This window comes from Argiope bruennichi, chromosome 9 (assembly GCF_947563725.1).
Source record: "Argiope bruennichi chromosome 9, qqArgBrue1.1, whole genome shotgun sequence".
NCBI classification, from domain to species: domain Eukaryota; kingdom Metazoa; phylum Arthropoda; class Arachnida; order Araneae; family Araneidae; genus Argiope; species Argiope bruennichi.
Window position 1 is genome coordinate 104,190,061 of NC_079159.1, and position 249,545 is coordinate 104,439,605.

The 249,545-nt window shown below is 29.4% G+C and overlaps 4 protein-coding genes across 7 annotated transcripts; 2 read left to right on the forward strand and 2 right to left on the reverse strand.

Moving 5' to 3' along the window:
• Positions 1-772: 772 nt before the first annotated feature.
• On the forward strand, positions 773-31,848 carry LOC129985187 (TBC1 domain family member 19-like). The gene is made up of 18 exons (XM_056095116.1): positions 773-927; positions 1,340-1,440; positions 4,188-4,260; positions 6,421-6,533; positions 7,192-7,266; positions 7,675-7,738; positions 8,603-8,705; positions 10,193-10,253; positions 12,211-12,331; positions 15,177-15,289; positions 16,703-16,777; positions 22,042-22,104; positions 23,599-23,749; positions 23,836-23,945; positions 25,796-25,887; positions 27,312-27,427; positions 28,683-28,753; positions 29,928-31,848. The coding sequence occupies exons 2-18, from the start codon at positions 1,345-1,347 to the stop codon at positions 30,030-30,032; spliced, it is 1,602 nt and encodes a 533-aa protein (XP_055951091.1). The 5' UTR covers positions 773-927; positions 1,340-1,344; the 3' UTR covers positions 30,033-31,848.
• Positions 31,849-39,501: 7,653 nt separating this feature from the next.
• On the forward strand, positions 39,502-68,946 carry LOC129984642 (glycosyltransferase 25 family member-like). Its single transcript, XM_056094563.1, has 12 exons — positions 39,502-39,939; positions 44,123-44,351; positions 47,782-47,846; positions 48,695-48,764; positions 50,694-50,901; positions 52,391-52,510; positions 53,994-54,076; positions 56,638-56,744; positions 58,453-58,585; positions 61,155-61,282; positions 63,321-63,524; positions 65,434-68,946. Exons 1-12 carry the CDS (start codon positions 39,707-39,709, stop codon positions 65,588-65,590), a joined length of 1,737 nt encoding a protein of 578 aa, XP_055950538.1. The 5' UTR covers positions 39,502-39,706; the 3' UTR covers positions 65,591-68,946.
• A 3,335-nt stretch (positions 68,947-72,281) lies between these two features.
• Positions 72,282-223,048, reverse strand: LOC129984583 (adenylate cyclase type 2-like). Of its 4 annotated transcripts, none has more exons than XM_056094502.1 (25): positions 222,883-223,048; positions 145,677-145,817; positions 129,245-129,385; positions 123,990-124,346; positions 118,969-119,124; positions 117,226-117,371; positions 115,397-115,508; positions 114,978-115,105; positions 111,977-112,135; positions 109,777-109,918; positions 107,931-108,023; positions 106,029-106,087; positions 104,135-104,218; positions 102,995-103,162; positions 101,569-101,665; positions 96,990-97,109; positions 95,898-95,984; positions 94,361-94,521; positions 93,274-93,352; positions 91,868-92,029; positions 88,461-88,610; positions 84,159-84,272; positions 83,131-83,242; positions 79,636-79,760; positions 72,282-73,251 (listed from the first exon to the last, which is right to left on the reverse strand). In XM_056094502.1, exons 2-25 carry the CDS (start codon positions 145,806-145,808, stop codon positions 73,117-73,119), a joined length of 3,219 nt encoding a protein of 1,072 aa, XP_055950477.1. In that variant the 5' UTR covers positions 145,809-145,817; positions 222,883-223,048; the 3' UTR covers positions 72,282-73,116. The 4 variants fall into 4 exon arrangements, with proteins under 4 accessions (XP_055950477.1, XP_055950474.1, XP_055950476.1 ...); XM_056094499.1 differs by having other exon boundaries at positions 83,131-83,257; XM_056094501.1 differs by lacking the exon at positions 222,883-223,048 and adding an exon at positions 177,627-177,646 and having other exon boundaries at positions 83,131-83,257.
• Positions 223,049-236,850: 13,802 nt separating this feature from the next.
• Positions 236,851-248,682, reverse strand: LOC129985237 (39S ribosomal protein L38, mitochondrial-like). Its single transcript, XM_056095192.1, has 8 exons — positions 248,405-248,682; positions 248,062-248,211; positions 245,217-245,425; positions 242,197-242,315; positions 241,318-241,476; positions 239,570-239,706; positions 237,269-237,356; positions 236,851-237,162 (listed from the first exon to the last, which is right to left on the reverse strand). The coding sequence occupies exons 1-8, from the start codon at positions 248,637-248,639 to the stop codon at positions 236,904-236,906; spliced, it is 1,356 nt and encodes a 451-aa protein (XP_055951167.1). The 5' UTR covers positions 248,640-248,682; the 3' UTR covers positions 236,851-236,903.
• Between the last annotated feature and the right edge of the window lie 863 nt (positions 248,683-249,545).

A 249,545-nucleotide genomic window follows, 5' to 3' on the forward strand; every position in this document is an offset into this window, starting at 1 on the left:
AAAAAATATCAAATTAAAAAAAAAATAGAATACTATATATATATATACTTTATTTACATCCCCTAAACAACAATTCATTTTTATACATTAAAAAAAATAGCAATAAAATTTATTCTCTCCAAGATGCATACAAGTTTAAAGATATAAGTGGTCAAAATTTGCCTTATTTTTTCAAAAGTCTTTTATAAGAATAGTTTTTTTTTTAATTTTTATTTGACACAGTTTTTACAAAGGTGGGTATCACAAATGTAGTCTTAAATAAAAAATATCTTTCAATGGAATTTTGTTTTTGGCCCTGAACTGGCAAATCACTGTCATTATGAATGTTATGAGTAGTAACTAAGTATTACATGGTTTTTAAGAAAATTTCTTCTTGCAATAAATACATGGAAAGTTTTTAGATCGTTCTCCAGCAAATTATTTATGGACGTGGGATAAATAGGCATTTAAATATTGTTTTTTGTAGAATTGGGCGTCACATAATTTGCACGTGTAACTCACTTTACATTAAATACATGCAAGAACAAGAGAAGAAATTGTCAATGGCTACGCTTTTTTTAAGTCAATAAGGATACCTTGCCAACCTTCTATGATTGCCGAGTTTCGAGTGACGTCATAAGAGCACCCAATCAGCGTTAGGATACACTAATTCGGAGCTTCTGATATAGGTGCTTCGATACGGATAACTTGCCAACCTTCTATGGTTGCCGAGATTTTAATGACGTCATACGAGCATCCAATCAACGTCAGGATGCACCAATTCGGAGTTTCTGATATAGACGCTTCGTACAATTTCGGCTCATTGCAGCAACGGAAACCAAAAAAAAAATTCTGTCAACAACGTAACATATTTTTGTTTTGACAGCGGGATGTGTGAATGACCGGTTGTTGCAAAAGAAGAATTAATATTATCAATAACAAAAATAGGTGAATTTCATTATTTTATATTTGTATTATTGATGAATTTATTAAGCTTATTTAGCATTAAATTAGCAATTTCATTATTTTATTTTTATATTATTAGAATTAAACTAGTAATTTCATTATTTTATATTGTACAATTTTTTAGTCGCATTTAGCATTAAATCAATCAGTATTTTAGCTTAATTTTTTTATATCAAGTAAACTAAAAAGCTTGTAAAAAATAAAGAATTCTGATAACTGCTAATATAATACTAATTAACCTTTTTTTTCTTTCATTGTGTAAAAAATAATGGAGTTTCTTAATTGGAATGAGGTTGATCAAAATTTAATTAATTTTAATAATATATTCTTAACTATCACAAATATAAAATTTTTATAGAAGTTTGAAGAAAGCATGTAAAATTTTTTGTTACAGATAAAATGGTAAGCACAATTTGGCCACAGAAGTCAGTCGATTTCATCTCATCAGAAATTGAAAAGACTGAAGTATATCGGAAACTTTTGGTTAGACTACAGGTAATTACTAATGTTTTTTTGTTGTTAATTTATTGTTAGGTGGTTATTGTGCAATAAAAAGAAGGTGAAATTGAAATGCGTAATTTAAAAATCTGTTGTAAAAATTAAAGCTAATAATGTTTGTGCAGGTTTTTTTTTTTTTTTTTTAGGAAAAGAAACTTTTTATTTTTGTTGAAAAATTTGTTATAATTTTTACATGCTTTGCTAGATATACAAATTTGCATCATCAATTGTAAGAATTACATGATTTTATATGTAATCGTATGAAGTTTGAGTAGATTTCGAAAGGGAATGATGGAAGAATCCTGGAATGCATTCTGAAGAATTTCATTGCATGTGCCTACTAAAAACCATTATGCATATTATCAATACTTGTTAACATACTTAAGTATATAGTAAATTTATAAAAGTGTATTTACTAGTTGAGATTAATAATATAGCTTTTAAATTACACAAAAAAAGTTTTAAAAAATCAATTTTTTTCTGTAAATATAAATTATTAACAAACATAACAATACAACCACAGTTAAATTTAAATAGATATTGCTACTAGACTTTTTTTTAGGAGAAATGTTTTTTCATGCTTTTTCTTTAGTGAATTTAGAATTAAGATACAAGCATCTGATCTGGTTGTAGGCACCAGTAATATTGAAAATATTTGCAATAAAATAAAATAAAAAGTTTTTTGTAAAAATAAAGGAGTAAGTATCTGAGTAAAAGATTTGAGTCAGTAAATAATTACTTACCTGCTTTTTAAAGTGATTCAAATCTTTCATTCATGACCAAGATATCATATAAAATAAATCAATTAACAGCAAAGAAAGATGCTTCAAATTATTAATAAGACATTTTTTTTATTGTATTATTCTTATTTATGATATTTATTCATTTTTTATTTTCAAAACAAACATGTATTTTTACAAAGATTAATGTTTATCAATTTGAGTGCATTTCATTTATTTTCTTTTTGTCAACTTCATTCATATGCTCTGTATAAATCTTGTTCTGTACTGTTGGGTTGTCATTTTTAAAGAAAAGAAATAGAAAACTATCTTGAATTTGTATGTTACAAGAGTGACTGTGTTATAAAAATGTATCTAAAATTCAATTTTTACTTTCTTATTAGAGGAATATTTGAGGAAATTCATTTCTCTCATATGGATTTGGGAAATATATTCTTAATCTTTCTTTAATATTGCATGAGAACAAACAATTTAATTTAGTAATTTAAAAATTAATTAAATGTTTGATTTATATTGAAGAATAATATAAGGACCCTTGAATATTTATAACTTCTGTACTTGCATACTATGAAATATTATTTATTCTTTAAAAAATATTTATTATGGATTTAAGGTTGTAAGTTTATCTCAAAACCTATTGATATAGTTTTTATCTATGGTAAACATTTTAGAGATAATTTGTGGAGTAAATGGATATTTTAACAAAACTCATTGCATTTCATGAGCCATTAGTTTTTATTATTATTATTTATTGTTCTTTATCTCTGATGTTTACTAATATGCATAGTTAAGTTTTGCATCTAATACTTGAAGAGTAACATGAAAAGTCAATGTCTAGATGAAAACATCTTACTCATCATACTGAAAAAAGATGCAATTTCTGAAATTTAAACAATCCTTAAAAAAATTTCTATAAATCCTCTATACCTCTATAAAATGATGTAGTAAAATAAGAAACAAATTAATTTTTAATATTTTTTAAATTTATTTTTCATTATACTATTTAAATTGTTTACATGTATGTATTTATAACCGATCTTAAGTAAGAAAAAGTTTGAAAACGAAACTAAAATGAAAACGAAACAAAAACAGTTTCGAAATCGCAACTAAAATTTATAACCTATTTAAACTAAAACCAAAAAAGAACTTCATAGTATTTAGAGAGCACAATTGCAGCTACTTCTAAAACACAGATGAATTGATACAAAAGTATTAGAATCAAGTTAATAGGAAAAACAAAAAATCAAATAAAAATTAAACCAAAAAAATATAAAAAAAGAATTTGGCCTGAAGACTTTTTCAAGGGTCACCCTCAGGCAGGGATTCAAAGAAAGGGATTTTTTCTGTGAGTAAATACAGACATTGTCTAATAATGATTCCTCGTGACCCGAAAATCCCCCGAAATTATGCTCAAGAGATATACCATTTTAACAGAAAGGAAATATAAAACAACAAATTAGAAGAAATTAACCACAACAAAGTAAAAATACAATAACAAAAATAACAATAAAAACAAAAAAATAGCACTAAAATTAAAAATTAAAAACGAAAAGGCCAGTACATACCATCAACAGTCAAGGAAACTTTAAACTATCGATTGTGATTCCCTGTTTTTAAAAAACTAGCGGTAAATTATGTAAACAGATGTAGGCTCCCAGCGCCATCTATTGAGTGAACCAATATGCAAGGAAAGTTCTATTTTTATTTAAGCCAAAGGATTAATCCCAAACCATACCTTGTTTAATTAAAAAATTGACATTACATTAATTTCTAGGAAATTCATTTTTAATTAAATTTTTAAGGAGGTTGTTTGATGCTTCAATATAAGAATTTTTATTATGTATTTATAATATGTTTATTTTTTATGTATTTATAATATGTTTTTGTCCTAAATTATTTGAAATTATGCTGGAGTTTCTGTAGGTAATTTTCTATATTTTTTAAATAGTCATGATCATTCCTGACATTATTATCAGAATATATTAAAATGTATAAATTTTCTAGGATTTAATTATGGATCCAGATGTTTCTTGTGATACTTTGGAGGATCAAATGCGAAATTTAATATCAGAATCTGGTTAGTATAAAATTTTAAGAATCTTTCTTTTCATAGCTCTAGCTTTCAAAATGATTCATCATATCAATTAACCTAATATTGAATGTATTTTATTCATTAAATTACAACAAGTATTTGCATAAAGGGACATAAATTACTAAATAATTTTAAAATTGTTAACTTTTTTCATTGTAATTTTTTTATCTTTCTTTTCATATTTAGAATTTTGGTTGATTAATTATAGAATAATGTGCCAAATAATTTGTTGCTATATCCATTAAAATGTACAAATAAATTTTAAATGAAACCATTTTCATTTTTTTAAATCTGTTTAATTTTTTATTTGATAAATGCGTTGCATTTACAGGAAACATGTTATACTTTAAAGAATGTAAGCAACTTCATGAATAAAAGTCAATAGGCATCAAATCAGGTGATATAAAAAGAAATTTTCAACAGGTTCTTGCTATCCAACCCACCTATTAAGGAATTCAGCATCAAACCTTTGCCTTATAATTGATGTATAGTGAAAAGGAACATTATCTTTTTAATAAACATAATGCTAATCTGGCAGTATGATTCCCTACAATATATATCATCAATACTTCAGAACATTCCTCATTACTGAAAAGTGTCATTCTTTTGAAAAGCTTAACATATCATATGCAATTGCAAACAAAGAATTTTTTTTATATTTTTTTTATTTTTCCAGAACTTTTCTGAGATATCTTAAACGTTCGTTTTCAAAAATTTCAATGTATTGAATGTTTATTTTGATAAGATCCTCAGAATTTTAAAATATCTCTGGAACTGTTTAAAATATCTCTGGAAGTGTTTTAATAAATGACACTTTTACACAATAGAAGCCATATAAAAATATAATTTTTTTAAAACAGGCTTTTTAATTTTTACAAAAGCCAGAATGTTTTCATACAATTACTTACCTTATTTATTGAAATTATGTTACTGAAAGTATATGTTTAGATGTAATATTTAGAAAAATAAATACTTCCACTTTTTTGGGGAGCATCCTATATGTATCATGATCTTTATTATTTCCAGTTAATGCTTGAATTAAGGAAGACTATTATGAAACAATGCAATGTATGAATTTTCATTTGTGGGAGAACATTTTTTTTTTTTTTCTTTCTTTCTTCAAGTGTATTTAAATTACATGAAATATCTTGATCTGTATGATTCCTGCATTTTACTTATTCCATAAAAAACTTATTTTCATATGTATCTTAATTCAGTATTTGAGTTTTCTTAACATTCATCTAATAATGTTCCAAAAAGGATACTTTTCACTTGTAGGTTAAATAAGAAAATTATATTATGGAAAATGTAAATCTTTATTTTGGATTTTTTAAATAATTTTTACAATTTCCATTTTTTTCATATAATTTATAAGAATTTGTCTAATATTATCTATTTTTTTATATATTTAAGATTTATTTGCATCTAAAAAAAATTATGAATTTGTAAGAGTTTATGCAGATAAGATTTGCTCTTAACTCTCTTTTTTTTTTTCTTTTTTTTTGTTATGGAATTACTTAATAAATTATTAATTGTTTGAACTAGCACAAGCAATTATTGCAAAACATTATAACAAAAAATATTTGAGATAAAATGTAAATAACTTTTATTTCATGCAGTTTAGTTTTTCTAATATACCTTAAAATAAATCAGAATGTCTTGCCCAAATTTTTGTATCCTATGCATCTTTTAGTGTCTACTGTGGATGTAAATTCAGAAAGAGAATTTATACCTTATTTTCTATGTCAGTCACTTCATCATCCACATTGAAAATGATTGATTCAATCTTTCAGGCACATGTTTTCATGAATTTTTCAAAATTTTATTAAAAATATTTGCTTTCCATTCAACATTGATTATCGAAGCCTCATGACTAAATATTCTTGCTGTTTCAACGCAAAATTTTCTGTATGTTAAACTATTGAGATCTCAAATTTCTGATGATAAAATTTAAGAAGAAAAGACTACTAGAAAAAAATATCTCTATTGATTTATTAAATCTCATTCAAGAGTTTATGAATAATTTTGTGTAATTATTTTTTTAGCATATCTCTCAGAACATTTTTGCATGCAAATAAATTTTACTATTTTTTTTCTTTTTTGCTGCTTACTAGATATAAATGAGATTTATATATATTTATGTAGGATATAAGCAGAGAATTCGAAATCTGGTTTACCAGTATATAGTGAAGGATCCAAACTTGAGGGATGAAATACAGCAAAAGAAAGAACCATTAGAATATATCCAAAAAGCACAGGTTTGATTTATAATTCAAAATGATTCTGAAAATACACTGTTTTTGTGCATGGTATATACTTTCTTCCTGTTAAAATCCAGTTGAAGTAGTTTCTAATATATCAGAATTGATTAATAATTTTTGTGATTTTTATTCTGTATAATTTATTGTGTTTTTTAATTCAGCTTAGCAATAGTTAAATTGGAATGGGCTGAGTTCATTGTAATTGGTGAATTTAGCCAATAATGGGTATAGACAACTAGTACAGTTTAAATTGTTTAATTTTTTTTATCAAAGTTTGTTAGATATTGTTTTCTTAAATTTGTATAAAATGTAGTTATTTTTACAAGTTTTAAAAAGTAAGTCAAATTTACTTTTTGCATAGACTGCTTTAATGTTATATCCAGAAATTATCTTTTTAAAAATTAAGTATAATACATTTTATTACAGTTTTTTTAAATTAAATTTGCAATGTATCCCTACTATTCTCTAGTAAAATTTTACATATTTAATGAAAGCAATATTTATATTAATTTGGTTAAAAGTGAATGTTTCAGCTGATTCTTGCATTATACTGCACTGTGGGATACCTTACTCTCTGTTTTCATATTTTTAATTATGTTGTATGGATGGGAGACTGTGTAACAAAAGTTGTAATTTTTTTTTTTTTTTTTAACAGATCAATTGGGAACATCGCATCACTAAAAGCTTAAATAATATGTCTAATGAGCTAAGTTTGGTTTTTTCTCGGAAGGTAGGTTCGCAGCCCAACTTAGACTTTCTATTAGAAAAACTTCCATATGTATCTTACTGTTATTAAAAAATTCACGGAATTTATCATCTTTCATTTTAAGTTTAAAATATTTATGATAAACTTTATAAACTACTTATGTTTAAAACTATCTTTTATGCAATTTATATCAATTGGCACACTAACAAACATTCATTTAATTACTTACAGAAATAGAGATTTTATAAATTTTGAGGATGCTATGGAAATTATCTGCATAATCTAAAATATTTTCACTTAAAAATCCTGTAAAAAAAAGTTTGAAATACAGATGTTTGCAACATCTGCATACTAAAAGTGCTTTTAGTGTAAGTTTTAATAATGCCGCATCTTTGTAAATTACTGAATGAAAATGAGCCTTCTTTTTTTCAGCGTCCAGTTTCAGAACAGATCGAGTTTGAAGCAAAATGGTCAGAACTTGGTTCTGAAGATATGGGTAAAAATTTTTTTTATTATTTATTTTATATATATATATATTAAATAAACCTGAGACATACTTGACTGTGAAAATCATTTTAATTTTGGATTTTAAATAAAGGGGAAAATTACCCAAGTAAATATTATTTGAATTCAAACATAGTATATATTGAACAAAATATGATGCTTTCATTATAAGACAGCATAAAAATATTTGTTTAAATTTTTATATTTTATTAACAAATCAAAAATGTTTTACAATATAGTAATCTGTAAATACAAATCAGATTCTCTGAGTATGGTATAAAATCACTCCAAATCAACATAATTTATGAGTAAAGATGTAATAATTTACATTGAATTTGTTTTCATTTTAATATACAAGATAAAGTTTTTTTAAGAATGTTGAATGTCATATGATTTGAAAAATAAATATTCATTATAATCATAAATGAAATATTAAAAATATATTACTGCCCAGAAACAGATTAAAAAAATAAGCTTAATTAGCAGACACACAATGCATATAAATATTATAATACAGAATTTAATGTAGTCAGAAAAATAATTTTATATTTAATACTTATTAATTGAACACACTTGTTAGCTTGTGAGAAAAATGAAAAATAAATAAATAAACAAATAAAAGCATTAACTTCAAAATAATATTTTTATGCTATTCATTCTTTTTGTTTATGTTTCTAAAAGTTAACTTGCAATAATTCATTACTGCTTTTATTAGATATTTCTAAACAGGTAAAATATGTTCTAATTTTAAGAGATTAATAAATAATTTTTATATTTATATGGATTAAAACATCCCATTTTTCCTAATATGGTGATATATTTTCGCACCTTTGAAATTCTGTTTCTTCCCATTTAGATCTGAGCCGATTCAGACCTGTATATTCTCCGAAAGACTTCTTAGAAGTACTGATCAATGTCAAAAGTCCTAACATTGGCACTATAATGAACCCTGATCCTGGGTAAATAAATATATTTTTTTAATTTATTTCTCTAGGACAGAGATTCCCAACCTGTGGTCAGTTGCATAGTGATCAGGAAGACAAGGGAGTTAGAGAGACAAAATGTTATTATATCTTGAGTGCACCTAATTTCACTATGCTGCTGTCTATGGTATACATACCCTTGAAAATTGTTGACCAGTTGGAACTACATGAAAGTAATACTGTTAATAGAGGGAGAAAAAAAAAACAAGAATGAATTACGATTTTTAAAAAGTAGAATTAGAGTTTTGTTTTTCCTAGTTTTCATAAAAAGTGAAGTTGATGGTTTTGCAGAATTTTTAACTTTAATGTGTATAAAAATGGCTTTTGTGTAATAATTCCTTATGAATGACACAGTTTAAGAATGTAGCTAAACATTTTTTTTAGCTGCATCTATTAAAATTAATAAAAAACAAATTTTGAAAACTGCTTTTCAATGAATGCAAAATAAATAAACAGACAAAAGGTTTGAATAAAAATTTCAAATAATATTCAAACTAAAACATCAGAACTATAAAAATTATAAAAGCAGTGGAAATAAACTGTATTTCATTCACTTCTATCATAGAAGACAGTGCTACAAGATAGTTTAATTTTTGACTGCATATTATTATCTATGATTAAAATTATTATAAAAACTATGAAATAAGTATTCAAATTAGGGGCAATTTATCATACTGATAAAAATAATATCATCAAGAAATTATGCCAAAGCAAATATACAAAAATTGGAGATAGTTTATACAATTTTTTTCTGGAGGGGAAAAAAAAAACAAGTTAAAAATTTAATGAAACTATGAATTTAAGTTTGATATTTATTATAGTAATGAAAAGTATGTAAAAAAAATTATGACTAGATAATAATTCGTATGGCAACTAAAGTGGTATCATTGAAAGTGTATTTTTTTTTAAATTCAAGTTGACTTTAAGAAAAACTCCTAATATTATTTTTTTAAAGTTATTTCATAAAAATACCCCCAAAATTCTATTGAATTTTTAATTAATTATAATTCTACTTTAAACTAAAATCATTCTTTCAGATTTTTAATTTCTACTCTTTCCACCAAAAAAAGTATATTTTTACTACATTTGGAAGCACTAGATCCAACTATCTGCTGTGTTGAGCATAACATGAAGATGTATGATTTAAATTTTTGATTATTTTAAAATTTCTGTAATATTATTTAAATTAATTGATTTTGGAACTTTTTTTTTAAAAGGACACAAAAAGTTTATGGTCATAATTTTTTCTCCCTTCTTGTATTTCATAGTAAGGGCACATAAAGTTTATGGTCATATAATTTTTTTTCTTCTTGTATTTGATAGTCACCTTGCAAAAAGTATTTCCAAAATATTGAAATTATAAAAACCGGGAAGGAGAATCTATTTCTTTTATAAACCTTGTTATTATTTTTATATATCCTTGTAAATATGTTATATGATTTTGACATGAGCATTTCTTACAGCTCTTCTGCATATTGGGGCCTTATTAAAGTACCCCTTAAAGTAAAAAGCTTTCATCAATTGGTAAGACCTGTTTCAGTCCTTTGCTTTGATTAGAAATTTCTGTCACATTTTAGATTGTAAAATTTTCTAACTTTCTAGTAACCAATATGTTTTTTTTTTTTTTCATTTTTATAAGTTTTTGATACTTTTTAATTATTGCACAAGTTTAAATAATCTAGTTTTATCCATTTATCTAGTAGCTGAAGAAATATTTGTTATAGCAATTTTGATTTAGTGCCTGAATTCGGTGTAAAAGGCTTAGTTAATAAATACAATTTTTTGAAATATTGGGAAATTTCTAAAAAGTTTAATCCCTCACCTCATTAGATTATAAAAATTAGACAATTGCTCTGAAGTTGAGTTTCAGAATTATCTAAGCTATTGATTTGGTAGATTAATACCTTATGAGCATGTTAATGCTATTGATTTTTTAATTTATCTTTTGATATTTCATTCTTTGTTATGATAGATTTTTTCACTATCTTAGCACATTTCTTCTCACACTGAATTTATCACTTTTTATTTTACTGTTCATTAAACTATTTTAATCCAAGGAACTTGTAGTATCATTTATGCCTACTTTCACAAATAAAAGATGGTACATGGTGCAACAACATTGAAATAAGAGAAATTTTTTATTTGTTTCTTTTCTGTTATATTAATAAGAAACTTTGCTAAAAGTACAAGAGAGAGAAATGACATTTCTTTAAAAATGTGCACTTTTTTTTTAAAAAAAATTTTGCAGAAAAATAAATTATTCTATATTGGCTTGGTATTTATTTTCAATTGTTTATAGTTATAGATATTTGTCAAAGCTACAGTGAAAAATTATCATAAAAGAGTAAATTTTTTGTATCATCTTTTGAACAGTTAGCATCATTTTTCTATTTTATTATTTTACAAATATTTTTTTTTTACCAGAAGAAATAAAAATGATTTCACAAACTGTAAATAATTTAGAATTGCATCTAAATATGATATAAAAGTGTGATATAAAATAAACTTTCAAATATAATGCATCTTTAAGAACATGACATTTATTGGTACAATATTATTTATTTCAATTAAATCTCTTCTCATGATGGATGCTCATCATTTCATAACAAGGTCTTTTTAAGAAGCATCATATCATTATAGACTCAAAAGCCAAGCTATTTTATTAGCCTTTTGCTTGTTTTGTTAAGTATATACAAATTTGATTCCTTGTGGAATTGAGTCTAATGACATCATAATGGCAGTAAAATTGTATTTATTGAGGCAATCCATCTTTTAATTGCATATTGCATTTAATGGTATTGAGACTTCATTTGTTGCAAGATGAACAGATAATAAATAGAATCTTTATTATCTGTGCTTTCATATTTTATGAAATAATAAAAATGATTCAAAATATATTGCTAAAAATTATATATTTAAAAAAATGTCAAATTTTAGTGAAAAATTACAGGATTAAATTAGTATAAATAAAAATAAAACATTTTTTGAAATCTTAAAATTTTGTAAAAGTTACTTTGAAGGAATAATATTTTTGAAAGTTATCATAGAAAAAATGCCAAAAATTCACTTCCTCTTAATTAATTAAAATTAAAAAATATGTTGCTTGAGACACACATTTCTATTCTCCAATTTAATTATTCCAAATTTGGAGTTTTAGGACAAATGCCTGGCTTATAGCTCCAATAGGTGAACACAAAAATTCTACTTTATTATTAGATCAGATTGCGAAACGCATGCCTAGTGTAATGAGTATATATGGTTCTCTCCTCCTCCCTTTCTCCTGAGCATCAAATTAAAATTGTATTTTATCTTTTGTTTGTATTTAATAAATAATTTTGTGTTTATAAAATTACTAAGACAATTTATTGCAAATTATGTGTAAAAATAATATTTTTATGTTTTGCTGTTAAAATGAGAAATTCTTTTTGGGCTCATTATTTTTAATGCATATTATTTTAATATTTTGTTGATTTTTCCACAGAGGCTGCAATTTGAAGAGATGGCAGGAAGTACTGACCATCTTGGACTGAATATTCTGCCCTTCTCAAACAGTGATTGTTCTAAAAAATGCCTGAAGGAAAGAGTATCTTTAGGAAAACATGGTAATTACATTATTATTATTCCGATTTGTGCAGTTTGCCTGATTTGGTTCTAGGCTTGAATTAATATATAAAGTGTTTTAAAAACAAATAGAAACACATAATTCATACTTATTCTCTTTTTTTATAGTTTGTATGTGCATCTTCTATCCAAAATTAAATTACTGGTTTAGGGTGTTTATTTATTTTATTTTATTATTATTTTTTCTTTCTTTTTAGATTTACATAAAAAAAACATTTTCAAAATGGAAAATATATATATATATATTTGTGTTGTTTTCTATGCTTTTTGTGTGTGCTTTCAAAAATAGATTTATTCATGTGTCTATATTTCCTGATTAAAAGTTGCAGATTAAGTCGTCATTTTAAATTTTTTTCTCTGGCAAAAAAATTTTTGTTTATTTTTTTATCTAAACAACAAGAAATGCAGGAATAAATAAAGCCATTAAAAGTTATGACATTCTGATGATTTGCCCCGTACATTTTGGAAATGAGCAAATTTCTTCTGTAATATTTTCTGATTTTGTTTTTATGTTGAAGACTTAATGCATCACTGACATATTTGTTTTAATACACAAATGAATTTATATTTTTTTTCATTTGTTTCGAATTAAATAATGAATGTATAGTTTGATTTTTTTTAAAAATAATTGCTAATTTTAAATTTAAAAAAAAAAGCAGACCCGATAACTGTGATTAAAATGTATTATATTTTTCTAAATATTCTAAAAAAGTTTTCATCTAAAAAAATTGAAAGACATTTCATTTATGCACTCAGTTTAAATATTGATGGTATTTATATAAATTTATTATTACGTGCTAATTTCCAGGACTAGGCTAAAGCAAAAGCAAGTATTGGTGGGAAATTAACTTTTTAGGACTTGAAACAAATTTTGTAGAGCAAACTAATAATTTAAAGCATTTTGCTGTTTATTATTTTGCACAAATTGGTGATATGAAGACTTAAAGGAAATGTTGAAAATAGTTAAGCTATTTTTGTAAAGTTAACATTTCAATCACACACACACACACAAAATCATTAATAATTCAATTATCAACAATAATTGTTTCATAAACTTATACAATTTGATATGTGAATTAATAGAGCAGGATTACTATATCTGATTGTTTCATTTTTTTTAGCCTATCTTATTAAGTTTATAGCAAATTCTTTGGCAATCTAATAATTTAGTTTTTGATTATTTCAGTTCTGATGGGTAAGTTGTCTAAGGTGACGAATCATTCTTAATTAATACTAGATTTTAAGCAATGTTTTTAATTTTAAGAAGAATTTTTCTTTAGATACAATAATTGGTAAGGCTGATAAATTTTCAGAGCAGTAATATAACTTAGAAATAAATTATTTTTAAATACATATTGCAGTATGTGATCCCTGAGGGCAAACTGCAATGATAAATTTTTATTTCATTAAATGAATGACTTCTTTTAATATTATCTTTAAAATTTGCATTTAAATCTGTGATATATTTGAGAAAGTTGTCAGTTTGACAATATTATACAAACATTCATAGTGGACACTGCTTGTGAGGTCCAAGCTAAAATTTTCAATTCTATATAATTCCATAAATATATTGAGACTGCAGAAAAAGCAAACCACACAACATTTTATTTTAATTAGAAAAATCGGTATAATGTGCAGCTTGAAAAATATTCATACATATTTAATTTCTTGCCCTTTCTTAAAAAATTATCAAAACTATTTGGACATTTAAACTATTATTGAGATTTTAAAAATTATCAAGCATTCATTGGATAAAACTTTCATGTGAATAATTTTCAGCAAATGATTCAGTGTGGTATTGAACTTATCTTCTTATTGTTGAAAGGCATATAAAGATTCATGGGTTGATCATGGTTTCTCTTCTGCCTCTGCTTCATCATTATCTTCATGATGTATGCCTCATGTTTTGGATTTACCCATGCTTGGCAAATTGTCTTTTTACTGTTTCTCAATTTACATCAATGTTGAACCAGGCTTCATAACTTTTTTTTGTAAAGATCTGATTTTTAAATGATTGAGGATCATCCTCTAGATTGGCTCTGATGAAACTTTCATACCAAATCTACTGAACATCTAAAATGTCCATTTGTATTTACTTTTTTTTATAGTCATTTTAATTTATTAATCATGTTTAGTTTTAGTAATCATGCCTTTCTACTACCTTTAAACTTTTATTTTAAATTCTGAATAAATATTATTTATAAGTCATCTATAGGGATTTTTTATCAGTTTTTCATTTTCCCATATATATTCGCATCAAATGTATTTAAAAGATTTAACCCAACCTTATTCAAAAGGATGTAGATTGGTGTTATTATCATCTTGTAGGTTAGATTAAAAAACAATTTAATGCCACCAGATTTTTGGTTTTGACATTTTTTTTAAATTGTATGAAATTTCTTGTAGGTTTATCAATTACTTTATTTATTTAAACATTTTTTTTTTCCTAATTAGTAGAGTAGTATTTTGAGTTATTTCAATCTTAAAATATTTTTAGCAGGCCAAAAAACATGTGTACTCAGTTTTTATCAAAAGTGCCCTATCTTTGTCGAAGTGATGTTGGAACAAAACATACATGCATGCACACAATGATTTTTAATTAAACAGAAAAAGGAATGAAAAAATTCACTTTCCTTGTAGAATGAAAAGAAATGTAGAAATACATATTTTCAAATTTTAAAGAAATAAAACAGTTCCTATAACAAAGATTGAAAAAAAAAATTTAATGATTTTTAACTCTTTTTTTTTAAATAGATCAAACTTTTCAGCATAACATTCTTTTAGTTTTCTATTATTTTCTGAAATAAATCTTTTTGTGTGGTGCAGTATTGGAAGCTAACCAGGCAACTTTAGCTCGGGAATTTTGCAAGAAGGGTTGTCCAGCCACCTTGCGAGCCGATTTGTGGTCTCTTATTTTGGGTGTAGACATTTGTGGGGCTGTAAGTAAGACTATTTGCTATATAATGTCAGTCAATTCATTGTTGTTGTTTTGGTCTTTTATTTCTTTTTAGGTGCTCTGTTTATTGATTATTACTGCTGAAATGCATATATAGGGTTTAGTTGTTTTTGAAAAATAAATAAAATTTTGCATTTATTACAATTTACCAGATATACAGTTTGCAAAAGAAAATGGATCTGAATAAAATGTCCTAATAATCTAATATTATAACAATGTACAAAAATAACAAACAAGAATTGTTACTTTATTTAAAAAATTTTTAATGGAAAGTCGATTAACATAGTAGAATGCATGAGATATGTTTCATAATTTGATTTGAATCTTTCATCCCAATTCTTTCTGATTTCAAATCTAGATTCTTATTCAAAATTCTTGCTAATTTACTATGAATCTACTATTTATACTATGAAACAAAAGAATTTTTTTTCTGTTATGTTATACATTTTGTTTTCAAAAACTAAGCTTGTGTAGATTTCTATATTGTAAAAAAAAAAAAAAAAAAAAATGGGTGCAAATATTTTAGCTTTTTAAAATCTCAAGACTGAGAGAGGGAAATTGTACTTTTATTTTAAATGCAATCCCTGACAACTGCATTCAGGTAATGTACCCTGCTTGTTCCTTTCCTAATTTCCTGCTTTTTCTTGTTAGTTTGTTGCAGTTGAGAAGAAAGAAAATATTTTTAATAGTTTTTCTCTCCAAGAGTTGTAATCATTAAATCCTAGTTATTTTTCAGTTTTTGTTTGAATAATATTTTTAGTTACTAGTAAATGCAAGGAAAAAAGATAACATAGCTTTTCACAGATAACAGTGAAATATCTCAACAGAATAATATAATTACTCAAATATTTCCGAAAGCTTACGAACAATTTAATCCCAAATTTTTGTTGTATACTAAAGATAGAAATGCTGTTTTAGTTTATCATTAAATCACATACTTTATATAAAGCCATCTTTTATTTTAAAAACAAAACACATATTAAAAATTTTTATGTTATTCTCTTGGTGAGGTGTGGAGAAAGAAGAAAAGTTATTTTTTCTCTGTGAAACTAAATTGTAATTATGGAGGTTATGTATATTTTTTGAATTCTTTTATTTATATTTACTGTCTTAAAAATAGGTCTTTTTTTATTTTAGAATTATTTTCTTATTTTATTTTGCTTTGAGATCAAATAAATAAAGAAAATGGTTGAACCCAAGCATATTTCATTTGGTTTGCATAATTACATTTATCTTAACTTTTCTATTGCAATGTTCATAATAAAAATCTTGAATGCATTCTTTATTGATATTTTTTATTTCAATAATGATGATTTTTCTCCTATTATTTCATGTAACAAAGCAATTTATTATTTGTAATTTATGTGTGTATCTATTAATTTACTTTTCTCTACAGCATAAGCTAAATTTCAAGCATCTAAAATCCTGTGTGTTTCAACATGATTTACTCATTGACAAATTAATTTTTAAGGTGAGTTTCTCATTTTTAAAAGGTTTTCAGATATATTTTAAAATCAAATTATTAATCAATTTTTCTTATATGCTTGTAATTTATCATTTTTTCATTTCATTATAATGGTATCTTCCCTTTTATTAATGACGAAGGTTCTAAATTAGATTGAGAACTTTTTTAACTGGTTATGAAATAAAAGGGTTTGAGAGCTTATTTTAATATGTTTCCTTTAAAAGTAATTTTTTAGGTTAATGTAAAAGCAGTATTTATTATACCTTGCATAATTGTTGTAATATTAATTTAATTAAGTGTCATTATTAGTTATAAATTTAATATTTTGAACCATTCTGTCAACATAAATTTTTCTTGTTCTTTGAATCTTGGATGCAAATGACATCTTTAAATAATAGTGTTTGCATTCCTGGGCCATTCATAAATTAATGTTTTGTTCTTTTCTATCATCATAAAATTCATCGCATTCTTAGAATCAGTGTAGAATAATATCTTCATTTATTTGTAAAAATGTCATTTTTAATATATGTTTTTGGAATTTTTTCTCTTTCTTTTGGATTAATTATAAAATGTCTCAACCCATTAAACCCCTCCCGTTGGCCTTTGGAGAAAAACTATATTCATAGCACTAAAGTTAAGGAAATGAATTAAATTAGAAAATAAAACAAAATAAAACTTTTTCAAAGTGAAATGCATCCTATTTTTTTGTATAATACATATTGAAACATTTATGTGTACATAGTGAATTACAGAATTAATTAGTACCAGTTAATAATCTTATTGTCATTTTACATATTTGATAGCAATGTAAAGTGGCTGAGTGCTGTTTATTGGGGGAGCATAACACAAGATCTAATTCTTTTTGAGTTTTTTAACCAAAAAATTTATATGAAAATTAAAAATAAATTTTACTATTTTATAATATAACTCATCTGTGCAAACAAATATTTGTCAGTTAATGATGTCAGAATAACGAAAACAGTTAACGATGCTAAACTCAGATAAGAAAAACAGGTTGTCATGTAAATGTGTTACAAATATCAAGAATATTTTAACTAATCAAGAACAATGTTTGCAGCTCTTTTATTTAATATATATTTTGCATTTTACAATGTATTAAATCAATTGTTTATTAAAATTTGTATGATTTAACTATCCAAATTCATGACCGCAAGAATTACTATAATCTTAACTCATCTCATCTGTAGATATGACTAAGATTATTTAAACATTATGTTTTATTTAAAAGTTTGTTTCTTTTTTATTATTCGTGATTTCTGTCTCAGTTGATTATCATCTGTGAGTGCTTTGAGGATGCAAATGATTTTATAAAATTTATCATCAACTTAAAAGATAGAATTGTTTTAAATATTATTTTATCTGTTCTACTGTAATTATGTTGTAGCCATTTTTTTTTCTTGTCTGGCATGAAATCCGAAATCTATTATTCTGAAAACAAGGAATTTATTATTTATTTTGAAATATATGGGAAGATATAAAACTATATTTAAATCTCATATTGTGTAAAAGGACCAAAAAAATATTGGTGATTAGGGATTGCAATACCGGACCAAAATTTCAATACCGGTATTCGGTATTTTTTAAATCTTAATACCGGGATACCGGTTTTAATACCGGTATTAGAAATTTCAGAAAAAGAAAGAAAACACAGGTGTTTCTTTGTTTTATTTGCCAGTTTTGTTAGAGAGTGTAAATATCACAAAAAATAATTTGAAACATAAATTATAACAGTATCTAATCACAAAAAAGTAAAGGAACATCTTGTTTATTTAAATCACAAAAAAGTGTAAATATCACTATTCAGTCTGTGGTACTATTACAAATTTTTGAAATGTGATCTTAAAAAACATAATGCATCAATTGTACTGTCATTAAGCCTGAAAAGTAATTTTGTGTAAAAATGACCAGCTGAAAATGCTCTTTCGGCATCTACGCTAGCTGGTGGTACCGTTAGCAATGCGCGATATATTTTTTTTTCAAGTATTTACCTCTAAATCCCTCATCTTCAAATAAATCGATTTCTCGTCGGATGGTTTTGGATATAGCTGATTTCTGTATTGTATTTTGGTTCGTTAAATTTTTTTTTATTTATCACTAATTCTAATTTTTGTTCAAAAGACAATTTCTTTTCACTACCGACAGTAGTGACATCATAATCTTCGATAACTGAACCGAATTCTGAATGTGGATAGGTTTGTGGGTAAAATGTTTTAAGAAAATTTACTCTAAACTTAAATCAGATTTGAATTGGTTATTTTCTTTTCTTCTTTTTCATTTTCATTTTTAAAATCATTATAATTATTTAAATACCATAAGAAATTTTCTATTTCGGTATGCCTTTCTACTGTGCGATTTTTCAATGTAATATATAAATCTTTAGATAGTGATGTGTGCTGTTCTCTCAGTGACTGCAACATGAAATTTATTGTTGCATTAGCTGTTAATAAATTAGAATCTCTCCGACATAACGCCTCAATAGTCAGTTTTATTGGAAGTAGAGCTGATATAGTTCTGGATATTAAGTCGAATTCACTATCTGAAAAATTAATTTGCAGGTTTAAGTCGATTATTGTTTTTTGGATTGGATTTCTCAGTTTCAAAAATCGTTCCATCATTAGGAGTAAACTATTCCAACGTGTTTTAGAATCTAATATTAACATATATTCTATTTTATTTTCAGTTAATATATATTTTAGTAATATATCCTTTTTTATAAGGGAACATTTAAATATCTCAACAATTTTTCGAGCTTTATAAATTATATGAAGCAATACTTGATTTGTTAATATTTTATCCTCATTAGCAATATCTTCTTCAACAATTAAATTGTCATTATCTTCATTGTCAATATCACTCTCACTCTTACTCTCTTCAAAGTTGGAATCCGAAGTTTCTATATCCACAGTATTTGGATTCTTCTGTTCTTTATTTTTATTTATTTATTTATTTATTTATTTTTTTGTATAATACATCTATTACTCCTAATTGAATTCAATGTGCATAACACAACTGCTGATTTGCACCAATCAACTTTGCAACTTTTTTTGTAATTGTTACTCCATCAGTCGTTATGTATACAATATTTTCTTTCAGGGATAATCCATGTTTCGCTAATTTAGATTTAAGCAATTAATTAAGCCATTCATTAGTTAATTAATTTCGCCCGTTAGGGAGACATAAAAACAAAAACGTATGCTATTTTGTCATGTTGGCGATCCCTGAACATATAGTAGAGACAATTTTAAAAATTTCTAGTAAATACCGAAAAACCGGTATTTAAACTTGTGAATACCGGTATTACAAAATTGTACAAATGGCTCAAAATACCGGTATTCGGTATTCCGGTATACCGGTATTGCAATCCCTATTGGTGATATATTATCTCTTTGATGCAAAGTCTACATTATTTAAATAGGGCTGAAGTTTTTTTTCAAACCATCTTTAGCTCTATGGGACAAATAGTAATGATTTTATTCAATCAATTTTTTCTGGCAAACATTTTCATTATTTGCTCATTTGCTAGTGAATTAAAAATCTTCACTCAATGAATGACTTCTTATTTCTCTGAAAAATTTGCTTCCACCCATTTCATGATCCATACATTAACTCATCAACCTTTTTAAGGTAAATTTGTTGAATGGATTAAATTGCAGTGAAAATGCAACTGCAATGCTGTTTTTTTACTGTTATGTGCTTGCTTCCATTTTATAGGAATACTACTTAACTGATCAGAAATTAATATTTTTGTAGAAAGTGATGCAAGTAATATTAAAAATATTTCATGCTCCTGAATCTAATTTGTTTGAAAAATAAGAAAAAACAAAATCGAAACCTGTACGATTTTGGGACAGTTGCAGAGGCAAAGTTTGTTGTATATGTAGTGGTAACATCATAAGCCAGATAACAACTTCCAGAGTAGAGTGTACACTTTTGTCTAGTGGCTTTGTTACTCGGCTATGAACCCTAACGTTGCGAGTTCGAACCTCAACCTGCACATTGGTGACCCTGGTTCTGAACAACCGCATCCTTCATTCAGCTGTCGTGGCTCCATCTACCGGCAGCAACCAGTCACACACGCTCGCCGTCGCCCGCCATAACACTTGGCGCGATATCAACGTTCGTCGCTCGCCATAACTGGCGCGATAAACTCTGCCGACTCACTGGTGGGGGACTATTGTAGTGGTAACATCATAAGCCAGATAACAACTTCCGGAGAAGAATGTACACTTTTGTCTAGTGGCTTTGCTACTCGGCTATGAACCCTAACGTTGCGAGTTCGAATCTCAAATATGCACATATAGTTAATAATCTAAATTGAGTTTTTCCAAATTTGAGTTTGACCCTTTTTTAATTTGGTAGAAAAGGGTAAATTGGATAACTGAAGATGGCTGAAGGGAGTTATTATAAACATTCTGAAATGTAATATTGTACAACAAAATTAGAAACATATTTCTTCAAAATCATTTATTTCATTAAAGTGGATTTAAAATATTATAATTTAAGGAATGTAAATAAATTTAATCATAAATTCCTGCTCTATAATGCCATTAAAATTGTTACTAAACATTGAATACTAAGTAGAATCTATTATATTCTGTTTTTGCATTTTATGTAAAAATTCTCTCCCTCCCTCTCTCTCTCTCTTTGACAAATAACTATAACTAAAAAAAAATTAAAGGCCTTCTTTTATTAGTATGCTAAAATACTGGCTTTTTAAAACTAAGAACCTGGAGATCAAAACAAATGCATTTTAATGAATTTGACAATTTACTGTGGTTTAGTTTCCTTGCAGTATCGTTATCTGTCCTTCAGGTTATTATGTTTTCGTTCTGATACCCAAGTTTGTCATAAAAAATTTCTTTTTTATTGCATTAATAAAATTGCCTTAAAAATTGTTATTTTTATTACTTTCTGGTGTTTAGTATTTAATTTATATTCATTGTTATAAATAAGATGGTGCCTCGTGAATAGAATCAAATTAAATTGAAAAAAAATGATTGATTATTTGATAATTAAATTGTGATCAAGAATATGCTATTGTACTAAATTTTCGAGTAATCTATCAAGATTGATTGCTTAATTCCATCTTCACAACCATAAAGCAAGTAAAATTAAAGTATGGATTAAAAGCAGCATTGGAATATATCAAAGCAAATGTTTTAAGGGGCATGTTTTTCAGATTGTTTTCTTTTTCTTGCACTAATTGTACACATTGCCAAATTCTAATATTCAAACTTTTTGCTTTCCAGGATATTCATTTAACAGCCTCCAATGATGATCAATACTTTGTGTTTGAAGATTTGCTTTATCAGGTATTTTCATGTGTCGTACTTTAACTCTATAATGCTTAAAATAATTATTGTATAAATTAATTCTCAAACTTGTATGTTTTTTTTTATTTTCATGTTAATTTGAAAAGTTTAATTTCTTTTTTTAAAAGTGTGAAGTTTTTGTTTTCAGTCTAAGAAGCAAATAAAATAAATTGTCAACTTCTGCAATGCAATGGTCAATCAGTTAATGAATGCAATTCTTTCTTATATGATGGTCTTCCTCAATTTTTTAAAATTTTTTTATTAATTAAACAAATTTGATCTGAAAGCGTCTCTCCCTAAAGCCTTCAATCACATTTATTGATATATAATGTAATTTATTTATATATTTTGATTGATATCTATGTTGAATGTAATTTTTAATATGCCACTCTCTTAAGTCTCCATAATACAGTGGAATTTATTTAATTCAAAATAGGTGAGACTGTGATAAATAGCTTATCCAAAAATCTGAATTTAAAATCAAAGGCTAGTTCTAAGATTGAATGCCATAAAAGAAAACTACACTTTTAAAGTAAAAATGGAAATAAATATTTTTGAAATGTGACATTTTTATTTGATAATACAATATTAATAAATTAGGTGCAAAAGTAAGTACTGCAAAAAAGTACTTAATAAAATTCTAAGAACAGAAATCAGTTTTATAGGAAACAAAAGTTATTGTGTTGATATCAAAATTTTGCTTCATAAGCTACGGGGTACATAAATGATTAAAAGTTTGCACGTTGGTGCTTCAGATTCCTTTTTCATTTTGATTTTCTTTTTATTTGTTCACCTGATGTATTTACTGCTTCTGGAAATTCTTTATATCATACATTGTATCATCATTTGTAGCATTGATATTTCTTGTATTTGTTCTACAAGAAGATTTTATCTGTTTCAAAATATTTTATATATATATATATATATATATATATATATATATTGGGAGAAAGCTCATCCACAATTTGATGAATGGTAGATGTTGAATCCAATTGTATATATCTGAAGATTTTCAATGATTCCAAGGAATTAAAATAAGTCTAAATTATTATGAGTCTCCATGAGTAATTCCCCCTAGAAGTTTAATTAATTTGTGTATATAGGAATTTTTATGAAATATTTTGTTTATTTCCTGTTTTAACTTGGTTTCTAGTGTTGATCAAGGTGGGGGATTCATAATTAACATTGATGTATATTTTTGCGTTAATTTATACAGACCATTGTTTTATTTAGGTAAAAACTAAATGTGATATGAATCTATCTAATGCTCATCTCAATGTTGGAATTTTTTCATATAGAAATAAAGTTTTTAAAATGTAAAATTAGTTATTTAAGTAATTATTATAAAATCTTTACTAAAATCTTTCTAAACATTTAAGGACATAATTTGAAAAAAAGAGGTTGTGTTTCTTTTGTATGTAAATTATTTATGAATTTTCACCTTTTTTTATGCATTTTTTTTTTCATGTAACCTCTATTCTTTTTTATTATCAGATATTATTAGTTTTCTCTCGAGACACCTCTTTAATCTCTCACTTCGATATCAGCTCTGCAAACCCTCCAAAAGCCATCCTGAGAGGAACCCACATGACTGTCACTTACCCACCCAATGGTGTAATCCCATTCCATGGATTTTCTATGTATGGTAAGGATGTAATAGAATGTTGCTAGTTATTTTTTTTTACTTAATTCTTTTCATAACCTGCTGCATCTCCTCTCTTCCTTGAACAGTGGCCCCTCTGTGTTACATTTATGAAGATCCCATCACTCTATATCATGTCTTCCGCGAGTTGTACGTGAGATACTTCTTTCGGCTGCATAACCTTTCATCTCACCCACAGGTCTCTTTTCGCTTTTTTCCTTTTAATGCATTAATATTCCTTAAGAGCTTTTTAAATGTTCATTTTAGCAATAATTTATCTAACTGGATCATTGTGATGGGGTAACTAGTTTCTGTTACTAAATTTAACTATCAGTTTCTTGACCGATATGTAAGTTAAAGGCCTATTGAAAATTCAACTCATCACTATCACTAATTTTAAAAGCACTTCATTTCTTTAGATGTTTAATCACTTTTCATAATATTAACACTTGATTTTAAGGTGTCTTATAATTTTGATAGAGTATGGAAAATTATAATTTTTGTTTTTATTTTATCCAATTTTATTTACATTTTATTTATTTTATTTGAGAATTAACACTATTTAACTATTAGTTAAAAATTGTTTGTTTCAATTTTCATTTTAGGAAAAAAAATCTTTAACTCAGAGTTACAGTCATATGATTTCAGATGACATGTTACTGCATAATGCAACCTTTCTGCTTGAAATTCTGCAAATATTATTTTAGCAATAAAAATCCATGCTCTGCACTAGCTAGATGAACAGAAATAGTTAAAAAAATCACCAAAATGTTAAACACATCAGAAAAGCCTGATTAATCAAAATGTTATATAAGTAAATTTATGTGCCTTTATAATTGTGAATCATGATTTGGAACCTTTGTTCTGCTACTGTATAGTTACAATACTGGCTTTGTTTCCAAATGCGAGCTAAATTGTTGGGCCTGATCACAAATGAGCAGATATTTGGAGCAAATTTTGGAGCCATGAGATCATTAATATATGGTGGTTATCATAGACACTGTAATATTTATTAAGAGGAAAAAATCAAAAAGCTATTTTAATTTTAAAAAAATTCATTTAAATATATCTAATGAGACCATTAATTTCTTTGTTTAAAATCGTGTCTTTGTTAAAAATATTGAAGACTTTTCTGCATTAAAAAAATTTTTTTTTTAATCTTTGCATTTTAAACCCAAATTTTTTTTATCTTGTGTTAGCTAAAAGCATTTTATAGTTGATTTAAAATCGTTTATTTCAAGCTTTTATTTCAGCAAAAATATATATTATTCCTTAATTTTTTGTTAATTTTGAAAACGAATGTTATTAGGTATAATTAAATATTATATCAAAGAACTGCACACTTTGGAAAAACATGGTGACTCCAAATATATATATTTAGTAGATTTGTCGATTTTCTAATAGATGAAAAATTTCCTATTGGTTTGCATTGATTTTATTAATGCAATTATTTATTTTTCATTTCTAGGACAATAATAATTGTAAAACTTTAAATTAAGGTCTTTATGGCTGTTGATCCCTGTCATTTTACTAATCTTCCAGCCTTTAAGTTATGTTACTTGAAGGAAGAATAATCCTCGGAAGCCATTTCCACCTCCATTTACCAATTTTTATCTCAAATATACAATCTTTATAAAGCAAAATCTGGAATTACATTTGACAGTCTCTTCAGAGGTTTGCTACCACTAACTTAAATTAACTATAGTCCGAATGTTTTTACTGCACAAATATTTAACAAACATTAGATGTACATAGAAAAATGAGGTAATGATTTAATATCTTTCTCAGCTTCAAAATTATCCTGAAATTGAAGCAAGAATCTAAATTAGGAGTTATTAATAAAAAGGGAGGATCAAAATTTTGTTATATTAATTTATTTTGTGAATAATTGTAATAGTGAGATTCAAATTTAATTCAGATTACTTATATTTATGATCTGTTTTGAAGCAACAGAAGGCTAACATAATTAAACTAAACTAAAATACTGCAGTTGGGCATGCCTTTTCAAAATAAGGCTGTATGACACGAATTATGACTTCTACTTTTTAGGGAATCCTCTCTTTAGCTTTGTCTTTTGAAACTTTGCTGGATGAAGTGGAACCTCAACTTGCCTATCATTTCTCTACACATGACATATATCCGTAAGTTGCTCCATAGTATTATTTAAGGTAAAAAGGTATTTCTTGTAATTCAATGTTAAAATAAGTAATTATTTTTTATATAATTTAACTAAATAAAAGAAGTTCAGAAGTTACAAAAATTATAAAGAAATTGTTAAATGCAACAATATAAAATGTAAATATCATCGCATAATTTTCCTACCTAATCTCAAAATCGATTGAAGCATTTGTCAAAAATCAGGGCCAATTTGCTAATTTCTTTGGGCATGTTGTTCTTGTTTTTCTTTATTTTGGGAAAAAAAAAAGAAAGTAATCATTAAAAGCCAAGAGTTTAGCAATCGGTGTAGAATCTGGTACAGACTACCTCTGTGCAGGATTCAAATGATCCGACAATAATTCGCTACAAGTTGATCATTCAATTACGATCGCAAGAGACTTCAGTGATTTGACTGTAAATTTCACATGCAGAAACTTTTTTGTCTAAAATTTCATAAACTTTACCTTATTCTTTCTACCTTCCTGGGAAGAAATTTCATTTCAGAGTTATTTCTTTCAAAGTGTCTACTGATTGCCTTACATATAAATGAATGCAAAGTTTAATATATATATATATATATATATATATATATAAATGCATACACAGGAAAAGAATAATATGTAAATATTGTGCTCCCCTTTTTTTAAGTCAGTTGTATCTTTTCTCCCGCTGTAATGATTAATAACAAAAAGCTCTACGATATTATTACAATATCTTCGCTGCATTCAGAATATCACACAATATCTTGTACTGATATGGTTTTATTTTGATAAAATGTACTGCAGTTTATAAAATATCAAATGTTGTAAATAAAATAAAAACTAGTCAAAGTTTTGCTATTTTTAGATCAAAGCTCTTTTTTCCAAAAGTAGTAAGTTGGGTAGTGAGGTAAATAACTTTTCCTCACTAGATGACATTTCCTATGACAAAAATTCACCTTTCTCTTCAACAAACTTATTTTGATAATTTATTTGCCACACAGATTGATACATTTCTTTATTACAAGTGGGCAAAGTGTAAATATTTGTATTCATTTCTAGTAACTTAAATTTCTGTTCGATAATTTATTAAAATATTAAAACAAAATTGTATTTAAATTTTAATGAAATTTTTAAAATTAAAGCAGCTGTTTAATTGGCCCAGCGTGTTTCACTTTAGTAGAATCTATCGTATTTTAAAAGTAACTTGCATGAATGTGAGGAACAAAAGGTCTGTTATTAATTTCTGTAGCATTTCAGGCATATGTCTTTTTTTTGTTATTATACTTTCTAGCAAAATTAATCTTTGTCTTGATTATATAAAATGCATTTTACTCTAAATGTTAAGCGTGTTATGCTAATGTGTTAATCATGAAGAGACATAGCTGTGTCTCAACAAATATAAATTAAGATAAATTTATATGTTCTAGATTAAAGATTGCCATCAAATGGATCATTAAAACATTCTCTGGGTGCTTAGCGACTGACCAAATCCTGCAATTGTGGGATTGTATGCTGGCTTATGACACAACAGAGATAATTGTTGGTAAGTGATGCTTATGATTCAATTAATATTGGGACAAAAGAAAAATTGTGATTGTACAAAAATGATATAAAAATTAAAAGTTAAATACGTTGATATAAAAATTAAAAGCTGAAATGTTAAATTATAACCATTTTCACAACTGTTCAAAAAAATTTCCTTAATATTTTAAAAATTATCTTATTCTAATTAAAAAGTGTTCAATGCAACTTCAAAGTTATTTCAAGCACTTTTCTAAAATTTAAAGAATAATGTCTCTTTGTGAAAATATGAAACTAGTTTATTTTCTTATTTGGTGTTTCATCTATGGAAGAATATTTCTTACCAGAAAATTCTCAAGGCTGACTGATTGCAGTAAAAATGAGTTGTTAAGATGACTTAAATGATGAAGATGGAGGACCATAATAATACTTGTTGCTGATCTGTCTCAATCAGACATAGCTCAATTGCTAAGAATGTTTGAAATGTTTGCATCCAGGTTTTGGAATCATTTCTACACAGAAAGTTTCCCCTTTGGGAAGTTCATCTATTATCCTCCAAGTGTTACGATGCACGCAAATGATATTAAACACATTATGTCGTAATGAAATAGTTGTAGATCTCAATATTGTAATTGAAATAATAGTTTCTGAGAAAATGGTTTGTACTAAAGTCTTAATGACTGGTAGTATCCTTTCCTCTCAATACATTCTATGTTTTTTGTTTTGTTTTTTTGTGTGTGTGTTTGTGTCACCATTATCACTATTCATGTAAAAGGTAAGATTGAGGCTATGTCTTCGGATCTAATAAGTCAAGATTCAGTACACAGAGAGATTTTTGATGAATTTTGTTCTAAAAAAAGTGGGATGCCAACTACCATCCTTTTATCAACATAAGAGGAATCTATCAATCATGTTGTGTGCTGTATACTTTTGCTTGTTTTTGATATGAGTTCTATAAATGCACAACCATATAACGATTTGAAGAAAAAATATTTTATTTTATAGCTAATGTTGGACAAAAAGTATATATCAGAAAATTATAAAAAAAATTTGTTAAGCAATATTTTTGTAAGATCTTCATCATTTTAGATAAAATATCATCTAGTATCAAAACAAATTTTCTTTCCAAGTAAAAACGAATCTTCACTGTAATCAGAGATAATACTTATTTTTTATTTTTATTTATTTATTGCTTGCATATAAGTTCTCGTCATTTTTATAAATATGATACTTTTTTTTTTTGTAATTTTTAAAAATTGGTTTCTGTTTAATTGCAGTTTTAGCTGTAGGAATAATGTCTCTTCGTAAACCAATTCTTCTTCAAGCAGAAAATCAAGCTACTGTGGAGGTAAAATAATAATAATAATAATTTTTTCTTTTGTAAAATTTTCACTTTTATTTTATGCAAAGTATGCATTCATTTTTATCAAACTTGGTTTTAGTTTAATAAACTTCAGGGATTTCTCTTTAACAGATACTTCTATTGATGCTGTTGCTTTTTAGGAATTAATTATACAAATCTTTTATAATTTGTTCTTGTTATTATTTATTCTTGAGCCAGCAAAAGGGCCTTTTTCTCAACTTTTTAAATTTATTCATGAAAATATGTAGATAAAATGTCAGCCTTTTGGTGGCTTTGGACTAAAGTTTGATACAAGTCAGTATTTCTAATAAGATCATTTGCCTAATTTTATCAGTTTTCATCTTTGCAGATTTCAGTTATTCAGTTCACAAACACAAAAATAGACTACCTACATCTTATAGATGGGTTTCATGTAGAAGAATCATTTATAGAAATCTGCAATTACAGATCTACTTTAAAAAAATTAAACATTCACAATCATACACACATACAAAAATGTACTTCATATTATCACAGTGCTTATGCATATAATATAAATGCAGTTATTAAAACAAGAAAGAATTTTGATGTAATAAATATTAATAAAAGTGTTGTAAAATTGGAAGTAATAACTTTTCTGGAGTTACATTAATATTACTGAAAAGCTTATTTTTCGAATTTTAAAATAATGTACCAATGGTTTTTGTGAGATAATATGCTGTAAAGTAATTAAAGAAACAAGTGGATAGTTTAATTTATTTTTATTGTAAAATATATGTTAATTTTTTAAAATGTTCTTGGTGTGTATTTTAATAAATGAAATTTAATATGTAGTTTTTCTCCTATAATTGTAGATTTATGACAAATTTTGGATGCAGTTGATCAAAAAAAATAAAATAAAATAAAATGCATACACTTTTATTTATTTATTTATTTATTTTTTTTGCAATACGTTAAGTAACACAAAATGTATCATATTGTGAATATATATGAGAAAATAGTGAGTGGTACACTCTCTCTGGTTTTCTTAAGTATTATTAATTAAGAGCAGACTTAAAATTATTTTTATTAAATGTATTCAAACAATTCCACCCAAATAATATGTACAAACATGACTGATATATTTAAGCCACAACTAGATACATTTTCCTTCTACTAAGCTGAAATCTTTGGATTTTAGAACATTCTGGCTGACATCTCTGGGGTGAAAGTGATTCCAGTCCTGCATGGCATGCTTAGCAGTGCCCACCACCACCACCATGCTTCAACTGCCTTCTCCAGATGAAATGTGATATAGAGCCTCATTTGTTTCTAGGTTGCTTACTTTAAAAATTGCTGGGCAGCACAAAATCTCCATTTTTCTACACATCAGCAGCAAAATGAAAATGATTGTTACTTTTTAACAACACTTTTACGATGGTTCAGGTTACCAAAAAAAAATCGTATGACTTCATATAATCTATACAGAAAAGCTAGTAGGAAGTTTTGAGCTTTGAATATGAGTATGATTGGTCTATTTGATACTAGCATTGTTAATATCTTATCTTGTATATGTTTTCACTAGCTATGTGTATGTATACATCTTTACAAAATATCTTCCTCTGTAATTTGTTACAATCATGCACCAAGCATGAAACAGCACCCAAAACATATGTCAATGCATTTGTTGGGGATAGGGGAAAAGAAAAATATGAATTGAAGAGCAGATTACTGATAAATGATAGAATTGTAATATAATTGACATATCCTATTTTTTTTTTTTTTTTTTTTTTTCCAAAAACTGGACTGATATTGCCCAATACTTACATCACAGCTGCCTTCTGTGATATATGTAACATAGCTTCTTAGGCTAATAAAGCCCTTGGTTTGGAATTCACCTTGAATAGGGATTGTCTGAAACATACCAATTAGAATTAGAAAAAAGAATGATTATGTGGATGAAAATGGTTTAAATGGGATTTTGAAGTAAATCACATAAGACATCCTCAGAAGTTAAAGGTTAAAAATGCCTTCACTTTAATGCAAATGCAATAAAAAAAAACATTGAAAATCAAAATTCAATAAAGAACTTATTCTTAAAACAGGAATAGATTTTTGTCCCTCTGAGATGTAATACTGAACTTTCTTTCATATCTTCTAAGTAAATTTTTGAAAATTTTTCATGAGCACTATTATTATTTTTTAAATATTGTAAAATATTTATCCCTACAATACTATCTTTCAAACAATATTTGTAGCTTAAAATTTTCATGTACAGATAATTCAAACTGTAAACTAAATCCCTAAAATAGCATATGTTGCAAGTACTAATAAGTTTTCATGTATCTGTGTAAAAATTGGAGAAAACTGCTTATCAAGAAATGCATTGCAGGACCAAAAAATATACTTTATATTATATTTTTAACATTTATGTTATATTGTATATATTTTACTTATATTTTATAATATATTTTATCTATATTTTATAAAAACATATTAACCCTCAAGCATACATGTAGTACCTTTCTGACCCTACCATTTCTCTTTTATTGGAAAAAAAAATCTTCTAAGAATTTCTTTAAACTTGCAATTATTACCCCTTGCATATGGGTTATTCAGAAGAAAGGGGCTATAATGAAATAAATACAGAAAAATGGCATGGTTCAATTTTTAATATGTGTTAGCAGTTTAGCATTTTAATATTGTAGTCGCATCACACAATATAAACTACATGCAAAATGTATTTTAGGTTCAAGTATTTTTATTCAGAAAAATTACTCATTTTATGTATAATATATTTTATATCAATGTAATTAGTAAAAGGGAAAGAAAAATTGTTGAAAAAATTATTCTTGTTGAATATTGTATTTGTATAGAAATACTATATATATATACATCATTTTTTTCCTTGTTGACAAATCAATGAAACTGAGTAACTATCTAACAGTTTGGGTTCAGAATTACCATTCGTGTATGTGTTTCAAATTATTATTGTGTTCAAAAAAGGGCTGTGTATGAGCAAAAGTTCAATGTGTAAAAGTAATTTGTTTATTGATGAAGAAACAAATGTCTGTTTTAAATGCAAAAAAAAATTATTTTATTTTAGGATTAGTTTATCATATGGTAAATATTTTAAAATAAATAAAAAATAGCATCCGTTTATTGATTACTTATTGAGACTGTGCATCTTTAATATCAACTCAATTAATCATAAAAGACTAATGCATTGATAAACAAAATTACATACATATTTTTTTGCATGTAAGTCTAATGTATTAACTTCTTACATGTATTAACTTTGAAATGAATTTAATGGAAAGTATTTTATTTTTTAACAGATATTTAAATTTACATAATTTAATAACAATAAATGCTAATTGTGACTTGAAAGTAGTTCAACTTTTTTTTTTATCAATAATAATAAAAGTACTTATATGATTATCGAATTAATTTCGAATGATTAAGAATTGAATAATCGAAGTTAATAAATTGTTTATAATTATCAAAATAGACATTTCTTCATAGTATTAAATGCATCATTGACAGTATTCATCAATACTGTTACAGAAAAATTCTTCTTGTGAATGTCCAGTGAGAAATTTAACAAGCTCATTAATGGATAGTGATGCATTATTCAACAAAAAATCATGAAGAACAGGCAACAAAACACAGACTAATTGTACACAAATCGGCACTTGCAGAAATAAGTAGCACATAAGCAGCAAATGGCTAACAAACAACTGTAATAGTACAAAGCACTTACTAAATAATTTGATGGAGAAATTCTTTTAACTACTCGCATCTGATTCCTTTCAGCTTTCTATAATTTCCGTGACTGGGCAAAGAAGCTTCTACAACAAAAGGCTGGAACTTGAGTCGTAATGGATTTGTTGCCAAGACCAAGGGTCATTGATCCAAGATTCATTAGAGCTGTCTATAAAACTATCTTTCTTACAAGGAGACTTACTGCTCAAGAAAGTAATGTTATAAATTCGTAACAATATGCAAGGATATCAAACACATCTATAAAAAAAGAAAAAGCTTTCAAATCCTCTCTAAAATAACTTTCCAGCCAAATGCAGAGCCTCATGAAATAGCACATCTCTAAGATCTACAAAGATGTGAGGTAATATATGAATAGTTCTAAACAGCTCAACAATTGAAATAAAAAAAAAAAAACATCGTTAAAAAGATCAATATCGAAAAGGCCAGGCTTGGATAGAGTTTCCGACAAAGCTCCAAACATGTTACTTATAAATGCAGTTCCTTCTTTTACTAAAATCTTTAATATATGTCTCCAACTTCAGTACTTCCGTTCGTCCCGGAAAATCTTTTGATTTCTTATGTTCCTAAAAATAGAACAAAATCATAAACTTCCTGAAAACTCTACACTTATAAGCTTTCTGAACAACAATGGAAATTTTTTTAAAAGAGTTACATCAATAGACTACAAGACAACTGCACTGAACTAGAAATGATCCCTAACATACAGTACGGCTCTCGCTCAAACCATGTCTGCATCCACTAACTGTTACGAGTAACCCACGTCACAAGCACGTATTTAATGGCAAACACTACACTGGAGGTGTCCTTCTAGAGGTACGTAAAGCATTTCATAGGATGTGGCATAATGGAATGGACAGGATATGGCTGATTTGCAAATCATTCAGCAATCGGGAAGCATTTTAAGTCCATTGCGTTTCACAATCTATATGTCGACTTTCCCGTAAGTCCATCCATTGCTGCTTTTTTGCGGACAACATAACCATTCTGACTCGAGGCAACAGAACAAAATATGGCATTGGAACTATACATAAAGATGTAACTAATAAAACGCAAGCAGAAATGTTTAAAAAAGGTGTCAGTCGTAAAAGGTTCCTTCTTCGACGACAATCTTACCTGGGAAAAAGAGGACAGAAATATCTCAAACTCAATATGGACAATATAAACTCACATTCAAAAATTATTTTAAATACAATAGGACAAATTTTGGGGAAAAATGTTATTACAATCTTAAATGGAAATAAAATCGCCGCACACTCTTTTCTTTAAACTTCTTTGTCTAATCCTAACATATGCACTAGAACTTAGTCCGCGCCGTAACAATTTGCCAAGGGCAAAACTGCGCATGCTCCAGTTTTGCCTATGGCAAATTGTTACGGGCGCGGACTAAGGTCTAGTTTATTTAGTTAGCCGGACGCAAATGTCGCCAATTGTGAACCAAACGCGAATTTGGCGGAATTCTACATTATTTGGCGATTTTTCGCTGGCGCCGGCTAATGGAAAAGTACCAGTTTGGTTTTTACCTTTTGCACCTATCATAAGACAATTAATACATTTTTAATAATAACCTTTTCTAAAGTATGTTCAACCATTTATAATCCAGATTTGGTTTCAAATATTCACTCAAGTAGCTGTAATACCTGTATCCAAAATAAAACAACCTGTATGCTCATCACATCAAAACAATCATTATACTCACGAATTATTGTATAAAAATTCACAGACGCTTTTGAAGCAATTTTTAAATACATATTACTCGTAGAAATTTTGCCAATGGAAGTAAGAATAGTCAAATGATCTTTGAGTGAATTAGATTTCATATATAGTTAGTTTACATTAGAAAGTCAAAAACACAAAAGGGGAAGTCCGACTTAATGCCCTTTGAATTAATACCAATGTTGAATTTTTGGGGGCGATTTTTTGCCAAATATGTAATTTTGATAATTTTTAATGCAATCCTAAAATACATATTTCTAGGCATGTATTGTAACTATTACCATAAATCCGAAGTTTGGCAAGTTTTTGGTAGATTGGCGCGATTCTATTGTGTTTGGCGAGAAATTGAATACTAATCTGAAGTATTACTCTATTTTTATTCTGCTATTAGTGAGCACTTTGTCATCTTTTATTCTTAGTACACTAATAATTAATTAAAATAACAATATTTAAATACTGCAAATGAGAATTGCATATAAGTATTCAAAAAAAACTGATTTTGAATCTTATATTGGAATCTTATTAATTACCTGTGTGGCCGGGATAGCCTGGTTGGTAGGGCATTGGATTCGCATCTCTTGGGTTGCGAGTTCGAACCCCGCCGGCCGAAGAATCCCCGCGTGCTTGGTGGCTGACGCGCGTTAAATCTGTCGTGGTCACAAAGTCCTCCATGTCGAGAGTAATACTGGGGGTACTGGATCAGGGGTGATCGTTCTCTGATTCAGGTCTAAATTACGATCTGTGGTGAATGAATGAAGTCCGCCCGTAAAATAGGGTTGTGACACGTGTGTAGCTAAGTTGTTCTCTTGGCCCTTGTTGGCGCTACTGTAAACGCAAAAGACGTACCCTTGGCTTTATCCACAAAGTCAATGGGCTTGTCTAGGACAAATGCCATTAGAAACAACAGCAATTGACTGTGTGGGATTGGCGATAATTCGTTATCGTCAATGATTGAATGATGATGATTGCGCGACTCCATTTGGCCATTTTTTTGGATCTTTTAACGTTTATTATGAACAATGCATTTCAGAGGAGAATTTCTTAAAAATCCATACCGTTGTATCCTTATTAGATGAAAAAAAACACAACATGCCGTTGTTTGATCCAACTTATTTATCATCATTACACACGTATATACAAAAATCATACTCTTATTATCGATAGTTTCTCTTATATTATCTATATTACAGAATAATTATTTCTCATTCCGTCACTTTATATAGAACCTATGATACTTTTACGATTTACATATGTGTAAGCAATGCATGAAATCATGATAAGACCAGTTCCGAAACCAAGAAGAAAAACTCCAATGTCATCGGTTTGAAGATCATATTGCATAGACATTGTAATATACCGACTTGATTAATGTAAAGTTTCCATTGTAATGCCCAAAGGAATTGACAGGAAACTAAAGAATCTGGTAACTGCAAAAAGTATCAATTTTTTATCATTATCCTCTTCATAGAATATTGACATATGGCGGCACACCAGCTAATATTTACATTCAGTAAAACTTCACTACAGGTATAAAACGCATTTTTCACAAAATCTTTTGCGATGTTCAACAATCGTTTCACACCTTTGAAGGAGGTGGTCATTTAATCATATTTGATAAAATTCTTATCACAATGTTGAGATTATTAACATAGACATTTGTTTCTAATGAAAAATTAAATTAATCAATGTGATTGCAAATCATCTGCTTTTACCACATCTGTTATTTTTCCTGAAGCAATATATTACATCACTGGCGAATTAGAAATGACTAAATTATTTCGTACTGTTACTTATAAACTATTTTGAAAGTGAATAATGTCTAACTTTTATGAAAATAAAGATTCAGAGTTCTAATACTGAATCAATTTTGTATTATCTTCAGAAATTGAATAAGTGATGAAAAACAACTCTTTTTTATTTTTTAAAAGTTAATCCATTCGTAATTCAAGAAAATAGAGTGAATATTAAATTTTTTCTCGTGCCAGGTTTGCATTAGACCAGCTATAAGACGGACAGTAGGCAGCGCATGCGTAGAAAGGGACTGATTTATGTTTGCCACAATTCCATAAGATAAATTCAGACATTCCATGCTTTGCTATAAATTGCCGTTTTAGCGTCCCTGAATTTTTCTTTTGCACTGTGTATCGTATTAAAATGATGGATATTTACAGAAGGAACCATGGTCAAATAAAGAAAAAGTGGGTCAACATATCTAAAGAAAAGTGGGTCAACATTTCAGACATCTGATTCAAATGTTCATTCAGCTTATAATTTATACTACTTTTAGAGATCCACGATTTTTGCTATTGTTATTTTTAAATATTTGTTCCAAATATATGTTATTTCAATCATATTAATTAAAAATTATTACTCAATATTAAATATAAAATTTATTAATTGTAATTAATACTTAATTTACTAATTTAAGTAACGTGTGATTGAATTAATTTATCTATTTCAGCTTACTTCTTAAATTTGATTTTTTTTTCAAAACTATTTATTTAATTTCTTTATTGGAGTAAACTATTTTCTTAAAAATTTGAATTAAATATATATGTCATATCTTTAAATTGTTTACTTTAGTTATATATTCTACCAATACATGGCACCAGTGCTCTACCATTACATTTTGTACAAAACTATGATTCATGTTTCTTGTTACCGGTACAATTTTTTTTTGTGTTCATTAAAATATTCATTACTGCTAGAAAATCGACCACGCTCTAGACACAACTGGGGAGAATTTTCACATTTATCAGTTAAATATTGATTATCTAAAGTTGTCTCCACTAGCACTAAATATAATTTGGGTTTTTTTACAATTTCTGCTCGAGAACTAACACTAGCCTCCAATAAATTATTACAATTGCTTTTTGGCAGAGTTAAAACATCACAAACCTTTGGTTTACAGCGTTTTAAATGATTTGCAAAAGAAAATCTTGAGGAATAAGATTTTAAGCATACCTCACATTCTTTAGGATAAGTACTCTTAACAAGATTAACTAAGAGCTGTCTTTTAACAAATATAATTTAATTTGAAAAATTATAAGAATTTCTTTGTCATTCTCAGTTCTTAATGTTTATCTGGAGATCAATGTAAAAATTGATTATAATTTTATCATCAGTGTTATTATTCGATACTATAGATGCCTGCTTTTGAATGGCAAATATTGTCAAAGGCAACCAATTATGTGCAATGCTGAAATAGACTGCAAACAATTGTCAAAATCTAAATTTTTCAAAATTACTTGAATCACTCTTGAAAAATAGTAAATATATGATAGTCAAAAAAAAAAAAAAAAACAGCCATTGCAAGTATTATTGCTGATGATTTGGGGGTGGATACTGATTTTCCACAAAGGCGAAACAGTTTTAAAAAGAAACTATTTCAAGATGAGCAAACCGACGAGCCAATCAACAATCCAAGACAAAAAAAAATTAAGGTTGAATTTTACAATATAATATTAGACACTGCTATTTCTTCGATTACTGAAAGATTCAATCAATTAAAATAACATTACCATTACATCAAGGTAGTAAGTACACTATATACCTAATTTAAAAAACTGCAGTGACAGTGAAATTTTAAAACATTGTAAAGAATTAGAACAAAAGTTAAATATGATACTAAAAATGTTAATGAAAAGCACATTGATGGAATAAATTTGCTCGAAGAAATAAAATCTTTGCGAAGTTTTATCAAAGAGAATATGTCACCAATTGATGTTTTAAATTATATTTAAGAAAACAATCTTACCGATACATTTCCAAATATTGCAATATCTATACGGATTTCTTTAACCCTGCCAGTTTTGGTGGCTACTGGAAAAAAAAGTTTTTCAAAACTTAAAATTATTAGAAATTATTTATAAAAAAAGAAATACGATCTACCATGACGCAGGAGAGATTATCGGACTTGTCAATTATATCCATAGAGAGCGAAATTTTGGATTAATTAAATATTAAGGAATTGATACGAGTGTTTGTAGCTGCTAAAGCTAAGAGAATCAATATTTGAATATATTTTCTAATTTTTATATCTTACTTAAAAAATGTTTTATTATTGTTTTGTTTTTAAAATTTATGAAATAATAAAAGCAATAAGACAAACGATTTTAATATTATAATTTTAAAGCTTTTCAGTTCGAAAGTGAAATTTTGAATACTATAAAAGAGTATTTCACATATAATTTGCCGCACTTTATAAGAGCCAAATTTCAATTGAACAAGGACGCCTAATACGCAAGCGGTGGCCCTGTACCCCTCCTCCTAAACAACTAATTCATAATTTTTGTAATAGTTAGTTCTAGAAACATGTAAGCACTAAATACAACTTTATAATCTGAACCATATCTATAAATTTAAGATAATTGTCAAAACCAAAGAATCAGTTTCCAGCACCAACCACTGTATCTATTTTGTCAATTTTTATTTCATCTGGAAGTTCGTGGCATCTAGATACGTCATCAATTATCATCCGAATCCCCATCTCCACTCCCCTTTTCGAAAAATAACACAAACACTTCATTGTTAAATCTGTATGGGAAAAAGAATTCCCCATCTGACTCAATGTAGTGATTTCTCAAGTTTTTATTTCATATTGCCTTTGTCTGTCAGCTGGTTCGTCGGAAATGTTGATTGTATTAATTTTAACTCACTTTTACATAACTAATGTTGACGATTCCTTTAGGAAGTTAACGTATAAAAATGCCGAAATTCAGCTTTTTTTTAATTAACTAAAAATTTTAAAAAATTGCTCCATTGCGAATATTTCCGCTCTCTACGGTTGGTAAGAATTGGACAGATATGAATCAAACGTTCAGGAGTACCAACACATAAATACACACATTTTTAGAAAAGAAAATTATGAAAAAAATTGTTAATGTTTTATTGAACTACAAGATTTTCTGGTGTAAAATGCAAAATAAACGAAAAAAAAAATAATTTTGGCAATCATTAACGTGATTTTTTTTAGAAGCAATAATATAATTCATACTTTAGATGGAGCCACCCTGCCTTCTTTTTCTTCTTCTTTTTTTTTTTAATGCAGTACACAAACACAATTAAAATATTTTTTTTTTTTTTTTTTTTTTTTTTTTGTATTCATTTCGGCTTGCTTACATCATTCTAAAATATTATTGACGAAGTTGAAGTTCGTTTTGAGATATGCGTTCGTCGTATAAAAACTTATATGACTGATTTTTTTTTTTTTGGTATGTATTACCCAAACTCTAGATAGAAATATGCAACTTTTTCTGAATGCTGGAACATGGGTTTAAATTTCAAGTTTATCACAAAAATGTAATAGAGGTGAAAAAACTTTATCTTCATTTACGTATATTTTTGCATTGCTGGTATAAGCAGGGAAAAAAAATGTCAACAGTTTCTCTGACAGTTTGTTTGTTTATTTGTCTTGTTATTTGTTATATATGATGTGTTCGTAAAAGATTTTTGTAGTCATTTTTCGTTTTCCTGATAACCATGCGCCATCAATTACCAAAGACAGTCCACGAATTATGTTTATTTCTGTTTTTACAATGTTTCTTGTTTGTCTTTTGTATTCAAATTTTTATTTCTGCCGATGAAACGAGAAAAGATGTACTGAAACCAACTGTCATGATTGCCATATTAGCTCGCAACAAAGCACATACTTTGCCATATTTTTTTGGTTATTTAGAGCGTTTGAACTATCCTCGGGACCGAATTTCTCTGTGGTACGTACCATTACATTCTTTTTATTTTATATACTCTACGGATCATTCTTTTCATTTTATATACACAGACGAATAAAGTTGTAGCCGGGTCGAAGACAGTTAGTATGTTCAACAGACTTATGTGGTGAAATTTCATGATATATTTTTTTCCCCCTTCGATCGAACAGTATTTTGCTTATTTTACAAAGAATTGCTTATTTTTGCAACTAAGCCGGCAAAATTTTAATTACATAAGGAAAAAAGTTTTATTGCAACCATTCTTGTTAATTTAAGTAAATGGATTAGTATAGATAGTTCTGATGTTTTGACTTTTTGTAATGGTTTAATAAAGTATCATGATTTTCTTCCAAAATTAGAATTAATTCTGTAGATTGTTTTGATTTTATTCATAAGTAAAAATTGTATGTCTATTTCTATAAAAAGGAGTGTTTGTGTGTGTACTGTTTGGAGTATTTAAACAAAACTGTTATACTTACAACCATGAATGGTTACACAGAAGTAATCATTCAGTGTACCTCAAAGCTTGAATTTTAAAATTTAATGGCTACTGTTGTTTTGGATGATTTTGTGCTTTTATTTGTATTTAATAGTAGAGCAGATATTTGTACTGTCGAAGAACAAACAACTATCATTCTGAGAAATGTCTTGAAGTTTTGGCATAATTTATTGAATTTTTTAATAAAAAAATATTAGTTATTCTTCTTAAGTATTGAAACTAAAATTCTTGCAATCAGCAGTCTAATTTTATCTTTTTCAAATTTTTTGAGGTCATGATTTAAAAATTTATAATTTAAAATAAGAACCATCAAAATAACTTCATTGATTGGTATTTAATTAATTACTTTTCAAATAAGTTCTAGCAATAATATTCCTTTAAAATTCAGATAAAAGCTGTTTCCATCTCATTTCATCTGTAGTATGTCAATAAATATAGCATAAAAATAAATCCTTGGAAAAACTATTGTTTGATACTGAACAATCTTTTTTTTATTCATATATGTACATATATGGAGGGAGTTATATATGGATTTTTCTTGAATAAATTGTTTTGATTTGTGACTGTTGTTGCTTCAAGTAGAAAAATAATAATTCTTGGAATAATATATTTTAACTTTCAATGCTCTTTCTAATATTTATCAAAATAGAATTTATCAGATTCAATATCTTTCTGTCAGAAAATTTTAATTTTAGACAATGATTATTTAGTTTTTAATAATTGGAAAACATTTTTTGGCAGTTGTTTATAGAATCAAATAATTTAATTTTACTTTTAGTATTTAACACATTTATAATTTGCTGTTGCTATCAGAAAGGCATAACTGTATGGCAAGAAAGTGAAACAAGCTGCGATTACCTAATGGTTTCAAAAGAAATGTAATGTGATGCTTTAGAGTTGGCAAAGAGATGTAACTACTTATTTATTTTTATATATTTTAAAATCATTTGTAACAAACTTTATTATTTCATTTTCTCTCATCTGTTTTTCAGATTGTCTTGAATATGAGTTATTTATTTCAATTTTTATTGTTTGTTGTTCTTCAAATAATAATCATACATGCATATATAAAATAAATAAACTTATGAAATCATAAATTTTTTTTATTGATTTAATTTAGGTTTTTCTGATTTTGACATTTATCATATTATGAGCTCAGCCATTTAGATATATGTATATTAACAAGATGAATTAATAAAAATATGAACTCTCAACTTTCCCCAACCTTTGTCTTAGCCACTTTTACTACGTAAAGAGTATAGCAGTTCATTTTAGGAAGAAAAAAATAGAAGGTGCAGTTCTCTTATCTATTGATCATAATTTTTCATTTCATTTATTTCTTATGTTAAATGAATGAAAATTATTTTACTATAAATAGTTAGAAGTAGAGGGGAATAGAAAATTGTTAATGGTTTGCCCTTCTTTTTAAAAATATTGTTTGTATTCAGAATTTTGTATTTTTCTAACATAAACAATCATCCATCTGAGATAGATGGGTCAGTACTTTTCTGGTAGCAGCTCAAAATTGTACCCAAGTTACAATATCCCATTTGCAGAAACATTTTTGCTAAGAGGTGATATTTTTCTTGGTACTCTGCTAATATACTAAATATACTGCCTTGAAGTATGTTATTTGATTCCATTTGTTATGCTATGAAGTTAAATATGAATGCTGCAATATTGTGAAATTATGTGGGAAAGACAAGGGAAAGGCACTCTTAGGTTTTTAAAAAATCCATGTTAAAGCTTCTTTACATTCATATGTTCATTTGAAAATACGTATCTTATGAAATGGTTATTTCACATAAATTAAATTAGCTTGTCTTAAACTTTCACTGTTTATTGATTATTTAATCACTTTTTTTTTGCATTCTTTGTTTTTAAAGTAGTCATTTGTTTGTGCTAAAAATAAAATTCTTTTGATTGAGATTGTTTTTTGTGCATATTAATAAAGTAGTGTATTATTGCTTTAACTCATTATTTGCTCTTTTTGCCAATCCAAGACAGGAAGCGATTTTTTGAAATTTTCGTGCAAAATTACATTTAAATTAACATAGCTACAACTTCTACACTTGTTTATTTTGAATAACCTTTTTTTAAAATTTTATATTAATTACTTATTAGAACATTTTTTTCTCAAACAATATTCAAGGTTAAATTTTTAAAAATACTCATTTATATGTAGTTTGTGGCTATTTTGATGAAAATACAGAAAGAAAATTTTATTTACTGTCATTAACTTTATTTACATTTGTTTTATGATCATAATTTCTTTTTCAGTCTTACTTTCACAAATTATCTTTAAATTTTACTGAATTCTTATCTTCATATGTTTCTTGCTTTCCTCTGCTAAATTGCAAAAACCATATTTTGTTGGTTCATACTCTCTATTGATAGTATATGAAGTATACTATCAATAGAGAGTATATATTTATTCTTTTTCCACTAGTAATGTGTTTATTCTATTCTTAAAATGGATGAAAATATATGAAAGGAATATGTTTGAAGCATATGAGCTAAAATGAAGCATATGAGCTAAAATTTTAACTAAGTGATGAATGAAGTGCTTTTTTTTTGCACTTTAGAAGATAAAGGTATTTGGTTATTGAATCTTATTCAAAAAACAGCACATCCATTTTCTTCTTTGGAATTCCTTTTGGAGAAACAGGATCTGATAACTTTAAATGACTTTACAGATTCATTAAGAGTGTTAAGAAATTTGAAAATTAAATGAAGCATTTCATAGATATTAATTAAATCAATTGCAGTGAATTGCTATGCATTATTAAAAGCCTACTGTGATATGAAAATGAAAGCCAAAATCCTTTTTTCATGTTATGTCCAATGGGTGCAATATTTTAATCTTAATTTTCGCAGTGGCAAAAAGCACATGAGTGAAATATTTGAGGAAGTAATAAAATTGGTTTGAATTCAGTTATATCATTAGGAATCATTATAAAAAATTGAATTTAAAATAATCTGAAAAAATGTATAAAAAATGGAATAAAAAAATGTACCCTAGTTAATCATATTATTGAAAAAATAATTGTATAAGATCAGTTTCGAGCTACAACTATTTCAAACATTTCTGGCCAAAAACCAAACAAAAACACTGAAGTTTTATTTAACATTTGTTATTTAATTAAAAATTAATTAATCTTGAAAACTGAAAATAGTATAATTGGCTTAGAAATGGACATCAAAATGACATGTGCAAATTTTATGTCGTTAGTTCTCGCCATTCAAGAGGTGCTCATCGCACAAACAGACAGACATATGTACGTACGACATTATAGATATAGCTGTTATTATTATGTATATATTTATTAATTTATTATTATTTTATAATATAGTTCATTGTATATATTTATTATTTTGGTACAAGTCTGTTAGCTGGTCTTGGAAAAAAACCCCGACCTGATCATAATGATTACTGTCATAACCAAATCGGAATGTTTCCTCTAACATAATAGCTCCAATATTCAAGCTTATTTAAATCTTTTGAGTGATTGAAATGTTGAAGGTTTAAAAAATACATTCGAACTGGAAGAAGTTAAATCAATATGGATTTAAAAAAAAAAATTCAAACTTGATTACTACAGGATTTTGCTAATGGAACTATGGCAATAAAATTGCTATATTTTTTCACATTTTGACTGAAAAAGTTATTGAAATTTCCTGTTCCAGGATCCGCAGTGATCATAATGTAGATAATACCATCGATGTCTTGAAGACGTGGTTGGACGTCCATCGAGATAGCTACCATTCCGTCGACTTCTCATATGAGGAAGAACCAGAAACCTTTTCTGATGGACCTGGAATCTTCGAGTGGTCACCATCCCATTTCGAACACATTATCCATCTAAAAGAAGCTGCCTTGAAAACTGCTCGGAAGCGCTGGGCAGATTATATAATGGTAAATATATTATGTTTAACTGAGAATTGTTTAAATGTTGCCAGTTAATATTCCCTTCGTCCAACTTTAGTTGCATGATTTGCCATTTTTTCTTGTTCAAAATTAGATATCCAATTTTTAGAAAATCGATGAATCAGGAATTTATTATGTGTGTATGAACGAATTCAGTCTTGAATGTACTTAAACATCAAAAATTGAAGTCATTGTTACAATAATGCGTATTAAACCTAATAATTAAAATGTAGCTATGCTGGTGTGTAGGGTTTTTGGTATAGAATTATCGAAAAGAGTTATTTGTTTCAGTGTTTTTTTGCCATATTAGTAAATCCAAGTTTACTTTTGTTGTTTCAATCTTTTTACTAAAAAGCTCTTAACTGATCCAAAATTAAACATTTTATTATCCAAATGATATTTTTTTTTAAAGTCTTGCCACAACTGTAAATAAACGTATTTGAAAAATTGGGAAACAAAATTAAATATTGCATTTAATCTGTTGTTTTCAGTGGGGAAAAGAACTGTTTACACGTGCATATATTAAAACATGCCCTGCCAGCTATTTAAACCAAATGTGACGGAAGAGAATAGTACCAAAATATAGTTTATTTTGGAATTGAAAAGTCGTATTTTATTTTGCAATGTTTAACATAGTTATTAAACTTTAAAGGTTAATTGAGTAATCGGTTTTGACTAGTACTTAATTTCGTGCCTTAAAGAGTTATTTTGTCCTTTATGCTCATACCCGTAAATTAAGGGTAATGCCAGTTTGCACAGTTTAAGCTATGAAACGTACACACAAAAAATCCTTATAAATATTAAGCCTGTTTATATTTATAGTTCTTTGTTTTTGAAAGAAGATAAGTGCAAAAGAAATACGCATTTTAATATAGTACTTTTTAAAATAAGGGAAATGATCCTTGAAGTGAAGGAATCAATGGGAGTTCATTTGTAAGGCTGCATCGCTGCAGTACTGACCAAGTTAGTTTTTAAAGCTGCATTTTTATTTTATTCATTTAATATGTTTGCTGTTTCATTCTGAGAGTTCATTGCTCTTTGCTTAACTGTTTCACTTTGTAAATACAATAATCAACAAAAAATGTGAATAATAATAAAAAATAAAAATCTGAAAATAAGGCAAAGGATAAATTAACATGAAAGAGTAACGCAGGTTGGGGCTAGGTTGCGATTTGTTCATAAAAGATCACTGCGTACAAGACTGATTGATTGCTTGTAATTGAAAATAACTCTTTTAATTCAGAAGCACTACACTTGCAACCAGACAAGGCCCAATTTGGAGCGTCGTAAACTAATGTCACCTTTTTTAATTATCTTCCAAAGTTTGTCATCATTTTCGCGGGTTTTTTTTTTTTTTTAAATATCTTATTGACCTTTTATGCGTATCGATTTTGATTTTTGCTATCTATTCAGGAACATATTTGGTTTATTGGATTTTCATTTCTCTAGAGGTCAATCTTCGAAGAAAAATTCGTGGATAATTTTCTAACATGTTTTTCAGATGATATTTTTAAGAAATTACCAGTTTTTTTATTATTTCATGTAAAAGATGATGATCGTTGCTGATCATTTATTGCATATCCTATTTGATATTGACGTTTGAACGAGTATTATTAAGAAGAATGAGTAAAGATAGAAATTTGTGAGTTTATGTAAATTTGAGAGATTCTGCTAATTTTATTTGCTGAATCATCACTTCACTATATACATAACTTTCTGTTGACAAAATTATTAAACATGTATATCATATATTGGTTATTTATATTTTTGAAATATAACAAATTTTATATCTTGCTTTAAAAAAACTCTGAAGCTCCTAATAGATAAAATCTTTTTTTTTTTTTTTTTTTTTTTTAAATTGCCATCTTTTGATAGATATTTTTTTGCATACTTTGCTATTTCTGAGCTGACAAGTCGCCAATGGAAGGAAATATATCTGTTTAATCTTGAAAAACTTACACGGTATGGTTTTTTTTATAAAGGTTTTTAAGTTATATGCTGACCTTGTGCTACAATGCAGTCAGTTCAACGTCTATCCATGCTGAGAATTAAATTACTGAACCGTTCTTGCGGTAAGCTATCCCGGTCTTTAATCGGTGCTATCGAATGTTCTGTTATAGACTTAAGGACATGCTTGAACTCGTCGTTTGAGCATTTTTTATATATGCTCATTCAGATTTAAATCGGGAGAAACAGCCGGCCACTCTAAGGGATTGCACAGTAAGTTTGGATTTATCACCTAGTAAGACAAAATATGCACTTACTACAGTTCTGAAGAGCTGAACATTATTGATTCAGAATGATATCCGGATAAATATGACATATCATGTTTCATGTTGAATATGGAGGATTAGTCGAGAACCAAGAATAATACCACTTTTATCCGATAGTCAATAATTTTTTGTTGTCGTTGTAACAGTCCTTGTCGCATTTCATGTGAAAATATGATGGGAACCAACACAGGAGAATGTAAGTTTTGAATTGAAAACAAGACACAAATTCACTTACGTTTATATGTTCTTTGCACCAGCGTAACATTCTTCTGCAGCAAGTTGAACTGTAGGCAAATAGACATATTCTTATGGATAGCGAATATTGCTGATATAGGTCTTTTGTACTTTTCCTTTAACATTTACTGCCAAGTACTGCTCATATTCTAGCAATCTATGAACGACCTGCTCAGAAACATCTTCTTGCATTTCCATCTTTTGAAAATTTCACTCATATTCTAAACACTTGACTATTCTACTTATTAAAAAACTGTTCACATGGAGTTTCCTTAGTTATAGATACTTGTCTTTACCAATTTCAAGTCTGTACATTGTTTTGAAGTACATTACATTGCTGCAATCATTCAATTTATATGATTTGCAAGTGCTCTGTTCTTACCAACTACTTTTTTGCACAATTTGCGTTGAACTGTGCAATCCCAAACAACAAATATGTTATTCCAGAACATATGTTTTGTTCCTTTTCATCAGATTTTTTTTTCTAGATTCCTTCTCTCCGATATTCTCAACATATTCTTAATGTATGGGCATGAATGTAATAAATATTAACTCTGATTATATGCCATTGTTTATTACTACTAATGTCTTAGCCATTTAATAAATATTTTTAAGAACCCACTATTATTAATGTGAAGGACTATCCAAAGAAATTTGTTGGATTTGATTGGTTTGATCATTCAACCAAATTGTATGGGTAATCTTCTGTGTATGGGTAATTTTGTAAAAGTATAAAATACAAATTAAAAAAAAATTTTTAATTTACTTATGAGAGAATAAAAAACTTAATTTCATTCATTTTTAGAAATTTATAAAAAAAAATGGAGTTACTTAAAATGTCTTAAATTCTGTTAAATTTGTTTGCTGCATTTTTTTTTATTTAAAAAAAAATCTAAACTGATTTTTTTTAGTTCCTTGATTGTGATGTTTTTCTTGAAAACAAGGACACTTTAGATCTTCTAATGAAAGAGGACAAGTAAGTGATTTAGATTTTAAGTATGATTACAGTTTTCACATGCGGCATTACTAGAAAATATGCCTCCCCCTACTAAATGCTTAGGATGGAGCCTTTAAAATCATTCATTATCATTCATTCAATAATCAAAAAATTGATCTCCATGAAAATCTTTTTTTATTATTGCTTAGTTGCTATTGAATGCTTAATATTGTTGATTGACTTTAAATGGTCTTATAATTTAGAAGAATTGAGGAAATAATATATATTTATTTTCATTTCTATATGCACAAATTTTTTATATTTCTTGTGTAAATTAACAATATTTTATAATAAATTTGTTTTAATTTGAATTTTTATTTCAAACAAAGTAACAATTACTTCTTCAAAGCTGAATGTTTGAGTCAAAGATTAATCATACCAATGAAATTATAATACTTTTATTTGGGGTTTTCTAAGACTGTGGGCCTTAGTTGCGTCTTTGATTTTCAATTTTAAAGAGTCAATCACTTAATATTTATTTAAGTTATTACTTTTTTGCCTCTTTGCTCATGCTCTTCGGTTTTTAATTGCCCTTTAAGAAGGAAGAATTATTTTTACCATTTGCTTTTTAGTTCCAGTTTTCTTAAATAAATGAAAAGGAATTATTTTAACCATTTTCTATTGAATATTCAATTAATGAAATAATCATGTTTTATCAAATCGCAAGAAATATTCGAAAGTGATATTTGGAAGACATATATAAAATATATGCTGAGTTTTATTAAATGTTAAACATTTAATAACTATACATTTTTCTGCTAAATAATTTTTGCTTTATATATTTTGTTCTTCAATGCTTTTGTTTGATTTTTCTCATCCACTTTTAGGACGGTCATTGCACCAGTGCTGGAAACTCTAGGTGCTTATTCAAACTACTGGTGTGGTATGACAGAACAGGTACAATCCCTATTTACTGTTTCTGTTGTGAATGTCTTTTTTTGCTCAACTGATATAAACTTTAAACTGATGAATCAGCAGATAGGATTCTTTCTATTAAATTCTGACGTAAGATCTCAATTTAATAAAAACACATTGTTTATTTAAATTAAAAGTAAAATTAAAACTCCCTAGACATTATGACACCATGGATGCATAGTTCCATAACAATTTTGTTCTAAATTAAATTTTTCTCATGGATTAACTGGTCATGTTATCAGTCGATAATAACATATCTACCTATATATACTCTACTTACATATATCTTTTCTTTGTATAGAAATGAGAAAGTAATATTATATAAAGAAAGAAATTTGCTTGGGAAGGAGTTAACTATATAATTGTTAAATGGTAGCTTGATTCTTCATGATTATTTAGCTGAAATGCTCATTTGCTGAACCTACAACTAGTATTAGAATGAGATGCACAAGTATTAATGAAGAAAGTACGAAAAATAGAAAGTGGAAATGTTTTCATAGCTTGTTTAACTTCAAACGGGGAGTATCCGAAATTTAATTGAGCAAGTTTTTGTGCATGTAAATTCCAAGGAACGTGGCAAAAGAAAAATGTGTATAACTTTGAAATTAAAGTGAAAGTTTGATTTCATCTGACAAAAAAAACAAAACAAAAAAAAACGTTTAAGATTACAAATAAATTGAAATTATATGTGTATATGTATGTATGTGCATGATAAATTATTTTTTTTGATTTAAAGTAATAGTGATATTTGTATTCCATATACCATCATAATTTGAAATTTTACTTCTTTCTGTTAACTCAAATATATTCGATTTTTTAAATTAGAATTATGAGTAATGTTCTTCCGTAGTAGAATTTGTAATTCTGATCTAATCCTATATTAATGCTCTGATCATTTCTGTTAACATAAATTAATCCTATTTTCTAAATCAGAGTGTAAAGATACATTTCCAATAATAGATTTTGTATTCTGGAATTAATGTTTAGATCTTTTCTGGTGCTCTAAATTCATTTGGTCTTGAAATTAGGAGTTTTGAATATCACTTTCACCTTCTTTAGAAATTCAGAAATATATCATTGTTATTTATGAATATATAGCAAATCTGTAAACTTCTCTGTAATCTTCCGTATTCCTGGTTGGAAAACTGATGTATAAATTTTCATTTTTAAATTGTCTGCATCTTGTAACTGTTTTACATACAGACATGTTTATATTGTTTATAATCAATGAGAAGTTGTAAGATGTAAGCTTTTATGTGATTTTAAAATTCAATTTTTATATTCATATTTGAAATTTTAAAAAAATTGCTATACTTTTACAAATATTCTCATTTGGATGAATTAAATTTACATTGGTGTATCATACTTTCTCTGTTTTTCTGAAATTAAGGTGTAAAAGACATTGCTTGAAATGATAATGTTGTAATGGTATTATTTTAGGGTCTCTTGAGATCCAAATTTAACTTTGAAGCTGAATGTAATTGAATTTCTGCATTGGTTGCAATTTTGAGTAAATTTATTAAAAGTGTCTTAGCCCACTGCAACTTTAATTTACCCATTTGGTGGCACAGGATATCTCTCTGTAACTACAGCCTTTAAATGTCTTAAATAAAAGCAGTATGTCACTAAGGATTAAAATTTCTTAATTTTATAAAACTTGTAGTAATCTTTTACACATCATCATTATTACAAGTGATGTCATTTCCTTGATATAAGACTACTAAACCTGATATCTCATTATATTAGTATTCCAATTTGGGTGGTAATCATGCTTAAATATGGTTCAAGGCAAAAGCCTCAATTAACAATAAAACACTTCATTTCATTATGTTTTGTTCTTGTTTGAATTGGTCAATGGAACTTATTTTCTGAATGTCTTAAATAAATGAATGTTTCTGTTTGATTCCTTAGGGATATTATAAGAGAACAGACAACTACTTACCCATCCTGGAAAGAGAACAAATCGGTTGTTTCGATGTACCAATGATACATTCAGCTGTATTAGTCAACCTTCGCTACAAAGAATCTCTCAACCTGACTTTTGATTCAAGAAAGATTGAGAACTATTCTGGTCCTATTGATGATATTATAATATTTGCTCATTCGGCTAGAAAGTCTGGTATGCATTTTTTATATTCTTTCTTTTTTGTTTTGTTGTTGGTAATATGGGTTGATGAAGAATATTTATATGTTAGAAAAATATTTATCGAAAGAAATAACCAAGAGAATCCATCCTACATTATATTCTGCAGATCATATTAAGATATTTGTGGTATTTCTTTTAATAGTGATCATTTTGTTAGTTAATGTTCCCAAAACAACAACAAAAAAAGTTAGATCAAAATTGTTGACCAATTTTATATGCATACTGATTTTCCCAATGTGATTAATGCAATTGATAGTATGTAAAAACAGATAATGTAACTGGATCATTATTAGCAATCATTTTTAATCTATAAAAAAATATTTTGCTTATGCTTGATGATCTAGATTGCAGATGCAGATCTCAATCATTTCGTTGGTGTTTATGGAAGCACTTGTATTTTAAATTTTTAAGAATCAAAAATGGTAAAAAGAATTTCAACTTGTCTTATGGGGAAAAATTGTCCATTGATCATGATGAAGAATCCAATTTTTTTTTTATGTTATTGGTGATAATGTGTTCAAGTTTTCAACTAATTTATTAAAATCTGTGCTGAAAAGAGCTTATCCTATAATGGCATGTGCATTAACTGCATGCTATTATGAAACTTTAGGCTCAATTATATTTCATTGATGACCAGAATCAGTACACTAACATGACATCTTTGACAATCAATCACTGGTACACATTTAATACACAAGTACAGTTATAATAACTGAATCCAAAACAATTTATATACAAAAATGTTTCTAGATTGTAGCACTTACAGAATTTTGGTTTATATAGATTTCTAAGAATGTATTACAAAAACTTGTTATGTTATACATTATAGAGTATGCATGTAAAATTCATAACGACAACACCTTATACTTCATTCAAAAATTTCATATATTATGGTGTCCACAGGAGAAGAATTCTTACTAGATTTGATGTCCTATTTTTTTTTCTTAATTCCGCAATAATATGACAGAATTTAAATGAACATAATGATTTATATAGCATTATACTGCTATATATTGTCTGATCGTCACCAGATGGGTATTGATGTTCATATCTTCCAAAATTGCTATATCTTAAAAATAATTTTTTTCATTATATTAAAAGTAAAAAAAATAGATAAATTTAATACACTATTTGTTATGTCTTTGATGCTATGCTGAAATTGAAACTCATCCATCAAAGCGTTTAGTAATCATTAACTCTGAAGCAGGTTTTAATTTTTCATTTCGTAGTGTATGTCTTTTTTAATTTGCACACATAATATGTGGTATTAAACTTTTATTAATTGCACATATAATAAGAATAATTCCATTAAACTCATGTTTTTCAGTTGTACCTAATAGATTATATTTTTAAACATACATTCTGGGTTAATTGTTTAACCTTCTAAAATGTGAAAGATTTGGGAGAACAAGCTGATTTTTTAAAATGGCTAATTTGTAAGAATTTTTCTTCTCTGCTTCAGGTGTAAAAATGTGGGTGTCGAATGTGGAACCCTTTGGTCACATGATGGCCCCGTTGGAGAAGGAAAATACTCTACAAGATGACCGGGAGCAACTGCAAAACCTGAAGGTGGAAATGCTAGGTAAGTGTTATGAGTGATGTTTTTACTATTTTTAATGTACAGTAATGTAATAAATCCTTTAACAAGGAGGAAAAAAATTAGTTTTATATAAACTGAAATGCATATCATAATCACTTTTTCTAGAGATTACTGTTATTTCATAGTTTTCTTTGGTTCTTGTCATAATGTACCAATTTAGTGAGAATAAACCAGACAAAATAACTGTCAGATTGAGAATAAATATATTTCTGTACTTTATGAAATTTGTTTTGTTGCTGATATAAAACTAATAATGAAATTGAATACTTATATCTTCCTGGAGCTTTGCAAAGTTTTTTATATGTATATATATTTTTAAATTCTGAATATTAGTAATTTTTATTCTTCACTTATTGTTTGTCTCTTAGATTACCTGCTCATTTTTTATCATTATATCTTAATCTTTAAATGGTTTGATTAAATACCTAATAACATTTATTTTCTGAGATATTGTTTCATTTTCCAAATTTTGTAAAATTTCTCTTTGATTTCTCACAATGAGTACTTTTTCCAGAGGCTATCGTGAAATTTTAACAAAGGAAAACTTAGCATGAGTTGCACCAATTTTAGCCAAACATTTACCATTTCTCCAGGACATTCATATATCATGTTAAATAGCCTTATGTTAAACAATACTATACAATTTAAAATATGTAAGCAAAAAGTAAATAATAATAATAAATGGCACCAATACTATCTGATTTCAAGAAGGAACAACAAATATATCCAACAATCTAAGAATTTGCCCTTACCAAACAGAGGTTTTGGAATTCAAAATATTTTTTTCATGATCTGAAATAAGTGTTAATGTTTAGGATTACTTTGCTTATGTTAATAAGTCAATCTACTATAATTTACAATTTTTTTTCTGTTTAAATTTTTGTATTTTCTCACTATTAAGAACATTAAGAATTATTTAATGTATTTGCAGCTTTTAGAAATTTTTTTTAGAATCTCATGAATGCTTTTGCCTTTTTTATTGTATTCACAAGATAGTTAAAATAATTTTGATACGATTTGAAATGTAGAGAGATACGCTTTAAAAGGGTGAAAATTACAAATGAATATGTAGATGAATCATTCAATTTAAAAGGAAAGGAAATATGAGGTGGGGGTAGAATTAAAATTTTCACTTCTCTAAAACTCCTTAAATATTGAAGATAGACCAATTATTTAAATTTGGCAATTAACTTCCTCATAATTAATAACATTTGTATTAAACACTTGTTATACCTGCCACCTTTTAAGACTCAATATGTGTTTTTTTTTTTTTATTTGCCAAAGATGCAATGGACTTATGGTAGACATGACTATAGGGTTCAGGGATTTCTGGTTTTAAATTCGTTGTGTATATGAATTATATAAGTGCATTTAACCTAAACAAATAGCATCTATTCTCTGCTTGTGGGCAGTTTTTTTTCCCCTTTGAAATTACAATTGATAATCCATACATTTCTTTTTCCAGTGGATCAGCCAGAAGTGTACATTTCCCCACCTCTTAGCCATTTTGTTCCAAAGGTGTCTGAGGATAAATTAGGATTTGATCAGGTATTTATTCTTCGATTAACTTTAGTGAAATATTACAAGATGTTTTAATAATTCACTTTATGCATCCATTTTTGCTACTGTTACACGCATGCATGTCATTTTCATTCCAAATTATTCAAATATATTATTCCTTATTTTATCAGTATTTGAAAGTGAAAAAAAAACCCATTAATATATATATATATATATATATAATATATTTCATGGATATAAAGTGCATGCCGGATATAAATGTTACTTTTGAGAAGAGTGAAAATATGGAGCTTGTTTCTGTTTTTTCCAAAAGTTTTTCTGGATCCAATTCTTTTTGCTCTATCTTCATTCATACAAAATTTATTAAAAATGAAATAATTAAATTTTTGTGCTTAAAAATGTTTAAGTTATGAAAAATCGATATTTTACGATGGATTGATATTTTTTGTCATAACCATAACTTTAAATAAACATGAAACATTAGCATATGCATGAGGGTAAGTCTAACAATATCCTAAGTCAAATATGATCCACTATGTTTTTCATGTATCTGCTGCTCTCATTCTTTTCTTCTAAACATCCATGAATGTATAGTTCTAAAATATTTGAAGAAAAGTAGTGATTATACATATGTTTGTGAGTTAATATCAGGGCTGGATCAATCCCTCTAGGGGTCATTAGACAATACAACTCTTCGGGTCCCCTTTTTAGTGGCTTAACTTTCAAAATTTAATTAAATTTTAATCTCTACATAAACAGCTTTAAGGTCACAAAATTTGACAAACTAGAATCATGAAATATTTACTTCTGGGTTATTTTCAAGATATACGATTTTAATGTTTTGCCTATAAAAGATTTTAAATTAAAGTTTAAAGGTATTTAATTTTATAGCTTAAATTGAAAAAAAAACATTTTAACACAATCAGAAAATTAATACTACTTAATTATAAAATTGAATAATTTCTTAAATTTTAAAGCACAACATATCTTTCTAGAATTATAAAAGAATATAAAATGAAACTTCAAAAGGAATCTTATTCAAATAATGCTACAATATTTAATGACACTTTTTATTTCAATAAATTTGAGTGTTCTCATTAAATGAAAACACAGAACTAATTTACCCTGAAAGCATAACAGAAAGAATATTGAGGCTGCAACACAAGATTCTGTTAGCCATGATAGAGCAAGTGATTGCACTTTTGTGTGATCATGAATAAAATAACTCAAGATGTAACTTAGCACTGTGCCTCAACAAGAATTGTCACTACAAGTCAGTTTTATACCTAGGATTCATTAGCACAATAGATTACTTGTTCTATAATGTTTTGATTCCCAATGCTCACCCAAATCAAAGTAGAACTAATGTACCAGTAGTGTTGTTCTATGCGATAAAAAGTTGAGATTTGGGTGAGCTGTAGGAGTATGAGCATTATGAGCCCTATGGTTTAATGATTTTATTTTGTTTATAGCATGCAGGTTTCATGTATGTTCAAATATATCGCATTTAATATACAAATCACTGCAAGTTGAAAAGCATTTCATGTTATGTATTCAATCTTATACACATTGAACTATAAATATTAATTTCACTTGAAGCTTTTGCTTACAGAAATTAGATTATTGTGCATTAAATCTGTTTGGAATGTTTTATCGCTTTTGTTCTAGTCAATGCCACATTGTCACTTACAGTTTTATTCCAGATTTCTCATGTTATGCATGGCCAACTATTAGAAAAATCTCACTTCTATCACGTGGAAGAATACCCCTAGAATTAGACCTATTTTCATTTTGATTACATCATATATTTCTGGTTTGCTCCTAAAATGTATCTCTTGAATTATATAAGCATCAAGGTTAATTTATTACTTTTGGTAGTAAATTAACTCAAAATCATTCAAATAATATTTTTTGAAAATATATTTTCTTAGAATTTAAAAAAATTAGGAAATATCTTAAATTCGATCTTTTTAAATACAAATTTTTTTAAAATTCAATGTTCATGTAATCAGTTGTAGCTTATTCAATAGCAGAGCAAAATGCAGAGATAATTGAATCGTATCTATTCTATATGTGCAATTTTAAATTGTTTAGGATTGAAAATGACAAAATAAGAATGTCATATTCAATTTTGTGATGCTAAAGTTTTTTGAAACAATTTTTTTTAGATTTTAACTTGTAAATGAATATTTTTAATTCACAATATATATATATATATATTATATATATAGGGAAAACAAACAAAAAGAAATTGATATAACCAGCTGATGGAATTTTATAATTGTTTTCAATTCACTTCTGTATGTACTAGTATTTTGAAATTCTATGTATTTATGTGCTCTCAGTCTCATTATCCTGTTTAATATTTTTGGGATGTTATCAATGAATTTATCAATTTAAATTTTGAGTAGAATTTTAAATCTGTATGAATAGTTGCACCTTTTAGTGAATTTGAGATGCAATTATATCCTAATTGTTAAGATATTTGTAATAAAAATGTTTAAATTGGAGGTTAAAAAAAACAAAAATAAAAATCTTCTTTTAATTCATTGATGAAAGTACGTTTTTAAAAGCCAGTTTCATTTCAGGTGTACCTGATCAATCTAGAAAGACGCCCAGAGCGAAGGGAAAGGATGCTAAACACCCTTTCAGAAATTGGTATCCGAGCCCACATCTTGAAGGCTGTGGATGGAAAGTATGACAATTTATCTTTTTTTTAAAATTTTATGTGATTATTTATAATTCATATTGACTCAAAGAGCACAGGGCTAGAAATAGCATGACAGGAAGAGAAAAGTTTTGTATTGCTACAAACTACTTCATAATCTGTATAAAAATATCCTAAGAGACAATTTACAAATTTTTAAGAGTAGTTAAGGAGTACAGAAATAAGACACTTCTGCAACAGAATATGAGGTGAAAAATGCAAAAGTGTATGTGTTACAAGTTTTTCTTTTTTGTTAAAGAATTTATTAGAAGAATACTAGATAAAATGTACTTCAGAAATTTATTATAATACACATTTACAATAGCATAATAACCCTATTGCAAGAATAACAAGTCTTATGAAGAAGATCAGATAAGATAATGGCAAGTAAATTACAGTATTAACAATAAATATTTTCAGTTCTGAAAGTAAATATTCAAGACTTGGCATCAAAAACTATGCATACTTTGCCTTTTTCACTTTGGTTATTGTTTGCCTTTTACAAGATCTTTACAAAGAGCCAATTATTTCCCAGAAACTTTGTGTATCCATGCTCTTCAATTGAATTTATGAATATTATCATTGAATGCATTCGAGTATCGTTATACAAATTACTGATGTCTTTAATTAGTAAATATTGAGGGTAGAGAGATAATAAGCAGTTCCCCCATGACAACCAAAACTTTTTTTTTTATTCCTATCTCTACTCTCACTAAAAAATGACAAACCATTTGACATTTTTGACAAAAATTGTCATTTTTTAAATTATTTTTCCAGGATTATTTTAAATAATGTGGTTTCAAAGTTTGAATTAGTATATATACAGCTGAAAATGTCATCGCCTTTCTTCCTCATTGATTTTTGGATGTATCATAACAACACTAATGTTTAGTTTTGTCTTGAAGTGTATTGATGCATTTAGAATAATTCAGAATATCATCCTTATAAATCATAAACATAGTCTTTTTTTTTTTTTTTTTTTGCACAAATAATTATTGGTAAGTTTTTGTAATTTCAGGATGAAATAATTTTTGGTATGGAATTATTTCATCAAATAATTGATTTTATTTATTTAAGTCCATTTAAGATAGTCTTCATTAGTTCAGTAACACTCTAATTTTAAATGATGTGTGAAATTTTTAATTTTTTTATTTTGTTACTCTACTGAATTATTGCTATATTTTAAAGAAATGGCTAGTAATAAATAATTTTCTCTATGTATAAATTTTTAAAAACATAAGTAATGACAGATGAAATAATATTTAATGAAGCAGTAACCGTAAACAATATCTGATAATAAATATATAGATTTAGTTAAATTGAAACTTTTGAATTAGAAAAATAAAAAACAGCTTGATAGAAGTAATGTTATATGGTAAGAGTGACAAAATAAAGTAGTTAATTAAAACTCCTATAAGATTTTTTATATCAATAAGATAAGATATCATCATGAAAACATTTATCAAGGAATTTAGTTTTCTCTAAAGAAACCCTAGATAAGGTCAATCACACACCTTTTCATAAGTTTGGAATCAAAATTTATATCATAATGTTGAACAGAAAGAAACAGTGAAATGGGGAGGGGTATGGATATTTAAAAATAAAGTATTTAAATTAAGTAAAATTGGTATTTTTAAGAAATATTTTTTGTTATTTAGCTTTCTGTGTTACATGAGGTGATTTTCATTTGTTGCAGGGCCCTGAATGACACTTACATTGAACAGATGGGGATCAAGATGCTGCCCGAGTATGCAGATCCTTACCATAAGAGGCCATTGACTCGGGGGGAGATTGGATGCTTTCTCAGTCACTATTTCGTGTGGAAGGATGTAAGAATCTCTGTATTTTAGGGGAGGGAGGGTGTCTTCAAACAGGGATAATTGGAAAACCACTTTCTCTCTTTCCAAAAGACCAGGCATGTTGTGTTTTAGACTTGATTGTGTGAAGTAAGTCATTAGTGTTAAAATGTCAGAGAAGTGATCAGCAGTGTCAGGCACTTCAATTGCAGTTGCATATTACACACATACTTCTCTATGGATTGGATTGGATTGTTAGTTTTTATGGCACAAGATCCAGAAAAGGCTGTACTGTACCATTTATATATATATAGTCAATAAGAAAACTAAAATTGTGTTAAAAGTGTAAAGAGCATACAATAAAACAAAAGATATATAAAGTTCAATGATAAAACTGTAGAACAATCTGGTGATGTATCTGACAAATAATGTAGAGTTTTAGATTGGTAAAAACCAGTTGCTTTCAAAAACTTAAAAATGTTTTTGTGAGGATTTCCCTTCAACAACGTTTGTATATCTAGTGATAAGCAGCTAAAAAAATGTAAAAGACAAATCAGGACATTCTATTAAAAGAAGAATTGTTAAAATTACTTGACATCTGGAGCAAAAAGGAGCTTGATCTCCTAATAAAAGATGTTTGTGCATTAAGCGAGTGTGACCAATGCAGAGTCTAGTCATTTTGACCTTTAGCTCACAAACTTGAAGAGAGGTCCATAATGTAATTGTGAGTCTGATAGACTGTAATTTGTTATTGATTTGTTGATCCCACGATTCCTGTCATATAGAATGAAGACGATGTGCAAACGAGTTCTTCGCATCGTAGAATGGTACTTCGTGCTGCATAAACAAGCATATTTCCTTATGATACTGCAATGTTGGACAAATGATTAGTGAAATTTTTATCCTGGGTTTATCCCAAAATTAGAAAATTCAGATGTATGTACATTATCTAATTGTCAACAACATACTTCAAGATGCTAATAGCTTTTCTGATATTTTGTCACTAATGACTTACCCGTCAAAACAAAAGTAGGGGATGTGTACATTGAGTTCTTTTTAAGTGTGATGACATTCTCATGGCACGAAGGAGATTCAAGGGATTGCAAGAAGAAAAAAGTATATATAAAGTATAATATAAATAAATATAAAGTGTAATAAAATATAATATAAAACAAAAGTCGGTCAAAAAGCAAGAGGCAATCCAATGTAGTTCAATGATGGTAAGCATTAGAATAATAGTGTCTTATACATGGTCAGTGCAATGATCCCAACTTTTTTTCCAACATATAAATAGAATCACTAATTTATTTAATTTTGCATATAAGTTTAAATCTATGAATTATCTAACTCATTTTTTACAGCTTTATTTCATACAAGGTAACGTAGGGGAGGATGCATACTTGTTAAGGGGGACAATTTCTGAAAGTTCTGCCTTTGAGTTCAGTATTGATTCTTGTGATGTTAATGTGATGTAACAAAGCACATTCATTTTTGTTGCTGCATTTCTGAAAAGAAGGTGCTGTCGAAAATATAGTTTCAGTGAATCTTTAAGAGTTTGGAACCTTATTTTTTGCAGTGAAAAGAACAAAGTAATGAATGATAAATAAAAATTAAAATAATATACTGTATAATTATTTTTGTAAATAGCCGAATAACATGCATTTATTTTAACATTGCACTTTTACGATTTATTTATTATAATTTATTTTCAATTTCTTCAATTTTTTATGAATGAGAATAGTGACTACTGGCAGTATAATTAAGAAAATTTATTTTAAAGTTCAATTTTTAATTAAAATTTTAATTATTTTTCTTAAAACTTGTCTGCAAAATTAATGTTTATTTTTTTGTTAACTAATTCGGTCTATAATTCAATTCTTGTCAATATCAGTTGTGATGTGGGCTTTCTAGTTAGATGTTGCAATATGTATATCTTCCAAGAAAAACAGCAATTATCTGTTGCATAGAAAAACTTTGAAGTCACCGTATTCTTTTCGATATTCTGTATATTGAATCTTGTAAAATTTCATTTATAACATCTTTCTGAATAATAAATTGCCTCTACATTGCCTACTAATTGCCAATACATTCTCTCCATTGTATTTTGGACGGTTACAATGGCCAAGTCTGCGATTCGAAACTCAATTCCACACAAAATCTACGATATGCGCGGTAGTATTAAATCCAACGAAATCAATGTAATGTTTAAATTGCCTTTATAGCTTTGAAACAAACTGACTAAATGAAACAAAGTGTTTTTTTTGTTAATTTTTTTTGTTTTTTTGTTTCATGTTTGGAAAAATAGAATTTTGTAATCAATTTTTCATTCATTTCCGATACGTTAAAGCTCGGAAATTTTGTACATTTTTTTGATGTATAATAAAAATATATTATTTTCGGATCATAATCATCAGTTATTCAATTAATTTAATAAAATTCATTCGTTATGGGTGGTTCTATTCATAAATTTGAGGATGAAATAGAAATTCCTTAATAATTATAATATTAAAATTTTAAATGAAATACTAAAGATAGAATATAATTTTACTTTTTAGTTCACTAATAAAAGCGTATTTTTAGAAACGTTTTTTATTTTTTTCAGATAATCGAACACCAGCACCGAACTGCTTTAGTTCTGGAGGATGATCTCCGGTTCGAACCCTACTTCAGGAAGAAAATTCAAGCTCTGGTCAAGGATGTGCAGAAAATCGGCCTGCTGTGGGATCTCATGTAAGTCTGGTTCTATCTCTGTAATGAATCAAACTCTGTTTGTTTTTAGAGAAGCACTGGAAAAGGGTCTCTCCATCATTAGAATGAAACCACCACCACGAGCCCCCTCTAAACCCCCCCCAAAAAAACATGTTTTTAAGATATCCCTAAAATATTGTATGAAGTCAACCTATCGATCTCAAATGACTGACATAAGGCGCTCACGAAACCATTGCTTTCTTATTTCTCTACTAACACAATTGCAAGACGCGGACTAATATTTTGAGAGGAAAAGTCAACAACAAAATAAATTATGACTAAACTCATAATTTAAAAGGTACCAATTTTTTAGTTACCGTTGTGTTAGAGCATATTAAAGTAGAATTATTATGTTCAAATCTCAGTCGTGATGTTGTGTTGCGACTAATTCTATTTGGTGTGAACGCCAGGAATCAAGGACTCATATCGAAGGGTAGGAAAAGGACTAACAAAAAACACAAAAAGTTTGACACACAACGCGATAATTGTTCAAACCTATTATCATTGTGGTTGCAATCAAGAATTTAATAAATGGCATAGCAAGACTGACATTCGGGTTTTGACGGCTTGTCAACTGAAGATTGAACAATGCTACACAATTTATCTGGAAATTACCAAAATTGTTACTACCCAAATTAGATCTCTCTATATCCTATCTTCGAAATGCGATTCCAGAAAGTAGTTCTTAAGTTAGCCTTGAAGCATTCAAACAAAAATTTATGTTTGATCATATTCACAGATGTCTGGATCAAATTCTGTAAGAGTGCCTACGATTTATAATGGAAGTGACTAAGTACATGCGTTTGTTCAATTTAGATATAATTACCTCTCGGTTTGAAGTAACATGAGAATTATTTATGCACGGATCTTTTAAATTTGAATCGTGGTCTAATAACCTGCATCCATACCATACTTCCACGCTGCACCAGCGGGAGAACGTATGGCCTTGGTTTAAATTTTTTTTTATATTAACGTCCTTTTTTTAAAGCTACACTAAGGCTATTTTAGGACGGACCTCGTAAGTATCAACCGCGGTCTGATGACAAGGACGGCACCTGACCTAGTGCCCCCCCTCTCTGAACTTCCGCCCCACATTAGCGGGAGGACTTTTGACTCCGACGTATTTAACGTGCATTAGCCCGCTTATACGACGGTTCTTCAGTGAAATCAAGTCTCAAACCTAGAGCCCTTCGGCTCCGTGGCTGAAACTTTATCACCAGGCCACTGCGGCCTATATGGCCTTAGTGGATTTAAAGTACACTAGTCATGCTTACGCGGTAATTCTTTGGCGGAATTGATTTTCGAATCTGGAAACCTCTGCCTCTGAAAGCAACTTCTCATCGTCTCATTTTATTTAGAACATCTATCCGATTGACTTGATGCATGAAGAATGACGAGTAAGCACTTGTGTTACTATTTAGATTATATCTGGGCATTAATTTCAATGTTTTAATTTTTATATACAACAAAATTATGACTTATACATAAAGAAAATTAATAATATTTGTTCAATAATGAACTCTCGTTATGAACTAAAATAGGATTATTTTGTTAAATGGTTAGTTGTTGTCCCCAAAGAAAAATTCTTCATTAACTAATTTTAATATATAAATTCGATTACCTTTTTTGCATTGTGAAAAACTGGACTTTTCTGAATGATTTATTCGAAACCCAAGAAAAATTCATTACTCCAATAATTTTTAGTACTATTTTGCCTCTGAGGATTTGTATGAAATTTCCTCTTTATTCATTCAAGAGAAGTCAACATGGTTTTTAAAGTAAATAGTAGTTTGAAAATTATGTGCTACAGAAAATTATTTATTCCAAATCGTAAAAAAGTAAAGAATATAAATATAAATAGAAAAACTAAAAAGTTTCATCTGCTTCAGTTAAATAATCTATTATTACACTATCTGTTGTAAAAGTTGGTATATTTAAAAACCCAAGCATAAAATATTTTTGTAAAAAAATACAATCCATTGGCATATAAGAGATTGCTAATTATTTTTCTCTTCTGCAGCTACCTGGGCCGCAAGCGGCTGTCGGAGAGTGGCGAGCCGTTCGTGGCGGGCGTCTCGAGTCTCGTACATGTGGACTACTCGTATTGGACGCTCTGCTATCTCATCACACTGGAAGGAGCGAAGAAGCTGGTGGCCGCCAATCCACTCCCAAAACTCGTGCCTGTTGACGAATTTTTGCCCATCATGTTCGACAAGCACCCTGAGTAAGCTTCCATCGCCTTCCTGCCCCTCTCTCATGCATTATCGACCAGTTATACCCTACTTAGCAGCTAAAGTTAACCTCAATGGACGAGCAAGATACAGGATAATCCTGTTGAACTTATGATGTGTTTAAAGTTATAAATAGTTATTACGGGACTTTTTTTTTTCTCATGTGTTCATCTTTTTACTCCCCAATTTCTGGCCTAATTAGCATATGCTCAAAATAAAGAATTTCTGTCGGTGCAATTCCGGCCGAAAGACGATACAACCCCAGATAAACTGTCGGTTTGTCAGGCCCTTAACTGCTGCCGATTTCTTTCACAAGTTAATGTTCAACTTCATCTGTCCATGCAGGAATGCATCGAATACTGGAAATTGTAGTGTACTGAATTATTGAGCCTTTTGTCTTGAATTACAACATCCCCCCAAACATTACAGGCTTCCTTAGATTGTAAATGATTAATAATAGCCAAAGGAAATTACCTTCTGCTTACATGCCAATGACACGTTTTACGACATAACCAGGATTCGGAGAGGCTACTACATTTTAACCATTCCATTGCACATTAATTTTTTGGAGATGCATTTCGGTGAATGGTTTCTCTGCAGAGAGTCTTATTCTCCATTTTGTGTGCCAAGACAACAGTTTTATTAATCATTAAACCACCACTATGGTAGATAATATTTGCAGCAGAGATTAAATTTAACAAGTAGGAAAGACAGCAGCATCAGCAATTCCGTTTCTCTTGGAAGTCAGTCAAAAGACTTTTTTATTGATTCTCGCCATATCTAAGTTTTCAAGAGACCTGATATCGACTACATTGTACGAGAGCTATAAATAAAGTAGAGGCAACGTAACCCAAAAAATCAGAGTATCGGGCATGCGCTAACAGGTTATTGGAAGTGTGAAGTGATTTTGTTATCGATGTGTAGAATACATAAAATCGTCGATCCAGAAGAAATAGTAGTTGTTGCATAGCATTGAATTACGCAATATCATTTCTACCTCCCCTGAATCATGTTTACAAAATATAATCAGCGGTCATGCTTTAAAATCGAGGTTCCCTTTGGCAAAAATGCAATATAATGTTATCAAAGGTTTCTGAAGCCTGTAATGAGAATGCATTACCTTATAGGCCGTATGTATGATGGGGCAAAATGTTTAATGCAGTCGGATTAATACCACCGCACAAGTGTGTCGTTCATTCGTCACCATCATATTGACATCATAAATGGTCTCATCTCCATAGACCGTCGATGGGCTATCCGGAATTGTCCATCGAATTCGGGATCGGTCATCGAACAGTGAGGCGCATACTGAAGAAAAGCCTTAACATGAGGGCAATTGCTTCACTCTGAGTTCCATCCACTAACTCGCTAACGTATAGACAGTTTTTCTATCGTGTTACAGGGCAATGCTCGTTGCCATGCTTCACAAGCTTTTTGCGACTTTGGTCTTGGGAGGTATTGGAACATCCTCCGTATTCACCTAACATGAATCTTTGTGACATAGTTGACCTTGTTCCTAAGTTGGGAGGGGGGAAACCCTTTGATGCATCCGATTTTCTGATTTGCTTTCTGTGGGTCTAGCAGTAGGATGTTCTATCGCTGGCAACAATAAACAACTTTGTTAACGGTATCCCACCACTTCCTGACATCTAGCAAAAGGTAAAAAGACTGAGCTGGTGATTAAATTAAGCAGTGTAATTATACATATATTAATAAAATGTTTTCTAGGTATGTTGTTATTGCTTTATTTACAACCCTCGTATAATACGAAACCATAAAAATAATAGCAAATACAAAATAATGAAATTAATCGATTTGCTAAGGATATAGAGTTTAAATTACAATTTCTCATTGATTATTATCTTTGCATTACCATCATGATTGCATTTTGTATTTTTTCAGGGAGGTATGGAAGGGGTATTATCCGAAGAGGAATTTGCGGGCATTTTCTGCCCAACCCTTGCTTGTCTACCCCACCCACTACACAGGCGAGGCGAATTACATCAGCGATACAGAAGACTCGGATTTGGCGCTCTCTGTCGTCAAGGACGAACTCTAGCAAGACCCTCAGTCTGATTGTTGACCAAAGACGACAGCTATGTTTTTTGTTTTTATTCGTGCATTTCATTTTTTTTAACATTTTATTTCTGTTGTGAATTTTGGAAAAGAGACGGAAATCGAATCATCTTCTGTGCATTTGCTCTTAAAGATTGTGGAATGAAGAAAAAAACTTTTATTTAAGAGTATAAAAATATTTGATGTGATGCTTTATCAGAGGAATTCTTATAATTTTAGCTGCTCTAATGGAAAATGTTGATCGACATTTACAATATGAGTCTGAACTCGCCTCTTCGACAAAGCTTTGATGCAAAGTTGAGATAGAGGGTGGAATGGAAGGTAATTGCGACCAGCTGCTCATACGAAAAGGACAATCCCATTCTATTTTAGTGCACAGCAAATTACCACGGGTTTTTGAGGCACATGAATTCTGAAACTAGCTGAGGTTATAGTGCTTACCAATTTTTGCGGCAGTTATAAAAAAAGTTCAAAATAGAGGAAAACTAGAAATCAGGAGGTACTGAAAAGCTCTCATAAGGTTTAATTACTATATATGGAACATTGGCCCGACTATTAACTTGCACTCTAGTGTCACATTAATGTATATTATTGCCACACAAATATGCAATGATTCTGACTCTGTCATGCGCATTATGGCCAGAAAATATACATTACGATTATTTATCCTGAATGAATAGGTCAAAAGTCTTTTCGTTGTTGTAATTGCTTTGTTATTTTTCTGGTGTTTTAGAAACCTATGATAAAGAATCTGAATCGGACATTTCTTTAATTATATACTTAATAAACTAAATAGACTGGTTATAAAAAGAATACCTTTTGTATTGGAATTTGAACTTGGTGCTCAAAATAATAACCAAATGAATCTGGTTATTTTTAATTGGCTTAAATCGACGGATTTCTGCATTGCTGTTTGGAAGCAACATGCAAAAGAAAATTAGAGCAGCTAGAATCATGAAGGATTTTTCTCAAAGCATCTGATCAATTATCAAATTTTATTTAATATATATTTTATTTTATGTTTCCCATAATTTACGACATTTGATGGACAAAAATCACGAAAAGATGTTTAAGCTTTTCTGTCTTTTCTCGTCTGCTGTTTTATATCTTAGCCTTAAGTTTGCTTCTTTTATTCCATAAAATATTTTATTTAGAAAGTGTTGATTTTTACATTTTTATGATTCACTTGTTAAGATGTACACCACTTTATTATTTTAAATTTTTTTTTACTAGTTATTGATGCCAAATCTTGAAACCTAGTCAAGCTGTATTCGAGTCATAGAACAATGCTTGCTTATTTTTTCTATTATATATATATAAATCGTCATTTGTGTTGACTAATGTTATACATTCAACCCTTGATTTATAAGTTGAACTTTGGTTTAATATGTTTAACATATTTGGGTGAACTTTAGTTTACTCAACACTTGGTTCTACTGGGGGGGGGGTGATTACAGACATAAGTATGAGAAGCTTCCGATATAATAGTGATCATCAGGTACAGAAATGGTGTGGGGAAAGCTGACCCCCCCCTATTGATGATGGGAGGGGTTATATTGTGGTTGCTGATGGTCCTAAGAATTCAATCTTAGCTCCTATCAATATTATCGCAGCATCCAGTGATTCAGAATTTTCCGTGTGCCTTCTGGCGAGTCGCAGTTGTTGCTTGTGGTTACTCAGCACTTGAATTTGAATCGATGCAGATCAAGCAAAAGCATGAAAGAGAAAGAAAAAAAAAATCCAGAGCTGTAAATTTTATTTTGCTTTCTTTGTAGTCAATTTCAGGCTGTAATAAAATTTTAAATATGATCCTGTCAAACTTTTTCCATTCTCGGAAAGTATTTATAGACCACATAAAAAGAGCATATAGTGTAGGTGCATAACAAAAGAAATGGGTCAAGAAAGATAAAACTACTGCTCCCCCTGATACCTGGAGCATTTATATCATTGTTTTTTATATATTATATAACTTTTTAATATGATAAAAGGGTGAAGAAAAACAATGCTATAATCCAGGTAGCATTTACTTTAGATAAGTTATTAATAATAATTTTGGATGAAAAATTTTTTTTACATGCCTAATGCCATTTATTCTCCACATCACTGCACACAGTTTGTAAAATCGATATATATATATATTTGTTAGAAATGGGAAAAACAGTTGAATGTGTTTATTTATAAAATTGACAAATGTTTCAGGTCAGTGGATTTTTAGATTTATTTCATTACATTTATTACATTATTTCTGTAATGATATTTCAGCAAAAGCACTAAATTTCAGTATTTTGCTAGTTACATAGAATTGGGACCCTTAATCTTAGAATTGATCGATTGTTATTGAATAGCTGTTATAAAAAGATTTGTACTGGTTTAAGAAGAGATTGATTGTTATTAAGAATAAAGGATGGAATGATATCAAAATCGCGAAATAAAAATTATACCCGTCTTCCAGTTGCAGCTTTTTCATCCGCAAGATGTGTAATGGATTTCAAATTGTCGTGCCAATTAAATGTTTATCATGTGAACATGATATGACTGTATTGTATGCTTCCTTATCTTCATACTGGAAAATTTATAGGAACCACAAACATTTGAGTGTGGATTTCATCAAAACAAATTCTGCTATATAGCTGGTAAAAGGACAAAAAGAAAAAAATCTAAAACATCAATAAAAGGATATTTATTCCAAATTTGTTTATTAGTAAAAGAATGTCGTGCAGAATAAACACTTTTTTCGGGAAAGAAAGAAAGAATTATACCAGAATATACTCAAGTTTGAAGTAAGGAATATTTATTAAAAAAATTTCTCCAAATCAAATTTAATGTATAAATTTCATCATATAGGTTTATTACATACAGTTTTCAAATCCAAATAGATATTCAAATTGCGGAAATTTTGAATCAACCACTTGCGGTGTAAATCGAGGGTTGAATGTAGTTGCATTTGCACTGTTATGAAATTAACTAATAACATCGAGATTGTTTTAAAAGCCATATATATTCTTTATGATAACTGCCAAATGTCATGCTCAAATAGCTATTCATGTGTAACAAGAATCTTCTTTTTACTTGAACGAGCATGTGATACAGATATTGGAGATATTTTTTCACTTCACTTTTCGTATTGCTCATCGTTTATAACATTATTATTTTCAATACTTATTTTCTTTTATTTTAGCCGCCATCGGGACTACTTAACGATGTATTCATTTTTGTCAGTGCCATGCGGAAACAATTTTACACTTTTTGTGTTTGCATTTGTCTTGTGTTATTGCTTTTATTATTATTGAATTATACTATTGTTTGTAAGAAAAGATAATAAATTTTATTATAAAATTAGGCAGTTTGTTTATATGTATTTTTATATTAAACGCTATTCGATTTTCAGCATTTGTATTTTATTACAGGTCATCTGATGAGATTATGAGAGAGAAGGGAAAGTGGTTAGAAAATCTTGTTTAGTTGATATTATTTTAAGAAAATGCAGATTAAAAAAAAATAACGAATCTCTATATTTAAAAAATATTGCATAGGAATGCTTTATATACTTTTTAAAAATTTAAATATCATCTTCTGAATGAAACATATTTAGTCTATTACATTTTCTTTCATCTTAATAATTTCTTAAATATTATTTCCAACATAAAATTGAAAGAAATTTTAGGAGAAGTCCACAATATTCTTTATACCTGTTACGTATATGTGCTTTCAATATGGTAAGGTGTGTGCAAAGGCAGTTGTCAAAACAATGGTTCTAGAGAAGTGAAACATCTCATTTTTCTATTTCCAAATTTGGCATGGCCCTTTCCCTTTTGGAAAAGTATTTTTGTGTGAAAGCAAATTTAAAAAATCTAGCTGCAAGGGGCTCAAAAATTGTTTTCATTCCTGTTCGTTAATTACCATTCTTAAATTATTAGCCTCTAAAACCTTTGTAGCCATTAAAATTATGAATAAACTTTTGGTCTTTAAAATATAATTATATATAACTATGTTATAACAACTATATATTTAAAATTATGCTCCATTTTTACGTTTGCTGAATAAAATTGGTATAATGGATTATATTAAAATAAATTATAAGGGAGAAAATTCTTATTATTTTTACTAAGACAAATGAAAGATGAATAATGTTGTTCTGTTAAGGAGTAAGAGCTTTTGGAATCGATAATATTTTGTAATAATTACATATTATTTATATTTTAAATTCATTAATGGTAAAAATAATACAATAAAAATTATCAGAATATCAACAAACAAAGAGCAAAATTATTAATTAATCATAAAACATATCACTTATATGCACGAAATGATGTCAACACAATAAAACCAAATTGATATCTTGTTTCAAATTTTGAGGAATAAACAGAATGATTATTCTGGCATATATCACGAAGCAAATAATTGAAGATTCACGAAAAATTAATCAAATATCTGACATACCTTGTTGTGTTTGAATTCTTTTCGATGAATACTATCCTTCGCTTTCATAGATTTTCATATTTAGGCGTATTAAAGCTAGAAATTCTGGACCCAGTTTGCAGTTGCAGTTACATCTGTAATTTGGAACGTTTTCATTATGACGAGGAAAAGGAGACGCAGTTTTAAAAGAAAATCTGTGAAATAAAAACTCATAAATTGCACTTGCAGAGGACGGTGAGAAAAATCGAATAAAGGAATGAAGGATATTGTAGCTGGGTGTGTGTGTTTAATCCAAGGAAAGATGCTTTCTTGTTTTTTTCTTATTTATTTTCGCGCGCGCGCGCGCACACACACACACACACATAACAACACACATGGACGATGATTACACATATATAAGGTAACAGATATTGAGAACCATATCTGCCGAACCGATGGAAGTGATGAAGAAGTGGAACCCTGCTTCCAGTGAGGTTTGATTTTAGCATTCGATGGTTATGTTCTACTTCATCTATATTGCAGAACAGTTCGGCCGACTAACCAACATTAGACTGGCACGATTGCAACAATTTAGACTCATGGCAGAACTGTCCGAAAAAGCATTGGACCTTCTCAAAAAATGCATACTGAGATGGAAAATCAGACTCGACATTATAAAAATGGAAGCAAGCATTTTCTTCAACAATTGTATTACTGTCCTCAAAAACTAAATGCATAGCATTCCTAATCCGTGGATAAATTATATAAAGTATTTCAGAAGGATCTTGCATAAATCCCTCACATCAGTTATGTCAAAAATTATTTCAATTAAGCTTATAGAATTTCATATTATGTAATCGACTGAGAAGAATTTGCTTATCTACATATCTTACTTCCGACCAGTTACAGCAAATACAAGTCTAGTTTGGGGTGTAATAGCAAAAACAGTTTTACCAGATGGAAGTAATAGAAAATAAAATTATTCACACAATAATTAATACCAAAAGAATGAAGATCTTAGGAGAGCCCTCAATACATTATCTTTAAAAGATATGTCATTACACTAATTAATCAGTTCTACAATAATAGATATCAATCATTTTCTTTTCCTGTAACTCCTCTACTGTGTTGCAGAAAAAAAAGAGCCAAATCCGTTTTAAACAGATGATCTACTTTTGCAACGAGACAATTTTTAATCTCTCCAAATCCCAGTTTAATTTTAAAATAAAGCCTTTATTCATCATAAATATGGCTTGTTATTTATGTCATTTCTAGTGGCTGTTCGTCCATTCAGGCTGCAGAGTTGCGTCACCACATGAAATTATGTCTAAAAGCTTGTTTTCAATCGGACAACTGAAATGGGAATATAAAAATTGGAAACAAAAAAAGAAACAATTGAGAAATAGGAAATACACAAACTAGGACTGCTCTCCTAACAGCCCATGATGGCGCAGCATAGCCAAATATGGCTCTTGCGCCAATAAACAGCACAAACCAACCTAACAGCCCATGAAAGCACTGAAATTTGTTCACTATACAATAGTGGGAGGCAAAACCTATCGATTGTGGCGATGAATCGACTGCTCATGCCACATCTCAGTGTGAACAAAAATTACTTGCTGATTCTATTTTTACGTCTCCCACTCATTTAAGGCTCCCATTTTCTTTTTTAATATTCCTTGCCTTCTTTCTTCTAGCATTATTTGTTTCTGGTTTCCACTTTGGCACTATCCCCAAAGGTAACCCATCCGCTGTATTACACTTTGCTAAGAATTCTTTCTTCTGATATTATTTGGTTCTATTTTTCGCCTTCACACTACGCCAAAGGAAACTCATTCGTTATAATACACTTTGATAAATTTCTTTTTTCTGATATTATTTGGGTCTGTTTTTCACTTTGGCACTATCCCGAAAAGAAACCCATCCGCTGTAATATATTTTGCTAAACATTCTTCTAATATTATTTCGTTCTGTTTTTCGCTTTTACACTACGCCAAAGGAAACTCATTCGTTATAATGCACTTAGTTAAAAATTACACATCAGGGTAAAGAAAACAATTTTCTAAAATACAGTTTAGATATATATACAATTAAAAATTTGAGCTATTTATAGGTAAGTATTTTTTTTAATGTACTCTTGTGTTTTCTTGAATATTTTCCGTAGTACTTTTTGTTCCCAAACTGCTCCACTGGATATTTAATAAAATCCTTGATTCAATGATTTTGACCTCATTATTAAGGGTAAAAAATAGACGTAAAAAATTACAAACAAATAATATTGAGAACTTCTTTTAATTAAAAGACTAAAATGCAACATAACAATATTTACAATGACATTCAATCTCCATTCATTGCATCAAAAAGTTTTTCCATCAGACGAGGAGTTTGTATTTAACTGTTTTATATCCAAAAAACACTTCGATACTTGCATGCACAAATTGTGACCCAATTGATTGTAAATCTATGTATAGTTTATCTTTCGAGCACACAAAATGGTTCTAAATTTGTTCATCGGCAAGGCACTCGTTTGGCAAACATGCATATCAACAAAAATACAATGCATCTGAAACATACTATTTCTAAAAATAAGTTAATTAATCTAGTTAAAAATTAGGAGCAAGTTAAAATCTACCGATTTTTCTTAAATTACATAAAAGCAATACTATTAAACATTTAATACATAATGTAACAGTTCTATGAATGCAAGTTCATTCACATGAAATGTAAGTAGAATACTGATGTGCACTGTGAATTAATTACATTCATTCAATTTAAAAAAATATCTATAAAATATTCAATTGTTTATGAACCTTTTTCCTCTCGGCAATTGGCACATGCTTAGTTTCTATCTAAAGTAAGTCATTGAAGTATTCCATGGAGAAAGTCCATTTTTCATATTATATGTCACTGATCATCAAAGATGAATGCAATCCAGAGAAATACTAATAACGTTTCAACGCAGGTGAAGTATTCACAACATATAGACTAGCTAGAACAGAAGATGAACAGAAAGCTGATGATGAAAATGAATTTTTTCATTCTTATGTAGAAATCTTGTGTGCTGTTCTGAGAAGAGAAATGCTTTTGCCGCGATGCCACTCAGTCATTCTGTTACAGTCTCGTAACTTCACAGGGCTGCACCAAGTACGTCGTCATCATGCCTTTACCTTTAATGAAAGTCTGTCCTCGACATTTAATTTCATATTTTGTACTTTCCTTCAGTATCTCTGCAACTGGTTCTGTTACCTGTAAGTAAATGTCCATTAATAATGGGTTCTTTCTATCCGATTTTAAGATAAGTGGCAATATCAAAAGATTTATTTCATTTTTGTGAAATTCTAAATTTTTTAAAAATTTAGTACTAACAATACTTAGTTTAGTTGAAACAGGTTTCTTTATAAAATCGTTTGAATTTTGTTCCTATGTCCATTTTTTGGAAAATTATATTGATTTTATAAAGATATTTGATTAGCTGGTATTCGGTGCGTTGCTGCCACAAAAGAAATTTTGGAAATATCGTTTGAAATTTAAAATAGCTGTCTTGTTAAATTAGAAATGATCGAAAGAATGATATTTCTTTTCTTGTCGATAATGGATACATTAATTGAAATTGAATGATATATAAAGGAGAGTATAAATAACAAATAACATTTATTATTATTATTTTTACTTTATTATTTAGGAGCTTTAAGGTAGACAATATTTTTTTGGTTTTCGGTTTTCAGCAAAAACAAATTTCTTGGCCGTCCGACTCGTGAGAATCCAATATACAAATGCCATGTGAAAAACATGGATTTTCTAGGTTCATTCCCGCACGCTTGAAGTGACTGACCTTGCACCTTGTTGATGGTCATCGAGAATGCAAGTCGAATGGGAAAATGCAGTCGTTTGAAATCGAAAGGCATGTCAGTGGGAATAATGGAAATGCATGGAATGAGCACATTTTCTCCAGTCGACTTTTCGTTAAGAATAGTTGCCTCGCTTCTTGCCGCATATTGGTTTTTTGATTCTGATGCGCGTGATCAGGTAGCTTATAAACGTTGTCTTTCGATTTTTGCCGCATATTAATCATCAGATTATGAAGCACGTGAATAAGCAATTCGTTGAGCGATCGCTTTATTGCCTCGTTTGTTTGAGAAGCTCGAATTGGCTTATTTCTATGTGCCAATTTTGTATGTGTCAGATAAATGCCGGATTTACACTCACCCAGTTAAAAGACGGCTAGTAGGCAGCGCGTGCGCAGAAAGGATTTATGTTTGCTACAATTTAGTAAGATAGATTCAGGCATTCCATGCTTGGCTATAAATTGCCATTTTAACGTCCCTAAATTTTTCTTTTTTTTTTACTGCGTGATGAAGGAAAGGAAAATGATGGATATTTACACAAAGAAGCATGGTAAAATAAAAAAAAAAAAAAGGGTCAACATACCTAAATTTGGAAAACTATAGAAAAGAAATGGGAAATAAAATTTAAAAAAGGTTACAACCTAGCATCAGAAAGAATAAAGTGCAAAAAAATGTTGGAATTAATCTATGATAAATGATCAATTTTTTTCACGTCAAAAAGCCCGCCAATTTTTACAAACGCATGCGCAGTAAGGGAAAAATACAAACGCATGCGCAGTAAGGGGGAAAATACAAACGCATGCACAGTAAGGGGAAAATACAATACAGCGGTATGTTGTTCTGTCAGGATGACTGGCCGAGTGTAAGCCCGGCATAACTGAATAAAATATTGTGCTCGCGGAATCACAACATTCTGCGTAAATAACTATTTATTCATGAGAAGAAAAAAATTAGCTCTTGCACAAAATATTTTAGATTTCATTTCATTCTCATTGATTGACATCAATGATAATAATTTTATTTTGTTTGATATACGAGCGATTAACTCCGAATGACATGTGCCGTTTACCTTTTGTCTTTTGTTAATTTTAAAATATAACCTTTCGCGCAAGCGTAAGCAATAAGTTGACTAAGTTTCATCGCAATCGGATGAACAGTACGACAGTGCATAAGGTACGAACCAACAAAAAACACATTTTTATATATTAGATATGATAACTACAGTGCCTATAGCCTTCGCGCAGGTGCAAGCAATAAGATGACCAAATTTAATCTTAATCGGTTGAAAGGTACGACAGTGCATAAGGTACGAACAAACAAAAAACACATTTTTATATATTAGATATGATAACTACAGTGCCTATAGCCTTCGCGCAGGTGCAAGCAATAAGATGACCAAATTTAATCTTAATCGGTTGAAAGGTACGATAGCGCATAAGGTACGAACAAACAAAAAACACATTTTTATATATTAGATATGATAACTACAGTGCCTATAGCCTTCGCGCAGGTGCAAGCAATAAGATGACCAAATTTAATCTTAATCGGTTGAAAGGTACGATAGCGCATAAGGTACGAACAAACAAAAAACACATTTTTATATATTAGATATGATAACTACAGTGCCTATAGCCTTCGCGCAGGTGCAAGCAATAAGATGACCAAATTTAATCTTAATCGGTTGAAAGGTACGATAGCGCATAAGGTACGAACAAACAAAAAACACATTTTTATATATTAGATATGATAACTACAGTGCCTATAGCCTTCGCGCAGGTGCAAGCAATAAGATGACCAAATTTAATCTTAATCGGTTGAAAGGTACGACAGTGCATAAGGTACGAACAAACAAAAAACACATTTTTATATATTAGATATGATAACTACAGTGCCTATAGCCTTCGCGCAGGTGCAAGCAATAAGATGACCAAATTTAATCTTAATCGGTTGAAAGGTACGATAGCGCATAAGGTACGAACAAACAAAAAACACATTTTTATATATTAGATATGATAACTACAGTGCCTATAGCCTTCGCGCAGGTGCAAGCAATAAGATGACCAAATTTAATCTTAATCGGTTGAAAGGTACGATAGCGCATAAGGTACGAACAAACAAAAAACACATTTTTATATATTAGATATGATAACTACAGTGCCTATAGCCTTCGCGCAGGTGCAAGCAATAAGATGACCAAATTTAATCTTAATCGGTTGAAAGGTACGATAGCGCATAAGGTACGAACAAACAAAAAACACATTTTTATATATTAGATATGATAACTACAGTGCCTATAGCCTTCGCGCAGGTGCAAGCAATAAGATGACCAAATTTAATCTTAATCGGTTGAAAGGTACGATAGCGCATAAGGTACGAACAAACAAAAAACACATTTTTATATATTAGATATGATAACTACAGTGCCTATAGCCTTCGCGCAGGTGCAAGCAATAAGATGACCAAATTTAATCTTAATCGGTTGAAAGGTACGATAGCGCATAAGGTACGAACAAACAAAAAACACATTTTTATATATTAGATATGATAACTACAGTGCCTATAGCCTTCGCGCAGGTGCAAGCAATAAGATGACCAAATTTAATCTTAATCGGTTGAAAGGTACGATAGCGCATAAGGTACGAACAAACAAAAAACACATTTTTATATATTAGATATGATAACTACAGTGCCTATAGCCTTCGCGCAGGTGCAAGCAATAAGATGACCAAATTTAATCTTAATCGGTTGAAAGGTACGATAGCGCATAAGGTACGAACAAACAAAAAACACATTTTTATATATTAGATATGATAACTACAGTGCCTATAGCCTTCGCGCAGGTGCAAGCAATAAGATGACCAAATTTAATCTTAATCGGTTGAAAGGTACGATAGCGCATAAGGTACGAACAAACAAAAAACACATTTTTATATATTAGATATGATAACTACAGTGCCTATAGCCTTCGCGCAGGTGCAAGCAATAAGATGACCAAATTTAATCTTAATCGGTTGAAAGGTACGATAGCGCATAAGGTACGAACAAACAAAAAACACATTTTTATATATTAGATATGATAACTACAGTGCCTATAGCCTTCGCGCAGGTGCAAGCAATAAGATGACCAAATTTAATCTTAATCGGTTGAAAGGTACGATAGCGCATAAGGTACGAACAAACAAAAAACACATTTTTATATATTAGATATGATAACTACAGTGCCTATAGCCTTCGCGCAGGTGCAAGCAATAAGATGACCAAATTTAATCTTAATCGGTTGAAAGGTACGATAGCGCATAAGGTACGAACAAACAAAAAACACATTTTTATATATTAGATATGATAACTACAGTGCCTATAGCCTTCGCGCAGGTGCAAGCAATAAGATGACCAAATTTAATCTTAATCGGTTGAAAGGTACGATAGCGCATAAGGTACGAACAAACAAATATACATTTTTATATATCAGATTATATTATTAGAAAACCTTATAAATTAAAGTTTAATGCACATTTTTTGTTCAAATTTCATGCAATAATTTCTCAATTGTTTTGTTGTTCTTGAAATAAAGAAAAAGTAAGCTATTCATTTAGAAATATTTTATAGTTGTTTTAATGCTTCACAGTGAGAAGAAAAACAGAATATTTCATGTTTTTTTATTATTTGAAATCCAATATTTAAATAATGGATAAAAAATACGACTTATTTTTTTAGTTCAGTCAGTGAATAGATAATATAATTCTTAAAATATATGTAAAATGATAAGTAAACCCTTTGATAATCCTCTAACCTAGAAAATCTATGCTTTATACCTCTTTTTAACCCACAAGAAGCCCCTTTTTCCCAATTTTATTTTTTAAAATTCTGTCTCTAAACTAGTATATTTTGGTTTCATATATGCTTTTTCGATCTTTTTTTCACGCAAAAATTTAAAAAAATATAACTATTTTAGAACGTTTTCCAAAAAATTTATTCCGAACGTAGTCACAAACCTTAAAAAGAGAAATTCAGCTAAGAAAATTTATGATGAAATTGTAACTTTTTGTTCGCTAATTGCTAATTTTAAAAATAAAAGCATGCCATTTGTGAGAATTACGGGCAGCAAAGCCTACTTGACAGAGAACTAGAGAAAGGAGTCTCCCTGAAAATTTCTTGCATATTCTTAATCGTAAGCCATTGATGAGCAGTATTTATGAAAGAGCATATTAGAATGCGATCTGGGCGTTTTTCGGCGATTTAGCGGAGGAATGAGGTTAATACAAAAATACCAAAATCAAATATATATATTGGGCACCATTTTCCCATTTGGCACAGAACAGCAATTGTAGTCAGAAAAACCACATACCATATTTCGTTCATTTAAATCATTGCGTTTTTGAGTTGTCGCATTTACATGCATGTGAAAGTTCAGACCGACAGACAGTTAACCCCTCGTCAAATGCGATTCAAAATTTGAGAAAGATATCATTTTATATGTTAAAATTGTGGGACCGAATTTCATTTGTCTAAGTTGCTGCGTCTTTGAATTTGTCTTTGAATACAGATCGGTTCTTCAGATGCTAAATTTGCGTACCAAATTTCATCCATCTAGTCCTTTTCGTTTTGTAGGTATTTTGTACTTTATTAATTTGTACTCAGATAGCAGGACAAATAAGCTTTTTCTGAATGAATTTCGTTCGAAATTTGATAGAAAGCTACAAATTTGGTGTCAAGATCCTATGCCAAATTTCACCTATCTACCTGAAAGAGGTTTTGAGTAATTGTATTCATACAAAGACGAAGAATAATTCCAGATATGCGTTTTTTTTATCTTAAGTGTGAAGGTTTGAAATGTGCAGATGCCTTAAAATTTCGAGCTCGAATCTTTTAACTATAATAATACTTTTTCTTTGGATACTTCGCATACAAGAAAGTGAAAAAAAAAATTAAAAGAGGAAAAATTGTTTTTGTTAAATTGATAATTTGTAATTTTGAGAATTATTTGGGAAAGACGATTTATTTTCCAAGCTAGAAAAATATATTTTAAGGCACTGCCAAGAAAATGAAAGCATTCATTTACTTGTTTATTCCCCTGAAAAGTCACGCCAGTACAAGAATACGAACTGCCATACAAGTAAACAGGTTCGCTTAATAACATAATAAGCAGCCATATAGCTAGTTAATGGAGTATATGTTGATGAGAGATACTTTTTTTATGACACAGACATGTGTAAAAAAAAAAAAAGTGCTTGCTGAGTACAAGGCAAGATTAAAACCTCTGGAGGGCCTTTAGGTAATACAAGTCTGGGGGTTCCCTTTTCCAGTCCCCAACTTTCTACACCATATATATTTTATTAATCGTGTAAGTGTTTTTAGAAAAGTATTTAGTAAGTGTTTTTAGCCATACATTACGGAATTTTTTTACCCTTTTTATACATAGAGCAAAGTCGAAATAGAATCTGAATTCATCCATACATTTTGACAGTTGATTTTAATTTAGAATTGTGTATAAACATTTACTAATTCCGTAGGAAATACTTTTGGATATGTTCAAATTAAAAAGCTTAAAAATATACAATGTATTTAATATACAGCATTTAAAACGAAAAAAAAAATCTTTTGACAGCTGCAGAACAACGAAAATCCTTGTAAATCAGCTACATATATCAATTTAAAATTTGCAAAAAAATTTGGCAGGTTATTATTTAACAAAAAAGTGAAATTCGAAAAAAAATTGTGCATGAACTAATACAATTTTTTTATAAAAAATTTCCGAAATGAATAATAGGGGAAAAAAAAGAATTACCTGAATAAAACCTGGAACACCAGTACTATCCATCCTACTAGCAATATTGACAGTATCGCCCCATATGTCGTACTGTGGTTTAGACGAACCCACCACTCCAGCTAACAAAGGTCCCACAGCAATTCCTAAACGAAAAAATTTCTAATAATAGACTTTAAACGCTTTATACATAAAGATGTGGAAGACAAAGACTTCATTAGAGCATTGAATCTCAATCCCAACTTTATTATTAACAAGAAATTTTCATTTTTTTTTTTTTGCATTGTTAAGCACTAAAACAGCTATAAAGTATTTCTAAAAGAATACATAATTTATTGTCGAGTTCAGGAACTGAAGAATATAATGAAAATTATAATACCAAATTTGAACAAAAAAATATGCAATAGATTTTAATTTATTAGATTTTTCGTTAAAAAAATTCTATCAGTGATTAGAATTTGAGAAAATAGCATCTAAAGTTGTAAAATAACATTAACCATGTATAAAAGCAAATATAAAAATCAATGTTACTTCTCAAAAAATAGACTTAGAAAGAAAATTGTAACGCTTTTATAAAGACACCTGTTCTAATATTAAGAATATTAATATTGGCGACCAGCCGGTTCGCCAATCTTAATGTTCGTTAAAATTTTAATAATTAAATATTTTACGCAATTCCTACTTTAATAGATTCTTCATCAAAATATTTTAAAACTTCAAATTTTGATAGTCATATAATTCACTCATAATATTATAAAGGCCTTCAGTCATAACGTGATATATAGCTCTCTAATTTTCTGTTAGCTCTCGCAGAATTTATGCTTTAAATTAAAGTGGAAAGAATGAATCTACAATTAATATAATAATATTTTTTTATTGAAACAAAGCCTTTTTTTATAATATGATTATTGATAACAGAGTCACTGAGCGTTTCAACTTTATGGGCACTAAAGAATATCTTTCTTAATTTATGTAATATCTCAAGAATTTGTCAACAAAATTTTCTCAGATTCATCATGAACAGATCGATTAATTACAATGTTTAATTTTAAATGCATCAAACATTAAGAAAATAAACAGAATCGTTTAAAATAATCGGTCGAAAACAGGTTTAAAAAAACTACTTAAAAAACGATGTACTTAAAACTATAAGCATATACAAAAAATATATAACTAACATAAATACAATTTAATTACAAAAGCATGCAACTAACCTAAAAATAATTTAAATCAAGAATCATCCGTTGATAATATTGTCAACAATCAGAACGCAATGCGCATGCGTGAACTTTCAAAGCCAGTTACGGTAACGCAAATGCGTGAAATTTTCTACGCCAGTTAGGGTAACGCTATGCAGATTAGAAATTTTTAATTTCCTTTATTCTGTATTATTTTAATTCAAAAGTACTTCAGAATGAATCTGAAAAATCGATTAATTAACAATGTTTAATTTTAAATGCATCAAACATTAAGAAAATAAACAGAATCGTTTGAAATAATCGTTAATAATAACCTCATTACTGTTAGGAAAAAAAAAAAAAAAACTGAAGCCTTACTCATCTGGCGGTGGAGAAAATGGAAGGAGTTTTTGGCGGGAAAGTTAGTTTTTAATTAATAATTAAAATTCTAATCAAAAAATCAAAAAAAGGGACAGCAGGTGCACATTCCCGACCTCTAAGGTATACATGTGCCAAATTTGATAGCTGTAGGTCAAATGGTCTTTTCTGTAGAGCGCCAACACACACACATTGAGCTTTATATATAAGTATAGATTAAATTATACTAATATAAGACTTGCTTACATTTGAATCGTTCTCTACGTGTCCAGGATACTGGGTGGGAGAACTCACTTAAAGTTTGAAAGAAGGAGAAAATAACTAACGCAAACATGAACTAAAAGTGGAGTCTTTTCAACGAATAGTATTCGTAGATTCATTAAAACTTAATTTGAAAGCAATACATTTGCACCATTTGCAAATTTCTTTCTGTGCATTAGTTTAAACAAATACCATGAAAGAAAACTATGGAGATACTGTTGATAAAAATTTAATATAAAAAGTATGACTTTTACATCGCAACACTGATTTGTTAATGGACTTGCAGCTCTGTTTACACTACATTTTGTAGCTTTTTGCATATGGATGGGATAGCAGACAGAGAAAAAATATCATCATAATCGTAAGGAATGGTCAAAGCGAGAATCTTTTATATTTGGAATGAAAAATGTTGTATACATTTCAGTAATCAACACTGACAAGATTTTTCGATCTTCTCATTCATACGATTTTTCAAACATTTTAATGAGGTAGTAAATAAAAATAGGACTAATTTCATTATTCGAATAGTTAAATCTAAGCCCGCGGAAGGAATTTTTTTGTGTCCTCAAAAGTGATCTTTGATTAAACATGGAAAATTCGAAGATATATTACGTGATCGAAAAATAAAATGGAAAATATAAATATTCAGCGTTTTTTTCCAACAAACTCCTACTACTACAATCTACTATAATTATACAAAGCTATGGACTGTTATATGAGCCTTAAGATGCATTTTTTTAGATTTTCGTTTGGATTTCTCATTGAAAATCTTGGTTTAGTCAGCGACGAACAAAAAGGGCATTTTCATCCAGATACCTCTCCCATGATATTTTAATAAAATAAACGAATCAAAATGCATAAACAAATATACTTCATTTCTTTTTAATCTAGGGCCACAAAGAAAAGCTACAAGTGATAGTGGTTGACACTTGACAAGCTTGATACAGGTTATGAGCTTACATATGAGACAAAAATCGAGAAATGGGACCTGTGGTTTAGGTAAGCTAACTGGTTCGTTTATTTTTCCTTACTATTTTAATTAAATACATGAAAAGTATAGTTCAGACATTTCTTCCCCGCGGACCAGCAAAAAGGCAAAATTTTGTATTCCCGTATAGGCATAAAAATGGATTATCTTGTCGATACTGCTACGTTCAGTGGTGGCGGGGTGGTCGGCTGTACGCAACAAGAAGAATAAGGCATAAAAAATGTCATTTTTCATTGTTTATGCTTTATTTTGCAATACACACATTATTTTTAAACACATTCCAGCTATAGATTTTGTACCTTACAAAGCCCACGGTTTAAACAACTATTTCTAGCGAAAAACGATATTGAATTTTTCACATCCTAAATAAGATTTAACAATGGTATATTGTTTCTAGAAGTATTGAGTAAAATAGCAGTTAAGTGAAATTGGCAATTGTGAACAAATAAGATCTAGATATTATTGCAGGGAGTCGTACTAATAACGGCCGTTACTAGATGCAGTCTTAATTTTTAGTTGGTTCTTAATACAGCTTGGTTTACTAGCAAAATTTAATTAGCAAATAGGATTTTTTGGTAACAATTTCTGGTGCCAAAAAAATAAATCATGAAAGGAATTATACTAAATATTCCTATTCAATGACAGGAATAACAACTTCATTAAATAAATTTCATATTAAATTGTTAAAAATTGTTCTAAAAACATGATTACCGATTCTGAGGTGGAAATGCTGTTGAAATCTTTCATTCATTTCTTGCAAGGCATCCATGATAGTCATTGCAAATTTAGTCATAACCAGCACATTCTGAGTAGCATCTTCTTCCTGTTGACCAAAGCTCTAAAATAAGCACACAAAGTACCATATTATTTACAGAAATCTCAAATTTTATCTATAAAAGATGGCATTTTTTTAGGACTGGCGCTATTATCGCATTCCACGAATACAATAATCTTTTCAACCACGTTACTAAACAAATTTTAAGGGTACAAATATTACATTATTTGACATTACTTCTATATCTGTAAAATAAGAAATGTGTAGCACAGATTACTCTCAGTTTGTTGTCTTTGCCACAAATGTATACACCGCAACATAAATGCTGTATACCGATTCTGCATAAATCATTTTTATCCCTTTATTTTAATTTTACCTTGAAAAGAGGAAGGTAGACAACAGATATATGTAAGCTAATAAAATCAAATGGAAATTGTTATCAAGTGTAAAATATAATGGACTTTGCTTAACTGGCTTGTTCAAAATTGTTGTTAACTGGCTATATTATTCAAAATTGTGCCTGTCTGTGAACATAACTTAAAAATGTTGATGAAAACTGATTTCAAATTACCTAATATCAGAAATAAAACAAAAACAAACAAAAAAAAATCTTTAAAACATATTCAAATTCCAGAGTTACGCTTCAACATCAAATTTAAGGGATTCCTATCAGTCCAAGTTTTGAAAGGCTTTATCAATGCACCAACTAACAATATTTTAATAACACAATTTTTTTTTATAAAAATTTCATTTGGAGTGTTTACATAAAAATCTATACTTTCAATAATAATGGAACTTCTTCAATTTTTCTGCTTTTATTCCAAAATCATTTTCATCATGCTGCCTTGCAACGAAGGTTGCAACAAAAAAGAATTCAAGAGATAATTGATTTAGTTTGCAAGCGGATCTCGTTACAAGAATAGTTTCGAAAATCTCCAACTCATGTATTTTAATGATGCCTCACCTCGTAGGAAGTCCTGCTGGAATTTCTTCCAGGTTGCAGACCAGCTGCAGCCATGTAAGTACTTCCGATCGTCTTGATTTTTTCCAGTTTCAAAAAAGGGGGTTCGTATAATAGCTGAAAAAGAGAAAAAAAAAAAATGAATTTTCTTTTATAGAACAAAACCTTATTATTGCATGTTTTTTTTTCCAACTTATTTCCTTAATATTATTCAAACTTATGCACACATATAACTATAGCAATCCACAGCAGTTAAAGAAGATCTTAAAATGTATTTATTCTTCACAATCTTTTTAAAGATAGCGATTATTATTGTTAAAATAGAATTTAATTTTAAACAAAAATTAATATTTCTGTGAATTCTGCCATTCTAAAATAAATGAAAGTTTTTCAATTCCATGGAAATATTTCTATAGTTTGAGAAACATAGAAACAGATAACTATACATCAATAGTCTGCGATATGATTGATTGGAGCCTTTTTCATTCTGCACATTTGTATTGCCATCATTGAGTGAAAAATTTTTGAATTAAAAAATCGGAAGAAAGGAAAAAAATGTTAAGAAATTAATTTATTTTTCATTTCCATATATAAAAACATTAGTTCAAAAAATATTCAGAAAAATTATTTTTATAATTAATTTTTTGTGCTATGTATTTTTTTTTGGGGGGGGGACAGCGAAAAGTTTATTTTTAAAGAAATGATACGCTTTCTATATTTCATAATATTTTACTTAAAAACGAAAATAAAACAAATTGTGAATGTCAGCTGATGCAAACACAAGTTTTAAAATCTTTCTGATATTCAAATATTTTGAAATTCCTATCGAACCAATATTGTTTGCTGTCGCGTGATTTACAAGAACTAATTCCTAAGATGTAATTATGAAATAAAGTAAATTCTTCACGGCTTAATTAATATTTATCGTTCTGTTGTAATTTACATAAAGAAAGTTATAAATGTTTTAAAAGTTCTTGCATGAATCGCGGACTACAAATATATATAAAGTTTGAAAGCGGTTTAATATAATTTGAAGAAACATTTGCAACTAAAATCATGAAAATAAAAGCCGAATATTCTTTAAGAAATAAAAATATTTGAAAGAAAAAATTTAGACCATTAAATTGAAAAGTAGTTAATCATCTAAAATGATTTCAAATTGAAATATAAACAATATCTTGCTCTTTATTTTAAAGAATGTAAGCAAAAATGAATCCTTATGCAAAATATCAATGCATAATAATACTATTTCATTTTATAAATCAAAATTTATAAATTAAATAATTTTTCAATAGAAACATATGCAATAAATTATAAAGCTAACCAACAATAACTGAATCGCTTTTTATTTAATTCAAATCTAATGTTTTTAATTCTTTCTTTTAAGAGATAAATTTATTCTATTTATGGAATGAGAGTTAAAATAAATAAAAAGCCTCTTCAGTTTAGGAAATCATAAATAAGTTTCTAAATTTCCCAACAAATATTTTTGTAAATAAAGTTTTCTTCTTTTTCACAAATATATTCTATCGACAGAAATGAATGTATTCTTTGCTTATGCCTGTCCTTATATTTTTAAAACTCGATATTAGTATCAATAATGAAAATTAAACCATGAAAAGAAACGAAGGTCTGAAAAGAAATTTTATGATAGTCTTTATTTTATTTTAAATGAAGTTTTGAACTTGAATCAGTAGATGGCATCATTTCATACAAACCTTTAATTTCCCTTTATTTAACACTAGCCGCCTTTGGCGACCAGCCGGTTCGCCAGTATTACCGCTCGCTACAATTTTCAATTAAATATTTTAAGTAACTGGTCTCTTAATAGATTCGCAAACAAAACATTTTTAATCTTCAAATTTTGATAGTCATACCAAACTTATACTGTTGTTTAGATCGTTTCGTTCAATTTACTATATATATTTTCCTAATTTGTTGTCATTTCCGGTAAAACTTCAACTTTAATTTAAAGTGGAAATGATGAAATTGCATTTAATATAAAGATATTTTTTAAATAAAACCAAGCGTTTTATTTTATTTATCATCTTTATTGTTATTTATTTATTATTATTATTATTGAATATGAGTATTGCAAACAGAATCGCTCGGTATTTAAGTCTTATGTGAACTACAAAATATTTTTCATAATTTAGGTAATATCTCAAACAATAATTCAACAAAAATTTCTCAGATTCAGCATAAAATTCAGTTTTTAGTTTTGCTTTCAAAAGGATTGAAATGAAATCAATAATAATATTTTGCTCCGGCCTATAAATATATTTCAAAAATTATGAAGTCTAAATTTAATGCAGTAAGGTATCATATTCTGAGAAATATTTTGGACACACCAAATTTTAAATAAATGAATAAATGTTTCTATTTTCCACGATCAACTAAGACTTATTTATGAAGTTTTGAATGTTAAAAATTTAGAAAAACTCAACATTTTCATAATCTTAGGCCAATTAATCTTGAGAAACCTGCGCGCTGATTGGCGTATTTTCTTTGAAACGATCGATGGAAAATCTAAAATGATCCTTTTTTTTTATTGAATAGTGATATTCAAATTTTCATAAATCGGTCAGTTTAAGTGACTGATTTAGTTGATTGGAAATTAACTCTTTTTATTTAAAATATTAGTGTTTCAAGAACATTGTTATTCGTGATTTCCATAGCAGAATGTAAAATCAAAAATGCGTTATTTATTAGAGTATTTATTGAATCAAGTTACATAAAATATAATCATTTTCCATTTAGACCATTTTAGCAGATCTGTGTCTTACTAAAGGTTTACAAATTAGCTGTGTGGCCCTGATTTGAATGGATATCCTGTTCATATTAAACAAAACTTGCCTTAAAATAAAACTGATTTATTGGATTAATAATATAGAGTGTAAAAGATCATAAAATAATTTTTCTTGAATTTATTTTTTTGAAAAAATATTTCATATTTTTTTTCATTTTCTACAGACACGTGCCGAAAATTATATTTTTGCAGATTTCATTTCCAAAAAGATTTAATTTATTTTTAGTTGGAGCTTTAATCAATGTGATGGCAACACTTTGAAAAAAGCTAATTTTTTCCCATGAATGCGAAACGTGCTCATGCAGCTTAAATTTTATTTTTATTTTGTACGAAAAAAATTGTTGAAAAATATAGTTAAAATATTTATTTAAAAATTCATCAAAAATAGAAATTTAATTTTAAACATTGGTATGATTTAAAAGATAAATTTTTGATCTTTAACTTCATGTAAAAATCTTTTTTGTGCGGTAATATTTTCGGAAGTTATAGCAGAAACACGCCAAAATTTCGCTTAATTTTTAAATAAATGAAATTCTAATTAAAAATTTGAAAAAATAACCCCCAGGTGCACATTCCAGGCCTCCAAGGTATACACGTGCCAAATTTGGTAGCTGTAGGTTGAATGGTCTGGCCTGTAGAGCGCCAACACACACACACACACACACACACACACACACACACACACACACACACACACACACACACACACACACACACACACACACACACACACACACACAGAGCTTTATTATAAATATAGATTAACTCTTTGCACTCAGAAAAATAATTCGATACATAATTATTCACTTAATACATGACTTGCTTATTACACCAAAAAATAAATACATACAATTGCTTTCAGTTGAATTTCCCTGTAAAAATGAATCTACGTCTTTTTACCATTCTGTAGGCGTTTTTAAAAATCTAAATTGAAAAATCAATCAAGCGTCAAAATGATGTACAGTTTTGAATGGTGAGTGAGAGGCATCATCCGAGTACAAAGGGTTAGTAAACAATCGATTTGTGAAGATATGATGAATCATATCGATTATACTTCAGGGAATTTTATGAAAACTTTGTGATAAGGTCGTTACTACAAATTCTTAAGATGTTAGACATGACTGTATACAGTGGGAGCCTATTATATGTTAATTCTGCAACGGTTGGATAAAAGAGTTAATGTGGCGTGACATGGAGGAGATTCGGATATCGTCCTGCTTATATGAGCACCACCATTCTGTACTTTAATTACGACACTTGGCGGAAATACCATGTTTTAAAAACTTGCAGTAACTTCAAAGCGAGAAATTATCTTAAAAATAATTTAATACACTGAGAGAGACATAGAGCTCTTTCTCCGAGATTATAAATTTTGAACATAACTCCAAAATCTATGAATGATTTTTAAAAAGGAAAAAAAAAAAGTGAAAAACTAAGCGTTTATTATCTTCATTTTAAAATAAAATATCGAAACTATTGTATTAGAAAATTCTTACCTTATCGAATTCGCAGATTATTTCATGCAGAACTTGAAGACACTTTCGTCCTTCGTCATTCAGAAGAGATTCACTGTAATAGTCCATGTAATTAGGGATAGAAGCAAACATAACAGCAACCGAACTATATTCTTCATGGTACAAGTCCAGCTGGAAAAGAAAAATCGTCATAATGTTCTTCACTAAAATTGACTCGGTAGAAATAAGGAGAGTAGAAATAATATTCGGAAAAGCTCTTTTAGATTGTATAAAAATTAAAATCTATCAGTTATGACAGCGATTCTCAACCTGTGGGGCGCGCCCCCCTAGGGGGGCGCGAACACACTAGAGGGGAGTCGCGAGAATATCCAAGATAAAATATTATTTAAAAAAATTGATCAACTGACTGAAGGAAAGCACACATACACATAGAAAACAAAATACATTTCGACATATTTAATAACTTAATAAAGTAAAACAACTTACTAAATCAAAATTTATTTAATAAAACATACTAAATTAAAAATAAATTTAATAATTATTAATGACTTTCTTGGGCCTGTCTTTCAGAGCAAAGTTTTTCGAAGGAAGGCTTAATATTAGAAATAGCCAATCTCAGTTCTGTTTCTATATTTAGCCGAGATCTGTATTTTGTCTTCAAAAAGCCACAGCGGAAAATCCAGTTTCACAAAGGTAGGATGTTGAAAATGGTAATAGAATGCGAAATGCCTGTGTTTTTAGTGCAGAAAAATCATCCTCTACTCCTGCCCAAAATTCAAATAGTGATTTATTACTAAATTGTCTTTTAGTTTCGCCACTTGTAGTGAAGTCTATGAACTTTTCTTCCTCATCAACTGAGAGTCCTTCGGAAGTCTTATGAAATGAATCCCTAACCCACTCGTAGCTTGCTATCAGCGTGTCGTCAACAAGAAAATACCTTTTAAAATTCTTTGTCAGCATGGTTAAATGATTTTCAATGGTTACAAAAACAACTTTTACATGTTCTTCTTCAGCCTTGTAAGTTTTAGTACAATCATCCACATTTGCAAACATTGTTAAGTTTTTTGTTTTAAATGCCTGTTCCACAAATCCAATTTTCTACAAAAAGCATTGACTTTATCACTCGTATCCAACATATGTCAATTTGCTCCTTGAAGTTGAAGATTCAAGTTATTTAATTTCTCGAATATGTCGACCCAGTAGTTCAATTTCATAACAAATAAACCATCGCGAAAATTCTCGGCCTCCAGTTTGTTTTCTTCTAGGAAAATGGCGAATTCTTCTCTTAATTCATAAACACGTTGCAAAAATTTCCCACGCGATAACCATCTTGCCTCGCAATAAAATTGTAATGTACTGAACCCATGTCTTTACAAAGTTACAAAGTGCGGAAAAGATTCTCGATTTCAGGGGTCTCATTTTTATAAAATTTACTGCGGTTACAGCCGTAGTTTACACAATATTCAGACCAGGACTCATTTCTTTCGAAACCAAAGCTTCTCTGTGGATCATGCAATGTATCCAGACCCACTGAGGCGATTTTTGTTTTACAAGTGCTTGCATACCTTGGAATCTTCCGGACATTGAATGAGCACCATCGGTGTATATTCCGACGCAATTTTTCCATTCTATGTTTGCCTCATTCATAAATCATTTAAAATAGCAAATACTGCGAGCGCTGTTGTTCTGAGTTCTATTGGTTTGCAGAAAAGTAGTTCTACTACTGACATATTATCACAAAATCGAACATAGGCAATTAAATGAGCATCTTTATTACTATCTGTTGCTTCATCAAATTGTACTGAAAACAATTTGTCACGCAGCTTCGAGAAAAGCTGACACTGTACATCTTCAGCTATATCACTAATTGACGAGCAACCGTATCCTTTGAAAGAGGTATGGACTGCAATTGTTTTGAAAAATTATCTCCAAACATAGTTGGGAGATAAACATGGTGTGAGGGTTTTTACATCTGTGTGTGCATCATCTATTTTATATGAAACTTTGTAAGATGCAATTAAAGCTTTTTTATTCGCAAAGTTTCTTTAAAAAGTAATTTTTGCTTTTTGTATGATTTTAATTTTAATTCGAAGAATTATCTGGGTTTGTTGTGCTCACTATGAAGCGTTTCCAAATGTCGTCGTTTAGGTTTATTAGGTTTCATGCTGTCTGCGTCCAACATTTTTGAGCAAATTATACACATGGGCCTTTCTTCTTCATTTTCTTCAGTACTGATAAACCCAAAATTTAAGTATTCTTGAGAATATTTTCTTGGTTTTATTTTCGGAACCATGCTTGTCTGTGTATTTGTTGGTGCTTGACTATCGTCTCGCTTACTTCCGTCTATTCCGTTATTCCGTCTTACTTCCGTCTATTCTCGCTTACTTCCGCTTAAAATTTTATCCACGAGTCTGCATAAATCTACTGTTGTGAATATTTAATAATGCAATTAACACGAAAACATATATAACATACACATTCACGATAGATTCGATAGCGATAGAAGGATCGACTCGAATGAGACTGGCAGGAATTGAAACTTGCGTTATTGAACATTTTCCTTCTTTCTATGAGAAAACATTTGCTCTGCGCCTCTCGAGACGGCATAGGTCGTGTGGATTCCCTTCCACAAACATAACTTTTTTTTCTTTTTTGTTTAGTCGTGCTTCAGTTTTATTTCTTTTATTATTCGAAAAAATGTATTTCCAGTTTCTAAATTTAAATCACCCCGTCTAGGTTAACTTTCATTAACGAATTTTTATACTGTCATACTCTTTTAACGTTATCTCCCTGTTTGGCTTTCATTTCAAATATAATATTTAAATATTCCCCACTTTCATTCGCTTCATCTGTTCACCATCCGCTTGGCAAAATGTCAAATGTGGTTTCTTGCCAACGTTGGCTCGCTTTTACTCCTGTTTTGGCAGTTAATTAAAAATAATTTAAAAACAGAATCCAAAATACTCAATATGCATTATTGTTGTATACATTTTCTTGTAAGCGGGGGGGGGGGCGATGAAAATTAGGATTGAAAACTGGGCCGCGAATACTGAAAGGTTGAGAAACGCTGAGTTAAGAACAACACGAAAGTTCCTATAACCTTATATTTTTAAAGCCTGTTTTTGAAAGGAGCAATATAAATGCATATAAAATACATGGAATAAAATTTATCAGTAATCGAATTGTTTCACGATTTTATATACAGTACCAGTAAAAAAAATGTCAAGTCAATTTTCTTTTTTAGTTCTAACTCGCACTAAAAAAAAGAACCTTTTTAGCTGAAATTGTCATACAATGTATATCTTTAGGTATTTGTTTGGAGCATAAACCTAACTAACCTGTTTGGACCATGCATTATGAACTAGCAACATTTTAATTATGTCCCGTATACCAGAAGGTAAAAAGATATAGTTCGATTCAATACTCACATTGAAATGTACCGATTCTTTAGTGAGATAGTACTGTGCCACGTGGACGGGCAGAATGTTTTGCAGAAGCGTGCGATTGACGAGGCCCATGGTGGTTGCTTCCTCTTGTTCCTTTTTCAGCTTGCGTTTCCACAGGTAGTCCAAACGACCTATGTATTCCACCTGAAAAAAACGTTTTATGGAATATTGAAATTAAAAAATCGGTATATTATGAAAATTCATTTGAAAAGATAAATTAAGTCTTGGAAAAATGAATTTTTAGATATACTATGCTTCTAGATATTTAATCAAATCAGAAAAAGAACAAACAATTCAATTATATCACTTTCAGGTTATTTCTTTGATAAGTTAGTTATTGAGAATGAGGATTTAATTTTAGAAATTTTTATTTTAAACAAATTTTACCATAGTAATTGTATATTGTCACAGAAATCCGCACAATGAATGTATGATGCAAGAAATCCAACAAGTTGGTTACCGGATAACAACACTTTATTGCATTAAAAAACTCGAAAACTTGTAGAAGGACATGGTCGAGCCGTATACAAAGACAATCAGCAACACGCATACAAACACCAAGTCGTTATTAAAGAACAACAGCAGAACAATAGTTCTCAGATTTACGCAATATACAGCCACAACTCTCGCCCGGCGAACAACACTCCAAAGAGAATTATTGCTCATACGAGCGCCTCCATTTATATAAGCACCATATCGAATTTTTCTGAAAGACTCTCAGATTTCGGCTCTTAATAGATGCAGCGCCGTAATTCTTGTTTTTCGGAACAATTTTGTCAGCAAAGTAGCTAAGATCGGGGTTTATTGATTTGGCATCCATTAAGAGTATCTCTAAATCTCACTTTTCTACCATTTCAGGAAACAATATTACAAATTTGTAACAATATATATAAGGTATTTCTCAAGATCATTTAAAAATTTTAGGGTAGATCAAGCATACAAAAAGCAAGACATTTTTGCAACAATTCTGAAACGCAAAGCGAGCCACATCCACAAGGATCTGTTTGTAGCAAATGAAATAAAGGATGCACCAGATAAAATGTATAAGGCAGATCTAATGAAATACAAATTTATAAAAACACAGCAATTTGTTTCATGAAGGAATTCTTAGAATCACATGAATAGAATACGCAGATTTTTTTTTACTAGAGTTTTTATCGGTATGCACAAATATTATTTAATAGTTATACGCCAACAGCCAATCTATAAAAATCAATAAAAAAATATTCAAATTTTTATTTTGTTTCTTGGAAATCTGAATTTAACTCTGCATATCTATCATAATCCTAGAACATTTTCTTAAAACGAAACTAACATATACAGTTACACAACGTTTTGAAGCATATTACTGCTAACATCATTTTAAAGTTCGGAACTGGGAGACTTACCTGTCGATCCAATAAGTGTAGCAAAAATAAAGTAACCAATAAGCACCAATACTGATCTACTCCAGCTGGCATTCGATTCCTAATAGAGGGGTAAAATAATTATGAAAGAAGAATTTTATACGTTTTACGTAGATATTTAATTTAATATTTAAAAATACCGATTTAAAAGGTTTATAAGAGACCTTTGGATTGTTTGTGGCTTATTTGCACATGAGCCAATCCTCGATCATAATTCACCAAAGGGTAAATGGAATGTATAGTATAGTATCCCCCCCCTACTCATTATACATGATTAAAAAAATAAGCTCATCAATATTTTGTGATTTAAGTCTTCAAAATATTAGTCCAATCTTAGTTTAAAGATAATGAATTCGATTAAACGGCAAATATTTTCAAGTTTCGACGGAAAAGCAATGGAGGAGGTGACAGAAAAGAGGCTTATTATTTGTATCAACATTTTTATATCAACGGTGACAAAATTCCGTAGTTATAAAGGGTAGATACTTCGAAGGAAGCATCAAATAAACAGTTTATTCGTAATAAATCATTCCTGAACTTTTAGAGATTAGAAGCATAGTAGCTAATTTCTCATGCAATTCTATGAGCTCATCATTTGTCAGTTGTTTAATACGCGAGTCAAACTGTTTGTTCAGATCATTACTATCAACATCTGAATTTTATTGTCATATAAAATTGACAGCAATCTCGATTAAATTAGTTATTTGATTATTTATTGATTAGTTATTTGATTATTTTCTGCCTTTATTCCCAATTCATAGACAAAAAACCAAGCAAATATCCATTTTTCTTTTGTTTTTGCTGTTTATTATGATTTTTGAATTTGACATTTTTAGATATTATAAAGTGGATAATATTATAGGTAGACGAATCAACTCTAATCAATACGAAGTTTCTAGATTCTTGCATGAAATAAAGTACCGAGTCATTTCGAATTCACGTCAGTCGGATTATAATATTTTATTTATTGAAAACGTATCCAAAATTTTTTACAATGTTAATTAACTACGGTAATTAGATAAACAAGCCACATACTAAAACTAACAACTGAACAAATAGCTGCACTTACCAATCTTGCAAGTAAGTCTTGTAAAATAAATTCGATTTGCTGTAGATGACGCCAGAAAAAGCCGCTACAAGACTTCCGTTGATAAGAAGTTTAATGAAGAAATGAATTCTCAGAAACACCGACACAGAGATCATCGATAGAATAGCACACCATGTGAAATACTGCAAGAAAAACACCAGATGTTTTATAAAGAACGAAAATAATCCATTTCATTTTATTGAATATTTAAAGTTCCTTGAATTCTCATTATAAATATCTTGAGTATTTAAACCGATAAATGATACTAATATGCACAAGAAAAAAGTAAAGAAAAAAGCTTCCTTCTAATATTCGAATGTGTTTTGATTACAAAGTTCAAATAATGTTTATCTAAAGACAAAACGAGTCTAAACACTTATCTAAACTGAGCACAAGAAAAAAAATTTATATTTACCTGTATTATTTATTAATTATTAACCACCTTTGACGACTAGCTAGTTCTCCAGGATTAATGGTCATTTAAAATTTTAATTAAATATTTTATGTAACATGAACTTAATGGCTTCTTAAGCAAGATATTTTTAAATTTCAAATTTTGATAGATATATCATTCATAATTATGCTATTCTATTAATATTACTATATATTTTCCTTATTATTTTTTCAGCACTCTTAAAATTCATAAAAAGAAGAATGCACTTTAATTAACCTAATTTCTAACCTAAAGCAATGTAGAAGTTGGTAGTTTTTCTTCATGCTAATAATATTTTAAATACAAATTTAAATTTTTTAGAGATTCTTTCTAGATTTAAATAAATTTATTGCTTGCATTTTTGAAATTTGCTTTGCCAATAATGTTTTAAGAACAGGATAATATTTTGAATTGTAAAACAAAAACGAAAAATTATTCGTGATACTATTAATATTCATTCAGAATTCTTACAATTCTTGTTGGAAAATAAGTTTATTTTAAAACTGATTAAATAGTGAAAAATATTTACATAGTAAATAATATAGATATTACTGAAAATATAATTTTTAGAATTTTAAGTTGATGTAAAAATATTTTTGTACGCAAGTTTTTTCAAAAGTTATCGTGGAAAAATACCAAAATTTAATTTATTTTTTAATTAAAAAATAGCTCTGAAGTGCGCATGTCCACCCTTCAAAGTGTAATGTTCCCAATGTGCAAGTTTGGTAGAGCGATCAAGTGGTCTAACCAATAGAGCGCCAACACATACACACACTCAGACATCTTTATTATAAGTAAAGAACGGTAAAAATTCCTTTTATAGAAATTGTTAATGTTTTCCTTTAATTATGGTATGCAAAATGCATTTATAAAGTTGTAATTAAATATCGATAGTGGTGTTCCTAGTCCTATTTGATCTATCATATTTATCCAAGTTTATCCATTAGTCAAGAATCCTTGATAAACGGGTGTGTGGCATCATTTATATTAACTTTACATTCCCGACCATATTCAGAACCAAAATTTAGAACATTAGCTCATTTAGAATATTGTACTACATTAAAGAATAATGGAATTTTTTCTTACCCAGGGATTTTCGCAGGAGATAGCCATTTCAACAGGAATAGTAATATTTTCTTGGAAGGGAGAAACTAGTGGTCTGTTACAATCCTCCTAAAAAACAACAAAAGATTTCTTTTAGTAAAATAGAAAGAATTATTTGAGAATTTAGATTCTTGGACGCTTAGATGTTTTTCATCGCATCATAAAATTTTTATTTACATTCAAAATCAGCGATGGTTTCTACTTCGATTTTCTCTTATACAAATACAATATCTTTCGTTTTGTGCTTAGCTTAATACTTAAATGAATAAAATCAAGGATGCATTTTTTTTCTTTTTCCTTTAACTATTTGGGTTCAAAATTTGAAATAGATTTGTAATTCTGGAGCAAAAAGATTATTTCGTCTGAAAGGTTTGATCCTTCTTTCAAACAGTTCGTTCCTTTTTGGCATAGCTAATCTTTTGCACCATGTATGGGACTTAGATTGCTGGCATTTCGTTTTACTGGCAGGTTAATTGTTCAACGTTCAGTTAATCCATTCGTTATAGAATTTGAAAATAAACCCTAAATAGAATTCTATATAGACCTAATAGACCCTACAGAACTCGTATAGAACCCTATGCAGTTCAAAAATAGAATCCGATATAGTTCAGTTAATTGTTTAGCATTATTATATTAATTCATTTTCGTTGATTTCATTAAAGGTTTAGGTTTATAAAACTACACGATCTTTATATGGATTTTTGCCTCTCTTTTTGCAGGACATTGTCAAAAACACGAAATCTTCTATGGCAATCGTTGCTAGTAATTCCAAGGTGATTATATTGTAGTAATGATAGTTGTCAATACTTCTCTTATCTGAATATATGAAAAATTGCAGAAAAGCTTCCAAAGAGAACATATCTTTTCACCTAATAATCGGAATCCAATTTAACATGCTACATAATATTATGATTAACGTCATAAGTAATGACCCATAAAAACAAAACTAAGAATTGTTTGCGACAAGAAGAAAACGTTGAATTTAAAATTAAAATTTTTGTGGATTATAAAACAATATTTTCTGCGAATTTCAGCGCATGTGATAAATTATTTTATTAATTCAAAAAAACTTACCATTCCCATCAATGATGTAGTCATGAGCAGCACAGCCAATAAGATTACGACTGCGGTTCGCAACAGGAAACTATTCGAAGCTCCTTTCAACATAGAAACGACTGGAAGCTTGGCGGATTTCTTAAAAAGAAATAATAATTCAGGGAAAATTGTCAAGGTTTAAAGCAAATTTTGAAAAATTTATACTAATGTCATAAAACACTAATCAGAGTTTTAAGATTCTATGTAAACAGAAATAGAATTTGATACTTTGAATTTTCGGTTAAATGTATCTGGAAGTTGTTTATAGCGACTGTTTTATTTTGGATGAAACGATAAATTTTTCCCCAGTCAAAAAGATGAAGAGTCATTTTACCAAAAGAAATATATGGAAAAAGTACTTTTTAAAGTTTTAAGCATAATGCCGGGTTTACACTCGGCCAGTTATAAGATGGCCAGTAAGCAGCGCATGCGTCGAAAGGCTGAAAATTGCTATTCGGTCGATGGCATGTAATTGTCCCGAAGGGACAACAACATGCCGCTGTATTTTTTTTTTTTCTTACTGCGCATGCGTTTGTAGAATTTGGCTGTTTTTTTTTGTTTGTTTTTTGGCGTGAAAAAATTGATCACTTATCATGGATTAATTCCGACATTTTTTGCTCTCTGTTCTTTCTGATGCGAGGTGGATTTTTTTTTAATTTGCCACATATTTTCTATAGTTTTCTAAATTTAGGTATGTCGACATTTTTTTAAATTTTACCATCTTTCTTTCTGTAAATATCCATTCTTTTAATACGATATATAGTGAAAAAAATTCAGAGACGCCATTATAATTTACAGCCAAACATGGAATGCCTGAATCTATTTTATGAAACTATGGCAAACATAAATCAGTCAATCATTTATCTTATGGCAAAAATAAATCAGTCTCTTTCTGCGCATGCGCTGCTTACTGACCGATTTATAACTGGTCGAGTGTAACCCTGGCATAACTAAGGAATTATAACAAAAATTCGAATTAAAACTCATTAGGGAAAAAAAACTTATCAAATATTTGGTTCTAAGCAAAATTTCACATTTCTTTCATTACCACTTTATATATTATTCTGTTCAGAAGAAATAAAAAAAATCATCTACCTAATTTGTCAGAAATGTTCAAAGAGTTTCAAAATTTTGGTAACAAGCATTTCTCATTCATTTTTTTAACAAACCAAAAAGGTCTTCTAGAATAAAATGCATATTTTTTTTCTAACACATAGAATTTGTAAGATAAAACAGACGAATTGTATTGAACATAATAATTAGACATTTATTATTTAATTTTATTTTCCAACAAAAATTCTCGGTTGAAACAGTTTCTTGCAATTTTTTCTGCAAGAAATGAATAATGAACTAAATAAAACAATAAATATTTATTGTGCATTTATCACTTAAGTTATCCGAACACGTTGAAAAGATCAATTTTCGCCAAAAATGACATTTTTTTTAAAAAAAATTCTTTTATTGGGTAGACCAGTCTTTGAGCTATCCAAAACAGGTTTATTTTTATCTGTACGTTAATTAGAAGTCAAGATATTAATATTTTCATAATGACCGGTAAACCGGAAGCTGGCATTTAAATAACCAGAAGTACCGATTTAAAAGGCCAAAACCATGTTAAAAATTTCTATAAATACAAGTTCAGTTTTAAAAACGGAACATTTTTTGCACTGCAAAATGCAAAATGCCAAAGAGAGTTTCAATGGTGCTTTGTGGAAATTTGTACCTAAAGATGTCTTTGAGGAGCTCCAAATCCTCAGATTAGGGGCGTTTATGTCTGTAATACGTTTTAATGAAAGTTTTATAGGATTACTGAATGTTCTTTAGGTTATTGGAGTGTATCCTAGTGTAAATGCAGTTAGAGCATTTGCTGAGCTCGAAAAAGGCAGAATAAATGAATCTCGGCGGCATTCACTGCCAAACACAAGAATTGCCACAAAAAAAATGATTAAAAAAGGAAAATTATTAAAAGTTGAGGAGGAAGAAGATATAACCTATAAATGTGATGAATTTTAAGTATGTACACACATAATTTATTATTAAAATATGTTAGTGAATACTTTAAATGCATTTTTCTCAAAATTGATTTTTACTTATTTTTTGCTCACTTCAAATCAAATAACTCAAAATATAATTATCATATTAATATGAAATTTGGTGGACTTTGTCTTTATACTATTTTCTAGCGAATGTACTAAAAGAATTTAGATTAAAAAAATATTCACTCAATTTACAGCCTATTGTTTGAACAATAACGCCATAAATTCACTAAAAATTTCATAATAAATTCTTCAACTAGTTCTAAAATTTTTATTTATTATTATAACAATACGATTGGGGTTCATTCTCTAGAGAAAACTATGCAGTTTATTTTTGTATAAGTTTTGTTTGGATGAAAGTAATAGTTTTTGGTGTAGCCAATTTGAAGCTTTTAAAGAATTTGCTTAAATGTATGTTATTAAATGCCAATTTTTAAAAAGTTTTAATGTTTATTTCAAAAATTGACATCCTATTACTAATTTTGAATAGTCTTAAACATAGAACTATGGTTAAAAGTATGTCTACACCATGTTTTCCTAAAAAAAACCCATGTTTTTTTTCAACTAAGATCACAATCAGAATGACAAATTATCTGTGATAAATCAAAATCTCTTAGGGGCATAATTTAATTTTTTTAATCACAAATACAATTAACGTACGATTGTAAAATCTCGGTTCATTATCTGAATGCATTCATGAATCATATCAAAGCAATAAATAAACGCTTCATTTCCTGTGTAGTGTACGTTCCAAGAATCATTCGGCTAAGAATGCGTAGTTGTTTAGGTCTCGGCAAGCAAATCAGAAGAACATTCAATGCTTCACAGCGCATGTCTAATACAAAACAACTATCTAATTTAACTGAAGACCTGGTTAATAAGTACGAGTTTAGAGTGCATTGAATACTATCCTAACATTGGGTATCAGTAAACATTCTAAACACGTGTCGCATTTAAACATTCCATTGCGCCAGGTGATGTTATTTGCATTTATCTTAATATTTTTGAAGGTTGTAAAAAGTTTTTCATGACAATAAAAGCAGAAGTAGGAAGACAGAACAATTTACTTTTAGATTTCTGCAAAGAAGTATGTTACTATATTTGAATTTTATCGTCCTCTTTATACATTATGAATGTATAAATGGACTAATAAAAACCGTAATTGGTGTTTGAGTAAAAGTTGTAGTTTAAGAGTTTTATGGAAAATGGCGCCAATTAAAATTAAATAGCCTTGGAGGGTATACAACAGTATAAAAATAATTTCAATTTTTTGATGTAGCCTTTTAATGATTGAAACATGAAATTTTTATGTTATTCACCGCATGGAATTTAGTAATTAAAAACAGATGATGTTCTTTTTTCAACTCTCTGGCATACTTCTAAATATTAATGTCACAATGTATAAATAAATTATTGCGCCTATGTCTTAAGAAGCTAAATGCGTTCATTTGGCTTTTGTTTTGTTTATAATTCAACACTATTCTGAAATGACATTATTTGAAATATAATTTTTAATCATTAAATTAAAGCAAATTCTATAAATTCTATCAATCTAGATGGCTCTTTTTTTAAAAAAAATTATTCGCTTACATATGAGCAGATAATACATAGGTATAGTATCACAAATGACTTCTAGTATCATTGAAATCAACGGCGGATTTTGCATTTTCCGAAATTAGGAAGTATTTATTTTGAGGCTTCTTTTTAATTTTCCATTTCAACATATTTTTAACTTAACCTATATGGTATTGATTTATTTTGGCTTATGTTTTATTTTAATAAATTCGTGAATATATTATATATCATGATTTATGGCAGCACATTTCCCCTGTTTGCACACTATATTATTTAAGTAGACGCTCGGTTTGTATAAAAGTTGTAATGACTAAATGAATGTAACTAAATAGTCAGAAACCAGATTCTTTTTATTAGATAAAGGATTAACATTATCCAAATATTTTATAATTTATAAAAACTGCATTTCATTTTCTTAAATTTTAATAGAATAAACATTCTTTAATTAGCCTGCTACAGCTCCTTTCTCTTTATCTAGTGGCCGGAAATCTACCTCCGACGAAAGTCAAATTTCGAGATGGAATCTTTTGGTGATAAAGATGCTTCGTCATCTATAATTTCGCTCATGCGATTATAATGAGTAAGGTATGTGACAATGTTCATGATGAATTTTTTGAAAAACTTTTGAAAGTTATATTTTTGAATATCTGCATAAAAAAGATCGAAAAAAATCTATGAAATCAAAATATGCCAGTTAAATATTAAAAGTGTTTTAAAAATTGGAAAAAGAGGCTTTTTTTTTTAGCTTAAAAGAGGTATAAAGCAAAAATATTCTAGTTTAAAGGGCTATCAAATAATTTGTTTAAAATTTTGAAGATAGCTTAAGAAATATATTATCTAGTTCCTGAATACATTATTTAGAAATACGAGGCACCGATTTCTACGTAAAAAAAGATAAACCAAAAGTATAAACCCCCCAAAATTCATTAAAAAAGTCTAATACTTACTTTTATAATTTTCCAAATAACCGGAAGCCATGACAGAAGGATGCTAACGATAACGACCAGAAAAGTGATCGAACTCGGTATCCAAAATAAATTCGAGCTAGAAAAAAAAATGTTATTCAGCTAGGAATATTTAGATGGGTTAGCTTTCTCTAAAGGTCATTTTATTTAAAATATTTAAAAAGAAATTTTAATTAATAAAATAATATAGTTATATTAAATCTCAGATAATTTATGGAACCTAATTCTTGAACTACAGAAAGTTTTCGATATCGAAAGAATACTTTCCATCCATTTACGGTATCAATTACCGCCATTTTATATATCCCGAATTCTACGCAAATTGAATTAACTTCGATTCGTAATTAGACAATTATTTTTTACACAATAGTAATAATTAGAATACTGGTAAAATAGAAATTTTATTGCTGAAGAAATAGCTATAATCTTTGAATACTTTGGGATTGGCTTTTGATTTCATAATTGTATTCAAATATAAGTTTTTTTTTCAACAAATCTAACCAATTATATGGAATTTAACAGCAAATGTACGATATTTTTTTTTAAACTGGGGAAAACTTTTTTCTTTCAGGCATAATTTCCGTATTCTTTCTCATTTCAAATTTCTTATCTTTAAGGCATTCTAAGAATGGAATATAATGATTTAAAATGCTAAATATTAGATATGAACTTCTGAAACTTTAAATGTGATCATATGATAAGAAACGATATCTAAAACGGCAAGTTTCATACCAACCAAACTTCCATATTGTATTAACACGAGAAAGTGAATCTTTATTGTCAAAAAATATCTAATCCAGGCACATATGAAGGTGGAAATCAAGAAATTCACATTTGAAATTATCTGATGGTCATTGTGATTTCCAGTAATTCATCAAAAAATATTAAAAGTGAAATCACCACTTGAAAGTTGTGAATCGAAATAAATTAATTTTAGAATACTTAGGTCCCAGGCGTGACCCTCCAATGGAAACAGGAAGTCAATTTGATAACTATAACATTAATTTATTTTGAAAATATTGGTGCAATTTATGAACATAGACTTTTATGCATCGAAATATTAAAAAGTACTACATATACCATATTTCATATACATTAGTATATCATTTGCAATGTGCAACTTATAGAACTCATTATGAACAAGTTGTGACATTTTTGTTTGACTTCCTTGCTATTTTCCACCAATTTGCAAATAAAATATCTGCTGCTGATCTTTATATAAAACTCCCTGGTCTACTAAATCAATTTGACTCATTAAATTTTAAAAATTAACTGTCGAACTGGAAAATATAGAATCTGTAGGGATAGTCCTTGTTCTCCATTTGGGTAAAGCTCTGGAGTAGACCGCATTGATAGGAAAAGGGAATAGGATAGCGGAAGAGGGAATAAAGTGTGGGATCATGCTTACCTGGGTTTCAGGAGCGCACCAATGGTAGTGAGTGCGAAACAAGAGAAAAGAACAGCCAGTAAAGAATATTTGAATAGAGGGTCTTTTCTTCTCAAAAATGGCATCTCTAGAGATATGTCCAGAAAAGTAAGGAGTAAGGGCTGTATACCTTCTGGATTAAACCACTGGCTGCAACATATCAGCAAAAAATAGAAATCGATTAGTGAATATAAAAAAACCATTGGAACTAAATGATTAATAAAATAATTATAGTTAGTGAAAAAGTAATTATAATGTTTATAAAATAAGGAATCGGATTTGATAAGTTGCTTTTAATGATATTTTTAATTTAATGTTTCTCCAATATTTAATCTAAAATAAATTTATAGTTCTATATTTGTGTTGGATAATTCCAATCAAAATCCAATTTATGTTTAGTTTTCTAAATTAAGCATAAAATGTACCTCTAATCATATTAAGTAAGAAAAAGTTATTTTGGAGTTTATTTCTTCGTTTTGAGCCATGGACTGATGATGAGAGTGGCAAATATGTTATTTTGGAAACCAAAAGGTTAATTAGCATATTTGAAAATTTTTTGATACTTGATGTTGTATTTGAGGTTCAGAAGGTATGCTTCCAAGTTCCAACAATTTTCAGCTACCGCAAACTCCAAATCTCAATGTTATGGACCGTATTTTGGTAAATAAATTCTAATCTATCGTCAAGCAATCTCTTGTACCATCAAGTTTATTCAGATTAAAATATAACGCAATAACGAACCAAAGTTTCTAATTAATTTCCATTATATTTAGTATGCTGATAAACGGCAACATTGAATAAAATAATACGATTCCAATAAGAAATGTCTAACATGCAATTAAGAAGATCAAGAATGCGCTATTTCTAATATGTACTGCTTGAGATCTCTAAGAGTTGCTTTCTAGTATGTACTGCTTGAGATTGGTAAAAGTTGCTTTCTAGTACGTATTTGCTTGAGATTGGTAAAAGTTGCTTCTAGTTATGTACTGTTTAAGCATATCAATTTTAAACGGTCAATCAGTTAATTTACGAAAAAAATACTGAAAGAAAAATAAATCAGAAGAAAAAATGGCATAGACAAAAGGCATATTTCGCAAAAGATTGAATCCTTTAGAAACGTACTCTTTCTTACTTAGAGCCATGGCATCAATGGCGTCCTCCATCGATTCGTTCACCTGACTCACCATCTGGTGGAAGTGAAGCAGGCTGCAAGAGAAAAATGAGTTATGAAGTTCAAGAAAAATGTCCGTGGAATAATGAACGACAATTTTGATCTATACTGATTCATGTTTTCCGCAGGAAATTATGCAAGAAGTGAAATTTAGAATATAGCAGGTAGAAATTTTTTTTATCACCAGATTATTACTTATCAACAAACAGGTATTCAGAAATCAACGATTTAAACCAGGAATGGGCATTAAGTCCATCACGATCGACCCGTAGATTACCAAGACATTTTGGGGTGACTGTTTTTATTAAGACCTAAGAAGCGCATACTAAAAGAAACATTTATGGAATATTATATTCTCTTTATTTCTTGAGAAAAGCAAAGTTTTCCCCTTCAAAATGGGATAATTTTAAAAGCACGTTGTTCAAAACCCAAGAATAACTTTTGGAATCTAATGGACGAAGTAAAATATCCTAATTTAAAAATGTTGCATATCATTTAATATTGCTCTACCTACATCTGCATTAACAACGATGGAACGTGTGAATCTGCATCAACAACTATGAATTTATTTAAGACAACATGTCGTTCCAGTCTCACAGCCGGTCATTTAGAATCGAGTGCAAGATTAGCAGTTAGTAATTATAAACCTAGATATTCAAGATTGGTGGTCAGTATGTAGCCTAAGTCTTCTTCTAACTGTAATTACGAGAACTAACTTTAGATAAAAATGATTTATTTTTTAATGTATTTTGAGTTTTTCGATATTAAATGCATTATTTGATATTATTATATTTGCAGCTAATCTTGCTATTATTAGTATGTTTGTAGCTATGTAAGTAAGTACATATTCCGTATTTATTATTGTTATAATAAATATTGTAGACCTACGCCACTGGGTGGATCGCAACACTTTGAAAAATTTAGTAGTAGCCCGTACCCAAGAAAAGTCTGCCCACTCCTGATTAAAAATGTTTTGATCAATGAAGCAAAGCACTTCAGAGCTAAAATAACCAAAATTTCCAAAATGCTTTCAATTTTCATTATCTACGTATTTAATAAGCAACTGTAAATAACAAAAACCTAGCAAAGGGAGTTGATTAGGACAACTGTGCTTTTTTAAAGCCATTTACTCATATAATAAATTAATTTGCAGGCAAAAATGGTTGAATTATGTTAGATTAATTAAAATTATATTGCGGTTGGATAAAATGTTTCACCACTCTTTGAAAATGAAGATTGTGCAGAAGAAAGAGGAAATACTTTTACCTTTTTTTCAAGACAACACAGAAAATAACCAGATTAACCTTGCAATTATTGTTTTTGTCTTCTTTCATTAATTATCTAAAATCTTAGTCTAGAACTGAGAGTGGATTAGTGAGTTAATGTCTGATAAGAGTGAGGCGCATGAATAAGACAAAGGTTGCTAATTTCAGCAAGGTTGCTCGAAGGTTTCATTGTTTTTCTTCCAAAAAGAAAAAAAGATTTCGCAACCAAGTTAGGTTAAAACATCATTAGACAAGGAAATGAAATTGTCTGCTGTGATAATAGAACAAATGGATTAATTTAGAGAAACAGAACCGAGTTTTAACGGTTTAAGGGTACAGGATATATATAGTTTTGTATCTAATACATATACAAAAATATTAACGGTATAGCCTCTGTACAATCGATAAAAAAGTGATTCAAGTCGTATCTTGAATTTTAAAAAAGACAAATCTATACAGATATAGAAAAATTAGCTACTAGCTATTTACAAAAATCCTAGAAGAGGAAAAGGTAAGCAAAACCTAATATTTTAAATAAAAAGTAAAGTAAATATATTAAGATATTATCGTATGTAATTACCTGAATCCCAAAACAGTGCGTCTCCGTGAGGTTAAAACTTCAACAGCATTCGACTGTCTCTGAAAAGAAAACTGAAATACTTAGTTTTTGAAAAGGATTGTACACCTAATTGAAATAAAAATGTGCAGAAATTTGATCAAAATATTTCTAGCACTTACACTAGAGTTTATTGCTAATAGCAAGTGACCGAAAAAGCTTTCAAATTAAATCCAAGAATAATCATAAATCTTTTTCAAATATATATCTTAAAACTAATTCATTTCCTTTTAAAAGTTACTAAAAAGGAGTTTCAATTTTCATTCGATTCTGATTCTTATTCCTAGCTACTTATGAATAAAATAGACTATATAACGGATAAAATTTTATATTTTGCATCTAACTTAAACACTAACAATATTCATTTCGTAGAGTTATCAGTCAAGTTCTGAAATGATAAGTTTTTGATTTAGTATTTATAAGTGAATGGAATTGTTCTTATAAATATTAGTTTTAAGAATTTTATATCAGTATTTTAAGACATTTTAAAAATTAATCAGTTATAGAGAAATTTGAAACAAACATTTTCTTTTTGCTCTTTAAAACAAACACTTAAAAAGCAGTATTTAAATTAAAATATAATAATCGCCAATGTTAAGCACTGATCCTGGTAGCCTCGCGTCTTATTTAAAGGATATTTCATAAATCAATCACATTTCAAAACAGTCCGATATTCCTAACAGTGGATTTAGACATTTTGCAGCTTTAGGGAGAATGTTATGAAACCCCTCTTATAAAAAGAAATTGAACAATTGACTTTCCCATTTCGGCACATTTTTAGTTTATCAACGTGTAAATGATTTAAGATAATTTATTTCAGTAACCTTGTGAAAGGGAATACGTTTGTTTATCTTATTTTATGACTGAGAAAATTCACATTTGTACACAACGATATTTAATCAGATATTCGGTGATTATAAATCCCGTCACAATCAAATGAAGATAAAGAAACAAGAGTTGATAAACTGCTTGAAACTGACAAAATGTTTAATATTTTCTAAAGATTTCACGATTCATATTGAATTCTTATGGTTTCACAAATTTGTTTGGTAACTAGCTAATAACATTATTTTAACGCTCTCTCCGAGGCTATCTTCAGCCCAGCGGTCCTAGGATCTGTCTAGTTGGAAATTTGCCTCCGAGACTCTTACACTCTTAATCAATATAAGGAATTTCAAAGGTCTTATTTTATTAAACAGATTTTGAAATAAAAATGTCATCATATTGAAGTTTTTTTTTTTCCTTTTTGATTTGATTTCTAGGTAACGTATGGTATTCGAAACTAATTATTATAATCTAGTTCTTTTTAAAATTCTTTTAATATCCATCTATCAGAAAAATTCTTAAAATGAATAGTTCCTACCGAAAAACAAAATATACCTTCCGCATTCAAAAAAGAATAATTTGAATGAAATTTCACTTCACAAGAACCTTAATCTTTGCGTTTTTAACGTAATTAAAAAGAATTTTTATGAAATTTATTCTTTAAAAATGTTAATTAAAAGTTAAAAAATAACCAATTTAAATCTTTAAAACGTTGATTAAAACATTAGAATATATTGGAATTTCGCCAATAATTATGCAATTCGTGGACATTTTAAAACGCAAATTATTGTTCCAATGTACATTTTTATGAAAATGGGATGTAAATTTCGTTTCCTTGTTTGTTTCATTCTGTATTTTATTATTCACTATGAGGTTATCAATAAATCATTCAAAATGTTTAAATTTCAAATATTATACTAGAGAATTTCAGAAAGAAACATTTTTATTTATTTAAGCATGGAAATGCTTGAATAAATAGGAAAACGACATATACATGACTTACGATTAAACGGTTGAAAAAAACAACAACTGCAAACTTACTCTTTGTATTTTTTCATGATTAATTGAAGACACACGGCGCCCATGGGCAGGGCTCTTTTCCAGATGAGCAGGAATATACAACGACTCTTTCACCTGAAAACATTAAACACACGCCAAAATAAGTTCAAATAACAATATTTTAGCACCCTTTTTTAACATTGGCTGAAAGCAAAAAATAACTACACAGTAAATTCTTTCGGATTTCTATTCGAACTTTGATCTCCAGTAGATAGTTCTATGGGTTAACTAGAAGCTAAATGTGACAGACAAAGCCATATTTTCAATAAGGATTACGAATTGCATAATCAGATTTCTTCAAAGAATGTTCTAAAAAGTAATTCTATTTTCATATTGTTACGAACCTATAATATTGCTACCCGACACGAATAGAGTCATCGTAAGAAAGACCGTTGTACGATCGGTCCTGTACGTGCTGAGATCAATGAACTTAGAGCTTGGCGACAGACTTGGCGAGCATTTGGCGACTTGGCGATAAATTTGGCGAGTTTGGCGACTAAATGGATAATACCGGAAAGTTCGAGAACTTTCACGATCCATCTAGTAAGACCCGAGGTACAGCCAGATGCGCCCTGATTGGTCAGAAGATTCTAGCTCCGCCTCCCGGAACTATAAAAGACGGGCACTCAGAAGCTACGAAGTCGTGTCGTGTGTAGCGGAAGAAGGTGTGTGTATCGGCGGAAATTGTGTGTGTGAGAGTGGTCGTAGTCGCCGACGAGTAAAAAGACTAGAGGATTAGCAAGCAAGCAAGTTGCTGAACTATAGTAATTAAATGTGCTGCGCTGAGTAATTACAATTGAGTGGCGGTATTTGTTGTAGAAGAAAAAAATTTTGTAACAATATGATTTAGTTCGAGAACTTAATTAGTTTCATATGATCACGAATCAAGTTTTCGGTACAAATGGGTAGTGCTACATTTTCTATTAGTCAGAATAACCTTGCAACAGTCGCATAGTACCAAAGACAGAAGTCTAATTCAGTCCCAGGTACATGGGGGCTGGTTGTCTACCAGAAGGATTGTGAGGTCAGATAAATCTAAAGTTTTATGGCGCAAGATTCATTGAAAGACAAGCTATGTAAAACTCAAGATGAATTCTACAAATCTTTTTTTCTCAATAAAAAGTTTGCTCGTCGAAGATAAAAATCGAATTAATCCGTGAAAGTTAAAATATGATTTAAATAAAACATTGCTGGACAAAGATAAAACGTTAAATTTTATATAATGAATATAATTTATAGTTGTCAGAAAAATAAGTTATGATGGAGATAAGAGTTTTAACGAAAGTTAAAATACATTTTTAGAGTTAACAAAGTTAACATACATTTTACATACATCGCTTAGAGGAAAATTTTCAATAGCAAACTTATTGGCAACGAGTTATTCATAGCTAAAATGCCCATACTTCGAAATTTTGAATAACATTGGTTAAGGAACTTAAGAATTAATCCTATGGTTTCCATTTCCCTTTAATGTTTCTTAGTCATTACATTATCTCATTGGTTGACACTTATACATATGTGTAAGAAACAGAATTTGCGACTTGTTCTGAAGAACATCAGCAACCTGCAACACATGATAATGTGCGCAGAGATGGTGACTAAGTCTTGATAAGTCAGCCTGTCAAGTGACATCAGTGCCTTAATAGCTGTATTGTGCAATTTCATAACAGTACTGTAGATTATCTAGGAAAAGTAATCAAAATCCGGAAACGAAGTATTTTGTGATATAAAAAGAAAAAAAAAACATAGCAAGGTTGTCAAAATTGTAATTTTTATAGTTTTAGAGCTAGGTCTATTTACAAATAGAAGTATAAATAAATGAACTCACTGGTTGTTTTTTGGAAGGCAATATGAAGAAAGTTTCTAAGTCGAGTTTACTTAGGTACGAATCTCTGATATTACCATTGTGTGGTTCAATGTTATATTCTCCTTTCAACAAGTCCTTTGTAGCTTTGCTGATGTGAACACACCTAAAAAGTACATAATTAAAGAAACATGATTTTTTACAGAAGATCTAAATGACACAATTCCTTTTCAATGCAAGATTTATATTAAAATTTTCCACAAAAAACAACTGTTTAAGGTTTGAAAGTCAGTACTGATGTAAATAAGGTATTACATAAGGCCATCCAACGTTAATTATTTTTTAGTATCAGTTCTGCAGCATATTCTTAAGATTCAAGTATATAATAAAACTATCCATGTCATTAATTTTAACGTACAACTTAAACATAATGTAATAAGTAACATTGCAAAACGTTTTTTTTTACAGACTGGTCACGAAAACTCTTGGGAAAAAAACTTTTATTTTGGGGCTTTATAATTTGCATTAATTTTCTGAAAGTGATATGTGAGAGTTTATGACACTTATTAATGTCCATTGAACCCCAATAGTAATTATTCCATATTATGTACATTATTAATATATTATAATCATTTTAATGTATTAATTATTATTAATATATTATTCCGACCTATATTAATATTATCACTATTGTCTATGAAATATTATTCGACGATAAATGATCATGTTTTATGTATATTAGTGGGATTTGTTTTATCTTTCCATGTCGTCCGTTTCAAGAATTTCTTTAGCTTCAAGTTATCCAATACTCTGGAAAATTAATATTCCATTCTTATGAGCATAGAGTTTTATTTCTTCGCACAGAATATCGCCAAAAACATTAAAAAAAAAGCGGGAGCAAGATTTTTTAATTTTAGAATGAAAATTAAAGCTAGGCAATTTGGCATTTGGTGTTTATATTCACATTGCCAATATCTACTACCAAATTTTGTATGAAATCTGTCAACGGGAAGTCTGATGGTTCGTCCGTTTTGCGTGTGAACATAAAGCTCAACTTCGGGAGGGGTTGTCAGGTCTTCACAAAATTTTAAAAACAAGTTATCCCTCTACCCTTCCTTAAAAATTGAGAATCTTCGGCAAAGCCATGAGTGCTACGAGATTTTAATTTTAGATTCCCGCACATGGGTGTTTCATGTTTCGTACTGTAGTAAAGAAAACAACAGAAGCTGTCACATGATTTAGACCGATTAAAATAAAAATTTGATATAGACTTACTATTTCAGTAACACAATTACATCTCAGATTTTATTTATCTACGTCAATAATGTTTTTGAGTTATCGTATTTACAGGCATAAGAATGAAGACCGACAGACCGAACTTTTTAATGGATTTATCTCAAAATTAAAAAGAGATTTACATTTTAATTGTTAAATTTACACCAAATTTTATCCATCTAACTCTTGTAGTTTTATAGTTATCACGTTCGCTTGTACTCGGATAGGTAGACTTCCTGTGAATGGATTTCGTTCTAGTTTCTAATTTCAAGAAATCTAATTTTGTATAAAAATCATAGATTGAATTTCATCCAGCTCGTTTAAAGCGTTTTTGAGTAATAATTAGAATTCCAAAAACGTGTTTTTCTGACTCGGGGAAATCTGAAATATGGTAATTCGTGAACATTTCACCAATGAATTTTTTGAGAATTACAATGCATTTTCTTTCTAGAACATAATAACGAAATAAAACCAAATGGCAAACTCTGACAATTTGTTTTATCTCCAGAATTAAATTGTGATCAAAGCCCATCCATGAGTTGAATGTCCATCCGTCTGACCGTATGTATGGGAACTTAATTAACTCAATCAACAATCAATCAAATAGAACGAGGTTATATGAAATTTGGTATGCCAAATTTAGGATGGAATCCGTCAAGGTCGTTAAAATTAAAAACTCAATCTATTTTTCTATACTGTGAAGCTAAATATCTTGTGCTATAATTATAAATCGAGGAGAGAAAAATCTCGCTTCGTGTAGTATTTCTTTACAGAAGTATGGATAGATGTGCTTTAACATGAATGTTAATGTCCTTGAAATAATTCAAACTCATTACATAAACAGCTGCAGAAATTCATATTTATTTTATATTTTCATTTCTTAGAAACCAATGGCTTATTAAATGATACTGAAATTCATTAAAAAAGAATACAAAGGATTGGAACTCACCCAGGCCTACCCGTCTGTTCCATTCTACTGGCGATTGTGACATCTCTCGACCAGATGTCGAACTGCCACTTTCGTAGTCCCAGGAGGCCGCTCAACACTTTGCCGCTGTGAACGCCAATCCGCATATCGACGTTCACCCGAGTTTCTTCGCGAAACTTTCTGCAATAAAATAATTAAATTAATTAATGTAAAAAAGCGAGTTCCAGTTCAAAAGAACAAAAAATATAAAATTATAATATGATATATGGACAAATTTTAAAAATGACAATAAACTCTCTAATTTTTTTTTGGGGGGGGGGAGTTATCTAAAATCAGGATATAGCCCCTTTTTTAAAAAATTTTTCGGAGTAATTTCAATAAAACACGAGTTAAGATTAACTTTGGTTTAAAATTAAAGGAAAAATAAAAATTATGGTTTGTTTAAAAAGTATCTTTAAGCCGTTTCACATCATTTTAAATTAAAGGGATAGATTTATTGTAGCTGCAAAATGATAAAATTGCTCGATGAATAGTTATTTATTGTATTCATACCATCCTAAGAACAATTTTTTATTATTTATAATTTCCGCGTGAAGTGCTTTTAATTTTTGAAAAATACTCTCCCATTTCTTTTTATTATGTATAGAAACCCAAGCCTTTTTCAGAATATTAGTGGCCCTTTTTTTGCTTATTAATAGAAGTTTTTCAATGAATGAAATTATTTGATGTGATTTTTAAAGTTTATTTACATCCAATCTGGCGCAGAGGTGAATTTCTGACCCGATTTCTCAGCTAATACAAATGATTTTTAATAAAGGAATATTAGAACAATATTAGCTCGCTTGTAATTTATCAAATTCCTATCCGTTTCATTAGGTTCATTTAATTGTATTCAGGAACAATACTTCGTTGAGGATGATGAGGAAGATTTGTGAAATCTGGAGAGATTTTCGTGATGAAATTCAGAGGAGCCTGGGATGATGGGTCAGTGCTTTGGTTTGTTTGCAGTCTTGTTTTATTTATTATTATTCTGGCACAGCTTCTAGTTGTTTTTTCGTGTAGGAACTTAATTGTTAAAAATTTCTGTACATTTCTGCTCATATTCTTGATTTATCTTCCTAGTGGTGTTTTCTTTATGTTTTTGTCATGCTAGATCTGCTCTGCATTTTCACTTTGTATTTAAGTCATTCATTTATTAATAATTTTGTATAATTGCTTCACTTGGGTTTTTAGGTATTTGTAGGTTGTTTGACATTGCTGGACAGTATACTATATCCTCCGTCCTTTGGAAAGTGTGATATTATTTTTATATTAATGTGTGTTACTGCTTTCTGTGTAAATTTCAACTTCGTTTCTTGACTCCAGAATTGAATTGTTTACTATTTAATGTAAATATTTTATTTTTGTCAAATGAGCTATGAAGTGCGCTCTTAATCACCGCCCATACTCTTCCAATGACTATAAGCCTTTCTAAATAAATAATGGTTCTCTCTCCTTCCACCTTCAAGGTCTGACACCCTTCTGGTAAGCAGATCTTCGTGAGGCAGGCCAGACCAGGTTCACTTAATTATTTCAATACATGTAACCTCGAGAGTCTACTTAAATAATGGTATATATATAAATTAGGATTCCGTGCTGCCATGAGCAATAATAAATAAAAAAAAATATTCATTTTCACATAGTTATTAAAATAAAAATTAATCTAAAATGAAATATTAGCATAGTGTTAACTTAAAAATGTATTGAAATGTGAAACTGAATCGATGCTTTTAATAAAAGGAGGACATCATAAAATGCATTGTTTAGAGCCACAAAATGCCTCATCTGCCACGTGTTTGATGTCACGTTTTTTACTTTTCGCCTCACATTCAAAATAAAAAGCTAGTAAATTTAATTTTATTACAAATACGTCTCTTGCCTTTTATTCTTTATCAATGGATCTCTGTCTTGGCTATGGATCAAAAGAATATTAAGTAAAATTCATGACCTTAGTTTCAGAAGACTAATTAGCGGCATTATGCTTATTTGACGATTTTGCTGTATTCAAATTTGCCATGCATTTGTGAAAATAGTTGTACCATTAACAATGGCGAAATGAAGGAACATTCCTTCCTTAAAAGACATATGCTGATATAATGGACATAAAAATAGAGAAGTAATAAATAAATAAATAAAACGGTGAGGGAGCATAAGCACCATAGTCTATACACGTTACAAAAAATATTAAATTTTGAATAAAATAAAATGGAAGTAAAGTTATGAGAAAGAAAGGAAGGAAACAAATTAGAAAATAAAATATAAATAAACTAAAATATAAAATAAATAAAAAAATTAAAAAAGAAAAGAAATAGGAATGTTTGTAAACTGGTATGTATGGCAAAGGGAGCTCAAATCTGAATTTGGAAGAATAAGGCCAATGGACACTCGAACACATTTCAATAGAATTATAAAAAATATTTTATAATTAAATCTCGCTCTTGTGACTAGAATATTATAAATTATATTTGCATGATCAGTAATTAATCTTCTCATTATAACTATTTTTCTGGTTTATTTTACCTGGTTTTATTTGGTTTGGTTTGGTTTGGTTTAGTTATATTAACGTCCCGTTTGAAGCAACACTAGGGCTATTTTGGGACAGACCTCGAAATGTGGAACCACGGTCAGATGACGAGGACGACACCTGAGCTGGCACCCCCCTCTCCACACCACGCCACACCAACAAGAGGACGTTTGGTCATGACGGATTTAACGTGCAACAGACCCCCTTACACGACGGTTTATCGGTGGAATCGGGTCTCGAACCTGAAACCCTCCGCTTCCGAGGCCGAGACCTTACCACCAGGCCACCGCGGCCCACCTGGTTTTATTTACTTGGGTGGTTTCGCATTGCGAATTATTCTTGAGAAGGAATCGAGTTTCTTTGCTTTTCTTATAATCATTATTACCCAGGAAGATTTCTGTATCTTTTTGGCAATCTGTGAAGAAAAATGTTCACCCCAGTTTAAAAACGGCCTCTTACCTAATAATGTCGATCATGTCAAGAGCCATCTGCACACAGTGGTCAGCGTGTCGCGGGTCATCGTCTGGAAGGCCAGAAACGCAATAATAACAGTCTCCCAGAAGTTTGATTCGAAGGCAGGAATTTTTCTAAGGAAAAAAAAAAGAAAAAAAGAAATTCAACTATATCAACTTAACTTTTCCTTATATGCCAACACAAATTACAAACAGAATTAAATTGGTAACTAGCACGTTAAAATTAGCATTAAAGCACTGTTTATTCTGAGTTCCAATAATTATTATTTGAGTGAAGAAATCCACCGAAGGTTCAAAGATTTTTCCCCTCCAACGATTATTTTAGTCAGAACGGAGTTTATTTCCCACTTTTTTTCATGTAAAGAAAGAAAGGAAATTAAGAATAAGATAGATGTGATGGCTCACCTCGGCTCGGTCGTCGAACCTGCCAAAGAGCTCATTGAGCGTCTCCACCAGCTCATTGCCGTGCAGCGACGCCGTCAGGGCCACAGAATTCACGATATCTGCGTACAGAATGCTGAAATGAGATAGGTAAGAATCCTCATATTATTATTATTATTATTATTCATCTATCTGTTCCTGCTCATTTCATTAAAGTTTAATTCTTAAGAATTAATCTTTATTTTATTGAAAACTGAAAGGCAAATATCCCAATATTATTGCTACATTATTTAAATCCAGTATTTTATTTAAGCATGCAGATCGAATCCGAAAATATAAGAGGATTTTCAAAAAAGAATTGTTCAAATAGGTAGCCTTTACTTAAATCTTTATAATTTTTAAAACAACTTAAGTTTTGTTTCCTTATATTTTCAAAAATGTATTCCAATTTGGTACATGTAAATCGAAATTTATGGAGTTAAGGAAATTAAACAATAAACTTACTTGCTAGATAAGCAAAGTGTTATAACAATTATTTCTGTACAAACTAAAAATTGGATGGTATCTTCAATTTTTACCAAAATACTTAAATTTATGCAAAACAGTATTGTAAAACTATCAGGAAACAAAATTTTAACCGTATTTCGTTCACAGCATTTCATTTGCAATGATATAGTATTTTAGGGTTTCAAAGTGAGAGAGAGTGAAGCAACAATAATTAGCCACAGTATCCCAAGTATTAACAATCTGGAATTTATAAGTATCACAAGTGTTAACAATCTGGTATTTATAAGTATCACAAGTGTTAACAATCTGGTATTTATAAGTATCACAAGTGTTAACAATCTGGTATTTATAAATATCACAAGTATTAATCTAGTATTTATAAGTATAGCAAGTATTAGCACTCTACAAATAATAAATAGCTTTGATTTTACAAATCTGGGAGGTCAGTTAACAGAAAAACTACTGATTAGAACTCGACCTTTAGAGGTATGATCAAATTCATTATCTAAACAAACTAGGCATTAATATCTTTTCAGCATTCAGACGATAAAATCAAGCAATCTTGTTTCTGAAGTGTTTTCTTATGTGGAGTTTTGACCAATAGGCCCAAACACAATGTATATTATTTGTAATACTTCAGAAATATGGAATACTAAGTTGAGTATTCAATACCAAACTTTATTGCATTATTACAAATTTATCAACCAAAATAAATGTATTAATTGTAATCATAGTAAGACATGCGAAATACGCCGTATGCACATCAGGAAAATGACGAATAAAGTGATAATTCCCTGAAATATAAACAATAAAATTACACTGTAATTCTAATATTTTATAATTCAAAGAATTTGTATTTTTTTTTTACAAATTTATCTATTTAATAATTGGTCTAAAAATATTTTAATTGACTGGTTTGGAATCTAGTGAACCAAAGTAGCTGCCTAGTTTAAAATGCGTGACTCTAACAACAAGAGAAAATATTGAGAAAACAAAAATTTAATCAAATAGCAGCTATTTATGTTTCGAGTTATTTGTCATACTTTGCGATTCCTACATATTTTGTCATGAATGCAACAAATTTTTGAGTCATTTTTTAAAAATCAAGATTTTATATTATTGCCGCAGTAATCATAACTCTATATTGCTATCTTTAGGAGTTCTAATGAGTTTATCTCTGATCTTTTTAACACTCCACTGTGATGTGGATGAATTTCTCAACCGGAAAATTACATACTGGTTCATAAGCCAGAAAAAACTAAATAGTCTAAAAACCCAATGAAAAAAGTTATGAAATTTGTGAGTTATTAAAATCTGAGAGATAACAAAGTATAAAGGACACCAACCTAACATTTTTGTGCTTCTCGACAAACAGTTCTGTAAAGGGCCTCTGGGGCATAGGGGTGAGATGGATCCTCCTGATGACGTCACGGATACCATCCTTCACCTGGACGGAGATGTGCTTCGGCAGGACACTCAGCAGAAGACGGTCCTGGAAAAGGGGATTACTCAATTTAGTTCTAACGAATTGATTTTGATTCAGAAGTTGAAGCCATGGAAGCCATGTTTAACCCGGTTTTCATGTTATCATTCCATGAATTAATTTACGAACTAAAATTCTGCTCCTGTAACCTGTGTTCAGGCAGAATGAAAGCGTTATCACGTGTTAAAAGTTAAAATGTCGTATCAACTGAATTTTAAAGTCATTTGTATTTCTTATAGAAAGGACATCACATCTTCGAGTACGGCAATGAGCAATTACACAGTAAAGGATTTGGGAGACGATTTTGTCTTTATCTCATACAGTCCAGCGAATTGATTCAATTTTTAATTGTTCACCTCCGTAAGATACAAGGTGAAGAACTCTTATAAATAGTTTAATTAAATTGAAATTTAATCACATTTACAATATTTTAATTTTACATGAATTTTTAAGGCATTTTTGATCATATGATATTTGATTTGCCTTATCTTTTATAATATTGTAATTAGTGACGCAGGCTGTTATGATACTTGTTTGACCACCTGATTTGATATAGTATACTAAAAAAAAAGGGGGATTGTTTTTTAAACCTTCAGTTTTATTATTTTCCAATTTTTAGTTTTTAATATATTTCATATTTCATCGTTATAAAGGAGAGACTTTCTGGCATTCATTACCAGATGGCACCAAATTAATGTAATTAATCCGAAAACTTAATTAATCAAATTAGTTTCTACAATTTCGCATTCATTACCAGATGGCGCTAAATTAATCCAATTAATCAAATTAATTGATAGAATCCCACATTCATTAACATATGGCGTCAAATTAATTCAATTAATCCGAAAACTTAATTGATAGATTCAAAAAAGCAATTAATACATAATTATTTTTTGAAAATGTTAAAATATATCATCCTAAAGAATGCACAAGTGAAAAAAATTCAAAACTCTGGTACGTTAGGAAGTGAATGAAAAATTGATTATAAAATCCCATCTTTACATGCATTAAGCAAGTCAAGTTAAATAGAAGAGAGCAAAAACGCTCAAAATATTAATATTTTTGTTACATTCTGTTACATTGAACGGATCTGTTCGTACGGTTTGATACGCCCAAGGCTTGACATACTTTATTCCAGGTGAATGAGTTTGATTCTTAAAAGTAGCTTATCAGTGTGGTTTATTAATCTTCCACTTCCAATATGTTCCAAATTTAATACAAAGAACACTCATAAATCTGCGATACAAGATGATTGCTGAAACGACTGGGAATGTCAAAGCAGAAAAAGAAGCCCTTTTTTGCCACGAAACAACGCATTCGATTCCAACCTTTTACAATGGCTCCAAAGATGAGCAGTTTGGAACATCGCACATCTAAATCACGTGTCAATCAACAGCTTAAAAGCGATTTCGATTATTCAAAACAGGACCATTATTTATTCCCGAGCGTGCTGTTGCTCTCGCGTCAGGCGTAAAAGCTATAAAGTTATGAAATACTGACACGAAACACTCGAGGCATTCCCGGCTGGCTGAATCAACACTACAGACGGTTTACATTACATAAGTAAAAATAGAAGATCCATCAGCATACAAAGGGACTCGCTTACCTCCTGATCTTTCTCGTACTGGAGGTGGAATTTGCTCTCGAAACACTCTCTTCGGTCCAAAAAGGCCTTCCGGTTCGTGAACTCCATGAGGAACCGGATGTACAATCCCAATAGTGCCACTGTGACGTAGAAGATGACGTCAGCCAACATCTGGTTCTGGAAACGAAAAAATGACGGCAAAAATGAGTCGACAAGTGAGTTATTGCTTGGATATTCCTAACCGAAGTATATTTCTTTGAGTTACGAAAGATTCCTGTTTCAACATCATTATGAAGATTTTCTTTTTATCTTTAGAGAAATAAGATACAATGAGTATTTTTTTTTAACTTCATACTATAACTTGAATATATACAGTGGAATATCCCTAACCAGCATAATTCGTTCCCAAATCTTATTCGTAATGCGAAATATTTGTTAAGCATAGTTTTTTTTCCACGCAGGAATCTACGCAAAATTGGAAAACGCGTTTTCCAATTCTGAAAAAATACTTAAAACTGATAAATATTAATGTAATTTAGTATTTATAATTAATACACGTTTTCTTTACAAGAAAATTGCCTAAAATCGTTTGTTTTTGGTTACGTTTCAAAATTTGACGAAAATAAGACATAGCATCATCGTTAAATGAATTTGTAGAACACATAGCTACTGGCCGATTAAGAGTGATACTTCTCAAGATATAATGCTATAATTTTCTATGCTTCCAGCATTCGTATTTCAGTGAAATACTGTAATTCTATTTAGTTTATTATTTTCTACTGTCCTGACAAAATCATCCCGGCAGCTTATTACTGTGATATAGAATGCAATAGCTCTTGAATAGTTCTGGTTATGTTCTACCATTAACTCATCGATGTCATTTCTGTCCACCTTTAGCCCCATAAACTTGGCCAGGGACAAAATATGGTCGATTAATGCTCCACAAGCACTTGCTCAAACACTATGGAATCGCATTCAACAAAGCTATTAGGCTAAAACTTCTTAAACGTAGATATATGGGTTCTCTTCAAACAAGCGTTGATACAAATCAATCCAGCATGTAACGCCATGATGTTATCTTTTCTGCGAAACATCGCTCGTTAAACGAATTAATTTCTTTAACATTTAACATTAGCTCATTAAGCAAAATTTCAATGTATATATATTACTTAAAAAAGCAACACGCTTAAGTAAAACAAATTAATTGTATCTTTATTGACAAAGATTAAATACCAGATAGAATCTCAGTTTATAGCATCTCCACTCAATATTAACCAAGTAATGTAACTAGGTTAATGCTTAGTAGAGTTAATGTAACTTCATGCTACTGATAATAGCTAGCTTTTTTTAATTTTATAGTTACAAAACGTGACGCTAAATTAAAATTATAAACAAACGTCGAATATATCTATGCGATGATGAAATTTAATCTAAAAGGTTCTCTATCTCTTTTAGAGTTTCAAGCGTACAAGGGATTTTCACTCTTTCTAGCCCGGGATGATATGTCTATTGTTTCCAGCTGATCTTGGTTTTGGTACTCTTTGGGATGTTCGAACAAATATCAATCATTTTAAATCTTAGTTTTATATTACTTTTTTCACATTTCTCATGAGAGAAAGAAAATCATTGCTGGGCCTAGTTTTAGAGGCGAAGCCTCTAATTTAATGTCAGTCGTTCCTTCGCCATTTAATACTTTCACTCATTTTCTAAATCAGTGGCTTTAAAATTAAAATTTTTCGCAATTTCTTTGATGTCAAAAAATGAATGAAAATTTCTATGCAGGTAGAAGAAGACTTGGATGCACTGCTTTAACGAATTGGAGAACGGTTTGAGTAAGTATAAGTAAAATTCGAATAAAAAGTGAGTGTCGATATTAAACTTAACTTTCCTGAAAAAAGACAATAGAAGTGCAATTTCAAGTGGCATAAAAATGCAATAGATATTAACGAGAATTGTGGAAACAAACAAAGAACATTATAAAACCTTTTGATTTATATGGTTTTGATTTTTGTTTGATTTGAGCCGATATAAATCACGAATTGTGACATTACCGTTTTCCTTTTTAGCAAAACATCGACAATCGACGGAAGATGTCGAATCCCATACAACGCCTGCATTTTGTTGAGGATGTCTCGGCCACTATCTGTATTCGGCCATTATTTGATATCTATTATATGCTGCTCTATAACTAAAAATGCCGAAAAAAGATCTGAATAGTATATTAAATAATTTATCTACGATAATATTTTAAGATCATTAACAAAGATGAGACACTGCATTTCTTTGTTGCCTTTGTCGTGATGCGGAATGAATCAGAATTATTAGTTTTCCTGTATTTTCAGTTTACAGGAAAAATTGTTTTAGAAGATATATACTGAATTAATACCAAACATTATACTTTATCAATTCATTTACTTCCATCTATAAGGCTCAATTGCTTTTAGGAGAGATTGATGGTCAATTAAGATGTACGTACACACTTGAAGATTTTTTTTTAAAATTTTAACGTTAAAAATCCAGTTTTTTCACAGTAAGTTATTAATATATGTTTAAACTCATTTCAGTGAGAAAAACCATATTACACTCATTATTAATTAAATAATATTTATTGAGCTAATGAGCCTATTTTTTGAAACATGATATCTTAAATTCTAATTTGAACAGACACACAATTCTAGTTGGAAATGATGCCTAATATGAGTCTTCATGTTGTCTGCCTCAATCAAGTTATAAAAATTCATAGTTTTTTTTTACAATTATTTCATCAACGATGAATAGAAAAAGCGATATTTTTTCTGTCATTTTAACATTTAAACAGCTATTAAAAATTTATTTCTATCAATATAACTTTGATTGAGGCACAAAACATCCGCCATTTCATACAGATTATTTTGATATATAAATAACTGTATTTGGTTCATTTTTTGTTGAGTTATGATTGTTTGAATGAAGCAACATAGTGGAAAAATATCATTCTTCAGAAAATGAGTTTTAAATAAAACCGTAACTAGAGTTTTCAATGAAAGCACCTCAAAAAAAATAATTATAACTCGAGAAATATTTGGAATATTGGCAACATCTTGGTATCGTTTGAAAGCTAAAGAATCAGAGAACATTATTAAGCAATTAAAAAAATTCGATATTTTAAACGATTTTCGAAGTTTTAAGTGTGTACATACACCTTAAATACTTGCAATAAAACTTTTCCATTTCGTTATAAGAAAGGTGAACCATGGAGTTTTTCAGATACATGTCTGAATTTTTTAAAATTCCACAAGTCGGCCTAGCATACTTAAAGAAGTAAAACTTGAAGCCTATTTTGAAACAATACAAAGGTTGTTTTCGGATGAACTACGTGAATACTTCTGAATCTTCTGTTGTTGTGTTGTGACTTATGGCACTTTATAAGTCAGCTGACTGTTATCTGTCAGCGATTTAAGCCGAATGAACGTCTCTTGTTTTTTCAGTAGCGCCAACTAGGCCAAGAGTATGACTTAGCTACTTTCATGCGTCACATTCGCTTGCACAACCCCTTTTTAAAGGAGGGCACATTCACACATCTCACAGATAGAACACAAAAGAAGAACAACAACCATGCCCAAACCGGGACTCGAACCCGGGGAGCCCAGATCACGGGGAAGACGCGCTACCCCTAAGGGAGGACTCCGGCTCTAAATCTTCAAATGATATGATTACACTTGGACATGCACTGCACTTTCTGAATTCTAGTACTATATTAAAGAAGAATTTCAAATCTGATGACAGATTTAATATGCACCAGTCTACATGCCAATCAGATTTTGTGCGAGATTGTGTATCGAATTTATAATAGATCCCAAAAGAAAATATAAATTTATCATACAATATATATTAAAGATACATTATACATATTTTGCCTGGAGTCAAAACTCAACGCAGCAAGTGATAGGGATGAAAATTTTTAAAAATAATTTTATAAACCCTGAAAGACGATTTTAATCAATTATGAGCAGTTGTAAAGCTCGATTTTTTTTCTCAAGGGCAGTACATTTTATATAAGGTATCCGACTAGGTACGGAGGGGACTTTTTCAATTTTTTTTTAATATTTATATGATGTATCTTTATTAATATAAGGGAAAAAGAAACGATGAATAAAAGGGAAATTATTTGAATAGATATGTAACGTTTGTGGAAAAAAGTATTTTGATGCAAATTTTAGCACTCATTTACAAAAACTAGAATTGTTCTAGAGAAAAAAAAATTTACAGTTTTTCTTATTTATCTTTGTAATTTTATATGTGTAATATATCTTAGAGTGTAACAACTATTATCTAAGAATTATATTAAAAAATAAAATTTTTGTGTGTAATATATTAAATAATTTAAGAAATTTTCGAGTATTTCAATATTTACGTTAAACAATTATAAATCCACTTCTAGAGCCTTCAGCATCAAATCCATAGTTCATTACATTCTTCATACCATAATGAGAAATAATTGTAAATTTCTTTAAGATATCTTGATTATTGTTTGTGATATGACGATACAAGTACAGTAGAATTATGAAAAAACTCGTTCTTCAGTAAATGCATTTTAAATTTTTGATTGCTTATAAATAAGCATAACTTATCTGTTAATAGTTTGCTATGACTTGGCTTCTTATTGACATAGACACAAAATAAAGCTATTATCGGAACCGGAAACGTGCCTATGTTTGAAAACTGAAAAAAAAAAAAAAAAAAAAAAAATGCGAATTTTCATCCAAACTCGGGTTTTTAACCTAGTCGGATATCTTAAAACTGTTCACAGAAGTACAAGGTTTATTTATAAACACAAAACAATCCTTTTTGAAATGATGGTATGAAAAATTCATCATTGAAACATAAATGAATTGGAAGTACAAAGTGCGATGCGACAGATTTGCAATCCACTGATAATCAACTCTAATGTCGTTACCAGTCCAACCTGTATCACTTGGGTAATGGTAAGAAAATGGCAAACATTATTTTTAATACAAAGTTAAATTGCAATAGATCTGCAGTGATTAAAGAAATGTATATACCCATCTTAAGTTTCCCTCCAATTTATAGCTCAGTCCACTGATAATCAACTCAAATGTCGTTACCAGCACCGATGCCAGTCCAACCTGGTACCACTTGGGGAAAGGTAAGAATATGGTAGATATAAGTAGAGAATAGGCAGAGAAGCGTGGACCCGCCGGATAGCCATTGGCTACCCTCTGCACGCTGCTAGTGGTCTCTGCCGCAACGGTCAAGATGAGTACGAAGAATGAGACGATGATACGCGAGTGAGAACTGAAGAACCATTTTTCCTTGCAACTGATGATGAAGAGTGTGAAATTGATGAGAGTGGCTGCAGCCCTGATGGCAAGAGGAACTTTTATAGATTCCACGGAACTCTGGAAGAAAATGAAACACAAGATCAAAATAATTGCATTCCATAATTTTTGTTTGATTTGAATTTTACAACATTGAGTGAATCAAAGAACGATATTTAATGCCAGGTAATATTCTATGAGCACATTAAACTCAACAACATTGTAACGATCTTTACGATATTGGAAGGCTTTCAAAATATCGAATAACATCGTGAAGATATCGTATAACATCTTTGAACACAAATATATATTTCCATCACAATATTCCATCTAAATTATGTAAATGCGTATTATACTCGTATGAATGGAGAAGAGGGAGAATTATAATAATTTAGTTCCTCCGAAGAATTTCCTGATTTGCGAAACAGACTCATCTTTAAAATTTACTTTAGAAAAAATAAGATTAATTATTTCGATATTATTTTAAAAGAATGTAGAAAGTCCTTAAATATTGATAAATTAATTGCTGTATTGACTATGAAACATTTGCTGTTATTAAACACACGTGCTGTTCTTTTTAGTATCTCAAGACAACCACTTTTCTACGATTCTACCTCGCTAAGGGATGAGACACAAAAAGGAAGAGGCATTTTCAGAATGCTCCGCCATTCTTTGATCTTGATTACCGCACTATTAGATACTTTTTCGTTCTGTACTTTTTTTTCTATCTGTATGTGATTATTTTGTCGCTTCTGACAGTACCAATTTATTTTTATTCAAAATTACGTGTTGATTATTTATATGGTTAGTTTAAGTGGCAGGAAAGTTTTGAAGAGTGGCGCAAAGAATATTTTGTATAATATCATTAACAGTGACCGAAATTATCTATTGTTAATTTCAAAACGTTATCAAAAAATTCAATAACAAATAAGAAAGATGCATTTTAACATAAAAGTTGATATAATTTTCAAAAAAAAAAAAAAAAAATTGAACTATTTAAAGAACAGAAATTTTTTATTTATTCATCGCAATGAAATGTTTTGACCACTTACAGTAAACAAAAATGTATCCAAAGTATTTTATTGTGAATTAGTATCTTTTTCCTAATATTACAAGTTATCCGCAGCTTTTACGTCTCCTAAGTAAGCGAATAATTAGTTCACCTTTTTGTCAAATGTTTCATGTTTCCTTTCAGTCCTATTTCGATTAAATAAACCTATCCTGACGCATACGTAAACGCGTGGAAGGTTTGGCTCCGAGAACGATGAACATGAGAAGATTTTATTTGAGAACATCTCTATGAAGACACTATTAATATTCAGAATGATAATGTATGGAAAATTTGAATAGTTAAAAAAGCTCATTAGATTCCATAAATCAATCTGTTCTTTCTAACAGTTCCTCATCCGTATTCTTTTTATTTTGTATATATAATTCACTTTAATATTCACATTACTGCTAATATGTTAATTTAATTGCAATACGGCATAGGTAATTTTCTTTACAAGTTATCTTCAATGATATCGAAAACCAACACAATTCTTGGACAGCTAAGAATTTGCACTAAATCATTGAGTAATGAAATCAAGATAGAAAAATTTTCAAATATGAACGTGTGTCAGATGATTTAATATATGCTCATGGATCTTTTGTATCATTGAAAAGTTTCTGCAATAAGTCAAGATATTTTTAACAAACAAATAAAAAAGAAGTAAAACTGCATACTTTAAGTTGTTCGCGCTTTAAAAAGCTGAAAAAAGGCCTAATTTCTAGTAATAAAACCATAATACCTTCTAATTTTGTTTAAATGCAAATCAATTTAACAGCTTTTTTTATGCGTAACACTGGATAGAGATTTTTATACTTCACTTTTGTCTTTTGTATAATAAATACCGACTCAATTAAAACTAGATATTATGAATTTGCAAATAGGATAATGGCATAAAAATTAGGCTTTTGATTCCTATTCATGATGGTTATCGAAAAGATGGTTTTATATCTGTTTTAATTAAAAATTTGCTTCAAGATTATTTATATACATTGAATTGTTAAACGTTTACAAAATGAATAAATTTATAAATTAATTTTTTTAAGGTGAAGCAGAAGGGGGGGGGATAAGGTTTCAGTGGTTAAAAAAAGCAAAAAAGCACTTTTCCACATAAAAGAACATTATTGGAATGAAGAAAATTCTTTTATTCTTGGAATGAAGAAAATTCTTTTATTCTTGGAATGAAGAAAATTCTTTTATTCTTGGAATGAAGAGAATCGATCATATTCGTACGCATTAAGAATAATAGATCTGAAGATAAAGATGCTGTCTTTTTTTTAATCTATCACAAATATTTTCCAAGACTCTTCAACTATAAAACTCTGAAATTCTAAAATTTTGTAAATAGTTACGACTTATGTGTATTTAAAAATTTTCATCTTAATATTCAGTCAAAGAAACTTAAGAATATGTAACCTTTTTGTAATTCGAAGATGTTCTATATCATTCGAATAATTTCGATCAGGGAAAAACACATGCAAATGCGAAAGAATTCCAGGTTTATTTATTTTGAAGTGTTTGTACTGAGCCAAGACGGATGCACATACGTAATTCTGAATAGGCAGTCCATACAATTCAAGAAAATAGGGGAACTTCCAAACATCATTTGAAAAATCTGTAAATGGGCATTCAGCAAATACAATCAAGAAATTTTAATGAGTTAAAAAAGGATACTTTTAAACACCTCAAACATTTCTTAACACCACTATTTCCAGAAACAGTATTGTACAAAAGCTGAACAAAAAAAAAAAAAAAAAAGCTCGAAATGGCAGTCTTGCTGCAAATTATCTAAGTCACGTGCAAGCTTTTAAAAAAGGAATTTCAAGGTTATATTACAATGCAAGAGAATAATTTTAAAATTTAGTTTCTTCACTTGAATTTTTTATGTACTATTTCTTACTTAATGTCCAATTGTTTAACTATATATTAATTGAGGGAAATCTTTTATAATTTTTTTTGTTATTATATCCAAGAAGAATTTAACAGGTGTTCCATACAACATAGAGTGCCGGATACAATTTATGTGTCTTTATCACTTTCCGCTATTGCATGTGTTTTATGTAACTTTTTTTCAATGACTAGAACATTTCCACACAAGAGACACCTGCCATAATTTACTTTTCTATATCCTTGAAATCGTCTGCCGAATCCACTGGTGTAACACGAGCTGGTAGACAACATATCTATGAATTATGTATATTATTTAAAGAAGACAGCCTTTGTAACGGCATTTAATGTACATTTTTGCACGCTTTTGTTGTAACTAGTATGAATCTAAAAAGCGAGAAATTGATCTAGCACTGTGCTAAAAATAATAACATTTCCCATGAAAAGGACATAAAAATCAAAGAATTTTCAACATACAGTAAATTATAATAAAGTAAACTGTAAAATAAAATTTTTACAATTATGTCACAACATTTAGTAAGTTGTTATATGCTAGAAGGCCAGATTCTCTCATGTGAAGTTTCTTTAGTAAAAGTCAATTTTAATATCAAACAAAGTTATCAGTTAACTGAGTATACATTCAAGGCATGATAACTGCTTTCTTTCTTTCTTTTTTTTTGATCATTTTAACTTTGTCATAAACTATTGATACGATTTGTAAATTAATGCATTTAGATAAATATCGAATTTTGGAATAATGCCATATTCCAAATAAATCTGCTCTGGTTATAAATTTAAAAAAAATTCTAAACATTGTTCAAATATATGTAAAAATTATTCTAAACAAGCATTTTGTATGTATACATTTAAACTATTTTCACGATATTGAAAAGAATATTTAACGCAAATATTTTGCGAGATTTCGCTCAATGTAAACAAGAGACACTATAAAATTGTTTTTTTGTTTCTATTTATGGTACTTAATATAATTTTAAATTATCGTACTATTGATATATAATCGTCTTAAATTCCTTAAACTGTAACAATATCCTGATTTCTCAAATTATATACAACACTGATATTTTAAACAAAACTATCGTTTTTTTCCAGAATAAATGAATTATCAGTGAAATAAAATATTTTAATTATTTATTTTCACGGATTTTAATTTCAGTTATTCCCAATAATTAATACACTATTTTCAATAACGTTTATTGGATTTCGTTAAAATTTTCGAGCACTCTTAATTTCTTCATAAAAAATGTTTAAAAACAACAACAAAGAGCAGTAAAAATTTGTGTTTTTTATTAACAAACTTGTTTTTTTGAATTTTTTAACGTTCTTTTTGCCTAAATATTAAAAAAATCTTTGAAAACGTTTGCATTCATTACAATATATTATTTTAGCTACAAAAAGTTACCTCTGTGTTCATATTATTCTTTCAAGAACAGCACATATGGGTAAATCTGATTTAACAATTACAAGCTAAAATATTATGAACTTTTATGGCAAAATAATGCAAATATATATTAAAATTTTACCAGAATTCAGAATAAAAATAATTTTTAGTTACACAACATTTTATATCATTATTACTTTTCCGAAATCAAATTTCTTTGTATAATATATTTCATAACCATCACTTTTATATTGATAAAATATTCTCAAAGGTAATAATAAACTTTATTATGTTCATATAAGCACAAAACTAATTAAAACATTGCATTCAAAATTAAATTGTTGAGTTGAGTTGTATCTTTATCTTTAAAATCCTTATTGCCAAATTACTATAGAATAATATATATTAAATTTTGGGAAGATGGCAGAATTGCAGTGGAACTTTCTCCAATATGAATGATTTGGCATTTATTCAAGAATTCTAACTATCAAATTCTATTTTCTTGTCAGCTTTTATTTAGTTATTTCTGTGAAAACGCAGCCGATTCTTTATTTTCTACGAATACAAACTTTTGTTTTAATAAATATTATTTATTTACAAGATATTTGAAAAAATATATATATATAAAAAAAACTAAATACTTACATTAGATAAGCAGCAAAGTATTACAATTGCTAATGTTCCCGACACAACATTTGCAAATAATGCTAAAATCAGCATCGCATGCTGCAGTCTTGACTGATATTTTTCGAATAGAGACTCCGCATTCTTTATGCAGAACTGCTCCTGAAATATATGAATAGAAAAAATAATTTTAGATACATATCAATTCCATATGCGTCATGTTTTTTTTTAAAATTTTTTAATTAACATTGAATTAGTTTATATGTTATAAATAGAGTAACATTACATTAAAAATAAAGTTTTACTTATTTACATATACTGTTAAAAATTAGAACAGTTTAATCAGAACATTTAACATTAAAATATTTGAACAGTTAATCACAAACTCTAATCTTTACTAATAATAAAGATGAATGTGTGTGTTGGTGCTGTGCAGGCAAGATTATTAGACTTAGAATTACCAAAATTTGTCCTATGTACTTTGGAAGGGGAGAATGTGTTCTTGGGAACATTTTTTACATTTTTAATTATAATTTTAATTAAAAAATAATTACAATTTTTATTTAATTTTAATAGAGAAATGTTGGTGTTTTTTCCAGCATAAAATCCGAAATCATTACAGCGAATTAAGTGCTTTTTATGTCATCTTAATATTAAAAAAATTATCTTTACTATGATACTAATTTAATATTCATGCCATTTTTTTTCCCTAATTTTTGACAATTTTTAAAAATCTTTTTTTTCTGTCTAATTTTCGACATTAGATTACAATAATTTATTTCTCTGTAATTTCAATCGTTTTCATTCTTTCATCAATATTTAGAAACGTGATTTTCTTCCATTGAAAAAAATAACTAAGAATTTTGTTTAATATCCGTGTAGTGTACACGACGAATAAAAAAAAGTGAAATTACAATAACGCATAATTTAAGAGAGATGAGAGTACATTCATGTTTTTAATAGCGATGTGATGTCATGGCACTAGTCTTCATTACAAAAGTTCATTTACACAATAAACATATTAAAGATAATTAAAATAACACGGTTTTAATGTCTGAAAAATTGATGGATTGATGCGCATTAAATTATATTAATACGATTTAATTGAAATGAAATATAATCAATAACTTCAGCGAACCATCTGGTCACGAAAGGAAACTGGTGGTTTCATAAAAATAAACATTCATAATATTATGGAACTCTCCGCGACTATTTATTGCTGATGATTTTGTATGGATATCTTCTCTAGTGTTCTTGAAAAGTAACTGTAAGACCCTTTGAAACTAAAGCCGTTTGAATAATGGAGTTAATTTATACTCCCGTGAAAAAAAATTGCTTCTCCCTACTTTAATTCCCAGTTTTTTTTCTGCATTATACGAAATGAATTTTTAGAAATGTCAAATATTTTTAGCTAACCGGAACGGCCTGCCAATAAATGTCTCGTGTACACCTGAATTTGCAATATCAATGTATGAATATAAAAGAATGCATGTTTCGAAATAAGGCAATTCTCCAAGATCAAATAAAATCTCCAAGAGATACTCCTTTTTGCACAATACATCTTCATGGCTAGACGAGTTACTTGACCCTTAATAATTTAAAAAGAAATAGTCACCTTCGTCGACCAGGTGTTTGTCCATTACATTAATAGTTTAAATTTAAGCCATGTGAACTAACAATGATGTATTACATATTATCACAATAAAAGAAACTACAATTAAAAATATATTTCCACAATAAATATAAAGCTACTGACTGGTAAACTATGTTTGGAAATTGGTGAAGTAAAATACCGAAATCAACCCAGTCTCGAGGGGCGCAGCTCAAAATTTTGTATTGCGATATCTTTTGAAAACGGAAGGCTCAACGAAATTTGTATTAGTTGAATAAAAAAAAAGGACGAAATTTATACAGTGGCTATAGCCAGGGGGGGGGGGGGGGGCTTTATATTATCAAGGAAGATACTGTGGAATAGTGATTTATGAGATTCTTTGAAAATGGAATGGGGGACGGGATAAGAGACTGTTTTTAATATAACTATATTATATGAAATAAAAACTGGCAAAATTAGATTAGTGATTGAGTCTGGTGGAGTAGTACAATAGTTGCCATCCATTTTAAATATATGTTTGTTTGACACAACTTGCACAAGTGATAAATTCGTGTAAAAAAGGGGTAACTAATTGTAGAATGAACGGAAGGGGGGTAAAGTTTATATACGAGCGGAGAGGATAGAAAATTCTATAGTTGATCAAACTATTCATTTTCAAATTCTTGTTGTAAATATTATTTTTTGCTTTTTAAATCGACTTTTTAATAAAATTTTGATTCTTTATTTTCAATTAAAAAGAAAACTTTTTTTTTTTTGCTCACAAATTATTTTGTTGTTGAAATTCACGTGTCTGAATATTTTTCTCGTTTAAATATTTAAAATTCACTTTTCTTCTACCAGAGAAATCAGCATATGTCATTTAGATGGCCTTGAAGACTCCAAAACGGAAGCCTTAAGTAAAAATTGTGGAATATGTAAATATTTATGTTGTGAACATCTCATGAAACACAGATAAAAAAAAAGTCACGAGTCCCTATCACCAAAGTTTGGGAAACATCCTGCTACAAGATATACAATTTGCTTACAAAACCCGTGTAATACATGATAATTATCAAAAGCAAACAATAGTCCATGATTGACGGCTGCCATTGCACAGAAATCTGAAAAGTTCTACGCACCTTAATATTTTTCCAGTGAGTACAATGGCTTGAAGGTCATCGCAAATTCAAGAGACAGCGATAAATGTCAGATGAGCTTTGACAACCAAAGATTGTCAAAGGTGATTATAATGAAGAACCACCTGTCATTCGCACCTAATCCATGTGCGTATGGAAAATGGTAGGAACATCCTTAGCTGCAGAGGAATTTGCCTTGAAAAGCAGATGGGACTGCAAAAGGGGTGGATAATGCTTGCGTTTCAAGTAAACATTTTATCGAAGGAAAGCACATTTTCCCCGAAACATTTTCTATTTCTGGATATCCGGATGTTATCGACTTTCTCTGCTGAATATTTGGCGATTTGACTTCAAATTCATTTTTACTCTCTTATACATGGAATATATAGAGAAAATGCTGTAAAATTCAAGAAAGTTCGATATTGAGATAAGGACTCGCATATTGGATCTACTTGAACCAACACACAAAAAAATTGGAATTGTGTCTGAAAACCCCTAAAAAACACAATGAGGCATGCTGATGAAATTTGGTATGTGAATTTTAATATCGAACTTTGGAACCAACTTTTTTCTCTGGACTATGTCTATACGACAGAGCGCACGAAAACGCGATAACAATAAGTTACGCAAAAGAAATTCGTCACATTGTTTAATATTAAATTTAGATCTGTATTAAATTTTGGACTAAATCCTTCTACGAGGTGATTGTAAATCAATATATTTGTAAGCACGTGAAAACGATTATGCAGCAAGATAAATATGTGTATTCTAGTACATGCGTTTTATATTTAGGTTATAGATACGCAATTCAATTTTCGGTTACATTCATCTACAGGTAGATTATTCAAATATTTACGGACAGACAATGTACACTTTCTTATATAACTGAAAAACATTTCAAACTAGATATATGAAATTTAGTATACCCTTTTGTAACAAATCGTAGATTTATCCAAAATTTTAGACTAAATCCATTAAAAGATAGACAGAATATGCGAATTACTTCACATACTACAAAGTTAAACTCAAAACGCATTATATCGGATAAATTTATGAAAAAGGCGAGGAAAGAATAACCCCATAAGGTGGTGCGAAAATTGGGAAGCTCCCCCAAAACACTGTTTTAACAAAAACGACTTTAAAAACACGAACATTTTTCATACAGCACTGGTTTTATTATCACGCTATTTTGATTACGTTGAGTATACAATTTATGCTCGGCATGATTTTGATATAACAAGAAATAATCCATCATGAACGAATGATTAAATATACTGTAAATTCTTTTTAAAACAAAAGTTTTATGCAAGGTACCTAAAAATTTTGTAAGAAAAATAATGTAAGAAAAATAACTATGCCATGTATAAATGAAAAGGGTTCTAAAGTTTTATTTTGCAACATTCTTATTTCCCAATCCGACAGATGGCGTTAGGTGTGAACTGACGATGATATCATGAGAAGAATTAAATAGTAATCATGTCATACGGTCTACTGATTTAACACCATTAGATTTTCTCATTGGGATTATATTAAAAACTGTATGTACAAGAAGCCTTATATCACTTTGTGAAAAGCTGCGCAGCTGCTATTTAATGATCAAATTTGCAGCTGCATGCATCCGAATGACGTAAAATCCAGTCTCATTTAGATACTAGCACAATTAAGAGATTTCACATTGAGATTTATTAACTTCAGTTATTTTTTTTGAAAATTAATAAAGGCATTTTCTTCCTGTACTTTCTATTTTTATAATTTTAAGTACTTTCGCGATGTATCCAAGACTTCTCGGATACTCTGTATTTTAATCCACAATTTCAAAGATGAAGGAGTCTATCTAGGTTTCTAAAATTATGTGTTTTTTGTCAATAAAAATACAGACAAAATAATCAAATCCACCTCCTTTTATGAAGCTGAATCTATATTTAACAAATTTCGCGGTTTAAGACTGACGATTTTTTAACGCCTTATCTCAATTCAATTAATTCGGATGATATAAGGCGATGCAATGTTACTTACTTTTTTTTGAAACTGCAGGAGGATATTGAAACGCTTTTAATGACTTGCTTTTTTTTTAAAAAAATTAGATGTTATCTGATTCTAGTCAAGTAAGAACATGAGTCAGCTACATTTGAAAGCATTCACAATACAAAAGCTAAGTGTTAAAACTAAAAAGATACGATTTAATGAATTTCTTATTATGTTTTATTTATAAAATTAAACACAGATTAAGTTTAGCACATTTGCACAAAATGTGACAATTTTAAGGCACATTTATAGATTTATTTTGAACTGGCAGATACTGAACTTGTAAAATAATGTACGAACTGAATTGATTTTTAACTACTGCTATTTAATGAGTTTTCAGTCAACATTACTGTAATGGTCATTTACATTCGGAAAAAATCTTTTGGCCTTGAAAAGTCGATACCTTAATTGAAATCGCCGCGATTCGCTTGTTATATCTTGCACGTTACGTAATTAAAAGGATAACAATCTGCCAGAAAATAATATGTACCTTGAGTTCAAGTTCTAACCAATGAGTTCAACATTTCATTTCGAAAAATAACTCAGAAAAACGAGTTTTTTGAAACTTAAGTACTAAAACAGAAAATTGACTTTTTAAAGTTTTGAATTCATATTTTTATCAATATATTGAAAAATTCAATTCTGGCTGATATAAATATAAAACATATGCATTTCATCGTTGAAAAATTAGATTCTTATGAAGGCGGATAGGGGTATAGAAAAAGATTGCTTTAAAAATAATGTATTTTATTTAGTCTACCATATTTTCTTCGAAATTTACTCGATTTTATTTAAAGTTAAAAGCTAAGAATAATGCCACAGCTGTTTGATTTAAAAGACTAGCTACTTTTTTACTTCTTTACAATGCTTTAAAGGAAGGGATTTTTTAAATATTTTTAGGCAGCATTTCTTTAAATTTCTTTTAAAATACTTCAATATAATATACTTCTTTAAATATGCGATAGTCATAGTTGGGGAAGGGGTTGCATCGTTTTTGAAGCTAGTTTCTTCTTTTTATGATTTAAATACATAAGAGCCTTCAAATTATTCTAACAAGACTAAGCATAGATTGCTGTAACTTGTTAACTTAGGTAATCATTTGTACTTTTGCAGATATAATACTTGTTTTTAATACTGCGGTTCTACTTATCGAATTTGTCTCTTGTATCATTGAATTACGTACAGATGATATTGTAAAGTACTTGATATTAAGCCAAGAAAATTCTTAAATATTCGCCAGTGGAATTTAACCGCCTAACTATTTTGCCCGAGTGCCATACGTGCATCGATTTATCGAATTTTGATAGTTGTAAGCAAAAAATAAACCATTCATAAAGATTATAATTCAATATTAAAATTGCTTCGAATACATAAATAAGTCAAGTATTCAATGGATTTCCATTCGAATCAAAATAAGAAAATATTCCTTAAACAGAATATGTCATCTTATTAGATAGTAAAGAAAATAAAACAGTTAAGGGGTTAAGAAGTAAATTCTATGAATAAAATGAGAATTCAAGTGCAACGAAAAGGAGCAATATAATTTGTAATACTAGTGTATAAAATTCTTTTTTCTTTATTGTAAAAAAAAAAGAAAAAAAGAAATCAAGGTCGATGTTGCCTCGAAGTCACTTTTTTTGTTTTCTTTTTTCCCCCCTTTGTTCTTGACTAAATTTTGGTCGAACATAATCATTAGTTATTTCGTTTAGACCGTGACAATCGGTTCCATTACAAAATAAACAGCCTATAATTGATCTATAAAAAATGCGATAAGCTATGTCCTTGATTGTTCCTATATTTTATCTTTGTAAATAGGTAAACAATTGCAGAATATATTCGATATTAAATTTTCATGAATTAATATATTCTTTTCAATTCCATAAAATTCATTACACCACATTTTACTAAGTATAGAATATAATGAGTATTATTTTTTGAATATTATTAATTTTCGTTATATATCCGCTCGTGACATCTCTTTGAAATTCGAATTACAGTTCACTGAATTAAAAGAATCGCAAAAATGTTTAAATTGTTTATTAAAGCTGGTGTATCGAGCGGAGACATTCAATTACTGAGAAAGAATGACAACAGGATATTTGACAATTTCGTCATTCTTACAAAAATAGCAATCGATTAAACTGAAAAACAAAATTTGTAATATAAACGTCAACATTATCATTAAAATCAAGAGTAATTAGTTCAAACATCTCGGATTGGCCAGGCTTTTGATTTTTTTTCATCTTTATTTCAGAACATTAATTTATTTGTTCTAGTTCTACGTTCTAGAATTTTACAATATACAGAAATCGTTTCAATTAAAATTAAAAATAAATTTCTTACAGTTAATCAAAATTTATTTATTTATTTATTTTGCATTTTTATATTTTTATTTACCATAACTCAACAGACTGAAATTCCAGGGGGGGGGGGATAACTGAACTTCTATTTCTTTAGACGCGTTAAACTAAAGCGACCAGATTTCCAGAACTTCAGTAAAGGTGAAATGTTAGGGGACGCTTCTTGGATGGAAAAAGAAAGAAAGACAATAAAATAGCTGAATACAGAAATTAAAAAAAAGCTATTTTTACTTTAGTTTGATTCATCTCCAATGGTCATATATTAATATGAACTAATTTTATATATACCTTTTGGTATATTTAAAAAAAAAAAAATTCTAGAGAAAATTCTTCAGAAATTAATATGTCAAAAATTTAAACTGAGTTTATCTCCCTTTTTTTTGGTATGAATCATCTGCTAATAAGTATGAAAGGGAATAATCCAGAACTTTTAACCATCAGACTATGGCATTTTTTAAAATCACTCTTTAGATGCGACATTTGCAAATAAGTTCAAACACTTTTCAAACAAAGTGAATTTTTACTGTATACTACCCGAATTTAGTGTGATATAATAAAAAATTGCAATAGAAAAAGAAACACATAACACCACACCACATGCAGTAGAAAACATACTAATTGCCAACTCGCGGAAATTGCGGTATAAGCAATTGGAGGATTAATTCAGTATCAGTTCATGGAGTATGGAGAAAGTATAGTTATCGTCGAACAATTCGAACTCGAGATTTTGACGAATCTACACGTTTTAGATCTCCCTCAGTTCGAAAAACACATTTTTGGAAAATGTCCGTTTGTCTGTGACAAAGGTAACTCAAAAACGCTTTGAGCTAGACGGGTGAAATTTGGTATACGGTCTTTATAAAAAATCTGCAGATTTCTATCAAATTTTGAGTATTATCTGTCTGGCTGTTCGAGTAAATTTAACGCGATAACTACAAAAGGAAAATATCTAGATACATAAGAGTCGGTACATAAATTTAACATTTATACTGTAGACAACTATCAAATTTTGAGCCAAATCCAACGACAGGTTGATTGTCCGTCGGTTTGTACTTTCAAAAACATGTAAATGCGATGATTCAAAAATGCATTGGCTTAAAATATATCAAATTTGGTATGGGATTTTGTGACTACAAATGCAGTTTTATGCCAAATCTTTATTATAATCGATTGAGAAAAACGCGTCTAAAGCTCAAATTTAATTTTCGGATATTATTTCAGAGATAAGTCACAAAAAACTACTCGCCAAGGATGAATAGATTCAGTAGAAATGCTACATTCCCGCCAAAAGTTAATATTTCGTAACTATTGTACGCCAATGCCATGCAAGATTTTCTTTGGCATGACAAGTTTATTAAAGAGAATACGAGAAAGTTTTAAGGAAACAACTCCCACTGGTTTGAATTACTGACGATTTTCCTAGACAAGAATCACAACGTTACCATTCAATCTAGGATATTTAAATTTTAGTACAGGGAAAAAAAGGAAAAGAAGAATCACTTTTAGGAAATTAAATCTAATCTTTTCAATACGAGTTATTTACTTACAGGTAAAACTGGACCATTTAATTATTTATGTTAAGCTAGGCCTATTTATTGTGCGAATTAGTACAGGATGATTTGAATTGTTAAATCAAACCGAAATTAATCAAGAGTGAAAACAGAATAGAAATAAAAGAAAGTAGATGACGGATGATAATAGCATAATTTAAAATCTTTCATAAACCGCAAACGTTATCTGACGTAATATCTTTAAAGCATCACACTAAAGAGTGAAACCAATGAACCGAGGATAATAAAACACTTTTCTAAGAATGTTCTCCCAGCCATAAATATCCTTAAACAATCAGACGATTTTTAAAAAAATGACGCTTTTTGACTGTTGCCACAATTGTCGGTGTTTCAAAAGATGAAAACGTGATAACATGAAACAATAATATTATTTTTTTCTTTCTCTGGATGCGTCGTTATTCTTGAGTATTCTTTTTGACTGTGGTTTGTAAAGAAAATATGTAAACAAATCTTCATTTAGTGGTAACCGATTGAATTGTCGTTCAGTAATTTTTGATCACGTATTTAAGATAGAAATTAAACGATTTTGACGATTAAGTGAATAAATTGATCGTTTTGTTGTTCCACAAACTTTTTTTCGTTTTGATAGAAGAATACACAAGCAATTGGATGTGATCTCATTCACACTTGACACAAGCCAAAAGTTCCGTGTTAATTTAAATCGAAAATTCAATTCCTTCTTCAGAGTAAGGAAAAGGTCGTGATATTCGTAGCTTTTAAAAATGTGTATTTAGATGTTAACCCCTTCGCACACACTGACGTATCTGACATGTGTATCGTTTTAGAGAAATTTTAGTTTTAAATCTGCAATTATGTGACTTCAATATCTCAAATGTTCCTTATATTATTATACTAAACTAAACGCAGTGGTACGACAGCCCATGCGGGGCAAGGACTACAGTGCCCATATCTGCCTTCTTGACCTAGGGCCCTGGGGTGCAAGGCATATGCCCCGGTTAGGTGGTCAGCCTAACGGGGAACCTCCAGTGTTTAGTTCACAAGCATGCTTGGCCCTCAGTTTATCGACCCACTGAAGCGATGAAAGGCTGAGTCGACCTTGCCAAGCCCGAAGACCGAACCTCGGACCTGTGCGTTGGAAACGCGAAACGTAACCACTACACCACCGGGCTTCCTTATATTATTATTATATGAATCAAAATAATAAATGTCCAATATAGGATGTGTCATCTAATTAGGAAGTAAAATGATTTCGTATATCGAGGTATCAATGTTGTTGAATATATAATTGACATTATGTGATAACTTCATTAAAATTTTTGTTATTAAAAACTATATACATAGGAAAAAATTAGTTGAAATGAAAGTTTTCAGAATAGTGACTTTTCAGGAACCTTTATTTACATTGTAAAATAACGATTAATTTCATATATTACCTGTAACAAACGTTATTTTACATTCTACCGTAAAGTTATGGATACTTACTTGATATAAGAAATTTAAATAAGTAGTAAATGCTTCTTGATACATAAGATGTAGTTATTACGGTAAATGTAATAAACTAGTGAGTATGTATAATTACCGGTGATTATTTGTAATCATTGCGAAATGTATTGGTGATTATGAATAATCACCGGTAAATGTAATAAACCAGTGAGTTTGTATAGTTACCGATTATTCGTAATCACCACGAAATCACGAAATTTATTGGTGATTACGAATAATCAACGGTAATTATACATACTCACTAGTTTATTACATTGATCAAAACATGGTTATCATAAAAGACATTTTTAAATTTGTTTTCGTAATTTATCGAATTAATTTCACTGACATTGCTTTAAAAAATATCACAGATTCCCTTAAAGGATGGAAAGTGTATGTGAAGGCCTTTCCAGTTCTTTGCACCTTGAATTTTTGTTTGTTGTTCCTTTAAATCCAATGAAACAGGGTCATTGTCTCTAGTAAAATGTACAGCATAAAAAGCCAAGTTTTTTTTTGTTGCAAGAATATTTTTTCATTATGGAGATTTTTCTTGCCATTCGTCAGCTTATTTTGACGCTACGAACATGTTTTTTTTAATGCCGTACGCTTTATTGAGCTTTCTTATTGTGACGAGCATTTTTTTGCATTTTATATTTGCATATATTGAACAAATTTCTTTCCATTACAATCTGTGGTTCAAAGACTTGATTGTAGCTATCCATGCATATTCAGTTAAAGAGAAAAATTTAGAGCCGTACTGGTTACAACACTTTTTATCTGTTAAAGGACAAAGAATTACCGGTCAATTTTGGTAATTAAAATATTAAAAAACTGATACTGTTTCGGCAGAAAAATAATACAGTGAACTAAATGTGGTTTATGTTCAAGAACCATATCATCAAAATTAAACAGTCCAATGAAACTACAATAGTTTTTAAATTTTTAAATAATTTAAAAGAATTTATCAAAATTTCGTGCATTCAGTGTATTTATTATTATTATTATTATTTCATTTTGTCAAGGAACACAATCATTCATTAAAACGAATATAATTTTTTTCTTCCTTATTTGCAAACTAGTTATTAGATTTCATATTTCAAATTCTAATTTTACGCTATAATGTCATATTTCAAATTGTGAGATAAATACAAGTTTATTCTGCACTAATCCATAATTCATACGTCATTGTTGTTATCTCAAGAAAGAATATGCCATAGATTACAAAAATTCAATGTTCTAAACTAAACTAAACTAAACTCAGTGGCACGATAACCCATGTGGGCCAGAGCCTACAGTGCCCGACCGAGGGCCCTGGGGTGAAAGGCATATGTCTCGGTTAGGTGGACTGCCTAATGTGGAATTCCCAGTGGTTAGTTCCCAATCATATATAAATAAAATGGATTCAAAATGCCTCGAAACTATATCACCCAAAATAACCGACCAAAGTGCCCGACCGAGGGCCCTGGGATGAAAGGCATATGTCCCGGTTAGGTGGACAGCCTAATGTGGAATTCCCAGTGGTTAGTTCCCAATCATATATAAATAAAATGGATTCAAAATGCCTCGAAACTATATCACCCAAAATAACCGACCAAAGTGCCCGACCGAGGGCCCTGGGATGAAAGGCATATGTCCCGGTTAGGTGGACAGCCTAATGTGGAATTCCCAGTGGTTAGTTCCCAATCATATATAAATAAAATGGATTCAAAGTGCCTCGAAACTATATCACCCAAAATAACCGACCAAAGTGCCCGACCGAGGGCCCTGGGATGAAAGGCATATGTCCCGGTTAGGTGGACAGCCAAATGTGGAATTCCCAGTGGTTAGTTCCCAATCATATATAAATAAAATGGATTCAAAGTGCCTCGAAACTATATCACCCAAAATAACCGACCAAAGTGCCCGACCGAGGGCCCTGGGATGAAAGGCATATGTCCCGGTTAGGTGGACAGCCTAATGTGGAATTCCCAGTGGTTAGTTCCCAATCATATATAAATAAAATGGATTCAAAATGCCTCGAAACTATATCACCCAAAATAACCGACCAAAGTGCCCTACCGAGGGCCCTGGGATGAAAGGCATATGTCCCGGTTAGGTGGACAGCCTAATGTGGAATTCCCAGTGGTTAGTTCCCAATCATATATAAATAAAATGGATTCAAAATGCCTCGAAACTATATCACCCAAAATAACCGACCAAAGTGCCCGACCGAGGGCCCTGGGATGAAAGGCATATGTCCCGGTTAGGTGGACAGCCTAATGTGGAATTCCCAGTGGTTAGTTCCCAATCATATATAAATAAAATGGATTCAAAGTGCCTCGAAACTATATCACCCAAAATAACCGACCAAAGTGCCGGACCGAGGGCCCGGGGATGAAAGGCATATGTCCCGGTTAGGTGGACAGCCTAATGTGGAATTCCCAGTGGTTAGTTCCCAATCATATATAAATAAAATGGATTCAAAGTGCCTCGAAACTATATCACCCAAAATAACCGACCAAAGTGCCCGACCGAGGGCCCTGGGATGAAAGGCATATGTCCCGGTTAGGTGGACAGCCTAATGTGGAATTCCCAGTGGTTAGTTCCCAATCATATATAAATAAAATGGATTCAAAATGCCTCGAAACTATATCACCCAAAATAACCGACCAAAGTGCCCGACCGAGGGCCCTGGGATGAAAGGCATATGTCCCGGTTAGGTGGACTGCCTAATGTGGAATTCCCAGTGGTTAGTTCCCAATCATATATAAATAAAATGGATTCAAAGTGCCTCGAAACTATATCACCCAAAATAACCGACCAAAGTGCCCGACCGAGGGCCCTGGGATGAAAGGCATATGTCCCGGTTAGGTGGACAGCCTAATGTGGAATTCCCAGTGGTTAGTTCCCAATCATATATAAATAAAATGGATTCAAAGTGACTCGAAACTATATCACCCAAAATAACCGACCAAAGTGCCCGACCGAGGGCCCTGGGATGAAAGGCATATGTCCCGGTTAGGTGGACAGCCTAATGTGGAATTCCCAGTGGTTAGTTCCCAATCATATATAAATAAAATGGATTCAAAATGCCTCGAAACTATATCACCCAAAATAACCGACCAAAGTGCCCTACCGAGGGCCCTGGGATGAAAGGCATATGTCCCGGTTAGGTGGACAGCCTAATGTGGAATTCCCAGTGGTTAGTTCCCAATCATATATAAATAAAATGGATTCAAAATGCCTCGAAACTATATCACCCAAAATAACCGACCAAAGTGCCCGACCGAGGGCCCGGGGATGAAAGGCATATGTCCCGGTTAGGTGGACAGCCTAATGTGGAATTCCCAGTGGTTAGTTCCCAATCATATATAAATAAAATGGATTCAAAGTGCCTCGAAACTATATCACCCAAAATAACCGACCAAAGTGCCCGACCGAGGGCCCTGGGATGAAAGGCATATGTCCCGGTTAGGTGGACAGCCTAATGTGGAATTCCCAGTGGTTAGTTCCCAATCATATATAAATAAAATGGATTCAAAATGCCTCGAAACTATATCACCCAAAATAACCGACCAAAGTGCCCTACCGAGGGCCCTGGGATGAAAGGCATATGTCCCGGTTAGGTGGACAGCCTAATGTGGAATTCCCAGTGGTTAGTTCCCAATCATATATAAATAAAATGGATTCAAAATGCCTCGAAACTATATCACCCAAAATAACCGACCAAAGTGCCCGACCGAGGGCCCTGGGATGAAAGGCATATGTCCCGGTTAGGTGGACAGCCTAATGTGGAATTCCCAGTGGTTAGTTCCCAATCATATATAAATAAAATGGATTCAAAGTGCCTCGAAACTATATCACCCAAAATAACCGACCAAAGTGCCCGACCGAGGGCCCGGGGATGAAAGGCATATGTCCCGGTTAGGTGGACAGCCTAATGTGGAATTCCCAGTGGTTAGTTCCCAATCATATATAAATAAAATGGATTCAAAGTGCCTCGAAACTATATCACCCAAAATAACCGACCAAAGTGCCCGACCGAGGGCCCTGGGATAAAAGGCATATGTCCCGGTTAGGTGGACAGCCTAATGTGGAATTCCCAGTGGTTAGTTCCCAATCATGCTTGGTCCTCAGTTTATCGACCCACTGAAAGGATGAAAGGCCGAGTCGACCTTGTTTCGCACGAGGATCGAACCTCGGACCACTACGCCACTGGGCTTCAGTTTTTTGAACACACGAAATATTTCCTTTCATTTCTTCTAGAAAAAGATTCCAGGGAGGAGGATGCAATTGAAACAGCCAGAATTTAATTGCAGAAGATTTTTCAAATTATTTATGAATAGAATATATATTTTTAAGGACGGATGGATGAAAGTGTAGAGCGTATAATATTTATAGAAACCATTAACACAGGTAAGGTTGCAAATCACTGAGAAATAACATTCCGGGTCTCTCAACACAGAATATATTCACCCAATTAAAAAGTATTACTTGTAGCATACAAAGACATCTGGAAGTCTTGCCCAATTTGACTGGGAAAATAATCACCCAATTAAAGCGAATGGAAAATTTCAATGTCACTGTACCTAATGATGAGGGATGAGGTACCGAGTGAGGATAAGCCAGATGGCAGATTTTAAAAGCTATGTTCTCTTTCACCAAAAAAGTAAATATTTTTAAAAAAATAATAGGATGGGCTAGAATTTAAGGAAAAGGATTATTTAAGAAAGAAACGAGCCATGAAAACAGCTGAACGTTTGGATGTTATTTAAAAAGAACTATTCTTGCTTCTTGACAGAATCAGTTTTGTTAAAATGTTATAGGTGCATGATATTGCTTAGAATAGATTCTAGAATAGTTAAAAAGTGTCTAGGTTTGATTTTCCATGCGTATTTATGGTGTAAGATCCTAAAACGGAACACACCGCGCCATTTCTAAGAGTGTTTATAATTGCAATGTTATTCCAACGAGTTAAAAAATAAAGGTAACCACAGAGAGCCTGCAAACCAGCAGAATCTACGATTAAAATGGATTTAAAATCTCTCGAAACGATATCGCTAAAAATAAAGCAGTCTTATGTAGTAAGAGTAATTTATATGTAATGGCATGTTAAAACGGCTTCGTTGATTTTGTTTCTAGCTAATTAATTTTTGCATTTCGAAATATATTTAAAAATATGAATATATGAATATGAAGATTTCCAATCGAATTTAATGATATGTTCTGTTAAAATTCAACTAACGGAAATGACAAAAAGAGGGGGGGGGGGAAATCCAGGAAATATATTTAAAGTTCAGATAAGTAAATGAACCCTAATTTTTTCGATTTTGTCCTAATATAAGGCGTTAAATCGGAATCTCATCATTAACTGTAAAGATACATTCAACTTTGCATTTTCGGTTGGCTTTGTAGTGAAAAGCTTATAAGCCAGTTAACAGTTGCGCTACACGAGCAATTGCTTTTGTATCGTGGTCATGTTACTAGGCTGCGAACCACAAGGGCCCAGGTTCTATCATCGCTCATCCCAAGCCGCCACAGCTTCCTTAATTTTGTTTTTCAGTAGAATTGAAATAGAACCAAAGAGAGCGGCCTTTCAAAACTTTCTCTCCAACTCTCTAATAAAGGTGGATGTTTTTTAAACGTGTTTTTCCAATTTATTGAAACCAAAGTTTGACATAGAATTACAATTGCAGTCACAAAATCACATATCACATTTGATGTATTAAAGGCATCGCATTTTTGAGTTATCGCGTTTACATGCTTCTGAAAATACAGAAAGATAGAGATCACCCACTTGTTGAATTTGGCATAAAATTTGATACGTGTATACAATATAGATGTTTGTGCACCGAATATCATCCATCTAGCTCTGTACATTTTGAAGTTTCTGTGTTAATTTATATTCGAACAGTCGGACAGGCAGACTTCAGAACTGATTTTGCCCAAAATTTGATAAGAATCTACAAATTGAGTATAAAGACAATATACCAGATTTCATCTGTCTAGCTCAAACTGTTTTTGAGTTATCCATGCCATAGACGGATATTTTTCAAAAATATGTTTTTCGGAGGCCTGAAACGTAGTTATTGGCGAAAATCTCGTGTTCGTATCGTTTGACGATTAGAATATTTTCTCTAAACTTCATAAGCGAGAAAGTGAAAGTGGCGTACTGCAATTCCAATAAATGAGCCGCCACTGGTTCGGACATAAGCTGACAATTAAGAAGAATCATGATTTGGATGAAGACCCGAGCTCAAAATTCTAAAAATTTCAAAGACCAGATCTGAATACCAAGGCACTGGAATTTAAGTTAAGAAAATCGACAGAAAGAGTGATAATACTTACACTTAAATGCCTCCACGACCAATGGTCTTGATGCCGCGATTCCGTGCTCCCAACCGAAGAACTGGACAGTAAAATAGAAGCTTCGCTGCCATGTTCCAAGCTCTTCCGGGCCAGAAGGTCCAACCCCGCCATATTCGAAAACTGAAAAAGATAAAATTAATGGGCAATTATTACTTAGTATTTGAAATGCTATACTTTACAGTGAATCATCGTTATATTTCAGCTTTGAAGATTGCATCCGGTTTTATAATTTTAATAAATTAATCCAATTTCATAATATATTGAGATCTTTTTATTTTGAGGAATAAATTAATGTAGTCATATTTTGCAAAAGTGTCATAAAATATTCTAATATTTGATCACAATATTGAATAGAAAAGAATAAAAAAATTAAAGCGCATCTCTTTGAGAATAAAAGACAGTGTCAGAGGGAAAAATATTTTTTTATCAGAAAATTGCAATGTATGGTATTTTTATTTCGAAAAATTATTGTTTTTAATTTCAATACATGATGACTTAATTAAATTAAGAGATTGAAAATGATTAAAAAAATGAAACTGGTCTTAGAACAAGCGAAAGTTTGACTATGACAATTATTGAGCATTTAATCATCTTAATTTATTATTATTTTTGTGTACAGGATATCACAACATAAGCATAAGAAGAATCAATGAAAAGATTAAATGTGTTATAACTTTTGCTGTCAAGAACAGTACTAGGGAGACTAAGCTTCGCCTAACCATTTTTTTTCCTAAAAGTTATGTTTTTTTCTGAGAAAATATTAAATACGACTCACATATTGATTACATAAGGAATATTTTTTAATCTTTCCTACATATGAATTGCCATTTAAATAAAAAATCATGAATGCATATAGTTTAAACATGTTATTCGAAACAATGTTACATTACAGCATTCATTTTATAGTTTATCTATCATTATTTACATTTTTGAATTTACATTCAGTTTTGCCATGGTACAGTCCATTACATGGTCCGAGATGGTATTATATGGTAATGTCGGCATGAGAGCAGAGAGAAAAAGACTTTAATAGTTTGTTATAAAAAAACATGATTCTTTTTGGGTAAAATCGCGTTTTTCATCTATGTAGATAAACTTTAAAAGCAAAAATATGAAATACAAATACATAAGTAAAAAAAATAAAGCAAAAAGCGCGACTCGAACCGTGGACCGCAACACAAATGTCATTCGTATTGTTCTGACCATCATACTGCACTGCCCACATTTCGAAGAGGAAGTTGAATATATTTATTCTAATAGTTATATATATATATAAGTAACCAATCTAAAGTAAGAAAAAGTTTGAAAACGAAACAAAACAGTTTCGAAATCGCAACTAAAATTTATTACCTATTTAAACTAAAACCAAAAAGGAACTTCATAGCATTTAGAGAGCGCAATTGCAGCTACTTCTAAAACACAGATGAATTGATACAAAAGTATTAGAATCAAGTTAATAGGAAAAACAAAAATCAAATAAAAATTAAACCAAAAAAATTATTAAAAAAATATTAAAAAAAGAATCCGGCCTGAAGACTTTTTCAAGGGTCACCCTCAGGCAGGGATTCAAATAAAGGGATTTTTTTCTGTGAGGACATACAGACATTGTCTAATAATGATTCCTCGTGACCCGAAAATCCCCTGAAATTATGCTCAAGAGATATACCATTTTAACAGAAAGGAAATACAAAATAACAAATTAGAAAAAAATAACCACAACAAAGTAAAAATACAATAACAAAAATAACAAAAACAGCATTAAAATTAAAATTAAAAACGAAAAGGCCAGAACATACCATCCAACAGTCAAGAAAACTTTAAACAATCGATTGTGATTTCTTGTTTTTAAAAAAGTTAACGGTAAATTATGTAAACAGAGGTAGGCACCCAGGGCCATCTATTGAGTGATCCAATATGCAAGTAAAGTTCTATTTTTATTAAAGCCAAAGGATTAATCCCAAACCATACCTTGTTTAATTAAAAAATTGATATTATAGTAATTTCTAGGAAAATCATTTTTAATTAAATTTTTAAGGAGGATATTTGATTCTTCAATATAAGAATTTTTGTTATTGCAAACCCTTTTGATATATATATATATATATATATATTGTGTGTGTGAGTGTGTCAAATCGTGTTTTTTCAAGAAAGAACCTATATAGATAAACTTAAAAAGAAAAACCTTATATAAATATAAAACTTGATCCAAATCGTTAGAGCCGTTTCCGAGATTATATATATTTCGTGTAAGAATTGCTGGTTTAAAGTTATAATATTTGAAATTCGTAAGCAATATAGCGATTACTTTTTTCATAGCTAAGCCGAGCAATTATAAATAACAAAATACACACGATTTTTTACAGCTCATAGATAATTAGAATTTCATTTATTCGAAATCAATGAATAGTATCAAGTGCAGGCAGTCAGTCTGACCATGGATAAACATATTTTCAATTGATTCATACGAATAACTTTTATTAATGATATTATTTTACGTTCATTGCATTGAATGATTGGCTTTCATTGAAGAAAATTCGAGATTCCGACTTTCCCAAGATGATGCAATCGTGTCATAAATCCGGTGATGACTGAATCTCAATCAACCATCTGTGGAGTCTTGAGGAAAAGACCTTTGAGATACCAATTAAAAGGCACATTTACTCTGTTGGTGGTAAATCACTAAATTGATTATTTTCAGTTTACTTTTCTATAATAAAGTTTTTTTTTTATTTAATACAAAGATATACTTCACTTTCATGAAAGCAGCAATTCATATAAGCTGGACGCCCTTTTTTTATCATTAAAATCTAGATTTGGTTTATTCCTTAATAAATAATTGCTTTGTTTAAATATATTAAATGATAAGTTTTTTATTAATTAAAAGCTGTTCCCATTTATAGGAAAGTTCATTTTATGTTTAATGCTGCCAGTCCTATTGAATGAATGCTAAGTGAAATGATTATGTCAATGTCACGAGTTGTCACTATTTATCATAATATTTAACCATCATATTTATTAATCATTGTATTAATAGTTAATTAAAAATAATTAATCGTATTTAATTCACTAGTGAAATTCATTAATTTAATATCATTATATTAAATTATGTCAATATTTAAATTATTAGTAATCTTGGGTCAACAATAGTTTGATTTTTATAAATTCTTTTGTAAAGTCTAATTTTTCGAGAAACTATGAAATCTAAAATTGTCCGATGCAATTAATATTCTGATTTTAATTCAAAATGAACTTGCATAAGAGAATATTGCTCATAATATATATACTTTTAAATAAAATATTGTCAAAAATATAAAAAAAAATATTTTCATCTTTAGAAATGTGCATATATTTGCTACTCCTTCATAAGTAACGAATATTTTTATATCATTTTATATGAAATAAAGAATCAGACTAATTTCTTTTCAAAACACCTATTTTGGTATTTTACATTCATGACTAAAGTATTTTTTTTATCGAAACAAATTAAAATTAAAAAAAAGGAAGAAAACGGGTTCACGCCATTCCAATCAAATTCGGTGAGAGTTAAAATGAAATTTAACAAAATAGTAAATTGATAATGTAATAGCAAATATTTGAATTTACATAATGTGAAAGATTCCTTTTTAAAATGCTTCTCCAATTCCAAATGTCGGTTGCATTCATTTTTGGCGGAAATAATTAAAACTATAAACGATATCAATACATGAGAAATTAAGGTTCCTTCACTGGGTTTAGCTAAAGTGACCGGACTTTCTGAGCTTCAATTTTAGACGCTGATTAGAGGAAACGCATTGAGTATAAGACAAAATCCAAAAACAATATAATTAAATAAGAAAAAAAATTCAAAAATAATGAAATGATGATGAATTATATAAAAATTATTAAGCATCGAAAAAGAATTAAGCATCGAAAGGATAAATAATTATTTTGTTATTTCTTTTTGTTACTTATTTCTACAATCTAATTCATCCACATAAATAATACAAGTGACCATAATATTTTCAAAGAAAGTTGAAACGAATTCTTCTCAAGTTAATTTATTAGAAAAATTAAATTTAGCCAATCTATTTCTTATTACTGGTAAGTAATCTCGACAAGTGGAGATATTTAATTCAAATCAGGAAATTTTCAATCTTGACAAAAAACAAGAAATCGGGTCTATCTTTGTTAACCCCTTCTAGGGCCGTGGGAAGTATGCTTCCCACCAAATTTATCAATCTTTGTATGAAATTATGCAGGTTGGCATCAGTTCTGACAAATTTTTTTTAGTTAAGTCAGAAACTTAGACGTTTTCAGTTCTTTATCTCAGACAAAATGATGAGTCTTGATTTATTACTTAATTATTAATTAACCAAATTAATTAATTAATCAAATTAAATTTAGCTAATAAGCTAAATGAATCCCTTTTCTTATTCTAATTTCAAGCCTAAAAATATTTTAACATAATATGGCTAGAAAAAAATGGATCTTTAAAGGGTTAATCTGAGACATCTGGTCGGCTTTTTCCTGGAAAAAAAGTCCTGGGAACTGGGAATTTATCAAATTTACTAAAACTTGATATTTAACTAATTACTTTAATATGAGTTAGTAACTTATAAAACCCAGGTGGAATTTTTTCAGTCCAGAAGTGTTTGGTTACAGCGAGATATTTCACCACTTTAAGTTAAGCATTAAAATCATTTTTTATTTTGTACTACAATATAAAATATTACTGTTATTAACTCGTAATAGAGTATCAAAATAATAAATCAAACATCAAAACGGAAAATTGCATCGAATTACAAAAAGAAAAAATTCCAAACTCACCGGTTGTGTTTAGCACTTATTATTCCGAAGAGAGTTTGTTAAACAAAAATTAAACAAAAGATTCACCTGCCGAAAATGCTGTCTCGCCCAGAATCATCAACACGCAAAGTTTGAATGAGCTCCCGCTTGACACAAACTTTTTATCTCTTAGTGTCGCTTCATCGTTATCGCTTGATTGTTTGGTTTTTCCTTTTTATCTTTTGGCATGTCGGTTTTGCATAGACATTTCAGAAAGAGTGTGTAACAAAAATGAAATAAATGAATTGTCATTTATTTCTCAGAGGGAATGTCAGGGCATGTTAGCCTCTTTTTTCCTGTCATTTAAAAAAAGATTCCGCAGATAAGGTTCCAATTTTATTATTAATGCATTCATAGTAAAAAAAAATCTATTCTTATAAAAACAAGCCATATTAAAATTTTAACTCAATCGTTATGTTAAGATTCCATATCGGGTGCAATGATAGTCAAATTAATCTGAAAATAAAGTAAAGAGAAATTAACATAATGTTTAATTTACATTATTAACATAATGTTAATAATGTTTTTTTTTTCCTTACATTATCTTTTTTCCGGAAATAAATTCTATTTCGTAACAAAAAAAAAAGGAGGAAACGGCGGGTTTTTTCTCTCTCTTTTTTGCCCACAAATGGAATCTTCCTCCGATAACTTGTCGATACGCATTTCTTTGTTGCCATTTAAAACTATGCAGTTTTTCGAGAAATCGAGATAGTGCAAAAAAATTTTTTTTTAAAGTTTTTCATTACTTGATCTTGTGATAAAATTGATTCTTTTTAATCCTCTTGTGGTATTTGAAGATAAGCGATTAAGTTAAAAATTTCTAATGAGGGATTTTCATCAAGCGGATTGATTGCAAAGACAGATTTTCAAAAGATAATTTACAAGGTCAGGACACAATAAAATTAAAAAAAAAAGTTCCAATTTTTTCGCTTATATTTAATATATAATAATCACTGTTTTATTAGATAAATACAAAGAGCACAGCGAAATTATATTAGAGCTGATAGATTTATCGTAGTGCAGTCAATGAAAAATGTAAAATTAATTAGTTAAACTGCAAGCCTATATCGATACAGGATCGTTACACAGCGTTATGCAGAAAAGCGAGCGCCATTTATAGTTCATTTGGGATAGATAGCTTATTGATATATATCAAGAAATAAAAAAATGAAAATAATCACAATACTACAATAAACTTGAGAATAAAGAAAAATAAAAACATATAAGCAATCATGGAAGTGTTTAACTAACTTAATGCAAAACTGAGTTTTTTAAACTCGATTTATCACCGTAGCCTTGCTCCTGACTGGACCGATTTTGCCGAAATTCATTCATATAAATTTTTTTTTCTTCATTTGATTCTTTTTTTTTCGTGAGTTATTAATAAATAGTTATAATTTAAACAAATCTTCGTTTATGTTACACAACCACTTACTACGCATTCTCACTGCCATGTCGGTTCATCTGTAAACGAGCTTAAAACACTATTCATCCATTATGCCAGGAGGTTAAGAAACTTGAGTTCAAGCACTCCGTGAAGCTCCCCTAAAATCGGCAATTCGATTTAAAAAAAATTCCGTTATCAAAGACGTTTTAATAAACTCAATATTTTTCAGTCGATTAGTATCTGTATTAAAATTACTATCAGTTATATTATAAAAATTACTTTTTGTATTCTATAAATTAAAACATGATCTTAATTATAATTCATTAATATCCTAATCCACTTACGAATGAATGTAAATTATCGTCAGGCACGTAATATTCTTCTTTCGTAGTATTTTGAAACCTCTATAAAATGTTTCGGTTATCAGCAGTAAGGAAAGATTGTGATACTTCACGGTTATTATGCTGACCATAACCAGCTACTCCGACTCTCCACTAAGGCACACGAATTTATCCGATTGACAGGACCGCCAAGCCAGCAACATTGACGAAAACTAAGGTTGAGTCCTAAGGGCCATCACCAGCCACGGCATAACCCTTCCCGTGGGAAACACGTTCCGTCCGATCGTTATACTAATAAAAACATCTAAGAATTATATCAGTTTATTTACTGTACAAGTGTATATCGCTATCTTTTGGAAATCATCACACTTAATATCCAAGCAAAATGAATCAAAGAAAAATATAAAAACTATCATTATGGAATAATGCGTTATTATATTTTAATAGAACGACTCAGTTGAATAAAGCTGATAGCTCATTTAAGGTTGTTATCCAAATGGAATTAATTCTATTAAATTAACTCTATTTCCGCCTTTTGATTGCTGAAAGAATAGTTTACCTGAAGCTTAATATTTCTTTTCATTTGTGCTATTTGTTCGCTTTGCCTAAAATAAACGCTGAACAATTTTTCGTTATTATTTTTTTAATAAAGGTGTATACCTAAATAGGGTTAAAGAGAAAGAATAGAAATATTGCAATAGAATTTCAACTTTTTAATGCTTCATTAGCATTATTTAAAATAATCTGATTTCACATTCTCAAGAAAACAACATCATATTTGCAGACATATGTTGCAATGTTTCTTTTGATTAAATCTAAGAAATAATTTTCAACTTGACGACGCTGCTAATAGTTACTTCACCAAAGAGCCGTATCATTGAGAAAGACAGATTTACGCGTTTTTAATAACAGCCAAATATTCGCTACTCTTACCAGCTTTGCCCAATTATTGAGTAAAAGTTTATTTAAACAATTTTATTAGATGCGTTAATGGCATTCTCTTCAGCCTTCAAGATCTGCTGGATAGATAAATCGATCTGAATTACAGCTGCATTGTTTAAAGTTTATCTTGCAGTAAGTTAATGAGTTTTATCAAGGATGTTCTGAAGTTGCATCTAAATTGGACGGGCTTCATTGCTTAGTGGTAAGATGTATACAAAAATTTGAACAAATGATTGTTTTTCTCAAAAATAAATAAAAAGGCAACTTTCTTACCATTTGATCGTAAGATAATTGTTTTATTTGTTGTCGATTTGACTTTTTCTATCTGAAAGAATAAAATCAACGGAGATTCAAATCTCTAGTGTAAAGTATATCATGTTTTGGCTTGATTGCATCATATGTATTGTTCTATTGGTAACGATTTTTTCATCATGGAATTGACAAAAGGAATGGCATCCTATATTTTGTAATATGTAAAAGAATCAGTAATAAACCAAAAAAAAATTATTATTTTTGCTTAGTATTAAGTTTAAAAATCTGTTAAAAGCTATTGGTGAAAACAGTGACTAAAGTTAAAGAATAAATTTCGTGCCGGCGTCCAGGCACAGGGGTAGAGCGTCTTCCCCGTGATCTGAGCATCCCGGGTTCGAGTCCCGGTTTGGGCATGGTTGTTCTATCTGTGAGATGTGTGAATGTATCCTCCTGTAAAAAGGGGTTGTGCAAGCGAATGAGTGATGCGTGAGTAGCAAAGTCGTATTCTTGGCCCTAGTTGGCGCTACTATAAAAACAAGAGACGCTCCCCCCTCCAGCTTAAATCGCTGTCTTCGTAACAGCGGGCTTGTCTGTGGCAAGTGCCCTAAGAAACAACCGCAATATACAGTAGACTCCCGATTATCCGCGAGCGGGTTATCCGCGGTGCGGATTATCCGCGCCTGCAGCACAAAGTTTTTTTTTTTTTTTTTGACTGATTTTTTTTAAAAAAGTGCAGTTTTACAGTTATGCTTTTGTAATTACATAATACATTACAATATTAAAATAGTACATATGTATTAATTTTTCTGTGCATCCTTGACGCCTCTCGTAAGTACAAAGCACTTTTCTGTTTTCATTAACAAAATGCATTTTAGGTTAGTTTTGAGTGATATACTAAAATATTAAGCGTTAGTTAAACATTTCCTGCTGTTTATTTTACGTTTTATTGTACATAAAACGATTTTTCAAAGTTGGAATGACTGTTTTCTTTTTTGCTATACCCGTTTTTAGTTTTCGGATTATCCGCGATTTTTGTTATCCGCGGCGACCGCGCCACCCAATTCCGCGAATAATCGGGAGTGTACTGTATATTTCGTGGAAATAAAATGAGTATCACTGGAAAATCAAATTCTTTAACTTTATAGTGGTATAAAATTATTCATCGAATAATATCCTCTGAAGTTTTGAGAAAAAAAATTAAATTTTTGGGTTAATTTTGAATTAATTAAAATTTTAGAAAACAAGTTCTTAATAAGCAACTAATACCAAAATATAATTAAGAGCTAAATTTGGTAGTTTTATGTTCAGGACTGAGCTTTCTGAAAACGTTTTATTTATTTTTTGCTGACATCTTACTCAATTCACAAAAAAAAAAAAAAAAAAAAAAAAAAAAACATCAACCTAAAATCAATAAGTGTAAATGAAGTTTATATATCACCAAATTTGAAAGTTTAACCTTCTCAGTTCAGATCGTTCGAATCCAGATACCTCACAACAATACTTGAACGCCCAAGTTTCTTTTTCTAAAATAAGAAATCCCCCTCCCCCCAACATCGCATTCAGAAATCGACTGATGGCTATTAAGCAAATGTGTGGAATAACTATTTAGATTTCTCAAACCGTGGATATTTCCTGGGAGAGCGTCTCATATCAACAAAGTATGGATATTTAAATAACCACATTTAATAAAGACGGAAATATCCACAGGTTTTGGGCGTCCGCCATAATTTTGTTGAACGAACATTATTGACAGAATTAAAATCATCTTCCCACTTTTATACTTTTTGTATATCTTTTTACACTCGCTTGTCAAAGCTACAGCATTTGGCTTTGAAATAATCATTTCTGTTCAGAAGCTTCTGGACACTGATTTTTCCTCATAAAACTTACGAAATTAAACCGCGACTCCATTCATTTTACGTCATAGTCAAATAAACATATCTGCGCATGTTTACGTGATGCATTGTATTACCTGTGTCGTGAAGTCATGTTCGTTTACTTCCCAAAAGATGCTCATTGAATTCAAAAATTAAATTTTAATAGTGCAATATGATTTGTATTAAGAGTACATAAATTACCATTATATGAAAATGTATGTTGCCGAGGTTTTTCCATCAAAAACCTTCCTTACCACCTTTCATTGCATATGGTTGGTCGACAACAAATTTTGTTTTCCTCACGTGAAAAATTGGAAGTTTTGCAAACCCATAAGTCTTTTGAATAATGGAAAGAATATCAAGAATTCAGGGTTAAAGGAATTTAATATTTAAAAATTTTCACTAAAACATAACCCGCGAAAAGAGTATCTTATGCGAACATTTAGAGCGTTTATAAATAAATATTAAATATCGCAATAAGATTGAATATCTTCCAAATGTGGCATTATACATATATATCTTCATTTGAAAATAATTTTGTATGAATTAAAAAGTGTATATTCTACGAAACAAAACTCGGAAAGGAAAATACTACTTGCATTCGGTTAATGTCTGAATAAAGCAATTCTTTTTTTTTTTAATCTTAACTGTAACACTTGGAAAAGCTCGCATTTTAATGTTTCGATGGATCAGCTTCGATTTCATTTTAACATTAAAAACATTTTACCAATTGTGTATCAAATTAAATACATAAATGAATAAAAAATTACTTAAAAAGAAAAATAGAAATAGCACGAAAATGAAATTTATATCATCAGAAAGATAATTTTTTGAGTTTTAAGATAATGCAAAAAATCATTTTTGTGAGATAATACACGAAAACCCATACGTCAGTGATTACCTATCTAGTGATGGTTAACATATTCAATGCTACGATTCACGTTTGATATTTAGATTATCTATCTAATTAGACGACCATTCTTTGCTATCGCTTAACCAGAATAGAAAAGAGCTAATCTAATTATATAGAAGGTTTGATGCAATTAAGATAGCAAATGTGAACAACATGAGAGTAGTGCGTTAAGTTCATTTTCATCAACATCAGGCACTCCACATGTTAAGTTCATTTTCATATTCCATGAAACCTGCTATTTCATGTCGATTATTGTCATATTTTACATCTTCTTTCCTCTGACTTAATGGATGTTTCGGCGAGTTCTCTTCCGAGCATTTCTAATAATATTTCGCAACTCCATTAGCTACCTAAGAGAAGAATTGAATAAATGTTAGAAATTGTCTTTCCGCTTTATCGAATGGCTGTTTTCATTCAAAAATGAATAATAAGAAGGATTTCTGTGTCACTCAATTAGCATTATAATATTTATTATGTCTTATATATATAACATATTTGCTGATATGTGGCCGAAAAGAAGAAACTTTTAAAATGTTAACTTCGATGTATTTCACCATGGGAATCATTATTTATACAAGATAGAGTCGATAATAAAATGACGCCTGTTTACATCACGGCATAAGAGCAAAGAAGCAGAAATTTTTCCCTTCAATGAGAGAATTTCACTTTTATTATGAGATTTTTATAAGAATTTCTTTTGCATGTGCAGACTTAGGCAAGAGAATCTTGGGTATCTTTGAAATATATGTGCAGGTGTAAGAGAATTTTATCTCTTCGCTCTGAGAGTGAGAAAATGCATAAGTCATCCGTTTTCTAGAAAGCACGTTAAAAATAATTAAATAAAAAATAGGAAACTGGGCCAGGAAATAACAGAACATTTTAGAATGAAGTTATTATGGACTAAATTAAGATAAAAATTAGGAAATTAATTAAGATTTAAATTATATTAAAAATATCATTACCTACATATAGAATAATATGCAAAATATAAACAAATTCTATAAATATTACGAAGTTCAATATAATCGCTGACTCTGATGTTAACTTATAGCTTTAAACATTAGTAGAAAAACATTCTTTCCAGAATGGGGGTTGATCGGGATATGGTAAGCAGGGCGTACATAAAATAGGTCTAATGAGGGATAGAGAACGGAAATAAAGACTTCTTTGAGCTCAAAAGATAATCCACTGGAAAGCCAGATCCGTCGCGGTTTCTGCTTCTTTGTCCATCCAAGCTTGAAAAAACGTTCTAAGCTCGCCCCAATTTTGAATAAAATGTACCGGCTTGTCCATTTGCAACTCATAAATAAAGCTTTTATAAAAAAAAAATTGCTTACACATTAAGTAAATAGACGTAAAAAATAAAATTCAAAATTTTTTAAAATTTTTTCTATACACAGAAAATTTAATTTTCTGTATTAAGGAAATTTATTATCTAAACCTTCTTTCATTATAAATTTCTGTTATTGAAAGGTTAATAACCAGATGCAACAAATCAATGAGATAGTATCATGGATAGATAGTATCATGAGATAGATTCATGAAAAAATATCTGCAGCGTTCTAATTTAAAATATAGAAAACTCGATCATTTTAACTTAACTGTAAGATTGCCGTGTGAATCAGGTTTAGCCCAAGGAATTGTTTCTAGCAACATTAAATTTTCTTTTTTTCCCCTCGAGTACAAAGTACAAAAAAGTAATATAACTACCCAATATTGAATCTGCAATCGATATTGAAGTTCTGATGACCATTTTAAGTCCAAAAACAAAACAAAACAAAACAAAAAAACATTATTGAAATTATGTATGATGACGTAATCACTCAACAAATTACAAGCATAAAATTCGGCATGTTACCTTTCCGTCAAATTCTAGGAGTTGTTCTATTTCTATGAGCTTATGCTCATATGAATAATTCTAACATACAATCAGCTACAGGGATGAAAGCATACATATAGAGATTCATCGTTAAAATTCAAAATAAAACTGAAGAAGATCCAAATATTAGATCAATCCCTCTCGGATTTGACTTGCAATCATTTTACAATTTTGTGATTATATGAGTAGAACAGCTTGGAACTGTAGCAAAAATCATGTGCAAATGAAATTCGGTACATGATTTTGTCACCAACGTGACAGATTTATATCAAATTCTGAATCCATTGTCCCATCTTGACTGTATCATAATGCACAAAACGCGCTATAGTGTGTGAATGTATATGGTAGAACTCTTATTCTATTTCATCATTGCTTTCTTATGCTACATTATTGAATATAATCGTTCCACCACCTTTTATAGCAGTGGGTGGAGTTTAAAAATATCCCTGGTATTTTTGGTTAGTGTAATTATCGGATGTGAGATCCGAAATTCAGTTTGGCGTCTACCAACTAAGACAGGTTTTTTTTTAAATATTTAAATTGATTGATTTATCGGTGTGTGAATAAAGCTAAGCGAGAATAAAAGCTAATTTTGCAATTGCACGTTATTTATATTTTTTACTATGAAAGGAGAAAATCAAACTGCAAGAAAACGTTATTTCTGTTATACAGAACTATTCCAAATTCATGGTACAAGCTTAGAGAGGAGGTAGAGAACAAGAATACGACTAATATTCACACAGAAAACCCAATTCGCAATCTATTTCTTTAGTATAAATACAGGGCGTCTCAATTTAACTAAACAAGATGTTTTGTCTCTAATGGAACATCACTACTGAAGTCTATGCACACTATTTCCATTCATGACATTAGGTTACGAATCGAGATCACACCATCCCTATTACAATAAATGATTGTTTTAAATAATTGTATATTAGTTGAACATTTCATTAGACTAATTCACTAGTCTAGAAGTTATGAACTAAATATCTTCTTTTAGTTGAATTGAGGCATTTTACATCTCCGACTAAAGAAATGTATTGCAATCTGGGTTCCCAATGTGAATATTATTCATATCCTTCTCTACTTCCCCTCCAAGTTTGTACCAAGAATTTTGAATCACCTTGTACATTTGCAATTGCTCTAATTAATTTCTCCTATTGGAGGGACACCTCAAAAATGAGGATGAGAAGTTTTGGTATTGTGGTTGGTTCTTTCCGCCCTAGTGGATACAAAAAGAGGTGGGGATTGGCTACCGCCCGTCAATGACGGGACGTACTTCCAAACGGAAGGGTTGTACCGTGGCCGGTGATGGCCCTTAGGACTCAACTACAGTTCCTGCCGGTGTTGTTGTCGCGATGGTCCGGTCTGTGAGCCTTCGGACGGGTCAGAGTAGCCAGTTTTTGATATTTGCAATTAAGTGTACTTGAAATACATTTTTTATTTTTTCAGTACTCCGCAAATATGCATGAGATTTTATACAAAAACCTTTGCTACTTAATCTGTGACAATCAGATCTGAGATATTGTTAATAAATGAGATAAAAATACCCATCTAAATTATCCCATTTTCTAATATTATAGAAGTATACTAGAAAAGAGAAGAATACTCGCCCCCCCTTTTTTTAAGGAGGGGGTGATGGAACATTTTTACGAAGTACTCCTAAGATGATTTTCAATGCTTCCATAATAACAGACGATGTTTTTACGAGTCGCTTGACAACAACATAAATGTCATCGGGACAGTCATCGTGAAAAACAATAAAAGCGCGTCTCAATCTTGTTAAACAAAAACCTGTGCCAACATTTCGCCAGTTAGGTAGCAAATAACCGAACTTAAGTTGACGGAAGAGGTCGTGAACAAATAAAAGTTTAGAAAAATCTGTCACGCAGAGTCTCATGGCGTCACGCATGACGTCATTGCATGCTAATGCCGCCGATTTCCATTTGGCTATCTCACTCGTCATCAAATCGGAAGATTAGACATCTTTTCACACAAAAGTAAATAAAACTCGATATCTTTTAATGACAAGCATCTGATTTTTGGATATCAACACAAAGCAGTTTGACAAGATCGCTGATATGAGATAAATGAGATATATACACAGAAATCTGATTTTTACGTTAACATTAAACTAAGTTTTAATTTTTATCGTATATAATGCGTTAACAAAAAGTCAAAACAGGGAATCGGTGGGGAAAAAATCTGACTTCCAGATTTTAAAAAAATTTCCATGTTCTAAATCACCACCCACCCGATTTTGATAAAGCCCTTTTTTAATTATGTCGGCCAATATCTGCTCACATTAACTTAAAATTGAAAAAGACAAGATGGACGAAATGTATATGATATGCGATCTTCAAAATAATAATAATAATAAAATAAATTTTGGGAGAAATCCGTTTATCGAAAGCTTGTCAGTCCGTCGTTTGTTGTTTTTCATTCAGTGATGGAGGGGTGGTCGGCTGTATACAAGAAGTCCACCGTGTTGTATATTTGAAAAAGAGAGATAAAAAAAATTGCAGCTAGCTAGATGAAGGAAAGTTAACACAGTTTTAGCATGAGAATTGTACATCTTATAACTTTAACCCTTTAAAGGGCCATTTTTTTCTAGTCATATTATGTTCAAATATTTTTAGGCTTGAAATTAGAATAAGAAAAGGGACTCATTTAAATTATTAGATAAATTTAATTTGATTAATTAATTTGGTTCATTAATAATTAAGTAACAAATCAAGGCACATTATTTTGAGTAAGAAAAAGAACTGAAGTATCTAAGTTTCTGTCTTTCTAAAAAATTGTCATGCCAACCTACATAAATTCATACAAACATTGATGAATTTGGTGGGAAGCATACTTCTCACGGGCTCTAGAAAGGGTTAAACAAGCAATTCTTGTATTTAAATTTATTTATGTCGTGTATCTCGGAAACGGCTCTAAGAATTTGGATCAAATTTTATGTTTAGATAAGGTTCTGCCTTTTAAGTTTATATAGGTGTATTTCCTGAAAAAAAACTAAATTTTGCACAAAAAATGTTTCTTTATAACTAGCTATCTACTCTCATGCTGACAATGTCATACAGCGCCACCTCGTACACAACTTCACCATGGTAAAAATGAGTATAAATTCAAACATATAAGTAATGATAAATAAACTGTAAAATGAATAGTGTAATATAGCAGATTGTTTCGAATAATTTGTTAAACTAAGTGCATTTGTGATTTTTTTTTATTTAATTGACCAATTTATATGTAGGTAAGATTGAAAACTATTCGTATGTTATCAGTATATGATTCGTATCTAAATAATTTCTCCGAAAAAATACGATTTTACCAAAACTGCCGAACGAACTCGGTCTCCCAGGTACTTTTAAATAATTCTCTGATTTCTAAAAATGTGGATTTGCATAATTAAATATTAATCTTAACAATTTGGCTTTTTCATACAATGCGGATATGAAAAGCCTACTGGTTTCCAATGATAAGCAATTCATATTTCATCGTTTCAGGTTTCACTTCAAAAACAATAAAATAAAAGTACAAAATATTCGAACATTAGTTTTGTACCAAACCATCAACAATGTAGGAATTTTAAGACGTAAATTTTAACAATGGAGTGGAGAGGTACAATGTAGGAATTTTAAGAGGTAAATTTTAACAATGGAGTGGAGAGGTACAATGTAGGAATTTTAAGAGGTAAATTTTAACAATGGAGTGGAGAGGTACAATGTAGGAATTTTAAGAGGTAAATTTTAACAATGGAGTGGAGAGGTACAATGTAGGAATTTTAAGAGGTAAATTTTAACAATGGAGTGGAGAGGTACAATGTAGGAATTTTAAGAGGTAAATTTTAACAATGGAGTGGAGAGGTACAATGTAGGAATTTTAAGAGGTAAATTTTAAATATAACTTAACAAAACTTGTTTAATTCTTGAACTGTTTTTAATTAGATAACACTTTATATTTCGAAAATGTACTGTTTTACTAATTCAATTAAGAATCTATAGAACACTTGGTATTTGAGGATTATGGGTAAATTTTCTAATCGAATTTTAATGTCTCTGAGGTATATAATTTCAGGTTATAGATTTGAGGATCAAAAACTGTGGCAGCATTAGGCATGCCACGACGATTAAGGGACAAAATCTCACAAGAATAAGAAACATAATAATAACAACAGGTTCCTATAATGCCTTCTAAATAATTTTTATGTGGCTCAATTGACAGAGCATCAAAACATTAATCAGTAGTACCAATTCCGGTCATAGAAGAATAGCCTCAGAGTTGGCATTTTTAACTCGTATTGTCATTTATTGTTTATGTGTTAGAAAATTCTAGATAGTTCTTTAAAATTCTGGATAAATATTCTTGAATATTATTTAAATACATAGATTCAGAGTTCTACAAGTCGGAGGCAAGTTCTCTATTTTTCAATGTTACGGGTTGCTTCTAGATAATGCATCTATATATATTTTTTTGTCAAATTGTGCACGACGATTCAGCTTCATGACGATATACAGGAAAGTAATCACTGAAACGAGCGAAGAAACAAGAATGATATTATTTCATTCCATTGCATTGTTAGCTGTTTGCTTTTGATGTCGTGATATAAAAAAAGTCGGGTTATGTAATATCAAATAGGAATAGAAATACATCTGATAAAAAAAGAAACAAATAATGGATTAGGATGAAGATAAACACAAAGAAATAGCAGTCCCGAAATAGGAGGAATTGACTTAGAATGAAAGACCTATATCACGTCCTTGGATTTATTAAAGCGAATAATCATGTATTTTAATGCACCTTCTTGAGAACCATGAAGAATACGATCCCCAAATATACCAACGATTGCAAGTTTATTGTATCATTTATACTTTATTTCTTTCACAACGTGTTTTATAAACGATGTCTTTAATATTGATTAGTCAGAATTGTTGAATGCATGAAAAAATTAATAGTTTAATTATTTGCAATTCTTTATCAGTAGTTTTGAACATCAGATATGTTTGATAATATTTTTTTCCGGCAAATTTGAAGTAACATATGAAATTTCTGACTTAAGAATTTATTTAATTTCCTGATTACACACAAAAAAAATTGTTTTATTTGATATAAAAATATAAAAGATATCGGAGATACTTGGTTGTTTCCAATGATTATTTTTTATTTTTCGAATAAATTTCATTTTTTAACGTTTTTAGATGACATTATAGGATTGAATCTCTGCCGATTTCGGTCTAATAAACAAGTTTTCTGTCAAAATTTGGAATTTTTTTATCACTTTCAAAATATAAGAAGCATTTTTAAACTTGTACAATAATACTGTACATCATTAAATAATTCAAAGCAAACAAAAGAATCTAAAAAGAGATGTAGAACAAGAATTTGTTCTTGGGAATAATAAGGATTAAGAACAGTTAGATGAGAAAGAAGAAAAATCAAAGAATTTAAATTTTAAATGACATGAATTTATTCGTAATTAGAAATCAAATCAGAACATTCCATTTTTTTTATAAGCACAGATTTTTTTTCAAGAATGATTGATGCGCGCTGATTTAACAAGAAAAAAAAACGAGCATTTAAGAAGCGATTTTCGAAATTTATGATCCATTAAATTCGGAAGACATGCTTCGATAAAAGTGAGTAATTTAGAATAATCTATTATGAATAGCGATTTAGAGCATCGAATATTTAAGTTTGGATTTTTTTTTTACTTTCAATGGAAATAATAATACTTTTACACAGTGTTCTAAATTTTCATAAAGCTATATGCTTATAATTGAATCTGTTTTTATCAGAATAATTAAATGCAGATTCCCCTTTTTAAAATTCGGAAAATTTTGAATTTTATAAAATTTTCAAGCTAAGTTAAATTGATTAGTAAATTATTTTAAATGTCTCTTTATCTAAAATGTTAATTAGTATAATGCTTATCTTTTATTTTATTATGCAAGATTAAGAAAAAGAAAAAGGTGTACGTACACACTTAAAGATTTTTTTTTTAAATTTTAACTTTAAAAATCCAGTTTTTTCACAGTAGGTTATTAATATATGTTTAAACTCATTTCAGTGAGAAGAAATCTTATTACACTAATTATTAATTAATTAAATAATATTTAATGAGCTAATTAGCCTATTTTTTGAAGCATGATATCTTAAATTCTAATTTGTACAGACACACAATTCTAGTTGGAAATTATGCCTAATATGAGTCTTCATGTTGTCTGTCTCAAACAAGTTATAAAAATGTATAGTTTTTTTAAAACAATTTTTTCATCAACGATGAATAGAAAAAGCGAGATTTTTTCTGTCATTTTAACTTTTAAACAGCTATTAAAAATTTATTACTATAAATATAACTTTGATTGAGGCACAAAACATCCGCTATTTTATACAGATTATTTTGATATTTAAATAACTGTATTTGTTTAATTTCTTGTTGAGTTATGATTGTTTGAATGAAGCAACATAGTTGAAAAATATCATTCTTCATAAAATGAGTTTTAAAAACACCGTAACTAGAGTTTTTAATGAAAGCACCTCAAGAAAAATAATTATAACTCCAGAAATATTTCGAATATTGACAATATCTTGGTATCATTTGCAAGCTAAACGATCAGAGAACATTATTAAGCAATAAAAAAAATATTCGAATTTGAACGATTTCATATGATTAATGTTTCATCATCAGGATGAAAATATTTCAAAATTGTAGCTACTTTTTTGAATAACTTTATGAATAATTTCTTTATGCGAGGGCGCTCGACAGAGTAAAAGAATGGTGAAAACTAAGAACCAAAAAGTCTTTTTAGCAGTAAAATTAGAAATAATTATTAATTTTAATTATTATTTTTAAAAAATTGCTCAAAATTTATATCTTTAAACAAAAAAAATTATTCAAAATTCAAACTAAAAATTAATCAAACAAAAACTTATTCATAATTTACATATTTAATCAAACAAAAAATTATTGAATATTCATTTTCTACATGCACAAGTACTAAAACTGCATATCAATCAATTAAAGTGCAAATAATTTTAGGTCATGGAAATAATGTTAGCTGAAGACAATTTCATTTTTCATGCCTCAAATATGTACAAAAATAAGCAATAAAAATTAATGATTTTTTTACCTATCATATAGTTTTTATTATTCCGTATATTACAATCACGAATAATGGAAAAAGATTATCGTTTCGCTAAAAATTTCATAAACTAAGAAATGCCAGTTTTTTTGAAGCCAAAAATTTATTTTGAAAATGTTATTTATATTACGCGAAGGGATATCAATAACACTAACCAATTTCAATAATGACCTAAAAAATAAAATGACAGATTAGAACATTTAAAGTGTCATTTCTTATCCAATCATATATTTTCGTCTGTTTTCAATATTAGGATAAACAAGAGCATAATTAAATTTTCTGTTCAACATTAGAAACTTCATTTCAATATAATTTTTGAGGCAAAAATGGTATTTGCCAGTTGTATTGGCGACCAAAAAGCGCCAAGAAGAAATTTCGCCGTTTTAGCAATTTTTTTGTGTACATTATATTATATTATATTATATATATACACACACTTCATTTGAATATATTTTTATAATTTGGCGAAATTCTTTCTTGGCGCTTTTTGATGACCACTAAAACCAAACTATATCGCCAAAATCTTGTTTTGATTATTGATATCATGATGCGCATAATCCATAACACTAATCAAATGCAGTAATGACAAAGTTGATAGACAAAATCACCCAGCTGGTATTTTGAATCAATCGCAGAAGGATAGAAAACATTGCATTGAAAAATCACCCAGTCCTCGACACATTTTCTTAAGCCCATCAGCTGGATAAACAAATTCATCAAGTGGATGCAACAACCTTGTCAGGAAAGATTTTTTATTTTTTTCCTATCTTATCGGTCAAAAACAGAAGAAAGGTGAATTAAGTATCCATCACTTAAAATCGTTCTGAAAACAGATGACTGCCAGTTGTCACCGAGTTGGCGATCAGCACCTATTGAGGCTTATTAGTGATTGACAGCCACATTTTGGCATTTACAACGAAAGCTTTAGTTATTATTCATGTTGGTGAAAATCCCACGTAACCGTGACCGATATTTCCCACGTGCAGTTGATAAGAAAAATTTGTCCCACGCAGTTAAGATAAGGTGATTTTATTACGCTTAAATCAGCAAAACTGGTTCAAGAGAGGAGATCTTCATTTACATTCTTTTATGACACATCATTGTTAATTTTGGCATGAACAATATCACTACATTAGAACTGAATTCGATGAGGAATTAAACCTTATTAAACAGCTAAAAACTCCATCGGTGCCGATTTATGTGTTTTTTTTTAACTTTTTAGTCCACTAGCTGTTGTTCTCGCAGTCCCCGTATATTTGTTATAAATATTTGTGAGAAAAAAAATGTTCGAATACTTGTAAGTCATCGGTTAAAAATTGTATAAAAATGGAAATAATAAGAGCTACATGTTAAAATTTTTTAAAAATTGATCAAAACTGTATAGTAATGAATTTACGGTGATGTTACTATAAAATTAATGCTTTGAATTTTATGATGCAAAGATAATGTTTGCATGATGATTCGTTCAGAAGTTATCGTGGACCCCCCCCCCTTACCCCAGAAAAAAAGTCTTTTAATCTCCATTTCAATCCCGAAAAAAGGGGAATAGAGAGTTTTTCACAGCTCAGTTAATACTTCTAAGTATCAAGTAACGTAAAATCCATCAAGGAATGTGTGAAGTTCAAACAAACAAATGGGCGCTCAATTTCATGAACGTAGAAAAGAATCTTAATGAAAGATAAAAAAAAAATTAGCTCACGCGATAATAAATTAAGTTTTTAGCATAAAGATAAAAGAAATGTATATCTACTAAAATCATCTTAATAAAAAAAAGTAATGAATTTAAGTTGTTTTGTTGATATTATTTCCAACAAAAAATATACATTAAAATTGCTATGTGAATAATAAATGTAAATAAAGTTAAAAAAATACGGACGTAATTCATTCTGATTAGATCAGATTTGTAATTTCTTTCCGAAAGTCCCTTGACACATTGTTTTATCTGAATTGGATTACAATATAAATCATTGAATAGAAATAATTTTCTTTACGTATTTGTTTGTCGTAGGTTTTTTTAAAAGTAAAATCTTTTTCTATTTGGAAGATTTTGAAGAAATATTTCTTAGTATTTACTGTAAACTTAAAGATGTAAATAATAAACACAATATCGCCTGTAGTTTTCTTTTGTATACAATTTTCTTTTGAATTTTCTTTGGATTTTAAATATTTCGTTACAGCTATGAATTTTTTTCTTTACTTCTAGAGAAACAGTCATCTGAATCAAATTGGAGTTTTTAAAATTAAGAACCCCCAGCTTTAAAAAGAGAAGCGTGCATCCTTTGAATTTTGAAAAATCCGACACTAATGTAATTCAGTAAGCGTTATTTCTTTGAAATGTTTCATACATTACAGCATACAAACACATTATTCTGTCACCTTAATTTGATCGTGCTATAAGTTTTTTTATTACTTGAAACCCTAAATAAACTTAGTAAAAATAGAATATAGATATCTAAGTATGCAATAAATTCAGTTCATCTGCATCTTTAAAATAAATTCTTTGTAAAGCCACTTAATTTTAAAAATTAAGGCTACTTAAAGTTTAACTTTTAAATCTCTCTAAACTTTAGTTTTTCCCATGTCTTTCAAAATCTAAGTTCTGTAGATTTCAATGTAACAGACAAAACACCAATTAAAAACTACTTCCAAATAGGTTTTAAAAATATTATTTCATATATTATTAAAGTCAATGATAAGTAAAAAAGTATTATATTTAAAATATACTAAGAATATTTTATTAAAAAGATTCCAACTCCTTTAAAATAACTATACATCCAATCGGTTTATAGTTTACACGCATAATGTAGGATTATAGTTTATTGTTTCAATCAAACGTACTACTGAAAAAGTTCAAAAACTAAATTACAAAGTCCATCGATTCTTTTAATGCGTCTAGAATATTTAAAAAAATTTAATAACATCTTTAACAAAAAAAATCCATAAAATTCCATTCTTTAGCGAGCAATACCTACAGAGTTACGTAGCTCGGAATATCAATGTTTTAGACAATTTTAGACCATTCAAGTAGGCAACTTTATAAAGGATATGTCAATAGGCTCGAGGCAGCCGTTGACTAATAAAAAATAATGAAATTTCTTCATAACTCGGTCAGTTTTAGTCACAGAGGTGTGAACCTGCTTTTGTTTAAACGCTAGTATGTCCAGAATATTCTCCCTAATATAACTGATAGGATTTGGATCAGTATAAAAATTTAGACCTTGTTTTTCCTTCCAGCAATACATTTATTGGCCTAAATAATATAAAATATTTTTTTGCTTTATTTAGAATTATTTTAATACCTTTTTCTAACGATTTAGAAATTAGTTATTGAAATCAAGATTAGAAAGAATAAATATCCTGTACTAACAATATAGCCAATACATGTTAAATACATAATGTTATTTTCTAAGTATAAACGCATATTTATTATGGAAGGTGGAGAGATTGCGGACTTAAATAAATTGTCTCATGCGAAGTAAGAGGATGAAATAAAAAGAGGATTTTAAAACAAGGCTGCCGGACACAAATTACTTCAGAAAAAAATTTAAAATATCTTGCCGTACTGAAAAATTTATCTCACCTACCTACATGCAGAATGCTTGCATAAATTAAAGAACTAATTCATAAATCCTCAAGTATTTAGGAAGCTTTATTTATTCACTTGTATATTCAGAACGGCTTACTCGGGTATTGAAATTCGCAAAGATTCTGAATTCGTAAAAGGCATTTCAGAAGAAAAAATGCGGATCCGATTAGAAGAATAATTTGGAATGTACAGTTTATGCAATGGCATATGACAGAGTATAAATTTTGATAAAATGCTTCATCTGAGCGTTCGAGAGAAAATCTAGCTTTGCTTTTAAATCAGAGGTAAAAAACTTCGATGATTATCAATTAAAATATTTTCAATATGAGGGGTAGATGAAAATTAGCAAACGATTTATTTCACTTTGTGGTATATAAAAGCATTAATAAATTTTAAATTAAGGTGTACGTACACACTTGAAACTTCGGAAATCCCTCAAAATATCGATTTTTTTTATTGTTTAATAATGTTCTCTGATCCTTTAGCTTTCAAACGATACGAAGATGTTGTCACTATTCAGAATATTCCTCGAGTTATAATTATTTTTCTTGAGGTGCTTTCATTAAAAACTCTAGTTACGGTTTTTTAAAACTCATTTTCTGAAGAATGATATTTTTACACTCTGTTGCTTCATTCAAACAATCATAACTCAACAAGAAATGAACCAAATACAATTATTTATATATCAAAATAATCTGTATGAAACAGCAGATATTTTGTGTCTCAATCAAAGTTATATTTATAAAAATAAATTTTTAATAGCTATTTAAATGTTAAAATTACAGAAAAAATCTCGCTTTTTTTAATTCATTGTTAATGAAAAAATTATTAAAAAAAACTATATATTTTTATAACTTGAATGTGGCAGACAACATAAAGACTAATATTAGGCATCATTTCCAACTATAATTGTATGTCTGTACAAATTATAATTTAAGGTATCATGTTTCAAAAATTATACTAATTAGCTCATTAAATATTATTTAATTAATAATTAGTGTAATATGTTTTTCTCCCACTGAAATGAGTTTAAATATATATTAATGACCTACTGTGAAAAAACTGGATTTTTAAAGTTAAAATTTAAAAAAAAAATCTTATAGTGTGTACGTACACCTTAACGTCAAAGAAGTACGATTGAAAAAATGTGAATAATTTCTTTTTACATTTCAATGGCAATTAAAAATATAATACTAATGAGAAGTTTAATTAAGAGGAATGGAAAATTTGTTTGATTTGTGAAAAATATATATGTTAGAAATCGAATCCAATCATTCGAGCTATAGAAATGATTAAAATAATCAATTCGTTTTAAACGTCCAAAACAAAGGATTTTACAACAAAAATTATAAACGGGAAAGAATTACAAAACAAGTTTTAAAAGCACTAATTAAAGTGCTAAAAAAGTTTATTTTCCATTTTAATTTATTATTCATCACTAAAATTATTATGAAATTTAGAAATCAATTTTCACAAAACTCTATCCTTACAGGTGATTCCACTAGAATAGAATCAAAATTTAATTATATCAATAAAATAATAAATTCATAATATATAAAAATAATGCATTGTCATGGTGAATACGAAAATGTACAAAATTTCATAATTCTAAAATATCAAAAAACAAATGAGAATCGATTATAAAATTTCTTTTTTACAAACATAAACAAGAATAAATAAAAATGAAAAAAATGTATAAAATTCCTAGACATTTTTTATAATTTCCCACAGCAATAATACAAAATTAAATAGAAACTGTTGCTGAAACAAATATCTGCTATTTTTTTTGTACCCGTAATAAATTCCAATTTATTAAAAAGTTTGTATGATGACTTTATATGCAATAATATTAGAATAAATCTGAATACTTTATTTAAATATGAATCTCATTTGCATTACAGAGAATTCATAAAATAGGAATAGGAAACGCTATTTACCTTATTCCCCCCCCCATCTCGTCAGAACGTTTATATATAGAAATTTAAATCAAGACTATTCTACTGAAGACTATTCTATTTCTACTGAATTATAGTTAAGCCTCGAGTCACTGAAAGAGAATAATATTTTTCAGTTGAATGAGCTGAAATCTATCGCAGCTGTCCAAAAGAGGTTTAGTTGAAAATGCCACATGTGCATTCCATAATAAATGAAATATTTTTAACCTCATACACAAAGTCTACGATTCGCTTTCTCTTGCAATTAAATTATGAATTGCCCTGAGACTTTTATATAGGAGAAATTTTTTGATTAAAAGGAAAGCACATTTAACAGACATAAGCAAAACAGATGAATGCCTTCAAAAAGCAATTATTGCTCTAATAATTTATAAAAATATGTACTGGCGCTTTTTTTTTCTCAACATTTTTTCAAAATTATCTTTTTCTAAAAAAAATCATTAAAATCTCCTGATGCGTATCGTTCCCAGTCTCTTCTTTATGTTATTAAGGGCTCACAACCGAAGAGGATACTGAATAATTCCCAAAATTAGGAAGCAGATTAGATTAAAATCAGGGAATAGATAATAAAAACTACGAAGTATTACCTGGACTCTTTGGACTCGAGTCATTGAGCCGGAATTATAATGCGATTTTAACTCGACTGCACATTGGGTACTCACAACTTATATAGACAATTGCTCTTATGGCAATCTGCACCAATTTGTGGTTTTTGCCATGTCCCTCTGATTTTAATTGAAAATAATGTTTTGAACAGAGATTCTTACTAATTTTACCTTGTCTTTCTTACTTGAAAAGATATCTCACTCTAATTTATATATATATATTTTTGAAGGACATTGGTATCTTTAATGAAATTGCAATATGCAGTTTTACTCCTACTCTTTAACCCTTTGTGATGCATTACCCTTTAAACTTTAAATTAAAAAAAAGTTGTAGGTAACCTATTTAGGTCTAAAAGAATACACAGGTTAAACTTCGTGGCGAATGTACTCACCACTTTGATTTTGTGGATGTTCCACCAAATTATGCTACTGGAGCTCTGTAAGGTACGATTAAGGGAGTATTGCGGTGACGTGCAAAGATGGGTAAAATCTCTCGCACTTGAAACAACAACAACAACCTCTACTTCTGTACAACTATACTTGTGTAGCAGATTTAGCATGACCCAAGATACACCACAGAGAAGTATGCTCAGATTCGCTATTTGAAGCATTTTTGATGCTGCAGAAAGCCTTTGTTGATTTCACTGAGTCATTTTCAATACAATTAATTCATAATAAAAAAATTAACTACAGTTATATTTAAAATAAAAAAGTTAAAATGCATATAAATAAAAATATTTACTTAATTACATAAAACGAACTTTAGCGAAACTCAAAATAAAGAGCAGAAATCGTCGAGCAGCCTTAAGTAAAGATTACCAAAGCTATTTAAAAACTTCGAGACACAGAGTAAAGGTCTGTCATTTTCAAAAATTCTAATCTTCCACAATAATATTCCAACAGAAATCGAAAACACAGGCCTTCTCTTTCCATCCTAGCTTCCCTCCATGTAACACGATCGGTGCAATGTTCCAGCTGATAGACACATAATTTTATCCCACGATTATACATATGCTTTCTCTTTAAAAAATGTAAAGCAATATAGAATAAATAGTTTCAGTCACAGTCAACAAAATAACGTCGAAAATGTTTTCCAAACAATTATTTTTTTATTAGAAAAAAATTAACAAAATTCCTTGGAAAAATAGGCTTTTATACAACGGACTATAGCTGAAAATTATGGATTTGATTGATTTAAATTGTTTAAAAACAGTTGAAAGTGAATCCTAAACCTATTCCTACCCATTTATAAATGGATTTAACAATTTTAGAAGCGAAGTTAGGTGTTCATGTAAACGCCGTAAAGGGCTTTAGCCTTTAACATGAATTTTATGGATCTGAATCATATACTTCATGATTGAACGTATTTTCGATATAGCTGAGCGTAGAAAGGGATTTTGCATTAGAAAACAATTACATGCATCCGAAATTCACTGAAACAAAAGAAATAATCCTAACTATAATACTGAATTTATGTCAAATATATTACTTAAAGGAAGCAGTAGAAGGAAATACGTTCTCCGAATACTGTATATACATATATAATATGAAATTTTTTATTTCATGCTTCGTAGTTCAATAGAAAGAACTGTTTTCAATTATCAGATAAGAAAACATAGCGCTTTTGCGCATGTGCTAGTTGCTTTTGGTTTCCCAAAAATAGCAACGAGATAAAATATGGAGAAGATAACTTTTTTTTATCAAGCAATAAATAAAGGAATTTTACATTAATTAAATCAACTTTGTACGCAATGACGTTCGAATAAGGCAAAATAGTAGGACACTGAAAATCCATGTCGGAAAAGAAATAAAAAGAAAAATACAACTAACATAGAACTCTGGAAAAACGTTCTTTTTCATTACTTTTCTGTACAGTAAAATAGAATGAGGATTCTTAAATCGCACAATATGCTTTTTAAATCCTTTTCTTTAGTCCTGCTTGGTCCGAAATTTGATACGTCTATGACTAACATGTTTAACTTTTATACAAAATCTCAGTTATCTAGCTTATTTGATTACTGGGTTATCGCGTTTAGTACTTATGAATAGGCAAACAAAGAGACAGTCAATCCATCGATGGACTCGATTCAAAATTTGATGTCTTGAATATACAATTATGGTGATTCAACCTACAATGGTATCTTCAAATTTGCAATTGTGGTGATAAAACGATGCGCCGAATTGCATCTTCTAGATTGCTCCGTCTTTGAGTTATTAAGTTCACATAAAAGTGAACAGATGACAAATTTTCGTTGACAAATTTGGTCAAAACTTAATAGAAATCTTTACTTTTGGTATAAAGATCAAGTATCAAATTTTATCTTTCTAAGTTGTGATGTTTCAGAATTAGCATTAGCAATCATCATCTTAGATAATCCAATTTTTTTTGTTTGGATTCCAATAGGTCTAAAACGTGGAAATTCGTTAAAATTTGGCGAAATATGGAAATAAAAATAAAAGCGAAACTTGAATAGCATGTCTACAAAAAAGAGCGCCAATGTGTGTGTTCTTTATCAGTTGTACTTAAAGATAACGATGTCGAACCGCATAAAAATGATACACGCATTTTAAATTTCTTTTAAACATTTACCTGTTAAGATTTCAAGATTATTGCTGATATGAAGTAATTTCCACATTTTTAAAAGCAAATATATTGTTCTCAGCAGTATATATCAATTAAAATATTGAGACAACTGTCTGCTAGGAATTTAATTGATTCGATGCGAATTAAATCACGAACATATAATGGCTGGTTAGACCGGAGATTACGAAGCCGGACAATTTTGCGTTATCATGTACTTGAGACCAACGTTAATTCATTGTTAGTATTATTCAGACGCGCGATTTTTTTCAATTGCAATTGAACTGTTACAAAGATTTATAGATAGCGACATGATTCATTTCTACAAAGAGTTCATGATCCATTCATGTAAGAGTTTCTACAGACGTCATGCGATTGCATTTTAATTGAAAGAGTTGCTTAAGATGATTCAAAATTCTTTTACTCCAAATATTGCTCTTTTCAAGAAATACACAATTTGTATCATACTTGAAATTTTCTTTATTATTTCACATTCCATGATCAAATTGGTCATGGTGGATTACAATTATATTCATGACTTGCATTGTTCGAAAGAGTTTTGCAAATTCCATACAATCAATTGCATATCAAATGACCGAGCCTCTTAAGATGATTCTCAATTCTTTTACTCTAAATATTGCTCTTCTAAGAAATATACAATGAATCATATTTGAAATTTTATTTATTATTTCATATTTTTCATGATCAGTGTGGTCATAGCGAATCACTATAGTACCTATGATTCACAACAAATGTTGTTACTGCAAAAATGACTAATAAAATGAATTCCGTCACATAAAAAATACTGTTTCTGTTTATCTAATAATTACGGTAATTTGGAACTAAAACGGAAAAACAAATTCTGCAAGTCAAGCCTGTCTCGGATACAGATCTACCAATTTGGTATACATCACATATAGAAATTCATTTCTGTCGTTGCACTTTGGAGCTATCCCACTCACATACTGAAATGTACAGAACGAGGGAAGGTCAACTTCTCGACGGAGTTTAATTTATATTGATGCCGTATTTACAAGCAACTCGAGAGCTATTTTGCGGCTGCAAGTGGCCGATTTAACTCAATGAATGACGTGATTTCGTGATGACTTTCATTTGATAAGTTTCGGGAGATAATTGCATTTTGTTTTGATTTCTAATTATAGATTTTTAGCTTCCTTCTGATTTCTGAATCTGATCTGAATTTTTCTTTTACACATTTTGATTTTTAAAAATTTGGAAGACATTTTACTCGCCATTAAAAGTATTTTGGAAAGTATGACAATTCTTTTTAAACCCTTTAATTACCAAATGTTTTTACTATGAATTTTTCAATTTTGTTTTTTAATTTCCGCGCAAATTTTGACGAAAAATAAGCGCATGAAAGAGAAAAATTATTAATTGATTTAATAAGGAGAGATTTTAATTCCTGTTTTTAGCTGATGTATACAACTTGCTGTTGGAAATACGCTCATCATGTTGTTTCGAATACCATCAGAAAAAAGTCACGTGAAGAATCAGCATGATTTAAACAGTATTTTTTAGTACCGTCGGCTTATAAATTGTTAAATTACGTTTTGTTTAGATTTAACATGATATGATTGTCAAACTGAATTTTCATAAGCCATAAAATTTGCCTTCAGCCATAAAATTTGGATACTTTATTTCGAAAAAAGGGCATAGAAAAAGGTTATTTCCACATAAATTTAAATTTCCCTTTGAATTTTCCCAACATTACACACATTTTCACAACATTAAAGTGCAACTTTAAATATTCTTTACCATCTAAGAAAGTAATATTACGAACGAACATGTTAGTCGACGAAGGCGGATAGAAGTAAATATTTTCATCTTGTGAGTACGTGTATTTAGTTCCGCCACAACCTTCATAACAAAGATAAACAGTACAGTCAATGCCATTAAACCGCTCGTGTTCATTGACAGGAAGTTTCGCCGAAGAAAGCATCGTACTCGAGCTTTTTTTTTCTTCCTTTCCAATATCTCAATCTCACACCTGACTCATACCATTGACCTGGATCTGCCACTAGGAGAGCGCTGTCGGCCAAGGGTAGCATTGTCTGTCTGACTCACCGACTGTTTCAGTTCGATCCAGTTGAAATAAAACGTACACTTCTTTTTAATAATGATCTTGGCCTTTAACATTGTATTGCTGTCTCACTCTGTCACAGTTGGCTTGCAATTCAGACAGCACTTGCTACGACAGCTTTAATTTCCAAAAAACTTTATAATGTTGCTGAATTTTATCTTGAATTATTGAAACAGATTTCCAATGCATATAGAATTAATAATTTTTTTTATGAGAACACGGAACAAACATCAAGGACTTCTGATTAATATTAATTCTTTAATAGCATGCCTTTTAAAACTGAAATTCCGCTTATTGTTTAGAAAATGACTCATTATACTCTTTAATCATTAAAACTTAAATGTATTTGAAGAATATAATTATTATATGAGAAATAAAACGCATTCAGTATAAAGACATGATCACTAACGAAAGTCAAAATATTTCATTCCATCAACTATTTGTTTTTAATTTTAATTAAAGCTGCAAGTCAAAATAAGGTTATCTTTTATAATCATAATAATCTCAAACCTGTTAAGCAAATAGAAAATGTGCGTCGTATTCTTTTGTTGTGAAATTAGTCGAGTTTTATATGTCCTTACTATTTCCGGAGTTGCTCTGTGTTTAATCTTATTATTTTTCTGTTTTTTAAAAAAAGTAATGCGTATAATGTCATTTATTGCATCTTTTAAATTTACCTTCTTGATGCTCGGGAAAAAAAAATGTAATTTTGGTATCGATATTCATTTGCTTGATGACGTACTAAAATTTGAAAATTTTGTACAATTGTTGTTCCACATAAAAGTATATTTAAAAATTTTCTAACTTAATCATCAATTAGTTTATTTACTTTAATTAAATTCTTATTTCACCAGATAGTGAATTTGAAACAAAACTGATTAAAATCTTTCATAATAAGAAAATATATAAAACAAACTAAAATGCAGAAAATACCGAAAACTATTTTAAAAAAATAAATAACGACTTTATTAGTATGGTAAAAACGTAGAGAACAAATCTGAAAGCAAAAACAATGTTGTTGAAACGATTAAAACCATACAATATGGAAATTGATTTTAAAAATACGTTTCTCAAAAAACTCAATGAATGAAGTTAAAAAGATGATTATCTGTGCCATATCAGGTGTCATTATTTGAAAAAACAGTTCATCGGGTCATGAAAGTACTGCGATAACGACAGTTTTCAAATAATCCAGTCGATTTCCCAGCATTCTTTACGTCCAGCATTTTTCCTTGCTATGTCCGAAACAGGCAAAACAAACGAACAAATATCAGTCTGAGTGGCTTGAACCGGTGGAATGTTAAGTTCAATATATACCGATGGAAGCTAAAAATGTCTCATATGTTGATGGTCGATGGCTTAGCAAATGCACTTCATGTAATTCATTTTCTAACGAATCTTGATCAATATGTTATTTTGATTTCATAATAAATAGCTGTCGGCAATATACTTTTTATATGAATACATACAATTCTAAACATTTTTAATGCGTTTATTACTTAATATTTATAAAAATTGTTTAAATAAAATAATCTTACCTAATTAAAAATTCCAAATTGCTTACATTGTAGCAAATCCAGCAAAAAGTATTAAAATTTAATGAATTAAGCTTTAGAAATTCGATTTAAAGCATACCATTTTTATCTGAATATTTCTGAAGGCTTCAAAATAGCTTTCAATTCTAGATTGTGAAAGTAAATGTTTAAAAGTCGACCAGATAATGGCTAAATCGCCATATATTTACAGAATGATTGTTGAATAAACTATGCAGATAAAGACAACTCTCAGATAAAAAAATCCACCAGAATTTTTTTTTAGAGACTTTTTCGTATGCCTTTTCATAATGTTGCGTCATATTTTCTTACTAGAAGACGTGCCCGTATAGGTGGGCTGTTATCTTGTTCGCAATATCTCAGATCTAAGTTTTAGATTTACTAAATGAAATTTAAAGTGGAAAATCTCATGCACATTGGAAGAATTCTTAAATAAAAATATTATTTGAAGTACACTTTAGATGTAAATATGTGGCAACATCAGCAGGTTTGTTTCCTTACAATGGGATTTTCTTTATATATAATATCTGTGAGCACTCAAATTAAAATTAATTACTAAAATCGACAATAGAAAAATGTACCACTAAGAGAAAAATACAACATAAAAGTAATGCAGGAAGAAAACATTAGTAATAATAAAAATTGTGACTTCAGCTCATTAACATTCCTGGCAATCCAGCATAAAAGAACATTAAAAAAATGTGAAGTTTATGATCCCATTACTAATTTTTATTCATTATTAGCTTATTTATACAGCTATAAATCAGTCCAATTATATGTGAAAATAGTCTGTATCAGTTGCTATATGCCAAAACAGAAATTGGGATTTCGTATCCGATAATAAGACAGACCAAAAGGGCGGGAATTTTCTTAACTCCGCCCAGCGTTACAAATGTTGGTGAACGATTATATATACTGACAGCAAGAAACTCGAATATGTATTTTGATATATTCCATTAATTAACTGAATCCAAAATGTATAATGATTATATAATGGTATGCAAGGCCACATACTATTTCATCTATTTGGTTGTATTTTGGAATCAACTATATTAACATACATGAGGACAAATATATAGTCTACATGTTGAATGATTTAATTTAATTAAACACTAAACTTCATTTTTCTAATGGCATTTTTGCTTTATTACCAGAAGCGTACCTACATAAAATGGCGCCCAGAGTAAAAATCAAAATGGTGCATCATCTCAATTTTTTAATTACAGTCTTAATATTATTACTGTAGCCCTTATATTATTAAAGGGGGAATCTCAATGCACATTTTGTGTGTTTTTTATATCAAAATTACAACAAAATAAATTCATTCCAGCTCAAAATATAGCAAAAACATCCATTAAATTGCTCGTTTCTTTTTCCGTCCGCGCCTTTTCCCATTACACAAAAGCTTTTTTCCCCTTAATTTCTTTACATAGTACTTTTATTATTAATAAAATTTATTAATATTTAAATTCAGTTTAATTTATTGTAATTCTAAGCAATCTGTTAGGAATTTCAAATTTATTGTAATTCTAAGCAATCTGTTAGGAATTTCAAATTTATTGTAATTCTAAGCAATCTGTTAGGAATTTCAAATTTATTGTAATTCTAAGCAATCTGTTAGGAATTTCAAATATATTGTAATTGTAAGCAATCTGTCAGGAATTTCAAATATATTGTAATTGTAAGCAATCTGTTAGGAATTTCAAAACATTAATTGTGCTTTTACTGATAACTAAAAATGTTTTATGGACAGAAATAGGATCTTTCGAATTTAATATAAATAAGTCAGATTTTACATTTATCAAATACTACTCCATGATTCCTTTATATAATGGAGAAATATTTACTCTTATTAATAAAAAAAAAATAGTATTTTTCAACGTTCACAACTCGTTGTCTATGTCAGAAATGATGTAGGCGGAACTTAAATAGTAACTTGAATCTCAAAATTAACTTAGGTAACTGAATAAATAGAACTACTGAAATGAGTTCGTTTTCAAGAATAAGTAAATTTATCGTCATGCAATTAATCTGTTCATTTATCTTATTATGCCTGGAGGTTAAGAACCTTAAGATCAAGAACTCCTACCACTCTCAAGAAATCTGCAAAATCATTTTTAAGAAGTTTGTTTTAGTTCTGAAGAATAAGGATAAAAAAAATACTCTTTTTTTAAATTTAATTTATTTCATAATTGTGTACCCTCTGGTAATGGCACCCAGGGCACTTGCTCTGCCTGTCCTTACACTAATTACTTCACTGGCTATTAAGGAAATATATATAAAGACAAACAGATAAAAATTACCACAAAAATAATTTAGTCAACCTCACTAATGTCTGATACAAAGAGAAGAATCAAAATCTCGGTTCGAATTTTTTGGCGGTAAGTTATTTTCTTTTAGCGCATATTCCGGATATGACTAAGTTAAATGATTTGAGTTAAAACATCTTATCTATTTTGTTTGTCGTAAGTAATTGTCGAAGCTAAATTTATAACTGAAAAAAAAATTCTTTGTACAAAATCATTCTATTACAATTGCAACAAAAAAGATAAAAGAAACATCCGGTTTCAGTTCTGACATTCTCTGGAATTGTTTCAATAAGGTATCGCTATCCCTTAAATTAGAAGGTATTTTTAAATAAGGATGCGGAATTTTATTTATGAATGAAAAAATAAACGAATAAATCAATAGTTATTGCAAAAAAACCAAATAATGATGGCAGGAAAAAGTCTACAGAAATTAAGTGTAAAAAGTAAATACAAATAATTATTTGCTGCTTTTGAAATTTGTTTTAAGGCATTTTCAATTCATTTTCTAATTTTTTTAAAAAGCGTAATTAGCTCGTTTCAACTTTTAAAAAGGAATGCCATTACTATATAAGGACAATGTTAATCTAATCATTTAGGGATTCATTTCAAACAGTGGAACAATCAGCAATTGCTTCATTTTTATTCGTTATGTCATTAGTATTATCTACATTATTAAAATAAAAGAAGAATACATTTCTATTACTGGTTACAGTTAGGACGTATGATTGGAAATTCAGTTACACATAAAAAAATCTTGTAATGTTTTTTCTGCCACTATCTGTAAATGTTAATAAAATATTTGATTATATCAAGAATTTTGAGTTGCTGTTCTAAACCCGTATTTTCAATACTTGAAATTCATTTACCCAATTTAGTTTTTTGAGATAGCACTGCTATTCTAAAGTTAGAAAAACCAGCTGAAAAAAATTGGTTTGGTGAGAATTACCATTTTCTTAAACTCTGGTGGGGAGGGGGTGTTGATTGGAATTTCTGTTTACAAGCTTTGTATTCAATTTACTAACATGCGAATCCAAGGTCAATTTTTTCTCTTTACAAATAAGCACACAATAAAGGCATCACAAATAATTTTCTAACACCAAAGAGTTGAGCTGTTTCATTTAGTTATTAAAAATAACTGTTAAGACCAGAGTTAGAAAAACACTGGTCATTATGAAACTGCCATATACACTAACTGTAACTTTAATCATACAATTAACTGTACTACTGCTAACAAACAATTAACTGTATAATTGTACAGTCAACTTTTGCAATGGAAAAATAAAATAAATTATTTTAATAGAAAATTAAACAGAGAAAAAAAATAGAATTTACTAAATCCCTCCATTTTATATTTATCTCAAAAAATTACTGGTTGCACAACAGGCAAAGACCTTTTTTCAATTAAGATCTAAAGTTTTCTTCTTAGAATACAGTACAAATATCAGTTTTTAAAGAATTTGTTTATACCCTCTTATAGACCCTCGGGGGGGGCACCTCGAAATGAGGATGAGATGCTTCCGGCATGGTGGTTGGATCTCGCCACCCTGGAGGGTACACTAATAGGTGGGGGATCTGGCTCCTCCCATCGATGACGGGACGTACTTCCTTCGGGGAGGGTTGTACCGTGGCCGGTGACGGCCCTTAGGACTCAACCACAGTTCCCGCCAATTGCTGTTGCGGCGGTCCGGTCATTCAGTTTTATGGTTTAAATCCGTGTGCCTTAGGGCGGGTCGGAGAGTTAGATGGTTGACTTATACCGTCTTATATTCTACATTCTTGTATTCTTTCGATTGGTCGGATTTCTCTGTCTTGGCTATCATCTTGTATTTAAATTTAAATTTTAATATCATCGTGTAAGCCGAGTTATAAAGATTGAAAACTCATCCTATTCATTTTATGCTTTTCATTATGCATTCAGTAGTAAAAATAGAAAAAGAGAAAATTTATTTCTGCTATAGTTAAAAATAACAGCAGAAAGAAGTATAAAAAGAAAAATTATCGAATGAAATTAATATTTTTTTAACACGTTAAGCGCCCCGTCAGTCAGCGATGACTGACATTGAACTTTCCATTCAGGCCACGTCAGACACTGACGACTGACGTTAATTTTCCCTACAGACAGCGGCAGCCGAAAGTGATTGAGGTATAAAATGCGATATAAAACAAAAAGAATGACATCATATTCATAAATTAATAAAAGCGTTAATAATGAAATGATAAGAAATAATAATTTTTATCCGAATCTTTTAATGAATATCATTAAAAACGTTAAACATCTTGTAAATAATATGAATCTAAACATCGAGATCATAATTGGAAACTTCAAGGTAGTCGAAAAGTGGTAATCTCGGGTTACTGAAATGAATAGTAATATCAAATTCTGGAATATCAACACAGCATTTTACAAATCTAACAAATACAAATCTAGCATCTAACAAATAAGTAATTGGCCACTGCAAGACATATTTAACAGAAAAATCGATTCAATCAAAATCAGTGGGAGTGGTATACTCGAAACTTTCTTATACTCTCAAATAAAGGTGTAAGTACTCACATTTTTATTTTCAGAATCGTACATATGAGTGTTTTGTATTTCGTAGTATAGTGAAGGAAAAAAAAACACAAATACAGCTGTATTTTGAACACCTTTATTTTAACAGAATAAAATAAAAATTGACGCACAAATACAATTTTAGTAATCTCATACCAGATTAAATTGTTACACATTTAAACTATCGCATTTACCTGAATCAAAATTTCACAAACAAATCTTGAATGGATTTGTTTCAAAACCACATACAAATTTAAACTTTACATGATATAACTGTGTACCAAATTTCATTTAACTAGAACATCGCGTTTTTAAGTTAACTCCTTTAAATGCACACGAAAATAGATCACCAAACCCCTAGGCGGATTTGATTCAAAATTTGACCTGTATTTTAGATGCTAAATATAAGTTTTAAATTTTATCTTTCTAACTTGAATTATAAAGTTATCGTGTTCCATTGTATTTCATCAAAGGATTTCCCGAGAATTGATTCATTCAAAATTTAATAGAAATTACAAATTTAATGTAAAGACCACATACCATACATTTGGCTCAAACGGCTTTTGAGTTATCCTTTTTGACAGACATTTCAGAAATGTGTTTTTCGGACTCAAGGGTGCATAAAAAGTAAAGATTCGTCAAAATCTCGAGCTCGAATCTTTTGACGATTACAATACTTTATGCATGCCCCGTATAAGAGAAAAAAAAATACCAACTAAGCATTTATAGAATATAGCGGGGAATATATTCTATCTACATGACAAAAAATAAAAATGTTATTAACATGCTGTGAAGAAATTTTACACGAAAAAAAATATTGTTTAGTCATTTAGATGAGATTATTTGATTTTATGAAGCCAGCAGTTTCATAACAACTCCATTTTGTAAAACGCTTATATTTACTTTTATATTAATTTTGTATCGATATGTATGAAAACTATTTTCTTTATTACAGGTTTTTCTTCCAAATTAAACAATCTTTATTGCATACTTTTCCTTTATTGCATTATTTACCTGCTTTTCTTCCTCACTTTTTAACATTGTTTTCTCCCAAATCAGCCTGTAATTAAAATTTGCATATTTTTATATGCAAATCTAGAAACCGAGTTTTGTGACTTTTACTTTCCCATATCTCGACGATCTCACCTATCGCGTAGCTTCGAAGTGTTATTATATTTGACGACTTTTTTTATTTATATATTCAAAGCTCTGTAAATGAAGTAAACTCTAAGCTTTGCGCGTGAAATGGCACAAAAATATGCTCGGAATTTTCAGCGAATTCCAATTCCTTTGCGATTAATATATGAAAAGGAAACTATCTAGAAGAAATTCTAGAAAAGACGAAAATATTTGTATTCTCGTCTGTGTCAGATAATATTTTATATGCGAATGAGACAAACTGCTGAATTTGAAAGAATTATTGTGTCTAGAAAGATTGAGAACAAACCTTTAAGCCAGAGACTTGGCGAGGTGTGTCAATTTATGATCCGTCTATTTGAATAAAGTATAAACGCTTTGTAACGTTTATATTAGCGTAATCATCAGGCTTTCCTGCAAAATTCCGATCATTTTTTTAGATTATTCTGTTTGTTTACTTTATTTGCAGGAGACAAGAAGAGAAAAGTGCATTCTTTTTCACACAAGAGTTCCGCACCAAATTGGTGGCAACAACCGCAATAAAATTCACAGAACGGCTGTTCTGTCCATATAAATATTTGATCTTGTTTTCTGATGTCTTCATTTTGAAATAGAAAAATAAACAATATTATGAATTCTTTTGTTATTTTTTTATTTTCAGTATATGCATTCTATAAATTTTTATTGGTTATTTTTTGGATTATAGAATGGTTAAATGGAATTAGAATTATTCTAAAATGATAGGATCATAATAAAAATTCAATTTTTTTCAAACAATTCGTAATAAAGACTGTTTCAAAGAATGACTATCACTATAATAAAAAAAACAATTTTTAAACTCAGAACATCAGGAAAGATTTATAATATTGTATCTATTATAATCAATTATTTATATTAATTTATATTTAACTATCTATGAGGCATTATTAATAAATAAGCAAGTAATTTTAATAATAATAATTTAATAAAAAAAATTTTAATAAATGATTCAATACTAAAATTATACTGCAAAATGTAAAAATAAACAGTAAAATTCACTAAAAATATTCCTGCCGACAAGCTGGAAGGCAAATGCAGTTTCATATCAATATATAGAGTTTCCGAGTGCGTCTGTAACGCTGGGAGGTATTAAAAATATTCCTATCAATATTTTCTGTTCCGTTTTGGCGTCTAGAGATTCAGACAGTTTCTTTGCGTGTGTATGTTTGAGTACGAATAAAACTAAGCATAAATTATATTTAGTTATGAAACCTCAAACTTATTTTATTTATATTTTTTAATGCTGGATTGTAGCAAAATTTAATGAGCTGAGGTGAGGTGATACATAATATTCTCGCTTCACACACGGAGGATTCGTTTTTTTACCCTTTGGCATTGCATTTTTTTTGTTAAGTTTATTTTTATTTATCTCAATTTGATTTTAGTGATTATGCTAAAACCTGGCTTATAGAGCACCTCGCATAATGAACAAAAAATATGAAAATTCGCTCTCAAAAATTAATTAAAATGCCCCCTTTTATCTAAGGATTCACCTTTGAAAGAGTCGAACACAGTCTTAATTAATAATATTTTTTTTAATTAATTAAGCCGCCAGATAAAGAAGCAACGGAAAAAGAATACGACGACATAATAAGAAATAGAGGCAAGAAGAAAGGAAAAAAAATCAGAAAGAGAAAAACAAAGAAAAAAAATAAAGAAGAATTGGGACAAACATACATATCCTGACGAATATTTTCGCTCTAGTTTACAACTCTGACGAAATATGAAGTTACAATATATTACATTAACAACTCCGTTATGCAGAAACACGATTATTGGATTATTATTTTAAGAGAGACCACGTAATTTTAAACAGACGATGAAAATGGCTTCAAGATGCCTGCTCTAATCCTTTAGCGCCAGTGTGGAGAAGATATGTTCAATCTTAACAGATGTAGCGGATACAACACCAACTCAGCGTACGAGACGGTTCATTAGGGAGATCGGGTTTTGAAACAAGAACTCTCCGGTCCATGAAACAAAGACATTACCAATAGGCTACCATGACCCACACTTCGATGAAAGAGAATGGGTTTAATGCTAATTTGCAAAATGTGTGCGATAGGAGCAACCTATCATTTGCTAATATTATCTGAGACTCTAGTGGAAACTAAATTTTATGTTGATTAGTTAAATAATTTTATCTTCCTTTTATTGTAAACCATGTAGTATCAATTATTACCACAATCTCAAATAATTACCTAGCGCCTTAAGTACTTTTATCAATAAAAAAATGATAAACAGATTTTTTTTTCAATATTCTTGTTTTTATTGCTGCAGCTTAAGCTATACATGTAACAACTTGCTTATTACCGAAAACAAGAGTTGTAACAGCCGATGTGTTTAAAAAAACATTTAATGCTAAAATCAGTTAAAATTTTATATTTTTTTATGCACATTTTAAATAAATAGTTAAACTGTTAAAAAGTATTATAATGAAGAAATCGCAAATACATTTAAAAATGTAAATTTTTCCCAAGAATTGTAATAATTAGTTTCGATCCTACAAAAACATTCTGTTGCAACATACAGTAAAGTGTACTCTATATTCTTTTAGGTGAAAGTTATATACACAATCATGCATATAATTTTTTACAATTATTCGTAATTTACAAATAGATTTATTTATTGTTAAAACTCATTGCGAAACAGAAGGAAATTTAAATTTATAGAATGCAAAACAAAGTTAGCGCGGTGCATTTGACGTATCATTCGAACAACAATTCACTTTATCACAAATAAAATGATCCAATTTCAATTCAAAAACCAATCGTAAAAATCCTTTCAATTTGGATAAAAAGAAAGAATAGTGAAACTTTCAAAGAAACGCCTTTAGTATGCACAAATGGCAAATTAACATTAATCAGATTTATAAATAGTTTTGTTTACTGTTAAGACAAATGAAATTTCCTATATTTCCGTTTCAATTAAATAGGGAAACTGCTCCAAAGAAAAAATTTCTTCAAATTGCATTTAATTGAAATTGAAATTGAAAACTAAAAAAGAAGAGAAAACAGAAGACAAATATTTGAATTTGTATTGAAATTCCCGATATGCAAATATTTTCTTCAAAACAATACATATTATAGTAAATAGAATATTTTTATAAAAGAAATTCCGTCAAAGACTATCAAATTTCTATGAAATGCTATTAAATTTATTGTATTTCGAGCAAAATGATCACACTTATTCTCAAATTCAAGTAATTTAATTAATTTTTGTTAACATTTAAATTCGAAACATGTTTAGAGTGTTTACAAGCACTTACTTATCTTGAAAGATTTAGGCCGAAAAGCATGCACACGAATGCCGATATGCACCTCATAATAAGATAAGAATGTATAAAAGTTAAAATATTTTCTAGTCTAATCTTTAAACAGGCTAAACAATAGCTGAAATATAATCGCACTTAATGTTAATAACTCAGCAACAATTAAGAAATCTCAAAACAACATTAGAAAACATTTTGTATATCAATGAAATGCTTTGTATTGTTGCAGAAAAAGAAATCCATACAGATTTGCTCCTATTTTCAAATAATATGATTCCCCATATTTGAGTTAAAAGGATTGGAAAACTCATTTATAATTCATACTAAAAGAGAAATACATTTAATTTTTCAAATACATTGGTGTTTATTAATTCAGCGATAACATATTTTGAGAAAAAAAATTTATTTATGCTAATAAAGACAAATATAACAACAAAAAGGCATAGAAGAAAAATATAATAAGAAAAATAGTGTATTTATGAAAAAATATAAAAAGTACGGGAAAATAAAAGAAAATATACCAATTTTTAGAGATATAGGCAAATGGATCATAAGAATTCGATGACATTTTTTAACTAAACCCTAATAAAGTTCATATCGATGCTTCATTGCAATTTAGGTATAAAATTAATTGTGCATAAATCATATATTACGCAATTGTCTCTTTTGTTTAATTCTCTTAATGTATTTTCTTTAATTTGCTAATATAGGAAGATAGAAAGTGGTTTGAATGGACGTGATTGCCAATGAATGCTGACTCGGGCATTCTCATCGATGAACACGAAAGAAGAATACTACGAAAATTGTGTACATGGGGTATTATATTATTTTACAAATAAATTTGCGCATTCGTAATAAAGTACAGTAGACTCCCGATTATCCGCGGGCGGATTATCCGCGCCTGCCACACTAAGTGTTGTTTTTTTTTTGCTTCCAAGCAAAGAGAAAATGCTTCCAAAGCAAGAAGTAAACACAAATGACTGATTTCTTCAAAAAGGTGCAGTTTTACAGTTATGCTTTTGTAATTATATAATACATAATAGTATTAAAATAGTACATATGGATTAATTTTTCTGTGTATCCTTGACGCTTCTCGTAAGTACAAAGCACTTTTCTGTTTTCATTAACAAAGTGCATTTTAGGTTAGTTTTGAGTAATATACTAAAATATTAAGCGTTAGTTAAACATTTCCTGCTGTTTATTTTACGTTTTATTGTACATAAAACGATTTTTCAACGTTGGAATGACTGTTTTCTCTTTTGCTATACCCGTTTTTAGCTTTTTTCGGATTATCCGCGAATTTTGTTATCCGCGGCGGCCGCGCCACCCAATTCCGCGGATAATCGGGAGTGTACTGTATATTTCCATAACATGAAGTTGTATATGCCCATTTAACACTAGGTCTTCTCAGACCTTGTATCACCATAATGTTCAATTTCCTAGCTGTTTGTAGTAGGATAGTATGCCAAATGTACTGATGCTTTAAAATAGATATTAAATGAATTCTACTTTCATTCACCAAGAGTATACTTCTTCATAGCTGCTGCTGTTGTTAGTAAACCACTTATATATTTTCTTTTTTTGTAAATACTCAGTTGTATGTATCTGATATGCATGTAAACAAATCAAAACGACTGATTTCTTAGCCGCCATCTGATGCAATTCATTTTTATGACAGCTTAATAGTAGTTATCTGACATTTTTCTTTTCTTACACAACAATTCTCACTTGTATTTGTTGAGCTATAACCGACTCGAATAGTAATTTTTAGTAATTTTAATTATTTCCAGCTTTATAACGCCTTTCACTTTTTTTTTCTTACACAACAATTCTCACTTGTATTTGTTGAGCTATAACCGACTCGAACAGTAATTTTAACTATTTCCAGCTTTATAACGCCTTTCACATTTTTTTTTCTTACACAACAATTCTCACTTGTATTTGTTGAGCTATAACCGACTCGAATAGTAATTTTTAGTAATTTTAACTGTTCCAGCTTTATAAAGTCTTTCACTATCATTCCATGCTTTTGGTAATTCCAAGTTTATTGCCAATATTTCTAATTAAACAGCCCTCTCCCAATTTATGCACATTTTTTCCAAAAGTAAAAATAACAAGTATTCTTTGAATCTTATCATTTGCTATATCAAATCTTATCATTTCCTATCATATCTTATCATTTGCTATTTGCTTTACTTTTTCAATTCCTACTATTAGTTCACACTCTCCCTATATATATTTATATATCTTGTTCAAATTTTCAATCGTTAATAAAATACTTTTTATTCATCCACTCAAGTTCAAATACATTTTTTAAAACTTGTAGTGGATGACACTTGATGTCAATACAGTTTTTCAAATATTAATTCATTAATTATTAAATTTATTTAATTCAATACTTTAAATAGAGTTTTAGCAGTTTTTAATGAAAATTGAAATCAACAGGCAGTAGCTCAATCGGTAAAATGCAAGGATTTCAGTATTTTTCACGTGAAGGTGAAGAATGCGAGTTTAATTCTTGCGAAAGTAGGAATTGACTTAATTTTTTATATATATATATATTACTTGTTATCTTCTAGTTTTGTGCCTGTCACATGATTCAAAATATTGAATACTCATTAATCAACGTGTTTAGCAATTTATGGATGTCAGCGTGCTCACTTTCTCAAGAATTCTTTTTTCAATGTTTTACGCTCATAAAAAAAAGATGTATTGAAAATTAACAATGCAGATGAATCAGTTTAATTGAAAAGTAGTAAAAGGCAATTTTTCTAATTTGTTTAAATGTCCCCTTTTGTATTTTTTTTAATAATTATCCATTGTATTGTCAGTATTTTGGATTAAAATAATAATAATTCCTCTTAACCCTCTTTCATTAGTCAATGTTGAATTGTACTCACGGATTTAGATTCCCGAATTCACATTGAAAAATATCTGGCACTTTAAAATCACTCATTGTAATATAATTTGAGGAGCTATGTTAAATACTTAAGAGAATCTTAAAAATCTACTTGAAAGTCAAAACGATACTTATCAATAATTCTTATTTTATGTTTAACTGAATAATTAATTAATTTATTAAGGAATAATCTTCTAAAAATAAATTTGGAAATATAAAAAAAAGCAAATTTTTTTCCCTCTTAAATTTAAAAGAATCCTAAAATTAGTATTTTTTATATAAATATAAATTAGAATTGATTTTTCTTTTATGAAATCGAAGGAGAAAATAAGATTCATAATTCAGTGAAAGAATTGGAAAACACTTTTTTTTTCTGAAGTAGCAATTTATTTCCTGAACATAATTATGGGAAAAAAGATTTCAGCAATATTTGTTGATTTACATATCTTTAAAATAACAGTCGTGTATAAATTCAAAACAAAAACATTAATTATTCGAACAATCATCTAACAAAAATAGAAAGAAAACACATTTGAAATTGTTCGTCAAAGTTTCCCTTTCGGTCGTATATGTTTCCCAGAGTTGAATGAACAACCTAGACCTACATATCGAAGCCGCAGAGGTTGCACTGAATGGTCAAACGTAAAACGTACATAAGCGGAAAACAACAAAGGTGTGTTTCGGCAGGCGTTTAAACGTTTACTTTTGCCCAAGCTGAGACTCTGACCCACATATTTTTTTTTTGTTTCAAAAATAAAACTTTAGGAATGCGTTTAAAGATTTGAGCTTCGCGATCGGTTTCAGATTCAGGAATGCCAGATGCCATTACCTAATAATAAGATCATAAGCAAATAAAACCAAATTCCAGCGATAGATACATTTTAATGGCCAGTCTGGCAGCTCGTAAAAGAATGGGATGAAAGAACCCATGGCTTAAATTGGAAAGATTAGAAGGCATTAAATTCTATCATTTGTGGCAGTAAATCAGAGAGAATGATAATCGTCTGCGTTTATTGGTGAATCATGATTGAACCGGTTTCAGCTGGAATTCTCAAGAGTGTATCATATCATTTCTTTAAAAAAAATTAAAATTAAATAGAATAAGGAAGTTTGAAATTTTCTTGATAATGGAAAGACTTTGGCTGATCATATGCGACAATCAAGGCATATAAAATTTTTAAGTTGGAAATAAAATTTATTTTATTCGGATATTATCAGGTTCTTATCCGTTTTTTTTTATAATATCGTCATTTTCACTAAGTTAATTTAGAATTAAAAAAAAAACGCAATTCGGAAAGTTACTCCGTAAATTTTTATTTGAAAACATTTTTTATAAAAATATAATTTTTGCCACAATTGATGTCTTGGCTATATTATAAATGATTACATATTTCTAATTTTAATATCCTGACTTTAAGAAAAATTTAATTAAATAAAGTTTTTGGCATCCCAGTGTAAACCTTATGACAAAAAATTTATGACCATGAAATGAGTAATTCCGTAACCTGTGTAAATTGGACAGGACAATCCCATATTGTAAAATATCTTACATTTATGTCAAATGAAAATTGAATGCCTCGAAGCATTCTGAAATTGCATAAGTAAATAGTTTATGCTAAAAGAGAACAAACTGGTTTAAATTTTAATGAAATAAAATAAAAACAGTTGATGTTAAAAAGTAAATACTCTTCATCAACCTTTGCTGCACATTTTAAGCAAATTGCCTCACTCTCCTAAGTTAAAAGTGTTAAAAATTGTGTACCGAACAGGACAAGTATACAAAATTGTGCCATTTTCTTCCTGTCAGTAAAAAGCAAAAATTAAAATTTATATATTATTTCATTTCAAAATACTTACTTCTCAATTTTTACGGATTTGAACAACATAGATGAATTAGTTTAAATGAAAAGTAGATAAAAAAAATAAAGATTCTTTTTTTATTTTTGTGAGAAGTTATTTTAAATAATTCAGTAAAGATGCATCTTAATTTAATAACTTTTTTTTTGCTATTTTGTTCAAATATTTCTCCACTCACAAATTTTACACGTAACACACTCGCATTCTGAAAATTCCAGAATTGAAATTAAGAAAATCTGGCTATTTCAAAATTAGAACAAAGTTGGAATTGTTCGCGTTACTTTGAAATCGGATTTCAGCAGATGTTTAGAAATTTATGTATTTGACAAATCTGATTTAGACAGTCTCCGAGTTTTAGATCTCTCTGAGTTCGCAAAACATATTTTTGATATTATGTCTGCTACAAAGATAACTTAAAACATTTTAACCTAAACAGATGAAATTAGTTGCATGGTCTTTGGAACAAATTTATAATTTCAATCAAATCTTGAGCGAAATCTATTTAAACGACATCTGTCTATCCGTCCGTCCATCCGAATATAAGCTAACATGAAGATGAATACAAAATGAAGAGAACTAGATGAATAAAATTTAGCTCACATATTTAACATATAAAATATAGTCATCTATCAAATTTTGAGTTGAATTCAATAAGTGGTTGACAGTCTGCCAGTTTGTACTCTCACAAGTATGTAAATGCGGTAATTCAGAAATGTCATGAGTTAAATATATCAAATTTGGCATGTGATTATTGTGATTATAATTGCAATTCCGTGTCAAATTTTGATTTAAATTGGAAAAAGTCTTAAATATAAATTTTACTTTTAACAGCATCTCAGAAATTGTCAAAAATATCTTCAGTAGTTCCATAAAAGATTCAATAGAAAATCTAAATTAAGGTAAGGATCTATATTTTGTAAATGCTCTTCGGCAATGCCATGGTCAAATCAAAAGTCCAAAATTTTATACGAGATGAGAGAGATAACATCTTTGTTAAATAATATTTGAGACCACTTCCCTTGATTTAATAACAGGGATTTTCTCCCATGTCAAGATTGATATATTGCAAAATCTCAGTCTTCGTGTCAGTTCAATCGCATAAACATTAGTTTTATCGTAAGAAAATTTACAAGCAATTTAAATTCTTACATGCACTTAAAACAGATTTTATGTACCTAAAAATATCTTATAAAAGCTTCTGAGGTAACCGCTTCCGCTTAAAAGATTATCATTATGCAATTCTGCGTTATTATTATGCGTAGCATGTCAACATTCTTGCGTAACAGGACGTATTAACGATTTTCTTTTAGTAACAGCTAAATACTTAATGAAAACTTAAAAGCGATTATGGCGACAGAGAATCGGAAGAGATTACATCATCAAAAATAGACCTTCTGAAAGCTTCTGTTTATTTCCAGTTTTGAAAATCTTGCAACGGTTTTCACGCGAAACGGGCGATTTTTTTTTGTCCAAGTTGATGTCTTGGTTATAAAATAGCTTTCCTTATTTAAAGACTTTTGAAACTGAAATTAATTAACGTAATGAAACTTAATTTCTTATGTAAATTTTGGAAGTCATGGGAAACGGATTTCACATAATTGCGCTAAAAGTTCATGGCACAATATTTTGTTTATTGGGAAAATTAATACTTTAAAAATATCGCACGTGGAACGAGAGAACCTAATGTTGATTAATAACAGATTATTTTCTTTGTGTTTCTTACTGTATGTTACGAATGTAGATTTTTTATCACTCAAGCTTAGTAAAATTTTGTATAATTCATTCTTACTGAATCGAATAATTCGTCGCTTAAAAAGCGATTCCATTTACCTCAGTTCCCCAAATTTTTTCAAAAGAAAGGAAAAAACACCTTATTTTTCGCATTTAAACCGATATTTCTGATTTTTTTCGCATCTAATATGGCGATGCAGTCTTATTCTCACACTAAATGTAAAAAAATAATCAGAAATAGCAGTTATTGGTTGAAAAAAAAAATTGATTTCTTTAATAAAAGGTAAGTTGTGTTTCTTTTTAAATGATGAATTTTATTTATATTTTGGATAATGCAATAATATTGTGAATTTTAATCAAAAAATACGTCGATAAGTATTCCAAAAAATTAGGCTGGGAAATTAATATAAATTTAAATGGCGTTCATTGTGAGTAGAAGTAGATAGAAAATATGTGCTTTCATATTTAGTATCTCGTACAAAAAATATGTCTAATAAAAAAGACTTTCGCAATCCATTGATTTCAGACAAAAAGAATTCACAAAAACGATCAGTCTTTACAAATTCTCTTATTGCATTCATTTTATGAAACGAAGTAAATAAAAACAGTAACGTTTTAAACGAACCCTGCTAAACTTTAATATAATTATAGAATATACTTGATTTTAGCGGTCGGTTCACCTTATTTTGAGGTTCTAAAGGCACGTAAATGCTTCAGTTAATTGACAGATTTTGTATAGCAACCGTTTTGATGCTAAAGTAAGATTATTTTTGAGACAAATCGTAATTTTGAGCTCAGATTACTTAAAGAAGTCTACATGAGCCCGCACGCTATTTTTCGAAATTCCACAGCACATAAATATAAGGAAGTTGGTCTATTAAAGGCAAATTTCCTATTCACTAAAATCACGTGGACAGCAAATTTCTGATAAAATATAATATAGAAGCCTAGATTTGAGCAGAGGAAAAGCTTGTGTTGTCTTAATATTCTGCTAAAAAGCAATAATATAATTACATCCTATTTCATTTTTATTAAAATATTTACTTCTTTTAATTTCGTAATTGGATTTCAGTTCTTATTTTATGTTGTGAATAGTCATTTGAATTTAAATTTGTGACTATGCTACAGATGAATTAAAAAAAAAAACGCAGTAAAAAGTGCAGAAAATAGATTTTTACATAAAATATATTTAAAAAACATTACGAAACCAAAATAAACCAATTAGATGACAAAAGTATTTTAAAAATTGGAAAGAATTTAGAGAGAATTTGGCTAAAAAATATAAAGCAAGAATTTTCTGGTTAAGAAGTTTATCAGATGATTTGACCAAAATTTTATTTAATATAAAGAAATATATTACCTGCACTAAAAATAAACCATATTTCTATCCAATTTTTAAATACTGAGGTTTCACTGATAAATAAAATGAAATTTTATTATTTTTTGCATTGTAAATATTAAAAACAACTATAAAATATGTCTAAACGATTAGATTACTTATTTCCTAGTTCAGGAACTGCAGAACATATTGAGAAGTTATACCAAATTTTAACAGAAAAATATGCTTTAGATTTTATTTTATGAAGTTATCCGGAAGAAATTTTTCTCAAAACTTTGAATTTGAGAAAAAAATATTCACAGATGAAAACAGAATTTAAAATATGAGTTATTCAAATATAAAAATCGATGTAATTTCCCAAAATAACGACGCAGAAATAAAATCTAAACGATTTTATGAAAATTGTTTGGGAATTAAGAATATTGAACAATTTTTTTTACGAATTTTTACGAATTTTTTTATAATAATATGTGATATAATAGTTTGTAAATAGAATAGTTTGTTTCTTTCAAAATTGAACAGTTCGTTTTAGTTTTCACACGAAAGAAAAAAATTGTGAAATCTAATACTAATACTTATATAGTGAATGAAATAATATTAACACACAGTTGTTAAAAAAATAAGATTTTTCTTTCAAAAAACTTTTTATTTTCTCGAGAAAAAGTTGCCGTCAGTTAAAAGATTTTCTAAAAATCCTCTATAATAAGTTTATTTATGCTGACCATAGACAACACAGGCAGTGTCCTCCAAAACCGAATTAAGCAGACTCCATACATCTCGGGGCGATTTCGAGCAACTTTCTCTCGCAAATCGGGTCAAGTTCAAATTTGCCTCCGATTCACGAACTCCAGTGTTTTGAACCATGACGAGATCTCTCTCAGTCACTATCAGATTCGTGACTCAGCTGATGCACAAGACCTTGCCTACTATTTGCCCAGCCACGGAGAACGGAGGTTACTTGACGCGTTCGATAAATAGCTCTACCAAAGGAGCAACCGAAATAAAGAAGTGAATTATCGACATAATCCTCTCAGAGCTTGTTGTTAAATTACGGAAACATGTGATGTAGGTTTGAGTTTCGTGCTAGAAGTGCCCACTATGCAGTTTAGCCAGCTAGAACAGAGACATATTTCGAATATTTATAACAGAAGGAATGAATAAATTTATAGCTTATTCTTGGCAACAGTCTAAAACCTTATAGCCGACGGACAATACTTGGTTCTCAACGCAAGACAATGCATAAGGCGGATTTTGGACTAGGCAATAGCATAGATCTGCTGGACTGAGAATAGGTTGCAGGCAGGTGGATTAAAAATGTTATCGAATGTTAAGTTTTAGATGTAGAACTAACTGTCGAATAAATTAATTTGTGAAAGATACAAATTCTGGAATTTATAAAATATTAGGATAATAATAATACTTTGGTAATAATAATTGGTAATTGGTCACATTCCTATATATGTCATTATATTCACTTTGTTATTACAATTTTTATTAGCAGTGAGCGTTTACTTAAATAATGTTGCGTACAAATTTGGATACCACGCAACCATGAAATCATAATAAAAACATGGGTTTTATAAAGAAAAAATCCTGAAATAAATTATCAACATGAGCATAAGTTATAAATATATTGAAATGTGAAATTGCATTAATCAAGGGTCACAAGGTATTAAAAAAGGGTCACATATTTTGTTCTACTTAGGGCCGTGAGAGGATTAAATCCGCCATTCATTCCGTCTTTTGGATTTTGAATTCTCTGACAAAAAGTTATTAAATAACTTAATAAAATTTTAAACTTTTTTTATTAGAAAAAAAACCCCACTAAATATAACATTTATGCTTAAGCATTATTCTTTAGATAGCCATATTAATAAAAACGAGAAATAAAATTACTTTAATTTTAGAAAATTCTCTAATATTTAAGCCTTTACGTGATTCATTTTCAATGGAAATCAGCATTAACTTTCTAGTGCCACTGTAATTCTTAAATAATTTATCACTTAAAGGTATAAAAATTTTGTAAGAGCATTTGATTTTGTTCTAATTCAGGAGTAATTATTAAAAATGGTTTTAAAGATTCTTAATATTTTATTTACAGTAAGCATTAAAAATACCTTATAAAAAGATGAAAATAACTGGGATAAACTTTATTCATAATTGAAATACTCCAAATAATTAACTATACAAAACAGACAGACCTTTATAATTGTTATATAAAGACTATAATTGCGTAACTAAGTCTTTTGCTGTAGTGGAAATAAATCTGGGTAACTTAACATAGGGACGATAATGATTGGTTTCTTATGTACTATGATAAATATATGCATATTTTAAATTTTAATCATAGTTTGATAATTCGATTTATCAAAGTTAATTTTTATTTTCCAAAACGTGCAATTAGTCTAAGATCACAATAAAAGCTATATCCGTGTTTAAACAGTTTCGGAAATACAAAATATATATTATTCATTGTTTTAGTTGCGGTTTGATGTAGAAACCGCAAACCAAGTTTTTTGAACTGTTTCCATCGCCTTAATTGGCATTGCGAACAGAAACATACGAATACGTAAACGGTCGAATTTTTCAAAGTCACTGTTTTGTGTTGAATTCAAATTAACATATAAACTTGGTTATGTTTAGATCAAGTTTTTAACATATAAACTAGATACGGTGTAGTAGCTGACAAAACTTTTTTCAGCGTTATTTGGAAATAGAGTGATTGAAAGAAATATACAGCTACTTTAATCTCCCTCAAGTAGGATTTTGAACATTTAAGAAATAAATTAGCATGTCTAAGTTTATCCATATGACCACAACCTTGCCAATAAATTTCCAAGAATTATATTTTTAAATGATTAAGTCTTTTTGATTGGCATTCGTGTAGTAAATTGTTCGCTGCATTATATAGGCCTTTGAAGTCTAAAGCCTTAACATGCTCCGAAGTTTTAGGATAACAATTCGAATTTATGGAAAAGGGTACATATAAACTCATCTATTGTACATGTATTTAAAAAACTTGTACATAATTTTTTTATATTTTTGCATCGGAATAGATAGCACATCAATTTGAGCAACAATCCGTTAGAAAGTTTTTAAACAAAAGAGTTTGTTTTTGAAGGCTCGATTAGTTATTGAAATAAACAGATAAAATTATTTATAAATATTAAACAAAACGTATGTTATAAATATTTATAATTATAATAAATATTTATTATAATATTTATTTATTACAAGATCATTACGAGATTTATAATATTTATTATATATTTATTTGTCATAATTAATAATTTAATAAATTGTAAAAATATTAAATATTGAACAATTAAATATCGAATAACATTAAATATCGAACAAAAAGTATCGCATGAAGTTTTCAATTTTTTTTGTGCATTGTGAATTATTAAAACAACTATAGAATATTTCTAAATAAACAGTTTGCTTAATCTCTTTTTCAGAAACTGCAGGACCTATTGAGAAATTAGATCAAATGTGAATAAGAAAATCTGCACTATATTTTAATTTATGATGTTTTCTTTTCCATAAGAAAATTCATTCAAAATTTAGAATTTGAGAAAATAATAATAATCATCATTTTTCAACCAGAAATTTTCCAAGAGCTATCTGAAAATTTAAATATCACTCATACTCTTATTTTCTATAAATCTATATAACTCGCCACTATTTAAGAAATGCCACATCCTACTTAAGTTTTAGGAATGACAATTGAGTTGTTGATACAACATTTTCAATTTGCCTGTGCATGATGAGCAAACCAAGAAGGTCAAGTCAACCAACTGACTCTCCGACCCGCCACGAAAGCACACGGATTTAAACCATAAGGCTGAATGACCGGACCACCGCAACAGCAACACAGGCGAGAACTGTGGTTGAGTCCTAAGGGCCATCACCGGCCACGGTACAACCCTCCCCGAAGGAAGTACGTCCCGTCATCGATGGAAGGAGTCAGATCCCCTACCTATTTGTGTATACCCACCAGGGTGACGAGATCCAACCACCATGCCGGAAGCATCTCATCTTCATTTCGAGATGCCCCCGGGGGGGAAACCAAGAAGGTCAAAGGTCTTAGATGATTGTGAAATGAACTGTTCGTTTTGTAATTTCAGTTCCGACATCTATAAAAAATTTTAACAAAAAAGACTTAGGCTCTACAATATCGAATGTTTGCAACGTGGCAAAAACTTTTTCTGACTCTTAACCCAATAGCAATACATAATTAAAAAGAAGATATGATACATTAATGAGATTTCCTTGTATTAATTTTCAATCACCATGGTACACAGCATTTAAAACCCTGTTGCCCGTGTCATCCCGAGGTTCAGGGTCAGCAGAAGAATCGGGAAATGTTTGCCGACGTTGTTGAAAAAAATGGGATACCAGCATCGCTCACAAATATGCGATTTCGATGATCATCGGTTGAAGAGTCGACATCGTTTCCAATGAGAAAACAACGGGCCTCACATTCCTCAGCAACCGCCATAGCTGCAAGTTCAATAAAACTTCGCGGTACAATGATCCCAGCTGGCTCATACGGGATACAAATCCTCTTTCATAATCTCACAATCTCTCTTTTCTCTTTGAATAGTATTCATGTAAGATTTTTTTAATTCTATTTCTAGTTATATTTGCGGTTTGATTTTTTCCTAACTAATAAGATTTATGAAATAGTTGATTTATAGAGTTTAGAAAATGTGGATATTACTTTCTCCAAAGCAATAATATACTACTAAAGTAAAAAGATAAGTAATAAAGCATATCAAAATTGAAAAGCATTTATTTAAGCAATGCATTCATTAAATTTAAGATACGTTTTTTTTGTTTTTTTTTCAATTCATACTTTCTATAAGCTTCAATCATTATCAAAAGGGTAAACGAAGAGCGATAATGTCTACACCTGAAGACTGAAAACTCTACTATAATCTATAGACAAATTCTTTATTTTTTAACTTATCAACAAAATATTTATATTTGCACCCTATTTCATACACTCTGTTTGCCATTTCTGAACTTTTTGGTTTCATCAGTGATTGTTTTCCTTTAGAAATCATCCTTTTAAGAGCTTATTTCCTAACCAGGCGGTAGTTTTCGAATGATTTACTAGAAAAAAAAGCGATTTTAATGTCTAATGAAAATAGCAAAAGACAGTACAATTTTTTTTTGGGGGGGGGTCATAGGTCTATACACACTCTCCACGAATGAAAAAATTATACCAGTGAAAAATTAAGTAAAGAGAACAAATTTTCTGACACGTTCTACAACATAAGCACAAAAGCCACCGATCAATTTGGGAATATCGGAAACGAAATAAAGCAAGACATAAAAATCGGATATAATAAATTATAAAAAATTTTAAAAGTCAGAGAAGTTAAAAATGCCGAAACAAAATATTGTGTAAGTTTCCTTCTTAGTTTACCATTTTATTTTCAGATATATTTATCTACTTTAAAGTAAGGTAACTTTTTATAAAATTTAATTTTTGAAAAATTCATCTTTTTATGCACATTTTTTTAACTTCGCTTTGTTTCATGTTTGTAAAGATGGATTTTTGTAATCAATTTTACAATCGCTTCCTGATTTATTATAGTTTCGAAATTTTGCATAATTGTGTATTTTTGATGACAATATGTTACTTTAATATTTTCAGAATGTAATTATCAATTGATTGATTGATTAATTCAAATTTCCTTCCAAACAAATGGCATTACCAGGAAGCGAATCTGAATAAAAATTGCTTTCGAGATCCCATAATATTTGTAATGCTGAACAATAAATTAAAGAAAAAAAGTTACAAAATAATAAAAAGAAAATAATTATATTTTTAGCACTCTAATAAAAGTTCGTTAAAAATTATTATTGCATTAAATTAAATATTAAGTCTAGGTCATTTTTTATATCAATTATTTATTAATAAGTATAAAAAACAATCTAGAACATACTAAGATATCATTTTCTACAATTTGTATTTTTACTAGTCGAAAGTTTTGAAAATAACCCATTAGGGTTGGTTTCTTCAAAACTTTAATAAAAGTATTGTCTCTAATAAAAGTAAACTCTCTAATAAAAGTATTGTCTAAGAGAATGCCTTACATGGCATTGGCGTACAGTAGTCACAAAATATTAACATTTGGCATGAATTTAGAATATTTATTTTTATTATACTAGCGAGTGTTTTGGAGTTTGATCCCTGGCAAGTGAATGATAGTATCCGAAAATCGAATTTGTGTTTTAGATGAGTTTTTCCTCCAAATATTTGAAGCCAAAATTTGACACAGAGCTATAATTGCAGTCACAAAATCACATAAAAAAATTTAATATATTTAAGTCAGCGGGTTTTTGAGTCAACGGCTTATTATTATACGTTATTATGAAAGCACAGACCGACAGACAGTCAACCCCTCGTTTTGTACTTATCGCGTTAACTTATATACGAACAGCTGGACAGACAGACTTCCACTGAATGGATTTTGCTCAAAATTTGACAGAAGTTTACAAATGTGGCGTAAAGACCATATACCAAATTTCATCCACCTAACTTAAAGATTTATCAAAATCGATTTTTTTAATTACTTCGCACGAAAAAAAAACAAAAAAAAAACGAGTTTTAGATTTTTTTTTTTTTTTGTGAAGTGTGAATTTAAAACAAATATAATTCAAATCTATCTTTGGAATCCATTTACGTGACATAATAGCCACGTGAAATCTCTTGCGCTGTCACGCCGGTTTTCTTTCCGTTAGATGTATTAAAGATTAAGAACTTTAAATCATTTTTCAGAATAAATTTCATTCTCAAATAAATGAAATTCTTAGAAATGAATGGCAACTGTCCAACTCTTACAAACATAAAAATGGGCGTGTTTTTTTTTTCCTCCAGATTTTGAAAGAGTAGTGAAATAGCAATCACGTGCACATTATTATTTAAATACTGGTGATCAAATATTTTGATCTTTTTTGTCAATATGTAAATTCGTTGTTATTCGGACGAAAAAATATGATTCACATGCTAAATTTAAATATTCCGAAGCAAATATTTTGATTTCAAATCACAGTGTACATTCCGTGGAATTCTTACAAAATTTAACTATACTCAATCGAATTCGTGCTTCAGGAGTTTCGTTAAATTCACAGCAATAATTTAATTTTGCCATTCTATTCATATTTTGCAGGACGTAAGGAACAGCCAAATTGCACTTAGAGGCGAGATGACACGCATGTCACATGAACTGTCGCTCGAAAATAGTAAACAACATGGAAAATTTTTAGAAAAAAAAAAAATACCGGCGGGAATGGTCTTCTTGAAACTTTCTGGCATACACCTGGAAATTCCTTTTTTTTTCTAACATAAAAATTGTGGACCTTGAACAATTTTCAAGCGCCACGAGATCCTCGTACATGAGCGCTTTGTTCTTCATAGTATAGCGAAGGAAAGCCAGTATACAATTTTGAGTCCTTTTTATTTATCAATTTAGGCCAAATGCTGATGCAGCATTATTACTTTTGCAACAATTTTACAAGCCATATTTCATTTATTTAAGTCTTGAGTTATTACATTTCCATACAGACGGTCAACTTCTGGATGAATTTGATTCAAAATATGACACCAATCCACAATTCAGTTATTAAGACTATAAAACAAATTTAATTATTTTGCTTTAGTTTTAGTCATATTAAAGTCCCATTTTAAAGCAACATTAAGGCTATTTTGGGACGGACCTCGTAATTTTGAGCCGCAGTCAGATGGCGAGGACGACACCTGAGCTGGCACCCCCCTCTCTACACCAGTGGGAGGACGTTTGGCTAGAGCGTTTAACGTGCACCAGCCCCGATTACACGACGATTCTTCGGTGGAATCGGGTCTCGAACCTGAAACCCTCCGGTTCCGAAGCCAAGACCTTACCATCAGGCTACCACGGCCCTTTAATTATCTAGCACTTTGCGTTTTATAACTATTGTACTCACTTGTAATCGGACGGAAAGGGCAAACAAATTTCCAATCTATGGATTTCGCTTGAAATTTGATAGATATCTACTAATTTTCGAATTTCGGCTACTTATATCATATTTCTCACGAGGGCCAGCTAAATATCCTTATCCTGTCCGATTTTACTTACAAGTAATCAGCTCAAATTAAATATATTGCCAAGAATTAATTTTAAACTATCAATTACTTTTTGTTGTACTTTAAAAAATGATCAGTTTTACCAAACTACCTGTACGATGCTGATATTTTTTACTTTTTTCCTCGTATATAAAATGGGTTCCAAATTTGTAATCATTGTTCTCTATTTTTGGTTTTTGTTTTTGACCCATTTATAGTATATATTTAAAAAAAATAGCCTGATTTTTAAAATGTCAGCTTTTGAAGAAATTTATTATAGTAAATGGAGTATGGTGATCCTAATATAAATGTAGCTGAATCAATCATTCTCTATATAGTTTACCATTTCGATTCTGCATTTGTATTTCATTTCCTGTATTTATATATCAGGTAAATTCCTATAAGAAGACTACCTATTGCAATGGTTCTCATGACAAGATTTCGGGAAATTTTCTTCAGGTTTTCACCTAAGAACCAAAACCACCCTTCAAGAACCTTTTCAAGAGCCCAAAACCACTCTTCGTTCAAACGTTTATGTTATTTATATACAGGGTGTTCATTAATTATTGTCGGGGTTTCCGTACCTCATAACTTTCGAATAAAAAATATTACGCAAAAACCGATTACTTATTCGTAAAGTACAACTCAAAGAATTATTAATGATATTAAGGTGTAAAGTTTGCACAATTTGCACTTTGTAGGCATTCAACTGAAGGCGATTCTTTGAGTTGTACTTTACGAATACATAATTCTTTGAGTTGTAATTTACGTATTCATAATTCTTTGAGTTGTAATTTACGTATTCATAATTCTTTGAGTTGTAATTTACGTATTCATAATTCTTTGAGTTGTAATTTACGTATTCATAATTCTTTGAGTTGTAATTTACGCATTCATAATTCTTTGCGTTGTAATTTACGAATACATAATCGCCTTCAACTGAATGCCTACAAAGTGCAAATTGTGCAAGCTTTACACTTTAATATCATTAATAAAATTCTTTGATTTGTAATTTACGAATACGTAATCGGTTTTTGCGTAATATTTTTTATTCGAAAGTTATGAGGTATGGAAACCCCGACAATAATTAATAAACACCCTGTATATGCGTAAAGCGCTTTTTTCATTTTATCTTTGAACAGGATAACTAGAGTAATTTTATTTGGATTTTTAGTAATTATTTTCTAATTGGAATATGTTGTTAGAAATGTAAAATTCTCAAACGAGTTCGTCAATGGACCATCTATCTCAAAGGGGGTGGGAATGGTGGGGGATAAAAATTTTCATTCCGCTATAACTTTCTTTGTAGTGAAGACAGAAAAATAAACTCAATTAGCCAAACTAGAGCCTCATTAAGATGAACAACTTTTGTATTTGAAGTGTTTCGATAACTGCAATATTTTAGAAGTTAGAGGCTGAAAAGTGATTTTCAAGCCCTATTTTTGACTGTTTCGAACATCAATAATTTATGTTGCCAGATAGTAACTTAAATGTGAAGGAATCTACCTTTGACGAGAGGAATTTTTTTTTTGAGTTTTTAACAAGTCATTTACCCTTAGCCAACATTCCATAGTTCAGAAAATCTTAACACTTCAGTATTATATCAGAGTAAAACTTCCTGTCATAAAATTCAAACTGATATTGCAGAAACAAGCGTTACTGAAAATTTAAATTTATATTTTCCAGGAAAATGTACAAAAATTCGTATTCCACCAGCTGCGGAAATATTGCGATTTAAAGCCAGTCATGAATAATTAAAATTCACGTTTCCAATGTCACGTTTATGAAGGATTTTCATGACCTTGATATACGATCACATGTTCCGAACAGTTGTTTTCATGGTCAATTAGGACAGAGTGACAGGAAAAGGAAGAAAAGGATTTCATGATTGAAAAATGTAAAGTTTTAAATTTACCTCATATTTTCAGAGGCTTTATTTGTTAGCAAAGTATTTAATGCAGTTATTAAACCAGCGGAAATATTCATGTATTAAATATTTCTGCTATCTCTCATACAGTGAACAATACGTAAGAGATTTACAAATCAGGTTAGAGAAGGAAGCATATATTTCCATCTGCTTCCTGATAATTGAATAGTTCTAACATTTAGTAAAAATATAGTTTCGGTGTAATATCAATTTCCGTTTGTATTTATACATTTTTATTAATTGTGTTTCCAGACAAATAGTAAAGTGTGCCACAAAATTAATGCAAGATTTGAATTTGCCACTGTTCATGAAATAAAGTGCTGGCAACCCTATCGAAAATGCCATTTGATAACTGATAGTTTAGGATTAGAAAAAAATGAAGCGTTACACGATAGAACAATGTGTTTTGATTGTTGAACAATATTCCAAAAATATTGAAAGTCTGGCGACCACAGTTAAAAAAATTTGAGAATTTGCACCCTAGATCGTGTGATTTAACACAATTGGATTTCTTTTAATGGGCTATTTGAAGTCAAAGGTCTATGAAAAATAAGCCCACAAGTACGTGTGCATTGAAGGAGGAAATTCAACGCTCCATCAACGAAATTCAAGTACTCTTATGCAAAATGATCATGGAAAATTTGGACAAAAGAGCTCGCATGTGCAAGCGAAGTCGTGGAGGCTATTTACCCTATATGCTATTCCATACATAATCCTATCCTATATGCTTTGAAATTCAATAAAAATATAACAATTTAAAAAAAAAGAAACTGTGCTTTTTTTAAAAATTCAAATCTTTTGTTAACATGTTGTTCTATTGTTTAACTCTCCAGTTTCACCAACCCAAAACTGTCAGCTATCAAATGTTTTCATTCATAGGGTTGCCAACACTTTATTGCACGAATGATAGTAAATTCAAATCTTGAGTTAATTTTGGAGCACTCTTATTTGGATGATTTCGTTCTAACATATGATAAAGTTTTAACAATTATAGGAGTGAAAAACAAAATTGCAAATTTCATTAACTACATCACTGCATTTATTTTAATTTTAAATGCATTCGGATGGATGAACAATCAAACTTATTCTCTCCGAAGTTTTTTAGAAATTGCGAAGATGTTTTAAAAATTTACAATTTTAGTTTAAAGACCGCATATTAAATTTTATCGAGTTCCAAATCATTATTCCCACAAATAGAGAAACCAAAATATTGTTTTTTTTATCCCAAAAATCTGCGAAAATCATCAAAATTTCGATCTTGAAATTTTTGATCACTGATATACTTTTTCTGTTATAACTTCACATCCGAACAAGTAAAAACAGTTTTGTCGAAACAAACAAACAAAGAAAAAATACTGTTGTTGGTTATAGATTAATTGAAATTCATTGAGCAACTGCTTTAGGAGTTTATACATACTTCAGTAGGTGTGTATTTAAAGAAATACACACCTACATCTAGGATCTGAGATGTAGTTGTAATTCAGATCTTCGACCTACGATTTCAAAGTTCAGTCAACTACTATAACAGATCTGAAAACCCTTGAAACGGAAATAAACAATCATTTGCTAATGAATCGTCCTACAACGCTGCGTATATTCTGTTTTGTTCGAATATTGCCCAAATTCACAATGGATTAATTGTCTTCAAGAAAATAGAATAAAAAAGTATAATTTTAATAATTTTAGATTATAAAAAGCATTTAATTTTACTTTAATAAAAAAATTTTTTTAATTTCCTCGCTATCAGATATTAAATTATGTCAAGATTTAGAGCAAAATATAAACCATATGCTAAATTTCATTTTTTTTTCTAATTCGTTACGATTTACAATTAATGTGTTCACATGAATATACATAAACGGGGGGGGGGGGGGGGAGGTTGAGCATTAAGTCCATCGCGATCGATCGGTGGACCACCAAGATATTTTGTTGTGACAACCTTTACTAAGACTTAAGATGCTGAAATTAAAAGAAACATATTTATGGAATATCATATCCTCTTTATCTCTTGAGGAAAACGAAGTTTTTCTCTTTCAAAATGACATCATTTGAAAAGCACGTAGTTCATAACCTAAGAATAAGTTTTTGAATCTAATAGGAGAAGTAAAATACCTTAATTTAAAAAAAAAGTTGTGTATCATTTAATATCGTTCTTTGCCTCTGCCTACATGCGTGAATCTGCATTTTCAACGATGAATATAATTAGGACAACATATCGTTCCCTTTCACAGAATCAAGTGCAAGATGAGCAGTTAGTAATTATATTCCGAGATATTCAGGATTGGTGGACAGTGTGCAGACTAAGACTTCTACTAACTATAAATACGAGAACTAATTTTAGATGGAAATGATTTATTTTTTTTAATGCATTTGAAATGTTTGGTATTAAATGCATCATTTGATATTATATTTGTGACAATTGTTATTAGGTTTTTATCTTGCTATTGTTAAATTTGTAGTTATGTAAGTAAGTACATATTTCGTATTTATTATTGTTATAATAAATATTGTAGACTTACGCCACTGGGTGGTCCGTAATACTTTGAAATAATTAGAAATAGCCCGTACTCTAAAAAGGTCTGCCCTTCCGTGATATACAAGTAAATCATATGATCAAGAGTATCCATGCATTTTTGGATTTAATTCGAATTTAGATTCGAATTTCTTCAAAAAGAATGGGCAATCCACAGTTGAATTTCATCTATATAAACAATATATAAAACTCGCATATTTTAGTGAACGATGGCATTCGGGGATCGGTCAGAAACTGACGAAGAAAATGATTTGGTTTCACCTCATTTCGCAGAAGCTGATAATGAATAGCAACTTTTAATGTTGGTTTTGTTTTCTAATCGAAATCCATGCATACAATTTCATAAAAGATGTATGCATATTCTTGTAGATAAGTTATTTTTTTAATCCTAATTTTATAGTATTTATACATACAGAATTTTTAGCTAAATTATACAAATTATCTTGCTAAATTATAGCATACTATCAGGTATTCTGTAATACAAATTAGATGCATTACAGAATACAAGATAATGTGCCAGCTTAGAATTATAGTTGCCGCTGTCCTGGCCTAGGGATAGCGCGTCTTCCCCGTGATCTGGACATCCTGGGTTCGTGTCCCGGTTCGGGAATGGTTGTTCTTCATCTGTTCTATTTGTGAGATGTGTAAATGTGCCCCCCCCCCCTGTAAAAAGGGGCTGTGCAAGCGAATGTGATGCGTGAGTAGCTAAGACGCACTCTTGGTCTTAGTTGGCGCTACTAAAACAAGAGACGATCCCTTGGCTTAAAATCTCTGACTTCGTCAGCGAGCTTGTCCATGGCAAGTGCCATTATAAACAACAACAACAAGAATTGTAGTGAAAATTAAAGTAAACATATAAAATATTCGAGAAAATATGAAAATCTATAGCAATTTTTAATAGCGCATGTTCTAAGCATAACATATTAGGTTCGTTATATAGGATGACTATCTATTGCAATGGTTCTCACGGCAAGATTTCCGGAAAATTTCTTCAGTTCTTCAGCGATCATGATCCCTAGATTCCAATATATATATATATATATATATATATATATATATATATATATATATATATATAAGTGTGTATAATGCTTCACCGATGTTATGTTTCGAACAGGATATCTAGAGTAATTTTGTTTGAAATTTAATCTCCTTGAAATAGATTGTTAGAAATGTAAAAATATCGGAAGAGTTCATAAATAACCCATTTAGCTTCCAGGGGATGGAATTTGAGGAGGGGGGGTCGAAATTTTCATTTCGCTATAACTTTCTTAATACTGAAGATAGAAAAATAACTCCTATTAGCCAATTAGCGCTTCATTAAGACGAATAACTTTTGAATTTAAAGTTTTTCAATAACTGCAATATTTTAGAAGTTAGGGGCACAGAAGTGATTTTCAAGCCCTAATTTTGACTGTTTCCTGCATCAATAATTTATGTTGCCAGATAGTAACTTAAATGTAAAGGAATCTTCCTATTTATTATTTAAAGAAATTTAAATTTGTAAAACTGAATATCTCTGAATCATTATACTCAATTGCTTAAACTTTCAAAATACGCTAAATACTTATGCATATTTCTAAATAACATACATTGTAATACAATCGGATTAAAAAACCACTTTTTATTCAGTGCCCTCTAAAATCTTGAACCACTAAATGCTTTTATTACCAATAAAAATTCACGGACATCTTGATTTACTGACATAACTACACGCTGACAGAACGTGCTTCATGTAGTGCCATATTAAAGAGTCACGCATAATTGTTTTTCAAACCCAAGCGATATTTCACTTCCAAAATCAGTGTAAATATCCAGACCTTTCTGCTCATACAGATGCCATGTTAAACAACTGTATCAACATATCCAGGATAATGTTAATCAAATGCTGCCTATTTAGTTCGATTGTATTACATCTGTTGATTACCGCTAAAATGAACGTTATTTTTTGTATAAATACACAATAGTTCATTCCATAACATTCGTTTGTATGATGCCAAAACAACAAAAGTTAATACACAAGTATTTTATTTCTATTACAAATTCTTAATGACAATTCTTTATATCGAAACACAGAGAGATAAGCCACACTTTATTTAAAGAAATGATAGCTATTTTTGTTTTTTCTCAAAACTCTAAGATTCCATGAAATTAAGGAAATGGCATCTTTTTTTTTAAATGTTTATTTTTCTTTAATTTATTAAAAATATTTTACAGTGATTAATTGACTGTTCATTTCTTTTGTCTAACTATTGATTTTTGATTAGTCAGATTTGCCAGTCAGTTTCACATTTATAAACATCTGTATCTGTATCAGTAAACAGTTTTATAAACATCTGCAATCAGTATCAGAAAAATCTGTTGACAATGAGCCAACTGTTTGTTTGATAAACCTTTCTTTTGCATCTTCTAATGCGTTTTAGAGCATATTCTTATCTTAAATAGACTTATTTTTTACTGTTTCTGTTGTATTGTTTCTCTGTTATATTTCTGAGAGTTAACTAGGATTTTGTTGAGTTGAGTTGGCTTTTTTATGGCGCAATAGCCATCTCTGGCTAAGCTCCGCCACAATCATGGAATTATAATATCTATCAATTTATAATAAAATCAAAACATGGAATGTTTACAAAATTCAAATATCTAAAAGTGTAAAACTGTGAGGCATGAATAAGCGCAACAATGATAGAATTTGTTAATTTGTTTGGAAAAAAATGGCTTTTTTTTTTAATGACATTTGACAATTTCCTGTGCCTAAAGTTTTTTCGATTTACAACATTTCCCAAGTTGTTGTTTTTTCCCTAGATTATTCCAATAGCTTTTACAGGGCAACATTAACCTTTTAACAGAAACTTGGCTAAAATATTGATGGATTTTGATCTCGTAGAAGATCCGCTATTACAAAACAATACACATTGTTACGGACGAAGATACGTCATGTAATGATGTTTAAAGTTTCGCCACATAGAAGGTCTGATATAATTAACGGCTGTAATAGCATAATAGCTTCAAATGCTGAAAACGACCGATGAGCAAATAGTTTAGTGTAGGCACGTTGTGTAGTGTGGAACTTTGAAGATTATAGTGCCAGTTCGGTAATGGCGCGAAATACCGAGAACTTTCTTCAATAACGAATCGAGTTAATTCGTTCCTTAATGAAATATGTCACTTATTATTTAAAAATAATTTTGTTTTTGATAATCAATTAAGTTTCAGAAGCTTTCTTATTATTTAAGATTCTATAATGTGTTTCATCTTTATTTTGACACAAAAAGCAAATGCTGTATCAGTGCTTGTTAACGCCGAATGCTTCATTTCAGAATTTTTTTTAGGGGATTCTTCGACACATATCGATTTAGGAAAGGGAATCTTAGGTATGTCTTAAGTTAGAGATTTTTATGCCTTCTCTTGTAGCGTGAGAATTACAGACTCGGTAATGTTTTTAGAACGCTTGTTACAAATAAATAAATAAATAAAAAGTGGAATTTGGATATGAAAATAAAACAAAAAATTAAAAAAAATGGATTAATTTAAGATAAAAGAATAGGAAAGTAATTAGAATTTAAATTATAATGATATTGTACAACATGTAAGATTGTTTTATACGTTTCCTTACATTTTATAGAACACGCCATTCCAGACTTATAAATCTTATTTTCACACTTTGTGTAGTAAATATGTTCACAGGAACTCCCAAACATTTTTCGTGACACGGAAAATAATCACTTCGACATTTTCTGTACTTCAGGGTCATAGTTCTCATTAATCCTGTTACACTGAGCTTCAGCTTTGTCTTTTCATATACTGTACTGTATATTTCACAACTTTCCGTTTTCTATTCACCTAACAGGTTAAACGTATTTTTTTCGTATGCATATCTGCATAGTTTACAGGATACCTTATAAGCAAATGAACAATTATTTTCATTTATTTAATTGTAATAAAGCGAATATGAATTTTTTTGTATATATATTTTTTACAAAATACATTTTAATTCCCGATTTCCTCCAAAAAAATATAATTAAAAAGATATAGCTAATAATTTAACACTCACATCGCTGCCTACTGATGTTGATCAAAATAATAAAGTTAGAACCAGGAATTTTTCTTAAAAATAGATTTTTAATTACCAGTTTACTTTTTATCACTTTCTTGTACAAAGAGTATATTAAAAGAATATATTGTAATATCAAAAACACAGACTTCTATACTTTGATGAAATTTTTCGTTTAACACTTCCCTAAATCTCCCTTCTATTGTGTTTAAGCACGATAACTCAGTGATATACTGGGCTAGACAATTTCAAAATTGTAGATTTGTGAAAAATTTTTGAACCTAATAGTTCAACTAAAATATGCACGCTATTTTCTTCTCTGTATGAGAAAGCTAATGTTGAAGAGGTCATTTCCGATTTTGTCGACTTCAAAGTAAGTCATTAAGTAAATGGCGGTTGTCTTTTAGTTTAAAAATATTTCGTCTTCTTAAAGAAAACATGACGGGCCATTTCACTCAAACAAGGAAATCGTAGTTCATTTGCAATGACACTTGACAGCATGTTTTTGTTACCAGCATGAAGAATTCTGTTAAGTCTAGCATTGAAGGAAAATGATCTTTGCATATATTGGCATTGAGAGTTAGTTTTCAAGAATTCCAAACAATTATTCATAAAATATTTAAGTGAACTCAATTTTACTGTTATCAAGTTTCTAAAAGCGAGGATAACAACTTATAATATCAGGCAATTTTTTTTCTCTTATTTTAAATAATATTGATCCAAAATATGCAACCCATTAAAATTATTGACCTTTTTCTAGACTTTTACAACGTGACAAAAATTAGACTAGAACAATTGAAATTTTTGCCATAGAAGAAACGATTGTTTTCCATATTTATTCCAATTTTCTTTACTACAAGTAGAAATAAAATATAAATATCATTATAATAGTTGTACAAAATGTATACTTGGGAGCGTATAGTAATGAAAATTTTGAATTTGAAAATAAAATGACGAGTCCACCTTTTAGTATATCATAAATATTTTGAATGGTCTTAAGTCTGTATTTAGTTATCTTAAAGCACAAAATGCTTTTAAGTCCAAATAATGTAATTTAAAGAATCAAATGTTTTAGATTAGGGAGGACAATTACGATTTTCAACTTTTCGACGAATATAAGATCCCAGATATGTTCCGCATTTAATTCATTTTCCCGATTGAGAAAATTTTATTAAATGAATATCAGGTTTTAAAGTACGTAATATACAATTGCGGTTGTATAAATCCGAAGAACTATCGGAAGTGTTCTCTCCAAACAATTTCTAGGGTCTGCAATTGAGTGAATACTACGAGCGTTCAGATTTTTATTTTTAAAATTTTGTACATGAACTTTTCCTGTCTTGTATCAAAACGATTATGCATTTTGGGCATATTTTTAGGCAGAATGAACTTAAAGTATCACCGTCACTTATAAGAACTTCACATACTAAATTTCATTTATGTAAGCCATTGCGCTTTTGAGTTAATCGCTTTTACATGTGACTGAAATGACAGACAAAAGTCAATGAGTTGATGGAATTTGAGTTGATATATACGGATGTACATTTTAGATGCTAAATCTGTGTACCAAATTCCATCCATCTAGCTCTATACATTTTGTAGTTGTTGCGTTTATTTGGGCATTCAGACAGACCACTGCTGTAAATATAGATACATATGATGCACCAAAGATTCTCTATTGAGTTAAGATATGGGTTATGAGCTGGCTAGACTAGAACATTTGTATTCTGAGAACTAAACTAGACTTGCGTGTTGCTTGCAACTTGAATCGAATCATCGTCTTGTTGAAATCCCAGCCTAGAAGCTTAGTAAATGGCAGCAATATATTCTCCAAAATACTAATTTAATGTTGTAGTGTTTGGCGATCATTGGTAAAATGCAGTGGCATTTGTCCATTGCAGGAAAAGGCTGCCCAAACCATCACCTATTACCCACTTCTCTGCACTAAAACCAGCGGGCATATTCTCCAATCCCCCATTATCCGCATAAAATTGTGGAAAATAATTAAAATTATTTTTAATCATAATAATTCCTTTTTTTATGGCCCAAAACGTAGTGGATGTCGACGTCCGTCGTTTGCTTATATATTGCCAAACAATGGATGGTTAATCAATACAAATATTTTGCTTATTACATTTGGGATGCCTTTAAAAAATGTTTGACAAAGAAATTTAAATTTAGTGTGGGGAAGTTCCTAAAAAAATTTAATTAAAAAAATTCAAACGACATTTTTGCCACCTTGTTTTTCCAGCTTCTCTTTAATGTAGTTTTAACAAATCATTCATTGAATAGTTAAAAAAAAAACGGTGAAAAAAGGAATGCAAGCACATAATATAAATTATTAAAATCCAGTTAAACTCAAGGAAATTCTAATCGAGAAAAAAAAAATGAATCCGGTTCTACAATAATTAACCGGATTCATTTTTTTTTTTCTTTTCCAAGTAATTTAATGGATAATTATAATCTCCTTAAAGTAAATATTTACGCATTTCAAACTAAGTCAGAGTCAAAAACACCGGTCTTAAAGAAACATTAATATTTAATAAAGAAGATACAAATAATTATGATCGAACTTAAACATCATAAGCCACTGTCATATTTTAAATAAAAGATGACAGAGGCATGCAGGTGGTTTTCAAACAATCATTCATCATTAATGAATGTATTTTTTTATTGTTGAAACACGTGTCGAAAGTTTATGTCGGATGCGATTCTGAATGAAGGAAAATTTTATTTCTTCGAAAATAATTTTCGGGCCTTTTAAAAATAATTTTCCTAATAGAATTAGATGCCTATCAATGCGATAATACTATATTTAAGGAGAATCAGAGGAAATGGTCTCCCCCAAACTCTCTCGCATAATCTCTAATAAAGGTGTTAACCCCCCCCCCTCCATACACAAAAACGGACCTTGGATAAAGAAGAGAACGCTTAATATGATAATAGTTACTAAATATTAACCTTTAGCATTTTTACTGAATCTATCGTGGCACCATTGGCGAGTTTTTTGGCGATTACTCGTGGCATGCGGTTAATAGTATCCGAAATCGAATTTGTGTTTTAGATGCGTTCTTCTAGACCGATTGACACAGAACAACAATAATAATTGTCACAAAACCACATACCAAATTTGATATATTTAAGTCATTGCATTTTTGAGTTTTTATGACAGATAGACCGAGAGACATTTTCCAAAACTATGTTTTTCTGAGCTCAGCGAAGCCTAAAATGTAGAGATTCGTCAAAATCCAGAATTCAAATTTTTTTGACGATTCCAGTACATTCTCTATATTTAGTATACGAGAAATTAAAAAAAAAGTTAGATTCCGAATCCACTCTTTGCTCATATAAATTTTATCTCTCTTATACATTTTATTCATCCGATATGTCTTTTTATATTTAAAAAATAATCTCGAAAAGGCAGATCGGTTAACCAATTTTCTAGCAAAGAAAGACATCTTTCTTTCAATTCCTACTATTAGCTCACATTATCTCTCTATATATATCTTGTTCAAATTTTCAATCGTTAATAAAATACTTTTTATTCATCCTCTCAAGTTCAAATACATTTTTTAAAACTTGTAGTGGATGGCACTTGATGTTAATACAGTTTTATAAATATTAATTAATTAATTAAATTTGTCCAGTAATTTCTATTTGCTCGCCAAAGTCGCCAAGCTCTACTTTACCACTTAATATTGTAATTCTGTCATATGTGTATATACATATTTTTATTAATTTTATGTATTTAATAAAAAGTAACTAAAATAAAAAAAAATTGTTGACTTAAGTAGGAATTTACTTAAAAATTTTTTTTATATATTACTTGTTTAAATCTATATTTAAAAAAAGTAGATAAATTCAATTTAAAACAATAATTAGTTCTGAATCTTTAAAGATATAAACATCAGATATTACAAAAGATAAACATATCAGTTAACATTAGCAAAATTTAAATCTCTAAAATTTAGCGTACATGTTCTCTTCTCGTATCTATCCTAGATACATTCACAACACACGATGACTTTATTCTGATTGACGATGTGTGAACATCTATCAGTGGTTAGATGCTTGAGGGTTCGTCACAAACCAAATTGAACATTTTAAATCGCTGACATGTATTCATAGGCGGGAAAAATTAGAACCTAGTATACTTTTATATATTAAACTTAACAGCACTTTTATAATTTATACATAATGTAAAACAAAATTTGATTCAAAAATAGAAATATTTCTAATTTTAAGAATTGATGAAAAATGATATCGGAACTGTTTAAATTAGTAAAACTGACATTTACAATCGAATACGTTTTAAGGGGCCATGTATGTTACGAAATTCAAAATTCTATCTTATAGCCAAACTTATTAACAAAATGCTATCTTATAGCCAAACTTATTAACAAAATTCTATCTTATAGCCAAACTTATTAATAAAATTCTATCTTATAGCCAAACTTATTAACAAAATTCTATCTTATAGCCAAACTTATTAACAAAATTCTATCTTATAGCCAAACTTATTAACAAAATTCTATCTTATAGCCAAACTTATTAACAAAATTCTATCTTATAGCCAAACTTATTAACAAAATTCTATCTTATAGCCAAATTTATATAATTTCTTATAGACAAACAAAGGGGTGATATTTAGCCTTTGTTAATATTTATTTAAAAGATCATTGCATATTTAAAATGTCGGCCAAAAATCCTCTTAAGTAATGTGTGTTTGCCTACACTAATTTATATAAAATTCATTAACTTAATGAACCAGTGTTTAAATTTAAACAAATAAGAATTAAAAAAATTAAGAATCTCATTTCCTTATTTAAGAATGCATTGTCTTTTTAAGAATGCTAGCATCAAATTTTACATTGAAAATCCGACTAATTGAATTTGTTTTTATACAGTTTTCAGAAAATGAATAGATTCAGTATTTTCGTAACAAAACAGTATATTGAATAATGCATAATAAGCATGCATTTTTAATCATCGGAATGATTTAAAACTTTATAATTGTAACTAATCCTGTAATACACATTTATTTACAATAGTATCAACAGGAAGTTTAAAGCAGTAAATCAGATTTTATTTCTACTTTTCTCCGATGATGTGGGAAAAAAGGTCAGAATAAAACCGAGCTTGTCTGCGTTGAATACTAATAGTGACCTGTTTGATTTCTTCTCCAATAAGCAATGGCAATACGCCGGCTGAGAAATGATCACTGTCGATAACAACACTTCTCAAGGGCCCCCCATTTCTTTTTCTTAAATAAAATGTGAACGAGAAATTCAAAAGAGATCAGAAAGCTTGAAATCTGATTAAAGTGCATCAGGCTCTTATAAAAATCTGATCTTGGTTTTGAACCTGGAAGACAAAAACTAAAGTTTATTCGCTATTTACATACCGGTATTTATTTGTTTTAACACATTTCTGTAATCCGGTACCTTTCGGATTTTTTATTTCACGAAGATGTGAATCATTATCTGAATATTATCTGTGATGAGCAAAATATGGTTACAGGTTAAGCAGAATCTGTGCCTTTCATAAATTACTTTGTGAGTAAGCTACTGGTTAGACTGAAGTTGACAAAATGGTGCCAGGAGTAAAATAACCGAGTGAAGAGTGTTGTGAATGTGGCATTTTTTGGTTGTAGTTAGTGCAAACCATGAAGTCCCTCCCCCTTTTTTTTTAAAGATAATCAATTCAGTTTCACATTTAGGCATATTTCTAAACATTTTCATGATGTGAATAATTATCTGAATGGTATCAGCAATGATCAAAATATGGTAGATTCAGTAGAACCAGTGTTTAACAAACCACTCATATTTTTCCCGTGAGAAAGCTACTTACTATATCGAGATTGACAAACCCATGCCAGGATGTAAAGGAATTGACTGGCGAACTGATAGCACAAAGAGTTGTGGACTCGGTGGATTTTTTGGACCTAGGTAGTGTAATTTATGAGGCCTTTTTTTAATTAGATGATCAATTTAGTTTTACATTTCTGCTTATTTGTTAACATTTTAATGATGTATATCATTATCTGAATACTATCAGTGATGGTCAAAGTATGGTTCTAGATTTAGTACTATTTACTGGTGGTTCTAATTTTAGTATTTTCGGTTATAGATTAGACAAATCTTTCATATATTTTTCCCGTGATAAAATTACCGATTAGATTAAAATTGGCAAACCCATGCCTGGAGTAAAAGTGCATGATGAACTGATTGCACAAATATTAATATTTTACTTATACATGTAGTGCAAAAGGTATAGTACAAAGTTAGTGCAAATTATAAAACATTTTTTAAATAAAAAATAAAGAAGATCAATTTATTTTTACATTTCTGCATATTTGTTAACATTTTAAGGCTTTATTTCATACTGATCTTACTTTACTTTATTAACTTTGTGCAAATATATGTTTTTATCTCTTGTGGTTCCAGATTGCTAAGTTTGTATACAATATTATTGAAGAAAAGGTTTGGTGTGGATAAAGAGTCTAATAACTACACAAACATAATGCAACAAAGAAACCTAATCAATTGTACTCTATTAAATGTTGATATTATCCTAATACTTTTTCATGTACAGAATATGTATTTTCTATTAACTTATTTATATAGCAACCAGGAAAATAAAATTTAAAAACCAGTTTGCCTTTGGTCTCTTCTGAACCTGGCGACTCCAGTCGGCTGCATAGTTCACGACTCCAGTGTGGATCTCAAAAAAGCTTCAATTCAAAAAGCGGAATTGGATGAGGGAGCCACAGTTAATGAGACAAATCTCGTGAAACACGTTTTTGAGGCGTTAAACACATTCATTCAATTTTCTGAATCCAATAAAAGCTAAAATTGCAAAATTATAAATTTGTGTATAGCTCATAATGCTTTTTTGAAAAGATATCAGACTTCTTTCAAATAATGATGGTTATTCCTCGCCATAAATCAACTTATTAAAACTTAAATGCCACTGAACCGACTTCATTTTTCTTTGTTATTTTCATTTACCTACATCAACGTTCAACATTCTTGCAAAATTGTAAACCCGATACTGCCGTGGTTCCGAAATAAAAATATTTACTGTATCAAATCATAGCCCTCCCTTGATATTTAAAAAAAATATTTTTAAGGGAAAAATTATTGTAAATAAGAGTTTCTGTCTGTTCTTTTCTATTAACACTGAATTTCATATTTAAAAATGTAGTTTATATATAAATTCTAATAACAACGATTCATCTTTATTTAATAAAGTTTCCAAAATAGAAAACAAAAAATGAAAAATAAAGTGACATTTTTACAAAAATATATTAATCCAAATGCGGGAGAAAGAAGAGTTCACAGAAGTGTACTAATACAATTTTAATCATAGTTTGAATCTGCAATATTTGCTTAAAGGCTGCTGGTTTTCTATCTTCTCTCGATATCCGCGGAACGATAAGATTAAGCACGCTTTTATGCACAATAATACATTCTGTTAAATTATTTTTTCTGATTTTAAAATAAATAGCTGAAGTATTTTCGTAAATGGAAACAAATATAATAAAAAAGATATTGAAAATAACATTAGAGGGTTATTGAGGGTATGTAACAATCCAACCTTCAATCAGTATATGTTTAAATTATACGCCATTTTTTAAAAATGATATCTTTAAGTTAGTAAAAAAAAAAAAAAAAAAAGTTTAAAAATTAGTCTTACGCTGACAGCCAAAGACAAAATCATGTTCTAAATATGTATAAATCTTTGTACGAGCAGATTTTATGACAATTATCTGTAATAAACTCTAAAATATTTCTTGTATATCTCAAAATTATTTTGAGATATAATTGAACAAAGTTATTGAATTGGTAATTTTTCATTAAAAATTCTTTTTATTTATACTTAAATACTTAAAAATGTTACTTATATTCAATATTGACTTTAATGTTTAGAGGAAAACATAAAACAAAACTCAGAGAACGATTTTGGAAGATTTCATATCAATATTTGAATAACTTTTTGAAAATTCATTGTTACAATCGACCATTTTTATCAAAAATATCGCTTTTCAGAAAAAATATTTAAAGTTTTAATACAACACTAATTAATGCTTGTATTTCTGTAATAAAACAGCTGCAACTACATTTGTAATTCACGGAGATTAAAAGGTAAGACTCATTTAAAATTAAATCAAAAAGAATTTCGATAATTTCATCGAAAACAACGATTTTAAACCAGTCGAATACCTTAATAGAATTATTTGATTTTTTTCTGAATCAAGATTTTCTAATGGATTTGTAAGTCTGGAAACGACTAATCTTAATTTTTAGAAAAATTAGAACTTAAGACAAAAATTCTTTTTCATAATGAAATATTCATCTATTAAAATATATTAAACACATATAAATTGAATGTTTTTTTATTCCTGTTACTAAATGACTACCTCCAGCTGTTTCAATTTAATACAGACAGTTGTTCAACATCAGCAGTCTTGTGGTTTCTGATTCAAATTCTCAAGAATGCGCACTAAGATATTAATTTTCGCCGAATATCGTCTGTTAATCACGTTAATGTTAAACTTCTTGCATCATTATATATGTGGATGGGTACAAACTAAATATAGCCATACTTTAAGACTAGCTCTTCCGTTTTTTACGTTCTAGGTCTCGGATCACATGATCCGAGAGCTAGAACGAATTCCTGATGAGAACTGGCAGATCAGGGTCTGGGAACGGTGGTCTACGTGATAAAAGCATTCTCTGGCCCGTTGGATCAGACTTTTTGGGGACGCATGTGGGGGGGGGGGGGCTGGTGATAAAGTCTTTGCTTCAGAACCAGAGAATTTCAAATTCGACACCCGATTCCACCGAAGAAACGTCGTATAAGTGGGTCTAGTACACGCTACCTCCGTCGGGACTAAACGTACTCCCTCTGGTATGGTATGGAAGTTCGGAGAAGGTGGTGCCAGCTCAGGTGTCGTCCTCGTCATTTGACCGCGGTACAAAATTACGAGTTCCGTGCCAAAATAACTCTAGTATTGCTTTAAAACAGGATGTTAATGTAACTAAACTGACAGACCAAAGAAGCATCAGACTTGGAACAGTCATGTGCTGCGGTTGTCATCCAAGCATTACGTTCGGAGTATTGAAACAAATTATTAATTATCGTTAATTAAAGTATTTTCATTCAGCCCCATAATGCTTGTGTATAACATGCCTTCAAATTTATTTTCAGATTTTTCCAAAGTTGAACGTAATTTCAAACGAATAAATAAACAAACATATTTGAGCTTTATACTTGACTATCTTTTGTACTGAGCTATGGTACTTGTATAAAGTAAATGGTTTTTCAAGTCATCAATGTAAAATTAAATCAAATTACAATTTTGATTAGAAATCATTTTTATTTTTCATAATTTTTATTCTTAACTTTTCACGATTTTAGATCCAAAACTACTTATTATTGATTCACATTCAATACAAAGGTGTACAAATGTCAAAGACCAGGTTGTGAAGTCACACAAATTTATTCATTTTTTATGGTATATAAATCAGTATGTTATCAATAATATAATCAGTTACATAGTTTAATAATTGATTTTATCACCGCCAAAAAAATTCAGTTCACTAGTTTAAAATAAGGCGAGTTTTTCTACTGTATTTTTAAATTCAATTTCTGAGAGAAGAAATTATGTCAAACAAGTATCAAATAGAGCTTACCCCATCATTATTCTGAATTATGAAATTCAGATATATTTCGGAAAATATATATGAATGATTTCACAAATAGTAGTATCGAGAGACTTGATTTAATAATATTTCAAATTTATTTTGCAATTTTACCCGATAGACTCTAATAATTCAATAAATCGAACTGGGAAAGAGCGTGGGAAGTAAGAGTTTCCCATGAAAATTAGCTGAATTATTATTGAAATACGATTACTTCTTTTCCCGAGTCTAGACGGTTAATAATGCAAATCACGTCACAGATTGTTGTAAATTCTAACTTAAAGAATAATAGTTCAAAAATTAGAATTGAGCATTTTAAATACATCATTTAGAATCCTTTAATGAATAAATTATTAGAAACTTTATTTCTTACCGTTTTGGATTTTGATTTCCACAAAGTAATTAAAGCATTTAAAAATCAAATTTTGATTAAATTTTTTTAAATAGTAAATAATAACCTTACCATTCTTTTTAAAAACGCGCGTATTTAAAAAAATGATTTAAGAAATAAGGATTCAAAAATTACTTTAAATTGTAATAACATTTAGTTTTAGTTATGTTAAATATAAAATTTAATATTTCGGGATTAAGAGATAAAATCATCGATTAAATATTTGAATATAGAGGTCAGATGATTTACTACGAGATTAAAACTTTACAAATAAAATATGTTACATAGTTTATTCGAAATAGAGAATAAATATATTTGAAAATCAGATGCGAGTATATAAATTTCAGGTTCTATAAACAAATTATATTTTTCTTGAATCCTGGCGTTTAGAAGTTAGCTATTTAGATAAGAGACGCTGTAAAATGAACATTCCAACTGCTGCCGAATTTTAATTTTTACTGTAAGTTGACTCAATCCCTTCAAGTGCAGTACATTTGGTTAAAAACAAGCCTTAGAAGTACAGGACTTACCTGAATGCAATTAAACAAAGTGGGATACAATTACTGTTTGATGGATTTCGGGTTCGCTGTTAAAAACTACATAGTTTCTAATATGCCATGCAAAAACTGAATCAATCACAGCAGTCTTTAAAAAGTAATAAATACAGATTTGTAAATATGCATTGTAATGTTTTCAACAACGTTTTATAAAATCAGTATATTTGAAGGGGGGAAAAAAAAAGAGTTGTCATTCGATATGTTAAACTAAAAGAAAGTACCTCTAAACATATTTATAGATATAGTGATGATACCGTATGTGCTTTAGACTTGAAATTTTTAATTGCTGAATTTAAAACTTGCATGTAATACTTCGTTTGCCATATTATAGGATTTTTTTTAAAGGTTTATTTCGAGACAAATAAAAATTTACGGATGGTTAGAAATGGTTAAATATATCACGCAATTTTTGTTTCCCATATTTACTATCAAAAATAATTTTCAGATTCCAGAAATTTATAGTCGATATATTTTATCTCTGAATTTCTTAAGAGTTTAAATGTAAATTCAAAAAAATATTTCAGATCAAATTATACATCATTAAAATATTAGATATTTACTGGGCAAAGTAAAACAAACAACAACAACAACAAAAAAAAAAAAACAATATACATTGCAATTATTGCCTTTAAATTTAATTTGCTAAAGGAAAAGAAATTGTAAAATTAATAAATATTTAATACACAAGCAAATATGATGCATTTGAAATCTTAACATTTCCCGATATTTTTTCTCATTATTTTAGATGCAAGATCCCTCCATTTTCTTATTCACAACAAAAAGAAAGGTTATAAATATCATTTTAAGAAGAATAACATCAACTCACCCGTCAAACAATAAATATTCAATAAACCGGAACCGACCGTTCACATTGTAATCGCACGATTGGATTCCACCGATAGATTTGACACCAGTAATATCTCCAAGCAGCTCCTTCGCGCCGCGCACCAAAACCAACTAACGGGAATTGCACTAACACACAACCACACGCTTCTTTTCCCACGTTAGTTGAGATAAGTGAAATGATTTCACTCCGGACGTCTTCGCAGTCTTCAAACAGCGCCGCTATGGGAGAGTGAAACTAGAACGACTGCGCGTGCGCGAGATTAACAAGGCGTCTTTCAAAAACTTGCGCTGAATTTGATCAAGGCAATTTCCGATTTGAATTGAATTTAGTGAAAAAAAATTATCGAATTAATTTTTCCGCTTAATTTTTTTCTCGTGTGGCGTTTTAAGTTGAATAAAAAAAGGTCACTTCATAATTTATTGAGTATAGATTGAATATATTATGTTTATTTAAAATTACGCGATAAAAGTTAAAATAAACAATCATTTTTAAAAAATAAAAATATAGAATTGAGATAAAGGATACATTTTAATTAAATAAAATATTTTAAGTATGTATGAAAAAATTAGTATAAATATTAATTTAATAGATTGAAGATATGTTATACAATCAAACTAATTATTGATTTTTAAAGTTTTGTCAAATCCATGTCAAAGATTGCTGTATGAAATTTAGGATACATTTAAATACTTCTTATTTTAAAAGAAAAAGTCTTGATTTAACTAGCCGTAATAAACATTCAATATTAATTTAATAGATTGAAGATATGTTATACAATCAAACTAATTATTCATTTTTAAAGTTTTGTTAAATCCGTGTCAAATATTGCTGTATGAAACATAAAGTAACTTTGATATATATATATATTTTTTATTTTAAAAGAAAAAGTTTTGATTTAACTAACCATACTAAAAATTCACTCTTTAGAAAAATTAATGATTAAATCTGAATCAATAGAAAATACTTTATTTAAATACATTTTACTAATTTAAGGCTTCGGAATCTGAAGGAGCTATACATTGTATTTCGGAAGATTTTTTTTTTTTTCTTCGTTTATATACAGTGGAATGGAAGTTTGGTGACTGCGGTGCAAATTATTTCCTTTCAGAATTACAAAATTGACTTGCTATAGCTGAAAATTCAAAAATGGAAAGCAACCAATTTCGTGTCAATGGACTGTTAGACATGCACAGACGAAAAAGATAAAGGTTTGAACAGTATGTGAATCTTAATTTATATTGATAGGGTCGATTCGAACAAGCATTTTTCACTCACTTTTGTTTAACTTGATTTGTTTTATGTCTGTAAGGATGGAATTTTGTAATCGGTTTTCCCATCCGGAGGTGTTTTTTTTTTTTTTTTTTTTTTTTTTTTTTTTTTACATTTATGAGTGTCTAATGGCAACACACAGTTATAATATTTTCAAAACTTAATTATCAGTTAATCGATTAATTTAATTAAAGGTTAATTCCTTACGAATGGTGTCACTAAATAGTAAATTTGAGAAAGAAAGATTCCAAGATTCGTGATATTTAAACTTAGAAATTTTAAAACAAAGACTAAAATTCCAGAAATTTTACATTAAAATTTACATTAAACAGAATTTATAGAATGAATTTACATTAAAATTTTCATTCCACATGACAGCCGTCATCTAATAAAAAAATTGAAAAACAAATTGATTGCAAAATTCCGATATTATAATATTTATTAACGGATAAAAGAAACTGAAAACATTTGTTAATGATAAAAAAAATCAAAAACACGCTTATCCTAATTTAACAACAATAATAAAAGAATACTAATTATTTTGAAATCAAAAATCAGAAGTAAAAATACTAATTATTAAAGCATACCGTGCTGAAAGATATATGGCGAGGAAATAAGGCCACAATGAATAATTACTGGAAGGAAAATTATTTAAATTTCAATTTATTGATAATAATTTCGCATACAGTGTTTTATTCAGCTCTCCACGCTTTTACGATTTTGGTTTTAACTTCCAAAATTTTGATTTAAAATAGGCACTTTTTATTTTCTTGTACCCAAAGTACAGAGGAAATATTGTCAGTGAAGTGTCAAAAAATTCGACCTCTAGATTTTGAGGAATCTTCCACATTTCAGAGCTCTCTCTTCGAAAAATATATTTTTAGAATTATGTCTGTCTGTCTGTGAAGACGATAATTCAAAAAAGACTGAGTTAGTCGGATGAAATTTCATATATGGTCTCACGACCAAATTTATAGAATTTTTTAAAAAATCAAATTTGAACGAAATCTTGTCTGGCTGTTCGATGACAAGTGAACTCAATAACTCCACAATTCAAAAAGTTAGATAGATAAAATTTGATACACAGATTTAGCATTTAAAACAAGGTTCTTATCAAATTTTGAGCCAATTCTATGAAAGAGCGTTGAAAAATTCATTGAGCTAGACGATTGAAATTTGGGTATGGTTTTTACAGAAAATTTGATACAAAAATTTAAAATCTATAGTGAATATACTGTGGTGAATAGCGTATAATCCAGTTAACAGCTATGCTATCCGAGCAATTGCTTTTGTATCGTGGTCATGTTACTGGGCTGCGAACCACAAGGTCCCAGGTTCTATCCGCCACAATACCTATCAAATTTTGATCTTTCAGAAACCTATCAAATTCAAGAAATGGTTCGCCGCCTGTTGGTCAGTAGTTTTGCACGCATAACTCGTTAACGGAATGATTTAAATCAATGAAATTCGGTATGCTATCTTGTGACTACAAATGTAATTCCGGGTCAAATTTTGTTTTCATTCGGTTAACTAAAAAAGACGTTCAAAATACATATTCGCGTGATAGATTCAGTCAAAATGTTAGATTTACGTTAAAGATCAATATTTCGTAACTATTGTTCTTAATGCCATGCAAGGCAATTGCAGCCTAACCCAAGGTCCATAATTTGATGCGGGGGGGGGGGGGAGAGAATAAAACTATAATTGGACAGTATGTGAGAAAGTATCTGGCAAACCATTCCCGCTTGTTATTTTGCGACACATTAATAACATTGTGTTATAATTTTTTTCCCTCATTTTTTTAAAAATTATTATATTAAATATAAACTCACCTGTTTTGTTTTAGTGGAAAAATTAAATTAAGGAACAAAAGATTTTTCAAGAAAAGAAAGAGCATTTTTATATTTTAAATGACAGTTAGTCTCAATAACTTCTGAAGGAATTAATAATGAGTAACAATTTTGACAATTTATCTTCATATAAAAAAACTTTTTCTTTCTAAAAAAAGCAATTATTATTCAGTAATTTGATTTCTTAATAGCCTTAAACCTTTAAAATAAATTATTATGAATATTTCGTCTTTTTTTCCTTACGATATTCTTCAGTTTTGCTAGTTCTAGAACTTTTTAATTAATTTCATCAACTGAGCCATTGATTATTATTAAGTTAAAAATACTTCCAGTGTATTTTTTTCCCCCAAAAAATTTAGGCCTTCTTCTTTCCTGTGGAAGAAATTTATGTTTATTTTCCTCTATAAGATAGTTACACATAAATATTTTATAGAAATTCTACCATAAACAAATAAAAGTCAAAAAATAAAATTATCGATGGTATGAAACAGATTTAAAAAATTTAAAAAAAAAAAGAGGAAAATGGAAATAATTGATTTCATTGAAATGAAAAAAAAAAAAAAAAAAAGAAATCAATGGTCATTGAATTTCTAATAATATACTATATATGGACAACCGAGTAAAGAAAATAAATAAGATCATGCGTAATATTCGAGCATGCGCAGCAATCCATTCACTGCTGACGTATTTTGTTTATTCCGTACGTCACGTGACCGTCAAACGGTCGTGAAACTGGATGAAAAATGAAGAACAAAAATTAGAAGCAGAAAATAATAATAATGAAACCTTCGAAAGAAGCTTCTGAACGGCGGGTGGCATCGTTATGAAGCGGTGAATTCCGGCAACAAATAGCCATAAGGAAAATGCTTATGCCGATCGCATTAGTGGGTTGGGTGACTGAGAGATTAGCTTCGCTTTTTCGATATCTTGACGTCACTTCAGTGCATTAAAGCAGTAGCAAAAGAGAATATTAAAAAACAAACGAATTTCATGTTACTGCTGTTGCATGCGATTGCAACATTGAACGTAATGATTTTTTATGTATACACATGGTGCACCGTGAGTTTTCGAGGTTCTTAATTACATTAAGGGTGTTACTGAATTTAGATAACCCTCCGCTTGTTTGTTGTCTAAACACGTGACTTAGAAGAAGACACCGGGGGGACTAAGTAGGAGGTTTCAGTCGTGGGAGAAATGATTTAATTTGGGGTTTTCACCAAGTATATATCAGAGTTGCCAATATTTCCATTTATGAATAGGCTTAATAAGGAATGCATTTTACAACTGAGTCAAGAGGCCAAAAACCAGGTATGCATACAAACATAACACATACTTACAAATATCATTCCAGCTTCGTACTCTATACAACAGAACTGTCAGGGCTTCACTATCAAAAACTGCTCAGGTTTCCCCATCTTTTTGAGGCTAGAGATTTTTTTTAGACATTTTCAAGGGAAATCTATCTGCCTCTTTATTTGATTTACAATAGCTGTCTATAAATGACCGAATTTATGTTATCATCAAGTATGGTCTTAATTTCAGAATATTATTCTTAAGGTTTTTCTCATGTGTTCAATTCGCTTGTTTATCAGTATGGTGTAGTTTGTTTTGTAATTTTCTGCCTGAATTGCATGTTAACAGTTATTGCAAATTGTGAATTAAAATATTTATAAGACAGTGTTAAAAAGTATTTAAAAAAAATATGGTACCATTCTTAAAAAATAACTCTTAAATATTTTTAACCAACTTTAGAAAGTGATTTAAAATTAAAAATATTGCTTTTTCACTTTGTCATAGTATTTGTTATATAAACATTATTTATATGGAGATTAAATTAAAATCAACAAAAATATATGGCTTTTGACATTCGGGAAAGGTTAAAGAACCCTTGAAGAATTAACTATGGGCGCTTATATGGCTTGATTGGGCCATGGATACTGGCAATGATAATGTATGTCTTTGTATTAACTTTAAGATTTTGGAACAATAAAATCTCAAAATTCTCTTTCGGAACATATATTTTGTTGGCGAAACAACAATGATTTATTTCTCTTTTACAGTTATTTGATGAAGTTTTTGGTCCTTTTCAATCACTTTTGAAGTTACCTTTATAGTTTTCCCTCATTTATAATAAAGATCATCATATCATATATATTGATACGAGAAGGGAAATAAAACTATCTATCGTGTGATGAGAAAATGGACAGACTATTTCTAAGTGGAGGTGGAATAAAATCATAATAATTTAATTGGCGTAACTTTAGCTTAGCCTGTACTCACAGGAAAAAATGGTTCAACATCTATACTGATTGACAGGAAAAGCTTTGAAAAAATGTAATCATTTGTAAGTAACCATTGCCTGTATTCTTCAAATGTTTTTAATTATACTTTCGGAGTATCAAAAGAAGAGCCGAGGTCACATTAAATTATTCATGATTTCCAGTTGACATTTCTTATATAATATTTATAAGCAAACCCTATATTAATTTGCTCATAAAATATACAGCTAAAGGTGACTAAGTCAGAAGAAAAAAAAAAAAAATAATAAAGTCAAAAGAAAGAATTTATATGTAAGAGGAAAACGTGCCAAAATGCAAAATGTTTTGTCTAAAAAGTTTTCAAGACTAAACATAGAGATTTAAAATAGTATGTTTTCAACCATACAAGTCGTATATGTTACACCTGCTGTTTTACATGATACAATAATACACGCCTACAACATTTTTTTTAGCATGTTCAATGTCTGGAGATACTAAGAACTGATTTTGACTGTATTTGATGTGTGGCTTTCAGATTTGGAAATAGTTTTTCTTAATCAGTTTTACTTCCTGATATTTATCGTATCTAAATTATGAAACATTACATTACACAATCATTGAGTAGCAGTTAATATAAACTTCCGAAATTCCATCTCAATGTCTGGAGATACTAAGAACTGATTTTGACTGTATTTGATGTGTTGCTTTCAGATTTGGAAACAGTTTTTCTTAATCAGTTTTACTTTCTGATATTTATCGTATCTAAATTATGGAACATTACATTACACAATCATTGAGTAGCAGTTAATATAAACTTCTGCTTTTATATTAGATTAATTCTTGCTTTTTTTCCCCCTTCTTTCTTATCTCTACCACTGCTAGCTGACTCCAAGATGCATATTTGCTGATACAATCTAGAATTACAACCTGCCGAAGAAAATTCGAGGACATTAACACCCACAAGACATTGCCTGTTGATGATCTTACCTCATGTAATATTTTAATCAACTGACTAAGGAAGTTTCTGATTTGAGTGTCTTAATGTGCACTCTCGATATCTTAACCCATTAACTGTACCAATATTTTTTGTTGACATTTTTGGCCTGATAGTTTATATATATATGCACACAAAGTCGTGTAACAGTATAATTGTGTTCAAATTATATTTTGTTTTGAGAATATTTGATATTTTTGACAAAGGTCATCATTATAAAAATATCTGTAAAATTTTTTTCAATAAAAGACAAAATACCGAGTAGGTAAGAAGCCATTTCTAGACTACATATTTATGTACGATATTTCATTATAATGTAAAATCCAAACTAAAAATATAATGTTTCAAATATGACAAATTTGCTCCATTCAAATTACAAACGAATTTCAAATTTATTCTCTTACTGCAAAGAAACAAAGCACATAATATACAATTTCTGCTACCACAATATTGATCGATATATATATAGAACGAAACGAAACTGTTAAGTGTACCAAACATCTTTACAGTGCCAAGTTGTTTATGTAAAATTCCAAAATACCCAACTGGGGATCCTACCAGTTAACGGGTTAATATTTCCAAAGCATATTTGAAAAACATTAGAAGAATGTTAATAGTGGTTGTTGAAGATGCTTGTAAATTGATTGTGTATATACATTAAAATTAATTTTAAAGATGTCATAGGTCGGCAGAAATGTTTATTTTAAAAACGAGGTCAAATCCGCTGGTTCCAATAAAGTTGAATTAATTTAAAAATCAATAAAATTATTTATTTGCTATATATTTAATTTGAAGAAAAAATTTCTTCTTTATAAAAAAATTTATAATCTTTTAGGGTTTTTTTAAAAACGGGATGTTTAACTATAAAATTGAATTTGAATTCGAACAATGAACTATCAGTACAGAAGAATCGATAAATGCTTTTAGAATGTTATTGAGAATGCTGCATTTCCAATTAAAGAGTTAATAGCATATAGAAATGAAAAGTAGTGCTTGTACAATAGTTGTCGGTTGGAAATGGATCAATGGCCAGCAGGTGTGCAGGAATAGGTTCGACATGGCAGCATCTATCTTTTAGAAATAAAATTATTATACATGGTAGGTGACAAAATTATAATCAATATTGCAAAGTTGAAGAAAAAAATTTAAATTTCCAAATTATAATGTTTCAAAAATTTAGCTCCAAACAAATCAAAATGTAACCTGAATTACATTGAATACAAAGTTCATAATTATTTTAAGAATGGACAGAAAGAAAAAAAATAGAGAAAAAGGAAAATCTTAATTAAATCAGTTTGTCTTTATATTTCAAGCCATTTGGCATGCTTTACTTTGAGATAATGACCGAATAAAACTAAATATGTTGTTGTTGTTTCTTATGGCACTTGCCATGGACAGGCCCGCTATTACGAATACAGCGATTTAAGCCGGTAGGGGAACGTCTCTTGTTTTTAGTAGCGCTAACTAGGGCCAAAAGTACGACTTGGCTACTCACGCATCACATTCGCTTGCACAACCCCTTTTTACAGGGGGGCACATTCACACATCTCACAGATAGAACAGATGAAGAACAACCATGCCCGAACCAGGACTCGAACCCAGGACGCCCAGATCACGGGGAAGACGCGCTACCCCTATGCCAGAACGCAGGCATAAACCTAAATATAAAATAGTTAATTAAATTGAAAGAAATACGTGATACTGAATTATCTTGATGCCTTAAAACTGGATTGCTATTCTCTACATTGTAAAAGGCGTAAAGAATATTTTTTCTAGATTACTTACAGCTAAAAATCCCAGTGGGATTGCTTCAGACACAGAGATGAAAAGCTTGACTCTTTCTTCCCCAGAGGGTATAATAATGGTATGAAGTCGCGTCACATCCACTTCCATGACAGGATGCACGCCACATGATTATGATTTCCATATCTAGATAAATTATTGCCCATTTTGCATGAAAAATATATTTTGTTATGAAACGATGTTCTTCTAATTACTGATATTCGAAGTATACAAGAAGAAATTATTGTAATTCTTAAAAATTCACAAAAGAGAATTAGACGAACCTTTTCAGGCCTCTGAATCCAAAAAACACATTTTTGGAAATATATCTATTTGTTACTCTGACTATAAAAACAGTAACTCAAAAAAAAAAAAAAAAAAAACCAGTTTGAGCTAGACGGGTGAAATTTGGTACATAGTCTTTACAACAAATTTGTCGATTTCTATCAAATTTTGAGTCATTCAGAAGATACCTGTCTGTTTGAGTGCAAGTGAATACGCTAACTACAAAACGTAAAGAGCTATATAGATAAAATATAATGCACAAATTTAAGATCTAAAATGCATCTGTATCAAATTTGTAATTAACTTCATCAAGGGGTTGACCACATATTAGTTTGTATTTCTGCATGTATGTAAACGCAATGGTTTAAATGAATGAAATTTGCTGCGAGATCTTGTAATTTCAGTTGTAGTTAAGTGCCAAATCTTGGTTTTAATCAATCGGGAAAACAGACGTTCGAAATAAGCATTCGATTTTCTGGCACTTTTTCACTAACCGCATCCCAGCGTATTATCGACAGAAAGAAAGAATCGACAAAGATCACCCGTTAATAAGATTGTTCACAATATTGATCTTAAAAATACAGAAGTACCCGGTTCCTTTTCTATATTTCGAGCACACTATTATTACATGCAAGAATCTGGAGAGGAATATATATATATATATATATGCATTCACGATTTTTTCTCCTCAATTTTATGTGGGAGTGGGTAAAGGAAAAACATATTTATTAGAGTATGCGAGATAGCTGCGAGAAGACCATTCAAGTTGATTCTCCTTAAAACATGTTCCATTTTGTTCTTTACCTCCCCTTTAAATTATACTGTCTATTGGGTTAGAGTTTAAGCGCTGCTTAGGTTACGATTGAATCAGCACCATAGAATAATGTTTTACGTTTATACGTTTTTTTAAAAAAAATTTCCTAAACAAATGGTATATAAATTTACTAAATGCAAAACTTATTAAAACTTATTACTAAATTGAAACTTATTTACTAAATGCAAAAATTAGGTAAAGTAAACAAGTAAAGTAAAAAGTAACTAAAGTAACACTAAGATTTTTATAAATTCTGAAAATTTCAACACAATATAAAGTAGACGAAACAAAGCTACTGGAAACCAAGTATTTACATGCAAATTGAAAAATGATACTAAATAAGTTAACAAAATTGATAAATTAATAAAAACCCAAAGTTTGCGTTCATATGGTTTTTCGAAGCAAAAACTACTTTGGGTTATGCTGTGCTGCGCTTATTTTAGAAGAAATATTATTAACAAATCTATAAAATTATACCAAATCGAAAACACACAATATTAATTTCTTATGTAAAAGAATACAAAGTAAAAAAATATGCAATTTCTTTAAACGGCAAAAGAATGATCTTCAGCCATTCAAGAAAACAATTACACGGTGCACAGAGAATTACAAACATGGATTTGAACCATTCACTTAAGTTGATCACGTGGCATGAACTGCCACACTTAAATCGACATAAGACTGCATCTTGGATTTAAACATGTATTCAAGAAACCAAAATGTGCCAATCTTTCCTTCTCGTAATAGCAATCCATTCTTTTTGCTGTTCGTTATTGTTAAATAAGCGCAATTTTATTAAGTTGTGAAGGCCAGTTATCATGGCCAGTTTTGTTATATTTAGCTAAGTTATATTAAGATAATAAGAATCGATTTTTCTAATTTATTATAGCAATCTACTACACTCCTGGATTCTTCACTCTTTATTTAATAGAATTCGAACATTTTGTTCTTCATACAGATTAGATTAGGCTTTTCAAACTGCAAATAAAAGAAATCGATGTTCGAATTCGAATAACCAGAAATTAATTTCCGTATTTGCTCTTTCATCGTAAATTTTTCGAAGAGGAAAATAACAAAGAAAAATATCGCTTCTGGGCATTGAATAAGTACTTCATTGCAGTTTGCTACTTTTGTTTACTGCTTGAATTTGAACAATGAAAATAGTTATGAATATCTCTTTCCGATTCTTTGGAAACTTGCTGAATAAACATACATACATAAATAAAAATCTGCAGCAGCACATTTCTTTAAAAGATATGATTTAAGAACATCAAATGTAATTTTTATCACGAGTTAATTTCGAAACATATGTAGTAGCAAATATGAAACCAGGAATATACAAATCACTTATTAGTTGTAAAAGTTTATCAACAATAGAAAAATTACCAAATATTAATTAATCTGCAGTTAAAGACATAACCTCGTCGATTAAAATTCCACATCATTTGCCAAAACCCCTGGGAGTCGTTTTCGACTAGCTATCCGGCTAAATTTCTTCCCTGTAGATAAAAAAATTTTCTTAAAAAAACAAGGGCGCACAGATTATGCAGGCCAATTCCAGCCTGTGACGTCACGGTATGCTCTCGCCACTTTCCCCCCCATTTTGTTTCGCTCGTTGTGTGAAAGTTAATTGTACTGACTTATGCATCAATATTTTCAATTGCTTTAATACTTGTCATGGTATTTGTCTATCACTGGAACTGTATTGTGCTCTTCAAGAATTAACACGCAATTTAAAAAAGTTCCAACGACCCTCATATTGTTTAGACAAATAAGTTATACCGTATAGTCTGCGATACAGATATCAATTCATATTTGCAAGCAATGGAAGAAAAATAATGAAGTTATGGATACTATCTGGTATGGCATCTGAAATATTTTGGTTCACTTTTTTCCCTAGAGAATTCTTATTTTTAAATTTAAAAACTCGTTTTAGAAATTTATTGCATTGTGATTTTCTTCTGTAAATTAACATAGAACCGGCTTTAATTTTTAACGAATGTTGATAAAAAATATTGAATATACACATTCTGTATTCAAATAAGATACTGTTTTGGAAGTGAAGTCGACGATATCTATTTGTGTGAATATTTCTCTTTGCCATTGCCAATATTTGAATTTCATTTTTGTGATTAATCATCCAATCATTTCCTCTGTCATGTTTACATTTGTCATTCAATGACCTCTGTCATACCTTTCGTAATATGAGCATAGATGGCTTGTGGAAGAGATGTAGCATCCCTAAATACTTTCAGTGTATAAATTTGCTTATGCACTATTTTTGGTGATATTCTATTACCACTGGTTTATTGCTTTTACCATATAATATTTGTAATAGGAAAAAATTCCCTATTTAATACTTTCAGAGTTCAGAGCAAAAAGGTATAACTCTCTTTATCAGTCGGAAAAAATTCTGGAAAGACCGGATTTTCCCCCAGTCCTTAGTTCCTATTATTATTATTATTATTATTACTTACATGTACGATCTGAAAGAAAATGGGATTGCTGAAAAGTTCAGTCCTACAGATGTCATTAATAATGTATTTGTTTTATAAAAGTAAAAACATTCTTCTCTAGTCTAATATTTGAAAGTAAATAGCAAAATGAAAAATAATTTAACAATATAAAACTATTAACTTAAAAAAACTATGTGTATACACATATTTGTACATAAAAATGATTATTTCTTTTTATATCAATAGTAATCAAATTTTGTTTAAAAAAATATGTATTTTGTAAACATCTTTGGAGGAAAAAAATAAGAAGAATCTAAATTAACACAATTTTGATAATAGAAGCACGCATTACAATGAAATCCACTAAGTGTTTAGAAGAAAGCATTCAATATTCATACAAATATAAATAGAATATCACCAAAAATAGCTAAATATTTTTCATAAACATTGAAGAGAAATAATTTAAAATAGTTTCTTATGAAATGAACGAACTTTCATTGCGTATATAAAATTATTATACTACAGTAGTAGTATTAAGAAAAAGTATTACAACAAGCATCAATTCTTTGACTGGAAAAAAAGGAGAATGAGATCATAAATCAAGTATATAAAAATCTGTAAATTTTATTAACTATATTTTCTATTTCTTTTTAGAAATTTTGCTATTCTAATTGTTCATTTTCCACACTAATAGCATTTTGCAACACATTATATTTTGTTAGTAAAGAAAAGTCTCTGACTTATTTAACTAATGCATTAAATTTTCATTCAATTTCATTTTCTAAGATTTTTTTTCCTATAAAGATATCAAGAAATCTGATTATAACTTTCATTTTTATATTGCATGCAGAAATTTCTTTAGCCCTATATTCTTTGAAAAGTAAGTGATCTTTTAAAGGAAAATTTGCTGATATTCTCAATTCTTCAGAAATGTTCAATCATATAATGTATTCATTTTTGAAAGATCAAAGTAAATTTAATATATATTTTCTTGGCATATTGTAACAAGTTCTTACACTTTTGAATGAAATTACTTGCATGAAAAATATTTAAATAGTTCACTAATAATAAGCTTAACAAATGACCTATTAATAAATAGTAATCATGTGCAGAAAATCAACAAATGAACTGATGCTATTTAAAAACAAATTCACATAATTTAATACAATATTCAAAATTATCCCTAAAACACAAGGATTTCCCTATCTAAATATTCTAAAAGAGATGAAAGAAGAATCGAGTCAAAAAAGGTAAATACTTTCCTCCCACTATTTCCTCAAACTGAGGAACACCTTTTATATGAATCTCTGAAAACCTTATCCATTTGAAGATGAAAAATCAAACACAGTGAAGAAAATACCTTGATATAATTCAGCAAAATTACTATACGCAAAATGATATAATTTTATTTTTCAGAAAGAAAAATAAATATCTGCATAATTTTAAGGCCCTTATATAAGAATTATTAAGAATGAGTAATTTTTAGTCTTTTAATGGTGCCACAAACCCAGTTTTATGTATATTATTTTAATCTTACCCTTGATGACATTTTCATATAGCATTCAATCACAGATTCATATTTTTTTTATGAAACATAAAATGACAGTTGTGATTCTAAATTTTGATTTTTATTTATACTTAATTAAAACTTTCTTCAATAAAAAGTCCATAATCTTCTTATGAAATTAAACAAATAAAAAATGTTAAATTATACTGAAATGCATACTTCCCAGAAACTATTATCAGATGAGCAAATTAAACAAATAAAAAAACATTAAATTATACAGAAATGCATTAATGCTCAGAAACTATTATCAGATGGAGCAATCTCAGTTACAAAGAGCAAGATCCACTAATTTGGCCTCTCTGAAAGTCAAACATTTTCAAAAGGTGAGTGGGGAGAAATGAAAGGAACAAAGAAATTCCTTCATGTTGATGTAAGCAACTTAGTCCAAACATAAATTATAAGCTGCTGCTCAGATTCTGTAATATTTATTTTACATAGCAGAAATTTCTGTATGATTTTCTAGAATTTGTAATATTTTATGAAGTTAACATAGATCTTCATATAAAGATGATTTTTTTAATCAGGCAAGCTGGCAATTCTCTGATCTAATATCCAACACGTCATTGAGTGCCACTACTGTACCTGTAATTTATTAGTAGGTCTACAAACAAGTCCATTTGCCCAGATATGTTCTTAACTGCTGATACTTATAAAAAAATAGCATATTCAAAATTGATCTTATAAGCCTTTTATTAACATTATCATAAAACTAACACATAGTGTCTTTAAGCTTTAGTCCAATATGTAAACTGATTATCTTCTTGTGGATAAGCTGAATGAGGTCTCAGATCTCTATACTTTCCTAATCTCAGTCTCTCTAACAAAATGTCCCGCCTCTGCCAGGAGAACTTGTAATTATCTGGTTTATGAAGGCAAGGGTATTTTGGCATTGGAGGTTCTTCTTTAAACGGTTCGATCATTTTCAGACGTTTCAAAAGAACCTCCTTTTTTATTTCTTTCGGATCTCGGTACCTGTCGAGGTATCTAAAAGGAAATAAAAATGTATCATTCTTGTTGTAATGTTGTGCACACTTGCTTTATTCCCATAAAGATTTTATTCACTTTCAAAATGCAATTTGTTCATCCTTACTTATTAAAAGGCTCCAAATGGGGAAAATGAACTTGAGGTCTAATGTATAAGGGTTTCTCAATATATTCAAAAACAGGTTCTTGCATATCTATGAAACAAAGATACAATTATGATAAATCTTTTAAATTATAATGTGAATATTTAAAATATATGATTAAAATTATATTATTGAAATTGTAAGTAAAATGTTTAATTTTGTCTATTTTAATAGTAAAAATATTTACCATTTATAATGCACTCAGTAAGCTCAAATTACATGTGTTAATGCAACAGCATAAGTAATCTTTCTTTATAGTAGTAAAGCTTGAAAATTTAATAACTCACAAGAGAAGAAATAAAATGATTTCCAAACTACATGTTTCAGGTTTCATTCTTAAAACACATTGGCAAAATGAAATTTCAATTATGGAATTATACAATAAAATTTTTTCCAATCCTGTTTTTGCCAAAATCAAAAATATGACACTGAAGACAGATTGGGCACACACTCATAATGCCACCAAAAGATAACACAGGAATTACACTGGATGGAAAAGAGAAGATAGAGAACACTGTATAAGGCACTGAGGAAATAAATTCTTTTGGATGACCAAGCTGGTGTTGATCTTATGAGGAAGCTTTACACAGGCAGGCTTAGATGGTATGCAGCTGTTGTAGCCTCATGCCTCGGCTTGATGTACAGAGAAATGATTACGATGATAAGTTCTTATACACATTATTTAAATATAAACTAACTTTACATAGTATTTATTTTGTGAGCTAAGCATTTAATTCATACATAGTAAAAGAATCAAGATTAATTATTAAGGTAACATGGTGTAAAACATGATGGCAAAGCTTACATATGATAATTAAGCATGAACATCGTGCACAAAAAATAAATACGGAAACTTTATGCATCGTTCTCATTACAGTTATACCTTATTTAAAGCAATAAATCAAACAAATGGAAATCTTTCAATCTATAGCTTTTTATTAGCAGAATATTTATAGTTGTTGATAACCCCCATTGGTCTAGCATAATCAGCGAAAAAGAAAGAAAAGGGGTAAAGAAAGCCAAGGAATTATGTTAAAAAGAAAGTGACCTAGTCTCTGTTGATAGAATAATTAGGAGTACATAGGGAGCATTTAAGGTTGATATATGACCAATATATTTTCTTGAAAGACTTTCATAGGGCAGCAGGCCTTATTTGAATTTCACACGGAGGAAAATCTGTAGCAGCCAACATAACACAATAAGCAATTTGTTGCTAAAATGCACATTCATTTACAAGTTTCTGAATAATATTAATTTATATCAAAGACAGGATAGAGCTAATGACCTTTTATCTTCAGTTTATATTTTGTTGTCATGTTTTTAATCCAATATGTTACTGATGGAAATATTTGTAATTGATACAAAACTTTAACTACTAATCAATACAATTTACCCAGAAAAAAATCTCATGCCAGGGTAATATTCACATATTTACTCTTTAATTACTAAATAAATTAAAACACTGTTTAAACCAATGATATATTTAAACATTTGAATGAAAGTAAAATTCCAAATAAAATTGATAGATTTCATTTTTATACAGGATAATTCAGAATTTATGGTACTAACCTTCAATGGTGGTATATAATATTTGCTTTATATACAGAAATATATGTATGCAAGTGATATATTGTGGTACAACATAAGAAAAATAGTCAACACTGTTACAAAATTTAATGTTGCAGAAATAAATCATTTGTTAAACATTTCATAGAAATACATGTTCATAATTGCTTCAACTGACTATTAAACACAAGTCAAAGGTATGATATGCAAAAAGTTTTTAAGATGACATTTTTCACACATATATACAGAAGGTAATTCCAAAGCAATTTGAAAGGGTGGCTTGTAAACCTATATTAAATGAGAGCTAACAACTTTCAGAAATTACTATAAAATGCATTACTACTGTTTATGAATATTGTTGTGTAATTAACTAGGTATATGCATAAAACTGAATATCATATATATGTAAAAGTTAAAATGTTTAAGTAATCATTTATTAAACAATTGTGAATATATTATATCCATTCACATGGACAATATTCAATTAGTAATTCTATAATTCTATTCAAGTTAGAGGAAAAATTATAGAGAACATATTGTATAGAGATTGTTTTCATATTGTTTTTATTTAACAAATAATTAAAACCTTTCTTGAACAGAAATTGGCACATAATTATCAATATCCTCTAACATTTTTAATCACAACATGCTATTAGCAGAAAAATTTAATACATACATTTTCATAATTCTAAACTTACTCAGAACATTATGGAAAAAATCAGTCAAACTCTCATCCCAAGTACACTGATAAAATGATAGGCCTGCAGGTGTTAATGAATCTTGGTGTTCTTTATAAAAATCAAATGTTTTAAATGTCCTTTCCTTCAGACTCAAACTAAATATATAAAATAATATAATAGTATTATTTAGCAAAAAGAATAACACATATAAAAGTATATAAAACATCATATAAGAAGTGTTACAACAAGAAATATCATTTAAGTATTTCATCATTTGATTACTCTCATCAATGAACATAGTTCAGAAATTCGAATTTTTCAAATTAAAAAAGCGGTCAAAAGAAAAACTGAAACTCAGCATTTGCCTAATAATTGAGCTAAAGGAATAATTGAACCCATTACTGAAACTCCTTTATCAGAAAGGCAGATCAAATGAATTGCAGTTGCTTATATGGGTAAATTACAACAATGCAACAATTGTCATATAGGCATAGTGCAAACTGATGAAGCAAATAATTCTTTTTCATTTCAAAACTATTTTAAAAAATAGAGTTCTACATTCCCACCCCTAAAGTATATATATTTACCCCCCCCCTTTTTTTTTTAAAGTTTCAGTCACTAGAGATGCATACACATTCATCTTTGCTATAATAATTTATAGTAACATAATTGAAGATAAAAAGCAAAACAGTCATCAAAAATGTATTGCATAGATTACCAGTTTGCCATTCTAAAGAATGCTTAGGAAATGTGTAAAATATTAATTGTTTCATACTTTGCTGGTTAATTTTTGGCATTCTATAGAACAGGGGTGTTTGTGGGACCCCAAAAAATCCCCGGAAACTTTTACAGACTTACTACCGACATTTTGGAGTTTCGAGAAGGGGGGGGGGGGGAGAAATGGAAAATTACGATTATGAAGTATTGAATGACCTAATTATAAAAGTTCAATGAATTACTTTTTTTGCAAAATTAAGACCTTTGAACCCAGGTCACGTGATCGCACATCTGGTCGAACGAAGTCTCTCCCTTTTTTTTCTGCCGCGCCTACTTGCCGAAAAGAATCCAGAAGAGAATGTCCGAGAACCGGGGGAATGAGTCATAACTCGCAATAAGGAAAGAACAAAAAAGAAGTTTTTCCCCCTTTTCACGCATTATCACTGCCTTTGGAGAAAGAAAGGAAAAGTTTTCACCACACACACTGACCTTGCGTTTTCTGCTTTCAAAGCAAACAAAATTACCCAGATCAAAATAAATAATTCATTATTATTCCTACTTCCTTTTGAACGACGATCCCCGGAATTTCCGGGTATCGAAGTTCAAAATCCCCGGAATTCCGGGGTTTCCCCGGAGCACAAACACCCCTGATAGAATGTTAGATTTCAATCTATGTCAGTAACATTAATAACTAATACAGCTTAAGGGGGCTGATTGAATGATTAGGAAAAAACCATTGACCAAAAGAAAAATAATAAATAAAAGATCTATAATCAGTGAGGCGACTATTTCATATAATCTATTGAAGAGGGGGATACAAGTAAAACGAAACATATTTATGAACATATGTATATACATATGATTACAGATCTAGGAATTGTTAATTCAAGTAAGAAATTATTTTTATTCTTATTTGATTTAATATTTTAGAATTAAAAATCATTATCAAACAAATAATTTAAAATGATTTTAATCTTTATAATAGATTAATTAAAATTTGCAAAATTTAAGAAAATTATATCATATAAAACAAACAAATTCTAAATTACCAAGGAGCTGGTCTCTTTATAGATGAAAAATCAAGCTTTTTTTTCTGTTTGTATAAAACAAATACTAAGCGATGATATCCAGTTCCTCTCATCGGGAAAGGTTGAAGATAATCACATACAATTTCACCAGATTTCAGATTATTGCCTTGAATATTTCCACTAAAGAGAGAATAAATAAATAAGACATAATCATATTAAAATTACTAAAAACAGTTTGAATATGCTTATGGTAAAATACAATTCTAAAAAAGCAAAATTACATCAGTTATTTATACTTGCAATTACATAACAAATCTAATTTAGAAATAATAGAAAATTATTTAAAGTTTGTGCACTTAAAATGGTTTTATACCTTAATAAAAACAACATTAAAGGTAGATATTCAAATAGAAAATTGACTAACAACCCTTCTTTGTACTTTGTGTGAAGTAATGTCATGTTACATATTGATAAAACTTCAGTATTCAGAGGTAGATATTGAGATATATAATTGATCAACAACCATTCTTTGTACTTTGTGTGTACATTAAAACAGTAAATGTCATGTCACATATTGATAAAACTTCAGTATTCAGCTTATGAAAAGCCAATTAACTGTACAAATAGCCATCATTTCAAAGTAAAATGATCAGAAATTTAACCTATAAATGTCTATGTATATCTATATCAATGCTACTTCAAAATATAACATAAATTGGTTTTAATAGTTGAATGTTCAACAAACTTACAAACTAACTTTCAGAATTAGATTAAGTTTTAAAAAATTAAATTGCATCAATAAAAAACAGGAATGGTTTCCACTAAAAAAAAAAAATGGCAATTTTAAATTATCCATCTGGTTTGATGCATTTACACAAGAATTGAGAGATGGAGGCTTACATAAACCAATGTAGATATTCAGAGTGTGTATCCAGCAAATGACCATCTAGATTTGTTAGAACTAATGTCCATAAATCATCAGGTTTACTGTCAAATGAAACATGTGGTGCCTTTGTAACCTACAAATGAAAAAAGTATATTTATTTTACAGACTAAATTCAAATACTACTCATAAATTGAATCATAATTTGAGATGATTTAGGCAATTATTTTTTTTGCATGTAAAGTTAATATACATGTCAAAAATTAAATTTAACTATTTAATTATAATGTCAGAGAATAATCATTCACAACAATTTTTATAAAAATAATATAAATAGTAATAATAAGTAGAAGACAAAAAAGAGACAGACATATATGGAATAGTTAAGGGTAAGTAGCACATTACTACACGAGATTAACTAACTAATTTTTAAAAAATAAATGGATTGCAATAAGAAAATTTAGAGCGAGAAAAAAAAAAAACTTTTGTTTTTAATTTTAAAAATTTATTTGATGTACAATTAACCTCATTAGAAAATTTTTCAAAACTTGTTCCTTCTTATTTCCTTTTTAATGCTTTGCTGGTGAGATATGCAAGTAAGAGCATTAGATATAAATAATTATAATATGTAAAGATAATATGCAATAAATAAATTGTATATAACACTATTAAAAAAATAGAATTCAAAGATAACAATTAATAACTTTAGAAACTCTCCAAAGCATAACCACAATCATATGATATAAAAAAACAAATAAATACACTTGTAATAAGAAATTATGTATAAATACATTTGTAATGGAAAATTCAAAGTGAATACATATACAATTAAGTGATTATTAAGAATACTTTAACAAATTATATCATTGAATTTATCAAATATATTTAGCAATAAATTTTTAATAAAATTATTCAAAATGCCCAATTATTTTTCACAGAATAGTGGTGGTCTTAAAAAAACACAACTAATGTAGCTTAAATTTAAAATTTTTATCATCATTGATTCAATATGATGATTCATTTTGGAATAAAAGATTTGTATATTTTCACATTTCACAGAATTACCTGAATGATCCTTACAAAAGTAAATTATTATAGCTATCACTTCAGATCAGGATTTATTATCAAATTCAGTACTTACAGAGACAATATTATATCAAATAGTAGATATGTTCAAATGTTTTTGAACTCCAGTTTTGTTTGTTCAGATTGTGTGTTACAAAACTGTAATTTTGCTATCCGGCACGGCATGCTGAGCTTGGCGACTATTTGGCGACTTGGCTGTGAATTTGGCGACTAAATGGATAATACCAGAAAGTTCAAGAAGTTTCATGATCCATCCAGTAATAACAGAGATACACCCAGGTACGCCCTGATTGGTCTGCAGTTTCTAGCCCCGCCTCCCGGAACTATAAAAGACGAGCACTCAGAAGCTACTACTCTAATGAATTTTCGGAAGTAACACCTATTCTTGCAGGTGTCCTCAAGGATCTAAACTAGGGCCAATTTTATTTTCCTTGTTTATTAATGATATCCCCAAGCAATTTAACACTATGTTGTGCATGTACGCTGATGACACTGCAATACTAGCTAGAAACAAAAATCAAAATTTCATTACCATAGCTTTAAACCGACATATTAAATCTCTTGAGGACTGGTTCGTCGAATGGAAAATTGAAATAAATGCTAGTAAAACTGAAGCTATAGTTTTTAATAAAAATAACTGAAAAAGAATTTTTCCCCAGTTAAAATTAAAAATCAAACTGTCCCGTGGTCTAAGGAATGGAAATATTTAGGTGTTATTCTAGATAGTAAATTAACTTGGAAACCCCACTTTATTTACACAGCTAAAAAGTTTCGAGACCTAACTCGTAAATTTTATCCCTTAATTTCTCGAAACTCCAAAATGAGTAGACAAAATAAAATGCTTATTTACTCTGCCTACTTGCGTCCAGTATTAACTTATGCCTGCCCTGTGTGGGGATATGCTGCCAAGACTAATCTTAGACTTATTGAACGCCAGCAAAATAACTTAATTAGAAATTTCTGCAATATGAAATACTACATGCCCAATACAAATATGTACTTATGCCTAGACTATCCCCCTCTTAAAAAAATTCATTAAAAATCTAGCCACTAACTTCTTTAAAAACATGGATAAGAATGAAAATGAAGCAATAGCTAAAATCCCTAAATATAAACCATCTACAAACTCTAGAAGACCCCGTAATATACTACTTTAATTTATCTCAGCCCCTTAGTTTTTCTTCCTAACTTTTATTTTTTCAAACTCAAATTATACTGTATCTCAATAGCCAATTCTAGCTCACAAGCAGTAAAAACTTACTAAGCCCAACGGCAGTGTACCCCCCCCCCCCCCACCCTCACCCTAATATCAGACAATCACAATGAGTCCTGACACTCGTCATCTCCAAATTTCGTCGAAGACGGCCACGGCAAAGTATAGACAGCAAAGCACTTGAAAGTCTCTCCTTACCGGGGATAAGCCCCTGCCGGGGCTAGGCGCCCCGTAAACCCAACCATCAAGCTGCGAAGAAGTCGTGTGGATTGTCAGAAATGGTGTGTGCGAGTGGTCGGAGTCGCCGACGAGTAAACAGATTTGAGAGGATCAGACAGCAAGCAAGCTGCTGAACTATTAGAGATTAAATGCGCTGCATCATTACAATTGAGTGGGGGTATTTGTAGCAGAAGAAAATTTTTGTAACAATATTCTACTCTTTTAATAGTGATTTGCTTTAAAAATTCATGCATTTGCACATAAAAGAATACAACTTTTGAAATCTGTGCTCAGATAACAAAATGTTATAAATCACTTTTTTTAAAAATTTTACATTGCAGCAGTTTTTTAGATTCAAGATATTATATTCACTTAACAGTTTTACATGAACAAATGCACTACACATGCTATTTACACATTTTACTACCTATACTTTAAACTAAACAAAACTCCAATTTTTTTTTTTTTGATGGAGAAGAATAATTTATAATATTTTGCCATTAGAACAATGAAGTGTACCTCTGATGCATATAATATGTTGCCACTATGGACTGGAGAGACATATTCATCATCATAGTCATATCTAATTGTGAGAGGCACTTGAGGCGTGAAGTAGCCATGCTGATACAAATCAGAAAATATTCCATAATGATCAGCTACATTTTGAAGTGCTTCAAGACCATCTGTGGCCAACCAGTCTTTCTTCACAGCTGTTATATCAATCTCCTCTGAAAGAAATATGCACATGAAACATGGAATATAATCTTAAAACATGAATTGATTTCAGAGTAAATATATAAAAAAAAAAAAAACCACATTTTGTCAATAAAGTATAATTTTTAAAAGATGAATTAAATTTAATTTGAATCCTAATTTAAGCAAAATTTGCAGGGGAAAAAAACCCAATAAAATAATAAACAATCCTAATTTCATAAGCTAAATCTGTAAATGAACACTATTTTAACTGATATTTCTGATAGTTTAAAGAGAAATCAGAAATTATTAATTCAATAGTACATTTTAAAAAGCAATTATGGGTAAAAAGTTCCCATTATACTTTAAAGATATTCTTCCTACTTTATTCTATATTATCTCATCAGTAGTAAATTTTGCAATGTATCTTATTTGGACATAAAGAAATCAAGATTAAGAATAGCAAAAACAAAGCATTTAAGTAAAACAAGAAAAAATAGTTTCCCCAAACTCATTTAAAGTATTCATACAAACAAAATTATACAAATATTAATTGTCTGTTATAAAAAGTCAATCATCCTTTAATGTATACAGCGTTATCATTGAATACCTGGAAATTTATATTTACTAATTTTACAGATCATAATAAACATGTGCTCTAAATTGAGATATAAGACCAAGATATTTCTTTATAGCCTGCAAAAAGAATCCAGTTTCATAATTTCTTAACAAAATGCTGCTAAATTTGATTATAATTCCTTTGCAGCTAAATATGCCATGAAAAAAGAATTGTATATATATATATATATATATATATATATATATATATATATATATATATATATATATATATATATAAAATATTGAGCTTCAAATAATGTCCTAATGCTGTCATTAATACAATGAAGAAAATGTTGCAATACCTAATCAATATTTCAAAATATCTTTTCACCAAATGAATAAAGAAAATTTCTCTATACAAATCTTTGAAATTGAAAGTAAATCATTTAGAGGTACAAATAAAACTTAGCGAAAACTGAAAAATAAGCATTTGCATACATGAAGAAACACACTGCTATTTTCCCATGTGAAGGGGAAAATAAAATAAAAAATGCTGTGAGCTAATTTTTTTTTTTTTTTTTTAATTCTTCAAAGTTACTTCTACCAAGAAAAAAGGGAGGGGGCAAATGTTTTATTAAGAAATATTCACAAAATTCAATTAGAGGAATTTGATGAAAGTTGTTTAACCAGAAATTTAAGAATACAGACAAATTATAAAATCATAGCACAATAAAAACAAATGCTGTGAGCTAATTTTTTTTTTTTTTTTTTTTAATTTTTCAAAGTCACTTCTAACAAGAAAAAAGGGAGGGGGCAAATGTTTTATTAAGAAATATTCACAAAATTCAATTAGAGGAATTTGATGAAAGTTGTTTAACCAGAAATTTAAGAATACAGACAAATCATAAAATCATAGCACAGATCTTATGGGCAGGTCAAGTATACTGAAATGTCATCTTACTCTTGATTGATTATAGGTCTGAAATATACAAAAATTGACCCTAATAAGAATTTTTTACCAATGTATTAAGTAAAGGACCTTATGTCAAACACAACATCACAGATATAATGGCAAGTGGGATACTATAAATAACAAAAATTTTAAGTGTTGAAGGAACTTACTATCCAAAGCTATATACATATTTTGCATCTGTTATTTATGCAACTAAGATGTTATACTACTGAAAATTTGTATTGAATTAAACCTGTGTTATACACCTTCTTTGGAGTATTAATTTCTTTAATGTAATTTTTTCGTCAATAAGTCCTTGTAGTGATTGCCTTTTGCATTTGTAACTTTATGTTTCATTGTAAAAATGAAGTTCTTTTTGTTTTATTTATACTTAAGGTTCATCCCATGATTTTAAGATCATTCTTTAATAGACAGCATTCAAAATTTCAGAACAAAGAAATTTTTAAGCCTTAAAGCAGATACAATAAGAACATAAATTAAGTCAAGCTTAGAATTGAATTTCATCTGAATCGTGATAGGCGAATGGAATTTCAGAAATGGTTGCTGATTTAAGTTTTACTGCATGCTCCTAATTCAAATAGCAGAAAAAGAAAAATTAGAAACTACACATTACTTTTCGAATGCAATACATTTCTATGTGCATACATAATATAGACAAAAGAAAAATATATTCTTTGCATATAAAGATAGGTAATATGAGATGAGTTCTATTAAAACATGAAAAAGTAAAAAAGAAGGTCTTTGGGACAAAACATAAAACAAATTCTATGAAACAGAAATTATATATTTCTGTTTCATCAATACACAGAGTCATAACTGAATAAAATTGTATTTACAACACAAATTTATTCAAAATGTTGATTAAATTAAAAGCAAGAATATAACATATAGCCATGATTTATAATCTTTGACCAAAGGCAGGAGAAATGTTGATCTGATAATGCACAAACAAACAAATTTTCTTGAAGGAATTTTTTTTTTTTTTTAAATTTACACTTTTAATTTAAAGTACAAGGACAATTTATCCATAACAGTAAATAATAAAAACTCGAATGTATGGGGCAAAAATTAGCATTTAGTATCTTATTTGATTTAAAAAGAATTGATAACTTATACACACAAATAACTGGAACTTACGTATTTTATCTTCATCAATACACAGCTTTTGGCTAGCTTTACAAAGCTTTCTCCATTCCAATCTGTCTTGCAGACTGACGTTTTTGCTTTTCGATTTTGCATAACCAATATCAATTCTTTCATCCAAAACAGGATCCGGCGCATTAAGCTCTTTAAAAGAAAATGCAAAAATTTAATTAAAAAAATACCTTAAATCATAAAGGTTAAAGTAAGCTAAGGAAAGAAATCTAATATGTTATTAGGTTTTATATTTTAATGAAAAATTAATTATTTTCTCCATCACATAAATATTTAACAGTATGAATAATATAAAATATTTATCACGATATTTTAAATAGTTTACCTTTAAGTCTTTCTTCTAATGATGACATTTCTTCAAGAGGTTTTAATACCGTCTTACGATAGTTTTCTTTGCGTGCAAGATACACGGGGGTTGAAAGTTTCGTGAAGTAATAACCTAACCATCTTGACTGCCTTTCTTTTCTAACATGACGCACATGTGTTAAAAATATATCTTTCACAAACTGTTTGGAAACACTAAATTTTATAGAATTCCCAGCAGCACAAACTGCCGACATGATTATTTTTATTGTTTACAAAACAAATCCTAGCATTCCATGTCTCATTTGTTGCCATTCGCAATAAAAATTGAAAGCTACTCAAGTAGCATAATTGCTAATGAATTAGGAAATGCATAGAAATGGAATTAGAATGAATCGTTCCATAATCCTTGAAAATGGATTTGTAAAATGATTATAATTTGAAAAGAAAAAAGGAAATTTTGGATAAGGTGTAATAAAATCATAAGGAATGACATAAGAGCGTTAGGTTCATTTAAGATAGTAAGAATTATATTTTTATTACCTCATTTAAAAAAAAATAATAAAACGCGAAATGCGCTAATGGTATTACATAGAGTTAAATTGATTCTTTTAAGAATAAAGCTAATATTTGTAAGATATAAGGCTTATAAGAAGGCTGATAATAGACAGACAGACTTCCTAAAAATGCATTTCATTCAAAACTTGATAAAAAATCTACTGTTTCGATCCAAGTCCATATTAGATATTTCATCCGTACAGCCCAAAGCATTTTTTAATTATCGTGTTCACCGATAGATATGCAGACAGACAATGCTAATACATGCGTTTCTCTGACTTAGAGAGATCTGAAAAGGGGGGGGGATTCGTCAAAATCTCGGGTTCGAATTTTTGAAGATTACAACACTTTCTCTACACTTATATGAACAAAGTAAAAAAGTCTTTTATCGATTAGTAGCATAGTTAATGCGAGGACAAGATGGGTGTCAATGTTCCGGATGCTAATTTTACGTTTGGTCACTTGTTTCATGACTCTTATTAAAGACATACATGGCGGGTTGGAGAAAAATGACATACTCAGCACACTATTTGCATCTGCAATTTGACTCAATTACAGTGTGGAACGTCTATTAATATTAGGAAACTGCATTTTAATATATGCTT

Coding starts and splice junctions, on each gene's coding strand:
- LOC129985187 (XM_056095116.1), top strand. CDS start 1,345: ATGGTAAGCACAATTTGGCCACAGAAGTCAGTCGATTTCATCTCATCA. Junction 7,739..8,602: donor ACTTGGTTCTGAAGATATGG/GTAAAAATTTTT, acceptor CTTCCCATTTAG/ATCTGAGCCGATTCAGACCT. Junction 28,754..29,927: donor AAAATCAAGCTACTGTGGAG/GTAAAATAATAA, acceptor TTTGGATTTTAG/AACATTCTGGCTGACATCTC.
- LOC129984642 (XM_056094563.1), top strand. CDS start 39,707: ATGCGCCATCAATTACCAAAGACAGTCCACGAATTATGTTTATTTCTG. Junction 58,586..61,154: donor ACTATTTCGTGTGGAAGGAT/GTAAGAATCTCT, acceptor TATTTTTTTCAG/ATAATCGAACACCAGCACCG. Junction 63,525..65,433: donor ATGTTCGACAAGCACCCTGA/GTAAGCTTCCAT, acceptor GTATTTTTTCAG/GGAGGTATGGAAGGGGTATT.
- LOC129984583 (XM_056094499.1), bottom strand. CDS start 145,808: ATGGCGGGGTTGGACCTTCTGGCCCGGAAGAGCTTGGAACATGGCAGC. Junction 124,347..129,244: donor TACTTTGCTGCTTATCTAAT/GTAAGTATTTAG, acceptor ATTTTCTTCCAG/AGTTCCGTGGAATCTATAAA. Junction 93,353..94,360: donor AAGACTTACTTGCAAGATTG/GTAAGTGCAGCT, acceptor CCCCTCTATTAG/GAATCGAATGCCAGCTGGAG.
- LOC129985237 (XM_056095192.1), bottom strand. CDS start 248,639: ATGTCGGCAGTTTGTGCTGCTGGGAATTCTATAAAATTTAGTGTTTCC. Junction 248,212..248,404: donor ATTAGAAGAAAGACTTAAAG/GTAAACTATTTA, acceptor TTTCTTTTAAAG/AGCTTAATGCGCCGGATCCT. Junction 237,357..239,569: donor TTTTTTCCATAATGTTCTGA/GTAAGTTTAGAA, acceptor TTTGTTTCATAG/ATATGCAAGAACCTGTTTTT.